General features: G+C 42.3%; 1 protein-coding gene across 1 annotated transcript; it reads left to right on the top strand.

Annotated features, from left to right (window-relative positions):
- Positions 1-129,190: 129,190 nt before the first annotated feature.
- Positions 129,191-251,172, top strand: LOC124550979 (acid phosphatase type 7). The gene is made up of 9 exons (XM_047125799.1): positions 129,191-129,413; positions 153,383-153,577; positions 153,751-153,971; positions 169,555-169,652; positions 177,402-177,579; positions 184,828-184,970; positions 216,185-216,356; positions 231,132-231,269; positions 250,301-251,172. The coding sequence occupies exons 1-9, from the start codon at positions 129,323-129,325 to the stop codon at positions 250,367-250,369; spliced, it is 1,305 nt and encodes a 434-aa protein (XP_046981755.1). The 5' UTR covers positions 129,191-129,322; the 3' UTR covers positions 250,370-251,172.
- Positions 251,173-256,688: the final 5,516 nt, after the last annotated feature.

The raw sequence follows: 256,688 nt of genomic DNA, 5'->3' as shown, positions 1-256,688 counted from the left end.
CTCTCCCTCTCCCCCCCCCCTCTCCTCTCTCTCTCCTCTCTCTTCTCTCTCTCTCTCTCCTCTCCTCTCTCTCTCTCTCTCTCTCTCTCTCTCTCTCTCTCCTCTCTCTCTCTCTCTCCCTCCCCCCCATAAAAAAGTGCGAATATGTTGACATGCCAAATAATCTTCCGGAAAATTTTTAAAGCTTCTGGGGAAGGTAGAATGAAGCAGCTGGTACCCCACTTTTCGATCAGAGTCTTTCAAAATCAACAGGAACATATTCTCATTTCCAATGTTTCGGTAGGACAATTTTTCCGCTGCCTGCCTTCGTTTCCCTGCTGCAGCTGGACATGTAACTCGTAGGAAAAAAATACATTGATCAGTAGAACTTAGTTTCCTTGCGTGAAATTTAAATAACGCAAAATTAATTTTTCACCTCAGGCCCGATTTTAGGTGCAAAAAAATTGTATTTGTGGTTCAGTTCTATAACATGAGGTTTGAGGACAACGGAGACACATAACAGAATATTTCTCCGTGCTACGTCACTTTATAGACTACGTTTTCGGCTCACTTCGCATTTTACGTCCGTATTCTACGTGTACAAGTACGGAAACTTTGAATTTCTGTTTTTCGAGAAAGGGTAAAGGCATGAAGATAATTTTCAAGGCTGTTTGACACCAGCATCTTAGGAATACATCGTACAAATTTCAGCCATTTGCTGTGCATAGGCGTCTCGGAATCTTCGTCTCGAGTTTGGTATGCTGCTGATGGCTAAAACGTAATAAGAAAGCCCACCGTAGACCACATCACATACAATGGGCGTGCACTGAAAGATAAAGCTGCTACCTCTGGCGCATATGTGCTCCTGTGCTGTGAATGTCGAAAGCGGCTTATATTGGCCAGACTCGCTGACCACCTCAAATCCAGTGGCCACTAGCTACCTACACTCGGGAACTTAAAGGTTTTAGACCATATTCCCAAAGGAAAGAGGCTCAATAGAGCGAGATTGTTAAAAATGTTCACACACTAAGGTGTGTATGTTACTCAATGACCAGTTATCCGGCAAACATCAGGTTTTCTATGATTGAACGTTTCCCATTTTCGAACAATATATTAGTTTTTAGCTTGTTATTACCACGGCCTTGGTCGCTTGTCATCTACATGCGATTGCATTTTATCTTTGTTACCTTTTACGTATTTGTAGTCTAATCTTAAAGTTGTTGCTCTAAGAATTTTACTTCATTATTCTTTTACACTGATTTTGAGGGTAAGGGTTTTCTCTGTCTGTATACACGGTTTTCGATCTAGCACTTCCTGCACTGTGCATCTTTCCAAATGTTGCATAATGTTTTTATTTATTTCTCAACTTGTCCAATACCGTTTGAATCTTACGTCGAAACTACACTGTAAACCCGCCGGCAGTACCGCATGGCGGCTGTCTTTAGTACTAGACCAGTATTTCACTTGAGCTCCTGCCATTCCTACGTGCGCACTCTGTGAAGTACGGACTGCCCCCTGGGGCCAGTCTGGGGTACGGCTGTATTTACAGCTTGCCTGCGAGGTCATTTCTGCTGCCATGCCTCTTCTCTGCCATGCATCCACGAGGTAATATTCATTTTTCGGTTTCTCCTTCGTTCTCTGCTTAAGCCTGATCCTGGTGCTCTTACTAATATGTAATATTTTTCCGTATAGTTTGCCTTTTAGTACATTTTGTTCGGTATCACACCTTCTTTGATGGAAGCTTTTCCGCAGATAATTTCTCATTTTTTAACGTGAGTTACGTTTCTCTACATAATTATATTCGATCCGTGTTTGAACCTTATTTTGAAATTATTGTAGTCCAGTTCGGGAACATGTCGAATTAACTTTAATGTCGTCCTCCGCTTAATTTTCCAAATAATCTGACGATGCCGTATCCGGGCGAAGCGGGTCGGTTTTGAGTTAATAAAATATTTTGTGCAACCCGCGACTGTTCCTTACATAGTAATTATAACTGTAGTGCCTCTCTCTCTTAAGAATGCCGGCCGGAGTGGCCGAGCGGTTCTACGCGCTACAGTCTGGAAACGCGCGACCGCTACGGTCGCAGGTTCGAATCCTGCCCCGGGCATGGATATGTGTGATTTCCTTAGGTTACTTAGGTTTAAGTAGTTCTAAGTTCTAGGGGACTCAAATGGCTCTGAGCACTATGCGACTTAACTTCTGAGGTCATAAGTCGCCTATAACTTAGAACTAAGTAAACCTAACTAACCTAAGGACATCACTTACACCCATGCCCGAGGCAGGATTCGAACCTGCGACCGCTGCGGTCGCTCGGCTCCAGACTGTAGCGCCTAGAACCGCACGGCCACTCCGGCCGGCTCTAGGGGACTGATGACCTCAGAAGTTAAGTCCCATAGTGCTCGCAGCCATTTGAATCTCTCAAGAATGGACCTACGTCAGCGTACTTTCCAGGCGCCGGGTGGCGCTGCGCAAGAGAGTACAGAGCGGCAATTCGTGGGTCGCGGGTCGAGTACCCATGCGGAAACTTTTTTAATTTTCAATTTTTGCGTTACTTACAATGCACATGAACTGAAGTAATGCGCAATATACTGCATTTTGTAATAGCATCAAAACGAAATTTATTTCGCTGATCTGAAGAACCCTGACACGCAGGAGAATAAATGTATTCTGCTGACTGACATATGGGAAGGACAAACACGACGAGATGAAGATGCAGCATGACGCAGGATTTCCGTCCCCCCCACCCCCCGCCAAGTGGATCCGCTAGTACAGCGGTGCGATGTCCATTTTTAACGTCAGGTAAAGAATTTCATGACAAAACTTCAAAACTGCTCTAATCTTTTAGAGAGAGAGAGAGAGAGAGAGAGAGAGAGAGAGAGAGAGAGAGAGAGAGAGAGAGAGAGAGAATCATATCCCGAGAGAACTTCATCAAAATACATCACCAGCTATCGTTACCAATATTTGACGAAATGATGAGTTACGCGTGGTCTGCTGCCAAACTAGGCGATGCTATGCATGTAAACCAAGTTTGTTTTTCTGTAGAGTCCTTGCAACTACCATGTAATTGTAAAAATGTGGCGTTTACAAAGTGTTGAAGATGCCGAGAAAATAACAGCTTACCCCGTTTTAACGATGAATGTCACGCTAGCACGTATGAGTCACTTAGTGTAAATTAATAAAAGTATCTAATTTTGCTCACGAAGTTCTCGGTATGCAATAGTATCCCTTCTTTGTAATCAATTTGCAATCTAAAATTTTCCTCTGCCTTTCATGAAAATATTAGCCTTTCATGAAAATATTAAGAAATGCATGTATATTAAGCATTATTTCGGTTTATTTGCACTGTAACGTAAAAATTAAAAGGGAAAAAAAGTTTCCGCAAGGGGACACGACCAGACGACCCTCAGATTGCAGTTATGTACACTTTTCCGCTGCTCCATCCTTTGCATTCGATCTTCGGTTGCAAAAATGTCTAATTCCTCGGCCGACTCTGGCAAAAAATACTGTTGCTAGAGTATTGTATCTCGATCTGTAAAACCAGAGATCCTAAATTATCACATTGTAGTCAGTCAGTCAGTCAGTCAGTCAGTCAGTCAGTCAGTCAGTCAGTCAGTCAGTCCTTTCGAGGCTTAAAAAGCCTTTGACTCAGGAATGGGTAGAGGTGTCGACTATAAATTTTTGTCACATGCAAAGCTCTACGATCCCATTTTTAGTCACACACTTTGGTACTCTGTATCTCGCTCATCGAAACCAATAGGACATTTTCATTTGACCTAGAATCGTCAAATTCGGCAAGAGGCAAGGTTTGACAGCAAACGCACACGATAAAATGCGATTAGTGTTAATTTGTAGTATTATAATAGAAAAAAATCGCTGTTGTCATTTTTTGTCGGACTATCGGTGTGTTCGTCCATCAATGAAAACGCCTTCTTTTCTGGAGTTGGTATATGTATGAAGTTGAATTTATGTCACGTACTAAGGTCTACAGTTCTTTGCTGCTGTACCAAATTAAAGCTTATAGGTCAATGCAGTCAAAAAATCCAGCCATTTTCGGTCACGTACTTACTCGAAAATTCACTCATCGATACCTAGAGGATACTTTCAGGTGAGCTAGTTTTGAAGAAGCAAGGTACACTAGAAAATGCGAAAAGTGATGATTTGTAATATCACACGAAAACATTATCTTCTTTGTCATTTGTTGTCCGACTGTGTGTGCTGGTCCATCCTTTAACCTATCTTCCTTTCAATAATGGGTCGAGGTAACAAGATGAAATTTGTTGCGTTCTAAAGTGCACAGTCCTTTGCCGGTGTACAGATTTAAAGTATGTGTCATTGTAATAAGTCATTTATAGGCACTTACGTTGATACTCGACAACTGAGTCATCGAAACCTGTTGGATACTTTCAGTTGACCCAGGACCGTCAAAGTTTTGGTGCGTTCTTCTCAGGAGTGGGCTGACGTATCAAGCTGAAATTTGACACATACTAAGGATCCCGGCCCCTTGGTGGTGTACGAAATTTAAGCTCCTAAGTCAATGCAATCAAAAGGTACGCTCGTTTGTGTCAGATATTTTGATACTCGCAAACTCACTCATTAAAAGCTGTAAAACTTAGCAGGAAGCTAATCTTGATATTAAAAATAGAGGATAAAGATCCGAAAATTATTAATTTGTAATTAACTCACAGCATAAAAATATTTATTTTGTCATTTGTCATCCGACTGCAAACTTAAAATTAAATATTCTCGGAAGTCTTGGAATTACCGAGGCCAATATCTTGCCAGTATCAATATCAAACTTCCTGGCAGATTAAAACTGTGTGCTGGACCGAGACTCGAACTCGGGACCTTTGCCTTTCGATGGCGAAGTGCTCTACCGACTCAGCTACCCAAGCACGACTCACGCCCCGTCCTCACAGCTTTACTTCTGCCAGTACCTCGTATCTTACCTTGCAAACTTTACAAAAGCTCTCCTGCAAATCTTTCTTTCAGGAGTGCTAGGTCTGCAAGATTCGCAGGAGAGCTTCTGTAAAGTTTGGAAGGTAAGAGACGAGGTACTGGCAGGAGTAAAGCTGTGAAGACGGGCGTGAGTCATGCTTGGGCACCTCAGTTGGTAGAGCACTTGCCCGCGAAATGCAAAGGTACCGAGTTCGAGTCTAGATCCAGCACACAGTTTTAATCTGCCAGGAAGTTTCATATTAGCGCACACTCCGCTGTAGAGAGAAAATCTCATTCTAGCATCAATATCGATAGCGTGCAAAAATCTCCTAAATAATCGATTCCCGGCACGGATGAACAGTCTGTATAAATAATTTAATTTGCGCGGGGCCTACTAGGAACTGGTCAAATGTACTTTTAAGCGCTTGCTCACCTGGAGCTTCCTCTTACGCCAATTTCATTTCTGGCCACACCCTCCACATACCGTAATTTGGACGAAATCGGTGAAGACGCATAGGCGCTGTCCCGTTTTAAAAGCGTTGTTACGCACATTCTCATTTCTGCTGCTTTAATAACACAATCCCAGTATTCAGAAGTGTGGGATGAGATATAGTTTCACCAAACATTATTCGGTGTCCAGTTATGAAACTGCGTTCAGCGACGGCTGGTTTTTCAAGTCCCCAGCTTTTCATTTGACTTTGGGTGACTGTACAGATTGATTCACGGATCCAGTTGCTTTCGCACTCACAAGGAATTTTCTAAATACCAGTGGGCTTGAGACCGATACTATCCTTCGTCTACATTTGTTATATACCAGATTTTGCGTCTGAATGAAGCAGGCTGTGTTCCACACGAGTGGTTTTCTTCTGAATCCGTGCGATTGTTTGAGAATCTTATTTTCTCCCAGGGACATCAGAATGTATGAGCATAGAATATACTTTAGCGTCTCGAAACAACGAGACGTTAACGATATTGGCCTCCAGTTCTGTGCATCCGATCTACTACCTTTTCCATAAACAAGTCAGCTTGCTTTTTTTCCAAACTCTCTCTCTCTCTCTCTCTCTCTCTCTCTCACACACACACACACACACACACACACACACACACACACACACACTCCACAACCCCTGCACACTGCATGGCGGAGGTACATTCTTCAGTAATAGCTTCGATTTTCCTTCGTATATGATTCTCGCCTTGAGCAAGGGAGAAATTATTGTTCACACTATCAGAGCAAAAGTACTTGGACATCCATTAGTGGTCATTCTTATGGGGTGGGTGTCTGCACTCTTCGTCTTCATGACACCTTGAACTCTCTTGCTGACACTTCCAGTGAGATGTCTGGATGTCTGTGGAGGAACGGCAGTCCATTCTTCCTCGAGAGCTGAAACTGGACAAGGTAGAGTGACGTTGCAAGCTGGTGTCTGTCGACTTTCAGGCTCACCCAACAGGTGTCCCTAATTAGAGATCAGTACTCTGGGCAGGCCAGTGCACTTCAGGAAAGTTACTATCCACATACCATTGCCTCAAATATGCTACTTTATAACAGACTGCTTTGTCATTTTGACGCTAACGATCATCGTCTCTGTGATTCTTGAGTTTCTCCCGGCGTATTTGATAATCAAAATATCCACGCGTGTACTGCCGGTCTACAGTGTCCAACGGGCACAATATTTCGGCGATTATACATGATGATGGCGACATGTATGATCGCCGAAATATTGTGCCCGTTCGACACTGTAGACCGGCAGTACACCCGTGGATATTTTGATTATCATCGCCTCTGTTGCTCTGTCGAAAGCAGCGCACAATGCTTTAAGATGTGTTCATTTCCACCTGCATTTTGCATTTTCTTAATCGCAATAAGGAGACCACACCCTGACACAGAAAAACGCCCCAATACCGTAACACTGCTTCCTCCGTAGTTCATTGGTGGCCCTACATGTGATTGGTCAGTAACGTTCTCTCAGCGTTCGCCAAACCCCAACTGTTGTATCAGGTTGCCACAATGCGTAGAAGGATTCATCACTCCAAAACACTCGTTTCCAGTAATCCAGTGTCCAGTGGTGCTGCTCTTTGCACCACTTACGAGGAGCAGGTTGACTACCGTACCCCATTGTTTTCAACTCCCTACACAGAATCACTGTACTAGTGTGACTGCTGGTGTCATTTCAGAACTCACGACTGCTTCTGTGACAGTAGAGCGAGTGGCAACGCCGGCTTCGAGAGGTGTGCACAACACCATTCCAAAAGTAACATTTTTTATGTATGAGCAGGAAACTGCATACAAAATAAAAATTCAATCAGGAGGGGAATGCCCAATTACAATTTCATCGTCACAATGAGTAATATCAATGTATACAATTATTTAAAGAAATCCAACTTAACATCACTTCCATGGTTAGCCAACAACCTTACAATTTTTCTTTAAGAAGGTTAAAAAGTTACAAGATAATTGTGAGCAGCAGCCTAGCATCTACACTCCTTTAAAAGCATCGGCATTAAAATATTCCCATATAGTTCGAATTGCAAGCTTCAGTGAGCTTCAAATCGGCCCGACAAGAAGTGTGGTTCAAATGGCTCTGAGCACTATGGGACTTAACAGCTGTGGTCATCAGTCCCCTAGAACTTAGAACTACTTAAACCTAACTAACCTAAGGACATCACACACATCCATGCCCGAGGCAGGATTCGAACCTGCGACCGTAGCGGTCACGCGGTTCCGGACTGAGCGCCTAGTACCGCTAGACCACCGCGGCCGGCCGACAAGAAGTGTGGTGGAACACTAGTATCAATCGGGGCACCCAGGAAAGTACACAATGATCAAAAGAAGCTGAAAAAAAGGTAACTGAATATCGTTCTTTGTCGGGGCGACTCAGTAGGGCACACCAGGTAGGGTCCGCTCAGAATAATGTGGCCGGTAGATGAGCAACAGGCAGGATACGTGCAGGGAGAGCAGTGGGTAGTGGTGGGGAGGCTGTGGGCAGGCGCTGTAGGGGAAATGCTGAGTGGAAGGCCATTCTAAACTGAAGTCTACACTCAAATTTTTTGTAAGTATTAAGTGGAGCCCATCCGTTCCCACGCCCGCGTGACCTCCGTTCAAAATTATCTACGAATACTATAGCACCTGCTTTGGTTAGTATCCAGAAAGAATTTCAGTGAAAATGCAACAAAAGCAGCACTTTGTTTTCAGTGACTTTTTAACCATTTGTAACTTTCAGAGAAGCGTCACAAATGGCGAATTTCGAGTACAACCTACATTTCTTTTGTTCTTTTGCCAAAAGACAGCGGAGTTTACAGTCTCACCTCTCTAACGTGTTGTGCAGCAGTGGTTTATTAAGTGAGAAACTGAGGAAAAGTTAGGTCAGTAGCTTATGAGAAAGCACATTATTGGTACAAAATGAACGTCTAATGTCTTCACTTATGTTCTTCCAAAACGCATAGCATTTCGAATTTCACCAGCTATCGATAGTACTTACAAATTGCAATCTTTCATAGAAAAAGTCAGTAGTTTGTCTCAGGATTTTAAACATGGCTGAAACAGCAACTGTTGAAATTCTTCACAGTAAATGATGACAGCCAAAACAGTCGCAGGACAAAGATTTATCTAAATTCTTGACCACGGCTTTGGTATATATAAATATACCTTCATCAGAAGTAAAATACCTAAAATTACATCCTGCAATGGAGATTAATAAAACAATTATGCCAAAGGTGTCGTCAGTAGTTAAAACATCATCTCCATTTATACATGATGGGCAGAGGGTCGACGCGAACACAGCTTAGCCAGTAGTTTGTGGAATAACATGGCAAATACTGAAGTTCTACATAATAACCATATGGTAAAATTATTTTCTCTCTGCATGCAATCATTTGCCAAAATCTCGTTTCGATATCTCCATTCCGGCTTTATCGCTGGCGCCTGCGATCCCAAATGACTGTGCTACATCAGATGAATTTTCTCGAGATCAGCAACAGACAAGAGGCCTCCACCCAAGCCTAATGAAAAATATCTTAGCAGAATTTCATATGTACCAACATATTATGAAATGTGCACCAAAAGCAAAATCGTCGCGACCCCTATTTTCATCGCAAACTTTCTCGAATATCGTGTGGTGTCTTAAATGCAAATATCACAATAACTATGATCATTAACGAAGTGATGGGCACATCATCATAATGCTGACACTTAAAGATATAAGTAACGCAAAAGTAACATTCTTTTTTCCGAATAGTTTGTGTAAATTCTTTTGAGGATGATTGCAGGGCGTGAGCCTCGGTTATACCGTCGCAGCGCCTCACCGGCCGGCCGTGAGTGGTCCAACAATCTGGGCGTCCCCTTCCAAACAAGCGCTTTGGAGGAAATGTGGTCACTGTGCATAGGCCACCGTGTCCTGTGCAGACACTAAAACGAGTTCTTTTAATGCCATTTAATAATGAATAGCGATGAACTGTAGTAAACACATTCACTTTGTCTGATTATACAGTGACGTTACCTGTGCAGTTTGGCACGGTCCACGTTCCAGTGATCCGAATATCAACAAAACAGATTGGACCACAGCTCGGAATTGTGTGCTGGCTGGAAGATCCTTGGCTGAGACTCACTGCTCCCCGGGTTGGCACATGCGGCGAACGGCGACCATCCAGCGAAGATTGTCTCTCATATGTTAGCTTGTTAACCGCTAGACAGGAGTTGAGTCTCCCGCCCAAGCAGTTGCGGCAGAGGTTGCGGCCTTTCAAATAAAAATGATGTGATGAAGTGCTGGGGTGGTGGCCCTCAACTACCTACCCTCTGACTCGGTGTTGCGATATTAAAAGTTTTGGCTGGTTTCGTTGTCTAGGGGACGGGATATGTAGTTGCCGTATTACTAGCTAAATACTGCTGAGTCTACAGTATACAATATGAATACACACATGAATCGAATGGTCGAAGTTTCCTATCACCAGGCAATTGCGAATGTAACGTAGAAATTTATAAATGAAAGATTGCAATTAAATAAAATCTGCAGGTACTATCTTAATGACTTTAAATGATGAGTACGATAGTAGAAGTACCGTACTTTTGAGAATGTCGTACATTTCTGCAAAACACTTGTTGGTGGCTCTGCTCAAAAATTATGTTGTAATCGGGCATCGTAGCACTATTTCGGCATTACGGACAATAGTCAGTGCTAAAGGGTGAAAACTGAGATTGAAGAACCTTTTCTTGTGTTATTTTGTCGGTTTCCAAAGGCTACAAGCACATACAGGCATCATATCGGCTGTTTGTTAGTTTCATCGTATAATATGAACGAATTTTTAAGTTTTCAATTTTTTACTGTTACCACAATTTTATTCCTCTTTTTGTTATTTCCTACAAAGTCCAGACAAATCTTTAACCTCATAAAGCAAATGAGTCATTGTACTTTACTGCTAAATCAGTTCTTAAAATTATTTCCAGACTTGTCTTCCGTGCCATTCTGCAATACATTGGATGCGTGGCAGCGACGCGCACCTTCAGCCACGACACGCGGCAACAGTGACGTCACTGTCTCAGCACAGCTGTAGCAGTTCATATTTCATGTGTTGGTTGCTCGTTTCTGTGGACATTGTTATTCAAACAATAGTGATCGCTTCTCCCATTTTCTACAATAATTCAATATTTGAAACCAATGCGAATTTTACGAATAAAAATTAGTCCTTTTGTAAAAAACGTTTACTTACAAACGAAAACTTTTAGCACTGCTGCTCTGGCTAATTGGTATTTCATTTTTTTCCCTCGGTTATTAATAAAGATGAAACAAAAACCGAAAAATGTCGGTTATTGAGAACAAAAATACCGGCATCGGTTTTAATCAGTCGCTTTTTCCCCATACCTACGAACAAGCTACTGGTTAAAGATTGAGAGACTAGATAAGGTACACACAGTAACTGGTGTACCGATACAGACTACGCGTCACCTTAAAAGTTGGCGTACGGATGCATGGTAGGATGAATGGTATGTAAGCGATAACGGAAGTAGTGGGCGACTTCCTCCTCGACAAAAGGGAGCGATTGAGAATAAACAGATCGATTCCGGCCGTGGTATGGTAGATTTCTAAACCGGACACGGGCCTCATAAGGCACGCACGGGGAAGGTGGGTCCCCCCCCCCCCTCTCTCTCTCTCTCTCTCTCTCTCTCTCTCTCTCACACACACACACACACACACACACACACACTGCACTTTCATTACACAGAAACAGAAATACATGTATGCATAGCAATAAGAGAACAAGAACATTGGGCACAATTAAATGCATTCACAGTTGGTATTTCAAAAACAGCACACGAAGAGAACCTACGGACACGACGTAATACGTGCCTATATCCAACGTAACAACAATGTCGAGAGGGGGACACCAACAACAGCGCCACTGAGGAAGCTGAGGAACATAAAACCATTCCGCCAGTCACAGTCGGTTTTGATTCTAACAAACCTCTTCTCTAGCGTATCGTCTTTCTACATTCCTCTCAGAACGACGAAATTTTATACCTCGGCCTCAAATTAGTTATTTTAAAAAAAAGTATTTATTCTGTGCCAAAAGTTGCAGATAAAAACAAAACAAAGAACTAAAAGGGAGATGACAAACGAATAGTGTAATGTGTACGACGTCTTTTAAAATATTAGGTAACAGGTCTTCGAATTTGCAATCAATAAATAATTGGACCGTCACAGATTCCTTCAGCTGATTTCATGCGATCTTTACAACCACGCTACGAAATTCTTGCGGTCTCTGTCCATCAGTAGATGAGGTCGCCCGCTGTTGGTTTAGTTGTGGTTCTTCCTCCACGTTTAGACTTTTCAGTCACATCACCAACAGTCAGCTTGGGCAGAGACATTGAAACCTGCCTGACTGATTTGTTACAAAGCTGACATTCAGTGAGTAGCCCACGTTAAAAGTAACTGAACGCTCTTGACGGATGTATTATCTTGTTAGTCCTTCTCTGCTGACAACACAATATACCTCCCTAATTTCTACTGGCGGATCCACTTCTCGTTACGTTTAGTGGTCAGTTACCGATTACATAGAAGTACTTCCCATCAGATGGAGTCCATTTGCTGAACTGTAGCAGGAAATCATTCCCGGCACTATCACATGTGCATGAGTAGGCGTCCGTTGCTACCAAATGGTGGAAGATAACATCACCGTAAGAGCAATAAACAGCTGAGCGACGCCATCCCCGTAAGAGTGTAACAAGTCAAGGCAACATACCCGGAGTTGTGAATAATTTGTACACAATAATACACGCTAACACGACTGAAAATACGGTAGAAGACAAGTCGGTATTACACCGCTGATTGCAGGTAATGTAATGTTCGACCTGACGTGCGGCTAGGGTGGGGTGCTGTGGTACAGAAAGACGGCGAAAACTCCGTTACCGCTGTAGGAGCGCCGACGTAACGGCTGTCGTCACGACTGCAGCCAAATGTTTTTCGGTCGTTGCTATGAACAAGAGTTCTGGTCTGAGTAGTTATATGTTCCCGAGTGGATGTTTATTCCACTTTTTCTGTCGTTTCGGCGAGTACAGCGTCCTATTTACTCACCTGCTTTTATTAACACCCTGTTTTTCAGTCTCGGCCGGCCGGTGTGGCAGAGCGGTTCTAGGCGCTTCATTCTGGAACCGCGCGACCGTTACGGTCGCAGGTTCGAATCCTGCCTCGGGCATGGATGTGTTTGATGTCCTTAGGCTAGTTAGGTTTAAGTAGGGGACTGATGACCTCAGATCCTTAAGTCATCACTTGATGGCCTACTTAAAGAGAAAGAAAAAGGGGATCTGAAACACTAAAATTTGAAAAAAAGCTGACGTAAAATAAGATTAATAAACGAGCTTATTACAACGCCAGTATGTTCGTAAAGTATGCCGTTTAGCTTCATTCCAAGAACTTCAAATTTTTACTACCTTAAGAAAATAGCAGCGTCATTTGTTAAACGAATAAATCCGCTTCCGCAACAAAGCTATTTTCAAAGTTTTCCTGTTCAGTCCAGTTTTCCTGATCAGTCCAGTTTTCCTGATCAGTCCAGTTTTCCTGATCAGTCCAGTTTTCCTGATCAGTCCAGTTTTCCTGATCAGTCCAGTTTTCCTGATCAGTCCAGTTTTCCTGATCAGTCCAGTTTTCCTGATCAGTCCAGTTTTTCCCCTTCTTTAACTGTGGTTCCATTTCCTGCCGGCTCGTACTTGCCCAACAATAGCTTGATTTAGTAACACTTCATTCATTTCTTCTGGCCGTTTCGTGTACACTTCATACTGCAGGTGAGCAATTTTTCACTCCCCGATCACACCTGTGAACCTGTGGGTGGCAATTGTCTTTCTTTCACTTTGAGGAAGTGCAACCTTCGTGTTTGGATTTCTGATAAACAGGGTCATGTACGAGCGATGTACACGATACAGAGACAAGTAATTTAATACAAGACACAAGGGGTCGAAAATGTCGGGAAATACCCCAGAGGTCTATGATAAATGTCGAACATGTGATTTCACCAGACGACGTGTCTCACTGCACTTGAAGCAGTAGGGTTTGTGGACCATACCATATCTACTCCGTTTTCGTAAATGTAAATCGATTCATCGTAGTCTTGTATTACCACTACCACGAGCACTACCACATCACATCGCACAATACAAGAACGAAAACAGAGCGCTGTGTCTGTCCCCTACCGGCAACAGTAGAATCGACAGGCACAACCACTGCACGCGTGGAGAATTGTGTCATTCACTTTTGGAATATTTCCCGACATTTGTGGCTCCATGTGTCACATATTAAATTACTTGTCTCAGCGTCATGTTCATCCCATCAGGGGTTTTAAAAGTTAATAAAAATCACCCCCCAAGTGTCAGGGGCATAAGTGCAGATATTGTAATCATTGGTACTTTAACATGTATCCACTTCAGTGTGTTAGATCTTCTTTTCTCTGCGTCTGTCTCCGTGTAAAGATGTCACATGATTTACTACCTGATGTTTTCTGCACTGTCGTAACTACCCTGTTGGTACAGACTAAGCGTTTCGCGTCCACACTTCAGCATCTGACTTGCTGCCCAGGGGAAATATAAGCATTAACGGCTTGCTCTCGCCACGTGGACTTCGAGGTACTAACCAGCCTAAAAACATACCACTCCTAATATCAGTAATTATTAGTCTCAAAATGAAATAAGTTGTGATCTAATGTTGTTCAGTACGCTGTCCTCGGTCACCAATAAAAATATTTGCCCTTATACATCTAACCACACAGTATGTCTAATCATCTAATTGTGTAAGGCGCGCACTCGTCTGTCTGTGTGTGTGTGTGTGTGTGTGTGTGTGTGTGTGTGTGTGTGTGTGTGTCTAGTGTTCTTGTGTAATGACTGTGCTAATTTCTCAACGTGGAATATGCCTGTGCAATACTACGAAAGTAATATGGTACAGAATTTTCTAAAAGCAATATAGTAAATGTAATAGGAAATTTCATACAGCATCTGTGACTGATAAACTTTGAACAATCAAGACCAATATAGTGATTGACGTATAGGACGACCATGAGCAGCTACTGTTCCCTAAACGCGTCGAAAAATGTCTTGTCGCAAGCGACATGTTAATTTCTACCTAAGCACGATGATTTCTCGAATGAGAATTTCACTCTGCAGCGGTGTGTGCGCTGATATGAAACTTCCTGGCAGATTAAAACTGTGTGCCGGAACGAGACTCGAACTCGGGACCTTTGCGTTTCGCGGGCAAGTGCTCTACCCCAAGCACGACTCACGCCCCGTCCTCACACCCGCGTTCGAGTCTCGGTCCGGCACACAGTTTTAATCTGCCGGGAAGTTTCACGACGATTTCTGTTTCGCGATGGCGCCGATAATGAATCACTTAGCTGTACATTGACCTGAAATTTGATCACGCTGCTTTTGCAAAGCGTGGTTAAATAAATCCCCAATCGATAAAAGACGCTGAGTGTAATGCGTACACGAAGATTTCATAAACAATAACGTGACCGGGAAATGCGTGTAAGAATGATCGTGCGCAGCACGTTTACAGTTGACAAAAGGAAAATATGAAGACCCAAGAGTAAGTAAATCAAAATTCTGTTTCAGTTTAGTTCTTGTATTTTAACCGAGAAGATATGGAGCGTTTGTATTTGAAAGTATGAATATGTCTGTTAAACACAGCTGTCACGAACAATCACTTACACATGAGTGCGAAAACATCAGATTGTATTAATAGGTTATACAATTTTGACTAGAAAAAGTACTAGTATTATGCGAATTTAAAAGGGTAAAACGAACAGTAATGATGTCCTGATTATGTCCATGGTGACTGTGAAATAGCTCTCCGACAATGTTCTGCTAATTAAAAATTGAATTCCTAAACTATGTCCCAGGGAAAGAAAAATCTTGCCCAGCCATATCGCTCAAACATTTGCGATCGTAGCAAGTCCAAATGCATTGTCGGATATTACCGCATTCAGCATATCCCGAAACGTCATCCTGAAAGTAAATCTCCATACCGACATTGAGAACAGTACAAGCCAGAGCAAAACGCATGTTCGGCCAGAAGCAACCAAGCCAGAAAATTATAATTATATACTAATACATCCAGCTGCTGACGGGCGTTTATATATATCAACGGGGACAGGTGAAAATGTATGCCCCGATCTTGACTCGAACCCGGGATCTCCTGCTTACATGGCAGATGCTCTATCCATCTGAACCACCGAGGGCACAGAGGATAGTGCGACTGCAGGGACTATCTCGCGCACGCCTCCCGCGAGACCAACATTCTCACCATATATGTCCACACACTAGATTCGTGGTGTCCCTACCCAACATACTCATTACTCCTGGAAGACATTCTTACCAAGTCCCGTAAGAGTTCAGGTAATATGTGTGCATCCGCACAGAAGAGGAAGGTCATGGCCGGTATTACCAGAACTACATACTTATATGGATATGGTGTCTGTTCTTTCGGACATGTCCATATAAGTATAAGCCAGAAAATGGCTTCTTCCACCCGAAACAACGTTAACTCTGGTAGCCCAAAGACGTCTCGTCCATTCACGTGCTCCCCGTGGTAGAACTACAGCCGCATCTCCTAGCACAGAAACGTTGCAAAGGGTAGGCCTGTACCTCACAATTATTTTTATATTGTGAATATTTTGGATCGAATATTTACGATTTAAGAGTTATCACCTTTTACAGTTGGTAGTTGATTTTAACCGCCGTTTAAACCAACCAGGGCGGAAATGTTCCCATTGCGAGCGCCTCTCTTGGCCCATTGACTCACTGACGAATTATGGTCGACACACAGTGGACGTCCCGGAACTGAACGCCAGAACCTTACACAACACGTTTCAAATGGCAGCATTCAAACGCTCCGATACCGGATACGCAACGTCACCGTCAAGGATTCTCAGGAAGAAAGTCTTGACATTGGCTTTCTACCTTTGTCCGCCGACGTCCGTGGATGGAAACTATTTCTTTCCGCGTTCACTCATCCTCGAGTGGGGATTTTTTTTACCTTGTGTGGCTCGTTAATAAATATTTTGTTGTTTCTTTTTGCTTACGTGACTCACTGCGAAGATTGCATGGCGGGTTGGATTTCTTTCCTCTGAGTCTTCTTCCATAAAAAGCTAGTTATCTGAAAGCGAAAAATAATTTGAGTTGTACAGTACCAGGAAAGAGAAACCCACACTGCCCATAAATAAGAACGTCAATAGACAGAACGTTTTCCATTTAATAATGTTAATCAGTTTGGATTCCGTAGAAATGTTGGAACACGTTAGGCAATACTGACCCTACGACTTATCTTAGAAGAAAGATTAAGGAAAGGCAAACCTACTTTTCTAGCATTTGTAGACTTAGAGAAAGCTTTTGACAATGTTGACTCGAATACTCTCAAATTCTGAAGGTGACAGGGGTAAAATACAGGGAGCGAAAGGCTATTTACAATTTGCACAGAAAGCAGATGGCAGTTATAAGAGTCGAGGGGTATGAAAGGGAAGCAGTGGTTGGGAAGGGAGTAAGACAGGGTTGTAGCCTCTCCCCGATGTTATTCAATCTGTATATTGAGCAAGCAGTAAAGGAAACAAAAGAAAAATTCGGAGTAGGTATTAAAATTCATGGAGAAGAAGTAAAAACTTTGAGGTTCACCGATGACATTGTAATTCTGTCAGAGACAGCAAAGGACTTGGAAGAGCAGTTGAACGGAATGGACAGTGTCTTGGAAGGAGATGAACATCAACAAAAGCAAAACGAGGATAATGGAATGTAGTCTAATTAAGTAGGGTGATGTGGAGGGAATTAGATTAGGAAATGAGACACTTAAAATAGTAAAGGAGTTTTGCTATTTGGGGAGCAAAATAACTGATGATGGTCGAAGTAGAGAGGATATAAAATGTAGACTGGCAATGGCAAGGAAAGCGTTTTTGAAGAAGAGAAATTTGTTAACATCGAGTATAGATTTGAGTATCAGGAAGTAGTTTCTGAAAGTATTTGTATGAAGTGTAGCCATGTATGTAAGTGAAACATGGACGATAAATATTTTGGACAAGAAGAGAGTAGAAGCTTTCGAAATGTGGTGCTACAGAAGAATGCTGAAGATTAGATGGGTAGATCACATAACTAATGAGGAGGTATTGAATAGAATTGGGGAGAAGAGGAGTTTGTGGCACAACGTGATCAGAAGAAGGGATCGGTTGGTAGGACATGTTCTGAGGCATCAAGGGATCACCAATTTAGTACTGGAGGGCAGCGTGGAGGGTAAAAATGGTAGAGAGAGACCAAGAGATGAATACACTAACTACATTCAGAAGGATGTAGGCTGCAGTAGGTACTGAGAGATGAAGAAGATTGCACAGGATAGAGTAGCATGGAGAGCTGCATGAAACCAGTCTCAGGACTGAAGACCACAACAACAACAACAACAACAACAATGTTTTTTTAACGGTACAAAAGTCGGCTCGATTGAAGGAGAAAACTACATGTGCTGTGTAGTTCACAGAAACTAAATAACGCATTGTGCATATAAAGTATAAATAGGCTTTATGTCGCCTTCGAAACATTGCCTTATGTGCAGATTTGCTTGGTTTAACTGTTACTACTAGTTTCTCAGTTGTGATACACTCTAAGACAAGAAACTCGACGAACCACTAATAAATTATACGAATGGGTGAGAAATCGGTAGATGTGACCTAGATGTACTGACAAACAAATGATTACAATTTCAGGAGAAAGAGGTTCAGAAATTGAACAAGTCAATAACGCGTTGGTCCACCTCTGGCCCTCATGCAAGACATTATTCCTCTTGTTGATCTCCTGAGGCATATGATGCGAAATTCCGTTCAAATGGCGCGTTAGATCCAGAATCCCGAATTGAGTGGAGGGCTCTGACCATAATGCTCCAAACTTTCTCAATTGGGGAGAGATCCGGCGACCTTGCCGTCCAAGGTAATGTTTGACAAGCACGAACACAACCAGTAGAAACTCTCGCCGTGTGCGGGCGAGCGTTATCTTGCTGAAACGTAAGTCCAGGATGTCTCACCATGAAGAGCAACAAACGAGACGTAAAATAGCGCTGACGCATCTCTGTGCTGCAAGGATGCAGTGGGTGACAACCAAAGGCGACCTGCTATGAAATGGAGTGGCACCCCAGACCGTGACTCGCGGTTTTCGGGCCGTATAGCAGGCGGCAGTCACGCTAGTACCCCACTTCCGCCTGGACGACGTGTTTTCGTTGGTCATCGAGGCTGAATTCGAAGCGGGACTCACCACTAAAAAACAATTCTACTCCAATAAGATTCCAGGCCACGATGATCTGCGGCATCCTTGCAGCACAGAGGTACATTGACGATATTCTACGCCTCTTTTTGTTTCCATTCATGGCAAGCCAGCGTTGGCTTACATTTCGACCCACAACGGCTAGAGTTTCTACTCCTTGTCTTCGTGCTTGCTAAACCCACTGTGGCCAGTAAGGCCGCCGAACCTGTCCCTGAGTAAGGACGTTAGAAGCATTATGAACAGGGGCCTCCTATCAGCTAGCGATTTTGACTACCTAAGGCACGAATTGGACAGAATTTGGCACGATATTTCTCAGGAGGATATTCGACAACTCTGCCAAGTCGAGTATCTCTGCTCTGCTCTGCTCGCATAAGGGCCAGAGGTGGATCAACGCTTTATTGACTTGTTCAGTTTCTGAAGCTCTTTCTCTTGAATAAAACATATGGTCTTTCTGAAATTGTTTTCTATTGTTTGTCTGTATACCATATGTACATCACATAAACCGATTTCCATCTCATTCGGATGACTCCTTCGTGGTGCGTCTTCGTCTTTTTTTCCGATTGTCACCTGAGCAAAGTGCTCAAGTGTTCACGTTCTTTCTAGCGTCAACGCACCTTCATAATGCAATGCATTCAGGTGCGTGTGATTGTTTACAAAAGTTAAGTTTTCTAGTACTTAACTATTTCGCCTTTTTCATTTATTTTTAAACAGACCATGTGATGAAGAGTTGCTAAGAATTCGACACTGATTATAGTACCATTTCTAGTTTTCCTGTCAGAAAGGTGACAGTTCGTGCTGATTGACAGTATCTCATGTAGTGCAACCGAATGTACATCTGGCGTTCCCCCATGAAGTGAAGTGTGACAGGCGCTCTGTGGCCGTGAGTCTATATAAAAGATTTAGGAGACAATCAGAGCAGCCTTCTTAGATTGTTTGCAGATGGGGCGGTCGTCTTCACGAGACGATAACTGGTGTTCAAAGCTGTAATTCAGCCTTTAAAAATGTGTGCGCCTCCACGTTAGTACTAAAGAAAGCCTTTCAGTTTCAGTTACGTGATAAGTAACGCAGATTTAATAGTTGTCGGTTCAACTAAATTGCTGGGGCTTACAATAACGGGCAAATTAAGATGGAACCATGACGTAAAGAATGGTGTGGACAAGGCGAACGGGAGACTGCGTTTTGTTGACAGAATACTTGGAAAATGCAACAGATCTGCCGGATCAACTAGTTACACTGCGCTTGTTCGTCCACTTCTACAGTACTGCTAGATGGTATGGGATCATTACCAGATGGGATTGACGGAGGTCATCGAAAAGGTTCTAAGTAGGGTAGGTCGTTTTGTATTGTTGCGAAACAGGGGAGAGTGTGTCACGGATGGTTTTAAGCGAGTTGTGGTTGCAATCATTAAAACGAAGGGGTTTTCCGTTGTGGCGAGATCTTTTCACGGTAATTCAATGACCAACATTCTCCTCAGACCGTCAAGATATTTTGTTGGCTCGCGCCTACATAGACAGAAATCAGCATTGTAATAAAATAAGAGAAATTAGAGCTCACGCGGAAAGATTTCAGTGTTCATTTGCTGCGATGTGGAACCGTCGAGTATAGTCTGAATGTTCTGTTGTGAACGCTGTTCCCGGCACTTAACGTATGAATCGCCGAGTGATCGTGTAGAAGACAAACTAAACATTCCGGAATTCGAATCAAGAACAGCTGCCAACATGAGTAACGTAGAGATACTTACTTGGAGTGGTGAAGCAACTTACATCATTCAGCAAAAACAAGTCCTCCGCTACAGACTGTTTACCAGTTACGTTCCTTTAACAGTATGCTCATACAATACTTCCATAAACAATAATAATCCGGAATTCGAATCAAGAACAGCTGCCAACATGAGTAACGTAGAGATACTTACTTGGAGCGGTGAAGCAACTTACATCATTCAACAAAAGCAAGTCTTCCGCTCCAGCCTGTTTACCAGTTACGTTCCTTTAACAGTATGCTCATACAATACTTCCATAAACAATAATTAACAACCGTTCGCTCGACGGAAGGTCCGTACCCGAAGACTGGAAAGTTGCACACCAATATTCAGGAAAGGTAATAAGAGTAATCTACTGAATTACAGGCCCGTCTCATTGACATTGATCTGCAGCAGGATTTTGGAATACATACTCCAAGAAAACGGTCAATTGAGACACAGTCAACACGGATTTAGAAGCACCGTTCTTGTGAAACACAACTAACTCTTTACTCGCACGAAGTGTTGAGTGCTATTCGCAAGGGATTTCTCTTTGATTCCGTCTTTCTAGATTTCCAGAAGCCTTCTGACACTTTACCACACAAACGGTTTGTAGTGAAATTGCACGCTTGTGGAATATCGTCTCAGTTATGTGACTGGAGTCGTGATTTCCTGTCAGAGAGGCAACAGTTCGTAGTAACTGACTGAAAGTTCGGGCGTTCCCCAAGGTAGTGTTATAGGCCCTTATCTATATAAACGATTTACGAGACTATCTCAGCGGCATTCTTAGGTTGTTTGCAGATGATGCTGTCGTTTATCGACTGGTAAAGTTATCAGAAGATCAAAACAAATTGCAAAATGATTTAGAAAAGATATCTGTATGGTGCGAAAATTTGTAATTGGCCCTAAATAACGAAAAGTGCAGGGTCATTCACACGAGTGCTAAAAAGGAATCGGTTGGACTTCGGTTACACGATAAATCAGTCAAATGTAAAGATCGTAAATTCAGCTAAATACCTACGAATTACAATTACGAATGACTTATATTGGAAACATCACATAGAAAATGTTGTGGGGAAGGCTAACCAAAGACTGCAGTTTATTGGCAGAACACTTAGAAAATGTAACAAACAGTCTACTAAAGAGATTGCTTACACTACGCTTGTCCGTCCTCTTTCAGAATACTGCTGCGCGGCGTGGAATCCTTACCAGATACGATTAACGGAGTACATCGAGAAAGTTCAAAGAAGGGAAGCACGTTTTGTGTTGTCGCGAACTAGGGAAGAGAGTGTCACTAACAGGACTTGGGGTGGACGCCATTATAACGAAGGCGTTTTTCGTTGCCGCGGAATCTTCTCACGAAATTCCTATCACCAACCTTCTCCTCCGAATGCGAAAATATTTTTTGACGCCGACCTACGTAAGGAGAAATGATCATCATAATAAAATAAGAGAATTCAGAGCTCGCACGGAAAGATGTGTGCGTGTTAATTTTTTCCGCGCGCTGTTCGAGATTGGAATAATAGAGAATTATTGTGAAGGTGGTTGGATGAACCCTCTGCCAGGCACTTAAATGTGATTTGCAGAGTATCGATGTAGATATAGTTGAAAACTGCAGTAAGACAGTTTTGTTTACGAGACGGTCTGCCTTTCGTGTTGGGTTCACGCTGACCCCACTGGAGTGAGTGAAGGTCTGTTCCGGGGCTGGCTGTAGTAGGCTTCTCCAGCGGCACGATCCGACGCTCCGTCCAGCAACCGGCAGTCACGACTTGACACGACTCGCGACGCTCCAGGGGTCACGGACAGCCAGCGCAGCCTGGAGGCTGGACTTCGGTACCCGGCGGCGCGGCAATCTACTGTCCGGCGCGAGGCAGCCCAGCCCAGCACAGCAGTTGCCAGACACGGACTCTACAAACACTCTCATTCTAGAAGACGTTTTTGTTTAGTGCAAATCGTACCCTCAGCTCGTGGTCTACTGGTTACAAAGTTCAAGACAAGTAGAGCTGTACCAGACTGAAGTAAGCATGCATCTGGAGAGCTTCGCCTACCGCAATAACATCCACAGTTTTCCTCGCCCTGGATGATACACAAAACGAGACGGAGCCGTCTGTTAAAATGCTTGAAACTATACGTTACCTACTAAAAAGACTATAACAACAAGGAGAAGTTGGAATCCTGACAACAGGGCATTACATGTTCACGTGAACCGGAAGTTACAACGAAAAAAGCGAATTTTATAAACAAGATTTTTAAATAAAAAGCCGAAGCACCAAGATCCTGTGTATCAGGATGGAAATGAAAAGTGATAAGCGACGTGGGTAAAAAAGAAATGGTCTCTCGCAGGAAAAATGTGCCAACGACAGAATTTGTGCGCAATTCTCCACTTCAACCATACTTTTCTTTATCAAGGAGATTATTGCTTTTAAGTCAGATGGAAAATAAGCTTATATAGTTTCTACACCCTCTAAAAAATTACAAGGAAGAAGTTCTACGCTGTACACCGAGGACTGTTTCATTTACCCCTTTTTAGTTGCGCGGGGTAGCCGAGTGGTCTTGGGCGCCCTATCACGGTTCGCGCGGGTCCCCCTCCCCCGGCGGATGTTCGAGTCCTCCCTCGGGGATTAAGTAGTGTGTAAGGTTAGCGGCCGATGATCTCAGCAGTTTAGTCCCATAAGATCGTACTACAAATTCTAATTTTATCCCATTTTAAGACATAAAGAAGAGCACCTAATGGTTTACATTCAAATCGTAATTTACACAGAGAGAGAGAACTTCATTTGAGCAATGAATAAAGAAACAGCGCCTGGATCACAACTTTTTATTTGCCTACAACTGGTTTCAACCTACGCTGCAGATCATCTTCAGCTGTAGGTTGAAACCAAATGGCAGTAACAACAATGATTTTACAGATGTGTGATATTACGGACACTTATCTCATGGATTGTAAAAAATGGCTCTGAGCACTATGGGACTTAACAGCTGAGGTCATCAGTCCCCTAGAACTTAGAACTACTTAAACCTAACTAACCTAAGGACATCACACACATCCATGCCCGAGGCAGGATTCGAACCTGCGGCCGTAGCGTTCACGCGGTTCCAGACTGAAGCGCCTAGAACCGCACGGCCACACAGGCCGGCCCATGGATAGTAAAAAGAACAACAAAATACTATGAACTCCCATACACCTGGCGCCGCAAACTGCAGTTTGTCAAAGTTGTGTGAAAGTAACAAAAAAGGTCGTGGGGAGAAAAATACTCGAATAGTCGCGTGACATGTGCGAAAGTATAGAGGAGTCATTAAAACAGTGTAAAACTATTTCTCCATATATAATTAAATAAAAGTACACTCCTGGAAATTGAAATAAGAACACCGTGAATTCATTGTCCCAGGAAGGGGAAACTTTATTGACACATTCCTGGGGTCAGATGCATCACATGATCACACTGACAGAACCACAGGCACATAGACACAGGTAACAGAGCATGCACAATGTCGGCACTAGTACAGTGTATATCCACCTTTCGCAGCAATGCAGGCTGCTATTCTCCCATGGAGACGATCGTAGAGATTCTGGATGTAGTCCTGTGGAACGGCTTGCCATGCCATTTCCACCTGGCGCCTCAGTTGGACCAGCGTTCGTGCTGGACGTGCAGACCGCGTGAGACGACGCTTCATCCAGTCCCAAACATGCTCAATGGGGGACAGATCCGGAGATCTTGCTGGCCAGGGTAGTTGACTTACACCTTCTAGAGCACGTTGGGTGGCACGGGATACATGCGGACGTGCATTGTCCTGTTGGAACAGCAAGTTCCCTTGCCGGTCTAGGAATGGTAGAACGATGGGTTCGATGACGGTTTGGATGTACCGTGCACTATTCAGTGTCCCCTCGACGATCACCAGTGGTGTACGGCCAGTGTAGGAGATCGCTCCCCACACCATGATGCCGGGTGTTGGCCCTGTGTGCCTCGGTCGTATGCAGTCCTGATTGTGGCGCTCACCTGCACGGCGCCAAACACGCATAAGACCATCATTGGCACCAAGGCAGAAGCGACTCTCATCGCTGAAGACGACACGTCTCCATTCGTCCCTCCATTCACGCCTGTCGCGACACCACTGGAGGCGGGCTGCACGATGTTGGGGCGTGAGCGGAAGACGGCCTAACGGTGTGCGGGACCGTAGCCCAGCTTCATGGAGACGGTTGCGAATGGTCCTCGCCGATACCCCAGGCGCAACAGTGTCCCTAATTTGCTGGGAAGTGGCGGTGCGGTCCCCTACGGCACTGCGTAGGATCCTACAGTCTTGGCGTGCATCCGTGCGTCGCTGCGGTCCGGTCCCAGGTCGACGGGCACGTGCACCTTCCGCCGACCACTGGCGACAACATCGATGTACTGTGGAGACCTCACGCCCCACGTGTTGAGCAATTCGGCGGTACGTCCACCCGGCCTCCCGCATGCCCACTATACGCCCTCGCTCAAAGTCCGTCAACTGCACATACGGTTCACGTCCACGCTGTCGCGGCATGCTACCAGTGTTAAAGACTGCGATGGAGCTCCGTATGCCACAGCAAACTGGCTGACACTGACGGCGGCGGTGCACAAATGCTGCGCAGCTAGCGCCATTCGACGGCCAACACCGCGGTTCCTGGTGTGTCCGCTGTGCCGTGCATGTGATCATTGCTTGTACAGCCCTCTCGCAGTGTCCGGAGCAAGTATGGTGGGTCTGACACACCGGTGTCAATGTGTTCTTTTTTCCATTTCCAGGAGTGTATTAGTAATAAGATTCAGACTTAAGACAAGTTAATGCAGTGCATTTTCAGAATGAATAATGTATTACTCAATGGTAGGTAAAAAAACAACCAATGTAATTGTACTGACGAGACACTGTCCATCGTACATTTTTGTTCTTGTTTACATATCTTAAATTTTTTTTTAGAAGCCAGTGAAGAATTACCGAATATACCTGATAAATGAAGAAATTGCATTCATTTTAATGAAAAAGAATAGAACTACGCTAAGGACTCCTACTGTAAGCTTAAAAAAAGGAGGGGAGGAAAATGGAGTCCTTTTACGAAGTAAGCATAACTGTTTTAGTGTACTAAGTTTCAGCATGAATGATGCGTTACGCAATGAGATGAACAATTGCTACAAACAACGTGACAGCACACGGTGACAAGACCAAGTAAGAAGCAGTCTTTCTTTTTTCTCTTTCGCTTTAAAATGAAGCGGTATTATTTTCCAAATGACAACGCATTTCCAGGAATTCCTTAACTTCTCCTCTTGGCCGAGGAAATCCACGCCGATGGAGGCGAGTCTTGGCGAGCGAAAGGACAGGCTACAAGGGGTGGATGGAGGCCCGGAAAATGAAAATTGTAGTTAGCGCCACTCTCTAGATCGCGGGGTCACGGGTTCGATTCCCGATCGGGATGGTAATTCTGTTCGCGACTCAGTATTTATGTTCTCCCAGTGATTTCATCTCATGTTCACCGATGCACAGGTCACCAGAGTGGAGTGGCGTCAAATACCGCGAGCACCAAAAAGTCACGAAGGGCATATACCAGTGAACAATTGTTTAACTGTTGTGCTGCTGAAATTGAGCAAGTCCGTTGGAATTCACATTGGACATGAATGGATGCAGATGATCATACAGGATGCTTACTTTCGTGTCACCTGTCAGAGTCGTATTCTAGACGTAACAGGGGTTCGATATCCCTCCAAATGCACACGCCCCACACCATTACAGAGCCTCCACCAGCTTGAACAATCCCCTGCGGACCTGCAGGGTCCATGGATTCATGAGATTGTCTCCATACGCGTACACGTCAATCCGCTCGATACAATTTGAAACTAAACTCGTTCGACCAGGCGACATGTTTCCAGGCATCAACAGTCCAATGTCAGTGCTGACAGGCCCAAGCAAGGCGTCAAGCTTTGTGTCGTGCAGTCATCAAGGGTACACGAGAGGGCCTTCAGCTTCGAAACCCCATATTGATGATTTTTCGTTGAATGGTTTGCACGCTCACACTTGTTGATGGCCCAGCATGGAAATCTGCAGCATTTTGCGCAGGGGCTGCCGTTCTATCACGTTGAACGATTCTCCTCAGTCGTCGTTGGTCCCGTTCTTGCAGGATTTTCTCCGGCCGCAGCGATGTCGGTGATATGATGTTTCACCGGATTCCTGATATTCACGGTTGACTCGTGAAATGATCATACGGGAAAATCCCCGCTTCACCGTTACCTCGGATATGTTGTGTTCCATCAGTCGTGCGCCGACTATACACCACGTTCAAACTCACTTAAATCTTGATAATCTGCCATTATAACAGCAGTAACCGATCTAGGCGTTGCCGTATTCTGCCTGTTTACACATCTGTGTATTTGAATACGCATGATTTTATCAGTTTCTTTGGCGCCTTACTGTACTTGTGCGTGCCTGACAACAAAGTGTGGAAACATTGTTTTTGGGTCTGATGTTAGCACCTTAAAAGGATGGTTTTGGAAAATTAGTGTGCTCACTTTTTTTTTTTACACAAGAAAAAACAGAAGACATCAGGCAATAAGAAAGGAGAACACGTGCGACGAAACAGTAATATTTTTTTCTTTGTTAAGAGACCAATTGTTGGAAGTTCCCTGTGACTGTTGGCATTGTCATGAGAGTTACATGTTGCATAGATCATGTGAATGAGTATTTTATGTAAACTATATGGAACGACTCAATTTATACGACATGTCTGCATGATTGGTGTTAACATTAATAAACACGTTTTTTACTAGCTACCAGTTTTTAAGCAAAAATTCCAGAAGTAGTTATATTTAAAATAGATTTAAAGCGTGGTTCACTACATGTCAGACATTTTATACTATTGGGCAAACGATCAAAAATTTTTGTTGCTGCATGCTGAACTCCTTTCTGTGCAACTGATTGCTTTAATAATGGGTAATAAAAGGTCATTTTTCCATCTAGTGTTGTAGGTATCTACATCACTGTTCTTCTTAAACTGTTGTGGTTTATTATTTATTACGAATTTCATTAGCGAATATATGTGTTGTGATGGAGCAATTAAAATGCCTTTCTCCTTGAAGAGATACCTACATGAAGTCCGTGGGTAACCGACACTGCTCGCTTTTGTGCAATCAAGATTTCCTTTCTAAGTGATGAGTTACCCCAAAAAACTATTCCATAACACAGTATTGAGTCGAAGTATGCAAAATATGCCAACAGGTTGATTCGTTTCAATATTAGCAATTATACAAAGAGCAAAAGTAGCTTTAGAATGTCGATAATAGATTCTTCCAGTTCAAGTTTTGTGCAGTATGTACACCCAAAATTTCGAGCATTCCACTCTATTTACTGAGACGTGCTCATGTGCTACATCAGTTGTTGGTATGACTATCCGTTGTACAGAAGTAAATAAAGTGCGTTTTTTCCAAATTCAGGGAGAGTTCATTTTCTGAATACCAATTATAATTCTTTGGCAAACATTATTTAATATCTCTTCTGTTGCTTTCTCTTTAATGGGATTTATTGTAACACTAGTATCGTCTGCATAAACTACCAATACTGCTTGTTGAATGTTAAGTGAGAGGTCATTCATATGGTGTATGTAAAGGAGTGGATCGAAAATAGAACCTTGTGGGACTCACTTTGTACTTTCTCCTCAGGCATTAAAATTTTCTACCTTTCCGACATTGTTTGAATTATTCAGCACAACATTTTGCATTCTATTTAAGTACGCTTCATACCAGCTGTGTGTAACGCCATCAGTTCCATAAAACTTGAGTTTTTCTCAGAGAGTGACATGATCTACGCCATCAAACGCAGTTAAGTCACAAGAAATACTGACTGTCGATACTTCATCATTTAAGGCTTGTATTAGTTGAGGACCATGTATAAATAACATTCTTAGTCGAAGAACCCTTGTGGAGTCCAAACTGTGATATGCTAAGTAAATTGTTTCCATTTACGTGTGAGACTACTATTGGGTACATTACATTTTTGAATATTTTGGAAAAAGATGTCAGTACTAAAAGCGATGGAGAATGGTGTGACATCAACGGTTGTTGCGCCTGATTCCATCGATGGATGATTTGTGGGTGAACAGATTCTTGTATACCGTTCAGCATAAACTGTTCTTGGATCTCCTAAAGGAACGGTCTCGACTGGTACAGTGCAGCCAACGATAAGCTATCGTTTTGTTGCATGTGCTTCGAGAATAAAAGTTTTATCGGTTCAGCTTGGGAAACGCTAATTAGTTCTAGAATGAATTTTCACCCTGCAGCGGAGTGTGCGCTGCCTTGAAACTTCCTTGAAGATTAAAAGTTTGGCTAGGACATGTCTCTGCAATATCCGTTCTTCCCACAAGGTATGCGGGAGAATTTGCGTGAAGTTTGGAAGGAAGGAGCCGAGGCACTGTCCGAAGTAAAGCTGTGAGGACGTGTCATGAATCGTACTTGTATAGCCCAGTCGCTAAGGCTCTTTCCCACGTAAGGCAGAGGTCACGAGTTCGAGCACCGGTCTGGCACAGAGTTTGTCTACCAGGAAGTTTCAAACCCGAACAGTTGATCGCTGTTTAGTTTCCGGGCCGTACGAATATGACCAAGTTTCGTTCCCTGTTCCAATGTTACAAAAGGATTTTGCTTTTCCTCGGTCGTGTATCTGAAGCGCTTGTCTGTACGCCACCAGTCTGTTTTTGAGCATCGACCACAACGTGCTGTATTGATCGGGAAACAGAGCTCTTTCACAGCAGAATGATCGAGCAAAATCGAATACACTGCGGTCTGATGATGTATGGGTAAGATGGCCTCCATGTTGTAGCATTACACGGGTAATCGTCCATGTAGCCCTCGAAATCTTTAAGAAACAATATTGTGGAGATGTCCATTACAGTCGGATATGCCCTGTGTCACGTGAGAGTACGACAGTCAAAACAGGTAGTAACCCATGACGTCATCTCAAGTCGAGATTTTTTTAATTGTGAAATATTTCCTGAGCGATTGGCACAGTATACATGTAAATCATTTCTAAATTTTGTTAGTTATTTATGGAGTAAAGAAATTCAGTACAATATGTTTTAGGATGAATAGGTAATGAGTCTTCATGAGATGGATATAAATGTATTTTGACATGTTGTTGTGGTCTTCAATCCTGAGACTGGTTTGATGCAGCTCTCCACGCTACTCTATCCTGTGCAAGCTTCTTCATCTCCCAGTACTTACTGCAACCTACATCCTTCTGAATCTGTTTAGTGTATTCATCTCTTGGTTGCCCTCTACGATTTCTACCCTCCACGCTGCCCTCCAATGCTAAATTTGTGATCCCTTGATGCCTCAGAACATGTCCTACCAACGATCCCTTCTTCTTGTCAAGTTGTGCCACAAACTCCTCCTCTTCCCAATCCTATTCAATACCTCCTCATTAGTTATGTGATCTACCCATCTAATCTGCAGCATTCTTCTGTAGCACCACATTTCGAAAGCTTCTATTCTCTTCTTGTCCAAAATATTTATCGTCTATGTTTCACTTCCATACATGGCTACACTCCATACATAGCAGATCACAATGCTGCGTCATGCATGATATTTTTTCTCTTTGAGAAGGATGATACCTTCCGAGTTGCTCGAGTGTGCGGACAAGTAGTAATCGAGTGCGGGTCCTCTTTAATTTTTATGGATGGACATAGAACTGATAATTCACAACCCGGAGTAGGTTTAGAAAATATTCTTGGGAATCACGGCCAAACTTTGTTACAAACAAATCGCGCGCGGAGTTTGAAATAATCGGCGCGAAATTTGAGATACACAGTGGGCTATCTTAGTCGCGTGAAGGATTAAGTAACACTGACCGTGATTTATTGGCATTAACTTAATAATTATTATCAAAGAATTGTCGGAAGGGATAGTATGTGTTCTTGATGCTTAAGGCAAGTGTGAGTTGATTTACTGTTTGAATACGACAGATATTAATCACGGAATAGTCAGCGAGTTGATACATTGCTTAGCAACCCATAAACAGATTGTGATACAATTACCGGAACGACCATTTCAATCATTAGTGACCACTATACACACAGCAGAAAACAAACTACTCTCGTTGTGAATGACATTTGGAACAGATGGGTTTTGCTTCAGCTCCGAAGTTGAAACTTTACAGTGTCGTGTTCCTTCAGTTTGGTAGAACGATAGACATTATAGTCTACACTACTATTTTTTTCAGCACTTACCATTTTTCTTTTAGAGGAATGTTTCTGCTTCAGTCATCAATCTCCTCAAAACGGAGATAAGAGTGACACACACAGCACTGTGTCATCGTGATCAAGCACACACATGTTCCCCCTTTCTTCCTCCCTTTTTGTGTTCAAAACCCTGAGATATAGCCGTGTTACGACGAAGGAAAAAGGAAGAGTAGAAGAGAGAGAAGAAAAGGAAGGGGGGCCAAACGGAAGGTCATAATGTCACGGAGAAGCACAAACCAGTATTCTTCAATCGCGTTTCGCACAACATCCAGAGTTTTCGAAACTATAACCGATTTTACTTGACCACCATGAAATTCGTCACTCCATAACTGTGACGAAATACTAAAAACGAACCGAAAAAACTCGCTCAACAAAGCTAGGTCTTTAAGAAAACCATAGAAAAATAATCCAGCGACAGCCTTCTCTTGAAATTTCTATTTCTTTCGCAATCTTTCGTTTTAAACACTCACTCGGTCAGTTTGAGTTTCCATTGTTTTAACAACGAACGACAGAGCAGGAAACAATGCCACCGTCACATTTGAATAGCGCCATCTAGCGGTCGTTTATGTAAACCTACGTGGCTTGCTTTCTACTGTAGTGGATAATAAACCGCCTGACTGGTTACTGTGGGCTGTTGTATACGGCAAAGTGTGCACTCTGGTTCATTCCACTTCAGATCTTTCAAATAGCAAAAACGAGTTGAATATGCATATAAAAACCTCATCTCAGTAGTGTTTCGCAAAGAGACCGTTGTCTTCCCTCCAGGCATTCCCATTGTGAGTTCACGAAGCATCTCAGAAACATTTGGAAGTTGATCGAACCTACCGGTAACAAATCTAGCAGCCCGCCTCTGAATTTTTTCGATGTTTTCCTTTAATCCAACCGGATGTGGATCAGAAACACTCCAGAAGTACTCTATAATGGTTGTCACTAGCGTCTTGTATGCGGTCTCCCTTACAGATGAAGCACACTTTGTAAAATCTTCCCAATAAGCCGATGTCGACCACTCGCCCTCCCTATTACAATCCTTTAGTGTTCGTTACACTTATATTTTTAATTGACATGACTGTGTCAAGGCACACACTATCAACGGCGTATTCGACCATAACGTAATTTTTTTCTACTTATCTGCCTTAGCTTATGTTTTTCCACATTTAGGGCTAGCTGCCATTCATCGCAGCAGCTAGGAATTCCGTCTAACTCATCTGGTATCGGCCTACAGTGAGTTAACTTCTACACCTTCCAGTACACGACGGCATCATCAGCAAACAACTGCAGATTGCTGCCCACCCTGTACGCCAAGCCTGCCGCTGTGACCGAGCGGCTCTAGGCGCTACAGTCTGCAACCGCGCGACCGCTACGGTCGTAGGTTCGAATCCTGCCTCGGGCATAGATGTGTGCGATGTCCTTAGGTTAGTTAGGTTTAAGTAGTTCTAAGTTATAGGGGACTGATGACCCATAGTGCTCAGAACCATTTGAATTTGAACCTTTACGTCACATCAGTTACGTTTATAGAGGACAGCGGTCCTATCACACTTGCGTGGGGCAGTCTTGGTCGATAACCTTATCTCTGATCAACATTAATCGTCGAGGACAGCATATTGGATTCTATTACATAAGCAATTCTGGAGCTACTCACGTATCTGCGAACCTAATCCTTACGCTCAGATGTTTATTAACTGTCCGCAGGTGGGCAGCCTGTCAAGCGCTTTCCAGGAGAAGTCTAGAAATACCCAATCTGCCTGTTCCTCTTCGTCCATTATTTGCATGATATCGTGTGAGGAAAGAGCAACCAACTTAGCGCCGTGGTGTTAGATTTGTTACCTGTAGGTTCTGTCAGCACGCCATTGTTACGGAGATGGTTCGTGAACTACGACAGGAGTACCTGAAGTCAAAAACGTGATCTTTTCGCGAAACGCTATTGAAGAAGTGTACAGAAAATGCAGTTGCGACAGACCACAAAGCGATTCCGCTACATCGAATGCCCGCTCTTGCGTAAGGACGACGACGATGACGATGACGACGACGACGACGACGACGACGATGCCAAACTGGGCAGGTTAGTTGGGGCTCACAGCTGGAGTTCGTACTGAGGCATACTACCCAACACCGTTTCGTCGCTCCATCTGTGAGTGGAATGGGAAGAAGTGTGTCCAGCGTGGGTTTGTGGCCGAGCGGTTCTAGGCGCTTCAGTCTGGAACCGCGCGACCACTACGGTCGCAGGTTCGAATCCTGCCTCAGGCATGGATGTGTGTGATGTCCTTAGGTTAGTTAGGTTTAAGTAGTTCTGAGTTCTAGGGGACTGATGACCTCAGATGTTAAGACCCATAGTGCTCAGAGCCTAGAGGAAATTTTAGAAAGCAGTTAAGTTTGGAACGAAATCCTTCGTGACGGCTAGATGGCGCTATTCAAATGTGACGGTGGCATTGTTTCCTGCTCTGTCGTTCGTTGTTAAAACGATGGCAACTCAAACTGACCGAGTAGTTTGGAGTAAGTGTTTAAAACGAAAGATTGCGAAAGAAATAGAAATTTCAAGAGAAGGCTGTCGCTGGATTATTTTTCTATGGTTTCCCAGACGCATAGTGCTCGGAGCCATTTGAATCCAGCGATGGTGTAAGGGTAACCACCGCCACGCCCTGCACAACGCCTTGCGTGGTATGGACTAGGACAAATCGTTCCTGTCCCCCCCCCCCCCCCCCCCCAAAAAAAAAAAATACATTCGTGTTGTTTTTCTCTTTTAGAGCAGACCAAATAAACACCAACTAACTCTGTCACGCTATAAGCTGTATTACTTTCGCCTTGCCTTGTCTATCCTCACCTGGTTAACGGTCAGCTATTCACTGATTCACAAAGACAAAATTTCATGAAACTAGTCTCAACTCTCACCACCAGAACGTCTCGTGTTACCATGAAGCAGACTGTTTTATCAGCTTCATTCGCAGTAATCAGTGTTTGACATTTCTGTTTTGCTTTTCCATACGCCTCCTACCGTCGTCCGCCCTCAAACAGTTGCTGTAAAACTCACAGGTGCGAACGTCGAGAGGAAAACGCAGCGAGCGTGCGTACAGACGGAACACTGCACAGCGCGGCTAGCAGCCGGGGACGAGCCACGTGAGAAGTTTGCGCAACCTGGTGACGTCACGCGGGTAGCGAGGTTAGGGGGCGGGAATCCCCTGACCGAGACCGCGGCTGCGGCCGTGTGGCGGAACACCAGCACACACGGCACATCGCAACTGGGGAACTCCTCGCCTCGTGTAGTCACGTAGGAGATGAAGAAACTGAACCACACACACGAGCTGTGGCTGTCATGCAGGGCGTCCCAGGAGCAATGGGCAGTATTCAGAGATACGACAGGGACGGTCATTCGAAGCAAATAAATCTGGAAAACCTGGGTTTTAAAATGCCCACCTTATAAGCTATGAGCACTTGTTCATTGGAAGAGATGGGTTTAACAGTAGCCAGTATGAACAACTGCTCGCTGCTCTTGCAGTTAAAAGCCCATGTTTACGGGATTTTTTTTCTTGTTTTGGTCATACTCCCCCCCCCCCCTCCCCTATCAAAATATGGAAAGCAAAGAGCTTCCAGTATAAGAGACTCGTTTCACAGTACGGAAGTCTAGCTTAGCGAGCGCTGGTTCGCTCGCGTAGACTGTATGGTCTGCAGAGAGTTTTTGTTTTTTTGTTTTTCTTTAATCAAAAAATGGCTGTGAGCACTGTGGGACTTCGAAGGTCATCAGTCCCCTAGAACTTAGAACTACTTAAACCTAACTAACCTAAGGACATCACACACACCCATGCCCGAGGCAGGATTCGAACCGGCGACCGTAGCGGTCACGCGGTTCCAGAGTGAAGTGCCTAGAACCTCACGGCCACACCGGCCAGCTTTCTTTAATCGATTTTTATTTCCACAAATTGCAACATCATCGAAGCTTTTCACCCTAATTAAGACCATACTTCTTAGCAAAAAGAGATTCTGTTGGATGGAGTCGAAAGTCTTTGTCAGTTCTGCCTTTTGAGTTCTTGCCGTGATATTTCCATACAAACTTTCATCCCATAACACATACTGCCACAGAAGTCAAATACCAGCTTTTATATATTGAGCTTGAAAAATGGTTTTAATATAACGAAATACTTCCATGAAAATTTTCATCCCCTAGGGGTTTTCATCCCTTAGGGGTTGAATTTCCAAAAAAGACGTAACAAGTATTTTTTAACCGGGAAGGAAAATAAAAAATTTTCTTGCTTTAGATTTAAAATTGCTTTTGTAGCCCCATTAAGAGGTCGAATTTCCAAAAACACGGAAATACGTTTTTTTTTTGTTTCTAACCGAAATGCTAAATTCTAATTTCATAGAATTACATTTAAAAATTCTTTCGTAATGAAATATTCCCGTAAAATATTTCAACTCCTATTTGCCTCACTTATGGGCTGAATTTCCAAAAACCAACGTATTTTTTTTTTTTTTCCAACTGAGAAGACAAGTATCAATTTTCATAGATGTAGCGTTAAAAATGTTTTAGTAATTATTTAATGATCTATTTTCAAGAAAAATTTCTCCCTCTATATCACCCCCCTCCCCCCCCCCCCCCCCCCATAGGGATTAAAATTCCAAACGCTGAAACCACGTATTTTTTCTGATCGAAAACGAAAAACCAATTTTCATTGTTGCAGCTTCAAAATACCCTCAATAGCTTTATATTCCCAAAAATCCTTTCACCACGTATTTTACCGCTTCTTTAGGGCCACAATTTAGAAAAATCCTTCTTTATATACAGAGATACAGCAGTGCTCTTAGTTCTTAAGGTATGCATTTCGTTTAGAACCCATGCGTACCAGAGATTTTTGCGTCGAATGGAACATCTTGTACAAAATAACAACCACCACCACCACCAGCAGCTGCATCAACGGATTAACGCATCTCTAGTGTGCCGAAAAGAATGAAAGATGAAGAAAAAAGTGCTCGAATTAAATAGAAAGGTAGATAGGTATACAGACTTCCTCGACTGGTGTTTAGTCTGTAAAGTAAGTAAAGAAGAGTTTCAAGGGTAGGCTTCAAATTAACGGTGGAAGGATAGCAATGCTAAGGGTCGGTGATGACACTGTTGCCCACAGTGAAACAGAGGAAGAATTACAGGACCTGTGAAATGGAACGATCTTATTCCTCCATTTCTCCGATTTACGTTTCAGCTGTGACTTTCGTGTTCTGATTGCTTGCGTTATTGTTACATGCTCTTCATATTCATTTCTGTACGTGACAGTTTCTTCGTTTAGTTAAAATATGTTCAGTTATTTCCTGATACCTGTAGTTGTCTTCACATCAAATAATGTGTAATCGGCCAGCTGCTGCTCTCAGAAATTTCACTTCCGAAAAATTCCGTCTTTCTGATCTGTTGTGTAGTTAGCGTCGAACATTCATACCCGTAAAACGTGTTAGATACCGTCATTACTTCAAATAGTCTAATCATTATACTTGTACCATTTTGGAAAAAAAGGTTTGATTTTACGACTTAGACACCGAAATTTCTGTAGCTTTCTACTCACATCATCATTTTTATATCAGAAATAACACTGTAACCGTAAAAGACTTGGTTAACTTACTGCATTCCATCGTTATTAATATCTGTTTCTGGTCCTAACTTATCCACATCTCTTAAGTGCCATCCCTATAGTTCAGTGAGTGGATGTTTACATCGCACTGACTTGCTAGGTGCAGCCCACATTCTCTCTCTCTCTCTCTCTCTCTCTCTCTCTCTCTCTCTCTCTCTCTCTCTCTTTTCAGCTGCCTTCCTAAATGTCACACAAATGCCAAAACCGGAAACAGCTGTAAGGGCTATTCGCAGTTTTAACTCAGTGTTGTCCAGACATATTACCGAAGATTATCAAACATTAAAATATGGTCTCCCTGTAAGCTCTGTTCCTCTAAGCTCTTGACAGCAGTCGCACGCAGTAGCGTGCGGGAACTTGCAGCTGGCCACAACAAACAGGTGTGCGCGCCCTCCTGGAAGTGAAGAAGTTTCCGGAGCCGGACGGTGCACTTGCGCGCCGCTGCTGGAAAGTCCCGGCTGCCCTCCAAAGTCCCCGGTTCGCCAGTCGCTCCCCCTGGGGGATTCCCCGATCACCGCTGCCGCTGTCCGCCCGGCAAAGGGCCGAGATTGCTCGTTTATCACCGCTAGGCCGGGATATATTTCTCCGGGAACAGCTCCCTTCGTGGAGCCTACAGCACCGCACCACCTGACAGGAACGTCTTAACTAGGGGTTCAGCTTCCGAGGCCTTTTGCATAAAAACAATATCTGCTCTGTTTTTCCGACACTCCGAAAAGTGGAAACGCAGATGCAATTAGCAAATGGCTCCTTAAGGATAATTACTCTTTTCTCTTTAATTCCTCCCTGGCGAGACGTACTCAACTTGAGCACGCGCCGGTGGAATTCTTTAAAACGCTACTTCACCCCGCAGTTGTGCTCTCTCTCATTTACATAACATTCTAGAGGTTACGAAAGGAGAGGTTTATCTCAGCTTCTCGATTCCTTTCCATTAACCCTTTCAAGATCAAATTAATTTCTGTGTCCCATATTACTGTAACAATTCTTAGAATGTTTCTTGAATGTGTAGTCCGGCCGGCCGGAGTGGCCAAGCGGTTCTAGGCGCTACAGTCTGGAACCGCGCGACCGCTACGGTCACAGGTTCCAATCCTGCCTCGGGCATGGATGTGTGTGATGTCGTTAGCTTAGTTAGGTTTAAGTACTTCTAAGTTCTAGGGGACTGATGACCACAGCCGTTGAGTCCCATAGTGCTCGGAGCCATTTGAACCATTTTTTCAATGTGTAGTGAGTAAGCTAATGTTTGTATTTTCCCCAACTATTTTTACTTGTATCGATATCTTTCTACGCGATGCACAGGGTGTTTCGACAATTAATGTTACACACCTGTAGAAGTTGCAGAGGGGAATTGGTAGATCGTGTTTTACATAGGATCCCATGTCCGGAATTGTCATCCAGCGACGGTGCACAGCGTCAAAGTTACAGGCGCCGGGGTCCATAAATATACGTATTTACACGGTGCTTCCATGGTGGTGATACAAACATTCTAGGATGATGAGGAAGGATAGATGTATCAACTTTAGATAAGGGTCCGTTCACCGGAAACGAACGAGTCGAAGGTTAAGAGAGAAAAGCGTTCTGATACCCCTGACAATATACAGAATACATGTACCGGTACTGTTGTTGCTGATTGTAGGGTAGGCAAGTTTCATAGGTGGCAGTGTGCTCGAAACCAAAGAAGAAACGTCCAGTAAATATGGGCTCTAAACTGCATACCTGAGAAGCTATGGGCACGTTTTCATCTTCACTAATGTGAAACACATCGCCCCTATTGAACGTAGCTACTCAGGTGTGCATTTTATAGCCCATGTTTACAAGACATTTCTTCTTGTTTTGGTCATAGTACCACCTTTGAAAGTTGCCTACCCTACAATCTTAGCAAAAACAGTACCAGTATATGTAACCCACTGCCAGAGGTATCAGAACGGTTTTCCCTTATAACTTTAAACTCGTACGTTTACGGTACAGGACCCTTAGTTCAAACTGATACATTTATCCTTCTCCATCGCCCTAAAAAGTTTGTAACACCATCACTGAATTACTCTGTATATACATACATTTACAGGCGGCAGTGGCTGTAACTTAAACACTTGTAGCTTCGTTCGATGACGTGTCCGGACCTGGGGTCCTACGTAAAACTTGATCTACTAAGTAACATCTACAGCTTCTAGAAACGTGTAACATGAATTGTGAAAGAGCCTGCACGTGTACCACAGGACTCGAGATGGAATATAAAGGGAAACATTTTATGAGGAAAGAAAGCTGCATCAGCCAACATCAGCAGCATTGTGTCAATGAGATCTAACTATTCAAAGATCAAGATGTGACGTTCTCAATTAAGAATGAAAACACGTAGCGACATTTAGCAGTGGTCACATCTGACATTACCACATTTAAATTCTTCGACAGAAACTGAATGCTGTTACCTTCACGTAAGAATAATTTGCACTATTACTAACACTGAAATGCCAAGGCTTGTGTACTTTAGTTACTTTCACTGTATTATCTAGAATGTCTTTACACTTCCGGTTGACTCTTTGCTCTCACTGGGAATACTGTTTGTCCGGAAAAAGTCGGTCAGACTGATGTTCGGTGTCAGTTCCATTGTCGATCGGGAACACGAAGTCCATGAGTGGCTGCAAATCGTGTCAACGTAGACGAACATAACTATGTCCAGTCAATGATCGGTCCAATTGGACCAGAGGATCCCGACCATTCGATATAAACACAGCCCACGCCATTATAGAAGCACCACCAGCTTGCGCAGTGCGTTGTTGAGAATCTGGGTCGATGGCTCCATGTGGTCCGCAGCACACTCGGAACCTACCATCGGCTCTTACCAACTGAAATCTGGACTCATCTGACCAGGTCACGTTTTGCCAGTCGTCTAGGTCACGAGCTCAGGAGAGGCTCTGCAGGCGATGTCGTGCTGTTAGCAAAGGCACTCGCGTCGCCCGTCTGCTGCCATAGCCCTGTCGTAACAGACACGTTCGTCGTACGTCCCACATTGGTTTCTGCGTTAATTTGAGGCAGTACTTCTTGTCTGTTAGCACTGACAAAGCGACGCAAACGCCGGTGCTCTTGGTCGTTAAGCAGAGGCCATCCTCCTCCGAGTTGTTCGCGGCGAGAGGTAACACCTGAAATTTGGTATTCTCGGCACGCTCTTGACACTGTGGATCTCGGAATATCGAATTCGCTATCGAGTTTCGAAATGGAATGTCCCGTGCATCTAGATCCAACTACCATTCCGCATTCAAAGTCTGTTAATTCTCGTCGTACGCCCATAATCACGTCGGATACCTGTTCAAATGACGTCTTCAGTACCAGTGGCAGCTCCGCCAATGAACTGCCCTTTCATATCTTGGGTACGCGATTCTACCGCCCTTTATGTATGTGCTTATCGCTATCTCGTGTTTTTTGTCACCTCAGTGTATGTAGCTTGCAGTGCGGGCTGCAGGCAGCATCTCCATGTGTAGCCGCAGATGGTGGCAGGTGGTTTCTCTCCCGCCGGTGACAGCGGATCACAGAGGTAACTCACGGTGAACGTGATCAGCTCCAGTATAGGCGCTCGCTGTTGCTCTTAGTGCTTGAGCTCTGAGTGCACGACAATGTGGCGTCTAGCAATACTTCCGTCTTGAGTTTATTCCAGAGCACAGATACACTTGAAACTGTGTCATCCACTGGGCCTTGTGTAAGGAGTCGAACTAAGCAAGGAAACGGCACCCTTTATGATCGTTATTACCTTTTATTGCCGTCCTAAAGTGACGTCCCTCACAGAAAGAAAAGGTCACTCTTGCAACCGAGATATGAGGGAAAACTACAGATGTGTTATACGCTGAAATTACCAGGTTGGTCTTAACAGCCAGCTACCTCGCAGTTGAGTTTTTATAGCACTCGTGGCATGCTCAACCATATAATGATCTTGGTGAAAATGAATGGTTATAGACTGAAATAACGTACATCGAAATTACATTAACAGAACGTACTACCATACCTAGCGAATAGCAAGAGAGAAGATAACTATGAGAACTGTATCATTTGCTAATTATCAACTTATCCGCTAAACAAGTTAGGTGTCTGAATTTTGTGTATGTTGCTATGGTTCCTGTTGTTGTTGTGCTGTCCAGCTCGAAGACTAGTTTGATGCGGCTCTCCGTGTTACCCTATTCTCTGCAAGCCTCATCATCTCCAAATAACTAACACAACCTACATCCATCTGAAGCTGCTTACTGCACTCATTCCTTGGTCTCCGACTATAATTTTTGCCCTCCACGCGCTTTCCCATTACCAAATAGACGATTCCTTCACGCTTCAGGATGTGACCCTTCTTTTAGCCAAGCTGTGCCACAAATTACTTTTTTTCCCCAATTCGATTCAGTACTACCTTATTACTTACTCGATCTACTCATCTAATCATCATCATAAAGAGCTCCATTCTCTTCCGTCTGAGCTGCTTATCGCCAACATTTCAACCCCGAACATGGCCACACTCCAGGCAAGTAACTTCTCAAAAGACTTCCTAACACTTCAGTTTATAGTCAATAGAAACAAATTATTCTTTTTCAGAAACGCTTTTCTTGCTACAGCCACTCCCCATTTTAGATCCTCTCTACCCCGGTAATCGTCCGTTATTTTGCTGACCAAATAGCAAAACATGAGCTGCTAGTTTTAGTGTTTCATTTACTAATCTCATTCCTTCAGCATCGTCTGAATCACTTCGACTGCATCTACACTGATACTTTTCAAGCCACCGTACGGTGCGTGGCGACGGATACCCTCTGCAATTACTAGCCATTTCCTTTCCTCTTCAACTCGCAAATAGATCTAGGGAAAGACGACTGGCTGTGTGCTTCCGTATCTCCACTAAGCCTAGTATATTCGAATTCAGAATATGTTCGAGGATTCTGCAGCAAACAGAAGCTAGGGATATTGGTCTGCGATTTCGCCGGCCGTTCTTTTACCCTTCTTATATGCTGGAGTCACGCATTTTTCCAGTCGCTTGGGACTTTGTGCTGGGCGAGAGATTCGCGATAAATCTTGTATTCGTATATATATATATATATATATATATACACGGGAGGCAGTAAAATCGTTCTGCAGTCAGCTTCAAATGCTGGTTCTCTAAATTTTCTCAATAGTGATAGTAACATATTTCCGTGATTTCCCTAAATCACTCCAGGCAAATGCCGGGACGGTTCCTCTGGAAGGGCACGGCCGACTTCCTTCCCCATCCTTCCCTAATCCGATGAGACCGATGACCTCGCTGTCTGGTCTCCTTCCCCAAACAACCCCCCTCCCCCCCATTCGCCTTCCCAACCACAGTCCTCACAAATGGTTCAAATGGCTCTGATCACTATGGGACTTAACATCTGAGGTCATCAGTCCCCTAGGCGTAGAACTACCTAAACCTAACCAACCTAAGGACATCACACACATCCATGCCCGAGTCAGGATTCGAACCTGCGACCGTAGCGCCTAGAACCGCTCGGCCACAGCGGCCGGCACAGTCCTCGCATGTTGGTTCCATTTCATATCGGTTTGCAACGCCACGCCAGATATTTAGATGACGTGACTTGTCAAGCAGTACATTGCTATTGCTGTAATCGAACATCAGAGGCCTGTTTTTCATACTCATCCACATTAACTTACGTTTTTTCACCTGTAGAGCTCGCTGCCATTCGTCACACCAGCTCGAAATCTTGTCTAGGTCGTCTTGTATCTTCCTACATTCACTCCACTTCGACTCTTTACCGTACACCACGGCATTATCAGCAAACAACCGCAGACTCCTGTCCACCCTGTCCGCCAAATCATTTATGTATACAGAAAACAACAGCTTTCCTATCACGCTTCCCTGGGACAATCCTGAGAATACCCTTGTCTCTGATGAGCACTCGCCGTCGACGACAACATAATGGGTTCCATTACTTAAGAAGTCTTCGAGCCCCTCGCACATCTATGAACTTATTCCATAAGCTTGCAAGCTCATTAACAGCCTTCACTATGTCAAATTCTTTCCGTGAGAGCAGAAATAGGGATTCTACCTGTCGCCCTAAGTCCATAGTTCCATAAATATCATGTGAGAAAAGGACAAGCTGGGTTTCTCACGAGCGATGATTTCTAAAAACCATGCTGATTCGTGGACATAAACTTCTCTGTCTCAAGAATGTTTCTTATATTCGAACTGAGAATAGGTTCAAGGATTCTGCAGTTAGGGATATTAGCCTGCAATTTTGCCGGTCCGTTCTTTAGCCCTTCTTACACACAGAACTCGCCTGTGCTTTTCTCTCCAGTCGCTGGGACTTTATGCTGGACGAGAGATGCAGGCTGGATAAGGGGCAAATGTCGCAGAGTACTCTTTGTAAAATCGAATTGGGATTTCATCCGATCCTGGTGATTTATTTGCTTTAAAATCTTCCAGTTGTTTCTCTACGCCAGGGATGCTTATTACTCGTACTATGTCGTCCATGGGGGAGTCTGTCCGATTGTCAAATGACGGTATGTTTGCACGATTCTCCAGCGTGAGCGATTTCTTGAAAATTAAATTTAAAACTTCGCCTTTCGTTTTGATGTCTTCAGCTATGACACCAGAGTGGTCAACAAGGGACTAAATGGAAGCCTTAGACCCGATTAGAGATTTTACATAGGACCAGAATTTTATCGGGTTCTCTGCCACATATTTCTCTAAGTTGTCGCGGTGGAAGTTGTTGTATGCCTCGCGCATAGATCTTTTCACACACGCACTAATCTCTATTAACCTTCGCTTGCCGTCATTTGTGCGTTCGCTTTCGAACCGAGAGTGCAACAGCCACTGCTTCATCAGCATCTTCCGAATTGCGTTATTTAGCCATGGTGCGTCTTTTCTATTCTTCATTCACTTACTAGGTACGTAACTCCCCAGACCACGATTTATAATCTGCTTAAACTTTGCCCATAATTCCTTTGCCTCCATCTTACTGGAACTAAGTGATGCCAATTCACTGTCTAAGTGACTTGTTAAGAACTGCTTATCTGCTCTATCTTGTGGGTACTATCCCCCTAGCTTTCTTCACTGTTTCATTAACTTCCGTAATCGTAGTTGCTATAATGACATGATCGCTGATCCCCGTTTCTATATTGCAGTTGTCAGTAAGGTAGTAGCCACAAGATCAAAGATATTTCCATTGCCTGTGGGTTGCCGAGCTAGCTGCTCAACACCGTTTTCAGAAAACCTATTCAAAAGTACGAGGGACATTCAGTAATTAAATAGACAAATTGGTATGAAGAAAAAAGCGTTTATTTTTTACAAAGCAATACTTTTTCTACTTTTCAACATAATCCCCGTCACCAGATATGCACTTGTTCCAACGGGCTACAAGCTTTTTTATACCGGCTGCAAAGAACTCTTTATCTTGATGTTTGAACCAATTTCCCACAAACTTTTTCACTGCCTCGTTGTCCTCGAACCTCTTCCCACACAATGCCACCTTCAGTGAACAAAACAAATGGAAAACAGCAGGTGCTAAATCAGGACTGTAAGGAGGATGAGGCAGTACTTCGCAGCCCACATTGTCGATGGTTTCGCGGGTTAGTTGAGCAATAGGGGGACGTGCGTTGTCTTGCTGGAGAATCACACCTCTCCTCTGAGATCCACGACGTCTCTCTCTCTCTCTCTCTCTCTCTCTCTCTCTCTCTCTCTCTCTCTCTCGTGGCTAGCTTCACCTTGTTTAAAAGCAAACTCGAGTAGTACTGGCTGTTCATTGTACGCTGCTATTCGAGATAACCACAAAAAACTGGACTCGCATTCGGAAGGATGACGGTTCAATCCCGCGTCCGGCCATCCGGATTTAGGTTTTCCGTGATTTTCCTAAATCGCTCCAGGCAAATGCCGGGATGGTCCCTTTGAAAGGGCACGGCCGACTTCCTTCCGTGTCCTTCCCTAGTCCGATGAGACCCATGACCTCGCTGTCTGGTCTCCTCCCCCAAACAGCCCAACCGGTTCAGCATTCCAAAACACCTTCAACATGTTTTCCTGCGGGTGCTCGGTTTTTGAATTTTTTCTTGACAGGTGAGCTGGTGTGCTTCCACTCCATGCTTTCTTTTTGATTCTGGCTCATAATAGTGAACCCAAGTTTCATCACAAGTTAAAATTTTGTTCAGGAAGTGCTCACCTTCTCTTTCATAACGATGCTTTAGCTCTGTGCACACTGTCAAATTTTTTTTCCTTGCGTAGCCGCGTCAACTCCTTTGGGACCCTTCTTGCATATGTTTTGCGGTACTTCAGCTTGTTACAGATAATGTTATGAACTGCACCAGTACTAACTTGAACCTTATCAACTACCAGTTCAACAGTCTCACGGCGGTCGAGACAAATAATGTCAAAAATTTCACTTTCAAGTAAGCGAGCTGAAATTGCCACTGGTCGGGCAGAACGGTGTCTGTCAGTCACTGAGTCGCGACCAGTTTTGAACTGCTCTACCCACTCTCTAAAAATTAGCGCGATTGATACAACTTTCACCATAAACTTAAGACATTCTACATTATATATTCACTGGTTTCTCGCTTTCAGAAAGTAAAAAACGAATAACAGAACGTTGTTCAACTGATTTGGACGGTTCAAGCGGACTCGTCATCTTGAGATGTATTTTTGAGGTTATAAACAAAACAATGTTGATACATCAGCTCAGTGATGCCAACTTAAAGCCATGCCAGTACCAAACTTGCCCTATTAACAGTTTTTTCCCCAAACCGTCTCTTTAAGTACTGAATGACCCTCATATTTCGCATGACTGCCTGTCAGTACCCCTCAGCAATGCATCCATACACATTCTAGTCTATACTCGGTAGGTTAAAGTAGCCTCCTTCTAGTATGCATTATCTGGATATTTACGCGCTATTGACGGTAGACTTCCTTTGAACGACTCTGAATCTGTCACAGCGGAATCGGGTGCTCGGTAAAAACATCCACCAATTACCTTGATTTCACATAGACCTGTTATAAGCGACGAGATGACTCACTATGACAGTCAACTTCGACCTCCATAGAGAGAATATTTTTGTCAATTGCAATGGACATTCCCCCCCTCCTATGGCCTCTAATCTATACCTCCCATGGCCCGTTAAATAACTCACAGCTTTCCACTTCCGGTTTCAGCCAGCTCTCGGTCAAAAGAACAATTTGAGCCGGAGAACTTTCCTGAAGAGCAGTATATTCAGTATCTTTATTACGAGTACTTCGACAGTTGTGATTGCAATCGTTTAACTTCTGTTGATGTTCATCTTATAATCTCTTTCCAAGAGCCTGTCCATTCCACTCAACTGTTCTTCCACATCCTTTGCTGTCTCTGAAAGGGTTGCGCCGTGTTCGACGAATCTCATAGCTTTTCTTCCTGTTCTCCCTGAATTTTAACCCCCTTCTCCAAATTTCACATTGGTTTCTCCCAATGCTTGCTCTGTTCACAGACTGTATAAATCAAGGACGGGCTACAACTCTGTCTCCCTTCGCAACCACTACTTCCCTTTCATATTGGTTGACTCTTATTAACTGGTGTCTCATTGTAGAAATTGTAAATAACTTTTCGCTGTCAGCGCAACGGAATGTCGTGCCTAACAGCCCGGGTTCGATTCCCGGCTGGGTTGGAGATTTTCTCTGCTCAGGGACTGGGTGTTGTGTTGTCCTTATCATCATCATTTGATCCCCATCGACCCGCAAGTCACTGAAGAGGCGTCAACACGAAAGACTTGCACCAGGAGAACGGTGTACCCGACGTGAGGCCCTAGCCACATGACATTTCCATATTTTGTATATAAAACTGTATTTAAAAATTCCTTTTGTGTGTGACAGTAAAGACTCAAGTCGTTGAGGCTACCCATATTCAGTTTACATAGTTGTTATTTTTTGTGGTACTTTATGCCGAGTTGCCGTCTTAGGACCACGCCTAACTTCAACAGAAGTTCGATCTGCCTTTTTCCAAATTCCTGATTTTGTAAGAAGCAGTCTATACGAGGGCCTTTTCTAGACACGACTGGGAGACGGGGCTGTTAAGATTTATCGATACTGTTGTCTTAAAATTTATCATTTGCTAGTTAAAACAGTTGGCCGGTTACTAAGTTCACAGTGAGCGTTGAACGGTCTTGTGAAAAAGAAAAAGGGGAACTTTGAAGGAGCATCTCGTAGGAAGCATGGCGCTGGGATTTCTGTCATCCACCCTGTTCACGATGAGCCTGCCTTTGCTAGGGACTGCATCGTGAACCTTCACCACACCCCATTTGCGGGCTACGGAGAATCCCAGCGGTATGGTGGCAGCGAAACCAGCAGCAGCGGTTCAGCCTCAGTGTGTGGCGGGGGTTACTTGCAACCGCCTAGACGAGCCATCCTCCCTCAGCGCACCAGAGATGAGGCGCGTGTGCACTTCCTGCGGTTGACTCTGTCGCGCGTGCTGGAAATCGAAGATTCGTTGGTGCGAAGTGTAGCGTAGCTACTAAAATGATGGTGCTCCAGCTCACTGCCGCCCAGTGTGTGGAACTAAAACACTCGTGCAGACAGAACATTGCCACTTGCGTGGTGTGTTCTCGTTTCGATGTTTTTTCCTCAATCTGCCAGTGCGTGCTCCTCCGCTGGAATACATCTCCGGCCATACGTCCACGTGATGTTTTTCGCTCCTTATGGTCTCACGCACCGTTTCCTGCAATTTGTCCCCAGTTAGCGACAACTGCCTGCGTATTCATACTAGCCGAAAACTAGCAACTACCAACTCTTTGGATATCCCAACGTGATGTGAAACCAATAAAAGAAGTTCGTTCGCTAAACATTTCCCAAAAACAGACCACTCGTTTCCTTTGGCTTGCATTTATCGCGAATCTCTTGCCCAGCACAAGTCCCAAGCGACTGCAGAAAAGCACAGGCGAGTCTTGTGTATAAGAAGGGCTAAAGAACGGGCCCGCAGAATTGCAGACTAATATCCCTAACTTCGGTTTGCTACAGAATCCTTGAACATATTCTCAGTTCGAATATAACAAACTTTCTTGCGACTGAGAAACTCATGTGCACGAATCAGGATGGTTTCAGACAGAATCGCTGGTGAGAAACTCAGCTTGCCCTTTTCTCATATGACATTTGTCGAACTATGGATTTAGGGCAACAGGAAGATTCCATATCTGTACACTCTCGTAAAGAATTTGATATGGTGCCCAATTGCAGTCGGTTAACGACGGTACGAGCGTATAGAATAAGTTTACAGATATGTGAGTGGCTGGAAGACTTCTTAAGTAATACAATCCAGTATGCTGGCGTTGTCCACGACGGCGAGTGCTTATGAGAGACAAGGCTATTGTCAGGAGTGCCCCAGGGAGTGTTACAGGAGCGCTGCTGTTACCTACACACACAAATGATTTGGCGGGCGGCAATCTGTAGTTGTTTGCTGATGATGCTGTGGTGTACGGTAGGGTGTTGGGGTTGAGTGACTGTAGGTAAATACAAGACAACTTAGACAAAAGTTCTAGATGGTGTGATGAATGGCAACTAGTTCTAAATATGTAAAAATGTAAGTTAATGTGGCTGTGTAGCACATACAGATTACAGCATCAGTAGTCTCCTGCTTGACACGGTCAGGTCGCCTAAATATCTGGGCGTAACGTTGCGAAGCGATATGAGGTGCAAGGAGCACCTGAGGACTGTGGCAGGGAAGTCGAATGAATGGTCGACGTCGGTTTGTTGGGAAAATTTTAGGAAAGTGTAGTTCACCTGTAAAGGAGACCGCTGGTGCGACCTATTCTTCAGTACTGCTAGAGTGTTTGGGATCCGTACCAGGTCTGATTGAAGAAAGACATCGAATCAGTTCAGAGGCGGGCTGCTAGATTTGTTACCGGTAGGTTGCAAGTCTTACGGAGATCCTTCGGGAACTCAAATGCGAATTCGTGGAGGGAAGGCGATGTTCTTTTCGGAGAAATCCTATTGAAAAAAATTAGAAAACAGGCATTTGAAGCTGACTGCAGAACGATTTTACTGACGTCAACATGCACTTCACGCAAGGACCACGGAATAAGAAACGAGAAATTAGGGCTCATACAGAGGCGCACAGGCAGTCGTCTTTTTTTTCCTTAGTCTTTTTGCGAGTGGAACAGGAAAGGAAATTACTAGTAGTGGTACAGGGTACCCTCCGCCACGCACCGTACGGTGGCTTCCGGGATGTCTACGTAGATGCAGACATACCGCGACAGTTTCTTCGGAAAATGAAAGAACAGCTAGTTCTGAATTTGCCACAAGTCAGCGACGGAATCAGGAAAAATAATCGAAAACATGACAACGCCAATTGTCTCGTAACAAATGAAACAGTTTATTATTCGATGGAGAAATACGTCGAATTAATGGCTCATTGCCATCATTCGACTCATTTATCCCCTAACGATGTCTTTTCACTCAGTTACGTCCGACACAAAATTCCTGAACAGACATTTTTTTTCAGTCAAGAAGCTGTTGATTCATCCCAAGAAAATATGTTTGAGTTACCAACAACTTGGTCCAGAAAATGTTTCCGTAAATACACTACTGGCCATTAAAATTGCTACACCACGACGATGAGGTGCTACAGATGCGAAATTTAACCGACTGGACGAAGATGCTGTGATATGCAAATGATTAGCTTTTCAGAGCATTCACACAAGGTTGGCGCCGGTGACGACTCCTACAACGTGCTGACATGAGGAAAGTTTCCAACCGATTTCTCATACACAGAAAGCAGTTGATCGGCGTTGCCTGGTGAAACGTTGTTGTGATGCCACGTGTAAGGAGGATAAATGCGTACCATCACGTTTCCGACTTTGATAAAGGTCGGATTGTAGACTATCGCGATTGCGGTTTATCGTATCGCGACATTGCTGCTCGCGTTGGTCGAGATCCAATGACTGTTAGCAAACTATGGAATCGGTGAGTTCAGGAGGGTAATATGGAACGCCTTGCTGGATCCCAACGGCCTCGTATCACTAGCAATCGAGATGACAGGCATCTTATCCGCATGGCTGTAACGGATTGTGCAGCCACGTCTCGATCCCTGAGTCAACAGATGGGGACGTTTGCAAGACAACCATCTGCACGAACAGTTCGACGACGTTTGCAGCAGCATGGATTATCAGCTCGGAGACCATTGCTGCGGTTACCCTTGACGCTGTATCACAGACTCACAGACAGAAGCGCCTGCGATGGTGTACTCAACGACGAACCTGGGTGCACGAATGGCAAAACGTCATTTTTTCGGATGAATCCAGGTTCTGTTTACAGCATCAAGATGCTCGCACCCGTGTTTGGCGACATCGCGATGAACGCACATTGAAAGCGTGTATTCGTCATCGCCATACTGGCGTATCACCCGGCGTGATGGTATGGGGTGCCATTGGTTACACGTCTCGCTCACCTCTTTTTCGGATTGACGGCACTTTGAACAGTGGACGTTACATTTCAGATGTGTTACGACCCGTGACTCTATCCTTCATTCGATCCCTGCGAAACCCTACATTTCAGCAGAATAATGCACGACCGCATGTTGCGGGTCCTGTACGAGCCTTTCTGGATACAGAAAATGTTCGACTGCTGCTCTGGCCAGCACACTCTCCAAATCTCTCATCAATTGAAAACGTCTGGTCAATGGTGGCCGAGCAACTGGCTAGTCTCAATACGCCAGTCACTACTGTCGATGAACTGTGGTATCGAGTTGAAGCTGCATGGGCAGCTGTAACTGTACACGCCATCCAAACTCTGAGGCGTATCAAGGCCGTTTTTACGGCCAGAGGTGGTTGTTGTGGTTACTGATTTCTCAGGATGTATGCACCCAAATTGCGTGAAAATGTAATCACATGTCAGTTCTAGTATAATATGCCCAATGAATACCCGTTTATCATCTGCATTTCTTGGTGTAGCAGTTTTGATGGCCAGTGGTGTAGTTCGTACGCATGCAAAAGTGCGTAAAATTTTAAAGACAAATATTTTGAAAAACAATAAAACGTTTTGTAACAAGAAGTATAATTTGGCTCTTTTGTTAAATTGTGTGCCCTAGTAGTGTCAAAGCTATCGCACTCATTTCGCAGACCTTTGGCGGACGTGAAACTTGAAGTTTTCCCTTAGCCAGTAGGTGTGGTGACGCTTGAAGACGAGAACCTGCTCGTAACCTTCGAGCAGGAAAAGCCGCGTGTGTATGCGCGCACGATTGCAGAAACCGCTTCTTGCGTCAGCCGATTAGCTGTTTACCTGTGGCTGGCCCTGCAAACATAGACGAAGCGAGTGTGTCAGACTGTCCACCACACGGCGTGCGGCGGTTGCTCCTCGGTACGGATTTTTTGCCTGTCAGCTCCGCCACTGTGCGACACACTTTTTAACTGCCTTGGCGCAGTCACTGAGCTAGCTCGACTGCTGGTAGCACTTTGTAACTCAGAGACCGAGTCCTTGAGCCGATTCCACGCTATTATTTGCGCAATGCTCGCAGGTCTTGGTCCAGTCAGTACATGAGCTCTGCCGGTCTCGGCTCGGCTGTAATTGTTGCTTCGCGGTTTCACTTCACAATGACGTCACCAGCAGTCGACGTGGGCAGCTTTAGAGGAGTTTCAATGTCGCTGCTGGATCCGCTACTCGCGTGACACCCAGTGACTGGTCCGCGTTCAATTTCGCTGACCTCTGCAGTCCGTGCAGTTCTCCTTTATTGTATGATTATATGATACCGGAACAAACACTGGTAGCAGTTACTTCCGTAAAATATCTGGGAGTATGCGTACGGAACGATTTGAAGTGGAATGAGCATATAAAATTAATTGTAGGTAAGGCGGGTACCAGATTGAGATTCATTGGGAGAGTCCTTAGAAAATGTAGACCATCAACAAAGGAGATGGCTTACAAAACACTCGTTCGACGTATACTTGAGTATTGCTCATTAGTGTGGGATCCGTACCAGGTCGGGTTGACAGAGGAGATAGAGAAAATCCAAAGAAGAGCGGCGCGTTTCGTCACAGGGTTATTTGGTAAGCGTGACAGCGTTACGGAAATGTTTAGCAAACTCGAGTGGCAGACTCTGCAAGAGAGGTGCTCTGCATCGCGGTGTAGCTTGCTGTCCAGGTTTCGAGAGGGTGCGTTTCTGGATGAGGTATCGAATATATTGCTTCCCCCTACTTATACCTCCCGAGATGATCACGAATGTAAAATTAGAGAGATTCGAGCACGCACGGAGGCTTTCCGGCAGTCGTTCTTCCCGCGAACCATACGAGACTGGAACAGGAAAGCGAGGTAATGACAGTGGCACAGGAAGTGCCCTCCGCCACACACCGTTGGGTGGCTTGCGGGGTATAAATGTAGATGTAGGTGTAGATTATCTACTGTCAGCGTAACACTCCCCACCTCCTCCAATTTCGCGGGTCCCCCTCGCGTGATATTTAGTGGTCAATTCCGAATTGCGTGGAGGTGTCCGCATACTTCTGATAAGATTTTAAACATCCATAAAAACCGTCTCGATCGCGTCTTCAGATTTTATTCTTTGTTGGCAACAGGCTTCGGGCCTTTTCCTCGGATCATCTTCAGCCTTACGCCGCCGTTGTGGCTGCTAGTGGCAACAGACGGAGCGAGATCCATAGAACGTAATGGAGATTGTTTTTTATCGATTGTTAACATTTTACACCGATACCTATGCTCCAGTCAAGAATGCTTTCTAAAATTTTAACTTCTTGTCAGGTAGTGTATTATTCGTCACGTCCGGCCATCCTGATTTAGGTTTACCGTGAGTTCCCTAAATCATTCCAGGCAAATGCCGGGATGGTTCCTCTGAAAGGGCACGGCCGACTTCCTTCCCCATCCTTCCCTAATCCGATGAGACCGATGACAACGCTGTCTGGTCTCCTTTCCCAAACAACCAACCAACCTATTATTCGTCACGCAGGTCAGTAAATGGGAAGTTGCAGTACACAAAATGCAAAACAAAAGGTCCTGATGTCAGTTGACTGTGTGTGTGTGTGTGTGTGGGGGGGGGGGGGGGGGGGGGGGTAGGGGCCGGCCAGCCGGCCGGCCGGCCGGAGTGGCCGAGCGTTTCTAGGCGCTACAGTCTGGAATCCCGCGACTGCTACGGTCACAGGTTCGAATCCTGCCTCGGGCATGGATGTGTGTGATGTCCTTAGGTTAGTTAGGTTTAAGTAGTTCTAAATTCTAGGGGACTGATGACCTCAGAAGTTGAGTCCCATAGTGCTCAGAGCCCTTTGAACCATTTGTGTGTGTGTGCGTGCGTGCGTGCGTGCGTGCATGCGTGCGTGTTTGTGTGGGGGGGGGGGGGCGGGACACTGAGTTTTGCAGTAAGCCGGTGACCAGTAATAAATTAATTTATACGAGTATATACATGAAATTATGTACATTAAAAAAAGGGACTGAGTAACAAGGGAATCGTCCAATCCGACATATCTAAATCTACCTGGGAAGTTGTCACACACGAAGAATACACCAAAAGAAGTGCACTGTCAAAATTTTAGCTGCTAAGTCGCATTGCAAGAATTTTTTTTTCTTTTGAAGAAACGTTGAAACTACCCATTTTTGCCCCACGACGAAATGCTTAAGACTATAACGGAGGCTTTCCGCATAGCACACCCAGCCGTGACAAGAGAACATAGCGCCGCATAACGCGAAGTCCGAAGTGCACACAGGCGCAACTTAAGCCCTTAAACCATACCGAAAGTGTCTCAGATCATTAATTTTTCAACAACTTGCAGTTCATACCAACAGTTACACTGTTGCAGATGTAATTGTTGCACAAGTGACTAGCAGAGGAAAGAAAATCAAGGCAGTGTATGACGTTAACATTACAGACTACTTCCATCATTCAGGACTTTAATTGGTTGACTTCAAGTATTTTATACCAATTCCTGAAGCACAGTTCTTGTAATAATTGTTCAATAATGAACATTTTACTAACAGTTCCTTGTTTACTTTCTGTAATTGTCACAAAAGTGTGAAGAGTCTACTGGGTGACGAAAACAAATATTTTCCTTACACCAGACACGCCTCACAACAGAAAAATAAATGCATTCAGGCCTTCGCAGTCATTACTAGTTCTTTGAACTGGAATAATGTAAAAAATGGCCGTCGCCATTGTTCTGCATACTGTCCTACGTGCCAGGCAGGCATAATTGATCAAAATAGTAAAATGTGGTGATCCAAACTGGACTGAAGTTTTACAATACTATTCGGCTGATTAACTTGAAATGACAAAGAACTATTGGAAGCTATACTGTCCGATAATTTTCTAAAACGTGCTTTTCACAACTGAAAATTTTCTTTATTGACTGGTTGACTCAGCCGGCCGGTGTGACCGTGCGGCTCTAGGCGCAGTCTGGAACCGCGTGACCGCTACAGTCGCAGGTTCGAATCCTGCCTCGGGCATGGATGTGTGTGATGTCCTTAGGTTAGTTAGGTTTAAGTAGTTCTAAGTCTAGGGGACTGATGACCACAGATGTTAAGCCCCATAGTGCTCAGAGCCATTTGAACCATTTAACTGGTTGACTCGTACTATTATTTCGGGTGGAATCCGTGTTATATGCCTTTTGTCACTTACCTAAAGGAAAAGGGTTATAAAAGCAATGAATTATTTTCCGCAAATAGTCAGAAGACGTCTCGGATGTAACACTGAAAATTATTTTCTCACATTTTTCCGGATTTCGCTTCGAAGATTACAAGATTTTTGCAAGTAAACTCAAAATTTGTCTTAATTCTCTTTGATGACCTTAAAGACGGATATAAAGCTGCGGAAACAATAATACACTGATACTTAACACTGGCATTGTTGTATATGAATGTGTCACAGCATTTATCGACTGCACAAGCGACTGTCTGTTTTCACTTGCACGCACATCTTGCACGAAACGTAGATGGCTGGCTTTAAGCACAGCGTTTCAGGGGAAAACAAGAAGCTTCATACTCACGTCAGCTACGAATTTCTGTAGGGTGTTACCTATTAATCACATCTCGTCTATACATTTACTTGAGGTACACTTGGTAATTTGCGACTTGCTTTTTCCATATACTCTCCTGAATCCGTTTAACCAGGTCGAATAAGCTTGGGAATCAGTAATGTTCATCTCACTTACGATTCTGAACGCCCAGTCCTACATCTTCCTCGATAACGGTACACTGTTTCACACAAGCAATTACAAATCTTTGAGTTATCATTTCTTCTCTCACTATTGCGAGTTTCATTTTGGCGCTTATTTCGTACTTGGTGTAAATCTTACAATCATTCGTAACGTTCATGTTCAGAGTTTACGAAACGACTTTGCGCAATGCTTCAATTTAAGCGTTTTCTCCCCTCTCCCTCCTTCATTCAACAAAAAAAGTTTACAGCCTTTTCTTTGTAACGGAAAGGTATTATTCCACACGTTTTCTTTGCCCTTGGGGTCATTCAATTTTTATTCTGAACTTTAATTAGCAAAACAGTCATCGTTCGAAATATAATTCACCAGTTGTCAGAGTTACTTTCTCTTTGTTGTGATTTTTCCACAATATCTAACGAAATGTCAGCATCGTTCGAACGAATGTGTAAGAAAGTAACTAATAAATAATGCATGCATAGATGCTAGATCTATACAGATATAGATAGAAAATTTAATAGTCATGGGTGACTGGAATTCGATGTTAGGAAAAGGAAGAGAAGGAAATGTAGTAGGTGAATATGGAATGGGGGTAAGCAATGAAAGAGGAAGCCGCCTGATACAATTTTGCACAGAGCATAACTTAATCATAGCTAACACTTGGTTCAAGAATTATAAAAGAAGGTTGTATACATGGAAGAAGCCTGGAGATACTGACAGGTTTCAGATAGATTATATAATGGTAAGACAGAGATTTGGGAACCAGGTGTTAAATTTTAAGACATTTCCAGGGGCAGATGTGGACTCTGACCACAATCTATTTGTTTTTGTGGTCTTCAGTCCAGAGACTGGTTTGATGCAGCTCTCCATGCTACTCTATGCTGTGCAAGCTTCTTCATCTCCCAATACGTACTGCAGCCTACATCCTTCTGAATCTGTTTAGTGTATTCATCTCTTGGTCTCCCTCTACGATTTTTACCCTCCACGCTGCCCTCCAATACTAAACTGGCGATCCCTTGATGCCTCAGAACATGTCCTACCAACCGATCCCTTCTTCTGGTCAAGTTGTGCCACAAGCTCCTCTTCTCCCCAATCCTATTCAATACCTCCTCATTAGTTATGTGATCTACCCATCTAATCTTCAGCATTCTTCTGTAGCACCACATTTCGAAAGCTTCTATTCTCTTCTTGTCCAAACTATTTATCGTCCATGTTTCACTTCCATATATGGCTACACTCCATACAAATACTTTGAGAAACGACTTCCTGACACAAATCTATACTCGATGTTAGCAAATTTCTCTTCTTCAGGAACGCTTTCCTTGCCATTGCCAGTCTACATTTTATATCCTCTCTACTTCGACCATCATCAGTTATTTTGCTCCCCAAATAGCAAAACTCCTTTACTAATTCAAGTGTCTCATTTCCTAATCTAATTCCCCCAGCATCGCCCGACTTAATTCGATTACATTCCATTATCTTCATTTTGCTTTTGTTGATGTTCATCTTATATCCTCCTTTCAAGACACTCTCGGAGTAGGTATTAAAATGCATGGAGAAGAAATAAAAACTTTGAGGTTCGCCGATGACATTGTAATTCTGTCAGACACAGCAAAGGACTTGGAAGAGCAGTTGAACGGATTTTTCTTTTGTTTCCTTTACTGCTTGCTCAATATACAGATTGAGTAACATCGGGGAGAGGCTGCAACCCTGTCTCACTCCCTTCCCAACCACTGCTTCCCTTTCATGCCCCTCGACTCTTATAACTGCCATTTGGTTTCTGTACAAATTATAAATAACCTTTCGCTCCCTGTATTTTACCCCTGCCACCTTTAGAATTTGAAAGAGAGTATTCCAGTCAACATTGTCAAAAGCTTTCTCTAAGTCTACAAATGCTAGAAATGCCGGTTTGCCCTTCCTTAATCTAGCTTCTAAGGTAAGTCTTAGGGTCAGTATTGCCTCACGTGTTCCCATATTTCTACGGAATCCAAACTGATCTTCCCCGAGGTCGGCTTCCACCAGTTTTTCCATTAGTCTGCAAAGAATTCGCGTTAGTATTTTGCAGCCGTGACTTATTAAACTGATAGTTCGGTAATTTTCACATCTGTCAACGCCTGCTTTCTTTGGGATTGGAATTATTATATTGTTCTTGAAGTCTGAGGCTATTTCGCCTGTCTCATACATTTTGCTCACCAGATGGTAGAGTTTTGTGAGGACTGGCTCTCCCAAGGCTGTCAGTAGTTCTAATGGAATGTTGTCTACTCCTGGGGCCTTGTTTCGACTTACGTCCTTCAGAGCTCTATCAAATTCTTCACGCAGTATCTTATCTCCCATTTCATCTTCATCTACATCCTCTTCAATTTCCATAATGTTGTCCTCAAGTACATCGCCCTTGTATAGACCCTCTATATACTCCTTCCACCTTTCTGCTTTCCCCTCTTTGCTTAGAACTGGGTTTACATCTGAGCTCTTGATATTCATACAAGTGGCTCTCTTTTCTCCAAAGGTCTCATTAATTTTCCTGTAGGCAGTGTCTATCTTACCCCTAGTGAGATAAGCCTCTAAATCCTTACATTTGTCCTATAGCCATGCCTGCTTAGCCATTTTGCACTTCCTGTCGATCTCATTTTTGAGACGTTTGTATTCCTTTTTGCCTGCTTCATTTACTGCATTTTTATATTTTCTTCTTTCATCAATTAAATTCAGTATTTCTTCTGTCACCCAAGGATTTCTACTAGCCCTCGTCTGTTTACCTATTTGATCCTCTGCTGCCTTTACTACATCATCCCTCAAAGCTACCCATTCTTCTTCTACTGTATTTCTTTCCCCCATTCTTGTCATTTCTTCCCTTATGCTCTTCCTGAAGCTCTGTACGACCTCTGGTTTAGTCAGTTTATCCAGGTCCCATCTCCTTAAATTCCCACCTTTTTGCAGTTTCTTCTTTTTTAATGTACAATCTATTGGTTATGAACTGTAAAACTGCAAAAAGGTGGGAATTTAAGGAGATGGGACCTGGATAAACTGACTAAACCATAGGTTGTACAGTGTTTCAGGGAGAGCATTAGGGAACGATTGACAAGAATGGGGGAAAGAAATACAGTAGAAGAAAAATGGGTAGCTGTGAGAGATGAAATAGAGAAGGCAGCAGAGGATCAGTAGGTAAAAAGACGAGGGCTAATAGAAATCCTTGGGTAACAGAAGAGATACTGAATTTAATTGATGAAAGGAGAAAATACAGAAATTCAATAAATGAAGCAGGTTAAAAAGAATACAGACGTCTCAAAAATGATATCGACAGGAAGTGCAATATGGCTAAGCAGGGTTGGCTAGAGGACAAACGTAAGGATGTAGAGGTGTATATCACTAGGGATAGGATAGATACAGCCTACAGGAAAATTAAAGAGACCTTTGTAGAAAGAAGAACCACTTGCATGAATATCAAGAGCTTTGATGGAACCCAGTTCTAAGAAAGGAAAGCAGAAAGGTGGAAGGAGTATATAGAGGGTTTATACAAGGGCGATGTACTTGAGGACAATATTATGGAAATGGAAGAGGATGTAAATGAAGACGAAATGGGAGATAAGATACTGCGTGAAGAGTTTGACAGAGCACTGAAAGACCTGAGTCGAAACAAGGCCCCGGGAGTAGACAACATTCCATTAGAACTACTGATGGCCTTGGGAGAGCCAGTCCTGACAAAACTCTACCATCTGGTGAGAAAGATGTATGAGACAGGCGAAATACCCTCAGACTACAAGAAGAATATAATAATTCCAATCCCAAAGAAAGCAGGTGTTGACAGATGTCAAAATTACCGAACTATCAATGAACATCTACATCTTTCCGTGCGATTTCTGATTTCCCTTAATCGTGGTGTTCGTTCCTCCCTACGTAGGTCGGCGTCAAAAAAATATTTTCGCATTCGGAGGAGAAAGTTGGTGATTGCCATTTCGTGAGAAGATTCCTCCGCAACGAAAAACGCCTTTGTTTTAATGATGTCCAGCCCAAATCCTGTATCATTTCTGTGACACTCACTCCCCTATTTCGCGATAATACAAAACGTGCTGCCCTTCTTTGAACTTTTTCGATGTACTCCGTCAGTCCTACCTGGTAAGTATCTCATACCGCGCAGCAGTATTCTAAAAGAGGACGGACAAGCGTAGTTTAGGCAGCCTCCTTAGTAGATCTGTTACATTTTCTAACTGTCCTGTCAATAAAACGCAATCTTGGTTAGCCTTCCCCCCAACGTTTTCTATGTCTTCCTTCCAATTTTAGTTGTTCGTAATTGTAATTCCTAGGTATTTAATTGAATTTACGGCCTTTAGATTTGACTGATTTATCGTGTAACCGAAGTTTGAGTTCCTTTTAGCACTTATGTGGATGACCTCACACTTTTCGTTATTCAGAGTCAACTGCCAATCTTCACAACATTTAAATATCTTTTCTAAATCGCTTTGCAGTTTGTTTTAATCTTCTGATGACTTTATTAGTCGATAAATGACAGCGTCATCTGCAGGCAACCGATGACGGCTGCTCAGATTGTATCCCAAATCGTTTATATAGATAAGGAACAGCAAAGGGCCTATAACACTACCTTGGGGAACGCCAGAAATCACTTCTGTTTTACTCGATGACTTTCCGTCAGTTACTACGAACTGTGACCTCTCTGACAGGAAATCACAGATCCAGTCACATAACTGAGACGATATTACATAAGCACGCAATTTTACTACGAGACGATTGTGTGGTACAGTGTCAAAAGCCTTCCGGAAATCCAAAAATACGGAATCGATCTGAAATCCCTAGTCAGTAGCACTCAGCACTTCATGTGAATAAAGAGCCAGTTGTGTTTCACAAGATCGATGTTTTCTAAACCCATGTTGACTGTGAGTCAATAGACCGTTTTCTTCGAGGTAATTCATTACGTTGGAACACAATATACGTTCTAAAATCCTGCTACATATAGACGTTAACGATATTGGCCTGTAATTTAGTGGATTAATTCTACTACCTTTCTTGAATATTGGTGTGACCTTTACAACTTTTCAGTCTTTAGGTACGGATCTTTCGTCGAGCGAACGGTTGTATATGATTGTGAAGTATGGAGCTAATGCATCAACATACTCCGAAAGGAACCTAATTGGTATACAGTCTGGACGAGAAGACTTGCTTTTATTAAGTGATTTAAGTTGCTTCACTACTCCGAGAATATTTACTTCTACGTTATTCACGTTGGCAGTTGTTCCCGATTTGAATTCTGGAATATTTACTTCGTCTTCTTTTGTGAAGGCTGTGTTTAGTAACTCTGCTTTGGCAGCACTGTCTTCGATAGTATGTCCATTGTTATCGCGCAGAGAAGGCATACGACCAGAATTTTTCTGAACACCTCACATACCGATCTGAAGATAAACTATCTTTGCAATTGGCCTACAATAAAATGATACGCGAAGTAATTGAATAATGGAAGTTTAAAATTACATAGTGAATGTTGCGAGTGTAACAGCCAACTTCCAATGTCGCAGCAGTAGCGCCATCTACAGGTTGCGGCGCTTAAATCCTCACAAAAAGCAAAGTTATTAAAAGCAAAGTTATTAAAACAAGATAAGAATGTAACCCCTTTCAGCCGCAACGACCGCCTCCAGTCTTGCCCAGAGGCGATCGCACGCACTCGTTAAGAGCGCTGTCCATATCCACGAATGCTGCTTCGTTATCGGTGCGTAGAGATGCAATTTCAGGGTGTCTCGACTAACTGGTAACTCTCTCGACTACGCTCCAAATATAGTAGTCGAGGGCATTCAAATCAGGGCTATAGGGGCCAGAACTCGTGTGACCAGAACACGTCAGCGTTATCCGGGAGCCAGTTTTCGACTAAATGGCTCGTATGAGGTCCCTCTCTGCCATCCGACGCACTGTTCGCTGCCCCGCGTCCTCCGACATCAGCGCCTGAGCCTTTTAGATGATTGCCGCAGTTCGTTGCACGCCATTCCTCGGATGAGATTTCCTCACCGCGTTAGCGGAGCCTTCCGCAGACTTCTCCGAAATTATACTTGGCCACAATATCGTAAACAGTTAATCTCGAATACCCGAAGAATCGGCCAGCGCGAAAACTTTCCATAATCGCGTCTATTCGGTTGTACTCCGTAACAACTCGGCCATGTTGAGGTTCTGACTGTTTACTAGATGCGTATGCTTATCAAGAAAGCCAATCGCGCCGGCCGATGTGGCCGAGCGGTTCTAGGCCCTTCAGTCCGGAACCGCGCTGCTGCTACGGTCGCAGGTTCGAATCTTGCCTCAGGCGTGGATGTGTGCGATGTTTTTACGTTAGTTAGTTTTAAGTAGTTCTAAGTCTAGAGGACTGGCGACCTCAGATGTTAAGTCCCATAGTGCTCAGAGCCATTTTAATTTGAATGCCAATCGCGACCTCCGACGGAACTACGATATGCCGGGAAATTCAAATTGAAATTTTTCCGGATATAAGGTGGACTGGCTGTAGTGGTCGACTGTAAAATCTTAAACTGTGACAACTGCCGTATTGCCTCTGAAAACATTACAGAATGTAAAAGGGTTCCAGCTGAAGAGAGATGACAGTATCCACCAGAGAAACAGAGAACTTAATAACTGGTTCTCACTTCATTAGCCAAGACTTTGCTCTGTTGAGGACTACTGTACAGCCAATGCGCCGGGCACAAGATATCGCTACTGACTAGAGCTCTTATTACGAGCTCTCGTAGCAGAATATGCACCACGTGGTACACAGTTTCGCACACAAGCCGACTTTCGTTTTCTTAGGAGGGCAACAGGTGACAACTGAATACCGGAACTACAATTAAAGGACGTGCGACTTCCAGACAAATTACTGAAACACTTAAAATGATCTTACAATAGAAAGTTTCACATATTTTTAAAAGAGTTTCAGAGGAGTACATTTAATTTTAAAATGATTAACAAAGTTAATATTTCTACTGTATTCTCCATAAAGTGTGAGGTACGGCAGGAGGAGGAATTGTGTTCACTTAAAACGAGCTGTGACATACATTTATGGATTTCAAGTACACTCCAAAGCTGTCGTCTTTGTAATTTTCTTAACATTATACCGAACGTTATAACCTATATTGTGCGGGTGGTTTTCTGTTAACAGATGTCCCGCAATGGTTGATTCTGTCTCTGCTAGTTGCAGCTTCTCTCATATTCCGGCATAGTGACTGCCACAGTTCTGCCTGACTGACCAACGTGTGCTTTCCCTCAGTGCTAGCAAGTGAACTTACACACCACTCTGAACAGAGATTTGAGTATCTCTGTAGTACTGAATAACACCCTACCTGTGACACTGTTGTAGGAATATTGTTTGGCTTGCAGTTACATGAGTCGATGAACTCCAGAGGGCGCAGTAACTGAGAAGAAACTGACACACGATCATCCATTTGATTTAATCTGTACAGTGAGCAAACAGTAAAGGAGATCAAGGAGAAATTTCGAAAAGGAATTAAAAGCACGAGAGAAAAGGGCTGTAAGGTGAACATCAGCAAATATGAAACGAGGGTAACGTCGTATAATCTGTCGAAGTTGATACTAAGTGAATTAAATTAGGAAATGAGACACTGACAGTAATAGATTGCTTTATTATTTCGACAGGGAAGTAGGCACGTACAAACTGCAGACTGACATTGGCAAGGAAGGTTTCTCCCAAAAATAGAAATTTCTTATTAACGAATATAAATTAAGAGAGAAAAAAAGATTTTCTGAAAGTTTTTTTCTGGGTTGTAGCCTTGTAGAGACGAGAAGGGATAGGAATGGTTGAGATTAGTTGGGTATATCGAGTGACCAATGAAGAGAGAGCGAATTTAATGGAGGAAAAACAAATTATGGGACAATTTGACTGAAAGAAGTGACATATCCTGAAACGTCAGTGAATCGTCGGTTTTGTTATGGAGGGAAGAGAGGAGAAGGGAAACTGTACAGCAAGGCCAAGGCAGGTCCAAGCTTAGGTAGGATGCGCTAGCTGTGCAGAAGTAAAAGTCCTCCGTATCAGAAAGGTTGCAGTTACTAATAACTGAGGGCAAGTCATTACGTCTCGGGTTTTCCCCAAGGCGCTACGGTCGCAGGTTCGAATCCTGCCTCGGGCATGGATGTGTGTGATGTCCTTAGGTTAGTTAGGTTTAATTAGTTCTAAGTTTTAGGCGACTGATGACCTCAGAAGTTAAGTCGCATAGTGCTCAGAGCCATTTGAACCATTCCCCCCCCCCCCCCCCCCCCCAGGAACGTTGTAGATCCTCTGCTGTACTTGAACTATTTAACCGATTTAGAAGAGACAATCTGAGCAACCCTCTTATGTTGTCTGCAGATAATGCTGTTGTTACAGCATTGTAAATTTATCAGAAGATCGAATCCAACTGTAAAATGATTTAGACTAGATATCTGTATGATGTCAAAAGAGACAATTGACTGTAAACAATAGAAAGTGTAATGTCGTTCACATGAGTGTTGAAAGGAATGCGTTACATTTCGATTACATTGTGAATCACACAAATGTAATAATGTTAGAGTCAAAGGTGAACCAAAGGCTGTTTTGTAGGCAAGAGGCTTAGAAGGTACAATAAGTCTGTCAAAGAAAGTGTCTACACTGAGATTTTCCTTCGTCTTCGGCAGTATAGCTGTGTGGTTAGGGAGTCTTACAAGTCACGTTTGACAGGGGGCCTCGGAAAAGTTCTAAGGAGGCAGCTCGTTTTGTATTATCGCGAAACAGGGCAGAGAGTGTGTCACGGATATGATACACTAGTTGAGGTGGCAGTCCCTAAGACAAAGGCGTTTTTCGCTGCGGCGAGAGCCTTTCGCAAAATTTCATTCACCGGCTTTCCCCTCAGAATGCCAAAATATTTTGTTGCCTTCCGCTGACACACAAAGAAATGACCATCGTTATAAAGTAAGAGAAATCTGAGCTCGTACGGACAGAATTAGATATTCACCTTCCACAAGTGAAATTCGTCACTGGAACAGTAAAACAATAGTTCGAGAACGTTTCTACGAATTCTCTCCCAAACACTTACGCGCAAATTGCAGTGTAATCACGTAGATGTAGACGCAGGTAAACGACGGGAAACGTAAACCAGGATGGGGCACCCGGGATTCGGAACCCGCTCTTAATTGAGGAGAGCCCAGTGACGTACTGTGCCACAAGCAGGGTCGTTTCTACCATTAAGTAAGACTAATTGTTGCAATTAAACAGAAAGAAAACTGGTTAGACTGGTATATCCAGTTCAGTTTTGGTTTATAATGTCCAGCACAATCTCGAAAACGGAGTACAAAAAATAAGGAATTGAGGGAATTTGTTGTTCTCAATAAGTTTTACAGAAACTGAGGACAAAGCATGTAAACTGAGGCCTGCCCCCAGAAAATAAAGACGTAAGGTCAGCTTAGCATAATAGGAGATTTGCACTGTTGTCACGTTGGCTGCGAAGAAATGCTCTGAAGCAAGACAGTACATGTGGGTCAAGTACTCAAGTTGTCAGAGTGGGAAATGCGTGTCGGCAGCACCGCCTCGAGTACCTGTTGGGCTCGTGTCAGCTGACAGTGGTGACTCACGGCGTCTTCTCGGACTGGCTGAGGAGCCCCCAGCCGTCATAGCCCATGCAGTGGGGCGCTGATAGCGGCTGCGGTGTCGCGCCAGGCACGAGGCGAAGCCGCAGCGCCGCGATAACATTCCGCGGCCCACATAAACAACGCCGCACAATAGCACGCCGCAGACAATGGCGACAGGGTCCAACTGTCCCAATCCAACTTTGTTTCCAATCGACGTACCGCACCAGTGCTTCAGCCCATCAGCCGCTGCCCGAAACACTTGTCGTTCAGGTTTCGTGGAAAGCAGTCCAAGCCGACTGTAGTACGTACTAAGGCGGACCTGGCGACGATGATCTACATCTACAAGCATACTCCGTAAGCAACCTTCTGGTGCATGGCGGAGGGTACCTTGTATCACTAAGTCATTTCCTTTTCTCTTGCACCCTCAAATGTAGCCAGGTGAAAATGATGGTTTACATGCCTCTGTACGAGCCCTATTTTCTCTTATCTTGCCTTGACGGCCCTTATGCGGTATGTGCAGGGTGACAATTATTCAACTATATGAAAAAAAAAACGTAAATTACTTGCACACACTTTATTCGTAATGTAAGCGTCAGTACAGATATTCGGATTTAGGGTATGTATGTTCGATATGCCTGCAATCATTGACGATGATATGGCGCAGACTAATAGCGAAATCCTGCACGACGCGCTGAAGTGTCTGAACCCCCCCCCCCCCCCCCCCCCTGCGGGTTAGAATAGGGCACCAGGTATTCCTGCCTGTCATAAGAGGAGTCTCACACATTTCGGACTTTATGTGATGGTCGCATTGCAGTCCCGCTCATTCTCCATCTCTTAGACGAGGCCACCTTCCCGGGTGCGTTTTCCACCAAGCACGATGCAGAGTCGCTTTCTGCGCCGACGATGACCATGGACTGCTTAGCACCTCATACCCAGATACCCAGCACGGTAGCCAGTCCGTTGTGGCGGAGCCGCCATGTACCCTTTTGGTTGTAGCCCCTGACAACACAGGGATCCCTCTGCTGATGCCTGCGCCGTTAACTCCCCACGTATTCCATGGAGTCGATGTCCATCTCGTTGGGGCATTGGGACTCCGGGAAATGGCCATCCTGCCAGGCGGCCCTTGCTGACGCTGGGTGGCGCCCGTGGGGAGGGCCCCTGGACGGAGTGGGTGGCATCAGGTCGGATGACACCTCATGAGGCGTAGTACTTCATCTCTTGCTGGTGGTCCGTCGCCAGCAGTCTCCAAGCTTACGTCGCTGTAGAGCTCGCCGACGCTCCGTAATTGCTTCAGCGACTTCCGGCGACCACCAAGGGGGACTGCCTTACGCCGGGGACACCCTAAACAGCGAGGGATCGTGTTTTCTGACACAGAAACGGTTGTTGTTGTTGTTGTTGTTAACTGTTCACATCGATGTTACCGTGTGGTGGAGATTCAACTGTGAAAGCAGAGGTGAGAGTTTCCCAGTCCGCCTCGTTTAAAGCCCATCTCGGCAGGCGTCCGTGGTCCTGACGTTGCGGCAGTGACAGGAAGATAGGGAAGTGCTCACTACCACACAGGTCGTCACGTGCTCTCCAGTGGATAGATGTGAGAAGTCCTGGGTTGCAAACTGATAAATCAATGGCAGAGTAACTACCAGGAGCCACAATGAAATGTTTGGTGGCCCCAGTATTTAAGAGGCAGAGTCGAACTGAGAGAGTAAAGTTTCGAAATCGCTGTCTCGCCCAGTAAGCACAGTACTGCCCCCACAAGGGCATATAACACTCTAAGGACTGCCGCGGTGCTGACTGGACTGCAGGTAGCACTTTCGAACTGACGAGTGAGTCTGTGCGCTGGTTTCACGCGATTTCTTTCACAACCTCCCTCTGGAATGCTCGACGGTCGCTCTCTGACAACACTAGTTCTGCCTGGTCCTGGTTTAACTTTGGCTTTTCCTGCGCGTTTCCACTCCTCAGACACATCACCAACTGTCTATTTGGGCAACTTTAAAAGGGCTGAAGTACCCCCGATCGATTTGTTACTCGTGTCACGCCCAGTGATTACCTCACGTTCGAAGTCGCTGATCTCTCGTGACTGACCCATTCTGTTGTTACTGGTTCTCTACTGGCAACACTCCACACCCTCGTGGGTCAGCCTCTCGTGACGTCTAGTGGTCTTTTGACCAGGGAGTGTATGATGCCACGTGTTTGTCTGAAGGGGTCTCCTCCACAAACTTATTGGCTACCTCCCTCGTTGAATAATTTGAATCCTATTTTTTCCGACAATCTTAAGATTTTTTTGAAAGGTATATCCGCCATTTGACTATGCAACATGTTTTTATTCCACAGTCTAGATTTCAGCCTTGGGCAATTATCAAGTGCTAAAAGTATTAAAAATCAGTGACTATAACACACACTGGCTGCAAAGTGATGTTGGTGCAGAAAGAACAACACACAGAAGAGAGACTAGCCATTACCCTTGGTTCAAAATGGTTCAAATGGCTCTGAGGACTATGGGACTTAACATCTGAGGTCGTCAGTCCCCTTGAACTTAAAACTACAGGGCTATTACAAATGATTGAAGTGATTTCATAAATTGGAAAGAACAACACACAGAAGAGAGACTAGCCATTACCCTTGGTTCAAAATGGTTCAAATGGCTCTGAGGACTATGGGACTTAACATCTGAGGTCGTCAGTCCCCTTGAACTTAGAACTACAGGGCTATTACAAATGATTGAAGCGATTTCATAAATTCACTGTAGCTCCATTCATTGACATATGGTGACGACACACTACAGATACGTAGAAAAACTCATAAAGTTTTGTTCGGCTGAAGCCGCACTTCAGGTTTCTGCCGCCAGAGCGCTCGAGAGCGCAGTGAGACAAAATGGCGACAGGAGCCGAGAAAGCGTATGTCGTGCTTGAAATACACTCACATCAGTCAGTCATAACAGTGCAACGACACTTCAGGACGAAGTTCAACAAAGATCCACCAACTTCTAACTCCATTCGGCAATGGTATGCGCAGTTTAAAGCTTCTGGATGCCTCTGTAAGGGGAAATCAACGGGTCGGCCTGCAGTGAGCGAAGAAACGGTTGAACGCGTGCGGGCAAGTTTCACGCGTAGCCTGGGGAAGCTGACGAATAAAGCAAGCAGGGAGCTAAACGTACCATAGCCGACGGTTTGGAAAATCTTACGGAAAAGGCTAAAGCAGAAGCCTTACCGTTTACAATTACTACAAGCCCTGACACCCAATGACAAAGTCAAACACTTTGAATTTTCGGCGCGGTTGCAACAGCTCATGGAAGAGGATGCGTTCAGTGCGAAACTTGTTTTCAGTGATGAAGCAACACTTTTTCTTAATGGTGAAGTGAACAGACATAATGTGCGAATCTGGGCGGTAGAGAATCCTCACGCATTCGTGCAGCGAATTCGTAATTCACCAAAAGTTAACGTGTTTTGTGCAATCTCACGGTTTAAAGTTTACGGCCCCTTTTTCTTCTGCGAAAAAAACGTTACAGCACACGTGTATCTGGACATGCTGGAAAATTGGCTCATGCCACAACTGGAAACCGACAGCACCGACTTCATCTTTCAACAGGATGGTGCTCCACCGCACTTTCATCATGATGTTCGGCATTTCTTAAACAGGAGATTGGAAAACCGATGGATCGGTCGTGGTGGAGATCATGATCAGCAATTCGTGTCATGGCCTCCACGCTCTCCCGACTTAACCCCATGCAATTTCTTTCTGTGGGGTTATGTGAAAGATTCAGTGTTTAAACCTCCTCTACCAAGAAACGTGCCAGAACTGCGAGCTCGCATCAACGATGCTTTCGAACTCATTGATGGGGACATGCTGCCCCGAGTGTGGGAGGAACTCGATTATCGGCTTGATGTCTGCCGAATCACTAAAGGGGCACATATCGAACGTTTGTGAATGCCTAAAAAAACTTTTTGAGTTTTTGTATGTGTGTGCAAAGCATTGTGAAAATATCTCAAATAATAAAGTTATTGTAGAGCCGTGAAATCGATTCAATCATTTGTGATAACCCTGTGCTTAAACCTAACTAACCTAAGGACATAACACACATCCATGCCCGAGGCAGGGTTCAAACCTGCGACCGTAGCGGTCGCGCGGTTCCAGACTGAAGCGCCTAGAACCGCTCTGCCACATCGGCCGGCTATTACCGTTGAAAGGTGGCTACACTGAGTCACAGCGCCAGAGATTGCGCTAAAGATTATTATTCCGCCGCCTCCACTGGCGCAATAATAGTTCAGAGGATGTCAAGATCAGTCGTTGTTCTGTTGGGCGAGAGAGCAGAAGATCTGAGCGTTGACTGAAATGTTGTACTGTTCGGTTGATGTAATGTATAGATGGAAGAAGATGCAATTGTCAGAATATATTTGAGAAAGGAGGTGGGCTTTTGATTTATGATGCTAGTGTAATGGAATATTTTCGTCAATATATTATGAGATAAAAAGGTATTACAGTTTTCTTTAATAACAATCCCTCTTGCTCACAGGTAGAGTCAACAAAGCATCTGACATTTATTGGACTTGTAATGCTGGTTTAGTGTGTAATTATAGTATTTCTGATTTTTCAATTAATTCATTGTAAATGGTGTTTAAAATATTTTGTCGTATTGAGAAAGAACCGAGCCAGATGTACGTTGAGTCACACTACTACACACAGAGCAGTGACACTTGTGCTTTGTTGTTCCGTAGCTTTTATAGTTGCAGAGGACTTAATTAATCAATTGTGTTAATGGAAATATCTTGTCATTCTTTATTTTTATTTTACGCAGTCAGATTGCCTGCTAATAATAGTCAGGGCCAAACGGTTACGAGACAGCTAGTAAAATTATTGCATTTATTCATTAATATTAGACTTTTCTTTTTAATTAAGCCCCCATGCACCTTACAACAACTACTACTAAAGGAAGTAACTAACTAATTAGACATCATTAAATGCAGGTCTCTGTGGTTCTTGTTCTTTGAACTTAAATGAAAATACTGCCTTTCATACGTGAGTTTAGAGCCGTCATTTGGTGTTGATTTAGCTATTAACCAACATTTTCATGAATCACAAGCCGTATTTAGGCAAGATCCTTCATCCTATGTTTATGTTCAGAGACTGTAGAGAACAATAATTTCGCCAAGACCGTGTTGTGACATTTACCGATGTTCCCTAAACTCACGTGTGAACGGCAGTACTTTGATTTTCTTTCAAAGAACAAGCTTAAGAGAGAGGCATTAAATGGTGTCTAATGCGTTAGTTAACTCATTTAGTAGTTGTATTTGTACGATAGTAGCTAGTCTCTTCTGTGTGTGTTCTCCTTTCCGCACCCAGCATGCATTTTGCAGCCAGTCCTATCGTTCGGTCGACACCCACACACATGTTCGGAAAAGAACCTCAGCACCCATTAGTTGAACAGCGTGTAACTCGTCACCAGAGGAGGCAACTGTGGTTCAAGAGAAATTTGCGATACTAGGCGTCTGCTTTGACCACCGACGAATGGTAATGGCTGCTGTGACGTCACTTATTGGTGCGAATTTTTAATTACATTTCTTTAGAGCGCTATTGGATGTCAAACTTGCATTGATTACGAGAGAAATTTTTAGTCTCTGCTATGCGTAAGGAAAAAATGCTGTGTATTCTATTTTCTTTACGAAAATGCTTTTCTTTATTCGTACTGGTAATCGTGGTCCTCACTGCAGCTGTACTGCTTTCTTACGGCAGCAGATTCGGTTTAATTCCTGCAAATAATAAAAATTGTTTTTCTCATAAGCATTTAGGTTTAACTACTGATACGCACATTTGTTATCGCAGTCTCCACTTGAGCCACATAGTTAAAGTGTATTCTGCGATACTAGGTTAACCTCCTTACGATATTTATTTTTAGTTCGAACTGTGTATAGAGGTCTCCATTGCAACTGGAGAGCTGTTTTTTACTATACTTCTTTCGTTATCTTCCTGATAAAAAGTTAACGCTGCTCTTTTCATACTAATTACGAATTATTACTGATAAGTGCATCATTCGGTACTGCGTATCGCAGTATCCACTTGACCTAGATAGGTAAAGTGTATTTTCTGAGAGTAATTACTCCTTATTTACAACAAGTACTGTTATTCAGTCAAGATAGCGTACTCAGTAATGAAACAAAGCAGTAGGCTCTGCCAGAAATTTCGACTCTTAGACAACGTGTCTAATAGTGTATTTTAATATGACAGTGTGCCATCTTAGGCAATTTATAACACTTAAAACACTTGATAATGGCATTTTGAAGCCGAAATCTTGACTGTGTAAGTGTAAATGTAACACTGTAAATAAACAACAGTCTAATGGCGGGACTGACTTTAAACAAATATATTATGACTTTGGCCCTGCATTATGAAAAAAATAACAAATACTATCTTTAAAGTTGCATATTACAGCTTTGAAACTTGTTTACTCGGTGGACCATTCGTTTTCTTTCCAAACAATGTTTTCTTTCCAAACAATGTTTTCTTTCCAAACAATGTTTTCTTTCCAAACAATGTTTTCTTTCCAAACAATGTTTTCTTTCCAAACAATTTTTTCTTTCCAAACAATTTTTTCTTTCCAAACAATGTTTTCTTATTTATACACTATTGTTTGTAACACACCGCCTGATACAAAAAGTGAAGCCCCAGTAAGGCGAGGAGGAAACAGGTGGAGAGGACGTGTGGTGGTATTTCAGCGATTACAGTAAAGAGTCACATTTACAAAGAGCTTGGCCGTATGAGCCCAGTTCCCAGTTTTATATTGCATCCTCCCTGCCTAGAATACAGGCACTGGTTCGGTTGGGAAGGGAGTCACGACGCCGTTGTATCCTCTCCTCGACCAAGCTGCCTCACAGCCGCAGTGGTTGGTCCTTCATATCCTGCACATTGACACATCGACAGACTTAACGTCCAAGCTGGTTCCACATACCTGCTATTGGGGAAAGATCTAGGAATAAATTTCCTTATTTCATGTTTATGATTGCAAATATTGTAGGTCCTCAAACTGCAGGTTTCCGTCAGCATTGACCATCTTCAGATTTGTTTTACACTGGAGCCATAGTGGAGTCCCGTATATTACCACATGGTTTTATAAAACAGATCCGAAGTTGGCTATTGCTGACCGAAACCGGTAGTGTAAGGACCTACAGTAGTTGTGTTCATAGACGTGAAATAAAAGAAATTTGTTCCGTATTTTCGGATCACCACTCCATTCGCAAATATGTCTCAGCTTGTGAGATCTAGGGATCTTGCTGGCTGAGGGGAATACTTTCACACCGTGCATAGGCACACGTGCCATGTGTCGGCGAGCATTGTCGTGTTGCGCTGCAGGTAACACATGAGGACACCAGTTGTCTGTGACGTCCAGTCGGGCCGTCAGAACTCCTTCAACGACTACCAGCCGAGACTGAGGCTCCCCACGACGTGACACCAGGAGTATCATCGCTGTGCCTCTTAAGGTCATTCGGAGTGGTGCAGAACTGAGATTCAACACTGTACACAATCCGGTTCCAGTCGTCAGTAGTGGATGATTCCCAGTCTTGGCACCAATCCAGACGCAGCTGTTTCTCTCTGTGGCGTTAAAGGCAGCCAAAGCTCTGGTCGGTAATTCCCTAGTCCGGCTGCCAGGTCCCAGCCAATGGTGATGGGTAATAGAGAATGTTGCAGGAAGTTCATTACTTGTTCCCAAATGTCAAGCACAATTGTGAAAGGGTTACGTAGTGCTTGGTTCACACTGCACAGTATGGGGATCCTCACCTGCGGTGGCCAGGCGGGGACAACAAGTATGCTTCCCCTCACATTCGCATGTGAGGACCACTGTTACATCAGAACGCCCCAAAAATGAGCACACTCCACTATTCGACCGGCCGGCCGGCCAAAAGGACACCCACAGTGATGCCCCTTTCACCCTTCGTCTGGTGCTGATAACGCTGGCTCGCACCATTACACGGCACCTCCTGTCCTTCAGAGATCAATGAACGCCTGACACAGTTGGCGGCCCTTACAGACGCTGTCAGGCCTGGTAACAATACTAAACACGAACAACGCTAATACTCTCAGGTAGCTGTTCCGCCTGCCACAGAGAACTGAAGCTCCAACCACTTACAGAACTGCTCTAATCGTTTACATACCCGTTTTTCTATTGTAGAAAATTCTCGTAATAGAATTCGTCTGAGTTGTTTACATTTCAAAATGTCGCACAACGATGTATTATACAAGATCTTACAGTGTGTGCAGATCAAGATAGATCGAAAACGGCTGAGTCACTGGTATGCGACCGTTTTTTATTTTTTCCAAGCTTCCAATAAGTTACGCAAAACCCATAAGAAAAAGTCAAATCAAATTGCAACAAATTAATACCCACCAGATAATGTAACGTGAATCAAAAACTTTTCCCATTCCATCGTGGCAGGCTGATACGGCAACCGGTTTAAAAGTTTTTCAGAACAGGAACACTCTCGGATGCGAAATTATTTAATGTCAATGACCCGTTTCACCCTTTTGTGGCACCAGATCATGTAAAAGTAGCTGGATGCATAATCCATGTGTTATTTTCATGAAAATGATGAATGGGTTATATATCCGGTTACCTTGGTGTCAATTTAACGTTATATGTGGTTTCATGACTGTTGGGTCAATGACCCGTTTCACCCTTTTGAGGCACCAGATCATGTAAAAGTAGCTGGATGCATAATCCATGTGTTATTTTCATGAAAATGATGAATGGGTTATATATCCGGTTACCTTGGTGTCAATTTAACGTTATATGTGGTTTCATGACTGTTGGGTCACTCAGCCGTCAACTTTTACACGCCCCCCAGGGGGTCCACAACTCTTTTGTGGACACGTGTGTAGCGAGCACGGGACCCCGAGCTAATGTGGCCCTCCTTCCTTTCCGGGCTGCATACCTTCCCTTCCCTTTCCGCATCCCTCCCCGTCCCCCATCTTCGCCCCCCCCCTCACCTCTGGCTCTTTCCTTCCCTTTCTCCCCCTCTGGGAGAATGGTTTGTGCCTACGTCCGGAGACGGACGCTCGAAACTTTTCCAACTTACTTGCTTTCTACACTTAAAAGTCCTCGTCCTTCCTCTGCCCTTCTCTTTTCCTTCCCTCTTCTCCTTGCCCTTTTCTCCGCTGCGGCGTTTGAGACCCCCCTCTTCTTTCCTTTCCCTTTCTCTTATTTCCTCCCTGTGCGTGTCTGAAGGCCGACCCACGCAGTTCCATGCGTAGCCGGTGACGGGGTAACGCGAAATTCCCCGCCCCGGGTAGACAGGTAGGACACGTACGTACCCCCTGGTAAAGGCCAGGCCCAGGGAGGGGTGATTACCCGAGCTGATACCTTCCGAAAGTGCCGATTGGTCCCTCCGTCCGTTTGTCGGGAGGTGTGACCTGAGGTGTGAACAATCACCTAAGGCGGGTGTGCCCTCGGTGAGGGCCCCCACAAGGGAGGAGCGCGCCATCGGAGACGCCGGTAATCATGGGGGATTCTTCCGCAATGGTTTCCTCACCTTCCACTATGTCTGCTCACAAACGTAAGTTCACTGAGTCTCAGCCACAGACGGTTCTTCCATCGTTGCCACAGTTCCTTGTTGTTTCTCGGTCTGACGAAGGTCACGACTTTTCCACGGTCAACCCTTTCATTATTCAGAAAGGTGTCGACGCAATTGCGGGTCCTGTAAAGTCTTGTTCCAGATTACGGAATGGCACCCTGTTGTTGGAAACACACAGTGCCCTCCAGGCTCAAAAATTGCTGCGTACTTCTCTGCTCCACACCTTCCCTGTCCGGGTGGAACCGCACCGTACCTTAAATTCCTCGCGTGGAGTCGTTTATACACGCTCCCTCGATGGATTGTCTGACGAAGAAATTCAGCACTACCTGTCTGACCAGGGCGTCACAGCTGTTCATCGGGTTATGAAAAGGGTTGACTCGAACATCATTCCAACCCACACTGTCTTCTTGACATTTGACAAAGTTCAACTCCCATCAAAAATCAAAGCAGGCTATGAGATAATTTCCGTTCGCCCTTACGTCCCAAACCCTACGCGTTGCTATCGGTGTCAGCGGTTCAATCACACCAGCCAGTCCTGTTCCAATCCGGCCAAATGTGTTACGTGTGGCAAGGATGCCCATGAGGGTGCTTGTCCACCTCCATCCCCTCGCTGCATCAACTGTATGGGTGACCACGCTGCTTCCTCTCGAGATTGCCCCGTTTTTAAGGACGAAAAACTCATCCAGGAAATAAGAGTGAAGGAAAAGGTGTCGACCTTTGCTGCTCGAAAGTTACTCGCCAGTCGACAGCCCACTGTGCCTCAGACAGGAAAATACAGCACTGTCCTTGCTTCTCCTCGGCCAACAAAGGAGGCGGCCACGCAGACTTGCGACCTCACCTTTAGTACCACGGTCGTCAGATCGCCCAGCGCAAAGATCGCCCGTTCAACCTCACCACTTTCGCCTGCCCACTCTATGGCTCACCCTTCGTCGGGTTCTGCTAAATCTCGAGCCCAAAAGTCAGACGCCAAGTCTTCGAAAAAAGAGCATTCTCGTGAAGAGTTTTTACGTACCGCAACTTCACAACCATCGGTTCCTCCTTCATCTAAACATCATACTTCCAAGAAGGCTACGAAGAAACACAGTTCCTCTCCTTCTCCGCCAAGGCGTGTCCCATCTACAGCACCACCTGGCGGAAATCGCCCTCGGCCGTCTTCTGTGTCGCCAAGGCGCACTGCTGGTGGCCGGTCAACTGGCCGATCGTTGGTGGCTGGAGCTGCTCCTGACCAACCTATGGATCAGGATCTTCTGCCTTCGACTGAATGCCATTCCATGCTGTCGGTCGCAAGCTCTGAGCAGTCGTTGAGTTGACAGCACCCTTGGTCACGTTCCTCCATTTTCTGTTCACCCTATGTCTACATCTACATCTACATTGATACTCCGCAAGCCACCCAACGGTATGTGGCGGAGGGCACTTTACGTGCCACTGTCATTACCTCCCTTTCCTGTTCCAGTCGCGTATGGTTCGCGGGAAGAACGACTGCCGGAAAGCCTCCGTGCGCGCTCTAATCTCTCTAATTTTACATTCGTGATCTCCTCGGGAAGTATAAGTAGGGGGAAGCAATATATTCGATACCTCATCCAGAAACGCACCCTCTCGAAACCTGGCGAGCAAGCTACACCGCGATGCAGAGCGCCTCTCTTGCAGAGTCTGCCACTTGAGTTTATTAAACATCTCCGTAACGCTATCACGGTTACCAAATAACCCAGTGACGAAACGCGCCGCTCTTCTTTGGATCTTCTCTATCTCCTCCGTCAACCCGACCTGGTACGGATCCCACACTGATGAGCAATACTCAAGTATAGGTCGAACGAGTGTTTTGTAAGCCACCTCCTTTGTTGATGGACTACATTTTCTAAGCACTCTCCCAATGAATCTCAACCTGGTACCCGCCTTACCAACAATTAATTTTATATGATCATTCCACTTCAAATCGTTCCGTACGCATACTCCCAGATATTTTACAGAAGTAACTGCTACCAGTGTTTGTTCCGCTATCATATAATCATACAATAAAGGATCCTTCTTTCTATGTATTCGCAATACATTACATTTGTCTATGTTAAGGGTCAGTTGCCACTCCCTGCACCAAGTGCCTATCCGCTGCAGATCTTCCTGTATTTCGCTACAATTTTCTAATGCAGCAACTTCTCTGTATACTACAGCATCATCCGCGAAAAGCCGCATGGAACTTCCGACACTATCTACTAAGTCATTTATATATATTGTGAAAAGCAATGGTCCCATAACACTCCCCTGTGGCACGCCAGAGGTTACTTTAACGTCTGTAGACGTCTCTCCATTGATAACAACGTGCTGTGTTCTGTTTGCTAAAAACTCTTCAATCCAGCCACACAGCTGGTCTGATATTCCGTAGGCTCTTACTTTGTTTATCAGGCGACAGTGCGGAACTGTATCGAACGCCTTCCGGAAGTCAAGGAAGGTGGCATCTGCCTGGGTGCCTGTATCTAATATTTTCTGGGTCTTATGAACAAATAAAGCGAGTTGGGTCTCACATGATCGCTGTTTCCGGAATCCATGTTGATTCCTACAGAGTAGATTCTGGGTTTCCAAAAACGACATTATACTCGAGCAAAAAACATGTTCTAAAATTCTACAACAGATCGACGTCGGAGATATAGGTCTATAGTTTTGCGCATCTGCTCGACGACCCTTCTTGAAGACTGGGACTATCTGTGCTCTTTTCCAATCATTTGGAACCCTCCGTTCCTCTAGAGACTTGCGGTACACGGCTGTTAGAAGGGGGGCAAGTTCTTTCGCGTACTCTGTGTAGAATCGAATTGGTATCCCGTCAGGTCCAGTGGACTTTCCTCTATTGAGTGATTCCACTTGCTTTTCTATTCCTTGGACACTTATTTCGATGTCAGCCATTTTTTCGTTTGTGCGAGGATTTAGAGAAGGAACTGCAGTGCGGTCTTCCTCTGTGAAACAGCTTTGGAAAAAGGTGTTTAGTATTTCAGCTTTACGCGTGTCATCCTCTGTTATCCACTGGAATATCCGCGGCATTCGAGCCCATCGGGATGAATTGTCGATCCTCTTACGATCCTACTCGCCCGTCATCATCTGTCTTCAGGAAACAAAGCTGCGTCCCCATGACCGCTTTGTTCTCCCTCATTTTCAGTCCGTCCGATATGACCTCCCCTCTGTTGAAGGCACTCCAGCCCATGGAGGACTCATGATTCTGCTCCACGATACTCTCCATTATCACCAAATCCCCTTAAACAGTTCCTTCCAAGCTGTCGCCGTCCGTCTTTCCCTTTCTGGATACACGTTCTCTCTTTGTACGGTATACATTCTATCGTCCACACCAATGGCACGAGCTGATCTCCTTCATCTTCTTGGTCAGCTTCCACCCCCCTATTTGCTGGTTGGGGTCTTCAATGCCCACCACCCGCTTTGGGGATCTCCACATCCTTGTCCACGTGGCTCACTATTGCTAGACGTCTTCCACCAAGCGGATCTAGTCTGCCTCAACACTGGGGTCCCCACATTTTTGTCTGCCTCCACGACAAATTTATCTCATTTGGACCTTGTGGTCGGTACTGTTCCGCTAGCTCGGCGCTTCGAATGGTTCGCCCTTGATGATACACACTCGAGTGACCACTTTCCATGTGTTCTTAGACTGCAGCCTCAACTGCCGTATATGCGCTCGCGACGCTGGAAGTTTGCCCACGCCGATTGGACACTTTTTTCGTCTCTAGCGACATTCGATGACCGTCGCTTTCCCAGCGTCGACGATGAGGTCACACATATTACCGACGTTATTCTCACAGCTGCGGAACGTTCAATACCACGCACCTCCGAATTGCCCCGGCGCCCCCCAGTTCCTTGGTGGAACGAGGCATGCCGTGACGCAATACGTGAGCGGCGACGTGCTCTTCGCATTTTCCGTCACCATCCAACTTTGGCAAACTGTATCCGATATAAGCAGCTCCGTGCGCGATGCCGTCGCGTCATCCGCGATAGCAAGAAGGCAAGCTGGAAATTCTTTATTAGCTCATTTAACACCTTCACTCCCTCCTCGGAAGTTTGGAGTCGGCTTCGACGGTTCTCAGGCGCGCCTAGTTTCTCCCCGGTCTCTGGGCTCACTGTCGCGCATGATACCTTAGTGGACCCCGTCACAATTTCTAACTCATTGGGTCAGCACTTTGCTGAGATTTCGAGCTCTTCAAATTACCCGCCAGCGTTTCTCCCGAAGAAACGTGCAGCGGAAGTGCGACATCTTGCTTTCTCCTCTCAAAATCACGAAAGCTACAATACTGTTTTCTCCATGCGGGAACTCCAACATGCCCTCTCTTCTTCTCGCTCCTCCGCCCCAGGACCGGATGGTATCCATGTCCAAATGTTGCTGCATTTATCAACCCATAGCCTGCGTTACCTCCTTCGCCTTTACAATCGAATTTGGACCGACAGTACCTTTCCCAGGCGATGGCGGGAAGCTATTGTCGTTCCCGTTCCGAAACCTGGAAAGGACAAACATCTCCCCTGTAGCTATCGCCCCATTTCTCTCACGAGTAGTGTCTGTAAGGTTTTGGAGCGTATGGTGAATTACCGTTTAGCTTGGTGGCTGGAATCCCGCAGTCTTTTAACACCAGCCCAATGCGGATTCCGACAGCATCGTTCTGCCGTTGACCATCTTGTTGCTCTCTCCACTTATATCATGAACAATTTCCTCCGGAAACGCCAAACGGTAGCAATATTTTTTGATCTGGAGAGAGCATACGATACCTGTTGGAGGGCAGGCATCCTCCGCACACTGTTCTCTTGGGGCTTTCGAGGCCGGCTGCCCCTTTTTCTTCGCGAATTTATGGCGGAGCGCACATTTAGGGTGCGGGTGAACACTACTCTCTCCCGTACTTTCTCCCAAGAAAACGGGGTACCCCAGGGCTCCGTGCTGAGTGTTGTACTGTTTGCCATCGCCATTAATCCAATTATGGATTGTATCCTTCCTGATGTCTCGGGCTCCCTCTTTGTGGACGATTTTGCGATCTACTACAGCTCTCAACGGACCAGCCTTCTTGAAAGACGTCTTCAAGGATGTCTCGATCGCCTCCACTCGTGGAGCATCGAAACCGGCTTCCATTTCTCACCCAGTAAGACCGTTTGTGTTAATTTTTGGCGACGTAAGGAGTTTCTTCCGCCCTCCTTACATCTAGGTCCTGTCAACCTTCCGTTTTCCGACGTCGCTAAATTCTTGGGTCTTATGTTTGACAGAAAACTGTGCTGGTCCTCCCACGTTTCCTATCTTTCGGCTCGCTGTCTGCGTTCCCTTAACACCCTCCGTGTCCTGAATGGTACATCCTGGGGAGCGGACCGAGTGGTCCTTCTCCGCCTCTATCGCGCCTTAGTGCGCTCGAAATTGGACTATGGAAGCATAGTCTACTCCTCTGCTCGGCCGTCTATTCTTCGGCGTCTCGACTCTATCCACCACCGTGGATTACGTTTAGTGTCTGGAGCTTTTTACACCAGCCTTGTGGAAAGCCTTTATGCTGAGACTGCTGAACCTCCGCTGTCCAATCGGCGGGCAGTCCTTCTGAGTCGTTATGCTAGCTATCTGTCTTCCATGCCTGCTAATCCAGCCCATGACCTTTTTTTCGACACCTCCTTTGATGTCGTGTATGCAGGCCGCTCCTCCTCCCTACTACCCCCGGGAGTCCGCTTCCGTCAACTGCTCCATTCTCTCTCCTTCCGCTTTCCTAAAACCTTCTTGACAACTTGGGGTACAGCACCGCCTTGGCTCCGTCCCCGGATCGACTTGCTCAGAGACCTATGTCAATTTCCCAAGGATGGTACCCCTACACTTGTCTACCGTCGGGCATTTGCTGCTCTATGTGCACAAATGACGGAAGCCACATTTATTTACACCGACGGCTCGAAAACATCGTTAGGTGTAGGGAGTGCCTATATTGTTGGCGACACCCCAAATCACTTTCGGCTTCCCGACCAGTGTTCGGTTTATACTGCGGAGCTTTACGCCGTTCTCCAGGCTGTCCACTACATCCGCCGCCATCAGCGGATACAGTACGTAATCTGCTCAGATTCTCTCAGCTCTCTCCTAAGTCTCCAAGCTCTTTACCCTGTGCACCCTCTGGTCCACCGGATTCAGGACTGTCTGCGCTTGCTCCACCTGGGGGGCGTCTCAGTGGCGTTCCTCTGGCTCCCGGGACACGCTGGTATCTGTGGGAATGAGGCGGCCGATATAGCGGCCAAGGCCGCAGTCTCTCTTCCTCGGCCAGCTATTCAGTCTCTTCCGTTTACCGATCTACGAAGCGGTTTATGTCGCCAAGTTGCTCATTTATGGCATGCGCATTGGTCAACACTTCCCCATAATAAATTGCGGGAAGTGAAAGCCCTTCCTTGCGCTTGGACCTCTTCCTCCCGAACGCGTCGTCGGGAGGAGGTAATTTTAGCTCGACTCCGGATAGGGCACTGTCTTTTTAGCCATCGACATCTTTTAAGCGGTGATCCTCCCCCACTCTGTCCCCACTGCTCTCAGCTGTGGACGGTCAGACACCTTTTAATTGAGTGCCCCTATTTTAATCCGTTACGCTCCCGTCTACAGCTATCGCCTGATCTATCGTTGATTTTAGCAGATGACACGCGCTCAGCTGACCGCGTTCTACAGTTTATTAGTGACAGTGAAATGACGTCAGTCATTTGATTTTTTTTTTTTGGGACAACCAACCCCTTTCTATAGTGGATTTTTAAGCATTCCTTCTGCCTTTAGTTTCTCAAATTTTATGACTTTGTTCCCCTTGCTGCTGATTTTAAATTTCGTTTTTTTCCTGTTTCCTACGTCACGGGCTGGGCGCTAATGACCATAGAAGTTTTGCGCCCTAAAACCACAAACAAAAAAAAACAAAAAAAAAAACTTTTACACGATCTGGTGCCCCAAAAGGGTGAAACGCGTCACTGACATTAAATAATTTCGCAAACGAGACTGTTTTTGTTCTGAAATAATGTGAATCATCCACTATGAGATTTTCACTCTGCAGCGGATTGTGCGCTGATATGAAACTTGCTGGCAGATTAAAACTGTGTGGCGGACCGAGACGCGAACTCGGGACCTTTCCCTAGCTAGTTCTCAAAGATTCGCATGAAAGCTTCTGTGAAGTCTCGAAGGTAGGAGACGAGGTACTGGCAGTATTGATGTGAGGACGGATCGTGAGTTGTGCTTGGGTAGCCGAGTTGGTAGAGCACTTGCCCGCAAAAGGCAAAGTTCCCGAGTTCGAGTCTCGGTCCGGTACACAGTTTTAATCTGCCAGGAAGGTTCAATGTGAATCATTACCAAATTTCCAGTACTTAACTAGTTAAACTACAATTTTGTATGTTAAACTGTATACATAGCTGAATGGGGATCCACCGTGGAAGCAACTAGGCTGCGGAGAACGAGGGATACACAGTAAGGCCATGAACTGCAGAGAACCAGTCCCCCACACCTGCTCGTAGAATCGCCGCTCGCCCCCATGCAAAGGGAATATCAGACAGGTATTAATGTCTGATCGTGCTGTGTTTTGAAAGGAGGCCGCCATGACGCCGAAGGTCCAAAGTGAAACAATACAGATTATTTCTCTAAGATGTGCTGGACAACAGTCTGTTTTTCGTGAGCTGTGTGGTCACGAGATGCATGCTCTTAAATGTCAGTGTTCCGGAAGAACTTTCATTGTGGAAGGAAACAGCGCGCATTCAAAATTCGCCGACGAGCGGGAGCTGTTATGGTAACATATCAGAAAGCGGAAAGGGAACAGAATGTTCGGGGCTCCTCTGAAGATCGTGGGATGCCGACACTTTGCTCAGGTGCCTCTAAACCGAATACCGTATTTACTCGAATTTAAGCCGCACTCGAATCTAAGCCGCACCTGAAAAATGAGACTCGAAATCGAGGAAAAAAAATTTTCCTGAATCTAAGCCGCATCTGAAATCTGAGACTCGAAATTCAAGGGGAAAGAAAAGTTTTAGGCCGCACTTCCAAATCGAAACAAAGTTGGTCCATTGTAATATGAGACACAATTTAGGTCGAATGAATGACGATGCAGCTACAGTAGTTTGGTTCGAGTCGTAAGCTTATCAGTTAAGCTTTACCAGGTAGCCGTTGTCATGACAAGTGCAGTTCTCTTTGTTATAGGTGTTTCCGTCACTCAAAGCTGAAAATGCATTACCGTACTGCGTCACGCATTGTTTGTCGCATTGTGATGTGCGTGTTTACGGCCTGTCGCCGCTTGCGGCATGGCTTGCTTTTGTGCACGCTACCGCCGCTTACAATTAAAAAAAAAAAAACAAAGTAAGAAATCGTCTCATTAGCGAAACAATGGCAAGAGACTGCTCTTCGTTGCTACTTACACTGCTGCTTTCTTTGATAATGATCAACAAGAACCAAATAATAGACTGCGTATGATAGAAGATGTTCTGAACGAGAATTTAGCGAAAATTTTTTCCGTTTGAAAATCTTTGCAGACGCCTCTTTAGTACATTACATTATGCACAGAAATTAGTCATCTTAGATTTAAAAATCTAGTCAATTGCCGTGCTTCATTTCTGACTGTATCACTATTAGGCATAAGAATAATACGAATATAAACATGACATGGTATGTATATTCTTCCGCGTCTGCTGTTGTCTCTCTCTAGTTTCGTAGTTTATTAGGCGGACAGGATTTAAATGAGATAGCAGCAAACACGAAAGAATACATGGAAGAATGTTTATATTCGTATTATTCTTATGGTGAAGAGAATACTGCATGTGATTCACAATTCATAAAAGTTCCTATTAGCAACCATTTCTTCTCACAGTTAGGAAAAAATTCAGAAAGCAGAGTTGGCCATATTGACAAATATCCCAAACAGTCTTACCAGTCGGATTTTCGTAGTACATTGAAATGCTGCTACGTTCGAAGAGGAACAATACGGCATTTGTATTTACTTCGTTGGATAATGTATGAAAATGCAGTGGTCGACACTCGGGGCGGAGAAAAAAAAGCTCGTCTTCCACCTTTTTTTATTTATTTACTGACGCAGAGGTTTTGGTGTCAGAATTTGTCTTTGTGCCTGTGAAGCATGTCTGCGTAGCGCTACATATATTCGACGACAGAAGTTAGTTGTGGCGGCACCTACCAACATTTTTCAGAACTTCCGCTTACTTTGCACTCGATTCTAAGCCGCAGGCGGTTTTTTGGATTACAAAAACCGGAAAAAAAGTGCGGCTTAAATTCGAGTAAATACGGTACGTAGGTTGGAACTTAAGTGGTGGCAGCACTGCTGTGCAGACACTATGCAATGGAATCTACTATTGTCCTTGATAGCACACGTTGTTGACATACCTACCTTACATCCGAGCAAATGGACTCGCCCGTCCCACGTCACCGGAGTGCGCACAATCGAGGGAAACGCAGTCACTTGTGAGCGAGCGGTATAACGTAACGGTGTCACTATGTTTTCGAAAGAGGAACAACGGAGTTGGATCAAGACTGAATGTGCCAGAGGTCGTACAGCACGACAGTGTCATCAAGGCCTTCAAGAGGCGTGCGGGGAATCGGCATTGCCGTACAGAACAGTGGCACGTTTGGTAAAAGCCTTCAACGAAGGTCGGCAAACTGTGGCAGACATGCATCGGGCAGGTCGTCCTAGCGTCTCTGAAGACGCGCATGCTGTTTCCGCGTTAGTGGACAGTGATCGACGCCACACTATTCGTGAGCTCTCCCACGAAACGGGATTAGTGCATATGACTGAGCTTCGCATCCTGAAGGAACACCTGGGCATGCGAAAAATTGCATCGCGATGTGTTCCGCATGAATTGACGGAAATGCAGAAATGGGTGCGTTACGACGCTGCTCAGACGCACTTGGAGCGCTATGAGCGAGGAGGAGAGGCTTTCTTACGCCGTATCGTAACACTGGATGAGACATGGGCCACATCCTACGAGCCAAAACTGAATCGCCAATCCAAGGAATGGCGTCATTATGGGTCGTCGCGACAGTCGAAAGTACGTCAGAGCCCCAGTATGGTGAAAGTTATGGTGATCCTCGTGTACGCCTGTGATGGTGTTATCCTAACGCATTACGTCCCTCCACGGCAGACCATAAATGCACAGTATTACTTTTGGTTTTTGGTGCATCACCTGCGACCAGTTTTGCTAAAGAAGCGGCGACACTTTCTGCGCTACCCACCTATCGTTTTGCACGACAATGCGCGGGCGCATATAGCGCAAGCTGTGGCTGGTCTGATCGGTCGATGGGACTGGGAAGTACTGTACCATCCGCCATACTCCCCGGACTTAGTCCTTGTGACTTTGATTTGATTCCGAAGACGAAGGAACCACTTCGTGGCATTCGCTTCAGAACTGTTCCGGAGATTCGACAGGTAGTAGACCGCTTCATTTGCACCATCAACAGAACAGGCTCTGCTAACGGCATACTACGCCTTCCAGATCGCTGGCAACAGGTTTTACACAACGCTCGTGACTACTTTGAAGGGCAGTAATAGGTTGAAACATGTAACTTTTTTGTATCGGTTGTGAATAAATAGTTGCCACTATTTAAGTTCCAACCGTCGTAGATAGCGAAAAGTAAACGCAGTTATCAGTAGTTCATTTAATGATTTAGAAATTAGAGTAAGCAGTGTGAATGAGCTTACAGAGGTCCTTCAGTATTGGCCAGCGCACGAGAACAGACAGAGAGGGGGAGAATATCGGACACTTTGGGAGCGCCAACACTGACAAGTTTTGCAATTGGTTAACCACCTCAAATAGGAGTAACGAAGGGGGATGACTTCTTACTGGTCAGCACTCATAAGATTTATTCTTCAGCCAATCAAGATTACGTGGCACCGAAAAAGGGAAGACTGCTTTTTACTTCAGCCTCTTGATGAGCAGGCTTCTCCATGAGTAGACTTCACTTCTAGACGACGTCTCCATCTGGCTGGGCCGACTCAGAGTCCAGCTGTTGGTTCAGAGCCATTGGAAGACTCCGCAGCCTCATCGGCCGCCACTGACACATTACAAGTTCGCGGAGACCAGGCCGCAGCAGCGAAGTCAGCTGTAGGGAAAGACGGATCATTTGTGACAACACTCAGCAATCTGTCTTTGCTCTGAACACTTGTTTGTAAACTGACGTTCAACAGGCCGTCAACTGTCGCAGTAGATGCCTAACATATCCTTCTGTAGTATTTTCTATGCACTAATTTTTGGCAGCCATGGCACGACTAACACGAATGTTAATGTTTTTTCCAGATGTGCCTCCACTTGAATCACTTTCTTGACCCCTTATCCAAATTGCCAAGCCATTAGTTCACTCTTTTTAATGGTCGTTCCATTTGTTTCTTGTGAATTTAATTTCGTAGATCTGTAATAAACTTGAGTTCATTGACATCTTTGTCTAATTCTGTAATCAGATGAATTCTTTTATGATTACTTTAATGGGTGGTGATTTACTTATGTCACACGTACAGGGCCAAATTAAGGTATTTAATTAAAAATTTCAATTAACAAGTGACATGACAGGGGATAGCTTTACAAAATGTCGACCAAACTCTGTACACAAATCACTTCAATTAGGGCCAGTAGGCAGTTACCACGAGGGCAAGACACCCCAATAACCCATATCTGTGTGTGTGCTACTGGGAAAGTGGCGACATGTAAGCATAAATCCTAACTCGCAAATCAGTTCCAACGGGTAAACCCGAATTAAAATGCTTTCAATATTCTGAGATACCTGTTTCAGCAGTCATTAATTTAATAGAGCTTTGAACTGGTGTACAATCGAGAGGTTGTTCTGAAATTGCGACTGATAATAGAAGCAAAATTGAAGAAACGCAGGACACTGTCTTAGGATTTGACAGCCTAGAAAAAGTGCACGACAATGTGAAATGATGTAAAATGTTCGAAATTCTGAGAAAGGGTAGGCTATAAGAAAGATTGGTAATATACAATATGCACAAGAACAAAGAGAGAACAGTAAGACTGGAAGATCAAGAACGAAGTGCTCGGATTAACAAGGGTGTCACATATGGGGGATACATTTTCACCCCTACTGTTCAGTCTATACATCGAAAAAGCAATGAAGAAAATAAGAGATTGATTAAAATTCAGGGTGAAAGGGTATCAGTGATAAAATTTGCGAATGAAATTGCCATTCTCAGTTAAAGTAAAGAAGAATCACAAGATATGTTCGATGGCATCAATCGTCCAATGAGAACAGGAAATGGGTTCAAAGTAAACCGGAAAAGACAAAAGCCATGCGGTGCAGCATAAACGAGAACAGAGAAGACCTTAACATCGAAATTGGTGATAAAGAAGTTGACGAGTTTGAGGAGTTGTGTTACCTCGGAACCAAAGTAACTCATGATGGACGGAGCAAGGAGGACTTGAAAAACAGAAACCACAGGCAGTTCCGTCTGCCGTTTCATTTCCATTGTCGTTCCAACCTCTACTAGTATGATAATAAAGACACTCCGTCACATTTCATGCAACAGGCGTTAATAATTGTTTACAAGGCAATCTCCTTTAAATATTCATATATATATACGATGTACTACCTATCAAATAATACCTAATGCGGTTGTAGATCGCGGCAAACTATGTGGATGACTGCTTGTAAGGTACGAAATTATAGCCACCTTTCATGCTTCAACGCCCATTCGCCGACCTATGAGATCCAACAATTCCGTAGACAAGTAGCAGCAGCAAATTCCATTATTGAACATACGCGAGCTGCTGGCGTCGCAGACTTAAGCGATCGTGGACTTTCAGACTTATAACGTCAACGTGGTGTGTCAAACCAGAAATATTTTTTAGCCATAGTTTTTCCGTCTGTCAAAGCAAGCTGCAGGAGGCTCTGCTCGGAAATGCCATGGTGCAAAAGTGTTGGTCGAAGAGCCATTGTATCTGCGGCACCTACAAAAGGGTCGGAAAGTCCACGGAGCCGCGCTGAATTGGAGGCAGCAGTGAGGATCAAGCGCACTATTGACGCATAAACCATATTAAAGATACACGTCTATTCTGTGATAGTAGCTGCTTCGTGATGCTACGTGGGCGAAATGAGTCACAGAACCTTGTGTTACCAGACGCGGACCAACGGAAAGGCTGCTTCTCGTAAGCAGGAGATGGGACACGGCGGGTAGGGGAACTAACGTACCTTCCCCAGTTAATTCTTTAACCGTCTTTGTTTTTCTTATTTTTTTAGTAAGTTTTTGCGCCCCGCTGTCTGCCTGTTCGTACGCGGGTCGTATCGCCGCGAACTGTTACATATTTTATGTGATCCCAGTACTGAGAACGAAAGAGCTATAAGCCTATTGAAAATTCTGTTCTGATATGGAAGAGCAGTTGAACGGAATGGACAGTGTCTTGAAAGGAGGATATAAGATGAACATCAACAAAAGCAAAACGAGGGTAATGGAATGTAGTCGAATTAAGTCGGGTGATGCTGAGGGAATTAGATTAGGAAATGAGACACTTAAAGTAGTAAAGGAGTTTTGCTATTTGGGGAGCAAAATAACTGATGATGGTCGAAGTAGAGAGGATATAAAATGTAGACTGGCAATGGCAAGGAAAGCGTTTCTGAAGAAGAAAATTTTGTTAACATCGAGTATAGATTTGAGTGTCAGGAAGTCGTTTCTGAAAGTATATGTATGGAGTGTAACCATGTATGGAAGTGAAACGTGGACAATAAATAGTTTAGACAAGAAGAGAATAGAAGCTTTCGAAATGTGGTGCTACAGAAGAATGCTGAAGATTAGATGGGTAGATTACATAACTAATGAGGAGGTATTGAATAGAATTGGGGAGAAGAGGAACTTGTGGCACAACTTGACTAGAAGAAGGGATCGCGTGGTAGGACATGTTCTGAGACATCGAGGGATCACCAATTTAGTATTGGAGGGCAGCGCGGAGGGTAAAAATGGTAGAGGGAGACCGAGAGATGAATACACTAAGCAGATTCAGAAGGATGTAGCCTGCAGTAGGTACTGGAAAATGAAGAAGCTTGCACAGGATAGAGTAGCATGGAGAGCTGCATCAAACCAGTCTCAGGACTGAAGACCACAACAACAACAACAACAACAACAACAAAAAATAATCTCTATGGCGATGGTTTTTAATTACTTATGGAGCAGTCTAGGCCGAAGTCATTATCTGAGTATAGCCGTACTCAGGAGTGTAACCTCAAGTTATCTCTTACTAAGAATATGTAAATCATCAATTGCAGTCAAAATTATTTATTGCTATAAGCAGGGAGTAAGGGTTCGGCCAGTTGTTTAGTGTAATGGCGCCATATTGTTGCACTTCCAAGACACGGTATTAGCGGTGTTAGTTACAGGATGGCCAAAATTAACCTTTCATATTAGAACTTGGTTAAATATTTGACATGGCTGGTTTGTACGTTAGTACTGAAATAACAAATGCAACATTTAATACAGATATTTTAAATTATTCCATCTACAGACCATTTTACATAACGGCCATCGATCAGCTTATAACAATGCCACAGAGACAACCGAAGTGAAAGAAAAAAACTAAGAACACCAAAGCTAATTTTTATTGTCTTTAAATATAGCAGGCATTGCCTATAAAATACAGGGTGATTCAAAAAGAATACCACAACTTTAGGAATTTAAATGCAACAACAAAAGGCAGAGCTAAGCACTATCTGTCGGCGAATTAAGGGAGCTATAAAGTTTCATTTAGTTGTACATTTGTTCGCTTGAGGCGCTGTTGACTAGGCGTCAGCGTCAGTTGATGCTAAGATAGCGACCGCTCAACAGAAAGCTTTTTGTGTTATTGAGTACGGCAGAAGTGAATCGACGACAGTTGTTCAGCGTGTTTATACCAACGTTTAATACACCACCTATCAGGAGGTTTAACACCATACTTCGTTCGAAATGCACGTGTCCAGCAAGCATTTGTTCGCAGCCCGTGACAGAGCACTTCATCATTGGCCTCCAAGAAGCCCTGATCTTACCCCCTGCGATTTTTTCTTATCGGGGTATGTTAAGGATATGGTGTTTCGGTCACCTCTCCCAGCCACCATTGATGATTTGAAACGAGAAATAACAGCAGCTATCCAAACTGTTACGCCTGATATGCTACAGAGAGTGTGGAACGAGTTGGAGTATTGGGTTGATATTGCTCGTGTGTCTGGAGTGGGCCATATTGGACATCTCTGAACTTGTTTTTGAGTGAAAAAACCTTTCTAAATACTCTTTGTAATGATGTATAACAGAAGGTTATATTATGTTTCTTTCATTAAATACACATTTTTAAATTTGTGGTATTCTTTTTGAATCACCCTGTATTGCTTCCCTTTGCATCTGTAAAACGTCTGTCCATCTTGGTGCTAATCTTTTTACGCTTTTTCTTGTACGCTCATGAGGAACGTCCGAGTGCATTTTATTTATACAGAATTTTAGTCCATATTTGTTGTTCATAATTTTACTATAAAAGTGACGCTATATTTTGAGAAAAATATGTAAACAGCGCGATAAATTCGTGTTTGCAAGTAAATTCAGATAATAGCCTAGCCTGTAAATTGCGCTGACGTATTTGACACGAACGGCACCTGTTCAACATAATCACTATGTGCCCGGTGTTGGAACCCAGCGTTCTGTGCAGTCGTGAGTGCATCATGTCGCAGCTGGGTGGATTCGAACGGGAGAAAGTCGTTGCTGCTCGAATGGTTGATTGTTTCCCTAACAAAGGCTGCCGGAGTGTTCATTGTTTCAAGGAGCACCGTATCGAAGATTTATTCGGCACACAGGGAAAGCAGAGAAACGTCATCGGCCAAGTCACAACGCGGGCGGAAGTGTGTGTTGAGCTAGCGTGAGAGACGGCCATTGAGAGGAATGTGACGAAAAAGGACTAGAGATGCACAAGTCACTGCAAAACTGAATGTTGCACTCGCGAACGCTGTCACCAGCAGAATACCACCAAGGCAACTCTGGAAGCAGAGCGAGCTGGAATTCAAAAACCAGTCATCAGTAATGCAAAGCCCGTAGGAGGTGAATGTGTTGTCGAAGCCACAAAATATGCATCTTGGCGCAATGGAAGACATTTTTGAGTTTTCTTCCACAGTGTTTGCAACCTCTGGTCGAGTTTACGTCCGACGAACGGCATACAAAGGTTCTAAATTTGCCCATGAGAGTAAAAGGTTATCGAAGAAAGGATTCACCACATTGCCAATAAAAAAAAGTAAACATGTAATCATAAAATAAGAAAAGAAGTATTGGTGCTTTTACTTGATTATTATGGCCTAAGAGATTCTGTAAGAGATTGCATGTTTGATTTCATTCTCTCGGAATAATTAGCCTCTGGCCAAGGAGCTGTCGTAGGAAAGTAGCGAGTATGGTAACGCAAAACTATGTTCTTGTTAATGATTAATGCAAAAGGTTAGTTTTGCGTGGTAATAGTAATCACAGTCGGACTTAAAAATGCTGAAATGGAAAGACGATAGCAAACTTATGGCACGCGATCGCCGCGGCACCGAACTGAAAACTTCCAACTAATTTACAGGCCAAGAATTCTACAAAACCAACATCATTAGCACGGGAACACAGAGTTTAGTACTATACTGCCAAAATACAGATGGAATAACTCAAATAGCATCATTATTTAACACAGATTTACAACTTACAGGAATGATACATTAAATCACCGATTCTCGAGGAATATGAAATCAATATCCATTCTATTACTGTAACAAAGGAGGATGGAAAATATCTTTTAGAGTTTAGAGATACAAAGATGAAATTTATTTTCTGAGACGTGACCTCATCTCCGTTATCAAAATATTAAGTTCAGCCATGGTGGCTGCTTGAAATAAAATGTTTTGCCACATATGTCCCTTGAATGGAGGAGACAATGTATACCGTAGTGCATGGATGCGTCATTCAACGTCTTCATCCACTTCACTCACGTGTTTGAATGGTGAAGGTACAAGAATACAATTACGTAGCCATTCTAAAGTGAACGAAGAGTATTTCTGATTTTTATTGCAAAGATTATCTCATTACAGAACACTAATTTTTTTCCTCAAAACAGTGCAGCAAATCAACGTTATGAAGATTTTTTGTCGTGACGTTCGTGGTAGTGACTTGAGAATTTCAGATCTGACGAATTTGGTGCAGTCAATAGGAAATCTTGTAAAAAAAATTGTCTCAAGGCTTTCAGACTTCAGCACTTAGTTATATTAAATACGTCACAGGCCATTGCAAAATAAGGTCACATTCATTTCTTTTCGCCTAAACATTTGCTAAAAGGTTCTGTGACTTTCCCTATTAATTTAATAGAAATATGTTCTGTAATATTCCATGCTGTGTAAATACAAGATGATGAGAGCTTTCACTACTAGCTGTAAGATATTTTGCACTCCCTTCTTCTACGTCGTGTTTTTGCCATGTTGTAAAGGTTCTGCTATTGAACAGAACGAGTGATGCAGTAAGGGTGACTTTAGGATTTTACTAAAAATAGACTGAAATATTAACTCTGCAGCGGGCAAGTGCTGTACCGCCAGCGAAAGGCATTACCGAGTTGGAGTCTCAGTCCGGCACACAGTTTTAATCTACCAGGAAGTTTCTTTTACGCTGTTCTAATGAACTTCTGTTACCTGATGTCCTTACTGACTGGACATGGAATATTCTTTTTGCCTTATGACATGTTCACGGATACTGAAGTTTTTATTTTCTTTATACGACAGGCAGAATAACACGAGTAATACATGGACAAGGCAGGAAATGCGCGTTTTGCCAGAGATACCGTAGAAATTTTCTCCTAAAATAAACTATCCACGGTGTTCGACCCCAGACGACTGCTGCTAGAGAGCACTGCTGTCGCAAATCACAAAAGTATTTTCTTTTTCTCCCTCGGCAGATCATGTTATCTAGCACGTCCCATGTGACACTGACACTGTCTCTGGTGCGGCTGGTTTCAGCGTCTGTATCCACGTCGGCCTCAGCAGGCTCGTCACGTGTAGGACGCCCTGAAACTATCGCAGCTAGTTCACGCTGGTGCATTCTGAGAATCGTGGGTGCTGCGTATTTTGCGCGCTCCCCTGCCGCACCGAGCTGCCGCTGGAGCGCGCTGAGGTCGCATCCGCCACGCTGAGGAACACGTACCGTGTGGACAAGCGGGATCGCGTCGAGCATTCAGCGGCACGGCGGAGTTCGCGTCAGCACGTTGCTCGTTGAATGCCACGGCCCGTGTGAGGATGGCTGAAGGAATGGCCACTACTTCCGGGCGTTTTCACATCCTGAGGACGGAGTGGAAAATCTCCGCCAGGTTGCACAATGCGTCTGGGAGCAGTTGCTTCAGCAATGCATCAACTCCGCCGCACACTCCTGCTTTCCTGGTCTGCGGATGGGCGAGCTGTTGCCGCCGCCGCTGCTGCTGCTGCTCTTTTTGTGTGAGGCTGTCGATCTCGTGAGCATCAGGTCAGTTCGCCACGAACTCCTGTAGACAGCCTCGTCTACAATGTCCTGCCTGAAGTTGGCCGCAAAGGTGTCGGCTAAGACGCTGACATTGGCTTCTGAATCTTGAGTTGACGTCACGCTCCACTTGCAGCGGAGGGATGTGCTGGCCCCGCCTCACCAACAGCCGCGTCAACTTTACTATGAAATGTTTCGCGTTAACTCGTTGCGATTGTAAAAGCACTATCGAACACGGCAGTTCTTCGCCATTGCTAAATACGTATGGGAATTGCCTTTACCCGTTATGTCCTCCTTCTCCCTCTCTCTCCATCGCCTCCCCCCCCCCCTATCTCTGTCCATCTCGTCTTTCCCCTCACCATTTCCTCCTCCCCCCTTGTTTATATCCTCTTCCTCCCTCTCTGTGACGTAGAACAGTGTTCATTGTAGTTGCAAGCGAAAGCCGGCCGGAATGGCCGTGCGGTTCTAGGCGCTACAGTCTGGCCGAGCGATTGCTTCGGTCGCAGGTTCGAATCCTGCCTCGGGAACGGATGTGTGTGATGTCCTTAGTTAGTTAGGTTTAAGTAGTTCTAAGTTCTAGGTGACTGATGACCTCAGAAGTTAAGTCGCATAGTGCTCAGAGCCATTTTGCAAGCGAAACCTTGATTGGGAACTGAAGTCGACCAAAATGAATGGGTAAATCGGTTCTTATTACTGCTGTACTGAGTGTGAGAGAGACGTCTCCAGCTGCTGGACAGGGACTGATAGTAACTTCAATGACAGTATCTCCGAAAGTGTAGTATTACAAACTTTCAGACGATTCATATCCTGTAACGGTATTTTCACGATAACCCAACAAGCTATTAATACAATATATGCTAGACATTGTCAAGCATTAACTCACCTTTCCCGGATTTTTCTTAAAACCGACTGCGACTAAATTGTGTATACAATTTTGTTTATACTCACATATAACTAGAAAGAACATATACTGCAGAAACGATTTGTCTAATGGTTTAAATGCCCTGCTATTGTACACTACTGGCCATTGAAATTGCTACACCAAGAAAAAACGCAGATGATAAACGAGTATACATTGGACAAATATACTATACTATAACTGACATGTGATTACATTTCCACGCAATTTGGGTGCATAGATACTGAGAAATCAGTACCCAGAACAATCACCTCTGGCCGTAATAACGACCTTGATACCACAGTTCATCAAGAGCAGTGACTGGCGCATTGTGACGAGCCAGTTGCTCGACCACCATTGACCAGACGTTTTCAATTGTGAGAGATCTGGAGAATGTTCTGCCCAGGGCAGCAGTCGAACATTTTCTGTATCCAGAAAGGCCTGTACAGGACCTGCAACATGCGGTCGTGCATTATCCTGCTGAAATGTAGGGTTTCGCAGGGATCGAATGAAGGTAGAGCCACGGGTCGTAACACATCTGAAATGAAACGACCACTGATCAAAGTGCCGTCAATGCGAACAAGAGGTGACCGAGACGTGTAACCAATGGCACCCCATACCATCACGCCGGGTCATACGCCAGTATGGTGATGACGAATACACGCTTCCAATGTGCGTTCACCACGATGTCGCCAAACACGGATGCGACCATCATGATGCTGTTAACAGAACTTGGATTCATCCGAAAAAATGACGTTTTGGCAAACGAGCTGATAGTTCATGCTGCTGCAAACGTGATCCAACTGTTCGTGCAGATGGTTGTTGTCTTGCAAACGTTCCAGTCTGTTGATTCAGGGATCGAGACGTGGCTGCACGATCCGTTACAGCCATGCGGATAAGATGCCTGTCATCTCGAGTGCTAGTGATACGAGGCCGTTAGGATCCAGCACGGCGTTCCGTATTGCTGTCCTGAACCCAGCGATTCCATATTCTGCTAACAGTCATTGGATCTCGACGATAAACCGCAATCGCGATAGGCTGCAATCCGACCTTTATCAAAGTCGGAAGCGCGATGGTACGCATTTATCCTCGTAACACGAGGCATCACAACTACTTCTAACCAGGCAACGCCGGTCAACTGCTGTTTGTGTATGAGAAATCAGTTGGAAACTTTCCTCATGTCAGCACGTTGTAGGCGTCACCACCGGCGCCAACCTTGTGTGAATGCTCTGAAAAGCTAATCATTTGCATATCATAGCATCTTCTTCCTGTCGGTTAAGTCTGGCGTCTGTAGCACGTCATCTTCGTGGTGTAGCAATTTTAATGGCCAGTAGTGTAGTTAAAACTGTGCGAAAGAGAACGAAACGCATATTCTCACAGTACAAAAGAGCATTTTTCCTTCTCTGTCAGCTACAAAGAAAACAGATTGTTGTAACAAAAATATACTCTGTCTGTGTGAATGTTTGTTAGGATACCTTGCATATATTTAGTCAGAAGTTTTCGAGATTCTTGCTAACAACGTTTCCCCTTTATAAGTATGTAGGAGATACTGGGCTACAGGTCGATGGGAAACCATTAGTACTACTAGGTAAATTATGCGATACACGCTTCATTACACAGCTTACACGTCCATACAATAGCGTCATCTACAACACACTGCCACTCCACTGTTAGTCAAAGACCTTCTTGACTGCCTCATCAGTGAGATTCTGAATGTGGTTTAAGTCTGTATTCCCAACCCCCCCCCCCCTCCTCCCCACCGGAAGTATGGAGTTTAAAAATGCTTCAAATGACTCTGAGGTCATCAGTCCCCTAGAACTTAGAACTACTTAAACCTAAATAGCCTAAGGATATCACATACATCCATGCCCGAGGCAGGATTTGAACCTGCGACCGTAGCGGCAGCGCAGTTCCGGACTGAAGCGCCTACAACCGCTCGGCCACAACGGCCGGCTAAGTATGGAGTCCTGTGGTGGACAAACACAGAGAGTGTCGACGTGCGCAGGTCTGCACCAAAGGCTGTGTCATTGGTGGTGCGAATGCATGATGAGGCCAGAATGTTTCACAGTGAAGTGCGAGTGTTGCTCGAATGCCATATAGCTGGTATTGAGCCAAGTGTGCAGGAGACTGGAGAAGGCAACCGTACTCCGATTCTGTCTGCTTTGTGGGTACCATCTGTATGCTGGACCTTGCTTTGTCATCCATGGCACCATTTAAAGATTCAATAGCAGCATGGGATGGAGAGGGCTCGTGTCAATCTTTCTGGACCCCCAGTCACCCCTGGTCAGTGGCCTGGGACGAGATGTGGTCGTAGTATCCACTCCGATTTTAGGCACGAGATGGAAATGGTCGTCAGTTACCGCATAATAAGACATTGCAGGTCTATGTCCATTGGCTGATTTCTTTGTGTAGTGATTATGGAGGCTGCAAGGTGTCCAACAGGACATAATCACACAGCACCTGATACTTGTGTAGAAAAATCTTCAGTGTCGAATGTGGCACTTGCAGTGCGACTACAGTTGTGCAAATATCCTGGCATACCTGACCAACCGGTGACTGTTGGTTGTGCAAATTCTGCTAGCAGTGTCAGAGGTTTGCCAATAGTACTTCTGTCGGTAACACCTGCTGGTCGTCCTTGTACTCTGTACACATACCAAGTAGAACCCACAGTAGGGCTTCGGTGCAGGCCTCCTCATGGAACATCAAGGCCTGTTTCACGATCCTATGCCCCTCTCCATGAGCCCATTACTTTGTGGGGATAGACAGCGGTGCGCATGTGCGATATTCTACAGAGGCAGCACAGGGCTTTAAAGAGAACAGACTTAAACTGACGGTCCTAATCAGGGGTAATGAGCTCTGGGGTCCCGAATGCGTGATACACAAATGGACGAACGCATGAGTGGTAGAATTGGCTGTAATGTCATCTTGACATGCTGTCGAACGCCAAAAGAATTTAGCGATAGCCGCCTGATTCTAGCGGGTGGCCGATAGTACAGAGACGAACATGCTGAAAGCGTGCTTTTGGGACATAGTATCCAAGGTGGCACTGAGCGTGGCGACCGATCTCACTCTGTTGGCAGAGAATGCAAGCCTCCGCCCAGCAATGGCAATGACGTTTTGCGATCGGCCACACAAATCTGTCTGTGAGAAGTGCTATTGTGGCTTTATTTCCAGCGTGACTCACGTTGTGTAGCGGGATGAATATATCCTTATGTATCGCTAGAAGCTCTAAAGGACATGATGTGTCTTACAACATGTCACATAAAGATAGTTCAGCAGATGACGGGAGTGGACGATGTTTGATGTGGAGACCAGTAATTGGACTGCTGCGCAGCTCTCGGATGATCGGGTCATTCACCTGTTCCTTCACTATTCGTGTTAAATGTTGTATGGATTTAGCACTGACGTGTGAAACATAATCGGCAGTAATTGTGTCTGTACTGTGTACCTGACGGATGTCTGTGGTGTACTGTGAGATGTGGTCCAAATGCCAGAATCACCGTGGGCTGGAATCTGATCATGGGTTTCTTATGTTATCTGCTGGCGCCTTGTGATCTGTGTATACGATAATTGTCGGCCCTCAAAATAGACTGATAGAAGTTTCCAGTCGAATACAGACCGCTTGGCTTGGGATGGTGAGTTTCTAGGAAAAAAACTGGCAGCCTCTAAGGTTCACCGTCGAGTACTTGTTGCAGAGCTGTCCCTATAGTGGAAATGCTCGCGTCGGTCGTGAGAGCCAGTTGGGCATCGGGATTGGGGTGTACCAAGATAACAGCGTGTGCCAAGCACTGCTTGGCACGACGAAATGCATCCGCCATCTCCGAAGTCCACTGAATTTTCTTCCTGTCCTGTTTGTCGGTGGCTACCAGAGCATTCGTGAGAAGTACCTGTAGCTCAGTTGCACGACGCGTGTGGTGACGAAAGAAATATAGAATCCCTAGGAAGAGCCACAGGTCATGCTACGTTTCAGTAAGGGGGAGACTGCTCACTATCGAGATACACTCCTCAGTTGGCTTGGTGCCAGAGGAGTTGTGCTTGTGTCTTAGGACTATGACCTCCGGTTGACGTAACAGCTATTTGGATTCGTCAGTAACGAAACCACGTTGCAGAGTTTGGTTTCAATTAATTCTAGATGGCTCAAATGGACACCATTGTTTTTGGAGAAAATGAGATAATCCAGATATGCATATCTGAATGAGAAACACAATCGAAGGCAATTGATCAACCACTGACATGCCTGAGCGACGTTAGATTAGATTAGGTTTACTTTCGTTGCAATTGATCCGTAGTGAGGAGGTCCTCCAGGATGTAGAACATGTCAGAAAAACAACAATACATGACAAATATTTACAGGCTCAAACAAATAAGCTAATGTACCATTGCACAGGTCCCAAGCGGAATGATCGTCATTTTTTAATGAACACTATATGAAAGAATCATTTTACAAATACTGATGCACTGAATTTAAAACAAAAAAGTTTATTTATTTATTTATTTATAAGGTAATAAACATGTAATACAACTACTATAATACTTATTTACAATGAACACATTGCTGCACTGAAATGGTGCAGAAGTTAGATTTTACTTACACACACACACACACACACACACACACACACACACAAATCAGTTGGTTCTACTGAGAAATTCATCAGTGGAGTAGGAGGAGTTGGCCACCAATAAATCCTTTAGGCTGCTCTTAAACTGAATTTCATTGGTTGTTAAGCTTTTTATGGCTGCTGGCAAGTTGTTGAAAATGTGTGTTCCTGAATGATGCACACCTTTTTGTACAAAACTAAGTGACTTTAAATCCTTGTGAAGATTATTCTTATTTCTAGTATTGATTCCATGAATTGAGCTGTTGGTTTGAAAAAGTGGCATTTTTAATGACAAATTTCATTAAAGAATAAATATATTGGAAAGCAGTAGTTAGTATCCCTAGTTCCCTAAACAGACTTCTGCAGGATGTTCTTGAGTTCACACCACATATAACTCTTACTGCACGTTTTTGTGCCCGGAAAAATTTAGCTTGGCTTGATGACTTACCCTGTGGGGATCGAGATGTTACGTATGGTAATATCGAACCCAACATTAAGTATTCACTCGTTTATAGTGAATTAATTGTATTTTGATCACGTCGGTACAAACACATCTGCTCGAATACAGAGTTCAGAACACACTTAGATCAACAGTTTTCAAAGAAGTTCGTTCTCAAAGATGATGCGGCCGACTCTTGCAGTCGATAACCGCCACAACCCCACAAAATAATCCCATATGACATTATGGAATGAAAGTAATCATGCCAGGTTTTTCATTTTTATATCCCCTATGTCTGACACAATTCGCATTGCAAATAGAGATTTGTTACGACGCTTCAGAGGTTCTGTGGTGTGCTTATCCCAGTTGAATTTATTATCAAGTTGTAATCCCAAGAATTTAACACTGTCCACTTCTTCTATCTGCTTGTCATCATATGTTAGGCATATACGCGTGGGACACCCCTTACAAGTTCTGAACTGCATGCAGTTTAGTGACAAGGAATTGGCTAGGAACCAGTGATTAATGTCCACAAATATTTTATTAGCTGAACTTTCTAAGACAACACTTGATTTGCTATTTATTGCAATGTTTGTATCATTGGCAAACAAAACAAACTTGGCATCTGGTATTGTTACTGATGAATGGGCATTGATAAACAAAAGAAAAAGTAAGGGCCCTAAAATGCAACCTTGTGGGACCCCACATGTAATTAGTTCCCAGTTGGATGATGCCTGATAGCTTGATACATGTCTCTTTCCTAAAATCACCCTTTGTTTCCTGCCAGAGATACAAGATTTGAACCATTTTGCAGCATCTCCTGTTACACTATAATATTCTAATTTACTTAAAAGGATATTGTGATTTACACATTCAAATGCCTTTGACAGATCACAAAATATACCAGTTGCCTACAATTTTTTATCTAATGAATTAAGCACATTTTCACTGTAAGTTTAGATAGCCTTCTCAATATCAGAACTCTTTAGAAATCCGAACTGTGACTTTGACAGTATGTTATTTGAGATAAGATGGTTATAAAGCCGATTGTACATTACTTTTTCTAAAATTTTTAAGAATTCTGGCAAAAGTGAAATTGGACGGAAATTTGATGCTATTTCTTTATCTCCCTTCTTAAACAGTGGCATAACTTCAGGATATTTTAACCATTCAGGAAATATTCCACTGATAAACGACTGGTTACACAGATAGCTTAATATGTTACTTAACTCAGAATCACATTCTTTAATTAGCTTTGTTGATATTTCATCATACCCACTAGATGTTTTTGATTTAAAGATTTTATGATGGACATTATTTCTGCTGGGATAATGAGGGTCAAATTCATATTATGGAAGTTACTTGAAATGTCTGGTCTGAGGTATTCCATAGCAGCATCTACCGAACCTGACAACCGCATCTTTTCAGTAAGAGTTATGAAATGTTTGTTAAAAAGATCTGCAACACTATACACATGTCACCAATGTATCATTTACTCTTAATGCTATTTGTCCCTCTTCATGTCTGGTTCTCCCAGTTTCCTCCTTCACTATATCCCATATTGTCTTTATTTTGTTATCTGATATATCTTTTCCTTGTAATATATTTGCTTTGTGGCCATATTACAGTCTTTAATATTTTGCAGTATTTCTTGTAATGTGCTATAGCATCAACATCGGAACTGTTTCGGATTGACAGATACAGTTTTCTTTTTGTTTTACAAGCTCTAACCTTGGTAAGTTTTGGGGGAAAACAGTGTTCGAATAAGGTAAGCACTTTATTAGCAAAAGCGTTATATTTTTCATTCTTGCCAAGAGCACTGTAAACATCAGTCCAGTGAATGTCTCTGAGGAGTGTCCTAAAATAATCAATTTTTGGCTTATTGATTACTCTCTTGAGCTCAGATTTAACAGATTTTATATCCTGTTCAGAGTTGACATTTAACAGAAGGAACTGCATGTCATGATCTGAGAGGCCATTGACTATTGGTTTTGTAATATAATTTTGGTCATTGGACTTTTCTATAAAGATATTATCAATGGTTGGCTGTGAGCAGTTGGCTACCCTAGTGGGGAACTTTACAGTGGGAATTAAGTTGAATGATAGTGTTACTAACTCAAATAAGTTCTTATTGGGTGAGTATTTAAGGAAATCTACATTGAAATCACCAGTCACCACTATTTGTTTGTTTTTGGTTGTTAAATGGGCCAGTACAGCTTCAAGGTGGTTTACAAACAGATTAAAGTTACCTGCAGGTGCTCGATATACACTTAATATTATGAAGGATTTTTAGTGAAATTCTACTTTTGTTGCACATGCTTCCATATGCTGTTCTAGGCAAAATGTGTGAACGTCTATGTTCTTAATTTTATGACAGCTCCTGATGAATGTGGCAACTCTTCCTTGCTCCATTTCTGATCTACAAAAGTGAGATGCTAACCTAAACCCTGTAACACTTAAAAGGTCTATACCAGTGTTTACATGATGTTCAGAGAGGCAGATTATGTCAGCTGGGTTTGAAGACTCTAATTCGTCTATGCAGATAATTAATTCATTAATTTTATTTCTCAGTCCTCGAATATTTTGATGCAATAAAGATAGCTGACATTTCACATTGACTGAGTTAAAATTGGGTAGAGTTAAAATATCTGCTGACTGTCGAAAATTCTTAACCAATGGCTGTTTATGCTGATGTAATAAGCTAGAATTATGTTTTTTGGTTTCTTTCTCAAACTGAAGGTTTGTCTCAGTCCTAATCTCTCTTAAAATTTTGTTTATTTCTGTCCTCACTACCCTAAAAAGCAGCCGTTCCAACTCCAAATTAACTCTCTTGACAGGAGAGTTCAAATGAGGTCGGTGATGGCGCCTAAGAACAGACACAAACTCAACACTAGTATGCTTCGATGCTGATGCAATCTTTGCCAGGTCGCACTCTATATTGTACCCAGGATCTCTCTCAGTACTATTAGCTGCCCCACCCACTATAACCACGGTGTCTTCCTTAGTGAAATCTTTGCAGAGTGATCCTAAATCCTCTGTCACCTGCTCCAGAGCAGCACTAGGTTTAAAAAAATTGGTGACCTGGTATTCTGATCCTAGTTCATCCTGCAAAAGTTGGCCAACACCTCTTCCATGGGATCTACCTAACAACAACACTTTCTTTCTCTTTACTGATTTCCCTACTTTCTGACTTTTCAATTTGCTGCTGAAAGTTTGTTATGCCCTGTCTACACCTGCAACTACTTGAGGCTCATCAGTTTCTAACTGAAGCAACAGGTCAAATCTATTGTCCACATTCACCACGAAGCTGTCAGACAAAGTTCTAGGCCTGTTCCTCCTGTTACCTGTTGACACTTCCCACCTCTCTTTACCCTTCTCCCTCCATTACCTGTCAAGCTCTCCCCTGGCCTTGTCTAACTCAGCCTGAAGGGCGGCAATTTTCCCCTCCTGTTCTAGTATCTTCCTATCTCTACTACAAATCATACAAAACCACTGATGAGTCTCATTTACTTCCCCTATTCCCACGCCACTACAGTCATCCACATGTAAAAAACAATAGCACCCATCACACCAAAGCCCCGACCTAACAATTCTACGGCAAGTCAAGCACTTTTCACTCATGATAAACGTAATAGTTTATTAAGAATAAGTCAGTTAAATTACAGATAAACACGAAAATGTGGTTCCACAAATTTGGCCTATACGCAACTGTGTGTAAACAAAAACAACAGCGCAAAGTTTCTGAAACAACAACTTAAACTTTACGCTACTTTCCGGAAATGCTAGTTGAATAATGAAGAGGTACGCCACAGTTAAATTGCTGGAGAGAGCAAAGAACGACTAAACGAAATTCTGTAGATTTTCTGCGGCAAAATGTAAACAGAAAATCCGACTGTACGATCTTTTCGCGTTTTCTGCTATATTACGTACAGAAAAATGAAACCTTTAATGGCACACTTAAAAGGCACGCTAATAACCCTATTTACGACGTAATCAGTAGTAAACTATATGTTTTATAATCTAAAATTACTTATCTTTACGAGAACACCAAAACTCGCGCCGTCGCCTGGCTGCAGGGCGTCTTAAGACGGTAAGGCATGTAGAGACAATTGAACAGTCCGAACAGCGTGGTGTTTTCTGTATGTCATATGGATGCATTGGGATTTGCAAGCATGCTCATTTGCAGTCAATGTCATTAACCACTGTCGCACCAGCGAGTGCAGGTGTGAACGCCTGGATATTAGGTATGGGATAACTATTGTCTACAATCATAGACTTCAGTAGACGACAATCACTGCAGAGATTGACTGAATCATATTTTTTGGGCACCGTTTCAGTGTGAGACGTCAAAGGGCTGTTAGAAGGACGTAAATATCTGCTTGGAACAGTTTGTTAATAACCGACTTGCAGTTGATAAGTCTTCAGGCCACAAGCGCCGAGGTTAGTGGTGACCTGGTGGACAGTTGGTGGTCATGCTACGATGCATTGTCCCATCCCAAACAGGACGAGCACATGCGTGGGCTCCGTTGGTGGCCGAGTCAGTGGCACAGTTTACAAACACCACAGGTGGGGCTCATTTGACCTTGGGAAGACTGTCGATGCATCTTGGCAAGTTGAGGCTGAAGAGAGGGGAACGGGGCGGGGGTTAGCGCAACACGTGGCTTCCCCTGTCCTTGTTACTCTGCCGCATGTAAGCGTTCTCGGGCCAGTTGTTACGTTGTTGTTACAGTACCTGAGGCCCTGCTTCTCACTGTGAATCCGATTGCGACACTCAATGTAGCACTGATGCGTACTGGGTATATTATCCACCAGTGCGACGCACTGATGAAGTGTGTCGCAGTATGCTCCCCACCACACCAGCTCAAGTCAAGTCAGTGTGGGACAGATGTGAGAGGTGCAGGCATGGTCGAGGCGATGAGGTCCTGAATATTAGCACCGGTGGACTAATGAATGGGAACAGTGTGAACGACGTCTGTTGAGAGCTGGTGAAATTGTAAGAAGTCTATGCCAATGAGTGGCTCAGTGATGTTCATGATGAAAACGTCCAAGTAGACTGCAGAGTCAGTGAAAGGTGTACAGTGCAGTCAGTGGTGCCATGGACCGTGATTTCCGTGTCATTTGCTGAATGGAGGTGTGAAGTCGTCATTGGCGCAAATGTCGACGCGCTGATTCGTGGAAGGGAGCTGATGTCCATTCCCACGTCTATCTAGAAGTGTCGATGTATCGAGAGATTCGGAATGAAGAGGTGTCCCCCTGTGGGCAACGTCATGGCGACACTTGCCTGTGCAGTGTGTGAAAGTTGTAGGCAACTTTACTCTTACGGGCAGGCCGGTATGCCTAAACTGGACCACTGGCGGCATTTGGGTAATTACGAGATTTGTAACTATCAGGAGCAGCGCTGCTGAATCAGCTGCGAAACCAGCAGCTCATCCATCGATTGATAGGAGTGATATATGGTGCATTTTAGGTATGCAGTGTAAGCTGGGTGGCTGAGCTATGCCAGTTTGCGCACCATCGTGGCTGTGTGGCATCCTCTCCACCGGTAATCATAGTGATTTCAGCTGGTTCAGCTGCACCTCCGACGCCACTAGAGATGGTAGCCTTGCACTTACTAATCCTGTGGCAGTGGCGAATTACTGAAGACATTTGATCTCCCAGCACGAGTCAATCTTCCAATGGAGGTGAGTTGTGGGTGATCCTAGTCAGTTGTAGGTCCGTCAGCAACTTCACTAGGCAATGGTTCAAAATGTCCTGTCTGACATAAAAATAGGGAGACATCGGTGGTTGCACGGAGTTGACGTCAAAGTTCCGATGGTGTGTTCTCATGTAGTTGTCACTTGAATCTGACCTCGTGCAGTTGCTGTTCTGAAGAGCGTTAAAGTACCTGTAACAGGGTGGCTTTCGCTGCAACATACTTCTTTTTATGCGGATGGTCAGAACAATGGCCAGCCGGTGTGGCCGAACGGTCCTAGGCGCTTCAGTCTGGAACCGTGCGACCGCTACGGTCGCAGGTTCGAATCCGGTCTTGGGCATGAATGTGTGTGATATCCTTAGGTTAGTTAGGTTTAAGTAGTTCTAAGTTCTAGGGGACTGGTGACCTCAGACGTTAAGTCCCATAGTGCTCAGAGCCATTCGAACTTTTTTTTTCTCAGAACATTGCCACTAATGAGTTCGCCCTGAGCCGTTGGATCGTGGATGGCTGAGTAGACCCACAGACTTCTTCGCATCGTCGAAAATACAGGGTGACATTTACTGAACTATGTGAAATAAAATCATCAACTTCTGAATGGTTTGCGTTACGACATTCAAACTGTATGGTTGGCAGACGGGCATGATGGGGATTAGTATGCCTATGCATGGTTTGGTTTAGCGACGAAGCCCACTGTCATTTGGATGGGTTCGTCAATAAGCAAAATTGGCGCATTTGGGGGACTGAGAATCAGCATTTCGAGATCGAGAAGTTTCTTCACCTTCAATGGGTGGCTGTGTGGTGTGCAATGCCCAGTCACGGAAGAATCGGTTCGATATTCCTCGACGGCACGGTGACTACCGAACCGAAGGCGATATCCAAAGTGACCCTGATTTCTACAAGATGTGGTTCGTCAAAACGGAGCTCGACCCCACAGAACCAGGAGAGTGTTTGATGTCCTGGAGGAGCACTTTGGGGACCGCATTCTGGCTCCGGGGTATCCAGAGGCCACTGGCATGGGACTCGATTGGCCGCCACATTCTCCGGATCTAAACACCTGCGACTCGTTTTTGAGGGGTTTTAGACAATATCTACAGCAATAACTCGAAAACAATTACTGAGCTGAAAACAGCCATTCAGGGGGTCATCGATAGCATCGATGTTCCGACACTTCAGCGGGTCATGCAGAATTTCATTATTCGTCTGCGCCATATCATCGCCAATGATGGCAGACATACCGAACACGTCGTAACCTAAATCCGAATATCTGCAGTGATGTTTACATGTTGAATAAAGGGTGTGAACGCCGAACTTTGTAACCAATTTACGTTTTTTTAATATAGTTCAATAATTGTCGCCCTGTACATTCCACGGTCACGAACCATAATGCTGGCTGTGTGGCATCCAATGGCTGTAGTTTTAAACGAGTACCTGTTGTGACGATAAAGGCGGGGTAAACTGTCACATCGCTTGTCGCATTGTGCAACATGCCTGTGGATGTGCATAGCACACAGCTATTTAAGGCAGAACGGTTAGCGATTTCTCGAATCTAATGCGTGGCGTGGAGGACACGAGCACAGAATCGTTCAGGGGACATGCAAAATAATGTGAACAGTGGTATGGCTGTGTTTGATGGTCAACAATACAGGTAAGAAACATGTCGCCCTGGAATTGCGCGTGTTTAGTACGGACTAAGCATCAGTGCAGGGTGTTCACGAGTAGTGCACACTTCGGATATGGATTCAGAGGCCGAAGTCGACGTGCAATGAAAGACCTAACAGAGTTCCAAAGAGGGCAGATTGTGGGGGCCCGATTAGCTGGAGCATCAGTAACCAAGATGGCCAACTTATTGGATGTTTCAAGAGCAACTGTTTCAACACTCATGACAGCCTACACAAAATATGGAAAGACATCATCGTGTAAACGTAGTAGTGGGCGCAAATCAAAACTAAATGACAGAGAGCGTCTTACGCTAACACGAATTGTGTCAAAACAACACGAAACTAGCCAAAGTCATTGCAGAGATCAGTGGCCATCTTCGAGACCCCGTATCTAATGACGCTGTCCGCCGAGAACTCCATAAAGCGAATATTCGTGGACGAGCTGCTATACCGAAACCATTAGTGACGACAACCAACGCAGAGAGGCGTAAAACATGGTGTCAGGAGCATAAATCCTGGACGGCCGATCAGTGGAAACACGTCATATAGTCTGATGAGTCAACGTTTTCGTTATTACCGACATGGAGCTGGATTTACGTCTGGAGAACGCCAAAAGAAGCTTACAACAACCCTGACTGCTTCGGTTAAGCATGGAGGTGAAAGAGTGATCGTGTGGGCAACCATATCGTGGTATTCCGCTGGTCGCATCACTACTCTCAAAGGCCGCGTTACAGCCAACGATTATGTGAACATTTTAGGTGATCAAGTGCACCCCATGATTCAGATGTTGTTCCTCAACAATGGTGGCATATTTTAGGACGATAATACACCCATTCACACAGCCAGGACAGTAAAATCGTGGTATGAGGAGAATGCAACTGAACTGCAGCGTCTTCCCAGGTCAGCACAGTCCCCAGACTTGAACGAACATTATCGAACCCTTGTGGGCGGTATTGGAGCTCCGGAGCAAACGTCTGCCTCCCTCGTCACTAAAGGAGTTAGAAGAGTATCTGATCGAAGAGTGGTATAACATTCCACTGGAGAATATACAATCATTATATGCAGTATTCCAAGAAGAACCGCAGCTGTATTAGGGGCAAATGGGGGTCCAACTACTTATTAATAAACCATTCCCAAGTAAGTACAGGTGTTCACATTATTTTTCCTATCCCCTGTACACAGTTTGTGGCCGTTGCTGAATCGAGGCAGGGCCAGAAGAGGTATTGTTCACGAAGCTGATAGTGGGTACGGAGCAGGCGACCATTGTTGAGGCACGGTAAGGCTAGGATTTACCACAGTGAGGTCGAACTGTTGAACGTCGCACTCAAGGTGTAAATACACGATTAGCACACTGCACATTCTGCAGTGCAAACCTTGAGCTGTTATCCGTAAAAGTCGATGCGGAAGGCGAAATGAAGTGGGGCGGCTGTACTGTTGCAGCACGGTAGCCCCGCACGGATTTTCGCGAAAGCCGAACGTGTGCGTGTTCCTCGGTAGACGCGAGGGTCACCAATGGAGTATAAGTGTCGGAAGGACACCACCAGTAGTACTCGGCACATTATGTGGCACACACCCGTGCCCAAACACGAGCATCGTCGACCACTCCACTGCTAGGCTGCCATCAGAGTGGCTCCGACAACGATCGTCAAAGGCCGTCGCCAGAGGGCACACGATAGCATCGGCCGGCTGCTTGGTCACCCTGCGTCCCATCTCATTCGTCAGTTTTTGCCATGGTCAAGGAGTTCAGGTTAGGTTGGAATAGAATCTAATGTAGTTCAGATTTTAACCTTTTAGTACGGGGCAGATACCACGACGCCTCTGTGTTTGGATACGAGCGCTGCGTAGCGGCTTCTGCTATTAAAGAGCTGCCGAATGCATGTGAATGAGGTTTCATGTCTCCTAAAGAACGGGCGAGTACTACACACTCTGCTTTCAGTTATTGGAATAACCAGACAAGTTTTTCAGTCTAGGGAAGTACAAAGGCTTAAGATTTTTAACGCATAGGTATAGCGTAACGGGAGAAAACTGACAGACGTCGACCCGCCGCCCAAACCGTCGACTGGCGGACATGCCGCTCCCTCTCTTTCGCTGCCACTGACCGCACTTATCTCCTTCTGTCTTCACTCTCGCTTCCATTGGCTGATTCTACCTTTCTTTCCCTCTGCCACTCTCTCCTACATCTCGTTTTCATATGTCTCACTTACAGTGTCTTTCTGTCTCCACTGTCTCTACCATACCTCCGCAGCTCAAAAATTCTGAGGGAAGGTCCAACTTATTTTTTCCCAACAGCCACACATTTAAAATTTCCATCCAAAATGCGTCTTCACCTACACCTGCGTGCTGAAGTCCGTCAGTCTGTGAGTGTCCGTATCCCCCAAGTGTGTATGCGGTCTCCACAGTCTCCTCTCCACTGTTACTATCTCCAGCCATCTCTCTTTCTCTCTCCCTCCCTCTGCTGCTGTCTTTCACTCACCATCAGTATTCCTCATTCTTTGCCTTCCACTGCCTTTGCTTTCATCCATCCGTCTCCTTTTTCCTTCTCTCCTACTGCCACTTTCTCTGCTTTCTACTTTACTGTCTCTCTGGTATATCCTATCAGCACAAGAAAGGTCGAACGTTTTCGTGTGCCAAAATTTTTCGTGAGGAAGCTGGACTGAGACAGCTGGTTTCCCACTTTTCTGTCGGAGTCTTTGAGAGAGGAACGTATTCGCCTATTCTGTGCTCTGACAAAACCATCTTTTCTGCGTGTTACTTTACTTTCCCTGTTACAACGGGGTGTGCTGCTGATATAAAACGCATTCTGTGCGCCAGTAACGTTTTCACAGTTCATGTATATATTTCGACACACATAAACAACAAATAAGTACGAATAATACAATGTTAACACAAAACAGTCTCCCATCTAACACAAGTATACTTAACGCTGCTTTATATAAAGCGCACATCTTTAGGCTACACGTACAATATCCCAAAATTGGTGTTCGAGTTGCAAGTAAATTTTTTTTTATGTTATTTATTTATTTATTCATTTATTTTTTTTTTGAGGTGCTTCCTCTGCCAGCGGGCACCATCGAATAATTTCCAGATCAGGACAATCTGCACAGCCATGAAGTGCCCATTGTACAGAGGCAGCAGGTCGTAAAGTTTTATTGCCGAAACAATGACGACCGGAAACAGGTTTGGTGACCTCAGAACCATCGCCAGTTGTTCCTGACTACTTAGCGTGCATGAGCTCGGCAAGTTTTAACCTCGGTAACGGGTAATTGTATCGCAAAAAGTTTCTAAGCTCTCCGAGAACATTATCTGAATGACATTTGCCAAAAATTTAAACGATTTGCCATGAACAGAAATTAAAGAACTGATCATCCCCACAACTGGTACTTTTTATACCCAAAAAAACATGGTTTTTCGGTGTTAGCTCAGCAGACGCCGATGAAGAAAGTGTGGTAATACAAGCCGTCTAAGGCCACCCTAGACCACACCTTATGCAAAAAAACGAACCAATTTGCTCAATTTACCTGGGCTGGAGGAACTTCGTGTTGTTTAAATTTGGACCGTGTACTGTAGCTTAGCTACAGTATGCCCGTTCCTTCCGATAGGCATATGGCTATTCGGAGCACTTGACCCCTTTTCTCTGTGATCAACGAATCCGAGATATAACAGCTTGAAAAATCATATTGTTTTTCTCTGAGCTTTTTGGTTCCATATACCGATCGATAAATAAAGAACTTTTTAGTGCTCGGTAAATTGAAAACACTTCCTCAACAACGATGTGTCTTCAAGTCATTGCACCTTAGTTGTGTTTATCCTCGAAATTCAGTGCATGCTGTCGGACGTATTCTGAACTGCACAAAGGTTCAATATTGTGATAGCCGTCTTACTCGCTGTTATGTTTAGGAATGGATAAATCGCATTAAAAGTAGACGAGGATGTGTTACGTTCGGGTCAGCGATCCATTTGTCAAATTGACTGGAACACTGAGGCAACTGAGCGAATGATTCGTGGTGATGGACGTGACGCAATAGACAATACTTTCCTTGGGTTAAACAGCTCAGTATGTGCAGTCCCCACGAACCTTTCAAATATCGAAAAGTTTGTGCCCGGGAGGACGTAACCTATGGACATGCACAAACAGGAATGTCTGGATCTGCGAAATCTTATATAATGCGTATCGAAGAGAATGGAGAAGGCTTTTGTCAGTCACATAAGAAGTGTGGATGAGACGAACCGTGGGCTACTGTTTGTCATCGTCACGTCATTCCTATTTAAAACGTTTCCTTCAAAAAAAAAAAAATCTCAGGAAACACTTCCTAACACTTACAATTTGCTACCTTTTTTCCCCTTGTCTGTAACGCTCTTCCTGCTATTGACAGTTTCATAGCTTTTCTACTTCCAATATGGCCTTTTATTTTGCTACTGAAATTCCAAAAGCTGTCTCCTACTCCTACTCTATCATTTCGAACTTTAATTCCCTCAGTAAATTTTGATGTAATTCATCTGCCCTCCGTTACTCTTGTTTCAATCTGTGTTCATCTTATTACCTCTATCCAAGAACTATCGATTCCCTTCACCTAATCTTTCAAGTGTGTAGCCATCTCTCAGAGCACAATAACGTCACCTGCAAACGAAGATTTGAAACTCCCTGGCAGATTAAAACTCTCTGTGTGTGTGTGTGTGTGTGTGTGTGTGTGTGTGTGTGTGTGCGCGTGTATTTTGGAGGAGGTAGGGCGGGGGGTGGGGGCTGTGGCTCAGACCTCCCATTGGCTGCTAAGTGCTCGGCCGACTGATCTGTCACGTCCTGTCGTCACACCTTTACTTCCCCCAACACCTCTCTGCTAAACTTAACACAAGCTCTCCCGCATACCTTGCGGAACTGACACCCTTTGAAGATAGGATACCTCGAAGAAATAGGTTAATCACAGTCTAGAGGAATGTTTCCAGAATGAATATTCGCTCTGAAACAGTGTGTGCCATACAAGGACTCGAACTTTAGACTTCCACTTGCAAATGCTCTACCAGTGCCGCCCCCCCCCCCCCCCCCAAAAAAAAGAAAAAAAAAAAAACAACGCGCATTTAATCTGCCTGGAACTTTCAAACCAGTTCATGCTCCACTGCAGAGTGAAAATTCATTTTGGAAACAGTTTGCATTTCTTCTCTCTGATCATAAATTCGTTTCCTAGATCTGCCGTGGATATCGTATTCTGTGCCTTCTGTACAGAATATGACTAAACGCGGATGGACCTCAGTCCTGCCACACTAGTTTCTTAACTGCAGCCTTCCTTTTATGTCCAACTGGTGCCTGGTTTGTGCTCGAGTTCTACATAACCATTCACGTCCTCTTTCTTACCCTTGTTAACATAACAAAATCAAACTGTAAATTCCGATGAACATTGTCTAAAATCTTTTCTACATAAAAAAATGCTAAAACGTGGCCTTGTCTTTCTTCAACCTGTCTGATAACTCGTACAGTCTGCAAATTGATATTCCCTCCGGGCTTGGTGCTACCAGTTGTTCCACTTTTCTACAGGCAATTTGTGTCAGTATTTTGCTACAATTACTTACTAATATTAAACTGCTCGTTCGGTGATATTCACACCTGTCGACGCTTTTCTTCTTTGGTACTGAGATTACTACATTTGTCGTTTAGTCTGATGGTTTTGCGGTTACGTCACCTGCCTGGATGTTGAATGAAGCAGCGAACTATCAGCGGAGTCCTCGCCAGCGGAACTAGCGCCCTCTGTGAGAGAACGCATCTACTACAGATAGCTGACCAGTAGAGACATCTACCAGCGGAGTGGTAAACAGCAAAGTGGCGGCAGAAATTGAGGTACTTATGTTAGTTTATACGATTATTAGAGAACTGCATAATCGTTTCACTGTTTATCAGTTAACCCATTGTTGCGTATTTCGCATGTTACAAAGTAATTCTGTGCTCACAATATTTAACGGAAATTTTATCTCTAGTGACTTTAACACACATGGGGCGTTATATTAAACATTCTTTCCACGTAAATTAATATTATTAAACACAATTTCATGCACGGTGTTAAGCATTTAAAATGGAAGTGTGACACTGTGTTTGATAGTAACTGTTTATTTTTTTTATTTCGTTCCAAGTATATTGCTCATCTTAATGTGCACTGTAGAGTAAAACAGGAATTTTAAAGAGAACAGTAAATAACTTTTCTCGCAATGCAACATCAGTTGTAGAACCTTAATAGATTTTTATCATTTTCTTCAATTTCACTTATTGTAGACTAGTAACCGCCTCGCAGAGGTACTTGAACCTTTTTGCATATTAGGTTAAGGCTGTGACGAACCGTTTTATTAAGCCCAATGTATGTATAGACGTGGTAATATAATTTTTTTCTGATCCATGAGAGAAGAGCCAAGGAAATTGTCATAGTAGTTACGATATACTAACAAATTCAACCACTTCCAACGAAATAGTAGCTGTATGAAATATGTGGGTCAATTACTAAAGCCACTTAGAAATTCCAGTATTTTTTAACTAGTGAGTGATAATCGTAAGACGTTATTTTTGTAATATTAGTACTGTACATACTGAAGAGAACAGCAGTAAGCTACTTACTTACCACAGAAACTTGTTTTCATTGTTAGCACGCGTGATATCATGCATTTCGTTTTGCCACCGATTGTGAGATATTTTAAGGAAAAATTCTCTCTAGTCGTTTTTGGAAAATGTATGCAGTGCAGTATTAGTAAAATAGAAACAGTTTTCTAATGTATTCAGTATTAACTGTACATAATCCCTAATACGGTTTTTTGTGGCATTGGCATTCAGTACACCAAAGACCATAAAAACAAGCTATTTTAATTTTTTTACATTGTTGTAAACCTAGATATATTATGTCGTGCGACTGATTGTGACTGTGAGTAATTTCAGGGGAATGGTATCCTGAAATTACACATTCTAAGTTTCATAAATTCCTTTTCCTCGAAATATCTCACTGTCAAAACATAATTTCAAATCTTCAGGTGCAGAACTAAAGTACATAAACAAGGAAAAGGAAAAATGTATCGTTGAATAATGATCATTGTTAGCAGCAGCATAATTGGGCTGTGTTTTGTAGTTTGCTGGTGTGGTCCACGTGGGAGCCGAAGCACGGACCCCACAGGGGTTCCCGGCATGCTCCACATGCCAGGGGAGAGGTGGAGGCTAGGGCCAGGGAGTCTGAAAATTCCAGCGCCGGCCGGGGATTGAACCCCGGCCCGGCTGGGGCGAATAGCCCCAGCCGAGGCGCTGGAACGTTCCAGACTGTAACCGCTAGACCACCGAGGACCCCGGCCGTGTGTGGCTCCGGCAGTCCAACACTTCGTGCTGTGTCTGTCTCTGTTTACACCGGGTCTGGCCGGCTGGACTGTGGGTAGACGGGTTGGTTGTGTTTACCTCTGTGTCGTCAGGTTCACGTCTCACTGGCCAGACTGTAGTTTCGTTTGATCGGATCTGTCATTTGTGTAGCCATAATGTCCCTAGACTCTTTAGAGCTACTGAAAGCCCGTCTTCACAACAATATAATATATTAAAAACGGCCGGCCTGAATGGCCGTGCGGTTCTAGGTGCTACGTCTGGAGCCGAGCGACCGATACGATCGCGGGTTCGAATCCTGCCTCGGTCATGGATGTGTGTGATGTCCGTAGGTTAGTTAGTTTTAAGTAGCTCTAAGTTCTAGGGGACTGATGACCACAGATGTCAAGTCCCATAGTGCTCAGAGGCATTTGAACCATTTTATTAAAAACGAACCCCATCTTTTCTTGCTTTTGTTTAGTTATCAGTGGCTGTTGATCTGGCTGCGCTATAAAGCACATTGATACAAATTTTGGATTTCCAAAAAAATAAATAAATGTGTGCAGGCAATTATGGTATAAACTTACACTTATTTTGAGCAAACTCACTCCAGTATGCGAGCATCTCTTGAGCTGCGTCTGTGCGATAAAACTGCTGATAAGTGAATAACGCTATTCATCGTTCGTCTGTAACAAACAATATCGGCTCAGCAGGAGAGATATTTCTTCTCCAGTGACCTTTTAATATATCTGCAGAATACATAAACGAAAGAATACTATATTAAATAGGAAATCTGTTACTGAAGTTCTGAAAAATAGTATTTATTTGAAACTTCCTAGCAGATTAAAACTGTGTGCCCGACCGAGACTCGAACTCGGGACCTTTGCCTTTCGCGGGCAAGTGCTCTGCCAACTGAGCTACCCAAGCACGTCTCACGCCCCCCTCCTCACAGCTGTACTTCTGCCAGTACCTCGTCTTCTACCTTCGAAACTTAACAGAAGCTCTCCTGCGAAACTTACAGAACTAGCACTCCTGAAAGAAAGGATATTGCGGAGACATGGCTTAGCTACAGCCTGGGGGATGTTTCCAGAATGAGATTTTCACTCTGCTTGGGTAGCTCAGTTGGTAGAGCACTTGCCCGCGAAAGGCAAAGGTCCCGAGTTCGAGTCTCGGTCGGGCACACAGTTTTAATCTGCCAGGAAGTTTCATTTCAGCGCACACTCCGCTGCAGAGTGAAAATCTCATTCCAGTATTCATTTGTTTATGAATCTGCTTTTGGCACCTAGGGTCATCGCTAGGTGACAAATGGATGTCGCAAACACGGATAAAATGACGTGCTACATACACATGTAAGTTACTGATACAGAAGATAGATATATGGAGCGTTTCCTTCGTAAAGTTTTACATTTATTATGTTATGCCGAAATATTTACGTTTAGTTACACATGATAAATAAACTTTTAAGTGGATATCATTATATTTAATAACAGATAAGAAATGAACTGAATATACATTGTAATTTAATGCTTGCATAATTGCAATATTAATTAATAGTGAGGGAAAATCGCATTAGCAAGTAAAGTTTCAGTAATACAGGTGTTATATTACATTTTTAAATTCAATTTCATTTTTCTACTGTTTCAAAATATATCGATGTGCACATAAAACTTCAGTTTTAGTGAAATGTAACGATTGTTGCGTGACATAAAACTATCTTGAACTTTGTTGAGGGATGGTGACTTCGAGACTCAGTGATACAGATAACCACCCATACCCCAAGTGCAACCACAGTGGTGGGGTATCTGTTGAGATGGCAGACTAACTTGTGGTTCCTGAAGACGAACAGTAGTTGCAGTCTGGATGATTGACTCATCTGGGCTTGTAACATCAACCAATATGGCCTTGCTATGCTAGTATTGAAAACGGCTAAATACAAACGAAACTACAGCCGTTATTTTCCCCAAGGACATGCAGCTCTTCTGTATGGTTAAATGATGATGGCACCCTCATGGGTAAAACATTTCTGAGGTAAAATATTCCCCCATTAGGATCTCCGGGAAAAGATCCCATCAGTAAAAACAAAATTGGCGTTCTACAGATCGGAGGGTGGAATGTGAGATCTCTTAAGTGGCCGAGTAGGTTAGAAAATTTTAAAAGGGAAATGAGTACGTTGAAGTTAGACATAGTGGAAATTACTGACGTTCGTTGGCAGGAGGGACAGGTCTTCCCGTCAGGTGAGTGTGTGGTAACAAATACAAAATTAAATAGTCGTAATGCCAGAGTAGATCTGATAATGAAGAAGAAAATAGAAATGCGGATAAGCTACCACGAACAGCTTAAAAACATTTCCAGGGGCAGATGTTGACTCTGCTCATCTTTTACTACTTACGTTATTGTAGATTAAAACTGATGAAACTGCAAAATTGTAGACTATTAAGCAGGTCGGACCTGGATAAGTAACAAGACCAGAGCTATTGGTTCAAATGGCTCCGAGCACTATGGGACTCAACTGCTGTGGTCATCAGTCCCCTAGAACTTAAAACTAGTTAAACCTAACTAACCTATGGACATCACACACATCCATGCCCGAGGCAGGATTCGAACCTGCGACCGTAGCGGTCGTGCGGTTCCAGACTGTAGCGCCTTTAACCGCTCGGCCACTCCGGCCGGCACCAGAGCTATTTGACAGTTGCAAGCATTACGCAACTATTGACGGAAACAGAGGAAAAGGAATACAATAAAAGACGATCGTGTAGCTTTGAGATATGAAATAGTGAAGGCAGCAGAGGACGAAATAAGTAAAAATACAAGGCCTATTAGAAATATTGGATAGCAGAGGAGATACTGATTTTAACTGATGAATGGAGAAAAGAAGAGAGAGATGAGAAGTGCAAGGAATATACAGGATGATTCAGTGATGGTGTTACAAACTTTTAGGAATGATGGAGAGGGGTTAAGATATTAATTTGAGGTGAGGGACATAACTGGAAACGACCGAGTTCTGATACATCCGACAGAGGACGTCTTCTACTGCAAACTCCCTGTATCCCATATTTTGGGAGGAGGTTCGAGGGTCAGTCAAAAAAATAATGCTCCCTCTCTCTTTATTTGATAAGAATTGCAAATGCAAACTACATAGGTTGAAAAGCATAACATCGACTATTAATTTGTGACTTTTCAGTATAGTCTCCATCCATTTCCACAGTTCCGATCCGTTTTTAACAAGTGTTCCAGTGTGATAAAAAGGCAAGGTCCTGCATTCGAAGCCATTGTCATATGGAAGTTTTCACGGCCGCCTCATCTTTAGAGCGAATCTCACGATGAGCTTCTTTTGGGAGCTGAACCGCTTGAAGTTTGATGGTGCCAGGTCAGGGCTTTATGGGGAACGAAGCAAGACTTCCCATCCAACTTTCACAGTATCTTCAGTGGCGTGCCGACTATTGTGCGGTTTTGCATTGACAGACAAAAGAACAACTGCTGACATACTTTTGTTGGGAGAACTCGCTGAAGACGTGCTTTAAACTGTTTGAGGGTTCTGGCGTATTGGACAGAATTTATTGAGTACCCCTGCTCCAAAGAATCAACCCTAATCGCACCCACTGCTTCCAATAATACTGTAGCCATAAATTTCCCTGCCACACAAAAGTTTTTAACTTTCTCTTCTTCCGTGAGTTTCTGTGATGCTAATCTATTGACTGCCTGTTTGATTCTGGTTCAAAATAAATAAAACCATGGCCGGCCGCGGTGGCTGAGCGGTTCTAGGCGCTTCAGTCTGGAACCGCGCTGCTGCTACGGTCGCAGGTTCGAATCCTGCCTCTGGTATGGATGTGTGTGATGTCCTTAGGTTAGTTAGGTTTAAGTAGTTCTAGGGTACTCGTGACATCAGATGTTAAGTTCCATAGTGCTTAGAGCCATTTGAACCATTTGACTGATGACCTCACATATAAGTCCCATAGTGCTTAGAGCCACTCGAATAAACCCATGTTTCGTCTCCAGTCACGGTTTCCTTCCAGAAACTTTTCTCCTTTCAAAAGGAAGCGCTGCAATGGTTAGGAGGCAACTGTATTTCTTGTTATTCTGGTCGGTAAACATTCTTGGTGCCTAGGTTGCACAAACCTTGGACTATCCTCTTGTTGAATTATCGTCGTCACACTGCCTGTACTCGGGGAGTTAATGCGACGCCAAATGATCTGCAGTCAACCGGCGGCCACCACGAATGATGCCATCGACTCTCTGAATGTTGTGTGGAGTGGGGATTGTTATATCCTAGCCAGTAATGCCACCCGAGCCCGCTGCCAAAAGGTTGGCAGCATCAAAGTCCGGACGCCGTCCGCATAAGCAGCGCCAGCGAGACAGGAAATCGCCGCAAGTCTGCGCGCGCCACCGCTGGCTTCTGGTTTCTTAAGCGCTGGAGTCGCGAGCGCTAGGACAGTTCTGTATTCGCCGCTCAGTTGTATACTCGCCACCGAATTGTGTACTTGCTAGTCAGTAGTGTGTTCATCGCAGCAGAGTTGTTGTTTGTCGTCAGCCGACGTTGACCTAGCCGCTCCGACTCGAACTAGACAGATTTCTGTAGACACGGAGTTCACTACTGTGTTTCTGTATCTTCGTTAATAAAGATAAGTACCGACTTTTATTTAATCAGAGTGTTTGAGTTTTCATCTTTTCTGTTCACTGTTCCAGCGGACCGGTCGGCCCGCTATTAAAAGTGTGGCGGTGACTTCGTAAGCCGTTTCTACAGCGAATTGTTTGTCCCTACGAACGCCGCCACAAAAGGGAATCACCGGCCTGTCATTTCGCATTTCGTCAACCAACGTTACAGCGACGAACCCATCCGCTGTCAGAGCTCCTACCCACTTTTCAAGCACCGTAAACATTTTCTCAGTATATCGCAGAACACTGTCTAATATGAACATCGATGTCAATCACTTTGCAAGCGTCTGCAGTACTGGTATCTGATGACGCAGAAAGTTATTACTGCAATGGGTTGGAGGATAAGCTTTGCTCAATATCGCCAAAATCAAAATCTTTTCGTAACAAACTTCATTTAAGAAGAAAAAAAAGGAGGCATTAATTTTTGACTTGACCCTCGTAGTATGGACCGAAACACGGAAAAAATATCCAGTTAACATGGGCTCTAAAGTGCACACCTTAGGAGCTACGAACACTTTTTCATCTTTGCTACTGCGAGAAAAATCCTTCTTCTGAGCAAATGCTGATACCTTTTAAGATACACATTGTAGAGCCCACGTTTACTAGACAATTCTTTCTCATTTTGGTTCATGCTACCACTTCTCAAAATATGGAAACCCAAGAGCCTGCAGTAGAAGAGGTGCATTGTCAGACTGTTAACGAACTGTGGTTCCTTACGTCAAAGTTACGCAGTTACCATTCTCCATTATCCCTGAAAGTTGGTAACATCATCACGGAACCACTGTGTACTGAGTTGCTAAACAAGGGAAATGTGCTTGAAGGCAGTGCTGTCGAAAGCGAAGAGGGAGTAGATGAAGATGAGGTGGGAGGTATGATACTGCGAGAAGAATTTGACAAGGTATTGAAATGGAGCGCTTGGAGTAGACGACATTGTCTCAGAATTATTGAGAGCCTTTGGAGTCCCAGCTAAGACAAAACCATTCAACCAGGTAAGCAAGGTAAATGAGACAGGCGAAATACGCTTCGACTTCAAGAAGAATACAGTAATGCCAATTCCAAAAAAGGTAGGTGCTGGCAGGAGCCAGATTACCGAACTGCCTCCTGTGGTTGCAAAATACTGACATGACATAAATTGTTTACAGACGAACGGAAAAAAAACTAGTTGAAGCCGATCTCGGTAAAGATCAGTTTTCATTTCGGAGAAATGTAGGAAGATGCGAGGCTATATTGACCCTACCATTTCTCCCAGGAGATAGGTTGAAGAAAGGCAAACCAACGTTTACAGCATTTGAAGATTTAGAAAAATCTTTTGAGTCATACGAATTCCTCTCCTGTGCCAATCATTTCACCTTAGAATAGTACTTGCATCATCTATCCTCAATTATTTGCTGAATGTTTTCCAATCTCTTTCTTCCTCTACAGTTTTTACCTGTACAGCGCCCTCCACTACCCTGAAAGTTACTGCTTGATGTCTTCACAGATTTACTGTCATCCTGTCCCTTCTTATTGCCAGTGTTTTCCGTATTCTGCGCAGAATCTTCTCATTTCTTAACTTATCAGTCCACCCAGTTTTCAAAATTATTCCGTAGCAGCACATCTCAGAGGTTTCGATTCTCTTCTGATCCAGTTTTCCCACAGTCCATGTTTCACTACCATACAATGCTGTGCTCCACACGTAAATTCTCAGAAATTCCTTCCTCAAATTAAGTCTTCTCGGCCAGAAATGGCCATCTTGTGAGTACTACTCTGCTTCTGATATCTACCTTTGCTGCCTTGTTAACAGAATTCCCTAACTTCGTCATACTAAATGCTGATATTAAGTTTCTCGCGGTTATCATTTCTGTTACTTCTCATTACTTTCGTCATCTTTCGATTTACTCTCAATCCACAGTCTGTTCTCATTAGACTGTTCATTCTATCATTCTATTCAACATATTGTTACAGGCACTGAAAGCTGCCTAAAGCCACGGATAAGTTCAGCCGAAACTTTTGCGAGGGACCAAACGGTGTTCAGAGAAGATAGACTAAATACACTTGGCGGTGCCATGTTTATTGCTGTTGGTTGTTTATCTTGTAGCGAAACTGAAGTAGACATACTATGGGTAGAGATCATTTTTGGCAACCGGAATAAAATAATAGTTGGATGCTTCTGCCGACCTCCCAATTTAGATGATACAATTACTGAGATCTTCAAAGAAAACTTGAGTCTAATTTTAAACACATACCGGACTGATACAATTATAGTTGGTGGCGACATCAATTTACTCTTGATATGCTGGCGAAAATACGTGTCTAATTCCGGAGGTACGCGTAAAGCATTAGCTGAAATTGTGCTTAACCAATTCTCTCAAAGCACAAGCACAAGAAAATTGGCAGCATCAGTCGTAAGAGGTTTAAAACCATTTATTACAGTAAATCGATTTCAGTCACTCTGTGACCATTTTCAGTGAAAATACTGAAGTCTTGAAGACTCGTGTAATAAAAGCACATATTACTAGTGCTCGGATTTATATGCACTGAAAAGTATGAATGTATGCATGCATCTATAAATTAAAAATCTGATAAATATGCATAATAAATAAAATTCATTATTTCAACTTTCTCACCTCTTTTAAACCTCCTAAGGTAATCTGATTATACAATTATTCTTAAAACATTGATTAACAAAGTTAATATTTATTACTGTCTGTCTGTCTCTTTCTCTTAGCCTATTTTAGCATCAGTTGCTTTTATTGCAATAAACAATTAAATATTTTTCGCAGTTTTCTGGAAGAGATGATTTCCTTCGATCACTTAAAATATGAAGAGAAAGATCTCTGTACATCACACGAAGTCACAGGACAATATCGAAAAGAGGCTATGTCACTAACAGAATAACCATCAGATGTTTTTGAGATTCTCCTTGTAACACCTTATTCACTTCCCGAAGAAACATTAAACCTGGATTCCTTGCTTCAGTTTTCTCAATTCTGTTACGAAGACACTTTCCTATTTCTCCTGATATGTCTCCGACGATAGCTGTTTCGTAGACCTCAAGGGCAGAAAATAGAGGCATTGCTTTTTCCTCCAAACGTGTGAGTGTGGCTGGGAGTTTACTGAAATAGGTCCTAATAAACACTAATTTCCTCTGGACACTCTCCTCATTGCAAGCGCTAATTGCAGCTGGGATACTTGCTGCTTCATTTCTGTCCATCGCGTCCAGCACCCTTTTCACGTCTTCTAAATGCTCACTGTAATACAGAGTTGCTTCTATCCATGTTCCCCACCTCGTGATGATCGGCTGTGGGAGTAAACGAATACCTGGCATCATTTCAGTAAAGAATTTTACTCTTGATGGCACCTTCACAAACACTTTTTTTCACAGAGGAAATTAAGGCATTTACTTCTGGAAAATACGTTCGAATTTCTTGAGCCAGTCGGTGAAGAGCATGTGCTAAACAAGTTATGTGAACTGCCTTGGGATAAAATACCTGCAAAGCTTTAGCAGCCTTAATCATATATGCTGTTGCATCTGTAATTATCCCAGGAGTTTTTCCTCGTTTTCTTTAGCGGGCCACAAAACGCGTGATGCATCACGAACAACCCTAGCAATAGTAGAATGGTTTGTTATTTCCAGTACTCTGGAGACAATGAGATGAGGTGTTCCTGGTGCAAATTCCGCCATTTTTCCGACGACAACGTTGGCAATATATCTCCCACATAAGTCAGTCGTTTCATCTACAGATAACCATACGTTTGAATCCCCAATATCATCTCTGATCTCTTTTATTACCTGAAAAAAATTATTTTATTGAAAATTTGTAAAGAACAGCAATGGCAATATGGGTCTCACTTTTTTTCGGGGGGGGGGGGGGGGGGGGAGGGGGGGGGATAAGTATAACAAAAAATATTAAAGACTTTCTTGATCGTAAACTCGTTGACACTACAGGCCATACGAAATTTTATGTTTCGGTTTTAAATATTTTTGTGTAATAGATTTAAAAGTCTTTAAAAAAATTGAAAAGTTTTAATGAAACTTAAAAGGAGGGTGGGGGATATGGGGGTAGCTAACATGCAAACTAATTTCATTAAATGAATGTTTAAACTTACCTCTTCATAAGGGCAATACCGAAGAACGTAGCAGCTCTATGTTCTTCTGCATTGACGCCAGATCGAAGTTGTAATATTAGTTTTTTTAGATGAGCCTTCCTGATTTCAAGCAGTATCAGTGCTCTCTTTATGTCGCATAGTCATGCCCTATAAATATATGAAATGAATCACTCGTTTGTTACCTTTCTGATCTTCGACTTCTTACCCTTGATGAGGCGTCGAATGTAATTAAGACCTACACCAAGGTGGCTAGACCTGCCCCACAAGGGGCCTCCCGGCCAATGACGCCAAACGCTCATTTCCACTTCCATTGTTGAGTGTGAGCGACTTGTGTAGATGGCAGCTGTGTGAACCAGGTGCGGTGTTTCCACATAAATCATGTTCACGATATACGTTTATTCGGTACTGGTGGTTTCTCTTTGTAGTTACTTGTACAAAATGACAGCATAGAAGTGACGCTGTGGCAACAGCGCGCGTTTAAAGTTTCGGGAGGAGGGAGAAAGGCTTCTTTTCACAGGCAGCAGATACGAGCACTATAGTCGAGACAGCCATGGAGGTAAGAATAAGGGGAGATGGCGCTACGTATCCCAGCCGTACTACGTTTTGAAGCCATGGGAGTGTGGCTCGCTGCCATGACACTCTGACCAAAACATTGCCAGTGTGCTATAGCGCTGCGTGTATTACAGTCGCTAATTGCACCATATACGCATGTAACGTTATCAGATTGGTTGTTTCAAAGTTTTTGTTTAAAATAAAATCTCGTAAAGGCGAAATTCCGCGTTTCTTCTGATTAAAAATAGTTTTTAATGTAATATTACGAATAGCTAGCCTTCAATGTAAACGATAAAATTTTGTTAATTCAGTAGTAAACGTGTATCACAAACTAAATAATAGAAACTGAAAACTAAGTTAGCTATACCCTCCCTCCAAAGCCCCATAAACACATCTTGTTTGTAATACGTACTGGAACATTTCTGTTACGTTACACTACTGGGAAACACTGTTCATTACCACCAATATTTACTGAAATACGGTACATATAATGGCAAATCTACACAGTGTCCTGTTTAGGCCTATACTTTACGCCAGTTAATGTAGTGTTAGCTTTTAATTTGGTACATGATGAAGACAAAATGGTTACTCAACACTTCGATTATCGACGATACGTACGTATTATACTGAAACGTGAACTTGAAAACTAAGAATTTAATTCTTTGAATTAACATACCTTTTGCAAATGTTTTGGGTGTGTAGGGAAAACTGATGGTACAGCATTTTCTCGGAGCGTTACTGTTGAAAGGGAAGTTCGGTCTATGTCCTCTTCTCGGAAATGCTGAGAACATATAGTGCTCCATTTAGACGCACGCCAATTCTTCCTCCTCACGGCATTCTCCCACAGAGCTTTCCGACTTTCATTTTTAGGAAATCTAAAATCATACAACACTCTATAGTACAAGTACCGATGTAGCACACGTTCATTCACAATGAAGTTGTAAAATCACACTTAACGAGACACACATGAAATGTTATTCCCTTCGATTTCGCATCACAATCAGAACGATTCGTACATCCGAACACCACATAAGTCACCATAATAGCGCAAAATCCTCCCAAAAGCGAGCGACAAGCCTATGCACACAAGCTTACAGCAGCAATGTTTTGGTCGGATTGAGATGGCTTCACATAGCTTCGCAGCTGTGACGTCACGGCGTCTCCCTCTATTCTTACCTCCATGGAGACAGCATAACTTCCCTGACAGCTCTCAGCGCTGTTGCCAGCTTTAAATTGCGGAGCGCTAACGGCTGCAGGTGAAAACAGTAGCCGTCTACAGGGCAGTGACAATACTGAGGTGTTGCCATAGAGACGTTCACAAAATCGCATTACGTTATTGGCTGAGGTAGGCCCTTGATGATGGATGGAGAGGGTTTTAAGGGCACACGACGGCAAGGTCTTCAGTGCCCGCTCAGTAACAGATTGAGATGGTTGTCAAGAAAAGAGTCAGAACAGTAAGATAAAACAGAACGTAAGACACAGGAAACTAGCTTGGAAAAATATGTGCCTACCCACACCGAAGCGTGGGACGAAGCACGCCACCAGTAGTAAAACATGGACAACCTAGGAAGAAAGTGGTAGAGGGAGCTAAAACAATATAGCAGATGGTAGTGGCTGGCTGACTGGAAGGAAAAAGGGAGGAACCAGTCACTTTGCAATACACTAAAACCTCCAGCCTAAACGTTTAGACCAGAGTCCAGGCACATCACAAAACTTTAAAAACCCTAGACACACACACACGTCTCATCATTAGCTAAAACACAGGGCAGATCTCCATCAACTTGTGCTTCTGCCATTGCATCACGGTACAAAATGCAGTCTGTTAAAATGTGCCGGACAGAGATGTGCACACCACAAGCATCACAAATCGGGGGATCCTCCCGCCGTAATAGAAAACTGTGTGTAGGCCCTTGAAGCTGTTGCGCCCAGTTCACTGCAACTGTCAGGGATACCTTTCCCAGTAAATCGTTAAACTGTCTTTCTTATTTTTTCCCTTTTTAGTTTTGTGCCATTTCTAGCGCTAATCTCGCCGCGTTAACAGTGCAGCCCTAGACTCAGGAGAGATGTGTAGGTAAAGATACTACAAGCTGTCAAGAACACCACTGCTGTGGTAGCAAGTGCACAGTGATCAATAAAACCAATGGCACTGCGTACAGGTCTGTAATTTTAGTGCAATCTCAATGTCATAAAATTTCAGGCTTACAAAGAATTTGTTACAGACAGATGAGTTTTAAATCCATAAATGTGTCTGCTTTTGCTGTCATAGCGTACACTCTCTCAAGTGGAGAAATGCAGCCAAAATGTTTTGCAAAACTTTGCGCTTTATATTAATTTCTCATTCGTGAAGCCTGTTACTAAACAATATGCAAACATAGAACCATGCTATCAGCTATTTCTATCGTCACATTATGTGGCATCTACAAGTACTGACCTCAGGTGTCCGCAACTTCTCCTACAATGAGGAACGACATTGGGAGAATTCAGCCAGTTGACTCCAGCGATCTTCCATAGGTCTGCATCCTGTCGGTTTGGCGTATTTTCCTTGTGGTCTGTCTCTGTGCCTTCGTCTCCATTCCTCCATTCCTTTGTCCATCAGCTACCATTTCTCCTGACAACGTGGCTGTCCCCACTGCCATTTTCTAGTGGCTTTTCTCTTTAGGATGTCCTTGTCATCGTTATCTTGTAAAAGTCACGTTATGTAAAATGTGCGTAGCAGAAAAATGACTGATACATTATTTTTTATCACAGTGTCCCTCAAATCTATCTACGCACAGGCTTTGTTTAAAATGTGGCGGTTTGGTGAAGCTGATTCTTATTGAAAATATACGCTTGCATAATACATTAAATGATTTATGGCAGTATTTAAAAAAAGCCTGCCTTCTGACTGAACCAGCATGTAGGCATGATTACTTGAGCCTCTTAACTAACCATCAGGATAATAATATTTTTAAGACAGTTCTGTGGAACATTAATTTTTTTTCACTTTATTTTGCAGTAATGCCTGTCTTTCTAGAAGAAGTGTTAATTGCATTTAACTCGTAGTGTAAATGATGGTTGGTCGGTTGATTCAGAGAGGGGGCCAAACAGGGAGGTCATCTGCCCCATTGGGTTAGGGAAGGATAGGAAGAAAGTTGGCCGTGCCCTTTCAAAGGACCACCTTGGCATTTACTTGAAGTGATTTAGGAAAATCATGGAAAACCTAAATCAGGATGGCTGGATGTGGGTTGGAGCTGTAATCCTCCCGAATGCGAGTCGAGTGTGCTAACCATTGCGCCACCCTGCTTAGTAGTGTTAGTAAGCAAGTGCACTCAGCTACCAGTTGCTGTAGAAAAAATTGTTTACCGGTCTTCTGAGAGTTTATCAGGCAATGGGACGTTACACTGCCCACATGAAATAAACAAATATTGATGTGTATTTTTGTGGATGCAATATTTACAGTAATTTGAGTGTATATCTCAACTTACATCAGACTTTTTCGCTTAGAAGGCTGATTGGAATCTTGTAATAATTTAACAGAAATGATACTGCGTAATTATGCAAGAGACTTTCTGAAGAAATTCTTTCATTTTGTGAGATTCGAGCTGAAATGTACGTAAAAGTCCATAGAATTGGAGTATTGGGATTCATTTTTGTCTTAGGGTCTTAATACAGTTTGCAAATTTTTAAAAACCTATATACACACACAAATGTTTTAATACATTTATATCACTGTTTGATTAGATCTATGTCAGGAGTATATATCCAAAGAATCATTTCTTTTATTTTTTTATTTTATTTACCAGTTTACTACAGATAAGAGGGTGAAATGATACAACATGGAATGTCTACTGTATCATGAATTAACAATGTTAAGGTGAACAGAATATTCTAACAAAAAACTGAAAAAAAAACATTTTTTTTCGAAATTGAAGGCAACTTTAGTGAAGAGTCTCTAGCTTTGGAAGATGCTGGACTCGATTTCTGGCCATAAAAAAGTCTCCTTATGACATCTATACTGTTTTAGATAACTTAGATATGACCCCTCACAGCCACTGCTGGTTTCTGACACACATGAGACTTCTGAACAATACAACACAAATTTTCAACTTCTCCATTTATTTAAATCACTGCCCACTTGCAAACAGTATCTGTCATTCCCATCTTCTTTTTTGTTACTTGGTCTTTTTCCTACATTGAGGGCCGTGTAATCAGCTTCTGGGGTTGTCTCAACTATTTCAGTTTCTTCCTTGCTTTTTTCTAAGGCATCCATATTGCATTCCTCGTTGTTGTCATGAGAAATTTCCTAACCATCTTCTGTTTCTGGTTCATCCTCTCCAACATTCTTCAGACATCTTCCTCATTCAACCTGGAACTTTCCATTTCACCTAGTAATGTTGCCTCCCTCCTTTCACTGTTGGCTTTTGAAATTTAAGAAAGAAGACAAAATGTTGAAAAAGACAAGAAGAGAGAGAGAGAGAGAGAAAACACTTAATTAAAGATTGAAAAGGAAGTATGAAGTTCTTTTCTCTCTCATTGCATTATACCTTCTTCTTTTATTCTACAAATTAATAGACACAGCACAGATATCTTGGTTTAGAGAGCAGCAAGCTTGGTGATGAAAGACCATGGTTTTGTTAATTTTTAATGCAATGAAAGAGTTTGCATAATCATAATCATTACAGTTGGACTTTGTTAAAAAAACACAGCTTGCAGGTTCGACTTACAAATATTGATGTGTGAAAGTGACAGCACACTTATAGCACATTATCATTGTGTCACAAAACTGACCACTTACAACGAATTTAAAAGGTTGAAAAATAGACAAAGATCTTTATTACTAGTGGAGCACAGTGCTACCAAATAAACACGCAAATAAATTCCATACAAGTTATTATTTCACAATGTAATTTACAACCTTTTAGTTGCAAGGTTCGAGGAGGAAGAAGAAGGAGGAGGAGGAGGATGATTTTTCAGTGTAGTTTTACCCCTTCTACAAATTATCTATTTGCTTCTTGGTCCATCAGTCAAATTTGTTTCATCGTAGTTTAGAATGTTACAATGCTCTACACCACTATGAGTTTCTTCAAGAGTGTCAAAGTAACCATTTATTGTTTGTGCACCTGTCCTGGTTTTTCTGTTATTTTGGCTCATTCTTAAGCTAAGCTGCTCTTTGTGCCTTGTCAAAAAGGAAATGACTGAATCCTCATCTGGCTGATAATTTCTGAACTACTGTATGGTCCTCCCTTGCTTGTCCAACGTGTAAATCCGTATGTCTTAACAGAAAACACCATTTTCACAGGAGAAGGTTTTATCTGAAAAAAAGTTTAAATAACTTGATGTGTTTGACTTATTACATAATTTAATTATAATGTGATACACTGGGCCTAGATGGGTTCTGCCTAAACATCGAACACATACTGCTGATACTGGTACAAGTATGGTAATTACCTATGGTAACTGCTCAACAGCTTACAATGAAGACGTTTATTTAGGTACCTGTGCATAATGTGCTTTAGCGCAGCAAATTAATAAAGCCTAAGTTTCTAAAAAGCTCTTCCATGGAAATCAGGAGTTGTGTGCACACCATGAGCCTTTTGGTGGATATTTTTGTATTTCCAAAATATCTTCATTTTGTCTATGTGATGCTTTTCTGAAGCAACACACAGTTCATTTTCCACTTCTTACTTCATTCATAGCTTTATTTAAGTTATGAGCACTGCACCAATTTAAAGAATATGTCCCAAGAGCCTCTTGTAAAACCTGAGTATCTTGTTCTAGCTGAAAAAAAAAGCTGAATTCACTCAATTTAGGTTGAGTGATACCGCTTCATCATAAATAGAACCATTTTTTTAATTTTTATTTTTTTTAAATTTTGAATAACAATAACAAGTTATTAATCATGATATATTTCTTACCTTTTACGAGAAATTCAGCTTTATTCAAATGTAGGGTATATCTTTGGTAAGTGAAGTTTCTGGGAATACTGAAGAATGAGATACAACCCATTGGCTTTGAAAAATGATGTCACAACTAACGACAGATGATACATTGCAAAGACACAGATGAATGTTGAGAAGCAAAGAATGTAGTGCAGAGAAAACAGTTCGTAGACATGTACCACACGTACCCACTTTCTAATGTAATTTTACGCATATCGCTCTTTTATTTTTATTTTTTGCAGTAGAAAGCCCTACTACCCTATTCGTCAGTTCACCTATATAGGTCAACTGAAAGATAGAATACAAGGGCTTGTGAAAGAAAAAAAAGGACATAGGGCTAGTAAAAAAAAAAAAAAAAAAAAAAAAAAACGACATAGGGCTAGGGAAAGAAAAAAAAGGGACATGCATAACATTGCTATGGAATACCTCAGCTGACATGTATAGGTTGTATCCTGTTCCTCAGTTGAGCCATATAGATCAACTGAAGTACAAGATACAGATTTGACGCATGTCATGTTTTTCACCTTCACGATTACTAGTAGCAACTGAAGAATAGGATACTAGGCCAAAAATTCGACAAATGTTAAATTTGTATCCTGTACTTCCGTTGACCTACATAGGTGAGCTGAAGAACAGAATACAACCTTCGTAGTTCAACTGGGAAGTATGATGCCAGTGTTATGTATGTAGCTTTTTTGCTTTCGCTATACTAGTAGCCTATTCTTGACTTGACCTACATAGTACAGGATATGAAACAACTACAGAGGAAACATCAATTGAAATGACTCACTATCAGACGAAGGTATAATTCAAATTGTGTACACAAAAGGTTTTAAAATTACAACAAGCGACAAAAAGCGTACACAATATCTCTCTCTTAATAACATTTATTTATTTATGATTATGACCTTTGCCACAGAATATAACTATTTATTTTCTATGGCTCGAACAAACAATAACGTCATATTTTAGTCATTCATCAAAACTAGCGAGTTGTATCAACACCATCTAGAAGGTGTTGGTTGTATCCTATTCTTCAGCTGACCTGAGTTTCCAATTCCTTGAAAACAGCATAACGTGACCTCTCAAATAAACAATACCGAATGAGCTGCAAAACTGCCGGGGAGAATCAGCTGACAGTCACACGATTTAAAACTGACCTTAGGGGAACACCATTGTTACCAGCATTTACTTTGTATTACCAATATAAGTAACGTTGCATCTGATCTCCGTTCACCCCATCGAATTATTTCTACTTGATTTAAGATATCGTTTATTTGTGGAATAGCGGTTAAATGCACAGTATGCAAGGTCAAACAAACCCGACTGCGCAAATGCAGGAAATGTCAATATAAAACGCGTCTTTTTAGATGTCACCATATTGGAGATCACTCGAATCTTCCGCACAGTCAAATTTGTTAGAGATAATTACCTTGAGCATTTATCTTTGTTTGGTGAAGAAGTGATTATATCTTTACATGGTGTCAATGATCTTTGCATTACAGCAGTGTGTGGTGTGCGTTTGTTGTCATTGGTTGTTTGCGGTTTGATTGTGGAGGGGGCATTGTTATGAGTTATCCGTGTGACTTTTCGATAACGTCAGTGCAACGCTAGCCTCAGTGAAACTTCAAGATGTGGAGATTTGTGACTGTTTTGTTCTGTATTCACGTTGCAAGCTGTCTTGTGTTTTATCAACCAGAGCAGATACACCTTTCATATGGAGGTATGTTGTAAATAGTTGTCAGACGCAGAATTACCATTTCGTTTCCAAGCATTTGCTAATTTGTCGCGCAAATGCACATTTCACGACTTGAATACTGACAGTCCAAATTAAATGTGAAACCACTGTGAACTCGTTGAGTTTGATGAACGAGGTAATAAAAACTACGTAAACTGCGTTTGTGTACGACAACACGGAATTGTTGTGTTTGTTGCTAAATTAAGATACTAACTACAGGCAGCAAACACAGAGTGAAACTTGTAGCACTTTCGACGGAGAGTAGTGATGAGAAATTAAATATATCATCACAGTGAATTTTAGGATGTTAATTTTTCGTAATTTATCAGTGTTTTCCAGCATTATGTTGTTTCCGATCTTGTCCGCCTAAATAAAATTCCAGGTCAAACATGGAGAACAAAAGAAATCATAATAAAGTTTATAGAGCTAAATTGAAACTGCGTATCGGGCTACAACAAAACAGCGTATTAAAGATGCTCGTCACAATTGCGGTGACTCACAATGATTTATTTTAGTTATTCGTCAAAAAATCTTTCCAGGTTGTGGGGACACAGCCACGAAAGATTTTGCACAAGTTGCACTGTATTGCTTCAAGTGTCTTATATCTCAAATATTGGAAATATTCTGCTACTGAATTGAAGCAACGATCTAATAAGAATGTGCTTAGGATTTTAGAAAAGAGTGTGAACGGTGGTATGATTTTTAACGTATTTTCAAGACTATTGTAAATTTGTATACCACTGTTTGTTGTGGAGGTTCTACAGGCTGATACCCTTACTGAGTGGACATGAAGCTTTTCCTTGTAACATGCTCATGGATACAGTTTTCATTTCTGTTTGCAAATTCTTTCTTACGTACTCATAGATTTATAGGCCCTATGTACGTACATTACAGTGGGAGGATTGATGACTTTCTAAAGAGAGGATTTCAAGAATCAGTTTCTTGAGCATGTTGCATTCCTGTAACAGTTCTTTTCTGGTTTAGGAAAATGAGTGAACTAGGTGGTGTATTACCCCAGAATGTAACTCCGTACAGTAGAATGCTATGGAATTGAGCAAAGTAGGTAATTTAGACACTGTTAAAACTTGCTTTAATAGAGTGTAATTGTAGACTATAACACGTTTTATTTAGTGTTAAATTTATTTTGTTTATTTGTATGTGCCATTTGAAGTTATTTTGAAGCCACATGCCTAAAAAAGTTGTTTCCAGAGACAATGAAATTTTGTTAGCTTATTGTCACACCAGTGCTGCATGTGTCACTTTTAAAGAGAAATTTAGGTGTTTCTTTTGTGTTTATCAGTAGTTCATTGCAATCAAATCATCTATTTAGCTGTGCTGCTGTTTTATTTACAGCTGCTTCTAGTTGACTTGGGTGTTTCCTGTAATAAGGATGTTTGTGTCATCTGCAAAAAAAAAAAGTCTGCATCTGAGAAACATATCCTATAATTTTCCTTTAGTTCATTTTTATTTGTATTTTCTGTTTCCTTTTTGTCAGGTAAGATGGAAGTCATTTTCCTGTAGTACATGCTTGTCCAACAGTATGTTGTGGTCCATTGCTTGTAGGGCAGTGTGACTAAAATCATCGATGGCACTAGTTGAAACATCCTGGCAGATAAAAACTGTTTGCCAGAATGAGACTCGAACTCGGGATCTTTGACTTTCACGGGCAAGTGCTCTACCAGCTGAGCTACCCAAGCACAACTCACGCCCAGTCCCCACAGCTTTACTTCAGCCAGTATCTTTTTATTCCAGTAGTGCTAGTTCTGCAAGGTTTGCAGGAGAGCTTCTGTGAAGTTTAGGAGACGAGATACTGGCTGTGAGAATGGGGCGTGAGTCCTGCTTTGGTAGCTCAGTTGGTAGATCACTTGCCTGCGAAAGGCAAAAGTCCTGAGTTCATGTCTTGGCCTGGTACACAGTTTTAATCTGCCAGGAAGTTTCATATCGGCTGCAGAGTGAAAATTTCAATATGGCACTAGTTTTTCCTGAATCCATGCTGAGCATCAGTGAGAATTTTGTTTTTCTCTAAAAATTTTGTTAACTAGTTATACGTCACATCTTCTGTGATTTTACTTAAGCCTGATAATATGGCAGTTGGTCTATAGTTTTAGTTAGTCTCCTTTCTTATGAATAGGGACTACTTGATCAATTTTTAAACACAGTGGAAATGTACCTTTCAGAAAAGATCAATTGCTTATATCAGCAAGAGGCAGTGATACAAAACTTGTCAGTTGCTTTGCAGTTGCAGTACAGTTTCTCAGTGAAAAATATGGTAACACACTGATCGTTTATCTGACCGGTTTCGCACATTATATCTTTAATATCATTTTAAAATTTTTGTTTTGCATTTTAGTGGTGATCGTTTTCACCTCATTGACCATAACAGAGGCTATGTGCATTTGACTTACTTTGCACAATCCAGATCCTTTCTGAAGCTCAATAGCCTCATGGACTGTGAGCCCTTGCAACCAGTTTTCTCAGAAGCTGTTAGGAAATGCTCATTAATGACATTTGTAAGTGCGTCCAGTTTCGTTAATCAAATTAGGCCTACCACAATGTCAATAATTTCCATGCTGGATACATTTTCATCTTTTTTTCCCAACTCCCTTTTGATAACACTCAAGATGGTTTACTGTTTGAGTTGTCTATTTTAGATTTAAAATGTAAGGATTTGGAGCACGTTACATTTCTTTTTAGGATTTTACGATATAATCTATAGTGTTCTTTTATTGCAGTCACATTAGAACTACTTTGTGTTGTATCTAACTTTCTTTGTCTTACATGAAATTTTCATCGCTTTCTAATCCACAGTTTCACTTTGAAAACCTGAGGATTAATTTTTACAGTTTTCTTGTGAAATACTGCTTCAAATAGGGACTTGAATTCATCTGTGACTAGCTTAAATTTGATATTAACATTTCTTTCTTCATATATTGGGCTCCAGTCAGTCTTATGCTGCAAAAGCTGTTTGAATTTTTCTAATGTGTCCATATTGATTCTTCTGAAAGACCTAAAAACTGGTTAAGATTTATTGTTAAAACATAATGTCATATGCAACTGTCCATTGTTGTCCGTCAGACCATACGATATTGAAAGCTTCAGTTAATTCAACACACACACACCTACACCTACTCCTACTATTCTTCTTCAGAATAGGAGCAGTTGTCAAGCAAATAAGATTTCATTTTGTGTTTGAATTTTATTTTACTATCTATTGAATTCTTTCCATCACTGCAGAAGTGGTCAGAGATTGTTATGGCTGGTCACTTTGCTCCTTTCTGTGCTTGCTAAGACTGAGTGATAGGTATCATCTGCAACGTACTGTTGGTTGTGATTTTGAGTAAAATTAAAAACTGATGTAGGTAGGTTGAAAATGGGAAATACCTAGTAGGAACACTTATCGTTCTTTAATTTTTTGAAGGGCTGCTATAGGGTGTACAAGAAATTGTGTTCTATGCTTGATGAGTGTGTGTGTGTGTGTGTGTGTGTGTGTGTGTGTGTGTGTGTGTGTGTGTGTGTGTTGAGTGAGTGAGTGAGAGAGAGAGGGAGGTCAATAGTCTTCTGCACCTTTGTGGTCATGCGTCTTGTAGCAATTCTTTTGTAGCAAACTGTGGCATTTTACTTGCCTTCTTGGAAGAGACTAATTAGTGAAGAAGTAGAGTTTTATAATGCTAACCCATCACTGTAAACATTCAGTGGATGCTAATACTTTCAATTCCACTAAAATAAAAAAAACCCACTTTCTAAATGAAAATTCTGATTTACAGAATGAAATATTACAGATGTTAAATGAAATGATTAAGGGAAAGAATCTCTGGAAACCAGAAGGAAAAGCTGTTTTGTGATATGTTTGAACACGTCTAGAAATAGGGGTCTATACTTCAATAATGGAGTAAGCGTTAAGTGAACCTTGACAGTGTAAGTGAAAATAAGCATCAATAGTTGAAGTGCTCTTAACAATGTATATGTCACTCTGTTTCTCCATAATTATTCCTACTTTCATAATTTCTGTTCAGTACTGATTCAGCTGAGATCTTTATATCTCATACATGGTCTTCCTTCAGCCCCACAGTTGGCTAATGGTGCCATTAATTCAACTTTTTTGTCCATTTCTCACATACAGCATATCGTGTAAATCATTGTAAAACTATTTGGTCATGAAGACCACCAATTTTAGCCTGCTTTCATTGATTTTTATTTTCCTATGTGCAGCCTTGAGAAGGAACACTGTGTTTTGGCTATAATAATTGTTTCAATAAAAATTTAGCATTTTATTTTCCAGATGTTACTGGGACTACTCATTAGATTTTCCTCTTTTGCCTACTGCATGTAGCCTATTTTGTAATATTTCAGGGTTATTGGTGTCAAAAGCTTTGGAAAAGTCTAAAATATACTTCTAACACAGTCACCCCTGTCAGCTTTTGTAAAATTTTGTTACGGCGAATACTGTACATTTTCTACGGTAAAAGCAAAAAATTCACATCATTTAAAAGGTTCTACAACAACAACAAAAAGGTTCTACTTATTCAGGTGAATCAGTAGTCTGCCTTTAATGATTGATTCTGTTATGTTTTTAGATTGACGAGAGTATGGAAACAGGCCTATATCTGTCTTCTTTTTTCTTATAATTCTTTAATACGAGCACAACTCATGCCTGCTTTAGATACTCCAGAAAAATACTTTGAACTAAACGACCAATTTATTACAGCATTTGTTGACGGGGTTTGTACATTGCCCATGCAGGCTTTCAGAAAACACACACACACACACACACATACACACACACACACACACACACACACACACACACACACACACACACAGAGACAGACAGACAGAGAGAGAGAGAGAGAGAGAGAGAGAGTGAGTGTTTTCTTTCAGTGTCTTCAAATTTTCTTCCTTGATGAGTGATGGTGATGTCATCTGCATGTGTGAATCATTTTATTTCTGGCTGATGTGGCTTGTCATTTGTGTACACGCGGAACATAGTAGGGAAAAGAACACTCTCTTGTTATAATATATGTATTTTCAGTTTCTCCATCTACGTTTCTTCCCCTGGATTGTTACGAAAATGAAATGTCGTGTGACGAGGGCCTCCCGTCAGGTAGACCGTTCGCCTGGTGCAAGTCTTTCGATTTGACGCCACTTCGGCAACTTGCGCGTCAATGGGGATGAAATGATGATGATGATTAGGACAACACAACACCCAGTCCCTGAGCGGAGAAAATCTCCGACCCAGCCGGGAATCGAACCCGGGCCCTTTGGATTGACAGTCTGTCGTGCTGACTACTCAGCTATCGGGGGCGGCTGGAGTGTTATGTAAAATACTCTGTTCTGCAGCATGCCTGTTAACATGTCAGTCAGTCAAATGTCCTTTGTTATTTCATTGCCCTTCGTGAGGATGTGTTTGTGGTCTGCTGTATTGCACACAGCAGAAAGATAAACACAAACAGCAGTGCTCAGTTATTACTTTTCCATTCAAAACTGTCTTTTGTGTGTTGAATCATAATATTATTTGACCAGCACATGTTTGTCTGGTCTGGAACCAGCTTTTTGAGGGATAAGTTTTCTATCGATTTTGGTTGTTATTCTTGGCAGAATCATTCTTTCAGGTAGCTAATCTAGGTGGCTGTTTAAAAATAAATAGGATGGAAATTTTTTGACCCAGTGGGCTCTTTGCCCAACTATTCACCTTTGAATTTGCAATACATTACATTTACGTGTGGTGGGCTCAGTGTTCTCATTGCTATCGACAGTATCGTAAGCCTTCGTATTAAGGGACACTGCTAAGTGGTTTAGGATACCTCAGGACTTCACTGCCTCTAGTAATGGCAAAGTGTAGGCTGCCAGGTCTTCTCACTTGTCAGCGAAATGGAAGTGGACGAAGTGGAAATCAGCATATGGCTGAAGGTTAGATACATGACAAGGACACACACACACACACACACACACACACACACACACACACACAGAGTCCGAATGGGGAAAGTCTCCGACCCAGCCAGGAATTGAACCTGGTGAGTGAGTACAAAAATCCGGAGATTTTTGGAGTCACCTACAGTGTGTAAAGCTATATCTTAAGATGATGATGTTGCCTGCTTTTGATGACTCCTTAGTTTATTGAGTTAAGCTGCAGACCCCAAAAATGATTTCTGCCTACCAACATGGTACGAACATGAACACAACCTAGCAGTTTCGTCTACAAGTCAGTAGAATGAAGGACACTTCTTACAAGTGCCATAAAAACAGTGTCAAAGGATTTTTTTGTACAAATTGTTTTATTGTTTCTCAGAATATCTGCTTTTAAAATTTACACACATTTTGGTGCTGTCCAGCCAGTTGTGGAAACACGTGTTTTAGTCTGAAGTTTGTACCCGAAAAATGTGGTTTTGCACAGATACAGTAACTTCTGCAGGTGACGAAAATCTCAGTCCTGCCAATTGTTGTTTGAGGTAAGGGAACAAAAAGTATTTGTGAGGTGATAAATTGTGAATATGGACAATGAGACATCAACATGTTGGTTTTTTTCCATCAAATACTCTATTGTTTGACATGCTGTGTTACAATAATGGTCAGTATGTATCGAGCATAACTATGGGAACAAGTGTTTTTCTTGGAAATGTTTCACAAACATACGACATCCATTTACTTCGGATTCTCTCACAACACCCAAACAATTAGTTGCTGCGAGGTTCCTGGCTTGTAACAATATATATGACAAAGTTTTGGCTCTCCTTATGATACTGTAAATGGATTTTACATTCCCTCTGATGAAGATATTGAGCTATTCATTAAACCAGTCAACACAAATAAGTGTTCAAGCTTCGGTTGAATTGTACGGAATCCTCGGGAACAAATCTTTTTCACAGACAAATGTTCAAACAAAACCAATAAAATCTAAACCGTTGCATGGAGGGTCATGAGTTCAAAACTCACCTGGACTGTACAATTTTAATTTCTATATTTGGTTCGAATACGTTCAAGAAGTATCCACCACTATCGAGAATCATTGTACTGGAATGTTCTGTAGCTGTATATATACTGTATGTGTTCTGGCTGGAGGCAGTCGCTCTGTGGTCTTGTATGTGCAAGTGCTAAGTAAACCTTTGTTAAGTGAAGTTAGTGTTCGTCATTCCTCTAATTACACGTTCTTTTACGTGACATTATTCTGGTGGAAGCTGCCATTTACGTGGCAAGAAACCCGAGTTTGAGCCATATTCACAGATTGCAGTCTATTGAAGACAGACGAAGAAGAGGACGTTACGATGACAGCAACTCCTTGCCACCACATGAGACATCCTTCCAGGTTCTCTGTTGACAATGGCCAAGATCCAAACAAGTGGCTGAATGTATATGAGCATACAGCCACATTTAAGAAGTGGAATGACACCGTGTGTTTGGCTAATGTATTTTTCTGCTTGGAGGGCACTGCCAAGCAATGGCATGAGAACAACGAGGAGAAGTTCACAAGCTGGAAAGTGTTCCAGGCAGAACTGCACAAGTATTTCGGCGACACACGACGACAGAAGTGCATGGCTGAAGATAAACTAAAGTGCAGGGCACAGCGTCCAGGAGAAACTACAGCATCCTAAATTCAAGATGTCTTGGAGCTGTGTAAAATATTGTACCCTAGAATGGAGGAGGAAGACAAGATTGCACATCTCATGAAAGGTGTTGCTGAGGACAAGTATCAAGCCCTACTCCTGAAGGAGGTTTCGACAGCAGACAACTTCATAAAATGGTGCCAATATATCGAGACAATGCATCAAAAAAGAATTACACGCAAGAAGTTTGAACTGCTTTCAAATGTCATACGATGTCTGTGATGGAGCAAGCAACTGATTTCACAAGTGTTCTTCGTCAGATAGTGAGAGAGGAGTTTGAAAAGGCACTTGGATTGCACGGCGAGCAAAAAACCGAGACACTTCAAGAGGTCATCGGGAAGGAAGTGGAACAGACATTGAACCCAATCTCTCGTCCTGAAAAAGTCGAGACCCAACCAGAGTTACTTTCCTATAATGTGGCATGAGGAACCTGTTTGGGCACCAAGGAAAACTGACGTCTGGAGGACCCAGGATAACCAACCAGTATGTTTCCACTGTGGATGACCAGGACGTGGTACGCTATTGTCGAGAAAGGCGGCGGATATATGACGACGCCCGCACCAGAAGACAGCAGACTGATCTTAGACGATGCCAATTCCGGGACGACGAAGATGAACAAGAAAATGTGGGTGCAGGATGACACAGGTCACTATCGCCATAAGCTAGCCGCTGGAGAGGACGCTCCCCAACCCGCCAGTCGAGGTCTCCAGCTGATCATTTAGCTGCCGCAACCTGGAAAACTAAAGGCTGTGACCTTCCTTGGAGGTGAGGCCGCCGAAGAGAAAAATCCTCCACCATCGATCACTACAAAAATGATTGGGAACTACGTCAATAACCTCATGGATGGCTGACCAGCCCAAGGTCTTGTGGACTCTGGAGCATCATATTCAGTCATTTCGGAGAAGTACCATCACGAGTTGCAGAAAACCATATTTGTCGACAACAAAACATCTGTGCTGAAGGTGGCTAATGGGAAATATGTAAAACCTACAGGAAGATGTACCACTCGTGTGGGTGTAAGTGGTCATACACAGCCCTTAGAATTCATCGTCTGACAAGAGAGTAGTCATGATGTTATTCTCGGATAGGACTTTTTGAAAGATTCTCAGGCAATTATAGATTGTGGTCACTCGAAGCTTATGCTAGACGAGATGAGATACTGTGGACAAGAAGATGCGCATCCGAGTGTGTGGAGACTGTGTGCTGGATGAAGTGATCATTCCTGCAGTCAGCACTAGAAAGGTAACCATCACGTGTCATGCCATGCGTCAACCCATGGATCTTGTAGTAGGGTGTAAGAGAAGCATACCACTGAAGAATAACTTGGCCATCTCAGCCTCTGTCATCTCATTTAAGAATGGATTCGATGAATTGTGGATAGTTAACTGTCGCCGAGAACCGCAGATCCTTCCAAGACGCAAGCACGTAGCAAATGCTGAGTCGTTAATTGAAGAACAGCTGAGCGTCATAGAAACCTCCCATGCTGAGTCTGTGCGTGAATTTTGGGCTACCACTATGAGACAAGATCTTCTAGCTCGACTATCACCAGATCTCACTAAGGAACAACAGAAGAAACTACTCGCCATTCTTCAAGAATTCTCTGAATGCTTCAATCCACAGGTGAAGAGCAAATTAGACAAATTTATGGTGAAGCACCGGATTAGCACTGGCGACCATCAACCAATAAGCCAGAGAACATACCGTGTGTCGGCAACGGAATGTCGGATAATTCGCGACGAGGTAGAGAAAATGATGGAGAATGACATCATTCAGCCTTCGCAGAGCCCATGGTCGTCACCATTGGTCCTCATCGGGAAGAAGGATGGCAGTTGGTGCTTTTGTGTTAATTACAGGAAGTTTAATGAGATAATAAACAGGACATTTACCTTCTTCCACGAATTGACGACACACTAGATTGTCTGAAGGGGGCTAAGTTTTTCTCAACGATGGACATGTACTCGGGATACTGGCAAATCAAAGTAGATGAGGCTAATCGTGAGGAAATTGCATTCATCACCTGAGGGCCTGTATGAGTTTAAGGTGATGCCATTTGGTTTGTGTAATGCACAAGCAACTTTTGAACGGATGATGGATGATCTTCTTAGGCATCTGAAGTGGACGACGCGTCTTTGTTATTTAGATGACATTATAGTGTTCTAAGAGACATCTGGTGAACATAATAAGACTGAGGGCCATTCTTGAGTGTCTCCAACAAGGCAGACTGAAATGTAATCCAGGAAAGTGTCTCTTTGAAGCAAATGAAATCAAAATACGTGGACACCTTGCATCAAACGAAGTGTGTGGCCAGACGCAGAAAAGGTGAGATCTATAACAGAATTTTCTATTTCCTAAAAGTATTAGAGATGTGAAAAGCTTCCTCAGATAATGTTCTTGTTACCGTCGTTTTATCAAAGATTTTTGTATCAAAGCCAGGCCACTCCAAGGGTTGTTAAAAGCTGATGCTAAATTTATCTGGGGTGGTGCTCAACAAGATTCTTTCGATGTGCTGTGAAAAGCTCTAACAACTGATCCTGTACTTGGTCTGTATGATGAGTGAGCACCTACAGAACTACACACAGATGCCGGTGGGTATGGGATCAGTGCTGTTCTGGTGCAAATTTTGGATGGAAAGGAGAAGGTTATAGCCTATGCTTCTAGGACACTTACAAAAGCCAAGAGAAACTACCCAACTACAGAAAGAGAATGTCTTGCTGTGATCTGGACCATGTGCAAATTTCGACAGCATCCATATGGAAGGCCATTCACAGTTGTTACTGACCGTCATTCACTTTGTTGGTTGACAGGTCTTAAGGATCCAACAGGACGACTCGGCAGGTGGGCACTATGTCTTCAAGAGTATGACATTACCATAGTGTACAAAAGTGGAAGAAAACACCAAGATACTGACTGTATCTCAGGAAACCCTGTGCAAGACCATCAAGACTTTGATGAAGACAGTGACTGACTCGCTGCACTCCAGGATCTCTCTGCTGAGCAGAAGGAGGACACCAAGATATCACAAATTTTGCTTGCTTTAAATCGGTCAGAGGATGTGAAAGGACAATTTAAGATAGTTAATGGATTACTTTGCAAGAAAAACTTTGAACCGTGTGGAAAGAGGTGGCTACCAGTGGTTTCTAAATACATGTGCTTAGATGTTCTATAGAAATTCCATGACACATTGAGGCCAAACATTTAGGATTTATTAAGACATACGATAGAATCGGCAAGAGAATTTTCTGGCCAGGTTCATTTAGGAGTGTCTGTCACTATGTGCTGCACTGTTGAGTGCCAGAGGAGAAAGGCAGTTCCTCAGAAACCACCTGGCCGACTCATACCAATTCCACCAGCCGAAACTCCTCTTCAGCATGTTGGGGTTGACGTCCTCGGACGATTTCCAACATCTGGTAGTGGCAATAGATGGATTATTGTTTGCGCTGATTATCTGACATGTTATACCGTTACAAAATCTGTGAAAACAGCCGAAGCATCTGAGGTAGCCAAATTCATTGTGGAAGACATTGTATTAAAACACGGTGCCCCGAGGCATTAATTACGGATCGTGAGAAAGTTTTTCAGTCGAATCTTGTGACAGACCATTGGTGCTACATTACTCATCACATGACGACTGCCTACCATCCACAAACTAACAGGCTTACTGAATGCCTTACTAAGACCTTGGCTGACATGTTATCAATGTTGAGCAGAGCAACTGGGATGAGGTACTACCTTTCATGACGTTTGCCTACAACGCCGCCAAACAAGACACCACAGGTTTTATGCCATTTTTCCTGGTACATGGGGGTGAGGCAACTACGACGATGGACACTGTGTTTCCGTTACATCCTAATAATGTGTACGACGACTACATCGGCCAGTTGTTAACCAGAGCTGAGGAAGCTTGGCAGTTAGCTCGACTCCACATGCTTCAGGCATAAGAAAACGATCGCCGATGGTATGACGTGAGCCACCGCTCTGTTGTCTATAAGCCTGGTGACCTCATCTGGATCTACTCCTTTTTGAAAGGTTGGTCTCTCTGAGAAGCTCCTCAGGCGCTACTTTGGACCTTATAAGGTTGTAAGACGGTTATCTGTTGTTACTTATGAAGTTGAAGATTTCTATCCTGACACAAAACGATGAAAGATCAGAGATATGGTCCGCGTCCTTCGAATGAAGCCGTATAATGATACTGCAACCCAGGGTAAATTCGATGCTCCAGCGACAGGCAACATTCGGAAAGGTAACAAAGAGCGTATCGGCAAAATAAGTTCTAAGAAGATCACCGCCAGGGCGAGAATCAGTCGTCAGGAGTCAGAGTATGCAAGACCAATTACTTGTTCCCAGACTAGGAGGACGTAACACCGAGATGCTGTTCTCTTAAGGAGGGAGCAATGTCACAGAAGAAACTGACAAGGGAACCTCCCCATCACACCCCCCTGAGATTTAGTTATAAGTTGGCACAGTGGATCGGCCTTGAAAAACTGAACAGATCAATTGAGAAAACAGGAAGAAGTTGTGTGGAACTATGAAAAAAAAATAAGCAAAATATACAAACTGAGTAGTCTATGCGAAAGGATAATGTATGCTCAGGAGTGCCGTGGTTAGCGTGAGCCAGCTGCGGAACGATAGGTCCTTGGTTCAAGTTTTCCCTCGAGTGAAAAGTTTAATTTTTTTATTTTCAGACAATTATTATCTGCCTGTCCGTCCGTCTGATGCGATAACTTTTTTGGGAGTGATTATCACATCCACAACAAAACCTAAATCGGGCAAGGTAGAAGAATCTTTTTACCCATTTCCCAAGTGTACAAGTTAGGTGGGTCGACAACATATTCCTGTCGTGTGATGCACATGCCGTCACCAGTGTTGTATAGAATATATCAGACTTGTTTCCCTGTGGATGAATAGGTTGACCTATGACCTTGCGATCAAATGTTTTCGGTTCCCGTTGGAGAGGCACATCCTTTCGTCTACTAATCGCACGATTTGCAGTGCGGTCGCAAAACACAGACACTAAACTTATTACAGTGAACAAAGACGTCAATGAACGAACTGACAGATCATAACTTTTATGCGAAAATAAAAAAAGGTAAACTTTTCACTCGAGGGAAGACTTGAACCGAGGACCTTCCGTTCCGCAGCTGCTCACGCTAACCACGGGACCACGGCGCTCTTGAGTTCACTTTCTCCTTGATGTTGCCTATCTTGCACATGGACTATGCAGTTTGTATATTTTGCTTATTTTTTTCATAGTTCTACACAACTTTTTCCTGTTTTCTCGATTGATCTGTGTTCAGTTTTTCAAGGGCTATCCACTGTGCCAACTTATAACTAAGTCTGAGGGGGGGTGCGATGGGGAGGTTCCCTTGTGAGCATCATCATGATTTAGTGATACTAAGTGAACTGTTGCAAGGAGGGTCATGAGTTCAAAACTCACCTGGACTGTACAATTTTAATTTCTATATTCGGTTCAAATACATTCTAGAAGTATCCACCAATATCAAGAGTTTTGTACTGGAATGTTCTGTAGCTGCATATATACTGTATGTGTTCTGGCCGGAGGCAGTTCGCTTCGCACTCTTGTACGAGCAAGTGCTGAATAAACCTTTGTTAGGTGAAGTTAGTGTTCGTCATTCATCTAATTACACCTTCTTCAATGTGACACTATTATGTTTATGCTCTTCAGTTATGCTGCACACAGCATCCCTGGTTTTTGGAGCAACAACTGATTTTGGTTGACCTTCATGAAACTTGTAACTGATGGAGGCACTATTGCTGATGAGTTTGGCTGTTACAGAAATCATCTTATGAAATCTCTTCTGAAAATTCCACATTTTTCACCAAACTGTTTCTTTAACACTCACTATACACAAACTACCAGTCAGTGTCTGATGTGTCATTTTTTTTACAACAATAAATGCAAATTTTAAAATAATAATGTCACATGTCAGCAGTGTCATCTAGCGGTTTTTGGTAAAAACAAGGCGATCCTCATGTTGCTAGGCCAACTACAAAGGGATGTTGGGACATTTTGTTAGTACCAATATTACACGGAGGTAACAAGAATCATGGAGTAGTGATAAGCTTATATACAGATGGTGGTCATATTGCTTACATGAGCTATAAAGGGGCAGTGCATTGGTGGAGCTGTTACTTGTACTTGGGTGAAACAATTTCCAGCACGATTATGGCCACATGACGGTAATTAACCGACTTTGAACGCAGAGTAGTAGTTGGAGCTAGACACGTGGGACATTCCATTTTGGAAATCTTAAGGGAATTCAGTATTCTGGGACCAAAGTGTCAAGAGTGTGCCGAGAATATCAAATTGCAGGTATTACCTCTAATCACGGACAACACAGTGCACAGTGGCCGACTGCCTTCACTTAACAACCGAGAGCTGTGGCGTTTGCAAAGATTTGTCAGTGCTAGCAGATGAGCAACACTGCTTTATCAACTACAGAAATCAATGTGGGATGTATGATAAACATATCAGTTAGGACAATGCAGCAAAATTTGGTGTTAATTGGGCTGTGGCAGCAGCCTTTGCTAAAGCCTGCCGTCTCACACGGAGCAAGGTTCGCCACAAGTTTGCGAGATGGCATGCATGCCTGCCAGCTTGCAGGGAAAGGAGCCGGCTATCTTCCATGCCGAAGCTCTCCCACGGTGCAAGATCGGCAGCTAGTTGTGTTGTGATCGGCTGCATGTTGTATCGAACGAAGATGGCTGCTTCAGGTACAGATGTTCAGAGCAAACTGGCGTTATTAGCTGTTTTGTTGCTAAACGATGCAGAAATGCATGCTAAAGAGATAAGAAGAAAGAAAGAATGGACGAAAAACTGGATGAAGAGGAGAAACGATGGAAAAGGTGTGCTCTCCATGCTTCATAAAGAGTTGAGGTTAGTTCGCATAACACCTACTTTTGTTTGAAAAGTATCACCAGTTCATTACTGTTTGACTTTATATATATATATATATATATATATATATATATATATATATATATATATATATATATATATATATATAATGGAAGGAAACATTCCACGTGGGAAAAATTATATATAAAAAACAAAGATGAGGTGACTTACCGAACAAAAGCGCTGGCAGGTCGATAGACACACAAACAAACACAAACATACACACAAAATTCAAGCTTTCGCAACAAACTGTTGCCTCGTCAGGAAAGAGGGAAGGAGAGGGGAAGACGAAAGGAAGTGGGTTTCAAGGGAGAGGGTAAGGAGTCATTCCAATCCCGGGAGCGGAAAGACTTACCTTAGGGGGAAAAAAGGACAGGTATATGTGCGTGTGTGCGAGTGTATACCTGTCCTTTTTTCCCCCTAAGGTAAGTCTTTCCGCTCCCGGGATTGGAATGACTCCTTACCCTCTCCCTTAAAACCCACTTCCTTTCGTCTTCCCCTCTCCTTCCCTCTTTCCTGACGAGGCAACAGTTTGTTGCGAAAGCTTGAATTTTGTGTGTATGTTTGTGTGTCTATCGACCTGCCAGCGCTTTTGTTCGGTAAGTCACCTCATCTTTGTTTTTTTATATATATATATATATATATATATATATATATATATATATATATAATGATTGTTATATACGACTTTATTGTGCAATTTGCTATTGCACTTCTTGCTCGTCGTATATGGTCGAACAAGACACACGGCACTTGCAACTCTTTCGAGTGCTTCTGCACGCAAGTGTTTATTATAATAGTTTGCACTTTTCACGATGTACAGACATTGTTCTTCCCTATAAGTACATATCAATGCTTCAATTGCTTCCTTGGACCACTGCGGTGCCATTACTTAGTAGTTAAAAGAACTTCCTACTGCACCTCACAACAGCAGAAAAGCGACTATCAGCAAAGGCTTCCCGCCCAAGCTTTCCGTGTCTGACATCACAAATGAAACGTCTCGTGATTGGCCAATGCAGGTAGCATGCAGGGAACCTTACAAGAAAAATCCTGGAAATCTTACAAGGTTCCCAGCAAGGTAGCTCTCTAGCAGACGACGATGCCCGCAAGGTAGCCGTCGCGTGAGCCAGCAAGGAAACTTAGAGCGAATCGTGCTCCGTGTGAGACGGGCTTTACAGCACAAAATTGCTTGCATGACCTCTCCTAGGCTCGTGACCATATTGGTTGGACCCTAGATGACTGGAAAATAGTATCCTGGTCAGGTGAGTCCCAATTCAACTTGTCAACAATGCACTATGCAAGCTGGTGGTAGCTCATTAATGGTGTAGGCTGTGTTTGTATGGAATGGACTGTGTTCTCTGGTCCAACTGAGTTGATCATTGATTGGAAATAGTTGTGTTTGGCTACGTGGAGACCATTTTCAGTCATTTATGGACTTCATGTTCCTAAACAAAGATGTCATGTTATGGGGCCACAGTTGTTCTCTATCAGTTTCAGCTTTTTCCAAAGCTGTTTCACAGAGGAAGACTGCACTGTAGTTCCTTCTCTAGATTGTCGCACAGATGACAAAATGGTAGATATCGAAATAGACGACAGAGGGATAGAGAAACAATTAAAATTGCTCAAAAGAGGAAAGGCCTCTGGACCTGATGGGACACCAGTTCGATTTTACACAGAGTACATGAACGAACTTGCCCCCCTTCTTGCAGCGGTGTACTGTAGGTCTCTAGAAGAGCGTAGCATTCCAAAGGATTGGAAAAGGACACAGGTCATCCCCGTTTTCAAGAAGGGACGTCGAACAGATGTGCAGAACTATAGACCTACATCTCTAACGTCTATCAGTTGTAGAATTTTGGAACACATATTATGTTCAAGTATGATGACTTGTCTGGAGACTAGAAATCTACTCTGTAGGAATCAGCTTGGTTTTCAAACAAGACGATTGTGTGAAACCCAGCTCGCACTAGACTCAGAGGGCCATAGACACGGGTTCCCAGGTAGATGCTGTGTTTCTTGACTTCCACAAGGCGTTCGATACAGTTCCTTACAGTCATTTAATGAACAAAGTAAGAGCATATGGACTATCAGACCAATTGTGTGATTGGATTGAAGAGTTCCTAGACAACAGAATGCAGCATGTCATTCTCAATGGAGAGAAGTCTTCCGAAGTAAGAGTGATTTCTGGTTTGCCGCAGGGGAGTGTCGTAGGACCATTGCTATTCACAATATACATAAATGACCTTGTGGATGACATCGGAAGTTCACTGAGGCTTTTTGCGGATTATGCTGTGGTATATCAAGAGGTTGTAACAATGGAAAATTGTACTGAAATGCAGGATGATCTGCAGCAAATTGACGCATGGTGCAGGGAATGGCAATTGAATCTCAATGTAGACAAGTGTAATGTTCCGCGAATGCATAGAAAGAAAGATCCCCTATCATTTAGCTACAATATAGCAGATCAGCAACTGGAAGCAGTTAATTCCATAAATTATCAGGATAAAGAAAACTGGCGTTCCACGGATCGGAGCGTGGAATGTCAGATCCTTTAATCGGATAGGTAGGTTAGAAAATTTAAAAAGGGAAATGGATAAGTTGAAGTTAGATATAGTGGGAATTAGTGAAGTTCGGTGGCAGGAGGAACAAGACTTTTGGTCAGGTGAATACAGGGTTATAAATACAAAATCAAATAGGGGTAATGCAGGAGTAGGTTTAATAATGAATAAAAAAAATATGAGTGCGGGTAAGCTACTACCAACAGCGTAGTGAATGCATTATTGTGGCCCAGATAGACATGAAGCCCATGCTTACTACAGTAGTGCAAGTTTATATGCCAACTAGCTCTGCAGATGATGAAGAAATTGATGAAATGTATGATGAGATAAAAGAAATATTCAGGTAGTGAAGGGAGACGAAAATTTAAGTCATGGGTGACTGGAATTCGAGAGTAGGTAAAGGGAGAGAAGGATACATAGTGGGTGATTATGGATTGGGGGAGAGAAATGAAAGAGGAAGCAGTCTGGTAGAATTTTGCACAGAGCATAAGTTAATCATAGCTAACACTTGGTTCAAGAATCATAAAAGAAGGTTGTATACATGGAAGAATCATGGAGATACTAGAAGGTATCAGATAGATTATATAATGGTAAGACAGAAATTTAGGAACCAGGTTTTAAATTGTAAGACATTTCCAGGGGCAGATGTGGACTCTGACCACAATCTATTGCTTATGCACTGTAGATTAAAACTGAAGAAACTGCAAAGAAGTGGGAATATAAGGAGATGGAACCTGGATAAACTGGCTAAACCAGAGGTTGTACAGTGTTTCAGGGAGAGCAAAAGGGAACAATTGACAGGAATGGGTGAAAGAAATACAGTAGCAGAAGAATGGGTAGCTCTGAGGGATGAAGTAGTGAAGGCAGCAGAGGATCAAGTAGGTAAAAAGACGAGGGCTAGTAGAAATCCTTGGATAACAGAATAAATATTGAATTTAATTGATGAAAGGAGAAAATATAAAAACGCAGTAAATGAAACAGGCAAAAAGGAATACAAACGTCTCAAAAATGAGATCGACAGGAAGTGCAAAATGGCTAAGCAGGGATGGCTAGAAGACAAATGTAAGAATGTAGAGGCTTATCTCACTAGGGGTAAGATAGATACTGCCTACAGGAAAATTAGAGATACCTTTGGAGAAAAGAGCCACTTGCATGAATATCAAGAGCTCAGATGGAAACCCAGTTCTTAACAAAGAAGGGAAAGCAGAAAGGGGCTATACAAGGGTGGTGTACTTGAGGACAATATTATGGAAATGGAAGAGGATGTAAATGAAGGTGAAATGGGAGATACGATACTGCATGAAGAGTTTGACAGAGCACTGAAAGACCTGAGTCGAAACAAGGCTCCGGGAGTAGACAATATTCCGTTGGAACTACTGACAGCCTTGGGAGAGCCAGTCCTGACAAAACTCTACCATCTGGTGAGCAAGATGTACGAGACAGGCGAAATACCCTCAGACTTCAATAAGAATGTAATAATTCCAATCCCAAAGAAAGTAGGTGTTGACAGATGTGAAAATTACTGAACTATCAGTTTAATAAGTCACAGTTGCAAAATACTATCGCGAATTCTTTACAGACGAATGGAAAAACTGGTAGAAGCTGACCTCGGCGGGGATCAGTTTGGATTCCGCAGAAATGTTGGAATGCGTGAGGCAATACTGACCCTACGACTTATCTTAGAAAATAGATTAAGGAAAGGCAAAGCTACATTTCTCGCATTTGTAGGCTTAGAGAAAGCTTTTGACAATGTTGACTGGAATACTCTCTTTCAAATTCTAAAGGTGGCAGGGGTAAAATACAGGGAGCGAAAGGCTATTTTCAATTTGTACAGAAACCAGATGGCAGTTATAAGAGTAGAGGGGCATGAAAGGGAAGCAGTGGTTGGGAAGGGAGTGAGACAGGGTGGTAGCTTGTCCCCGATGTTATTCAATCTGTGTATTGAGCAAGCAATAAAGGAAACAAAAGAAAAATTCGGAGTAGGTATTAAAATACATGGAGAAGAAATAAAAACGTTGAGGTTCACCAATGACATTGTAATTCTGTCAGAGACAGCAAAGGACTTGGAAGAACAGTTGAACGGAATGGACAGTGTCTTGAAAGGAGGATATAAGATGAACATCAGCAAAAGCAAAACGAGGATAATGGAATGTAGTTGAATTAAGTTGGGTGATGCTGAGGGAATTAGATTAGGAAATGAGACAAAGTAGTTAAGGAGTTTTGCTATTTGGGGAGCAAAATAACTGATGGTGGTTGAAGTAGACAGGATATAAAATGTAGACTGGCAATGGCAAGGAAAGCGTTTCTGAAGAAGAGAAATTTGTTAACATCGAGTATAGATTTAATTGTCAGGAAGTCGTTTCTGAAAGTATTTGTATGGAGTGTAGTCATGTATGGAAGTGAAACATGGACGATAAATAGTTTGGACAAGAAGAGAATAGAAGCTTTCGAAATGTGGTGCTACAGAAGAATATTGAAGATTAGATGGGTAGACCACATAACTAATGAGGTGGTATTGAATAGAATTGGGGAGAAGAGGAGTTTGTGGCACAACTTGACTAGAAGAAGGGACCGGTTGGTGGGACATCTTCTGAGGCATCAAGGGATCACAAATTTAGCATTGGAGGGCAGTGTGGAGGGTAAAAATCATAGAGGGATACCAAGAGATGAATACACTAAGCAGATTCAGAAGGATGTAGGTTGCAGTAAGTACTGGGAGATGAAGAAGCTTGCACAGGATAGAGTAGCATGGAGAGCTGCATCAAACCTCAGGACTAAACACAATATCTGGTAGTACGCATTAGGAGTGATTTAAAATGGAATGATCACATAAAGTCAATTGTCGGTAAAGCAGATGCCAGACTGAGATTCATTGGAAGAATCCTAAGGAAATGCAATCCGAAAACAAAGGAAGTAGGTTACAGTAGGCTTGTTCGCCCACTGCTTGAATACTGCTCAGCGGTGTTGGATCCATACCGGATAGGGTTGATAGAAGAGACAGAGAAGATCCAACGGAGAGCAGCGTGCTTCTTTACAGGATCATTTAGCAATCGCGAAAGCGTTACGGAGATGACAGATAAACTCCAGTGGAAGACTCTGCAGGAGAGATGTTCAGTAGCTTGGCACGGGCTTTTGTTGAAGTTTCGAGAACATACCTTCACCGAGGAGTCAAGCAGTATATTGCTCCCTCCTACGAATATCTCGCGAAGAGACTGTGAGGATAAAGTCGGAGAGATTAGATCCCACGCAGAGGCATACCGACAATCCTTCTTTCCACAAACAATGCGAGACTGGAATAGAAGGGAGTACCGATAGAGGTACTTACGGTACCCACCGCCACACACTGTCAGGTGGCTTGCGGAGTATGGATGTAGATGAAGAACATTCCGGACGGTTTGAGGGAATGATTTGGCAACCCAGATCACCTGACTCGAATCCCATCAGACTTTTACAATGCACATTCGAGATGTTCCATAAAAACACGGGAGTACTGCCGGATATCAGTAACATTCTGGCTCTGTAGTACTACTACAGTGGTACTCACCTGAAGATGGCCAGAAGACTCTGCGCTGAAATATCGTGGTAGGATGTTACTGATATCCGGCAGTTCTCCCGTGTTTTTATGGAACAATTAGTACTCCGGGAAAGCTTTAAACATCACACAATCGAGATGTCAGTTCGTGCGCAATATCCCACACCAGCTACACCTTTGCAGTTATATTGATGGCTGTAGAGGTAACATGGTTGAGTATTTCAGCAGAGGAATTCCAATGACTTCTTGTGTCCGTGCCACGTTGAGCTGGTGCACTACACTGGGCAAAAGGAGGTCCGGGATGATATTGTGAGGTATCCCGTGGCTTTTATCACCTCAGTTTGTAGATCACAGGAAACCGTGGAGATGGGAACAGAGAAAGAATTGTGCACTGTTCAGTCATCATCAGATGGTGATAATGGTGTGTAATAAAATAATGTGGAATTTCTACTGCCAGTTCACAATTACTACAACATTTTGTTTACATGGGTTATTTAAACCAACATCTTTAATGGGAAGGACTGCGGTTTTGAGCTTTTGTCATCCCATATAAGTAAGTGACCATAAAAAAGTCTAGTTTGCTGTCTTTGTGTAAATAAATTCACCGTGCGTGGCCACATCACGCTGGCAACTAAAGACAGTAGCTCTGTAGCTGTCAACAGTGGTCATCACCAGAACCGTGAAATTCTGGGCAAGCCAGGCTAGAAAAAAAGAAAATTACTCCACTGTCAGTAGTTCCGTGTGCATCGAGCTGTTTATTCATTTGAGGAACATAGTACATGGGAGGAAGACTGCATCACTGAGGAGTACTGTCATATTATATATTATTGTGAGGAATTAGTTCAGTGTACATAAGGAGTTCGCCATTTGATATATTTTTTTTGTCTGAATTTGGATATCAGTTCAGTTCTTTTGGGAATTTTACATTTTTCATATATGACAGCAGATGCCATCCATTGACACATGATGATGGGATTCATGTTAGGTGATGTGGGTAGCCAAATCATTTGCTCGAATTTCCAGAATGTTCTCGAAACACTGTCATGACGGAGCGCCTTCATAGACGTGGCATGAATAAATGTATACACTGATATGCAGAAGTAGCAGCTGTTTGAGACCTCTGTAAAGTATACCACCAGCAAATTATGACCTGTGCTAATCTTGTCTAATATACAATTATGGTAGTTTCTTCTATGTTACTCTTTGTTTGTGAAACTCAACTACTTTGGAAAGTGCCTTGCCCTCGTAGACTGCTCAGCTGGGGTTTCTATCTACAGCTTCACATTAAACATTTATATAACCTCACTGATGCATATTGAAAATAGACATTCAGCTCAGTCAAGCTGTGCACCTCGTAACAAGGTGGATTTTTCCACAAACATGCATTTAGTACTGGTTCGTAGTAATATTCCATCACCATCTGTGGGAAGATCACAGTCCTTGTTGAATGTATGGAAAAGTAATGGGACCCTTCTTGTTCTCTACATAGGTAAATTGTCTGACGGACCGGGTGAACAGCTATCTGCCGCTGTTTAGTAATGACGGTGTAGTGAACGAGAAAATGTTGTCGTTAAATGACTATAGGGGAGGAGTCTAGATGACTTAAACAGAATTTTTAGTTGGTGTTCTTAATGCAGAAAAATGTAAGTTAATGTGGATGAGTAGCGAAAAAAGTATGTGATGTTTGAATACAGCATCAGTACTGTGTTGCTTGATGCAGTTATGTCAATTAAATTTCTAGGCATAGTGTTGCGAAGCGATATTAAATGGAATGAACACATAAGGATGGTAATACAGAAGGTGAATATTTGTCTTTGGTTCGTTGGAAGAATTTTAGGAAAGTGTATCTCATCAACAAAGGAGACTGCGTGTACAACGTTAGTGTGACCTCCTCTTAAGTATTGCTTGAGGGTTTGAGATCCCCACTAGGTCATATTAATGGAAAACGTGGAAGCAGTTCGGACTTGTGCTTCTAGATTTATTACTGGTGGTTTTGATGAACATCAGAGTATTATGTAGATGCTTCCAGAATGTAAATAGCAATCTCTGGAGGGAAGACAACGTTCTTTTCACAAAACAATATTGAGACCATTTAGAGAATCATCATTTGTGGTTGATTGCAGAACAATTCTAGTGTTGTCGACGTACATTTTGTGTGAGGACTGCGAAGACAACTCAAGGGAAATTAGGCCTTGTACAGAGGAAAATAGATAGTCAATTTTCCGTCGCTCTGTTCGTGAGTAGAGCAGGAAAAGATATGAGTAGTAGTGGTAAGCAGCTCTGCACAGTACAGTGGTTGTGGAGTATGTATGTAGGTGCAGATGAAAATGAGTGTGTATACAAGAACAAAAACCAATCCAGAATTACCGATTCAGCCATAATTTTCATCAACATAACCCCAGCGGCTGAAGTCTAGAAAATCATTGTGGCACACAGCAATCAGTCTGCACAACAATAATTTCTACCTGCAAGGTGCCAGGAGCAATTAATGGCAGAAGAAAATTTCCTCGATGCATCACCGACCATTTTAAACTCCCTGGGAACGACCAGCAGGTTTTCATCTGTCCCGACAATACTCGTGCATGCTGAATTGGATCAGAACTGACCGGGGTGGATATGAAGCTTAAAAATAGTTGTCTAGCATTCTCCACCTGTCATGATACCATAAGCAATAGAATACTCATGTGCATACATCGGGAAAGCTAAAAACCTGCATTTTTCGTCAGGTTTCCGCGTTTTTGTCCGACCTCTGTAAGCATAAGAATTCATTGGTCCTGAAGAGGCTTCTGCATAATCTTTGATTATCATCTTTACATAATATTCTCTCTGCACTCTTCTCTAGAATAAGTACTTTATGAGCTGCATTATCCCAGAAGAGGTTGTTGCAGGGCAGAATTAAGTGGAGGCATGCAGAGTATGCTAGCAGTCCTGTCTGCAGATCAAGAAAGTGAGACAAGTTTGCTATGTGCATAGCAGGGAGAAATGAATTTACTTTGCAGATCATTTATGCATTCTTAGAACCATCTCAGTTTTTTTACTCGTGGGGGTTCTAAAGTTACATGTCTTCTTATCAGCTAGTCATTGTCTGTGTGTGTACCTATAACACAGTTGTCTTCTTTGTATGTTGGATGAAGTTACTGCTTGTATTTTTCTCTACTATTTTTCATAACATCTTGGTCACAGCCAGACGTCACCCATCTGCTGCCCCGTATTTTTACTCTGTGTCCTCTGCTCCCTTTTTAGCAACAGACCCATTTATTAATTTATTCTATGTAAGGATACTATTTTCCTCCAACTACCTGGAAATTATGTTATTTCTTCATGTAATTTGATGTTATTAAATTTTACAGATGTCCCCAACACAATCGTCGTTACGTGGAGTACTTTAAATAACACTGGCAAATCTGTTGTCGAGTATGGCATAGGTGGCCTCATTTTAGAATCAAAGGGAACATCGAAGATTTTTCAGAGTGCTGGCAGTTTGGAGAGAATACAGTACATCCATAGAGTTGTACTAGCGAATCTCACATGGGACAGTATATACGGTAAGCCAGATTGTTCTCTACCTCTGTACTTACACATTTCGACGCAAATCTCTCGACACTTCATTTTGGGCTCAGAGGTGCCTATATCCCTACAAAATGTCAATCATTCGGTATCAGTTTTGCAAAAACACTGTAAGATGGATGCTGTAAACTTATATCCTACCTTGTTGCAGTGTATCACTGTGGGAACCCAGACTACGGATGGTCGGAACTATTCAGGTTCCGAGTCCCACCCGACCCAGAAGGCCCGGTGCAGTGGGTGCCTTCCCTCGCAGTGTTTGGTGACATGGGTAACGAGAACGCTGTGTCGCTGCCATTTCTGCAGGAGGAGGTGCAGAGGGGAATGTACGATGCCATCATCCATGTCGGTGACTTTGCGTATGACATGAATACGGTATGTTGTTACAGTTATACATTGTGATACAAAAGCAGTGGAGAAAACTGTGCAGTAATCTGGGAAAAATAATTGAAGTTCAGGGATGAAAACTATAAGCTTTATTACTGAAGAAAAAAGTACAACCAGCCATACTTTTACCGAGCGAGGTGGCGCAGTGGTTAGCACACTGGACTCGCATTCGGGAGGACGACGGTTCAATCCTGTCTCCGGCCATCCTGATTTAGGTTTTCCGTGATTTCCCTAAAATCGCTGCAGGCAAATGCTGGGATGGTTCCTTTGAAAGGGCACGGCCGATTTCCTTCCCCATCCTTCCCTCACCCGAGCTTGCGCTCCGTCTCTAATGACCTCGTTGTCGACGGGACGTTAAACACTAATCTCCTCCTCCTCCTCCAGCCATACTTTTGAATTAATGAATGGGTGATTTAATATACTGCACCTATAGCAGTGTGCACATAAAAAGGCAGATGGAGGGTAGATAGACAGCAGCAAGGAGCACTGCCCTGTGTGACATTCCAGCCAGTAGTGCCACGTCTGTACATTGTCCTTACAGATGCACAGAGAACGTTTAGTGTCGATTTTCATTTTAGGTTAGATATTGTAGTGGTTCTTTCCCTGTATTGATTTTTCCTCAGATTGCAGATTTAATGACCATTTTTATAAAAGGCAGCTAACTTGGAAAAAAAGTGATAAGTATGATATTGCAGTGCCTGCATTATTCTGATGATAATGCACTGTGGCGACCACAGCCATTACGAATTACACCAGATGAATTTGCAATTGCGAATAATGACCACGATCGGCTGTAGAATGGAATGGCAACAATGAAAATTTTTGCCGGACCGGAACTCGTACCCAGATTTCCCGCTTATCGCGAGAAGTCACTTTGCCATTTTACTATCCGTGCACGACTCGTGGCGAGACCCAAACTTCCAAATGTCATCAACCGTGCGTCTGTGTGGTTGCCACAGTACATTGTCATCAGAATAACAGAGACACTGCAATATCATATTTATCTGCCGTTACTGGGCACGCGACATTCAAGCACAACGTCTGCTCTGTACAGGAATATACATAATGGATGTGCGAGTACAGCTTGTAGACATATGGAAGTTTGGGTCTGGTTGTGAGTCGTGCACGGATAGCCAAATGGTACGGTATTGGTCGCGATAAGTGGGAAACCCGGGTTTGGGTTCTGGTCCGGCACAAATTTTCAATGTCTTCATTATTCACAATTGCAATTTATCTGATGTTTACAAAAAGTGATATAGGTTTTCCATCACTATGCATACAATGTAGTGCAGTTATCTTTTGCTAATATACGAGTATATTTTCTTTCATTAATATTACATTCTGCTTAATAGATCTAGCATGTGTACTTTGTTTATATTCCATCCTTTTATCATTGAAACAAAAATCAGTTAAAATAATTATTTGGCAGGCATAGTAGTGGGCAGTGGACAAGCTTTAGTTGACTGCAGCACTTGCTAGCTCCACAGGGGAAAAAGATTAGTTCCTATGAAAGCAAAATCAAATGTATGAAAATAATTGTGCGTCAAAAAAACTCATTGTGTATGAATTTTACAATAACTGGATTACAAAGTGTAGTTCAATTTGGCATTACCTGTAATTGCCCCGATGTTGGGAGCACGAAGTTAGTGTCAACAGTTTTGTGACCAATACAGTGTAATGAATGTACTTAGCTGCTATAGTCTTCACGGTGGGTGGAACAACGCAGACATGACAAGTATTACATTAAGAAGCAACAATAGTTTACCAAGCATTTAAATTTATCCGAGGTGAGTCGGAAGCAGAAACAGCAGCCCATTGTGGTGTTCACTCCTTCACTCCAGTGATAGCTTGTCCCCAGGGTAGGCAAGAGCTGGAGGGTAGGCCACGGAACAGAAATGGAGAGCACACTGGTGCTGATCCATCTCTTTCTCTGGAGATTGCATCACACACCCTCATTCTAACATGCAAACTGTCAGATGGTAGTGAGGCTTTCCCACACAATTTTCACACTTTTCCCCAGTAACATAATGTAGCATCCATAATTATAAAGAACTTCATTCTGTTATCAAGGTCTATACATTTTACTAAGTTGAAGAAAAGTTCTATTTCATCCATTGCAGCATAGAGGTGTGCTTAATCCATATGTGAAATGCTGAACGGTGAAATAGCCTAAGGACAAGATGTGGAGATATGTGTTTGTATCTGTTATGTTTATAATGCCATTGGATAGATAAAAAATTTACACACCAAGCGAAGGAGTACACACATGTAAAGGTATTTAAATTTGCAAGCTTTCAGAGGCAACATCTCCTTCTTCTGGCAGATAGGTTGAAGGGGAAGGAAGAAGTCTGAAGGGAAAGTACTGGTGAGTTTTAGGAAATGTGGAGCGTTCAAAAAAGTAGCCCAGAACCCTGGGTCATGGGGCACTTACTGGACGGGACGATAAGGAAAGACTGGTTCAGTTGTTTTCCTTCACCCTTCTTCCTTCCCCTTCAATGATTCTGCCACTGGCTCCAAAAGCTTGCAGATTTAAATACCTTTATATTTGTGTTATCCTGACAACGCTTGGTGTGTAGATGTTTTATGTATCAAATTACATTATATATTAAAAAATCTGTTGTGTTTATGTCTGACATCACATCAGCTAAGTGATTTTGCTGGCTGTACCAAAGAACGAGATGGAACAGTGATGCAATATTTCTGTAGTGCTGATAATTCCTCCAGACGTTGTTGTTCCTAGTGTAGGCTTGTCCAAAACTTACAATTTAATTTTTCAACCTAATGCAATATAATTGTCGTCATCATCGTCTTCAACCTAAGACTGGTTTCATGCAGCTTTCCACACTAGTGTCATCCTGTGCAGGCCTCTTTATCTCTACATGGCTACTGTGACCTACAGCCATTTGGACCTGATCACTGTACATAACCCTTGATCTCCCTCTACAGTTATGACCAGCCACACTTACCTTCCAAGCACTCAGTATGTTGGCACTGCCTGAATGAGGTCGCACAGTGCTCAGACACTGGGCATACAGTCATCAGGGCAGTGGTGGCTTCCACGTATAAGTTTTCTATTACTTCCTCAAAAGGCTTGAGGCAGAGGGCGGGGATGGTTCCTTTCATCTATATCTACATGATTACTCTGCATTTAACAATCAAGTGTGTGGCAGAGTATTCATTGAACCACCTTCAACTTACTGAAAACTGCTTCCCCAAGAAAATAGTTAAATATACTCGTAAGAAACCTTGTAACAAACCATGGCTTACTAAGGGTATAAAAATATCTTGTAACCGGAAAAGGGAAATGTATCTGACAACAAGAAAGAGTAGTGACCCAGAAACTATCAAACATTATAAAAACTACTGTGTTATATTAAGAAAAGTTATTTAAAAAATCCAGAAGTATGTGTATCATGTCTGAAATCAGCAACTCTGATAATAAAATTAAAACAATTTGGAATATTATTAAAAGAGAAACAGGTCAACCAAGAGCACAGGAAGACAGTATTACCATCAAATTGAATGAAAACTTTATGAACAAAAAGTCAGAAGTTGAAAATATTTTTAATAATCATTTTCTAAATGTTGTGGATATAGTAGGATCCAGGTGTTCATTAGAAGATGCTAGGCTGTTAATGGAAGAGGCCATGCCTATGCAATTTGATACAATTGAAATCTCACCCACTTCTCCCTCTGAAATTAGGAAAATAATAAACTTGCTTAAAAGCAAAAACTCACATGGAATTGATGACATTTCCAGCAAAATACTAAAAGCTTGTTCTCAACAGATAAGTAAGATTCTCAGCCACCTGTGTAACAGCTCTCTGGAACAGGGGATTTTCCCTGATAGACTGAAATATGCTATTGTTGTACCTTTGCATAAAAGGGGGGATAGATCTGATGTCAACAATTACCGTCCAATCTCCCTTCTAACAGCTTTATCCAAAATTTTTGAGAAAGTAATGTATTCAAGAGTAGCTTCACATATCTGTAAAAATGAAGTACTAACAAAATGTCAGTTTGGTTTCCAGAAAGGTTTTTCAACAGACAATGCCATATATGCTTTCACCAATCAAATTTTGAATGATCTGAATAACCGAACACCACCCATTGGGATTTTTTTGTGATCTCTCAAAGGCTTTTGATTGTGTAAATCATGAAATTCTGCTAGACAAGCTCAAGTATTGTGGCATGAGTGGGACAGTGCACAAATGGTTTAATTCGTACCTAACTGGAAGAGCGTAGAAAGTTGAAATAAGCAGTTCTCATAATATGCAAAGATCTGCACATTCCTCAAACTGGGGAAGTATCAAGAATGGGGTTCCACAAGGGTCAGTCTTGGGTCCTTTGTTGTTCTTAATATATATTAATGACTTGCCATTCTATATTCATGAAGAGGCAAAGATAGTTCTCTTTGCTGATGATACAAGTATAGTAATCACACCTGACAAACAAGAATTAACTGATGAAATTGTCAATACTGTCTTTCAGAAAATTACTAAGTGGTTCCTTGTAAACGGCCTCTCACTGAATTTTGATAAGACACAGTACATACAGTTCCGTACAGTGAATGGTATGACGCCATTAATAAATATAGACCTTAATCAGAAGCATATAGCTAAGGTAGAATATTCCAAACTTTTAGGTGTGTCCATTGATGAGAGATTAAATTGGAAGAAACACATTGATGATCTGCTGAAACGTTTGAGTTCAGCTACTTATGCAATAAGGGTCATTGCAAATTTTGGTGATAAACATCTTAGTAAATTAGCTTACTACGCCTATTTTCACTCATTGCTTTCATATGGCATCATATTTTGGGGTAATTCATCACTGAGGAATAAAGTATTTATTGCACAAAAGCGTGTAATCAGAATAATAGCCGGAGTCCACCCAAGATCATCCTGCAGACATTTATTTAAGGATCTAGAGATATTCACAGTAGCTTCTCAGTATATATACTCTCTTATGAAATTTGTTATTAACAACCAAACCCAATTTGAAAGTAATAGCAGTGTGCATAACTACAATACTAGGAGAAAGGATGATCTTCACTATTCAAGATTAAATCTAACTTTGGCACAGAAAGGGGTGAATTATACTGCCACTAAAGTCTTTGGTCACTTACCAAATAGTATCAAAAGTCTGTCAGATAACCAACAAGTATTTAAGAAGAAATTAAAAGAATTTCTGAATGACAACTCCTTCTACTCCATAGAGGAATTTTTAGATATAAATTAAGAAAAAAAAGAAAAACAAACAAAAAATTATAAAAAAGTAAAAAAATATTAAAAAACACAAAAAAATAAAAAAAAGTTGTTATATTAACTTAAGTATGTTGTTAAATTAACTTAATTATGTCATGTATTGGAAAATTTGACTCGTTCCACATCATTACGAAATATCGTATTCATGATCCATGGAAGTAGTATTGATCTAATCTAATGTAACTGTATTTCTCTGCTATTCGACTTTTGAATAGCACGCAAGAAAAATGAACACTTCAATCGTTCTGTGCCTCCTCTGATTTCTGTTGTTTTAATGTGGTGGTCATTTCTCCGTATGTAGCTGGGCACCAACAGAGCACTTCTACATTCAAAGGAGAAGGTTGATGATTGAAATTTCATGAGAAGATCCTGCTATGCAATGAAAAACACCTTTGTTTTAATGATCGCCACCTCAATTTGAGTTTCATATACGTGGCATTGTCTCTCCTGTTTCACATTGATATAGAATGAGCTGCCCTTCTTTGCTGTCCTCTGTCAGTCCTTTTTGATATAGACTCCGTGCCGCATAGCGGTACTCAGAAGAGGCCAGGCAAGCTTGGTGTAAGCATTCTCTTTAGTAGACCTGTTGCATTTTTAAGTGTTCTGCTAATAAATCACACTCTTTGGTTTGCGTTCCCAATTTAAATTATATGTAATGGTAGCATCCAGTTGAATTCACAGCCTTTAGTTTGTGATTTATTGTGTAACCGAAATTTTATGGATTCTTTTTGTACTCATGTGGATGACTTCACACTTTTCACTATGTAGAGCGTATTGCTACTTTTTGCTCCAGTCATATATCTTGTCTAAATCATATTGCAATTTATTTTGATATTCTGTTGGCTATAAATGATAGCACCATCTGGAGACAATCTGAGAGCTACTCAAATTGTCTCCCATATCTCTTGTGTAGGTCAACAACAGTAGAGGATCTCTAACACTGCTTTGGGGAATGCCAGACATTACTTCTGCATTACTTAGTGACTTTATGTCAGTTACTATGAACTGTCACCTTTACAACAGGAAATCGTGAATCGAGTCTGGAACTCAGTCGATGCTACATAGGCGTGCAATTTGATAAGAAGTTGCTTTGATAGGGTGCAGCTGATTCTTTCCCACCCTTCTCCTTGTACGGAAACCAGATTGCAGTTTTAAGAGTCAAAGGAAATGAAAGGGAAGAGGTAGTGAAACATGGACACAAAGAGTTCAGACACGAAGAGAACAGAAGCTTTTGAAATGTGGTGCGATAAAAGAGTGCTGAAGATTATATGGGCAGATCAAGATTAGATAAGTCATAGAGTTACTAATGAAGGGTTACTGAATTTAATTGGGGAGAAAATAAATTTGTGGTAAAATTTGACTGAAAAAAAGGATTGCTTCATAGGAAATATTTGGTAATAGAAAGAAATGTTGGAGATAAGAATTGCAGAGAGAGACCGAAGCACGAATGCAATAAGCACATCAAAACATATGTAGGCTGCAGTAGTCGTGCAGAGATGAAGAGACTTGCACAGGATAGAGTAGTTGTGGAGAACTGCTTCAAACCAATCTTTAGACACAATAGCAACAAACCATTATGTTTGTGTCTGTCTAACTACAATCCACATCTGTCTCACTACGTATCTTAGAATCAAGTTTTTATACATCTCAACATTGCTTTTGTTGCATTTTACTGTTGTTTCCATGTACACATAAAAAGAAATGCAGCACCCTCACGGACGAGGTCATTTTATTTTCAAGTGAGGTGACAGGTAGTCCATCATTGTAGGTATATATGATAACACTTCCAGATAAAATGCATCACAAGAAAGGTTGCCCCTCCCCCCCCCCCCCCCCCCCCCTCCCCGGACCTACCCCCTCTCACAGCATTGCAGGCATGTACTCTTGCATGCAAACCATCATAAAAATTCCCAAATGGCATCCTTTAATACATTGACCCAGACATTTTGACCTTGTGTTGCAGTTCGGCAGTGGTTCTTGCAGATCCTGGAGAATGAGTACTTTCCCACTTCAGCATGTCCTGTACATGTTCAAATGGCGAGAGATCTGGTGATCTTGCTGGCCAGGGCAGTTGTTGTACACCATGAAGAGCATGTTGTGTTGCAACAGCCATATGTGGACGTGTATTGTCATGTGCTTTTTTTTCAACATCATCTTCATTGTTGAAGAAATGGCAGTAGCATAGGGATAACAGCCTGTGCAGTGCAGCGGGCTCTGGTTACTTTAACCTGCAGAAACATCATGTGTGACAGCGAGTTGTAACTGATGCTCCACCCCTGTGGAGCCTGGAATGGGACTTGTGTGTCATAGGCAAGTGCTCTCTGGAATTAGTGCTCTCCAGGTCTACGGCATACACGTATGTGTCCGTCGCTCGCATACAGTCAGAACCTATGCTCATCACTGTAGGCAACAGATAGCTATCAACCACTTCCTTCCCCCCATGGGGTCCACAACTCTTTTGTGGACACGTGCGTAGCGTGCACGGGACCCCGAGCTAATGTGGCCCTCCTTCCTTTCCGGGCTGCATACCTTCCCTTCCCTTTCCGCATCCTTCCCCGTCCCCCATCTTCGCCCCCCCCCCCCCCCCCCTCACCTCTGGCTCTGTCCTTCCCTTTCTCCCCCTCTGGGAGTATGGTTTGTGCCTACGTCCGGAGACGGACGCTCGAAACTGTTCCAAATTCCTTGCTTTCTACACTTGCAAGTCCTCGTCCTTCCTCTGTCCTTCTCTTTTCCTTCCCTCTTCTCTTTGCCCTTTTCTCCGCTGCGGCGTTTGAGACTCCCTCTTCTTTCCTTTCCCTTTCTCTTTTTTCCTCCCTGTGCGTGTCTGAAGGCCGACCCACGCACTTCCGTGCGTAGCCGGTGATGGGGTAACGCGTAATTCCCCGCCCCGAGTAGACAGGTAGGACACGTACGTACCCCCTGGTAACGGCCAGGCCCAGGGAGGGGTGATTACCCGAGCTGATACCTTCCGTAAGTGCCGATTGGTCCCTCCGTCCGTTTGTTGGGAGGTGTGACCTGAGGTGTGAACAATCACCTAAGGCGGGTGTGCCCTCAGTGAGGGCCCCCACAAGGGAGGAGCGCGCCATCGGAGATGCCGGTAATCATGGGGGATTCTTCCGCAATGGTTTCCTCACCTTCCACTATGTCTGCTCACAAACGTAAGTTCACTGAGTCTCAGCCACAGACGGTTCTTCCATCGTTGCCACAGTTCCTTGTTGTTTCTCGGTCTGACGATGGTCACGACTTCTCCACGGTCAACCCTTTCATTATTCAGAAAGGTGTCGACACAATTGCAGGTCCTGTAAAGTCTTGTTCCAGATTACGGAATGGCACCCTGTTGTTAGAAACACACAGTGCCCTCCAGGCACAAAAATTGCTGCGTACTTCTCTGCTCCACACCTTCCCTGTCCGGGTGGAACCACACCGTACGTTAAATTCCTCGCGTGGAGTCGTTTATACACGCTCCCTCGATGGATTGTCTGACGAAGAAATTCAGCACTACCTGTCTGACCAGGGCGTAATGGCTGTTCATAGGGTTCTGAAAAGGGTTGACACAACATCATTCCAACCCGCACTGTCTTCTTGACATTTGACAAAGTTCAACTCCCATCGAAAATCAAAGCAGGCTATGAGATAATTTCCGTTCGCCCTTACGTCCCAAACCCTACGCGTTGCTATCGGTGTCAGCGGTTCAATCAGACCAGCCAGTCCTGTTCCAATCCGGCCAAATGTGTTACGTGTGGCAAGGATGCCCATGAGGGTGCTTGTCCACCTCCATCCCCTCGCTGCATCAACTGTATGGGTGACCACGCTGCTTCCTCTCGAGATTGCCCCGTTTTTAAGGACGAAAAGCTCATCCAGGAAATAAGAGTGAAGGAAAAGGTGTCGACCTTTGCTGCTCGAAAATTATTCGCCAGTCGACAGCCCACCGTGCCTCAGACAGGAAAATACAGCACTGTCCTTGCTTCTCCTCGGCCAACAAAGGTGGTGACCACGCAGACTTGCGACCTCACCTTTAGTACCACGGTCGTCAGATCGGCCAGCGCAAAGATCGCCCGTTCAACCTCACCACTTTTGCCTGCCCACTCTAAGGCTCACCCTTCGTCGGGTTCTGCTAAATCTCGAGCCCAAAAGTCAGACGCCAAGTCTTCGAAAAAAGAGCATACTCGTGAAGAGTTTTTACGTACCGCAACTTCACAACCATCGGTTCCTCCTTTATCTAAGCACCATAGTTCCAAGAAGGCTACAAAGAAACACAGTTCCTCTCCTTCTCCGCCAAGGCGTGTCCCATCTACAGCACCACCTGGCGGAAATCGCCCTCGGCCGTCTTATGTGTCGCCGAGGCGCACTGCTAGTGGCCGGTCAACCGGCCGATCGCTGGTGGCAGGAGCCGCTCTTGACCAACCTATGGAACAGGATCTTCTGCCTTCGACTGAATGCCATTCCATGCTGTCGGTCGCAAGCTCTGAGCAGTCGTTGGGTTGACAGCACCCTTGGTCACATTCCTCCATTTTCTGTTCACCCTATGTCCATTATCCACTGGAATATCCGCGGCATTCGAGCCAATCGGGATGAATTGTCGATCCTCTTACGATCCTACTCGCCGGTCATCTTCTGTCTTCAGGAAACAAAGCTGCGTCCCCATGACCGCTTTGTTCTCCCTCATTTTCAGTCCGTCCGATATGACCTCCCCTCTGTTGAAGGCACTCCAGCCCATGGAGGACTCATGATTCTTCTCCATGATACTCTCCATTATCACCCAATCCCCTTAAACAGTTCCTTCCAAGCTGTCGCCGTCTGCCTTTCCCTTTTTGGATACACGTTCTCTCTTTGCACGGTATACATTCCATCGTCCACACCAATGGCACGAGCTGATCTCCTTCATGTTCTTGGTCAGCTTCCACCCCCCTATTTGCTGGTTGGGGACTTAAATGCCCACCACCCGCTTTGGGGATCTCCACATCCTTGTCCACGTGGCTCACTATTGCTAGACGTCTTCCACCAAGCGGATCTAGTTTGCCTCAACACTGGGGTCCCTACATTTTTATCTGCCTCCACGACAAATTTATCTCATTCGGACCTTGCGGTCGATATTGTTCCGCTAGCTCGGCACTTCGAATGGTTCGCCCTTGATGATACACACTCGAGTGACCACTTTCCATGTGTTCTTAGACTGCAGCCTCAACTGCCATATATGCGCTCGCGACGCTGGAAGTTTGCCCAAGCCGATTGGACACTTTTTTCGTCTCTAGCGACATTCGATGACCGTCGCTTTCCCAGCGTCGACGATGAGGTCACACATATTACCGACGTTATTCTTACAGCTGCGGAACGTTCAATACCACGCACCTCCGAATTGCCCCGGCGCCCCCCGGTTCCTTGGTGGAACGAGGCATGCCGTGACGCAATACGTGAGCGGCGACGTGCTCTTCGCATTTTCCGTCACCATCCAACTTTGGCCAACTGTATCCGATATAAGCAGCTCCGTGCGCGATGCTGTCGCGTCATCCGCGATAGCAAGAAGGCAAGCTGGAAATTCTTTATTAGCTCATTTAACACCTTCACTCCCTCCTCGGAAGTTTGGAGTCGGCTTCGACGGTTCTCAGGCGCGCCTAGTTCCTCCCCGGTCTCTGGGCTCACTGTCGCGCACGATACCTTAGTGGACCCCGTCGCAATTTCTAACTCATTGGGTCAGCACTTTGCTGAGATTTCGAGCCCTTCAAATTACCCGCCAGCGTTTCTCCCGAAGAAACGTGCAGCGGAAGTGCGACATCTTGCTTTCTCCTCTCAAAATCACGAAAGCTACAATACTGTTTTCTCCATGCGGGAACTCCAACTTGCCCTCTCTTCTTCTTGCTCCTCCGCCCCAGGACCGGATGGTATCCATGTCCAAATGTTGCTGCATTTATCAACCCATAGTCTGCGTTACCTCCTTCGCCTTTATAATCGAATTTGGACCAACAGTACCTTTCCCAGACGATGGCGGGAAGCTATTGTCGTTCCCGTTCCGAAACCTGGAAAGGACAAACACCTCCCCTCTAGCTATCGCCCCATTTCTCTCACAAGTAGTGTCTGTAAGGTTTTGGAGCGTATGGTGAATTACCGTTTAGCTTGGTGGCTGGAATCCCGCAGTCTTTTAACGCCAGCCCAATGCAGATTCCGAAAGCATCGTTCTGCAGTTGACCATCTTGTTGCTCTCTCCACTTATATCATGAACAATTTTCTCCGGAAACGCCAAACGGTAGCAATATTTTTTGATCTGGAGAGGGTATACGATACCTGTTGGAGGACAGGCATCCTCCGCACACTGTTCTCTTGGGGCTTTCGAGGCCGGCTGCCCCTTTTTCTTTGCGAATTTATGGCAGAGCGCACATTTAGGGTGCGGGTGAACACTACTCTCTCCCGTACTTTCTCCCAAGAAAGCGGGGTACCCCAGGGCTCCGTGCTGAATGTTGTACTGTTTGCCATCGCCATAAATCCAATTATGGATTGTCTCCTTCCTGATCTCTCGGGCTCCCTCTTTGTGGACGATTTTGCGATCTACTACAGCTCTCAACGGACCAGCCTTCTTGAAAGACGTCTTCAAGGATGTCTCGATCGCCTCCACTCATGGAGCATCGAAACCGGCTTCCGTTTCTCACCCGGTAAGACTGTTTGTGTTAATTTTTGGCGACGTAAAGAGTTTCTTCCGCCCTCCTTACATCTAGGTCCTGTCAACCTTCCGTTTTCAGACGTCGCTAAATTCTTGGGTCTTATGTTTGACAGAAAACTGTGCTGGTCCTCCCACGTTTCCTATCTTTCGGCTCGCTGTCTGCATTCCCTTAACACCCTCCGTGTCCTGAATGGTACCTCCTGGGGAGCGGACCGAGTGGTCCTTCTCCGCCTCTATCGCGCCTTAGTGCGCTCGAAATTGGATTATGGAAGCATAGTCTACTCCTCTGCTCGGCCGTCTATTCTTCGGCGTCTCGACTCTATCCACCACCGTGGGTTACGTTTAGTGTCTGGAGCTTTTTACACCAGCCCTGTGGAAAGCCTTTATGCTGAGACTGCTGAACCTCCGCTGTCCAATCGGCGGGCAGTCCTTCTGAGTCGTTATGCTAGCCATCTGTCTTCTATGCCTGCTAATCCAGCCCATGACCTTTTTTTCGACGCCTCCTTTGATGTAGGGTATGCAGGCCGCTCCTCCTCCCTACTACCCCCAGGAGTCCGCTTCTGTCAACTGCTCCATTCGCTTTCCTTCCGCTTTCCTAAAACCTTCTTGACAACTTGGGGTACAGCACCGCCTTGGCTCCGTCCCCGGATCTACTTGCTCCGTGACCTTTGTCAATTTCCCAAGGATGGTACCCCTACACTTGTTTATCGACGGGCATTTGCTGCTCTATGTGCACAAATGACGGACACCACATTTATTTACACCGACGGTTCGAAAACATCGTTAGGTGTAGGGAGTGCCTATATTGTTGGCGACACCCCAAATCACTTTCGGCTTCCCGACCAGTGTTCGGTTTATACTGCGGAGCTTTACGCTGTTCTCCAGGCTGTCCACTACATCAGCTGCCATCAGCGGATACAGTACGTAATCTGCTCAGATTCTCTCAGCTCTCTCCTCAGTCTCCAAGCTCTTTACCCTGTGCACCCTCTGGTCCACCGGATTCAGGACTGTCTGCGCTTGCTCCTCCTGGGGGGCGTCTCGGTGGCGTTCCTCTGGCTCCCGGGACACGCTGGTATCTGTGGGAATGAGGCGGCCGATATAGCGGCCAAGGCTGCAGTCTCTCTTCCTCGGCCAGCTATTCAGTCGCTTCCCTTCACCGATCTACGGAGCGGTTTATGTCGCAAAGTTGCTCAATTATGGCATGCGCATTGGTCAACACTTCCCCATAATAAATTGCGGGAAGTGAAAGCCCTTCCTTGCGCTTGGACCTCTTCCTCCCGATCGCGTCGTCGGGAGGAGGTAATTTTAGCTAGACTCCGGATAGGGCACTGTCTTTTTAGCCATCGACATCTTTTAAGCGGCGATCCTCCCCCACTCTGTCCCCACTGCTCTCAGCTGTGGACGGTAAGACACCTTTTAATTGAATGTCCCTATTTTAATCCGTTGCGCTCCCGTCAACAGCTATCGCCTGATCTATCGTCGATTTTAGCAGATGACACGCGCTTAGCCGACCGCGTTCTCCAGTTTATTAGTGACAGTGAAATGACATCAGTCACTTGAAGCTTTTTTTTGGGACAACCAACCCCTTTCTGTAGTGGATTTTTAAGCATTTCTTCTGCTTTTAGTTTCTCCAATTTTATGACTTTGTTCCCATTGCTGCTGATTTTAAATTTCGTTTTTTTCCTGTTTCCTAAGTCACGGGCTGGGCGCTAATGACCATAGAAGTTTTGCGCCCTAAAACCAAAAAAACAAAAAAAAACAAAAAACAAAAAAAAAAACCACTTCCTTACGATAGAGTAGCCGTGCTCGCTGGTGTCTTGGTGTCAGTGGTAGCCTGACAAGATTCATGCACGTTTTTAGTCCTAATGAAAGCAGATGGTAGCCAGTGGTCTTTGAAGACCCAGCAGGTACAATGTGTGCTCAAATTTCATTCCCAGATGATGTTGCTTGGCCACCACTGACCACACGGTGTGTCTGTGTTGACACGCTCTGTTGTACATAGATGTCCAGAACTCAGTCTACGGGTGCAGTAATGTGCCACAGACCACTGTTGTGTGCCCAATGTTATATCCACAGATTAACACCCAACGAACAAACATTTTTATTAGGTGGAGCAAGGCCACCGCTTAATTTTAATAAAAGATAAACTTTCTTCGAAAACAAAAGGCTTCTTCTCCTACCAAAATTTTATAACAAGCCAAAGAATATGCCACCTTATTGAATTGAAATATTAGCAACTGAACTGAATTTACGTTCCTTTGCCGGGTTTTCTCTCGACGCTTTCCGGCAGATGCTGAGGAAGTAGACGGGCCCAGAGTCCGGGGTCGATGGCCGACGTAGCGAAGACGTGGCACCTGGACGTTCCAGCTGCGTCAAAGTATCTTCCGGGCGGCAGTCCACAGAGGGTCGAAAGACGCCGGTTTTTCTTTCTTCCGGCTATTTAACATGGTGGCTCCGTCTTCCTCCACTGATTCCGGAGTGACGATTGGTGGCCGTTGGCGATCCCTGACTGGTGGAGGTGATATCATAGTGTGGCTCGTGCGTGTGTGTGTAGTTTTCGGCTGATTAAATGTTTGGCGGGAACGCCTCTAGCGCCGGCTGGCGGAGCGTGCCAGCACTAAGTTGCAGGCGCCGCTTAACTCTGCCGCAGTAGCCGACCGTTGCATTTGTGTGGCTGTGCACGCCACAGCACCCAACATATGCAGCAATCCAACAATATGGCCATCCCACTTCCAACAGTTCCACAGTATGAACCCGTGCAAATGGCTAAACCTGTTCAACAGGAGTGTGCACTTGAGTGTGGCTGTACCCTAGAATGAATGTTGCAAATAGTGTTCATTACTAAACTCAACACATTTACTGCCTGCAGAGTCAAAACACTGGGTACACAGACAGGCCTCCTGATCGCCGACGATGACGACAAATAAATCACCCCTCATTATGCACGTATCATACCCTGGTTCAAGTGAACACAGTCCTTGAAGGAGTCACATTTTTTTCCTGCAACGTAGTTCTCACTGGCATTGTGTTTCAATTCATTACACATCTTCCTCCAGAATGTCCTTTATAAGTGCACCCTTTATATTAGCAGCTTGAATAGTGTGACACGATAATACTTACACAAACTTTAAAATACCTTGTAATTAGGGGAATGTGTGGCTTTTGTTCCATATTTGAATATGTACTCCAAAATTAATTATTAAAGTTTGAACTGTTTGTGTCTGCCTAACCTCAGTAAATCTTTTCTCGGAGAAAACTCTCTGCTTTGGAAATTTTATGCTTTGCATGTCAAAATATCAGTTTCCTTAAACAGTCACTTCACTCAAAACATATTACACATTAAATTTAAAAGCAAGATAATTAAGATAAAGACTGTTAAGCTAGATTTTGGTGGTACTAAATTTCAAAGGATTAAAGAAATTTTAGTCCTTTTTGTGCCCAAATGAGAAAATATTTACATGTGGTGATATAGTTTCTTACATCAAGAGCTACAGTCATATTGATGGCACAAGTTTTCCACATTCCACGGCCTTTTTTACTCGAGACAGCAGGTCACCCATTATATCAGCACTGTCATATCAGGTGTTTATGCATGTTTTTAAGTGACATATGAAAAACTTCGTAACGCATTAATTGTTCATTTGACTTTCAGGAAAATGGGACAGTTGGTGACGAATTTATGAATCAGATACAACCTGTTGCTGCGTATGTTCCATACATGACTTGCCCCGGAAACCACGAAGAGGCGAAGTAAGTTGCGAGGAACACATTTGTTTATTCATTTCATTATTTTATTCCTGATGTGGGGTAGGGGGATTTACCTACCAGCTGCATGGTGCAGGAGAGATGAAGACAAATCTAAAAAGCAAAATTGTACATTTTACTTTTAAAATTCTTTGAAATTTATGTAGCTTGAGAAAGAAGACGATAGGAACTAGTAGTAGTGCGAGTGATGAAACACACTGGGACATCTTGTAAGAGTTACCTAGACACTAGGAGGAGCAGTTGAGGGGAGAAAGAAATTGCACTGAACAGACAAAAGTTTAGACTCGGAAGCAGATTATTATCTAGGCTGTTGGGTGTAGAGATATAGATGTTCATTCATTCACACATTGTGCTCCATAAATCCTATTATAGCAGGGCAGAGTGCAAAAACCAGCATATGGAGGCAGAAGAGCATTTCTCCTGGTTGTCAGGATGGCATTTGAGTCTGCCACCTGAGTGTGGTGGGTTCGACGGGTCAGTGAAGACTGCAGGAGTCCGTTGGAGGACTAAGGTGGCTGCAGCAAGACAGACGTCACTCCTGAAAACTCTTTATTGTTCCAAAGGGCTAGAGCAGCTACAGGTGCGTGCCCTCGTTAAGTGGCACAACGTAGCATTGATCCGGGGTGTCTGTGCTGCGTGGTGTGGTCAGGCATCAATCTCTGCCTTGCACGAAGTGACGCTGCACTGTGGTGTGTGATGTGTGGAGTAGGCGTCAGGGTGGCTGTTGGACGGAACTGATGCACCAGGTGCCGAGACAGCAGCTCCCGATTGAGGTCTCCGTGGCTCATCCAGTGCTGGCTGCCAAAGTGTGTAGTGCAGCATCGTAGATATGGGGCGAGGCGAACTCTAGATCTCAGCAGTCAATCAGTAAAGTGGCTTCCAGTTACAGTTGCCATCTGTAACCTCTGACCAGTGGCTCAGTCGGTGCTTGTAAGTACGACTGGGTCAGCGTTTGGCTTTCTGACGGCAAAGGAATGCACTGCTGATTGGCACAGTGTGGGTCATTTGGAGAGTCTTGAATGTCTTGCTACAATGATGCATATTCTCCAGGTTAGGTGTGTCATCATCCGAGACCTTCAGGATCATAATTGGAACACAAGTGTCCTGAATTTCCTCAGTGTCACATTACTTTGGCCATTCCACAACACGACTGTGAAGGGGAGTTTTCTGGGAAGCGAATGAGAACTTAATATATTAACAGGCAAAAGCAGCTAATGCTGACTACATCTGTAAAAGTATACTGATAACAAACTATGACTAGTGCTGATGAACTCACACTGTGAGTTACTGTAATTTCGTGTGGAGTACTTTGTATAATTTTTGAAAGACATCATTATCTCCGTTGACTGTGTGAGGTTCTTTAAAATATCCTACATGACTATGAAACCCGATCTTGAGAAGTTAATCAGCTACATTGGAAAAACCCATTTTTCTTCCTGATCAACCAATACCTTCATTCAGTCAAGTTGTGCCATAAATTTCTTTTCTCCCCAGTTCAAATAAGTAATCAGTATCCCTTCATCAGTGACCTTGTCTACCCTTGTAGTCTTCATCATTCTTCTGCGGCCCGACATATCAAAAACTTGCATTCTGCTCATCTTCTACATTTCACCCCTTTCAGTTTATCCATTTCCTGTCTCGTAATTCCCTACTCGAAGGTAGTTAGTGAAGTGATAAGCAGAGCGAATGAATACTAACTGCCTCTCTGCATTGCCTTTGTTGACTTTGAAAAGGCATTTGACTCAGTTAGCCACGTACCTGTCCTCCAAGCTTTGAGTGAGCAAGGAGTGGGAGCAGCATACATTGAAGTGCTCAGCGAAATCTACGAGAATTCTTCAGCTTATGTTAACATCGGCGGATCAACTCGAGAATTTCGCATCGTGAGGGGTGTCGAGCAAGGCGATCCCATCTCCCCAAAACTGTTCTCTGCTGTATTGGAAATGGCTATGTCAAAGCTGAGCTGGGAAGGTAAGGGAATTAGAATTAATGGAAGAAGGCTTACCAACTTGAGATTTGCTGATGATATTGCCTTACTGGCCAAAGACTTCGCAGAGCTCCAAAACTCAGTTACAGATCTTGCATCGGAATGTCAGCTGGTTGGAGATGTGAAAGTCAAGGACAGTCTACTAGAAGAGGTCAGTGAATATGTCTACCTCGGCCAGATTATAAATACGAAGGGAGACATAAGGCCAGAAATCTGTCGACACATCGAGCTCGGCTGGCAAGCATTTGGGAAGAATTCAAAAGTATTCAGATCAAAAATGCCAGTAAATCTGAAGAAAGCAGTATTTGATCAATGCATTCTTCCTGTGACGACGTACGGCTGCGAGACACGGACACTTAACTCATTCACAAAAGGGAAACTTAGGACAGCACAGAGAGCCGTGGAGAGATCAATGCTGGGCTATACAAGAAAAGACAGGAAAAGGGCAGATGACATCCGGTCTGTGACGAAGGCTAACGACATCTCAGAGACAGTAGGTTCCTCGAAATGGCAGTGGGCTGGCCACGTCGCGAGAAGAAAAGACGACAGATGGACGAAGCTAGTACTGGAGTAGAGTCCGAGAGAGCACCGGGGGCCTAGAGGAAGACCACCGGACAGATTTGACAGAGACATCGAGGAGGTCGCTGGTGACACCTGGCAGAGAACTGACCAAGACTGTCCCACTTGGAGAAGACTGCTGAAAGCCTACCTGAATCCACGACTCGAAGGGGCCACATCATCTAATGATTGAATTGGCTGATGATGACTTCCCTACTGTACTGCAATTTCTTAATTTTTAATCTACAGTTCTTTTCTAGTAAATTATGGACAGAATCTACATCTGCTCTGCAAAATGCCTAAATTTTCACCTCGCTTAACTACCTTCTCCTTGTTGTTCGTAGTATCTTACCTGTGTTCCTATTTTCTTATCCATTGTTAGACCTATTCTTCTATTAAACCTATTTGATTTTGCCTCGATAACCCTGTTGTCACCTGACCACAAGAACTCTTACTCCTGCCACCTTACTTCGGTGCATCTAACCTTACACTATCCGTTCCCCTTTTTAAATTGTCTGACCTATCTAATTGATCAAGGGACATAACATTTCACACTTTCAGCACCAATGATCCAGGTTTTGTTCCAGGTTATTCCTTCGCTCACCGTATTTGCGTACCACAGCATTGGGAAATACGTACTGTTATTCTTAATGGATGCGTAGGGACCAAACTGATAGTGTGGAGACAGTTTCCTACTGTCTGAGTTGACACACCCATCCTCGTTGCCTCCGAGAAGGCAGCTTGCAGTTCTTCACAGTATCACTATTTGTAGGTAGTGCCCGTCAGTTGGTGTGAGGCGGGTCTTCAGTGTTTTGTGTCTCGCAGAAGACTTGACGTTTACATCGTGTCACTCTTGTGTACAGCAGTTCTATTAATGAACTTCGTGTACTGGAAGCTCTGCTTGGTGTAAAGTGACAGTGCGTATGTGTGGGTGGGTGAGAGGTCAGAGCTTGAATTGACCCTTCAAGAAATGTTGACAGAGTTCAAAGAAGTTCGTGTGGTACCTCGGCATGGTGCGAGCCACTTTGGCGACTCGTGTGTTCTTAAAACCGATAACACCCGGTTTTTTCACAGCTCTCTGTTTTCTCTGGATGTTCGTACATCCGAGTACTAACTTGTTCCGTCCGACATTGTTTAACTTCAGTGTTTGGGCAGGAACTCGTGTTACTGATATGGTGAGATTGTTGGCTGTTGACAAACTGAAGAATGTACACGTGTCTGGTTCACAGTTGCAGACTGATATACACTAGAATGGTCTCAACATTCATAAGCTGTTTATCAGATAGGATCAGTAACATTATAAGTTGTTGACTGGTGATTCTAATCTGTATAGGAAAAGATTTCTGTTTCACAACCATAATTAAACACAGAATTTCTATCTGGAATCATGAATGCCACTGTTTAATAATGAGAACCTTGGCTGTAGTACAGTTATAAAGCAGCAGCAGCCAGTCACAAGCACAGTTTAAAAAAGTTTGACTCAAACTGTTACCAGTTTCTGATTTATTACAAATCCATTTTGGGATAGTCCTTACAGATTTCCTTATGTCTTGCTGGGGTCCTTTTTTGTATGTGTTACTGGTTTTGTACACTAAGATCAACAAAAAGTTTTTTTTATCATAATACAATAAACTTATGAGAGATTTTTTGTTTGATCTTCATGGAAACATTTGTGAAATGATTTTAAAATTAATAAAACATGAAATGTAATGAACACTTACGTGGTGGATATTTCAGCACAACAAATTCATCCTGTATATCTGTTATGTATTTTAAAGTAAACACATTTTTGCAGATGTGCTCTGTGGGTGTTATTTAATTCCCAGGAAACTGCTGTAACAGCTAATCATTTACAAAACGTGGCCCAGCTTCACATGAGTAACAAAAAAAATAGTTTCAAAGTTGTTGGAGTAGTAAGAATGTTGGGTTACAAATGTGCATGGGCACTGTAAAATATGCCTCTGTTAGAACATTGAAATTAAAGAGTCGAAAAGAGATACAAAATTATGTACAGTAAACTATAATATGGCATTCAATAGAATTTCACAAATATTGTATATAAACAATGAAAGGTTTTTAGGTGTGAGCTGTGTAATCAGATCGAGTGTTTGTTAAATTTAATCAGATCTAATGTTTGTTACATTGTGCACAGATAAGACATTTGTGCATTGAATATGGGCATTAGATGATGAACACTGTGTAAACTAAAGAGCACAATAGAACATGTTATGTTTTCTGCTTCTTTTTTGCTACATTGATGAAACTGGTTATGAATATTGAATCTAAAGTTCCATTCTGTAAGACAAACAGTATTATGACATTTTTTACATTGATCGGGCAATTATAATTTAAGATATGCTGTAATGTTAGTACATTGAAGAGAATCAATGTTGAACTTGGGCATTACAAGACCAACAAAGTGTACAGGAGAAAAGCACAGTAAGATACGTTTTCTTGTTGTAGTGATAAAACGGAATTCGAACACCCAATATAAAGTTCCATTCTACATTAAACGTAATTGTCTGATATATTTTACTGATTGGGCAGTTATAAAGGAAAAAATAAGCTGTACCAGACTGTGAATACCATGTAAATGTGATTTTTTTTACAGTGAAGATATAGGTAGTTTATATTGGCAAAATATTTTTTCTTTTGAAATGAAACACCATTGAAGGTGTACTACGGCTATATTGCACTGTGGCAGTATTATGCTGGTTTAAAAGGTAAAAAGACCTCTCGGAAGTTATTTAGGCAGGTAGCTGTCTGTTTGCTCACTCAGTATTAGATCAGAGAAGGTATTCTTACATCTTGAAAAGTCTTTGTGCCACCCATATCTGTAAGCAGTTTTGTATATATTTCCAAACATCAGAACGTCTGCCATTCCAGATAATTCTGGCATTCGTAACCGCTCATCCAATATGGCCTGCCTGCAAACTGCAGGTTGTTTCCTATCAATTTTTGACTGTATGATTATTTTCTGCAAGTTGGATGGCAAAGGCTGGTTTGCTTAAGCTATTAAATCAAACGGCACCAAGGTGTTCTTTAAACATTGTTTCAAAAGTTGTACCTGTTTAGTTAATGTAGAGTTTGGGACGGTTATTACTGTTCAGTTTATAAATACCTGTGTTAATTTTTTTGAAAAAAAGGGGGGTATTAATTTTGTGGGAGTGCTTGTACTAATTTTTGTCGAGGTTTATTTTTGGTGGGAAAGCTGATTCTGACATTCTTCTTTTCAAAAAAGAGCAAATAACAAGATAAATTACAATACGAATTATTGTATTATAACACTAAAGTATTTATTTCTAAATAAAACTGCCTACACAGAAAAATTACTCCCCTCAGAAAATACGAAGTAGTTGTGGACCTCTATATACAAAAGACTATTGATTTATATAGTTGGCTGTTCTCTGTGGTTTGTCATAATTATTGTGATCTCTCACTGTGACATTGTACGTACTTGTCAGATGTGTTACAAATCTAATATACATTCACAGAGAAAAAATACCGGAAATCTCGGGATAAATGGTCACAAGATTTTTGTGCCTGAATACATCATTCCTTTCTGTGCTATACTAAGACTGACTGATGGATAATGTGAGTCATTTCTCTTTCTAGTATTATACTTATGAATTTTACTGTTGTTAAGCTGATATTGATTGTTGACAATAAACTTCACAATGGAGTAAATGTGATAAGACTGTTAGCTGTATGCCTAACTGTTTCACGAGCTGTCTACAAGAGATTGTGATGTGTTCGCAACACATTATCCTTATTACATGATTCTGTGCAATGAAAATTTTCTTCCTTCAGTTAAGAGTTTACTCAGGATAAGAAACAGTTATACATTAGTGAATGAAATCAGGAAAAGTGAGTCAACTTTCCGACATTTTTATCTACAAAGGCTGCTATAACCTATAATGCAAAAGTTGCTTAGTGTAGACTGTTAAGAAATGTTCTTTACATTGAATCAGTCGGAAAAATAAACTTATCAAAATGTTGAAGGTTGTTGGCAGCTTACAGGAATCACAGTGTGGGTGGCAGACATTTGTATGTTGGTGGCAGAACGTGCAAGGCCATTCTTATACAGCTGCAAGGCCATAGTGGAATGCTGAAGGTGATGACATGGCAGAGAAATTTTATATTTCACTGTTGCTGTTGCGAGACTGATGGAATCCTGCAACGAATTGACTGAAAACTGCTCTCTGGACAGTAGACCATTGATGCTCTGGCTGATTGATGTCCAAGCTTTGCCATGACAGCAGCATGAACAGTGCTTTGTCCAGTTAAGAGATATTCAAAGTTGTGTGCTAGGTGGGTACTGAAAATGCTTACCAATCTGTACAAAGAGCCAAACATTCAAGCAGACAAGTGTTTTTGGACCACTCTCAACAAGATGGAGCTAATTTCTTTTCCCGCATTGTTATGGGTGTGTAGCTGCGGATATTCTCCACCAGCACAGAATCAAAGCAACAGTCATTGCAGTTGCACCAATCAACTTCACCAAATCCTGAAGTTGGCAAATGATGGCTACTGTTTTCTGCGATGAAAGTGGTATTCTTATGATTACATTCAGGAAACATGGATCAACCATTACAGCTGAAGTATACTGCAAAATGCTGACTGAGATTCACCATTCTGGATAGTCCTCATCCAGCACAACAAAATGTGTCAAAGCACCATTGCCCACACTAGGAGTTAGGGTTGGCATTTACCATTTGGAAGTTTTTGACCGCGCACCCTACAGGCCCGACCTAACAACCAGCGACTGCTCTCTCTTTCTTCTTCCGAAGCAGTGGCACTGTAGGCAATAGTTTTAAGGCAATAGTCGACCCAAAAGGCTGCCATTGTCTACTGGTTCACTTGTTAGACAGAGAACTTCTAATGCAGAGTGATTGAACAAGGCAGTGCAACATAACAAAAAGTATTAAGTTTATGGGAAACGAAAAAGTCAATAAAAGCTTTTATGAACACATGCCTTTCTTACGTTTTGAATGCATCTCATAAATGACATTCAATGCTTTATAAAATAGTGTGTTCTTGTATGATATGTCCATTTGAAATAATTTGCATTTCCCTCCAGCAGGTGAAGTTAGACTGTCAGATATCATCTATTTCTACAAGTAAAACACTGCTATTCACTCCATGGTCATATGCAGACTGGCAGCCATTGACTGCAGTCCTTAATGTTGCAGCAACTTCAGTGAATACCGTGCACGCTTCTCAATGCCAGGAGACACGGAGGGACTTTTCTACAGTTTCAACATGGGGCCTGTCCACTTTGTCTCCATATCGACAGAAGTTTACTATTTCCTGGAGTATGGCTTGAAAGTTCTGGCAAATCAGTTTGAATGGCTTCTGAATGATTTGAAGGTAAGGTTTTTAAGGTTTTACATGTGACATTGTAATTTTGTCAGAGGCAGTAAAGTACTTGGGAAAGCAACTGGACACTGTGTGCAATGTCTTCAGAAGAGATTATAAGATTAACATCGACAGAAGTAGAGTGATGGTACTGGAGTGATGTCTCATTTAGTCAGGAGATGGTGAGGGAATTAATTAGAAAATGAAGTACTAAATGTAACAGACAAGCTTTGTATTTTGAGGAGATACCAGGAAAACTTTTCCTAGTATAAAAGAATTTGTTAACATCTATTATAAATTTAAGTGTTCTGAAGTCTTTCTAAAGGTTCTTGTCTAGTGTGTAGCCTTGTATGAAAGTTAAACATTGACAGTAAGCAATACAGGTAAAAAGACAGTGGCAGCTTTTGAACTGTGGTAGTACAGAAGAATGCTTTACATCAGATGGGTACAGGAGGGATTGACAGACAGACAGTCTAGCAGTTTTCGGAAAACTGTCTTGGGCAGCTAGTTTGCAGCCTAGACACATTGGAAACATTTTAGATCTTGTAGCTATAAACGGACTTCACACGATCTACGGTCTCAGTGTAGAGTCAGGAGTTAGTGACATGATCATAGTGATAATGGTTGCTGACGTTAACATCAGTGAAGGAGGCTAGAAGAGTGTTTTTGCTAGAAAGAGCAAATGAGCAGTTGTTAGCATCGTGCTTATACAGTGAACTGAAATCATTCAATTCCAGTTTGATGGACAGAGAGAAATTTTGAGCAAAGTTTAAATGAATGGTAAATTGTGATGCAGAGAAGCATGTGGATTAAGAAAGGAAAAGACCCACTGTTGTTTAACACTGAGATTCAGAAAATGCTGAGGAAGCAAAGACTGTTGCATTCTCGGTTCAAAAGAGGATGCACAAATGATGACAGACAAAGGTTAGTAGAGATTCTTGTGTCTGTAAAAAGATCTATACATGAAGCATAGAACTACTACCACTGTCATACCTCAGGAAAATATGTGGCCGAGAACCCGAGAATATTCTGGTTCCATATAAAACCGCTAAAGTGGCCTAAGTCTTCTATCCAGTCACTCGACCAGTCCGATGTGGCAGTAAAAAACAGCAAAAGGAAAGCCGAAGTTTTAAATTTCGCTCTTAAGAAATGGTTCATGTTGGAGAATCGTATAAACAGACTCTCGTATGGACCACATAGTAATAGGCATCCCTGGCATAAACAAACAACTGAGAGAGTTGAAAACATATAAGTCACCATGTCCAGATGGAATCCTAATTCAGTTTTACAAAGAGTACTCTGGGGCATTGGATCCTCACATAGATTGCATTCGTCATGAAGCTCTCGCCCAGTGCAAAGTTCCTAGTGATTGGAAAAAAGTGCAGGTGGACTCCTACATACAAGAAAGGTGAAAGAATGTAACCACAAATTTATAAATCAATATCTTTAACATCGGTTTGCTGCAGAGTTCTGGAACATATTCCCAGAATGAATATAATAAATTCCCTTGAGATCAGAAAGCTTCTATCCAAACATCAGCACAGTTTTCCAGTGTCATTTGTGCGGAACTCGGCTTTCCCTTGCATGACGTCCTTTAAATCTTGGACAAAGGACAAAAGGCACATTCCATATGTCTAGATTTCCAGAAAGTGTGCCCCGTTGCAAAGTATCAGTGAAAGTATGAACTAATGGAATAGGTTCCCAGATATGAGAATGGCTTGAAGACTTCTTGAATAATAGAACCCAGTGTTGTCCTTGATGGTGATTGTTCATCAGAGGCAAGGCTATCATGACGAGTGCTTCAAGGAAGTGTGATAGGACCACTATTATGTATATAGAAAGTAAGTGATCTGGCGAACAGGGTCGGCAGCGATCTGCTGCTATTTGTCGACGATACTGTGGTGTACGGGAAGGTGACAATGCTTAGTGACTATAGGGTGATACAGGCTGACTTAAACAAAATTTCTAGTTGGTGTGGTGAATCGTAGCTTGTTTTAAATGTAGAAAAATGTTAGTTAATGCGGATGAGTAGGAAAAACAAATCCATAACTTTTGAATACAGCATTACTCATAGTAGTGTTTTACTTGTCACAGTCATATCATTTAAATATCTGGGCATGACATTCCAAAGCGATATGAAATGGAACACGCATGTAAGGACTGTAGTAGGATAGACCAATGACTGACTTTGGTTTATTGGGAGAATTGTAGAAAAGTGTGGTTCATCTGTAAAGTAGACTCACCTATTCTTGAGTATATCTCAAGTGTTAGGGATCCTCACCAGGTCGAATTAAAGAAGCCACCATAGAAATTCAGAAGTGGGCTGCTAGATTTGTTAATGATATGGTTGATCAACAAGTCAGTGTTACGGAGATGCTTTGGCAGCTCACATGGGAATCAATGGAGCAATAAAACATTCTTTTTTACGGAACACAGATAAAATTTGGGGAACCACCATCTGAGGTGAACTGCAGAACAGTTCTAGTGGTGGCAACATACATTTTGTGTAAGGGACACTGAAACCAGAAAGTAGGGTTTGTATGGAGACATACAGACTGTTGTTTTTCCCTCTCTCTATTTGCGAGTGGAACAGGGAAGCAAATGACTAGTAGTGGTACAGTACCCTCCTCCACGAAATGTGCAGTTCCTTGTGGAGTTAACATGATGATCATCAATAAAACTGACAAGCTGCAGGGAGAGATTCCTGACCTGAAATGGAGGAAAAAAGGTCCTATGAACATGTATCCGAAAACAGAAGGTGTGCCTATAACAACAAAAAATCGTTCAGGAACACAGTACAGAGCTGCAGTAAATCCGCATCACAACAGATGTTCAGAGTGGCCTCCATGTAGCGGTTTTCGTGCAGGAATACAAATAATCGCATTTCAGCTCGCACTATGTTGGTGGCCCACTTGCCTGGAGCTTGTACTAGGGTTCGTCTCAATATTCTGTAGAACCTGGTTCTCCAAATTTGATGTGTGCACTGTCTGCTGCATCAGTGCACGTTTGTCTGTCTGAAAGGACCCGTGATGACACAAACATCCAAAAAAGGGTTGAAGTGTTATGTAATGTGGTTGATGTTGGTGAGGGTACTTGTTTTGGTATGGCCGTGCTGCCTCTCGACCGTTTCCTTGTGCTCAGTTATCCACAAACACCATCTCCGTGTGTACCTGACAGAATACGAATGATTCTGCAGCTTACAGTATGCTGCATCAATCACAAAGGCTGCAACACAAGGCACATTGTCAGAGGAACTGTCATTCGTCAGCGCCATGTACTGTGGCAACGAGGAACTTTCACAGATGTTCTTAGGACCTTTTTTCCTCCAGTTCAGGTCAAGCCCATCCCTGCGGTTTATCGGTTTTATCAATGTTCACTCAGTATATGTAGATGTTGATGTAGGTGTGGACTTCAAGTACCTAATGAGGTGGTAATGAAGTGAAATGAGGCAGTAAAAGAAAATGACACAACTTGACTGTTGCCTAAAGAAGGCATGGGTTGGTTGGACATTTTCTAAGGCTGAAAGTGAACCACCAGTCTGGGGATGGGTGAAGATGTGTAGGATGAAAATTGTAGAAGATAAAGGCGTGACTACGGTAAATAGGTACAGATTGCTGTAGCAGAAATTAAGCAGCTTGCGCAGTATAGTCTCTCTCTCTCTCTCTCTCTCACTCACTCACACACACACACACACACACACACACACACACACACACACACACACACTGCAACGCAGTACCTCACATAACTATTAATACCTTTCATAGGATGTTCGTGTTATTATCCAAATGCTTATGACACACAGCTCTGTGTGTGTGTGTGTGTGTGTGTGTGTGTGTGTGTGTGTGTGTGTGTGTGTGTGTGTGTGTGTGTTCTGAATGATTTGTGGGGTAGGTACTTGGTGTATCAGAATAACATTCTTTCTGCCTTTTCAATTTGTGGATGGTATGTAGGAAGAGAAACGGAGAATTGGTACATTTGTACATGTATTTGTGTGTTGATACCAAATGTGGACATTATTTGAGGTGCTAATTGTAGGATTTAATATATTGCTTGATTGATATGGTTACATGGGTAGTTCTAAGTGAAGCAACACCTTACCTGTAAGGGATATAGATATTTTTTCACATGTCGTAGATTTAAATGTATGCAGCAACTAAAGTGCTCTTGCGCAACACTCCTAGAGTGCTTTACTGTATTGAGTCTTAAACGTTAAATTACTAGGAATTAATTAAAAGTCAACAGACTAATTCCTGTTGCCATTGGAGGCCTTGTCGTACATGCAAGTATTCCTATCAGGCAACAATCAGACAAGGGAAAATCCAGGATGGAATGTAACAATATATGAGTGTGGTTTCAGTTGTCTGAGACTGCAGTTGTGTGTGTGTGTGTGTGTGTGTGTGTGTGTGTGTGTGGAGGGGGGGGGGGGGGGGAAGAGAAGAGCCACGTGTGCATGTCTGTCTGTTGCTGACGAAGGCCTTAACACCCGAAAGTTATAATTGTGAGAATCTTTTTGGTGTGCCTATCTGTGACTCAGTATCTCCGCTATATAGTGAGTAGCAAATTTCTTCCCAAAATATTCCCATTAGGCAGTAATCTTTCTGTTTAGTTTTGTTGAATTGAATTTTCTCATTTTGAGAAATGACAAGAAGCAACCTGAAGTTTTTCTTTATTTTCAACAACTGTTTTCAACAGACTTTTCTGTCATCTTCCAATCTTGAACATTTTTGCTACAAGGCTAGTACAACCTATTCTTGAATATTGGTGAAATGTCTGGAACCAATACCAAAGAGGACTAACGGAGGACACAGAGCATACACAAAGAAGGGTGTGACGAAGCAAGCTGGGATAATTTTACTTCACCTCTTGTTTTGCCATCCGTTCCTTAAATTCGATTTGTTACTTCTAACTATTTACCATTAGCATACACAAGTATAATCTGCATTCCCATATAAGAGAAAGGTTGGCCCTCAGTTTTAAATTCTTTAACAGCAGATCTAATTTTGTGCTTAGTTTTATGTATGTAATTGATTTTCTAATTTCTTTTGACTATTCCTGGTTGGTACAGTTTTTTATAGGGTTAAATCAGTAATTGCTTCATAACTTAATTTCTGTTGTTGACTTAAAAACAAATATAAATTCTGTAATAATTGTAAACATTTGGAAGACGAAATGCTAGTAATCTTAAAGTATGTATTTGACTCTATTCAAAAACATCGTAGAGAAGCCAGCCCTTAAATACCTGCAAAGTAATTAACAGTTTTGTCAAAAGTATTGTTTGCATAACAATAGCTGTGAATTTCATCATTTAAACAAATAATTCGGCCTAAATCTGGTAGTAGAAGAAACTGTTAAATGGAATGAATTTTTTGACGTATTAGTTAATTTAATGAGTTAAGTTTTAATTGTAATTTCTGTAAATTTAACTTTGAACAATGTGTAGTTTCAGCACCTATTGTTGTTAGAATATATAAGGGCTTGGTTTTTGGTCATGAGACAATCAGTCCACGGCTGAGTTTCAGATGAAGAACCTGTGTTGGTTAGAACGACAACAGTGCATCAACTTAACAGTGAAATAAGTGTAACACCAACTGGCCATTAAAGCAATGACAGTGACTGGTCTATTTATTTGAAAGACTGTGAGCTGTATGTTTAGGCTTTTACTGGTTGTAGATGTTCAACAGTAAACTATTGTAGCAGTATGTGGAGGTTTGCCTGAAACCTATTAATGAGGCTTATTGAAGGTTAATCAATAGTGCACGGGCCATATAACTGTGTAATATTGGGTGGTTGTGAACAGTGAAAGTAAAAGACTGTGAATCGCAACTGTGCATCTGTTGGCTGCATTATTTACAGTTGTCAGTGTCCAAATTACAAACCCCTTTGAAAAAAGGGCAATTCAGTACATTGACACTGAGGGCAACAAACAAAGAAAAAAAGTAGGTGAACTGCTACAAGGGTCAGCACCAATGGTCACATGTTTGTTTGACTTATGGGAGAGCATCACAGAAATGTCAGTAAACCCGAGTTGCTAGACACTAACTATCAGTTAAACCCTACTCATGACATTTTAAGAACCAGTGGTGAGTGTAGAAGCGAGAGATGTCACCAGCCCTGTACATACCATTTCCACGGACACTACAGAGGCAAAATTTGACTAATTAAACCACGCACAGGGGCAATACTGCATCCACACGATGTCCTAGATTTATGGCTTTCAGAATATTGTGAGTAAAATGTGAGTTGGGTTTCATATGACAGATGTTTTTGTCATTCTGTTTGAGATACCTTGTACCACTTGATGGCAAAGTACATTCCAGGATTTCTAAAACAGATTGGTGGCAATGGTACTGAACAGTAGTTTTGTGGATCACTTCTGCTACCACTCTTGTAGACAGATGTGACCTGTGCTCTCTCCCAATCACTTGACACAGTTTTTAGTGCAAAGCATGTTTTGTATTTAAAATTGGAGCTTACTCAATTGAAAAAAAATTCTGTACAGAATATGACAGAGATTCCATCAGAACATGCAGCCTTGTTTAATTTTAGCAATTTCAGCTGCTTACGGACACCACTAACACTAACATCTATACAACTTTAATACTGTTTGTCTTTATGACAGCTAATTGTAGCCTGGTAGATTTGAAGAAAAGCTATTGCTTTTTCAGTTACACTGAATAACTGCAAGAAGGGAATTACATAACTTATAACTGGACAAAATATAGGACCAGCTGACATGACAAGCAAACGGTAGCAAAAATGTAGTCTGAAAAGCTCACACCTGTAGTAGCACCCATTCATCTGTGGCTAAATAATAATACTCTCTCTCTGTTAATTCATTTGTGTCCCTTTCGTCTTATGTGTTCACTGTATACTTCATTTTTAGGGTTCTGTACCTCAGTCGGCAAAAACAGGACCCTTGTAGGATCATTTTATTGTTATGTCTCCATTTTCTCAGGAATGCTCAGAGGCATCAAGTTGAAATTTCCGAAATCTACAGTCCCTTGGCAGTGTAAAACATTTAAGCTTATAAGTCTATGCAGTCAACAGGTACGTCCATTGATGTCACATATTTTGATACTCTCAGACTCGCACATCGAAACCTGTAGATGAACTGTCTATATACTTACGTTAGTACGGGTTCCTCATAGTGTGAGTCCTACTTGCACTTGTGCGGTGTTTTTCCTAATAGTGTGTATTTTACTATTTTTATTTTACTTAATTTTATCATTGTTGACTGAGTTACGGCTTTGGTTCTAGGAAGCTAATCGTCCAGAGAATCGTGCTGTGCGCCCATGGATAGTTGTCTACGGCCACCGTCCCATGTACTGCTCCAACAACAACACTGATGACTGCACGTTTTATGGAACATTAACACGCATTGGTCTTCCCGTAGTCAAATGGTGAGTTTTTTTCCTTCAGCTGGCAGCCTTGGCATTTCTATTATTTTGCATTAAATCTTTTTTGTCTCGGATAACTTTAATCTTGCTTCAGATATGAGTAATCTCTTTCTACTTAGGTGAATAGTGACCAGCTCTCTCATATGAAGACAAGCATATTTTTGCAACTTCATTGATCATTAAGATCTAGGCATCGACTCATTTTTTCTTTATTTCTTACTTTCTTTTTTTAAATTTTATTGAAGTATTCTTTGCATGAGAATAGTGAATCTCTGAGAGATAAGATTCTGCGTCATAGTTTTGTAGAACAGAAAATTAAATTGAATATGACAACCTCTGTGCCATGTAAATGCTAGGGATTTTGTGATGAAGAGTCTTGATTGAGTGTTAGATTCTACAAAGGTCTAAATATCTATTACACTAAAAAGAATGTTATACCACTGAAACTCATTCAGCCTGATTTATAGTCTGATGAAGCATCACTCGTGTCAGCTACACAGACTTGCATCGAGAGTGTTGTTAACATATTGCTTACCTTTGCAGTCCAAATTTGTATAGAGGTTGGCCTCAACAACTCAAAAATTGACATTTAACGAAATTTTCATATTATTTCTCATGGGTTTGTAAGAGAGATACAGTATGGAATTTGTCTCGTACAAATCGCATGTTATAGTGGGAAAAAAAGAGTCTGAAGTAATTTGAGATGAGACTGCTAGACACCTAATCCTTTGTGTATATAGAAGAAACCCAACGCCAAGTTGTGCAACTCCAGTTTTTCCAGTAAATGGAAAATCCTTACATATACTCGTGTACCTCTATAGACAGGTGATATTGTATGGAAAATGTTCTTTTGTATTTGCCAGTGCAGTGAACTAAAATTAAGTAACTGGATCAAAAAGTGAATAGTAAAGAGCTGTTTAACAATTAACAGTACTGTCAGCCCTCACATCTCCCATTCGAGGAAAGCTTGTGGAAGTGAGCCGAGCCAGTAGATATTGAAAGAATCCATATAGTTTGGTTACATAGCCAGTGATACCCAAAGTTGTCTATGGAAAACTGATAAGGTTGCTATGAAAATCAAAAATTTAGAATGAGGAAAAGGTAAAATTGAATAGCAGAAGTGCCGACTCATGCGTTATTTGGTCAGTTTTTACATTCATGCCTTCTTTTTAAACTTATTGATTTATTATTATTATTATTATTATTATTATTATTATTATTATTATTACTATTACTATTACTTTTTTAGTTATGTCATCTGACTGAGTTGATGTCTCCGAGTAGCACTTGCACACTACGCCCTCAGTTACTTGTTGGATACATTCCAATGTTAGTCTTTCCTTACAGATCTTACCTTCTACAGTTCCCCGTAGTACCGTGGAAATGATTCCCTGATGTCTTAAAACTTGTCGTGTCATCCTGTCCCCCCTCCTTGTCAGTGTTTCCCATGTACTTCTGTCCGCACCAGTATTGCAGAGACCCCCTCCCCCTCCCCCTCCTCCTCCACCATCAGCCCACCTACTTTTCAGGATGCTTCTGTAGCACCACATGTCGAACGCTTCTGTTCTCTTCTTATCTTCCCACAAAGTCCATGATTCACTTCTGTACAACACTGTCCTCCATACTAGTAGACTTAAGGGAATGCTCTCTTTGCCTATGCTAGTCTGCTTTTTATGTCCTCCTTGCTTCATCTGTCATAAATTATATTGCTTCATGGCAACAATTCTTTCAGTTTTTTCTGTTTCGTGGTCTCTAATCTCATTTCTGCTACTCCTCATGTGACCTGTTCATTTTGTACAGTATGTCCTTTCTTGCTCCCACTGAGGATAGAAATGTCATCAGTTACATCCTTTCATCCTGAATGTTAATAACATGCCTAAACCTATCTTTCATTTCTGTCACTGCTGCTTCAATGTACAGATTGATCAATAGGTGAGAAAGGCTGCATCCTTGTCTTCGATCCTTTTTAATCCAAGCACTTCTATCTTTTTCTCTATTGTGACTCGCCGATCTTTCAAAGTTACGCGCGTCCTCTACATGCGGCACTGTCTGCCAGCCATGCAGCAGCAGCAGCGCCACCTAAGCGGCCGGCCAGCCAGCCAGCCAGCCAGCCAGCGGCCGCTAGACTCGGACTCAGTTACGATTTGACTGTTAAAGTGTACACACGTCTTGCTCTGTTTACTTGATCTGTGACTTTCATGTGTTGCGTCTTCCTTGAAATATATTTGTTCAACTTGAAGTTATAACGATTGGTGACGAGGTAGTGATTTTTCTTTTCCACCGTTGACCCACATGTTTCCATGGCTACTTTAGAGCAACTATTCCAAGGTCTCATAGAACAGCAAATGCTTCTCACAAATGCGATTCGTGGTTTCATCGCAGCATCAAATTCAGGGCGTCTCTCGTCGTCGTCTCTCCCTCCTTACGACGAGACGACCGAAGACTGGTCTGATTATGAAAAACGTCTTTGACAGCACATCTTGGCATTTCATGTCGCGGACAAACAAACATGTAACTCTCTGTTCCTTTCATGGATTTCACCTCAAATGTATCGGTTGTTGTCACAATTGGCTCCTTTGAAAGATCCTGTGTCTTTGTCCTTTGCTGAAATGTGCTCACTTCTGCCTGTCTATTTTCAAAAGCAAACACATGTGGTAGCCTCTCGTGTTGTCTTTTATCGTTGTCAAAAACAACCGAATCAATCGTATCACGCTTGGGCTGCTGAACTTCATGGCCTCAGTAGAAAGTGTCAATTTGTTACTGAAGTTCACAAAGAATCCTACGCCGGTTCCATGGTACGGGATGCTATTATCCGATCGGCACCCGACAAAGAAGTTAGGCAACGTGCCCTTCAGTTGGCAAATCCGACTCTAGATGAAGTTCTATCCATCGCTCAATCTTTTGAAATTTCTCGCGCCGCTGGACCGCAAATAGAGGCATGGGGCGATGTCAGGGAAATACAACCTCTGTGCGATGTTGACGAAGCGTGTGGCATGTTCCCGCCGGCCGACGTGGCCGCAGTACGCTCCCAAGCGCAGCCTCGGCCTAACCGTAAACAAACCTCTAAGAAACTGCAGCAAAACCCACAGCAACTTCCTTCATGTCCGCGCTGTTTTATGAAACATTCATGAGAAGGTTGTCCACAACGTTTGGCCGTGTGTCACAAATGCAAAAAAAAGGTCATGTGTCATCCGTTTACAAATCCAACCACATACATGATGATGTTCATGCACATGACGCTGATTCTGCTTCTGTGTTGTCTGTCAATTGCACTTCTTCCCTTTCAGGGAAGTTATTCCTCACTGTCCAAATACTTGGTCGAGATGGTCGCATGCAGGTGGATACTGGTTCTGCTGCCACTATCATCAGTTCTCAGACGTATCTTCGGTTGGGTTCTCCAATCCTGTCACCTGTCACTAGGCAATTACGGACTTACAATAAACAGAAGATTTCTCTCTTGGGACAATTTGATGCTGAGGTATCTTACAAATCTGTCGTTCGCACTGTTCCAATATTTGTGGTCGATCATAGTAAAGCAGAGAATCTTTTTGGTTTCGATGCCTTTCGCATTTTTGGGTTCTCCATAGATGACTCTGTCAGTATCATCTCTGATCCTATTCCTTATGCTCAGTTGGATGCCTTGTCGATGACATTTTTGTCCCTTTTTTCTCCTGGGTTAGGGTGTGCAAACGACTTTGAAGCTCATATCACGTTCAACCCACTGCTCGGCCTAAGTTTTTTCAGGCTAGGCCCATTCCTGTGGCCCTTCGTGATCAGGTCAAACGGGAGCTGGATCATCTCACTGCTTAAGGGATCTTGCTTCCTGTCACTTCCAGTGAGTGGGCCTCTCCTGTCGTTGTCGTTGCTAAGCCAAATGGTGATATTTGTCTCTGTGGCGATTTCAAAGCCACTGTAAATGTTCGATGCCTTATCGACACTTACCCTATGCCTCGACCTGAAGAATTGTTCACTAAACTTGCTGGAGGCCAGTATTTTTCTAAACTTTACCTATCAGAAGCTAGTAATCAACTTCCTCTCGACGCTGCTTCCCGGCAGTTTCTGGTCCTTAACACGCCTTTCGGCCTCTATCAATACCAACTATTGCCATTCAGGGTTGCCAGCGCCCCTGCTCTCTTTCAGTGATTTTTGGAACAATTATTGCTCACTGTCCCTGGGTGTATAAATTACCAGGACGACATTGTTGTCACTGGCTCCACCACTGACGAACATCTTCAAAATCTCTGCACACTTTTTCATGTCTTACAGAGTGCCGGTCTTAAGTGTAATCTTCAGAAATAAAAATTTTTCAGGCATCTATCACGTACTTGAGGTTTCAACGCTCTCGGGATGGTATTCATCTGCCTCAGCAAACTGTCGCTGCAATCGATGCCCTTCCTCACTCTGTATCTGTTAAGGAACTGCAGGCCTTCTTGGGGAAAATAGCATACTATCACAAGTTTCTACTGTCTGCTGCTTCGGTGGCTCAGCCGTTGCATCGCCTGTTGCATAAAAACTTGCCTTTCCACTAGTCTGCGTCATGTGATGCAATTTCCAGAAATTGAAGACTATGCTGAAACAGGCTCCGTGCCTGGCTGCTTATTGACCTGCCTAACATCTTGTTCTTGCCACGGACGCCTCTCAATACGGGGTCGGTGCAGTCCTTGTGCACCGTTTTTCTGATGGTTCTGAACTACCCATTGCTTATGCCTCCAAAACGCTCATGGATACCCAACGAAAGTATTCTCAAATTGAAAAAGAAGCTTTGGCCATTATTTATGCTCTTCATAAGTTTGGTGTTTTTCTCTATGGATCCAAATTTCATCGTTATGGATCACAAACCACTTGTTTCCTCGTGTTATCCATCAACGTCACTTCCCGACAAGGCTGCACACCGCCTCCAGCGTTGGGCTCTTTACTTGTCTCGTTTCAATTATGAGATTCATTTCCGGCCATTGGCTCAACATGCTAATACTGATGCACTGTCTCGCCTTCCCATTGGTCCTGATCTGGCATTCGATAGGGACGAACTTTCGTGTTTCCACCTGGATGTTGCCGAGCAGCGGGTTGTGGACGGGTTCCCCATCACCGGGGACCGGTTGGCAGCTGCTGTGGGTTCTGACCCTACCCTCTCCCGGGTTTTACGCTGTATTCAGAAGGGTTGGCCAGATCGTCCCTCTGCTAAGACTTCTGACCTGTTGTGGAACTACTATGCTTTGTGTTACCACCTCATGGCTAGCCATGGTGTCCTCCTCCTTTGCACCGAAAATGCTTCGCCGCGCGTTGTGGTACCTGCGTCTTTGCGTGCTTCGGTCTTGCGCCTCCTTCACCAAGGGCTCTGGGGTGTCTCTCGCACAAAATCTCTGGTGCGCCGTCATGTGTACTGGCCCGGCATCGACTCTGAAATCGCAGACATGGTCGCTGCCTGCGGCCCTTGGGCGTCACAGGCCGCCGCCCGGAAGTCATCTTTGTCCCTGTGGCCTTCGCGTGAGAAGCCCTGGGAGTGTATTCATTCTGACTTCGCGGGACCTTTTTTAAGTACTTCTTGGCTTCTCGTTATTGACGCCTACTTTAACTTTCCTTTCATTGTCCGTTGCACGTCGCCTACCACCGCGGCAACCACCAATGCTCTAGCTTGCATTTTCTCTTTGGAAGGCCTTCCCTCTACTCTTGTTACTGATAATGGTCCGCAATTTGCTTTTTCCGATTTTGTGGATTTTTGTGCTCGTCACGGCGTCATACATGTCACGGCCCCTTCGTTCCATCCACAGTCAAACAGCAAGGGTGAATGACTGGTCCGCACATTTAAGGCTCAGATGAGGAAACTTCTGACTTCTTCTGCTGCCGATGATGCGCTTCTCCAATTTCTGGCTTCTTACCGTTTCACCCCCACGGGCGGCCACATCCCGGCTGAGCTCTTACATGGCCGACAGCCCCGAATGCTACGTCATCTTCTGCGGCCTTCCATCTCACGGCTGCGGGTGCCTTTGGTTGGCCGGTTCACCGCCAACACCCTTGTATGGGTACGGGGATATGGCAGGCGGCCAAAATGGAGTCCTGGCCGCATCTTACGGCACCGTGGCCGATGCCTGTATGAAATCCAGACGGACACGGGTGTTGCAGTGCGGCATCCGGACCAGCTTCGGCCTCGTGTGCCGGCAACGCCTGTTCCGGATGCCGCTACACCACCTTCGGCTCTGCCTGACACTCGGGATACTGGAATCTCTCATTACTGACAATGCAGTCCTCTCACCATCGTATCAGTGCCAGCACAAGAGCTGACACCAGCAGGAGACGTGCCCATGCAGGAACCACATGACCATTACCTGTCAGAGCAACTCTATTCGCCTCCTCCTCCTACGGACGTGGACACATTGCCCATTCTCCTGTTATAACAACCGGGCTTGCCACAATAGGCAGATTGGTGCACGGGGCCCCAGCAGATTTGACCCCCAAGTCTCCTGTCATCTCGACCCGTTATTATCGGGGACACTTCCGTCCGTACGGGAAGCCTCCTCCTCGAGACTTTAAGACCAGTCAAACAACACCTATGGACTTTAGCAATCTACAGGCCACCTCCATCAAGACCTGTGCAAAAACTTCAAAGGGGGGAAAAGTGATGTGACCCGCCGATCTTTCAAAGTGCCGCTGCGCAGTTTCGCGCGTCCTCTACATGCGGCGCTGTCTGCCAGCCATGCAGCAGCAGCGCCACCTAAGCGGCCAGCCAGCCAGCCAGCGGCCGCTAGACTTGGACTCAGTTATGATTTGACAGTGTACACACGTCTTGCTCTGTGACTTTCATGTATTGCGTCTTCCTTGAAATATATTTGTTCAACTTGAAGTTATAACAGTCTCCCAATCTTATTGTTACCTCGCGGTTCCTACACATTTTGCTTATTACCCGTCTTTCTTATTTTCTTCAGAATTTATATCATCCTCCACCATGTTACATTGTCAAACACTTTCTCTATGTCGATAAACCCTATGAAGGCGTCTTGATTTTTCTCCCATTATCAAGCGCAACATCAGAACTGTCTCTCTGGTGCCTTTATCGTGTCTAAAGTCAAACTGATTATCAATTAACACATCATCAGTTTTCTCTTCCACTCTTCTGTGTATTGTTCATGTTTGCAACTTTGATGCATAAGCTAATTGTACAATAATTTTCACAGTTACCGGTCCTTACTATCTTCTGGATTATGTAGCTGATATTTTTCCACCAGTCCCACATGTTCCACACATCAGTTTGCATAGTTTTCTGAAGGAATGTTACCTATGCCTTCTACTATATTTCATCATTAGGTCGTCTATAACTCTGTTACATTGTGACTGTAATACTGGATCACCTACATCATCCATACTGAATCTCAATTCTTCTTCTATCACATCATCACACATTTCTTCCCCCTTTCCACATATCTGCCCTATCATCTGTATTTAACAATGGAATTCTCCTTGCATTATTAATTTCACTCCTTTGCTTTTAGTTCTGCTGAATATTTTTTGACTTTTCTGTATGCTGAATCTGTCCTCCTTCTCTCTGCATTTTTCTCACAACCATTTTGCCCCGGCTTCCCTGCACTTCGTATACATTTCATTCCTCAGTGACTTGAAATTTCTGTATTCCTGTCAGTTCCTGAGTATTTTCATACATTGTTCTTTTGCCAATCAGTTGAAGTACTTATCCTGTTATCTGGGATTTCCTCACTGTTGTCTTCCTTGCATGTGTATTTGTCTGTGAATGCACTTTTTAGAGGTGTCCATTTCTCTTCAACTGAATTGCCTACTGTGGTGTTCATTAACACACTACACACACTCTTAGAGAACCTTAAACGTACATAACCATTCCTCAGTACTTCGGTATCCCACTTCTTTCCACACTGATTATTTTGAACTTCAGTCTGCTCTTCATTGTTACTAACTTGCAATAAGGGTCTATATCTGCTCCTCCATATGCCTTACAGTCAAACATCTGATTTTATAATATCTGTTGGGCCGCCTCCTCTTTTAACAATGTATTCTGTATTATTTGCTGAAACTTACTGCAGAGCTGTATTAGTCCTTGTCCTCTGACATTGCCACTATTGATCCCAAATTCTCCCATATCCCTGTCTTCTATTGTCACCTACTACCGCATTCCAGTCACCCATGATTGTTAGGTTGTCATCTCCATTTATGTGCTGAATTTCACATTCAGTATTATGGAAAGAATAGTTGCTACTCATCATGTAGTGGAGATGCTTATTCACAGATAGGCACAACAAAAAGATTGTCAGAAAGTGAGCTTTTGTCCAACAAGGCCTTTGGCAAATATAGACAACATATACATACACATTAATGCAAACGCAACTCAGTAGCCAGAGACTGTGTGTGTGTGTGTGTGTGTGTGTGTGTGTGTTTTTGTCTATATCTGATGAAGGCCCTGTTGACAGAAATCTCAGGTTCTGACAGTCTTTTTCTTGTGCCTACCTGCGACTCAGAGAGATGGTGAGTAGCAAGTATACTTTTCATAATATTGTTATAATCCTTTCTGTTTGACATTCAGTATCCTCATATACTTTCTCCATCTCTTCATCTTCTGCTTGTGATGTTGGTATGTGTACTTGAACTACTGTTGGTGCTGATTTGCTGTCAGTTCTGATGGAAAAATATAGCCTGTGGTGTAGGGGTAGCATCTTTGTTTGATTAGCAATCAAAACGTCATCGGTCCCGGGTTTGAATCCCCCACTGCGGTGTAAGAAAGTCACCCACATTCTGCCAACAGCCTTGTCAAGAGGGCAGAGAAGCGGACAGAGGTCCAGGGCACTCTCTGGTCCTTGGAGTGGAAAACTGCCCCTAAAGGTGGCAGAATCAGCAATGATCAGTAGCATAAGGATGCAGAAGGGAATGGGAACCACTGCATTAAAGACATGTAACGTGTTTCCACAGGACATGTGGCCTGTGATTGAAAAAGTGTCATGATGATCTCTATTGGCAAAAGGTTCTGGAGTAGCCCCCTTCAGATCTCCACGAGGGGACTGCCAAGGAGGAGGTGACCGTGGGAAAAAGACTGCATAATCAACAAAAGGATAACGTTCTAAAAGTCGGGGTATGGAATGTCAGAAGCTTGAACATGGTAGGAAAACTAGAAAATCTAAAGGGGGGAAATTCAAAGCCTCAGTGTAGATATAGTAGGGGTCAATGAAGTGAACTGTAAAGAAGACAAGGATTTCAGGTGAGATGAGTATAGGGTAATATCAACAGCAGCAGAAAATGAACAGGAAGATAGGTCAGACAGTGTGTTACTGTGAATGATTCAGTTATAGAGTTGTTCTTATCAGAATCGACAGCAAACCAACACCAACAATGGTAATTTAGATATACATGCCAATGTCGCAAGCTGAAGGTGAAGATACACAGAAAGGGTAACGAAAGTCTAATAGTCATGGGCGACTGTAATACAATTGTAGGGGAAGGAGTAAAAGAAAAGCTTATAGAAGAATATGGACTTGGGTCAAGGAATGAGAAAGGAGAAATACTAATTGGCTTCTGTACTAAATTTCAACTAGTAATAGCGAATACTCTGTTTAAGAATTACAAGAGGAGGAGGTGGTATACTCGGAAAAGGCTGGATGATACTGGAAGCTTTCAGTTATATTAAATCATAGTCAGACAGATTCCGAAATCAGATAGTGGATTGTAAGGACATATCCAGGAGCAAATATGGACTCAGATCACTCTATAGTAGTGATGAAGAGTAGGCTGAAGTTCAAGACATTAGTCGGGAAGGATCTATATGCAAAGAAGTGGGATATGGGAGTACTAAGGAATGATGAGATACACTATGTGGTCAAAAGTATCCAGACACCCCAAAAAAACATACATATTTCATATTAGGTGCATTGTGCTGCCACCTACTGCTGGGTACTGAATATCTGTAATCTCAGTTGTCATTAGTAGTGTTTGGATTGATATGCACGTAAAACCCACGAAATATGCACCAAATCTCCTCAAAATATGCAGTTAAAATATGCTCTTACTGCCAGTATATGCCTTTAAATATGTAGCTAACATTCTTTAATCATTCATTTCTCTTAGATAAATTCTTTAAAATATGCATCTTACTTGGGAAAATTAATGAATAAACATCAAATATTTTCAATAATGCCTATAATTCAATGAATAAAATGAAGTATAACATAGGTACTTTTAGTATAAGTTAGGTAAATTCTAAAAATTAGTGTTTGTTTGAACTACCAACATTTTTTCCATATTCTCTACAAGAAATTTTTTCCTGTGGTCAGATAATAACATTTTCAATCCTGGAGATGATCGTTCAACATCTCATGACACTACAGGTAAAAATTTAAGAGTAGCGACATCAGACGACGTGACATCATCTAGATTCTCGGAGTGTTTCTCTCCTTCCAGTAACTGAGCAATCTTCCGAATTGTAGGCCAACCAGGATATCTGTGAAGAACTGCATCCAATTTTCTTACCGATCAGACATGGCCAACTCTTGCCCTGTGTCCTGAGTCCTTTAGCGAGGAGCCACTGCCTTCGTAACTTGCATGTTACGAGTCTCAAGTTCCTCAGTTAGGTCTGGAAGGCCACCCAAGTGCGCTCGGGTGAAAGGTAGGCTGTGTAACACGCTGGAATTCTTCAGGGCGTCCTTGGCTTTTGGTATAGTTAAATTTTCGCTATCTTCAAAGCCCTTTAGGACCTGGAACAAGAAAGTAGTAATCTAGTGAATGTGGGTTTCAAGCTGAAAACTGCTGTACAGGGAAATAAGCTTAATATTGGAATTCTATGTTGTGTTCATTTTCTTTGCTTATTCAATGTATCCAGTACTACGTACGCATCCATACCTCTTCAACTTTTTTGTGGTTGTCTGCATAATAGTTTGCAGCTGAAATCCACGTTCCCCACCTCATCAAGACTGGTTCAGGTGGCAGAGGACAGTCTGGATGAGCAGTCTTGAAAGCTCTCACTCGACTTGGTGCTTTGATGCAAACCTTCTTTGCCAAAGATATAAGGCAGTTGGCCTCTGGCGGTGTGGCTCTGACCTATTCAACGACTTGATGGATGCCTTGAGCCAGACATGTTAGATGAATAACTTTAGGGTAAAACATCCAGAGACACTCTGTGGCCTTCTGCATACATGCAGCACTATTCGTCACAGTGACCAAAACCTTGTTCTACCCATGTTTCTGTTCTTCACTTCTCCATAGCATGCCTGAAAGAAAATAAAAGGATTCTACTTTTATTATTATTATTATTATTATTATTATTTTGTTATTGGCTCAGGACATGATGTGGTAAACTAATTATTGACTCGGGATATGATGTGGAAAACTGCACTATTATATTATCTATAGTTTATTTTAAACTATTCAATGTTGGTGAAACTTAGGCAATGCTTCCTGCACCGTGCATGCGATCGTGGCATGTGTCATTCGTTCCACTTCTTTGCACAGTATGAGGTGTCCTCGTGCAGCCTCGTCAGCAGAGTGTTTTCGAACTATGATGTGCACCATATACCGACTGCAAGAATCAGTGGTTTCGTCAACAGATAGGCAGACTGGAGAATCGCCAATGTCTTTCCTAATATTCTCCAATGCCTGTAATAGAGAAACTAAGTTTAAAAAATACACATAAACATGTGGATACTAGTAGGAGACATACAAACAAAAACAATTTTATAAAAATAAATATTCCAACATAATTTAAATATATTTTTCAAGTTTTTGAAAATCAAACAACTATTATTTTGGCCCATGTATATTCCAAATTATACCCATTGACTTTCACATACCTATGTTCATAAAAATTACCGAAAAACCTTACCTTTTCTTACAATGGGTCCATATAGTTCTTTTTGAGCGTAGACTCGAGAGCAATATCTTTTCCTGTGTATTTTTTCGAGAAGGTCCTTAATCCTTCATTCTCCAGCTTATTCAAGGGGATGTTTGCTTTTATTAAAGCCTTGCAAAGATCTTCATCGAACTCATTTTTGTTATTCGTTTGCTTTGAAAATGAGGAGATGAATGGTTGCTGTGAAGTTTTTGACTGTCTCTTGGTTACATTGTTCTGGTGCTGAGATGTCTTTTTATGCTCATCCAGTTGAAATTTTTTCTCACCTCTGATCTACAGCATTGGAGAAGTGAATAAATATTGTACAATTGTACAAAAATGTAAGAGAACAGTGTGTACCAGCGAGATGGTCACTCAAAAAAGTGAATTAAGACTACAGATAAGTTTCTAAAAATTGAAACTTTGATCCCCTCACAACATTTAACGTTTCTTTTTTTAATTTACAAGAATGCCGAAGGTGATTCCTGAAGGTTTTTTTTGTTCCTTCCCATTCGTACGCAGAAAACATGCACGCAAATTTACAGACCAACTTAATAATTGTTTTAATTTCTTGGAAAAATTATCGAAAAAGGAAAAAAAAAGAATTAAACCTACCTCTTTTTCATATAGTTCGCAGAATATTATTTTTACGTCTGTTGTGAAAGCACAATCGCTCCCGATCCATTTCCGTAAATTATTGGTTTTTGGTCTGGGAGTATTTGTAATGTGAAGGAAATTGCAAAGAGTTGATGTGAACAGCACAGAAACACTTGTAAGAATGATTCATATTGCAGAATGCCAAAAATATCTAGTAGGGCACAGTTGGCGCGCTGCAGAGATCAGGTGAGCGACCTGAACACGCATAAACTGCGGGCAACAAATACTGAAGCACGTTTCTACTCCAATAATCCATCTTTCGACAATGAACCGTCACAAGTCTTTAGCATCCTTATCAGAGAGACTATCTAAGTGGAAAAACAAATTTCTCTCCATAAGCTACCCACGTATACCTGAAAGGCTTTTATTCTGATGGCTCATCCAGTATTATCTCATTTTGGAAATTTATTGGCCTAATATTGTGGGAGGTTCTTGGGTTGCCAGGGAACAAAATGAACCTCAATGTGACCTCTAAACGTAAAAAATGTGCATCTTTATGGCCATTTCCTCTAAATATGACAATAATATGCTCAAATGTCAAAAATATGCATTTTAAATTTGAATTTAAAGTAGCCTAGTACCTCCAAAATATCGTAATTCATGAAGATACAACACCACGTACTGTAAAAAAATTACATGCAAAATCTGAACTCCAGTCATTAGACATCATGAGAGAGCAGAAGGGGGCGCTCCGCGAAACTTACAGACTTAGAATGTGGTCAGGTGATTGGGTGTCGCTTGTGTCATATGTCTGTACACGAGATTTCCACACTCCAAATCATCCCCAGGTCCACTGATTCTGACGTGATAGTGAAGTGGAAATGTAGAGCACAAAAGCATACAGGCTGATCTCGTCTGTTGACTGACAGACACCACTGACAGTTGAAGAGGTCATTATGTGTAATAGGCAGACATCTATCCAGCGCATCACAGGAATTCCAAACTGCATTAGGATCCACTGCAAGTACTATGACAGTTAGGCGGGAGTTGAGAAAACTTGGATTTCATGGTCGAGCAGTTGTTCATAAACCACACATCACGCCGGTAAATGCCAAACGACGCCTTGCTTGGTGTACGGAGCGTAAACATTGGACGATTGAACAATGGAAAAACGTTGCGTGGAGTGACGAATCACGGTACACAATGTGGCGATCCGATGGCAGGGTGTGGGTATGAAGAATGCCTGGTGAACGTCATCTGCCAGCGTGTTTAGTGCCAACAGTAAAATTCAGAGGCAATGTTATTATGGTGTGCTCGTGTTTTTCATGGAGGGGGCTTGCACCCCTTGTTGTTTTGGATGGCACTATCACAGCACAGCCCTACATTGATGTTTTAAGCTCCTTCTTGCTTCCCACTGTTGAAGAGCAATTTGGGGATGGCGATTGCAGCTTTCAACACGATCGAGCACCTGTTCATAACACACGGTCAGTGGGGGAGTGGTTACACGACAATAACATCCTGTAATGGCCTGGTCTGCACAGAGTCGTGACCTGAATCCTACAGAACATCTTTGGGATGTTTTAGAATGCTGACTTCGTGCCTCGCCTCACCTCTCCTCAGGGCAGCACTCCATGAAGAATGGGCTGCCATTCCCCAAGAAACCTTCCAGCACCTGACTGAACATATACCTGCGAGAGTGGAAGCTGTCATCAAGTCTAAGGGTGGGTCAACACCATATTGAAGTCCAGTATTACCAATGGAGGGCACCACGAACTTGTAAGTCATTTTCAACAGGTGTCGGGATTCTTTAGATCACATAGTGTACGCTTGAAGTTCTCTAAGACTAATAGATACAGTAGTAAGGAAAGCTCAGTTGACAGTACAGTTGAAGAGGAATAGATATCTCTAAAAAGGGCCATCACAGAAGTTGGAAAGAAAAATGTAAGTACAAAGAAGGTAACTGCGAAGAAACCATGGGTGACAGAAAAAATACTGCAGTTGATCGATGAAAAGAGGAAGTACAAAAATGTTCGAGGAAACTCAGGAATGCCCGCATCTCATGGTCGTGCGGTAGCGTTCTCGCTTCCCACGCCCGGGTTCCCGGGTTCGATTCCCGGCGGGGTCAGGGATTTTCTCTGCCTCGTGATGGCTGGGTGTTGTGTGCTGTCCTTAGGTTAGTTAGGTTTAAGTAGTTCTAAGTTCTAGGGGACTGATGACCATAGATGTTAAGTCCCATAGTGCTCAGAGCCATTTGAACCATTTTTTGAAACTCAGGAATACAGAAATACAAGACACTGAGGAATGAAATAAATAGGAAATGCAATCGAAATGGCTCCATGAAAAATGTGAAGAAATCCAAAAAGATATAATTGTTGGAATTAAAGACTCAGCATACAGGACAGTCAAAATAACCTTCGGTGACATTGATAGCAAGGGTGGTTATATTCCAAGTGCAATGGGAATTCCACTCTTCAATGTAAAGGAGAGAGAGTGGATAGGTGGAAAAAATACTTGAAAGCCTCTGTTAGGGGGAAGATTTGTCTAATGTGATAGAAGAAGAAACAGGGGTTGATTCAAAAAAGATAGGGAATCTAGTATTAGAATCAGAACTTAAAAGAGGTATGAAGGACTTAAAGATCAAATAAGGCAGAAGGGGTAGATAACATTCCATCAGAATTTCTAAAATCATTGGTGGAAGTGGCAAAAAAATGACTGTTCATGTTGGTGTGTAGAATGTATGAGTTAGGCGACATGCCATTGTACTTTTGGAAAAATATCATGCACACAGCACCGAAGACTGTAAGAGCTGACAAGGGTGAGAGTTATTGCACAGTCAGCTTAACAGCTCATGCGTCCAAGTTGCTGATAAGAATAATGTACAGAAGAATGGAAAAGAAAATTGAGGATGTGCTAGACGACAATCAGTTTGGCTTTAGAAAAGGTAAAGGCATGAGAGAGGCAATTCTGACATTGTGGTTGATAATGGAAGCAAGACTGCAGAAAAATCAAGACATATTCATAGCATTTGTCGACCTGGAAAAGGGGTTCAGTAATGTAAAATGATGGAAGATGTTCGAAATTCTGAGAAAAATAGGGGTAAGCTGTATGGGGAGATTGGTAATATATAATTTGTAAAGAGCCAAGAGGGAATAATAGAGTGGATGACCAAGAACAAAGTGCTTGGATTAAAAAGGGTGTAAGACAGGGATGTTATCTTTCACCCCTACTGTTCAATCTGTACATTGAAGAAGCAATGATGGAAATTAAAGAAAGGCTTGGGAATGGAATTAAAATTCAAGGTGAAAGGATATCAATGATACGATTCGCTGATTACATTGCTATCCTGAGTGAAACTGAAGAAGACTTAAATGATCTGCTGAATGGAATGAACAATCTAATGAGTACAGAAGATGGATTGAGAGTAAATCGTAGAAAGAAGAAAGTAATGAGAAGTAGCAGAAATGAGAACAGCGAAAAACTTAACATTAGGATTGATGGTCATGAAGTTAAGGAATCCTGCTACCTAGACAGTAAAATAACCAATGATGGACGGAGTAAGGACATTAAAAGCAGACTAGCAATGGCAAAAAGGGCATTCCTGGCCAAGAGAAATCTATGAGTATCAAACATAGGCCATAATTTGAGGAAGAAATTTCTGAGAATGTACATCTGGATTACAGCTGTGTATGGTAGTGAAACATGGACTGTGGGAAAACCAGAAAAGATGAGACATAAGGGAATGACTTCCACGGTACTAGAGGGAGCTGTAGAGGGCAAAAACTGTAGAGCAAGACAGGGTTTGGAATACATCTGGCAAATAATTGAGGACATAGGTTGAAGTGCTGCTCTGAGGTGAAGAGGTTAGCACAGGAGAGGGATTCGTGACAGACCTCATCAAAACAGTCAGAAGACTGATGACCCAAAAAATAACTAATAATAATATAAAATAAAATAAATGGAAGGATTCCAAGGCAATAGGGAGAAGGAGACAGGGTCAAAATGGTCTGAGGAGAGAAAAAGGATACATAGTGAAAAGATGAAAGAATAGTGGAGGAAAAAGAAAGAACAACAAAGAAGGAAGCATTAAAATTGGTGCGTGGTCCTTAGATGACCCAAACAAAGAAAGGAGGAAAGAAAAAAATAAATCGTATCAGTGAGTTGCTCAAGTAACCCACTGTAAGCTTTTGTAACTAGTTTTTCACACATTTTTCACGGAGCTGGATCCGAATTTTCGCAGCTCCACCAAAATTTTAGCCTAAGGAAAAAATACAGACATTTTTACTTACAATTCATAAATGAAGCAATTTTCAATAAAGTTGACTATGTATGAAAATGAAGAGGATAAAATTTTCCTAAGATTATGTTTGAGTGAACTTTATCGACAGACCAACCGTATGTTGTGTAGCACATGTAGAAGTTAGCATGATTTCAGGTGCCAGCACCAAAACCCAACTCCTCATCCATCAGTATGCTATGATGTGCATTCAAATGGCGAAATGAAAACTTTCGTCTCTCCCACAATTAAAAGGTTTTCAGATACTTGATGTAATTCCCACAATAACCATGTCTTTTTTAGAATATGGTAATAATAATAATATAATCAAACAATGGAAAACCCTGGATGGAACATAAGAATTTGTGACAAGGAAAGTTGCCACTCACCATGTAGCAGAGATGCTCAGTTGCAGACAGGCACGACAGACAGACACATACACAAACGCAACTGACGCCACGCTGAGTGGTATATTAATAATATAATAATTTTTTAAAAATCAAAAAAGTTTCATCCTCTTTGTGCTTTGTGCACCACTGCCCTCATCATCTGCAAAATGAGAATACATATGGGTATGTTATAGCTAAATAAGATTATAGAATTACACAAGATTATAGATGACTAATTTTAGTTTATATCAGATGAATACCAGGTTAGTAATTATTTACTGTCCTTGTTTCAGTCTTGTGTTCCTCCGCTACTTCCAACATAGCTGCTTTCAAGTCTAGCGAATCATGTTGGCTGACATTCGTGCAAGCTGTATCATATTTGGTACTTTTTGAGAAGTGGAGGCCTGTTTTTCAGCAGCTACAAGAGTAGCACAGAACTCAGTTTTGCATCTGCATGCAATGGGTCAGGATAATATTGGCTGCTGGAACATAACAGTTGGAACCAGACGATCCTTGGAGCTCATCCAGCCTGATTACTTGAGATTTTTATTTTTGCCAAGGCACTATTGTATCTGGCGATCCTCAGTTGTTGGCACAGAAATGATGTTGGCAGTCATTCTGAATGCTGGTTTGTTGTAGCTTCTGTATTGAAGGTGGTTCAGAGACTTAGACCGCCACACAACTCGATGAGGAATCATCCACAATAGTCTCCTTGTACTTGTTCCCATTTCGGGTTTTCCTTCAGGGTAGTGATGCATTTCACTTTACCCTGAAGGTAAAGAGCAGAATTAGTGACACAGCCACTGACTAGATGCAAAGGGGGGGGGGGATATTCTCTCAAGCAAGTTGACCAATTCCCTGAAAGTAAAACTGCTGTGGCATTTTCCGCCTCCCTGGTTTCATCAATAATGTATTACTTTGCTGGTTGAGGCCTGTTACAATGATGAAGACGTGCACGTCTTCCCCAACAGCTATGACGGTTTACTGTGTGGAATCCAAAGATAGTGCTTTGTTGATAATCAAGGTATCAGGATCTTCCATTGCTTGCTTGGAAGCTATGCGTGCTTTGGCCAATTTGTTCATCAACATTGATATCAAATGGTCCTTGTTCTTGAAATTAGAGAGGAATATCTTGTGAGTGGCCATTGTTTCATAGAAGATTATTTGTACACAGATGTGTTTGTGGGACCTTTCCACTGAAGTTGTTGAAAATATGCTGCACAGCACCATCAGTTTCAGTGGCATATTACCATGCAGGCCCTTCATGCCTTTGATGTGGCACTGGACATGTTCTGCAACCAAGTCAGGAACTGATTCAGTCCAATGTATTACGGGTCACCCTACTTCACTGTTATCTCACTCAGTAAGGTTCAGAACAGTCTCTCACAGCCCCAGCATATGCACACAATTCATTAGTTTCTGTCGATTGGCTGGAAGCTTGTTTTGTTGGAACAGAAATTGTGTCATAATAGCCGCCCCCTCACACACACACACACACACACACACACACACACACACACACACACACACACACACCAGTTCGGTTTTAAATAAAAATCTCATCATGCAGATTGAGTTTCTTTTTGGCTACAACCAGCCGCAACCCTCTTGGCTTCCGCTGCAGTTAGTATTTCACTAGTGTACTTTTTTCAACTTGGTTCATGAACCTTAACCGCAGTTTCTCGTTTCAGAAGGGCAGCTATCCCATCCTTGCTTCAAGAACATTATTCAAGGTCAATTCAAGCCAGAGTGAAGAAACTTTTCTTCAGTCATCCAGTACACCACACGTATCATATATACATACCATCACATAGAACACACTTGTGTGACTTGAACACATAAAAAAGAAATGGAAACCCCACAATCAGGCTTTCCAGACCATGCAATAGCTGACCAACTGCTGTGTCGTGTTGTCATTCATCATCAGAACCAGTACGGAGGGGCTCAGGGCAGCACACCACATTCCTGGCCGTCTTCAGTGTTCTGACCTCGCAGCCACTACCTCCCAGTCAAGTAGCTCCTCAGTTGGAATCACAAGGCTTTGTGCACCTCAGTCCTCCCACAAGGTAAAATTGTGTGGCAGAACTTGGAGGCAAACCCAGCTGGGGTCTGTCACGTTGACCACTTGGCTATAATGGCGGACATATGAACTCATTACGTATAACTGTTTTGTACATTTAAGCTGAATTTACCAACTGCATATACATTCTAAGTGACCATCTGAGGGTGAACTCATGAAAAACTACCAGTGCAGGAGACTGACACGAAGGAACAGCCCCCCCCCCCCCCCCCCTCCAGTCAGGAGGCGGAGGTCAGTGCCATCTCTCAAACCTCTTCCCCCTCCACTGCAGCACGTATCAACTACCAACTAATCCAATAGCATTGTGACACAAGTGGAGAATGGAATTCTGCAATGGATGTGCAACCAAGTATGGCAGGGGCACAGGGACATGCAATGGATGTGCAACCAAGTATGGCAGGGGCACAGGGACAGGTACTGAGCTGACCCGTCTCCTCAGCTTTGAACGTCGGCTAGCTTCCAACATATGCTACATACTGTATGATTGGCCTGATGAAAAGAAGCACTATGACATATTTTGTATGAAATTTTTATCCTCTTTATTTTCGTAACTAGTCAACTTTGCTGAACATTATGTTATTATATTATTATAAGTGAAAAAGCCCAAAAGAATCCTGTTTTTTGTGACAATGAAAACAATCAGTTTTTGACAAAATAATTTAATTGGATGGATAAAAAATCTACTCATCAAGCGTTGGCAGAACACATACAAAAAATAGACGTGTAATTAGGCAAGCTTTCGGAGCCAGTGTCTCCTTCAGGTAGAAGGGTTGAAGGGGAAGGAAGAGGGGTGAAGGAAAAGGACTGGAGAGGTCTAGGAAAAGGGGTAGATTTCACCCAGAATCACGGGTCAGGGGAGACTTACCGCACGGGATGAGAAAGATGGAGTTTTCTAATGTGTCTGTTGGCAGTAATTGCAGTTGCCCAGCAGTGCTGTCTTCTTGAAATTTTCAGGATTTCTCAATTGAAATCTCCTTTTGATGAAAAACTCAAGGAGACAAAAATTAGAAAGCACTATGTGATGTTTACCTTCTTTATTTCTTCATTAATAGTCCTCTGTGTTGACGTACTGCATTGTTATACTGGCTGAGAAAATGGGGTGTGGAAGCTCAACACTTACTATTGTAAATGATGTAGCTGACAGTTGCAAAGTTGCGTTTCACAGTTCTTTCACTGTTCACAACCCCCAATATTACACAGTTATATGACCAGTTCACTATTGGTTAACTTTTGATAAGCCTTATTAATACGCTACAGGCAAATATCGACATACTGCTATGATAGTTTGCTGTTGAACATCTATGAGCAGTAAAAACCTAATCACACAGTTCAGTTTTTACAGAATACACTGTCATTGTTTTAACACAGCCCATTGGTATTATACTAATTCCACTGTATCAATATAATGGAAGGAAACATTCCACGTGGGAAAAATTATATATAAAAACAAAGATGAGGTGACTTACCGAACAAAAGCGCTGGCAGGTCGATAGACACACAAACAAACACAAACATACACACAAAATTCAAGCTTTTGCAACAAACTGTTGCCTCATCAGGAAAGAGGGAAGGAGAGGGGAAGACGAAAGGAAGTGGGTTTTAAGGGAGAGGGTAAGGAGTCATTCCAATCCCGGGAGCGGAAAGACTTACCTTAGGGGGAAAAAAGGACAGGTATACATTCGCACACACGCACATATCCATCCACACATACAGACACAAGCAGACATATTTAAAGACAAAGAGTTTGGGCAGAGATGTCAGTCGAGGCAGAAGTGTAGAGGCAAAGAAGTTGTTGAAAGACAGGTGAGGTATGAGTGGCGGCAACTTGAAATTAGCGGAGTGTTACACCGTCCGGGTTATCTTGATACTTCCCACCAACACCAACCTATCCGAACTCCGGAGATGGGAACTTGCCCTTCAGTATATCCTCTCTTCTCATCATCCGCCAGGCCTCAATCTCCGCTAATTTCAAGTTGCCGCCACTCATACCTCACCTGTCTTTCAACAACTTATTTGCCTCTACACTTCTGCCTCGACTGACATCTCTGCCCAAACTCTTTGTCTTTAAATATGTCTGCTTGTGTCTGTATGTGTGGATGGATATGTGCGTGTGTGCGAATGTATACCTGTCCTTTTTTCCCCCTAAGGTAAGTCTTTCCGCTCCCGGGATTGGAATGACTCCTTACCCTCTCCCTTAAAACCCACTTCCTTTCGTCTTCCCCTCTCCTTCCCTCTTTCCTGATGAGGCAACAGTTTGTTGCGAAAGCTTGAATTTTGTGTGTATGTTTGTGTGTCTATCGACCTGCCAGCGCTTTTGTTCGGTAAGTCACCTCATCTTTGTTTTTATATATAATTCCACTGTATTATTGATACTCTAACTGATACAGATTTCACGTCTGAAAATTGGCCATTATATATCCTGGCAATAATAGGCACTGATACTGTATGTTGTTTGATGTGTAAGTTACAGAAATTACAATTATAACATAACTCCTTCAATTAACTGAATATAGAAAAATTCCTTCTTTTTAACAGATTCTTCTACTACAAGGGTAAAGCCAAATTATTTGTTTAAATGATGGCTCTGCTAATATGTTTACGAATAGAGCCAAATAAATACTTTAAGAATCCTAGCAGTTGTTCTTCCAAATGTTTATAATTATTACAGAATTTATATTTGTTCATAAGTCAACAATAGAATCTAAGTCACAAAACAAATTACTGATTTCACCGTACAACAAAAGATATTAACTAGGAATAGCCAAAATAAATTAGGAAATTGATGACATACAGAAAACTAAGAACAAAATCAGATCTGGTGTTACATACCTTAATACCGAGGACCAACCTTTCTCTTTTATGAAAAAGCAGGTTATACTTAAGCATGTTAATGGTAATTAGGGAAAAATGAAAATAAAATGAATTTAAGGAGGCAGATGGAAAAACAGGAAAGTAAGTAAAAAGATCCCAGCTTGCTTCATCAAAACTAGTCCCCAGTAGAGTTAAACATGGGAATCAATCAAGATACTGTGTGTTGATTTTCTTTGAATGTAATTCTGAATTCAGAAGTTGGTTTCTCATTATGATAAATGCCGAAATATTGGTGGAAATTATGCTGAAAAGTAGATTCACATGTAGACTGTAATATAATAATATTTTTTAAAATATACTTGTGTTTGTGAAGTATGAAAATTATACTCACGAAGAAAGAAGCCACAAATTGTTTCTTATGATGGGTCTTGTTGGTCTATGTAAATCACATCTGAATATGGCTTCAAGGTTGAGACTGTATGATAATGTGGGATAAAGGGATGGTACATAGTGACAAAAAGGAAACCCTTTCCTGATTTTCTGAAGCAGCTGTTTATTTAATCACGAATCAGTTTTCAGCTCATTAGGGCATCGTCAAGTGAAATCTTATTGCAGCAACCACCGAAATAATGTGCCAGATGTTAGTGAAAAAACTATTTACACAGGAAATTAATAAATTTTTTGCTCAAACATTTGTAAATCAGATTTATTTATTGTTTAAGAACAGATTTTAGAGGCACTTTGATGGCTTAGCTGTGGTTTTCCATCAGTTCTGTGCGATCTGAAATTTTTGAACAAATTTACTTACAGAAAAAAATTAAATAGAGGGTCAGGTACATGGATTATGTGCTGTATTTATAGACTGGTATCACAAGACAAATACATTTTTAAATATAATAAGATTTAGGTTGCAGTGTAATTGAGAGGCTCTCTTATAAATCTCTTGGAACTTGATGTAAACATTAGCACAAAGAAACATTTCTTCATCATTTCCACACAAAAAACTATCATCTGCTTACAATACAATCACTGCAAACTCCCAGCATCCACAAATTTACATAAATGCAGTTTACCATTGTGTAGTACTTTGTTTTATCAGAAACTGCCTTTCAAACTTGGTTACAGACAAACTTGTTACTTTCAGTAATGGCTGTAGCTGTGACTTGAGTGATAAAATTAAAAATGTTATCCCCTAAGACATTAATGAGTGAAAATGTGCAAAATATGTTAACTTACTGACTTCTGAAGTAGTACATAACTGAAACAGCTGCGTTTTTCTGAGTTTGAAGCTAGCCCATTTTTGCAAAACCAGTCTGTAAGTTGCACGAAGACATCATTTGATACTTCTTTGCACTGCTCCAAAACAGTGCATGTATCGTCAGCAAACAGGATTATTTCTACCGTACTAACTGATGTACATTGTATTGACAGCAGTACAAGGCAGTGGTTAACTGATTCCTCCACCGTATGTTCATGGTGTCCATAAGGAGTGTGGTGCCAATTACATCACAACCGTACAAGACTCTCAGCAAGACTTACAAGACTCAATGATGTGAGTAGCCGAATCAATGGCAATCAAGTCATACTAACCGGTCTTGAATGCCTTTACGCATCTGCCAACATTAAGTAGCAGACAACACTGTGTTCAGTGCAACCGTATCTATGAAAGCAGAAACAAAATGTAAAATAATCAACAACTGAAATGTTGTGCATGATTGGATTTGAAATCGTTGTATTTACTGAAAAGCTAAATGGATTAAACACAGTTTTTCCTGATAGCTGGAATGTGAAGCAGCAGAAATGGGGCCAATCAGTGTATTTAGATCTCTATTGATTCTTGCCAAGTGTTTACTTAGAGGGGGCCGTTTGTTCTTCCACATCAGCACATTCTGACACCAAAGGAATTGCTTAGAGAGAGTGAATACAATAAACTGTTAATAATGACTATTTAATCCATAATAGATGGCATTGTGAGGGCTGTAACTGTGTACAAATAAAACAGTTTCTGTGTCAGTCTCTCATTTATTTTGCTAGTATGCATTTCAGTGGTTGACACCACCATCGTCAGGTGGAGAATTGTGTATTTACATGGCTGGTGTTGGTGAAGAGTACAGACGTCTTTCCATTGTTATAGACATAGGGCAGTGTAGGTTATTTTGCATTTTTTTGCTAATGATGAAAAGCAGAGATGCAAAACAACCTTCACTGGTATTCGTCTGTGACTGAGAAAGATACCTGTACTAATCACCAATACCAGCCATGTAAATAAACAATTCTCCACCTGAAGATGATGGTGTGAACCACTGAAATACTTAGTGGCAAAATAAACAAGTGACTGGCACAGAAACTGTTTTGTTGACAAACTGTTAATACATAGTGTAGTGTACTGCAGTACTGAAGACTGGTGAATGAAAAATATAAATAATTTTCTTCAACAAGCTCTAATGAAGAAAAGCTCTTGTTGCAAGATACCTTCATGTACTAAATCTCCATAAATATTTCTCTAACTATACACAAGTGTGTAGAAAGTGGCGTAGGTTGCGTGCAGTATGTCTGGTCATTTCTGCCTACTCGAGACCGCAAAATTCAGGTTCAACTTTACCTAGGTTAGCATTGTGCCTCAGCACTTAGAACTTCCCTCCTAGCTATTCTGTGGCACTGTACTCTTTCTGATACAGTATCTTGTAGCTGCAAACAATGTAACTATGTGGCTACAATTGGTCGTGTGGGTGGCTAGGCTACTTCAAATAATATTCTAGTGCATTTATTGATTAATACTGTATAATAATTCAGAACCACTCAGTTTGGTACAGTTAACTTCAAAAAATGCAGAAAATACGGGAGCGTATTTGACACTGAGACCGATCTAGAAGGCATCCTAATACCGACTGGAGTTTCTGAATAAAATTGGTCTTCTTTAGGCAGTTAAAATATTATTTATTGCAATTGCAATTTCGACGCGAGGTCATTGTTGAGCATTGTGCAGTGTAGTACTCCACTCAATAACATACAGCTGTAAAGTGTTAGAAGATAGTTCCCAGCAGTGTAAATTTATCAGCTGTCCCATACACCATGTGGACACCTGTTAGAAAGCTAGTGAAATAATAGCAGATACAATAAACATTTAAGTTAAAATCTCGTGTAACGGGTGTGGTTGATGATTATCTGCTACACAAGATTTTGACTTAAGTGTTTATCAGGCATGCTGTTATTTCACCAGCCTTCTAGTATGTGCTCACTTGGTGTATGGAATAGCAGATAAATTTACACTGCCAAATGCTTTCAAACTGCTGGTAACTAACTTCCAGCATGCCACAGCTTTATGTTGCTGAGTGGATAATTACATTTCAATATGCTTGACAACGAATGTCAAAACTGCAATCGTAATAAATAATGAAATTTCCTGCCAGATTAAAACTGTATGGCAGACCAAGACCCAAACTCGGGACATTTGCCTTTTGGGAATAGTTGCTGTATTGACTGAGCTACCGAGTGTGACTCGCAACACAACCTCACAGCTTTACTTCTGCTGATATGTGATCTCCCACCTTCCAGACTTCTCAGTCCAGCACACAGTTTTAATCTGCCAGGGAGTTTCGTATCAGTGCACTCTCTACTGCAGGGTGAAAATTTCATTCTGTTAATAAATAATATTTTAACACCCTACAGCAGAATGACTTCAATCAGCACCTTACGGCACTCCTAGTCTCGCTGCCCGACTTCCAGTCTTACTCATCAGTGTAGCAACCTGTACCACTGCTTAAGAAAGCAAGTTATTTGTGGAAACTGCAGCAGCACAGTACAATGTTAAAAATATCAAATAAATGGTGTCTGTATTAACAGGAACCTCACGAGGTGGGAGAAAGAGTGAACATGATTAACCTCTCCACCTGGACTATTCTGAGTTTTCATTACGATCAGCCATACTCTACACTTTGTTCGTGTGAAGAGTTGAGAGAGAACAAATGTGTGCTTGGGTGCAAAGACATCCTACAAACTCCCATGCAACATAAATCACACTGTTCAGAAGAAAACCATAAACGAAGGCTCAATAGCCACTGCTTCGCAAATTCTGTGGGATTATGTAGATTCAAGGACTGCAAAGTTTGTGTCTGCTAATGGAAAGTAAAAATGTTTGTTGTAGAACTGCCAGACAGGTAATAACATATCGTAATCAATGTTCTGTTGTTACAAGTGGAGGTAACTGTTTTCTTTGAAAAACACATATGTTTTCATGTAAAAATTAACTATAGAAAGAAAGTTCTGGTAGAATGTAAATACTGTATGAGTAAAGGAGACAACTCACCAAAAAGCAGAAGTGCTGAGTCATTGACAGGTGTGCACAAAAGAAAGGAGACTTGATAGCTTTTGAGCAAATCCTTTCTGGAGCCAGAGAACAAATACACACCGAAAACACATTCACGCATGCAAATACACATGCCTTACATAGTGCTGGGTGGATGTTTAGTACCAGGATTGCAAATCAGCAGTGGAATAGTTTGGATTGGGGACTGCGTGAAGTTGGGTGGATAGATGGGGAGAGGAGTAAGAAGAGGAGTTTGGAGTGCTTATCTAGAGGCTGGGGGGAAGAGCCAGTTTGCCAGCTAGGAATGCAGAAAGCAGGGATGGAGGCATCCGGAATGGCTACATGGTGCACAGGTGTCGGAGCTGGTGGCAAGCAGTGCACGGTGAAGTGGTGTGGGGACGTGAACTCTGAGGGGATGATAGGACGGAGGAAGAGGAAACTGTTTGGAGGAGGGCACAGGAGACTGTTGACTGTTGTTTATTGGAGGGTTAGGAGAATGAAGGATATGTAGTGAAGATTACTCCCATATACATAATTCAGAAAAAATAGTGCTTATGAGTGGGAGGAGGGGGATTGAGATGGCTCGGGTGAAGCAAGCATTGAAGTAGAGGATGTTATTCTAAGCTACATGTTGTGCAACCAGGTGGTAAGCTTTGTTGTGGCCCACAGTTTGGTGGGCCCATTCATTGTGGTGGACAGCTGGTCAGTTGTCATACTGACATAAAAACCTGGGCAGCTGAGCTGATGTATGACACGGCTGCTTTTACAGGTGACCCAGCATCTGATGATGTAGGATAAGCCTGTTGCGGGACTGATGTAGGATGTGCTGTATGGATGGCTCGGAGAGCTAGTAAAGTTATTGAGTTTCATTATGTGCCTACTGATAACACATCTACATTACTCCTAAATTATTTACATTCTACCAGGAATTTTGGTTACCATGTTTATGACACTAATGTGTTCCAACTTTTGGGTACTCTAATGAGAGACTGTGAAAGGACTGTGCCTACATCTTGTACCTTAAGCTGTTGCTTGTTATTATAATTATTATTATCTTCACTTTCTCAGACATTAAGTCCGGTTAAAAATGGAGTGACGCGGACCTTGATCAAGCGTCACTTACTTTTAACTGTACGGTATGTGTTATATTGCATTTAGGAACTTTCGGGTAATTGAACATGTATCAATAATTACGGATTTCTGTAGCTGTATATATATATGTTTGGATGTAGCTGTATTGCATTGATGTACTGGTGGATATTGTGTGGTATGACTCCTGTAGTTGATAGTATAATTGGTATGATGTCAACTTTATCCTGATGCCACATGTCTTTGACTTCCTCAGCCAGTTGGATGTATTTTTCAATTTTTTCTCCTGTTTTCTTTTGTATATTTGTTGTATTGGGTATGGATATTTCGATTAGTTGTGTTAATTTCTTCTTTTTACTGGTGAGTATGATGTCAGGTTTGTTATGTGGCGTTGTTTTATCTGTTATAATGGTTCTGTTCCACTATAATTTGTATTCATCATTCTCCAGTACATTTTGTGGTGTATACTTGTATGTAGGAATGTGTTGTTTTAAAAGTTTATGTTGTAAGGCAAGCTGTTGATGTATTATTTTTGCGACATTGTCATGTCTTCTGGGGTATTCTGTATTTGCTAGTATTGTACATCCGCTTGTGATGTGATCTACTGTTTCTATTTGCTGTTTACAAAGTCTGCATTTATCCGTTGTGGTATTGGGATCTTTAATAATATGCTTGCTGTAATACCTGGTGTTTATTGTTTGATCCTGTATTGCAATCATGAATCCTTCTGTCTCACTGTATATATTGCCTTTTCTTAGCCATGTGTTGCATGCGTCTTGATCGATGTGTGGCTGTGTTAGATGATACGGGTGCTTGCCATGTAGTGTTTTCATTTTCCAATTTACTTTCTTCATGTCTGTTGATGTTATGTGATCTAAAGGGTTGTAGAAGTGGTTATGAAATTGCAGTGGTGTAGCCGATGTATTTATATGAGTGATTGCCTTATGTATTTTGCTAGTTTCTGCTCGTTCTAGAAAGAATTTTCTTAAATTGTCTACCTGTCCATAATGTAGGTTTTTTATGTCGATAAGTCCCCTTCCTCCTTCCTTTCTGCTTAATGTGAATCTTTCTGTTGCTGAATGTATGTGATGTATTCTATATTTGTGGCATTGTGATCGTGTTAGTGTATTGAGTGCTTCTAGGTCTGTGTTACTCCATTTCACTACTCCAAATGAGTAGGTCAATATTGGTATGGCATAGGTATTTATAGCTTTTGTCTTGTTTCTTGCTGTCAATTCTGTTTTCAGTATTTTTGTTAGTCTTTGTCTATACTTTTCTTTTAGTTCTTCTTTGATATTTGTATTATCTATTCCTATTTTTTGTCTGTATCCTAGATATTTATAGGCATCCGTTTTTTCCATCGCTTCTATGCAGTCGCTGTGGTTATCCAATATGTAATCTTCTTGTTTAGTATGTTTTCCCTTGACTATGCTATTTTTCTTACATTTGTCTGTTCCAAAAGCCATACGTATATCATTGCTGAATCCTTCTGTTATCTTTAGTAATTGGTTGAGTTGTTGATTTGTTGCTGCCAGTAGTTTTAGATCATCCATGTATAGCAAATGTGTGATTTTGTGTGGGTATGTTCCAGTAATATTGTATCCATAATTTGTATTATTTAGCATGTTGGATAGTGGGTTCAGAGCAAGGCAGAACCAGAAAGGACTTAATGAGTCTCCTTGGTATATTCCACGCTTAATCTGTATTGGCTGTGATGTGATATTATTTGAATTTGTTTGGATATTAAGTGTGGTTTTCCAATTTTTCATTACTATGTTTAGGAACTGTATCAATTTAGGATCTACTTTGTATATTTCCAATATTTGTAGTAACTATGAGTGGGGTACACTATCAAAAGCTTTTTGGTAATCAATGTATGCGTAGTGTAGCGACCTTTGTTTAGTTTTAGCTTGATATGTCACCTCTGCATCTATTATCAGTTGCTCTTTACATCCTCGTGCTCCTTTGCAACAGCCTTTTTGTTCTTCATTTATAATTTTGTTCTGTGTTGTATGTGTCATTAATTTCTGTTTAATGACTGAAGTTAATATTTTGTATATTGTTGGTAGGCATGTTAGGGGGCGATATTTAGCTGGGTTCGCTGTGTCTGCTTGATCTTTAGGTTTCAGATATGTTATTCCGTGTGTAAGTGTATCAGGGAATGTGTATGGGTCTGCAATGTAACTGTTAAATAATTTAGTTAGATGTGAATGTGTTGAGGTGAACTTCTTTAACCAGAAATTTGCTATTTTGTCATTTCCAGGGGCTTTCCAATTGTGAGTAGAATTAATTGCTTGGGTGACTTCATGTTGCAAAATTATCACTTCAGGCATTTGTGGTATCATCTTGTATGTGTCTGTTTCTGCTTGTATCCACCGTGCATGCCTGTTATGTTGTACCGAGTTTGACTATATGTTGCTCCAGAAGTGTTCCATGTCTGTTATGTTTGGTGGATTGTTTATTTTAATGTGTGTGTTATCTATTGTCTGGTAAAATTTCTTTTGGTTTGTGTTGAATGTTTGGTTTTGTTTCCTTCTATTTTCACTTTTTTTGTATCTTCTGAGTCGTTTGGCTAATGCTTGTAATTTCTGCTTCTTTTCGTCTAATTGCTCTGTCGCTTCTTGTTGTGAGATTTTACCTAACCTTTTCCGTTTTTTTTTCCGAGATTTCATTTCTTATAAATTGTGTTAGCTGTCCGATGTCTTTTCTCAGTTTTTCTATTTTGATCTGTAGCCTGTGTTGCCATGCTGGTTTTGTGGGTTTCTTCTGTGTGTTGGTTGGTTCTGATCTCTGCCTAGTGTGTATATTTAGTGTAGTGAGTCCTCCTATATAAACCAATAGTTGTAACTCTTCCATAGTTGTATTTTCATTTATTTTGTTGTGTATGACTGTGTTGATAGTTTTTATTGTTGTTTCGACTTGTGGGTTATTTGGTGGTCTACGCAAGAATGGTCTAATGTCTGTATTTGTGTCTTTGTATTCTATATATGTTAGCTGAAATTTTTCTTCTATATCTAACATCTGTGTCACTTCGTGTTCTATTTGTGCTTGTTCTGGTAGCTGTCTTAAGATTTCGTTTTCCTCTGATTGTTTAATTGGTGCATGTTGTTCTTTGTTTGTTTGCTCTGGGATGTTTGAGTCCATTACTGTATTTTCTTCTTCTTCTGATTGCACATTATTTTGTTCCAGTATTTGTTGTACTTGTTGTCTGATGTTTTCTAATTCTGACTGGGGTATCCTGTTATTTTTTATTATTACACGGATCTGATCAGCTAATCGTTGTTCTGTTAAAAATTTTAATTCTGGGTATCTGGTAATAAATGTTGTGTATACTTGTGATCTGTATCCAGTTGTGTTGGTTCCTAGGTTTGTTGCTTGGTAATAACAGAACATGAGGTGTCGATTAACTTCATCTGACCATCTCATCCTCTGTCTTTGTTTTCCTTCTAGGGTGGTTGCAGGAAGCATATCCTGCAAAACACCTCTATTTGGATTTAAATCATTTTCCAGTTGGCTAGCAGTGTCATTACCATTGTGGGCGGGCACAGGGTTCAAGCGTCGTCCCCGACCATGACGGCACTTGTCCGAGGCTTCCTTAGTTCTGTCCTGAACCAACTAATCACACTAAAAGGGGGGTTAGCCCTATTAGTGGTTTGTTCTTTTCGTCGTCTTTTACGACTGGCAGAACATACCGGAGGCCGATTCTTTTCCCGGGCCTCCACGGGGTTAATTATTATTATTGTTGTTATTATTATTATTATTATTATTATTATTATTATTATTATTATCATCATCATCATCATCATCATCATCATCATCATCATCATTATTTCTTTTTTAAGGTTTGGTCTAGAGGAAGTTTTCTGCCAATACGGTGTGGACCTGCTGATTTGGGCTCACGAGCATTCATATGAGCGTCTGTGGCCCATCTACAACTACGTGGTACGCAATGGCAGCTATGAAGCTCCTTACAGGAACCCGCGCGCTCCTGTCCATGTAACAACCGGATCGGCAGTAAGTGGATGATCTTGTTTGACAATCTGCAGTGCTATTTCTGCTTTCCTTACAGAGAATTAATGTTACAGTGTGAAAGTACAGAAAACTTTTGGTGAGTACTCACAGATGTACTTAGTAGTGTGACTTCAGTGCATAGCCTTGCCTTCAGACAACAATTACCTGGTAAATATCAGTGTTACATCAGAGACTGCTTCCTTAATTCATATTATTCAGACAGTAATTTTAGTTTTGCAGATTGCTGTGGTGAAGTTAGTGTCGCTGTGAGTGGTTTTTATTTTAGAGAAGAGTTTGGTTCTCAGGTTATGTAGTACTGTGTGCTCCAAAGAGATTTTGACCTTGCTAATAAACTTTTTACCTGTACTAATTGTAAGTTTCCTGATTATAGAAATATGTTTGGTATTGTCTAATGTGTGGTAATTATGAAGCAATTTTAATTTAAAAATTTCACTGTTTATTTAAAATACAAGGGAAAGTGTGTTAATTATATTATGATCTTAAATAATATTACCTTAGCATAAACTGTGAGTTAAGCTGATGTAAATAATTTTTGAAGTTCAGAATGAATTTTCACTCGCAGTTTAAAACTGCGTGGCAGACAGGGACTCTAAAACCCAGAACCTTTGCCTTTTGCAGGAAAATGCTCTGTTGAGTGACCTGTTATGACTGACCCTCTGTCCTCATCTCTGAATTTACGTGAAGAGTTCCCTTGAGTTTATGGCTGTCAGGCACGTGGCAGGGATTTTGTGCATCAGTTATCCCGGTGGCAGTTATTTAAACGGTGTGGCTAGACCGAGCTACAAGCTGTTTCCTCTATGTATATGGAACTGTAATTAATGATTGTTTTGCAGCAGTAAGTCTCAAAATTAAACACTGTTTATTCTTTCAGCTTTTTCCATTTTGTAGATCCTCATCAGATTCTCTCGGTGAAACTGCTCTCAGCTCACTTAAGCACAGGTGTTGCCTTCTCTCAACTATCATGAGGCACAATAATTCAGTTATATAGTTACTTTTCAGATATTCAACATTTGTACACGGTTATATAAGAAATTTATTTGCTATATGCTAACATTCTCGTCACATTCCCCAGTCTTCAAAAGGTTCCCAAAGTTGAACTGTTCTACATGATTTTACATCACAAATTAATGTTTTTGAGTAGTCAAAAATAAACATGATTGATGTTTCTCATTTTCACTATCAGACTCGGTATACTTCAAAATTAAACTTCTGTTCACATCTGTAGGCCGCACCCTAGCCGACAATCTCGACCGGTCGCCACTAGCCGACTCGCTTTGACGACTCAAAAGCTTGCGCAGTCCCCAGGGATTCGCCTACCATTGTCGCATTCCTGTAGTTTCCAGACCTCCTCCTAGGTCTGCAGCAGCCAGCAATGAGCTGCTGATACTGATATTTTAATAAGAGTATCAATAATGGTACCTGTAACCATCTGGGCAAGAATCGTGACCCTGCCCTCACAGATTTACTTCCACCAGTTCCTCTTCTCCTACCTTCGAAACTTACAGACATTGTCCTGCTGGACTAGCACTCTTGAAACAAAGGAGTGCAGTTTATAAAGCGATGGAAAGTTGACAGCAGAAATGAAGATGTGAGGGTGGGTCGTGAGCCGTGCTCTGATAGTTTGGTCAGTAGAACATCTGGATAAAGTTTTAGTCCCGCAGGAAGTTTCGACTTTCCTGGTCACCGAACACTGTCAAGTATTAGAGTGTTTGTAAAGATAGTCAGTTTTAAATTCAAAAAGTATTCATTGCCATTAAAAAAACTTAATTTAATTCATTATCTGGCAGTTATTCTAGTGCAAATTTTTCATATTTACTTGCTCATTTATTGGTCTGAGAACTGACTTGTGTTACTGCTTGGTGTGCGCTCTTCCAGCATTCAATTTTTAAAGTATTGAAATAAGTACACCCCAACTCAGACCACACACTGATGAGCCAAGACAATGTGGTCATCTGCTAAATATGCGTTGGTCCAACTTCGGAATGCAATACAGCAGTGATTGTGCATCGTGTGGATTCGACAAAGGAAAGTTCTCAACATGATGGCAAAAAGGACAGTTTATGCTTTCATAGTGGTAAGTTCTGGGCCTGATAGTGAAAATGACAACTTATGTTTTCAAAGAAGTTTATGTTGAAAAATAAATATCTTCTAATATAAATCCATTTCATCCAGTGGTGGCCTAATGCCATTATCCCCTCTCTGTAGTGTTCGGGAACTGCTGCAAAGTACACATCTATAGCTGCAGTGTTTTTCGGTTCAACGAAAACTTCTAACCGACGAGGAATTGCTTCAGTTTTGAGGACTACACATCCCAAAACACTGACACCATAATCTTTGTTGGCTTTGGCACCATCCTTGCCTTATTTGGAGCTGAAGAACTGTCTTCTATCAACTGCATAGACTGCTGTTTGAATTTGGATGTGTAGTGGTGAATTCGCGTTTCATCCAGTGTCACATAATGACACAAAAAATCACTTCTGTTTTTCTTAAACAGTACCAAACACATCTTGGGAAGTGTCGTGTGAACACGTTTGTGATCTGCAGTTAGCACACACGGCACCCCTCTTGCACAAAGCTTTCTCATGTTCAATTCTTGGTACAATATGTGAGTGACATGTTCCTCTGGTATTCTATAACATTAGCAGTTTCACATACCTTTATATGCCGATCTTCCAAAATCATATAATTTACTTTGTTGATTATTTCTGGTGTGCTTTAACTGCCTGGATGTCCTTTATGGCCGGCCGGAGTGGCCGAGCGGTTAAAGGCGCTACAGTCTGGAACCGCACGACCGCTACGGTCGCAGGTTCGAATCCTGCCTCGGGCATGGATGTGTGTGATGTCCTTAGGTTAGTTAGGTTTAAGTAGTTCTAAGTTCTAGGGGACTTATGACCACAGCAGTTGAGTCCCATAGTGCTCAGAGCCATTTGAACCATTTTGTCCTTTATGTGGATCATATTGGACACTTTCACAGCCACATTTAAAGAGAGCCGGCCACCCATTTCTTCATGATGGAAATTGAGGATGAAGAGCTGCCAAATACATTCAGAAACTGCAAATGGATTTTGGTCAGTGCTTAACATTCTTTTACAAAGAATTTATGCACTGCACAGTAATCAAATAAATTTCATTTTATTTTATTTTTGTTTTACACCACCACATACACCACAACTGCTCCAAATGACAGCCTGAAGTCAACTGCTGTCTAGAATGACACGCAATGTTACATGGCGTCTACTATCACGTGTACTAATGTAAGGGGAGAAAATCGTGCAAGTAGTGGCGTGATCCCCGGTTGAGGCTGAGAACTTTGCACACAGCCCTCGTACAGTACATTGTACCAGATGTCTATGCACAATTACCATAAATTATGAGCTGCTGGTTTGTGGGCGTGAAACTGGCACTCGATATCATCGCAGGTGTGTTCCATTGCTTTCAGATCAGTCGAGGGTGGTAGCAAAGGCATCAGTGTGAGTTTACTGCTGTGCTACTGAAACCCCTGAAGTGAGATTCCCAGCTTGTAACATGAACAGTTAACCTGTACGATGCTGCCAATACTGTCAGGGAAGACATAATGCATAAAAGGAAGCAGGTGGTCCCCACAACGTCTGTGTAATCCACGGCTGTCACAGCACCTTCTGTTACTGCCACAGCTCCCATTAAAGCCCAGGTAAATATCCCCCACAGGATAATACTACCCCCATCAGCCTACACCCATGGCTTGGTGCATGTTTCGAGTAGCTTTCCAAGTGGACAGCAGCATACCACGACACGACAGTTGGCCTGATGCAATTAGAAGCATTATTCACCTGATCAGATGACACATTTCCATTGATACAGGTTCCTGTCTTGATGATACTATGCCCACTGGAGTTGCCCAAGAGTAGTTTGAAAAGTTCTCAGAATGGAATAGAAAGAAACAAGTAACATCGGTGAACCTTTTTTATTTTTCAGTGTAGTCTTGCTGTACACTAATGCCCTTTCTCCAGCAATGTTCCACTGCCTTGATCCCATCTCGAAAATTAGATTCCGCCAGGTCTGCAGAATACCCATCAACTTCGGCTGCCAGGTCTTCATTTAAACAGAATATCAATCCACTGAGGAAAAGTCTCAGCTTTGGGAAGAGATGGAAGTCTGATGCAGCCAAATAAGATGAATAAGGCAGGTGTGGCAACAATTCTCATCTTAGTTTAGGTATTTTTTGCCATGGCAATGACACTTGCGGAAAGGCAGGGCTTATCTTGATGAAAGATGACTTTCTTCTTGGCCAAACCTGGCCTTTTTTGTGCATGTTTTGCAGTAGATTATCCTAGTGTCATCATGTATTTGATCAGTGAGAAGGGAATCTATAAGCAGAACCACTTTCGCATCCATGAAAATTAATGGCATAATCTTTCTAGGCAACCGTATTGCCTTGGTTTTCCTCAGTGATCATGATTCAACATGTTTGCACTGGTTTGACTGTTGTTTTGTCTCAAGAATATAGTATGGATCCAGATTTTATCTGTGGTCGCTGATCGATGCACACAATCTTGTTGCTTGCTCCCTGCTCATTGTCGGGACATTTCCAATCTGGTACCATTTCTCATCTTGTGTAACAGTTGCAGCACCCATCCAACAGATAATTTTCTCATATTGAGTTCCACTGTTAAAATGTAATATGTCTGTTCAAATGACATCACTTCAACTTCAGCAATGTCTCACACTTTCAGTCGACGATTCTATGTGATCATTGTATGCACTTCTGCAATAATTTCTGGTACAATAGCACATCTTTCCCATGCCACTGTGCAAATCGTCATCTAAGCTGCCCCCACCAAATTTAAACTCTTTTCTACTCTTGGCAACAGTTGAATCCCCCAGTATGTTCTGAAAATTGGGGTGAATTTCCATCAGTTTCAACCCTTTCTCTACAGAGTACTTAATTAGTGCTTGAATCTAAATTTTTTCCGTCTTCACAAATCACCACACTGGAACAACAGAGTGATGTCTGCACTACAGATCTCAATGCTTGTAAACGATAACCTGTCATTACATCGGAATCTTGTTGCACTAGCACTGTCATTTGGTGGTGATTCTGAGAACTTCACACACTACCCTTGTAATTGACAACATCATTGGGCCAGGACGGGCTCAGAGAAGGATCGTCTGCTGTGGAGTCCCACGCTCAAAAGTGTGTGCTCTGGAATAGTAGTACTTGAATCAGCATTGAACTCTATTTCAGATCTGCCAAGGTATTGCCAGCTATCCTTGTTTACCAACTGGTCAAGTGCCCCATATCCACATTCTGTGACAATGCACGGACATCCAACACGTGGTTTCACTGTCTTTCAACGACCTCCTAGAGATGGTCACACATGACAGCAGCATGGAAGCAGCTGACCGTTTTTGACATTTCTGAGATGCTCATTCTCGGGCACCAGACCATAACAATCAGCCCTTTTTTTGTCTCTCACTACAGTGGATTTGCATGTATTGTCTCCTCACTCACTTTTGCTATGTGTATATATTTCCGTTACCATGCCACGGTGCCTGTAATGCCACCAAAAAACATTGTCTCACAGTTGGCAGTGTTCAAAATGTTTTGGCTGATCAGTGTACAGGGCGTCCACGATTTAAGTTCCAGATTCAAATCAATGTAAATGAGAACCACTGCTCAGAGTGAAGTCAGATTTGAACAGCATATTATTAACACAGGGGAAAACACGGTGGAACGAAAAAAAGGGTAACAAAAATCTTACAAATAGGTGATACTGTAAGCATATTAACATAGATGGGGTCGGCTACAAATGGAAGATGAACCACAATATGATGGCAGTGGTTTGAGTTGTATGTTACACCATCCGTACTGTTCAGTGTGCACGGGTGCACAAGTTTGACAGTCTACATTTGTAGTATTGTTAGTAAGGTAAGCCCATCCACCATGGCACGGCCGTACTACATCGAATGAGAAAAATCCATTTTTAACTGTCCTGCAGCCAAAAACTACATAAGAAGCGAAACGAGATCGGTTTCTTATTGTCATGGGACTGGCACGATACATGTTCAGTGTGCTGTCCACTGTTTCCTGTCACAGGTTGAAATCAAGACACAGTATGTTCCACAACAGGCTGGAGTGTCGTGGGGATCACATCAGAATGCACTGCACATTGTGCAATTTCAGTTTAGCTACATTCATTGGAGACCTGAACACAATATATTTCAGATAACCCAACAGCCAAAAGTCACACAGATTAAGATCAGGTGATCTGGATGGCAAGGCTGTAGGAAAATGATAGCTGATAATTGTGGCATTTTTGTAATACCTCTGTAAAAGCCACTACACTGGCTGTGAAACGTGTGGAGGAGCATCATCTTGTCCAAAAATGATCCTATCCACACTATTGAAGGTTTGGAATGACATAGGTGCCAAAAGACTCTCATAGTGCTTACAAGTGACAGGACCCACACGACTCTTCTCCGCAAAAAAATACAGCTCCACAATAAACAATGCTGTCAACGCACACCACACCACACTGTCACCTTTGCAGAATGAAGTGGTACCAGTTGATAGGCATGCAGATTTTCTGTAGCCCATACTCTGAAATTCTGCATATTGACATATCCTTGGAGATGCACATGGGCTTCATCTGTCCAGAAATGTGCCATGGCCATTCATTGTCCACTTTCATGTGAGCAAGAAATTCCAGACTGAACGTTTGTCTTGTTGGCAGGTCAGCAGGAAGCAACTCCTGACTGCGAGTGATTTTGTACGGTTAGCAATGCAGGATGTTTCGCAGGATTTTAAGTACGCTTCTCGCAGGCATGTCCATTGCCCGTGCACTGCACATTCGCACATCACTGCTCGACCCCGCCAGTAATGCTTTTACCACACCTTCGACAGATGTCGGGCCGAAAGCTTTCCTCCCTCTACCAAATGGCACTTTAAAAGAACAAGTCTTTTCAAATTTGGTGATCATTTTCTCCAGACTCTTAGCAGACATTGGACCAATGCCTGTTTTCATATCATTGAGTGTCTAGAACTTCTGCAGGCTACTGGTGCACAGTCACAGTTTTTTTAAAAGAGCTTTACCAGCAACGCATGCAGTCCTTCATAGAGACAATCATGTTGGGCATCTGGGACACAGACTGAGAACAGCCGTGTGCTGCGTATCTATTGGTGTGTGTGTGTTCTGATGCTTGCAGCCCCATCAATTGGTCAAAGTTTTGTTAAGTGTTATTTTCTTTTATTATATAATGTTTCCCCCTGTATCAATAATAACCTCCTCAAATTAGGCATCATTCTGAACAGTGGTTCTCCTTCTAAAGCGTTTTGAAACTGCAACTTATTGACACCGTGTACATAGAACTGTGAAACGAGGTGGAGAGAGGATGTACTTGTACAGAATTGTTGTTGGCAGCAGGTAATGCTTTGTACCTGGTTGGCAGAACGTTTTGTGAACTACGAGTAGCACTTGCCTCTCAGTGAAAGGTAATTTGGGAAGCATCTGAAAACGTTTGTGATAGCTTCGGCGACGATTCTTTCGCTCAGCTGGTGATTCATAGTTTCTTTCTGGCCATTGGTTATCATGTATTCACTGGATGTAACCATACAAAGTTAATATTTTATTAGCTGTAGCATCAAGAATAGTATTTTCTTCTCCTGTTATTGTTATCTTCAGTTCGAAAACTGGTTTGATATAGCTCTTCGTGCTACTCTATCCTGTACCAGCCTCTTCATCACTGAATACCTAGTGCGACATTCATCGTTCTGAATCTGCTTACTATATTCATCTCTTGGTCTCCACCTACGATTCTTAACCCCCCAGGCATCCGTCCAATACTAAATTGTGATCTCTGGATGTCTCAGAATGTGTCCTATTAACCAATCTTTTCTTCTAGTCAGGTTGTGAAACAAATTTATTTTATCCCCAATTCTGTTCAGTACCTTCTCATTAGTTACATGATCTACCCATCTAATCTTAAGCATTCTTCTACAGTGAATTTAATTCCCTCACCATCACTTGATTTAATTCGATTGCTTTCCATTATCCTTGTTTTGCTTTTGTTCAAGTTCATCTTATGTGCTCTTTTCAAGACACTATCCATTCCATTCTACTGCCTTTCCAATTCTTTTGCTGTATGTGACGGAATCACGGTGTCATCGGCAAATCCCAAAGTTTTTATTTGTTCTCCCATTTTTCTTTTGTTTCGTTTACTGATTCAGGGTGTATATGATCTGGGAATTTTTTCGTCCTGGAGGAAACCGGAAAAAACCCATGAATTTTTTAGAACTCCAGGAATTTTTCATTGTTTTCGTTACCAGCCAAATTTTTTTGATTTTGACTGTTAAGAACCAATATTCTAACGAAGGATATTACTGTATCCCACTTCTGCAGAATAATACTGCAGCAACAAAACATGAACGAGAGAAAGAAAAGAGAAAAAAAAAAAACGAAAATAAATCTTAAATCGCAAAGGAAATGCGCCATATACAACAACAAAACCCAGTTCTCATACAAGCGTCTGCGAGCCAAAGTGTGTCAAAGGCTTTAGGAAGAATATGCAGTGCTTCCTAACAACAAATTACCTCCGATGAATGGGTTGTGACAGCTGTTTACATTAGATTCATTTGAGCAGTTCCGGGAGGCCTCTTGTGCATGCACAGTTCAGTCGCTTATGAGTAGTACCTTCTCCTGCTTCTGGCTACAGATGTATGGCTGGGCGCCACTATCTAAATTGCTCCACTTCGGAAATATCGTAGATACGGTGCAGATGCACAAAGCAGTCTGAGTTGTAGTGTGGAGGTGGGTAGTCTCCACGTGACCTGTGTTTACGTTTAGTGATCTTGCTATTTCATCTTCATTTATTTCTCTCATATTAAATGAAAACAAAACGAATTTCTGTGGCTGAGAGCTACCAAATGAATTAAAATACGTTTGCATAATTACAGTAGGCTAAAATATGTTGTTAGTTTCAGGTTTTATTTCCACCTTTCTGACAGTCGAGCATCAATCGCCTTGCAGAACAATGAAGCTATTTTTTTCGGTTTGCTAAAGAGATGTGGCTTTTATTAATCTTTTGCGCTGAGGCAGTCAGTTTATTTGAAAAGTGTTTAATTTCACACTGTTGGCTAGTTTCAACTGTTCGCTGCATTTCAAGTGCACGTTTTCCACCTTCTAGCTTGTATGGCATTATGCCATAATAAAGAACCAAACATGAGATAATACAGTACTGGTACTCTAGAAAATTTACACCCGAATCTGGACATACGATTGTGCACTTTGAGCCAAATTATGCATTTTAGTATGGTTCACAAAATTCCGATGCTCTTGAAGTATCCATTGATGTCTTGTTTCTTTTATGACATAATGCAAGATCTTTTAATGTTTTACACGTATGAACATGCGGGGTTCCTGCGTCATCGTAGCTGCGCAGGTGCAGTGATGCCTGTTATCTGGCGCTCTCTCGCAATTGCTGAAACGAACCAATTTCTAACAGGTCAGGGAAAATATTGCGAATGGTGGTTTGAAAAGTGCTACTTTCAAAGTAAATTTCCTTTTACGATAGATGAACTATGTGCGAGAATGTACGATGAATTTCTTAAATCACAGAGTGTTTGACTCTCATTTAAAAATCAACTCTTTGAGGACAACCATCTAGAAGAATTTCGAGCCCAGAAGATCAGACATTTACATCGTTATTAAAAATTATACTGGGATATTTGTGTGATGTATCTTAAAGTGTAACACGCGCAAAAAGATCAGCATTATATGTGGAAGCTTAGCTTCTCTTGCAGCCTATTAATCTTCGAGACCAATATTATTTTGTGAAAGCTTTGTTTTTCTTGTAGCAACACTATGTATATTAATTTAAACCATTAACTTTTCTTTTTTGTGTGTTCGGCCTACTGAAGATTGATCTTTGCTATTGGTTGACCACGTCACGTGTCCTATGCTGTCATCAGCTGGCGAGATCACGTGACATGAGCTATGACTGGCTTACAAAAGCGCATTGTAATCTTGATTTCATTGCTTCGGAAAGTAACATGTTGTGTTTAGTGGAATTCGAATTTATACCTTCGTAACACAAAAAAAAGGAGCGTACATGTTGCTGCACATCAAAGATCTTTCCAAAACGTATTTTTTTCTCCCCTGGGTTTCGTTTTCTAAAGTGCCAGCAAATTCTATGTCTGTGTAGAAAACCATAAACATTCTAAGGACTGATAAGTTTTACAGTACCGAGGAAAAGTATACTGTGACTTAACACGGAAAAAGTGTATTTTCACCCGGGAGAAAGTGTATTTTCAACTGGGAAATCTGGGAATTTTTTTTCTTTGTCAATGTATACACCCTGTGATTGCTCAGTCTACAGATTGGATAACATCATGGACAGGCTACAACCCTGTCTCACTCCCTTCTCAACCACTTGTTCCATTTCATGCCTCTCAACTCTTATAAATGGCCTTCTGGTTACAGTACAAGTTGTAAATAGCATTTTGCTCCTTGTATTTTTGCCCTGCTACCTGCAGAATTTCAAAGAGAATATTCTAGTCAACATTGCCAAAAGCTTTCTCTAAGTCTACAAATTGCGGTGGCCCAGTGTAATGTTAAGCTCTCTCTATACAGCTTAAGCGTTTTCGTGGACTTACTTGTTGAAGAATGCTGGTTCTGCTTTCTTGCAGCACCAATGTCTTCTGCTAGCACCGGATGCTTCTCCGAAGATTTCACTGCTAGGAAGGGGTAATTTTCACTCTCTCTCTCTCTCTCTCTCTCTCTCTCTCTCTCTCACTCTCTCTCTCTCTCTCTCTCTCTCTCTTCTTATTTAAAAAATACGCTACTATTGGATTATCATTCAATGCACCTGAACATATTTATTTCCACTTAAAAAAGAAAGAAAGAAAAAAAGCAACTAAACTTCATGACGTAAGCCCACACATTACCGGGCACCCAGAATCAGTTAATTACACATTTTTGAACACAATTAATACATAAGCTTTTATCGTGGCTGGTTATCCACATACTCTCAACAGCAGTTCAACGTCTAATAAACAGTCACTATTTCGAGTCTCTCCATTTGTTTTTTAACAATACAATGATACATTACTCTTTGCAGCTGGCCACGGAGCTTCCGGGCCGTATTTGCTTATTCTTGGCAGGTTGCGCTGAACACTTGCCAGCGCTGACGAATTATCTCCCTTCCAGTTTCACCTGCACAAACAATAAATGGGTGCAGTATCCCATGCTCATCCTTACACCCTGCTTTAAAATAACGCGTGTTCGAAACGGCTGGAACGCAAGTGTCTCCTGACTTTCGTAAAATTCTGGTGGCACTACAAAATGCTATAAACATAGGTTTTCCTTTCCTTACTCTATCCTTTAAGGTAAGTCAGAGAGTCAGTATTGCCTCATGTGTACGAACATTTATCTAGAATTCAAACTGATCTTCCCGTAAGTCGGCTTCTATCTGTTTTTTCATTCTTCTATAAGGAATTCATGTTAGTATTTTGCCACCATGACTTATTAAACTGATGGTATGGCAATATTCATGCCTGTCAGCACTTGCTTTCTTTGGAATTGCAATTGTTACATTCTTCTTGAAGTCTGAGGGTATTTTTTCTGTCTCATACATCTGGTCCACCAGATGGAAGAGTTTTGTCATGGTTGGCTCTGCCAAGGTTGTCAGTAGTTCTTACAGCATGACATATACTCCTGAAGCCTTCTTTCAGTTTTGTTTTTCTTTCCCTTTTTTTTCAAATTGTTGTTGGAGTATGATATCTCCCAACTCATCTTCATCCATGTTCTCTTCCCTTTCTATAATATTGCTGTTGTATAGATCCAGTACATAGTCTTCGCACCTTCAGGCTTTCCCTTCTTTGCTTAGTACTGGTTTTCCATCTGAGCTATTAATATTCATACATTAGCTTCTCTTTTCTCCAAAGGCCTCTTTAATTATCCTGTAGGCACTGTCTGTCTTTCCTCTAGTGAAATATGCTTCTAAATCCTTACATTTGTCCTCTAACAACCACAGCTGCGTGGCCATTGTGCACTTCCTGTCAGTTACATTGTATAAACATTTGTATTCCCTTTCACCTGCTTCATTTGCTGCTTTTATATATTTTCTGCTTTCATCTGTTAAATTCAATATCTTGTGTGTCATCAAAGGATTTCTATTAGGCCTTGCCTTTTTACCTATTTTATCCTCTGTTGCTTTCATTATTTCATGTCTCAAAGCTACCAATTCATCTTCTACTGTATTTCTTTCCCGTGTTGTAATCAATCGTTGCCTAATGCTCCCTCTGAAGCTCCCGACAACATGTGGTTATTTCAACCTATCTAGGTGCCATCTCCTTATACAGGGTTATTACAAATGATTGAAGCGATTTCACAGCTCTACAATAACTTTATTATTTGAGATATTTTCACAATGCTTTGCACACACATACAAAAACTCAAAAAGATTTTTTAGGCATTCACAAATGTTCGATATGTGCGCCTTTAGTGATTCGGCAGACATCAAGCTGATAATCAAGTTCTTCTCACACTCGGCGCAGCATGTCCCCATCAATGAGTTCGAAAGCATCGTTGATGCGAGCTCGCAGTTCTGGCACGTTTCTTGGTAGAGGAGGCTTAAACACTGAATCTTTCACATAACCCCACAGAAAGAAATTGCATGGGGTTAAGTCAGGAGAGCGTGGAGGCCATGACATGAATTGCTGATCATGATCTCCACCACGACCGATCCATCGGTTTTCCAATCTCCTGTTTAAGAAATGCCGAACATCATGATGGAAGTGCGGTGGAGCACCATCCTGTTGAAAGATGAAGTCGGCGCTGTCGGTCTCCAGTTGTGGCATGAGCCAATTTTCCAGCATGTCCAGATACATGTGTCCTGTAACGTTTTTTTCGCAGAAGAAAAAGGGGCCGTATACTTTAAACCGTGAGATTGCACAAAACACGTTAACTTTTGGTGGATTGCGAATTTGCTGCACGAATGCGTGAGGATTCTCTACTGCCGAGATTCGCACATTGTGTCTGTTCACTTCACCATTAAGAAAAAATGTTGCTTCATCACTGAAAACAAGTTTCGCACTGAACGCATCCTCTTCCATGAGCTGTTGCAACCGCGCTGAAAATTCAAACCGTTTGACTTTGTCATTGGGTGTCAGGGTTTGTAGCAATTGTAAACGGTAAGGCTTCTGCTTTAGACTTTTCCGTAAGATTTTCCAAACCGTCGGCTGTGGTATGTTTAGCTCTCTGCTTGCTTTATTCGTCAACTTCTGTGGGCTACGCGTGAAACTTTCCCGCACGCGTTCAACCATTTCTTCGCTCACTGCAGGCCGACCCGTTGATTTCCCCTTACAGAGGCATTCAGAAGCTTTAAACTGCGCATACCATCGCCGAATGGAGTTAGCAGTTGGTGGATCTTTGTTGAACTTCGTCCTGAAGTGTCGTTGCACTGTTATGACTGACTGATGTGAGTGCATTTCAAGCACGACATACGCTTTCTCGGCTCCTGTCGCCATTTTGTCTCACTGCTCTCTCGAGCGCTCTGGCGGCAGAACAAAACTTTATGAGTTTTTCTACGTATCTGTAGTGTGTCGTGACCATATGTCAATGAATGGAGCTACAGTGAATTTATGAAATCGCTTCAATCATTTGTAATAGCCCTGTATTCCTACCTTTTTGTAATTTCTTTAGTTTTAATCTACAATTCATAACCAATAAACCAGAGGCTACATTTGCACCTTGAAGTGTCTTACAATTTAAAACCTGGATCTGAAATCTCTGTCTTACCATTATTTAATCATTCTGAACCATTCCAATGTCTCCTGATCTCTTCCATGTACACAACCTCCTTTCGTGATTCTTAAACCAAGTGTTAGCTATGATTAAATTATGCTCTGTACAAAATTGTACCTGACGGCTTCCTCTTTCGTTCCTTTCCCTCATCCCATATTCAACTACAGTTTTTCCTTCTCTTTTTGTTCCCGTTTCAGGACTGTTGTTTGCTGCAAACTTTTTTCCAATACCTTGAACCGTTCAAAAAATGGAAAGTGTGTTACATCTTACGTGACTCCCTCTGTATACACAGCTGGTCGCAGTCTGTGTAAAGTAAACACATGGTTTGAAAGCAGCTGAGTATAGTAGGAAGGCAAATAGATGCGCTCTCTTCTCTCTCTCTCTCTCTCTCTCTCTCTCTCTCTCTCTCTCTCTCTCTCTTGTTTTCACGTGTGTAAAGTAATCTACAAGAAATTTCCATGATTATTAGTTTCAGTTGGTTGCTGTATAAATTGACTCTTTCCACATCCCCTGGAGGCTCTCCTTGATGACAGGATTTGCAGGACACAATGTGAGGATGAGTGAGACTCTCACGTATGTTCAGCGAACTCAGCTGTTGGGAGGGGCAGACCGTTTCAAAATTCTGAGAGCCCACATTTCAGTAGAAGTTGAGAAATATGTTACTTTTGCAGACTAAGAGTGCATTGTTTAATGCCCATGTAATAATAGATAAATTTGTTTGTGTACAAAAGGGTACCAAGAACTTCTCTTTCTGCACTCCATCTGCAAGTAGAACAGGAGGAGACGGAGGTGGGAAAGTGATTCTGGCACACTGTGTACCCTCTGCCACACACTGCACAAACATAGATGTGAATTGGTCATCCAGTGTGTCATTTGCAAATAAAAACACAAACCTGTTTTCAAAAAAAATTTACAGACATGTGAGAAAGTATGTTGTTACAAGATGCCCGTTTGATGACGGTCTGTTGGTCTGCAGGGCTGTGAGGAGCTGCACGACAGCTTCACAGAGGAGGCACCATCTTGGTCGGCCTTCCGCTCTAAGGACTACGGCTACATGCGGATGAAGATTTTCAATGCCAGCCACCTCTATATGGAACAAATATCAATAGACCTGGTGCGTATAAGGTTACTTTGCTCATATTTCTAGACAAGCTGAGAAGTTGTGACTGTTGTGTTCCATTACTTTACATGTCTTCATTTTAGTATGTGTTGTGTGTTCTCGTGACAAGAGATTCTAACTAGTTAATAATTTCCATTATCTTTAATCTTCCTTCACTGTTTTGTCTCTCCCCTTTGTCCATAAGTTATTAAGAGATAACGCTTAAGCTCAAAATTATAGAATTTGTCAGTAATGTTCAGTTTCAGTTCACTTTTCAGAGCATTGAATATGTATCTAATTGTTTCAAATGCTTAAGAGTCAAAGTAATGTTGTTTCATCAAGACAATTGTAGCAGGGACTACTGACAAGAATATAAAGGCTTCTCTTCATTAACCCCAAGCAAGTCATAGTAGTGGGGGCCAAAGAGGTACCTGTGGTACGTTATTATAGAATCTTTTCTGCCATTCTGGATATGTGGCAAGTTTTGTTGAGGCATCTCTAATAACCATCTTAAGGAAAATTCAAGATAGACTATAGCGGGGTGTATTATCAGGATGTATACACCTCGGGAAATCTGGGAAAAACCTGGGAATTTTTTCATCCAGGAAAAACTCAGGAATTTTTCATTGTTTTAGTTTTCACTCAAATTGTTCTAGTTCATACTGGTAAGAACTAGTACTCTAACAAAGAATATTACTGCATCCTGCTACTGCAGAATAAAACGTGTAAGAGAGAGAGAGAGAGAGAGAGAAAAAAAAAAACTTCAGTTGCAAAGGAAATGTGCCATTTATAACAACAGAACACCGCATGCACCCAAGCATCTGCCAACAGCAAAATGCGTCAAAGGCCTTAGGATGAAGACTATGCAATGCATCCTAACAACAAACTGCTCTCGATGAGCGTGATGTCACAAGTGCTTACATTAGGTTCGTTTGAGCAGTTGCCAGCAGGCTGATGCGCATGCGCAATTGAGTCGTGTGTGAGCAGTACCTCCTACTGCCTCTGGCTACTTGATGCCAGCTGCTAACCAGAAAAATTTTTGTGGTGCGCCCAAGCTGCCAGAGTCATGCACGCGCAGAGCAGTCCGAGATGTAGTGGGGAGGGGATAGTTTCCACATGACCCGTGTTTACATTTAGTGATTGTGCTGTTTCCTCTTCGTGTACAGCTCCCACATCAAATGAAAACGAAACAGATTTCTGTGGCCGGGAGATATCAGATGAACTAAAATACATTCACATAATTGTGGAAAGCTAAAACATATTATTAGTTTGTTTTCTGATTTTATTTTATTTCCACATTTTTGGCAGTGAAGCATTAATCGCTTCACATAACAGTGAAGTTTGCTAAAGAAATTTGGCTTTTATTAATCTTTTCCGATGAGGCAGTCAATTTATGTGAAACAAAGTGTTTAATTCCACAGTATTGGCTAGTTCAAACTCTTCACTGAATTTCAAGAGCACATTTTCATCTTCTGGCACACATGGCATTAAGCCATAGCAAAGAACCAAACAGGAGATAGTGCAGTACAGGTACTCCAAGAAAATTTACATCCTGAAAACCACACTGAAAAGCTTAGTATCAGTTTGGGGCCTACTTCATTGTGAATCTGGACATACAAATTGTGCGTTTTAATACAGCTTACAAAATTACAATGCTCTTGCAGTATCCTCTCATGTCCTGTTTCTTTTATGATGTAAGATCTCTTAATGCTTTATACATATGGGCTTCCTACGTCATTGTAGTTGTGCACGCACAGTAACACTGGTTTTATGGTACTCTCTGGCAACTGCTGAACCGACCCTATTTCAAACAGGACTCAGAGGAAAGTATTGCGAATGGCGGTTTGAAAAGCATTACTTTCAAAGTAAATTTCCTTTTACACAAGATGAATTGCGCTACTTGTAAGAATGAGAATGTGCGATGAATTTCTTAAATAGCAAAGCATTTGACTCTTGTTTATAACTCAACACCTTGAGGACCAGCCACTTAGAAGAATTAGGAGACCAGACATTTATGCCATCATTTTAAATTTTAATGGCACATTTGTGCGATGCATCTTAAAGCGTAATGCACACAAAGAGAGACCAGTGTTATATGTGGAAGTTTAGCTTCTCTTGTAGTTTATCTTCGAGACCAGTATTATGTGAAATCTTTGCCTTAGTGTTGGGAAGTTCTACGCTGGTGTATAAAACATTAATCATTCAAAGGTTTGATAAGTTTTACCATCCCAAGAGAAAATATACTGTCACTTAACACGGAAAAAGTGTATTTTCACTCGGCAAAGAAGTGTTTTTTTAAACAGGAAATCTGGGAATGTCTCCATGTACACCCGTATATGTTCACTATAAGAAAACGTTTACAAATTATTTCAAATATTTTTTGTCTGTTGTTTCGAAGTCTTTACATTACAATATAATGTAGGAACAGAAGTTCTAAGTTTTATAACAAAAGCAAAAAAAAAAGTATTGGATATGAAATGGTGTATTTTTCCAGTTTTGGCCACATTAATTCTAGCTATGGCAAGTAATTTCCACATTTTTGGCCACTGTATATTATTATAAAACTGGGGCTTTAAATTCCAGAATCAATCTGCTAGAAAGTAATTTTTTCTTTTTACATGCAGATAAAAAACATGCATAAAGTAGGTACAAGTTACAGAAATTTAGTGGGACAGAAAATCATTAATAAGAAGTATTGTAATGATTGGCTCAGAAAAATGTATGATTTATTCCACTTTAGGAACCAGAAAAAAAGAGGTTTCAACAATATTAAAACTGTTGCTATCAATTGACATATCCTTATCATTCAGTGTTACAAATACTTCCTGGAACCAATTTCTTATTTTTCTTCCCTGTAAATAGAATTGGGCCCCACATTCAAAATCTTTTTGTGTCAAGGGACAGATGTGACATCACTTTTTTTCCAGGTTCATAATGTGCAATATAGCCTTAGAACTTCACAGACATGCATTTCAATAAGTTTTTCTGTAGATGCACGTAGATTTTCCTTAGTAACTAGAAACCCCATGTTGGAGCAGTCCAGAACCAAGTCCATCAACATCTTTCCCTCCTGACCTCCCCTTAAGAGAGAATGTGGGTGACAAGCCCTGTAGATTTTAGTGGAGATAGGCCATAAATTTGAATTCTTAATGTTGTTGGAATAATGTCAAACTTGCTTGCATTAACAACCTTCATTCCCTCAACAATAGCCCCCAGTGCATTTTTAACTTTGTGAGGAGAATACTGAAGTATCTTAGTCTTAGTGTGACGTGACTCAAAACTCTTGAGTTAAAAAATGTTATATTTTCGTAGTTTGTATTTCATATTTTACTGTATTATAAGGATAGGTAATTAATATGAAATGTTCAAGCAAGACTGTTAGTAATATAAAAATTACCAGAAATATTTTAAATAAGCGTACTTAAATAAAATAAGCATAGCTAGAATCCAGACCAAATCCGTATTATAGATGTTTCTAAAAGTGAACAAAGCAGGAGACTTACGAGGGGCGGTCAAAAAGTTTCTAACCTAAGAAATAAAAGAATGATAGAAATTTTGTAATACCAATTTATTTTTCAGTATAATACCCATGTACACTAATACAGTTGCGGGCACACTCAGATAACTTCTGCAAACCATTAAAATAGAAGGTCTTCAATTTCGAGGTCAACAAAGCATTGTCACTGCATATCATTGTCAAATTGTCATCCTTAGAGGTATTTTTTAAGGTTTGGGACAAGAAAAAAGTCTGATGGAGCCAAATCTGGAGAATATGGCAGATGATATAACAATTCTAACCCACAGTTACCAGCGTGGCGAGGACTTTGTGCACCAGTGCGTTGCCCTGATGCAAAAGAACTCCACGCGCCAATTTTCCATGCCTTTTTTTCTTTCTCTCTTCTCTCAAACTGCACAGAGGAGTGCAATAGTATGGTGCATTGATAGTTACACCCTTTTGCAAGTAATTTGAAATTTTTTTGGGGTATGGGGTGAAGGATGTTCCCATTGTCGTGACTGTTGTTTTGTCTCATGATCGAAGTGGTGAACCCACGTTACGCCCATTGTCACATACTTTGCAAGAAGGCCGTCTTCATCTGCTTCAGATTGGCAGACGATTTCTTCACAACACTGCACACACTCTTGTATCTAATCTGCATTCAAGTCTTTTGGGACCCACCAAGATGAAACTTTTCGCATTCCCACAATATCCACTACAATGTCATGAGCACACCCATGGGAGATTCTAGACGTGGTTTCAATGTGCCGCAATATTGTTCAATGATCCTGCAAAATCGTACCGTGAATTGCAGTCACTGTTTCATCAGTGGCAATGGTGACAGGTCTTCCGCTCCTTGGCACATCTTCCACCCACATTATTCCACATTTGAAGTCAGACACCCAGCTGCATAAGACAGATCACTGTCCTTAAGTGTACTCTTCGTGTCCTCCACAATTTCCTTGGGCATCATTCTCTTCAAATGAAGATAGTCAATCACAGATTCTTCCGATGTTTTATTTAAAAATGTAGAATATGAGAAACTGATTATGCATTGCTTAAAGAAAAACTCTACGACACTCAATTTCTTTAGCACAGACCTTTTCACAAAATTATGACTCCAAACAAGAACAGAGAGAAATGCTTTTATACTTGATTGAGTAGTATATGAAAAGGATAGTTGATACCATGTAGAAGAGATGCTGAGTCACAGAAAAGCACAACAAAAAGACTGTCGGAAAGTTGGCCGAAAGCTAATGAGCCTTTTGTCAAAAGTAGAAAACATACATACACACACTCACGCAAACGCAACTAACACACACATGACCGTAGTCCTTGGCAGCTAGAGCAAGACTGTGAGCAGCAGGGCATTAAGGGAGAGGCAATCAGGTGGGGGGAAGGAGGAGGCTGGGGCAGGGAGAGGGAGGGATAGCACGGTAGATGTCGGGGACAGTAAAGTGCTGCTCGGAGCATGCTGGGACGAGATGGAGAGTGGGGCAGCTAGGTACAGTCGAGGGGTTAGGTGGAGGGTGGAGGAGAGGGGGTGTGGAAAAGGGGAGGAGTGGAGGGTTAGCGGAAAAGGAGAGAAGTAAAAAGACTTGTTGTTTGGTGGGATGAGGGCTGTGTGGGGCTGAAATGGGAACAGGAAAGTGGCTGAATGGGTAAGAACAATGACTGATGAAGGTTGGGGCCAGGAGGGTTTCAGGAATGTAGGATATGTCACAGGGAGAGTTTCCACCTGCACAATTCAGAAGAGCTGGTGTTGGTGGGAAGGATCCAGATGGTACAGACTGTGAGGCAGTCACTGAAGTGAAGGACGTCATGTTGGGCGACATGCTCAGCAGTAAGGTGGCCCAGTTGTTTCTGGGCCACTGTTTGCTGATGGCCTTTCATCTGAACAGACAGCCTGTTGGTTGTCATGCCCACCTAGAATGCAGCACAGTGGTTGCAGCCCCGCCTGTGATGGGATAGGTGATGTTTGGAACTGGAGTGGAGTAGGTGGTGGTAGTAGGATGTGTGAGACAGGTCTTGCATCTAGGTCTATTACAGGGATATGAGCCATGAGGCAAGGTGCTGGTAGCAGGCATTGTGTAGGGATGGGTGAGGATATTTTGTAGGTTCGGTGGGCTATGGAATACCACTGTGGGAAGAGTGGGAAGGATAGTGGGTAGGACATTCCTCACTTCATGGCACAACGAGAGATAGTCAGAACCCTGGCCGAGAATGTAATTCAATTTCTCCGGTCCTGGGTGATACCAACAACGGAACCTCCCCATCGCACCCCCTTCAGATTTAGTTATAAGTTGGCACAGTGGATAGGCCTTGAAAAACTGAACACAGATCAATTGAGAAAACAGGAAGAAGTTGTGTGGAACTATGAAAAAAATAAGCAAAATATACAAACTGAGTAGTCCATGCGCAATATAGGCAACATCGAGGATAGTGTGAGCTCAGGAGCACTGTGGTCCCGTGGGTAGTGTGAGCAACTGCCGAACGAGAGGTCCTTGGTTCAAGTCTTCCCTTGAGTGAAAAGTTTAATTTTTTATTTTCAGACAATTATTATCTGTCTGTCCGTCCTTCCGATGTGAGGCAATTGCACCGTAGTATGGGGACACTACACATAACCAACCATTGAAACACACGACGTCAGTTGACTACAGCACACAGAAGAGAGAGTATTCCTGCTAGCGAGGCTCCCTGGCTGGCAGTTCACTGTTCGCTACTTTGGACTAGAGTGCATTAAATACGTGAGATGTATTCTGTGGCCAATATGAATCCACCAAATATAGCTTGCGACTTCAATAACAAGGTCAATGAATATTTTCCGAACTGTAAGGAATCGGAAAGTTCTTTAAGGGATCGAATGATTGTCGAACATTTGTATGATTATTTCCTACATTTGTTGATAAACAGTACATGTAGTGATGACGATACCTTGCTGATTGCTGCGGGTCTGTATATACCAGATCATGAGATTGTTGACGATCCATACGAAGAACACGAAGAGGAAATACTGTGACTTCAATCTGATGGTATTTCTTTGGGTTACATGAAGGAAATGCTCTAATCAAACCAATTAAAAGATGCATATATAGATTATGGAGTGAAGTAACAAATAAATTTAAGAAATTTAAAGGGATAGAGGAAAAAAGCACAATTAAATATTGCAAAGAAGTCGTGGAACAAGGTGGAACCCGAAGACAGAAGTTCAGTGAACTAGAAAACCATGTATACCGACAATTTATTAAAGCCAGAAATGAATTGAGTGCAGTGCATGATACAGATCTACAGATTTGGGGATTGCATTACGCTAAATAAATCGGCCTTGACTTCAAGGCTTCATCTCATTGGCTTGTCATGTTCAAAAGAAAATACAAAATTATGAGCAGGGAGATTACGAAATATGTAAGCAAGAACTACGCTAATAAACTGGAAGAACTTCTAGAGTGTTCCAAGACGTTTGTTACAGAAACTGATGTCAGATTCCAACAGTATAAAGATGCATATATTATCAACACAGATCAGTCCGGTTTTAACTATCAGATGTGTTTTCCTGTGGAGGAATCGGTTGACCTATGACCTTGCGATCAAATGTTTTCGGTTCCCATTGGAGAGGCACGTCCTTTCGTCTACTAATCGCATGGTTTTGCGGTGCAGTCGCAAAACACAGACACTAAACTTATTACAGTGAACAGCGATGTCAATGAACGAACGGACAGATCATAACTTTGCGAAAATAAAGAAAGTAAACTTTCCACTCGAGGGAAGACTTGAACCAAGGACCTCTCGTTCCACAGCTGCTCACGCTAACCACGGGACCACGGCGCTCCTGAGCTCACACTATCCTTGATGTTGCCTATCTTACGCATGGACTACTCACTTTGTATATTTTGCTTATTTTTTTCGTAGTTCCACACAACTTCTTCCTGTTTTCTCGATTGATCTGTGTTTAGTTTTTCAAGGCCTATCCACTGTGCCAACTTATAACTAAATCTGAGGGGGGTGTGATGGGGAGGTTCCCTTGTAAGTCGCGAGGGAAATGCTCCTCTGTGGCCACACAATGGGACTTTGGAAGGTGGTGGATGACGGGAAAATAAGGCATGGGAGATCTTTTTTTATATAAGGTTGGAAGGGTAATTATGGTTTGCAAAGACCCCAGTGAGACTGTCGGTATATTTCAAGAGGGATTGCTCATCAATACAGATGTGACGGCCACGGGTTGCTAGGCTGTATCGAAGGGACTTCTTGGTATGGAATGGGTGGCATCTGTCGAAGTGGAGGTATTGCTGCTGGTGGGTGGTAGGTAGGTTGGTTTGATATGGATAGAGGTACTGATATAGCCATCTTTGAGGTGGAGGTCGACATCAAAGAAGGTGACTTGATGGGTTGAGTAGGTGCAGGTGAAGCAAATGTGGAGAAGGTGTTTAGGTTCTGGAGGAATGTGGATAGGGTGTCCTCACCCTCTGTCCAGATCATGATGGTGTCGTCAATAAATCTGAACCAGGTGAGGGGTTTGGTGTTCTGGCTGTTTAGGAAGGATTCCTCTAGATTGCACATGAATAGGTTGGTGTTGGACGGTGCCATGTGGGTACCCATAGCCATACTCTGGATTTGTTTGTAGGTAATACCTTCAAATGAGAAGTAATTGTGGGTGAGGATATAATTGGTCATGGTGGTTAGGAAGGAGATGGTTAGTTTATAATCCATTGGGCTTTGGGAAAGGTAGTGTTCAATAGCGGTAAGGCCATGGGCGTGTTAGAGATGATGATGATGATGATTGGTTTGTGGGGCACTCAACTGCACAGTCATCAGCACCCATACAAAGTCCCAATTCTTTACAAAGTCCAATCTTGTCATTGTCACAAATTATGATGACGACGACAACAGAAACATCCAGTCCCCGGGAAGAGAAAATCCCCAACCTGGCTGGGAATCGAACCTGGGACCCCGTTATCCAGAGGCAGCAACAATAGCCACTAGACTACAAGCTGTGGACGGCATTAGGGATGTTAGGGTAAAGGAAGGAGGCATCGATAGTGACAAGCAAGGCACTCTGTGGTAAGGGGACAGGAACTGTGGAGAGTCAGTGGCAGAACTGGTTGGTGCCTTTTATGTAGGAGGGCAGGCTGCGTGTAATGGGCTGAAGGTGTTGGTCTATGAGAGCAGAGATTCTTTCAGTGGGGTACAGTAACCGGTTGCAACTTGGCATCCTGGTTGGTTGGGTTTATGGACTTCAGGAAGCGTGTTGAAGTTAGGAGTGCGGGGAATGGAAGGGGTGAGGAGAGGGGTGGACTCCTGGGAGAGATTCTGGGATGGGTCTAAGTATTTGAGGAGAGACTGGAGATCCTGATGGATTTCTGGAACGGAGTTGCTGTGGCAGGGTTTGTAGTTGGATGTATCTGACAACTAGCGGACTCCTTCCGCCATTTTAATCCTTGCGCTTCAAAACAACAGTGGTGGAACCTTTTTTAGCGGGTATGGTTATAAGGTAAGGACCAGTTTTTAGGTGGTGGATTGCAGATCTTTCTGCAGATGTAAGGTTAGTTTGCATGTTGAGGGATTTTTGGAATGATGGTGAGCGAGGTTCGAGGTTAAGAAATTCTGGAAAGTTAACAGAGGGTGATTTGGTGACAGTGGAGGTGGAACACGGTTGGATGGAGTGAACTGAGTCAGGCAGGGTTCAACATTGGTCTTCAGTTGAGTCTGATTGGTAGTGCTGGTGGGGAAAAAAAGTGTTTCCACTGCAGTGTCTGGGAGAAGGTCTAACAACTCCTGCTTGATTGAATTTTGGTGTGGGGCAAAAGGTGATGCTTTTGGAAAGGACTCATACTTCTGCAGGGCTAAGGCTTTTGGAGGAAAGGTTCATGACTGTTTTGGGTCTGTCTGAGTTCTGTATTCTGTGTGGTGGTGGGAGGGAATTTTGGAGGGTGGTGTAAGTGTAGTAGGTCCGAGAGACAGGGTTTGTCAGGGACACAGGGGAGGTTTGGTGGTTGTTGTAGATGTGGCATACAGTGGTAGTCCAAGGCAGGAGTAGGAAGTGAGCAGATTGGAGAGTTTTTTAAGGTGGCGTTGTCTTGTTGCTGTAGTTCCTGGAGGGCAACTCTTTCAATGTGTGTTATAGGATACAGGAATTTAGGATTGCATAGCAAGAGAATTTTACGGATGGAGAGAATGTATAGTCAGGAGATTTGGGCCTGATCGATTTGATTTTGCACAACTATACCAACCTATTAATGGGCTATCTAGAGGAAGTCTTCCTAAACACCCAGAATCCCAAACCGCTCATTTGGTTCAGCTTTATTGGTAACATCTTTGCAATCTGGATCAAGGGTGAGGATACCCCGAGCACATTCCTCCAGAAAATCAAGACCTTCTCTAGTTGCTTCACCTGCTCCTACTAAACCCATCAAGCCACCTTCCTCAATATTGACCTCCACCTCAAAGTTGGCTATAACAGCACCTCTGTTCAATCAAACCTACCAACCACTAGCAATACCTCAACTTTGACAGCTGCCACTTGTTCCGTACCAAGAAGTCCCTTCCATACAGTCTAGCCACCCGTGGTCCCACCTGTAGTGACGAGTGGTCCCTCTCAAAGTATACAGAGGGTCTCACTGAGGCCCTTACAGATCTTAATTGCCCTCCTGCCCTTGTATAAAAGCAGTCCTCCTGTGCCTTATTTTTCCAGTAACTCACCACCTACCAAAGCCCCCTGTCTGGCCACAGAGGAGCATTCCTCTCATCACCCAGGATGGGAGCATCTGAATTACATTCTCTGCCAGGTTTTTGACTACCTCTCGTCATGCTGTGAAGTGAAAAATGTCCTGCCCCCTATCCTTCTCACTCCTCCCACATCAGTGTTCCACTGCCCACCGAACCTCCATAGTATCCTCATCCATCCCTACACAACCCCTGCTCCCAGCCCCTTGCCTCGTGGCTCATATCCGTGTAATAGAACTAGATGCAAGATGTGTGCCATACATCCTCCTACCACCACCTATTCGAATCCTGTCACAAACCTCACGTACCCCTTCAAAGGCAGGGCTACCTGTGAAACCAATCATGTGATCTAGAAGCTGAACTGCAGCTACTGTGCTGCGTTCTACACGGGCATGAGAACCAACAAGTTCTTCATCCGCATGAATCGCCACTAACAAACTGTGGCCAAGCAACAACTGGACCACCTTACTACTGAGCACGCCGCCCAACATGACGTCCTTCACTTCAGTGACTGCCTCACAGCCTGTGCCATTTGGATCCTTCCCACCAACACCAGCTCTTCTGAATTGTGCAGGTGGGAACTCTCCCTGAAACATATCCTATGTTCCCATAACCCTCCTGGCCTGAACTTTTGTTAGTCAGTGTCCTTACCCATCCAGCCCCTTCCCTGCTCCCATTCCAGCATTACACAGCCCTCATTCCACCAACGCTACCAGTCTTTTTACTTCTCTCCTCTTCTGCTACCCCCCCCCCCCTTCCGCCCCCTGTCCCCAGCCCTCCATTTAACCTCCCAACTGCATATAGCTGCCCAAGTCTCCACCTTGTCCCTGCACACTCCCAACAGCACTTTACCCTCCGCAACCCCTACCCTGCTATCCTTCTCCCTCCATGCCCCAGCGTCCTCCTTACCCTCACCTGGTTGCCTCTCCCATAATGCCCTGCTGGTCGCAGTCTGGCTCTAGCTGCCAGGGTGTGTGGTCATTTGTGTGTGTGTGTGTGTGTGTGTTGTCTGCTTTTGACAAAGGCCTTGTTGGCCGAAAGCTAACTTTCGAACAGTTTTGGTGTGCCTTCCTGTGACTCAGCATCTCCACTGTATGGTGATTAGCAGCTATCCTTTTTATATATTGTTACATTCCATCCTGGATTTTCCACTATTTGTCTGAGTAGTATATTTCGTGTTGTTTATAATAAGCTATTTTAAGACTTTCTGGTATTGAAAACAATCTTAAAAATTCATTAATTACATCAAAGTGGGCATAAATGTGGTAGTGACCAAAACTGGAGAATTGACCCTACCAAAGTCTTTGTCAGAAATGTTTCTTTATATATGTATTTCTTACTGATCGCTGATTTGTTAAAGTTTGCCTGTAATCAGCTTTTTCTTCTGTCGCAAACATCGTCCAATATCTCGGGTGTTGGCACACGATAAGAAAAATCCTGAAATCCTGTGAGAGACCTCACTGTGACACTCTGAATTAAGCTGATGCAACACAAACAAGTCTTCCTTCCACTCCTCCCACCTGTCACTGAATGAAAATACTGAGCAGCTTATCTGTGTATAAATTTTGCAATATTGCTGCTGTGTGGTTTGACAGAGGGAGGACCCAAGAACTTCATGTGTATTGCCTTAGGAAGCATTGAAGGTAGAAATTTCTAGAATATGAGAGTATTTCTGCACACATGAATGAAGTAGAGAGGTACTTCTAACCACAAAGTTCCCATGGCGAGATTTCACCATGAGATTAATCATCTACTAATTCCAGTTAGGTGTGGGATTCACCTATACACTGCAAATTTGACACAGGACTTGTCCAATGTTTGTATGGAATATCAATTTGTGATACTTGTAATTCAAATTATTTTCCCAGAGTTGTATAAGATGGATTTTCTGAGCTCATTTCTTAGATGTATTGGGTGAGTTTCCCTTCCTGGCACTCTGTTAATGATGTGATTTTGTGTAACATTGAGAGTGACCACATTGTTGTCTGCTGCTTCCTGTCCTAGTCTGGCTCTATGTTGTATACTTAAATTTGGATGTTCTACCAAGGAAGTTGATGGAAATTAAGAGATGCATAATTTGTTTTGCTTTACTCTGCCAAAACTTCATTAGCAACTCTAAACCCTTCAAACAGAGGGTTAACAAGCTATTATCTGAAAACTATCATTGTAAAATACTGTAAGGTGTGAACTAAGACTTTAGTTTGAATCAAACAATGGAATATCCTGGATGGAATGTAACAGTATTATGAGAAGGAAAGTTGCTACTCACCATATAGCGGAGATGCTGAGTCGCAGATAGGCACAACAAAAAGACTCTCACAATCAAAGCTTTTGGCCATTGGCCTTCGCCAACAAACAAACACACACACACACACACACACACACACACACACACACACAGGTGCTACCATTGATAACAGCGAATACTGTGAGAAGTTTCCAGACAAGACAAGGCATACAGCACATACTGTTGAGATATACGCTGTTGTGCAGATACTTGAGTTGCAGTATAGATACAAAGTTAAAAGGGCTAAGAAATTAAATTAAATTAAATCCTGTCACAGCCTAACAAGCCATGAGTCCTTCATAAGAAAATACTAATAAATATCTGAACAGCCTTCGTTACTTTGTTGTTGAAGTTCAGGTTCACTGTGTGTATCAGTCTGGATTGGGACTCCCAACTTTTAGGTGGTGTCCTTTTTCTCCTGGGGCATCTACTTTGGGATTTAGTTGAGTCTATCAGTAGATCAGGTTTCACTAGGCATGCCTGCACCTCAGTAGGTATGGGGAAGGGGAGTCTGGCAAAGCTTATAGGTGACAATGTACTGGGACCACTCGTGGAAAAATTCCTGCAGTATTTGGTGTTACAGCTGCACCTTGTTTAGATTGAAGCCAGCTGATAGGTATAACTGCTTAAAGGAAGTCCCTCTAACTAAGGAATCAGCTTCAGAGGGTGTCAGGTAGCCAAGTAGTGAAGGAATTAACATATTTCCTAAAAAATATAAGAGGTATTAGAGATAAGTTAGTGAACTGCTTATAGATGTTGATCCTGACATTAGTGATATATCACTACACCACTTAAATAATTTGACAATTGAGAGGCTTCCTTTACCAGGATACAGATTAGCTGGCTGGTTTTCATGGAGTTCCTTGCAGAGCGTGGGAGTGGCAATGTACATAAAAAAACAGTATTCTGTTTGAGTCCATTGACATATCGAAGCACTGCACTGAACAGATATTTAAATGTTGTGCAGGGGCAGTTGAATTTAATGAAACTATTAACTTCTAATTGTTGTTGTTTATAGGTCCCCTAACTCTGCTCAAGCTAGAGAAGGTTGTTAGTTCACTTACAGGAAGTACTAAAAATTAGTTATATGTGGTGACTTCAGTATTAATTTTGTATATGATTGTGCAAGAAAAAGGATGTTGGTAGATCTCATATGATCTGATGCAGATCATGTTTTTCCCAACTAGGGTGCAGGGGAACAGTAGCACAACTATCGACAATATTTTTATTCATTCTTCATTACTAGATGGGCATTCTGTTAATGAAAGGGTGAATTGTCTTTCAGACCATGATGCACAAATTTTGACACTAAAAGGCTTTTGTACTCAAACAAATGTCACATGTAATTAAAAACTATATAGGAAAGCTAATCCAATGGCAATAGAGAGTTTTTAAACCTCATTAAGGAACAAGAGCAGCAGGACATTTATAGTGCTCTTTGAGAGTTGCTTTCCGCTAAAACATTCTAAATGTGTTACTAACTCAAGAGGCAGCCTGAGTGGCTGACTAGTGGGATAAGGATACCCTGTAGAACAAAGAAGGAGCAATAACAAAGTTGAGAAGTAGTCACAATCAAGCTATGGTAGCCCATTACAAACAGTATTGTAAGGTGGTTATAAAGCTTATTAGGAAGCCAAAGAGTATGTGGTATGCAAATGCAATAGCTAATTCACAGGATAAAATTAAAACCATGTGATCAGTTGTGAAGGAAGTGTCTGGTCAGCAGCACAAGGTCAATGATATAAAGTCAGTCCATAGTTTAAACATTCTTGTTACTGATAAGTCGGATGTGTGTCCATTATTTAACAGTCATTTTCTGAGCATTGCTGGTGAATTAAGTAAAAACTTAATTTCTACAGAGAATCATATAACTATCTTGGAAAATGACTTTTTGAGATGTCTGAAATACTCCTCACAGACAAGGTCGAGACTGAGTCAGTAATTAAATCACTGAAGACTAATGACTCTCATGGACGTGATGGAGTACCTAGCAGAATATTAAAGTACTGTGCTGCACATGTTAGCCCTGTACCTAGAAATATTTGTAATTCCTCCTTTAAGAATGGTCAGTTTCCTGAATGATTAAAGTACTCAGTAGTAAAGCCACTTTATAAAAATGGAGAAAGTAATAATGTATACAAATTTCTATGCCATCACTGTTTGCTAAAGTTATTGAAAAGGCTTTGTATGTAAGGATAATTTAGCATTTTATATCACATAATTTGCTATCAAGTGTACAGTTTGGCTTTCAAAGTGATTTAACGACTGAAAATACTATATTCTCTTTTTCTCTTGAGGTACTGGATGGATTAAACAAAAGGTTTCAAACACTAGACATATTTTTTGATTTAAATGAGGCCTTTGATTCTTTTGATCACAAAATATTGTTCCAGAAGTTGGGCCATTACGGAATACAGGGAGTAGCTCACAATTGGTTTACCTCTTACTTCAGCAAGACAGCAAAAAGTCTGTTGAGAATGGCTGTGATGTGGGGTACAGTCAAATGGGGGTTCCCCCGGGTATCAATGTTGGGGCCACTCCTGTTCGTTATTTATAGAAATGATATGCCATCTAGTATTACGGGTAACTCTAAAATATTTCTGTTTGCTGATAACACTAGCGTGGTAGTAAAGGATGCCATGTGCAACATTGGCTCTGTTCCAAATAGTGCAGTTCACGACATAAGCTCATGGCTTGTAGAAAATAAACTAACGCTAAATCACAGCAAGTTTCAGAAACAGTAAAAACTAACACACAATTCAACAAAAACCAACGTTTTAATTTCAAAAAATGGGCATATGATTAGTGGAACAGACAGTTCAAACTTGTAGTTGTTCAGACAGATAGTAAACTGTCATGGGAAGCCCACATTCAGGATATAGTTCAGAACCTTAATGCTACCACTTTTACTATTTGAATGGTATCTGAAGTAAGTGATAGTTCGACACGAAAATTGGTCTACTTTACTTATTTTCATTTGCTTACGTCGTTTGACATTGGCCTCTTAATGTATATTTTTTCTTTACTGTTGTTTCTTGTTAACAATATCAGCTTATTCCCAAGAGTAAGCAGCTTTCACTGAGTTAATACTCGGCAGAAATCAAACCTGCATTTAGATCGGACTTCTTTAATTCTTGTGCAGAAAGGTCTGCAGTATACTGCTGCATCCATTTTCAATAAGCTACCACAAGAATCTTTGATGGAAACCCAGTTCTGAGCAAAGAAGGGAAAGCAGAAAGGTGGAAGGAGTATATAGAGGGACTATACAAGGGCGATGTACTTGATGACAATATTATGGAAATGGAAGAGGATGTAGATGAAGATGAAATTGGAGATATGATACTGTGTGAGGAGTTTGACAGAGTACTGAAACAAGGCCCCTGGAGTAGACAACATTCCATTAGAACTACTGACAGCCTTGGGAGAGACAGTCCTGACAAAACTCTACCATCTAGTGAGCAAGATGTATGAGACAGGCGAAATACCCTCAGACTTTAAGAAGAATGTAATAATTCCAATCCCAAAGAAAGCAGGTGTTGACAGATGTGAAAATTACCGAACTATCAGTTTAATAAGTCACAGCTGTAAAATACTAACGCGAATTCTTTACAGACGAATGGAAAAACTGATAGAACCCGACCTCGGGGAAGGTCAGTTTGGATTCCGTAGAAATTTTGGAACACGTGAGGCAATACTGACCCTACGACTTACCTTAGAAGAAAGATTACGGAAAGGCAAACCTACGTTTCTAGCATTTGTAGATTTAGAGAAAGCTTTTGACAATGTTGATTGGAATACTCTCTTTCAAATTCTGAAGGTGGCAGGGATAAAATACAGGGAGCGAAAGGCTATTTACAATTTGTACAGAAACCAGATGGCAGTTGTAAGAGTCGAGGGGCATGAAAGGGAAGCAGTGATTGGGAAGGGAGGAGACAGGGTTGTAGCCTATCCCCAATGTTATTCAATCTGTATATTGAGCAAGCAATAAAGGAAACAAAAGAAAGATTTGGAGTAGGAATTAAAATCCATGGAGAAGAAATAAAAACTTTGAGGTTCGCAGATGACATTGTAATTCTGTCAGAGACAGCAAAGGACTTGGAAGAGCAGTTGAACGGAATGGACAGTCTCTTGAAAGGAGGATATAAGATAAAGATCAACAAAAGCAAAACTAGGATAATGGAATGTAGTCGAATTAAGTCGGATGATGCTGAGGGAATTAGATTAGGAAATGAGACACTTAAGTAGTAAAGGAGTTTTGCTATTTGGGGAGCAAAAAACTGATGATGGTCGAAGTAGAGAGGATATAAAAAGTAGACTGGTAATGGCAAGGAAAGCGTTTCTCAAGAAGAGAAATTTGTTAACATCGAGTGTAGATTTAAGTGTCAGGAAGTTGTTTCTGAAAGTATTTGTATGGAGTATAGCCATGTATGGAAGTGAAACGTGGATGATAAATAGTTTAGACAAGAAGAGAATAGAAGCTTTCGAAATGTGGTGCTACAGAAGAATGCTGAAGATTATATGGGTAGACCACATAATTAATGAGGAGGTATTTAATAGAATTGGGGAGAAGAGGAGCTTGTGGCACAACTTGACTAGAAGAAGGGATCGATTGGTAGGACATGTTCTGAGGCATCAAGAGATCACCAATTTAGTATTGGAGGGCAGCGTGGAGGGTAAAAATCGTAGAGGGAGACCAAGAGATGAATACACTAAGCAGATTCAGAAGGATGTAGGCTGCAGTAGGTACTGGGAGATGAAGAAGCTTGCACAGGATAGAGTAGCATGGAGAGCTGCATCAAACCAGTCTCAGGACTGAAGACCACAACAACAACAACCACAAGAATTCAAAAATCATAGCAGTAATCCATGCATTTTGAAATCTCAACTGAAGAGTTTCCTAGTGGGTCACTCCTCCTATTCTGTTGAAGAGTTCCTTGAAAAATTAAGTTGATTCTTATGTTATTGTTGATTGCGTTTACTTAAACTTGTGGCTTGACTTTTTTTGGGTTCATAAACATTTTATTTTATGTGTTATTACTTTTACGTTTTAATTTCATGCACTGACACATTCTATGACCTTGGAGAGTTGCTTCTCAATTTGATCCTATGGAAGTAGACGTGTAAGTAAAATAAAATTATTGTGTTTAATCAGTCAAATTTAGCAAATGTTGGGCTAAATCTTTCATCATGTCTGGCTAATATAGCATTCTGCTCGCAGAGTGGCTTTTGAAACATTTTTACTCCCATCCTTTTTCTCTTTCATGTAATGCTGTTTCCTATTGCGTAGCCCTAGCTTTATTCTAGCATTCTAAAATGAGATGCATTCTCGTTTCCACCAAATTGGCACTCTCATGCCAGATACTGCCTTTATATGATCATTTCCAGACAATTCCTTTCAGTTTACCCGCATCCCTACCCTGTCATCTAAGATAACTCCTTTGGCAGAGCCTGTCAAACCTGCTTGTATGCTGCACCTGTCGCATCACATTCCTTGCTCTTTCTTCTGTTGTCCTTTTGCAGTTCATGTGCACATTATATATAACCCACCTTTCACTGTAGTGTATACCTAATTTTGAAAATTTCAAACATTTGCAACTACTTTACCTCCCCCCCCCCCCCCCCCTCCGCTGCCCCACCCATAAAAAGCTATAAAAAAGTACTATGGTTTTTCTTAACTTTTGCCTCCATGGTAAATTCACATCATTATAGCTTTTCTGTTCCCTTTACCTTTCTTAAAAGCCAAACTGCTCATCAACTTTCATTCCCATTCATCTGTACACTATTCTTGTGACCACCTCAAGTGCGTGAGCTGATTTTACAATAGTTCCCACACCTACTTGCCCTTGCTGTCTTTGGGATGCTTGTGCAAATGAGTGTGTGCGTGTTTCCTTTTGTGATGAAGGCCGTGGCCAAAAGTTAATGAGTAGGGCCTAAGTGTTTTAGTTGTACCTGGTTGCAAATTAATGTGTCATCTTGATGGTAAGTAGCAATCTTAGCTTTGTCTTATACTGTTGATACTCCAGCCTGGAGTTTCCATTGTTTTATTTTTATTAGTAGAATTCCTATTATCGTAAACACCTCAATGTGACGTTTGATGGTAATGTAAAAGTGCTGTTTATGTTTAAATGTTTCGTACTGCTTTGTGGATTGTAACACATCAACAAGGACTCTTACATAACTCTTTTGAAACTTTTTTGCTGTTGCTTGATAATACTGAAGGGAGCACAAGTAGCTAATTGCCAGTGAAGTAAAGCTTTCATTTCAAATTAAGACAACCTAGTGCAAGGAAAATTAGTTTGCAAATTAAATCTAATCTATAATTGTGGGCTCAAGCTTATAAGAGACTTCAAATGTTTGCTTTGGTAAAGATACTTTTGTGTTTCTGCTAATGTGTGAATCACATGACGTAAGAATTCTCTTTGGTTTTTCCTCCTTATAATTAAGGTAGACAAAGACAAACAATAAAATTACTCATTAATTCAGTATGAGTGTTTGATTTATGATCTCTATCACACAATAAACTAAAACTTTTTATCTTTACAGGAAGGAGCAGTTATTGACCATCTGTGGTTGGTCAGAGATGAGCATGGTCCGTTCGAATGCTCAGGATAAAATTCCTGGCTGTGAATAATACATTCCACCCATTGAAATTTGTGCATATCCATTCCAGTAATATCTTGAATGTTCACAGTGACAATATTTATCAACATTTTTGTTGCCATGACATCTCAATAGTTTTATAGGGTATTTTGAAACTTGTTGCATTGTCTTGGTGGCTATTAAAGGTGAAAGCAATACCTGGTATATTTTTCTAGTATTTTTATCATGGTTGAACACTTTTAGCTTACATTTGAAAATTCTCTGAAAATTAGTCTGACATTTATGGCACTACTGTCATTCACACCTATGGTAGATGGTATATATTATTTTACACGGGTGTCTGTAATATACAAGTAACCTAGCAAAATTATACTGCTGAAAGTGTGAAACTTCTAATATCTGTTCTCTGTATGTAATATGGATTCATGTTTTCTATATTGAGTGTATTGTATACATTCCAGTTCTTAAGGCTTTTTTGTGATGGTACTTAAACTATGTACGATGATTGCAAATTTAAGGACTGTGGTGTAGGCAGTATATATGGAGGGCAGGTACTGTAGAATCCCCCAGAAAATGCTTTAAGGACCATAGTGTTTTCCCATAACTCCTGCCAGAAAATAGAAACTGAAAGTTCATTGTTATCTGTGAACCAATAAGAACTGTGATCATTTTGTTGTGTTCTGTTATTAAACAGGCATGTTCTCAGTATTGTTGTATCTGTAGCCTTGTTAATAGTGATCCACTATTGTTGTTACTTTTTGTGGTCAGAGAATATTTTGTGTATATGTTGTCCAGTAAAGTGTATTATTAAATAACACATGTATTTAATTTGTATGTTGTTTACAAAACTTGTTCTACCCTATCAAACATTTTAATATAAGGTTATTCTGTTTTAGAAAAAGGGTTATTTTTCTATCAGATCTTGAAAGAAAGTCAAGATTCACTTTAATGAACTATGAAAATAAATGAGGATATGCGGGACTACAACTTACAATAGGAGATTAAAGATACACTGTTGCTCCATAATGTCTCTATAATTATTGTGGTCATTTTGTTTTGTGTTGTCCTAATTAGCTGTCTAAAGAATGAAATGAATTGCTTTCTCCTCATGCGCGTTACTGGTTCCATTTGATTCATTGGAAGCTAGTCTACAAGGTAAGTTTTCTGATGCACTTTTTTATTATACTTCTTTCTGTCTCCAGTTTTCTGTTAGTTGTTTTGAAAGTGATTTCATTCCGACATATTACTTCTTGTTCTGTAAATGTTTTAATTTTGTAGCTATTAGAGACCTTTCCTGTTGTATATGTTCTCAATGACAGATTGTGCTTTAGCCAATTTGTTTATTTTCTATAATATCACATGTACAAAAGTTAAAAATATTATGGAATAGGAAATTGATGGAGAAACTGTTGAAGTAATAGGGAAAGGAAATAGCTATCCAGTATTACCTCCAGGAGATAAAATTCCTAATACAGCCTATATAAAACAGTTAAAGCAGAAAATACTAAACCTATCTCTTTGGGCTGTAATGTGTTCTTTCCCTTGGAAAGTAGTCCCTCACAATATGGGATCCTGAGTGAGCCACCACTTCTTTCAAACCTCATTCCTGAAAGCTGGGTGTAGTTTTTTTCTACACCTTGTAAATGGATCTGTCAGCAGTACTTGGAATTTTGCCTCTTGAAGGTAAGTATTGTCCAGCCGTTCTGGCTGCTTGTAATTTTTAATAGTTTTCCCAAATGAATTTTCCCTTTGATACAAATAAACATGAAGGTCCAGAAATCAAGGACCAGTCATTTCCACTTTAAGTGTTTTTGCCAGAAGTACTATGAATTTCCCCTTACTGTGTCAATTCCTGCCTAGCTGTTGTCTCTCTGCAGTTAAAAAGTATTACTGTGTTAATAATTTAAGCACATATATGGAATTCCAGTTACAAGAACAGTTCAAATGAATGTTTTTAAAATGGTACATGTGGACCTTAGTGATTATTTTGGATTTAGTTGTGTCTGTGAACAAAGAAAGATTTCAGGTTAGAAGTTTAATTTGGTTATTTTCTAATGAGAGTGGAGTTCCTCAGGTGTACAGTGAAGCTACCGTACTGTTTCCTCCATTGTGTCCTCAGGCAAAACAGACTTCATATTAGCACTTTCTCTCTGTTACCTGGTTGAAAAAACAATTAGCACACTCCCAATACAAGGAAATGTACTTAGTTTTTTTTAAAGTGTCTCCCAAGTGAATTGGTCATTCCTGTCATTCCAGTTAATAATGTCCCTCCTCCGACTGAGTATGTAATTATTGAAACACTTGCCCAATTTCACTCTTTGTTGACCTCTGTTTAAATGACAGCGAATAAATTCAAAATATCATCGCTAGAGAATAATTCTTAATGAAAATTTCACCAAAACATGCTGACTGTAAAGATAAAATCATGAAAAGGATAGATTATAACAATGAAAACAATTTTTGACAGTTTAATGTAATTGGATAGATAAAAAATATGCTCATCAAGTGGTGGCAGAACACACACGTAAGAGAAGGTGGTCATAGGCAAGCTTTTAGAGCCAGTGGCTCTTTCTTCAGGCAGGAGGGTTGAAGTGGAACAAAGAGGGGTGAAGGAAAAGGACTGCAGAGGTCTAGGAAAAGTGGTAGGTTTTGGAAAAGTCACTCAGAACCGTATGTTACGGGAGACTTACTGGATGGGATGAGGAGGAAAGACTCACTGTTGGGGACTGCAACGCACGAGATATGTAAACCTGAGAGCTTGGAGGTGAAAGAAAGGGTGATATGAAAGACAGAGATTACTGCTAAAACATTGCGTGTGAGTTAATAAGAGTGAAAAGCTAATTATGTTGTATGTAACAGAGGTGGGAGGGGATGGCAAAAAATAGACAGGTAAGAAAAAAAGATGCTGAAAACTAAAACGAAGTGAGTAAAGGAGTAGTTACTGTGAAGAAATGCTGAGACGGAAGAAATCGATGTAAATTAGGCCTGGTGGGTGGTAAGAACCAAGGACACGTTGTAATGCTAGTTCCCACCTGCAGAGTTCTGAGAAACTGGTATCTGGAGGAAGAATCCAGATGGTAAACATTGGCTCTAAAGACCTTAAAAGCTGTGAGCACGTGTACTGAAGATGAGATGTGTTATACAGTGCTTGTAGCTCTCAAGGTATGCATTTTAGAGCCCATAATTTACTAGACTTTTTTTGCTTTGAATGATCTGGAAGCTACCTAGAACAGATACCTAGGAACCCACTCACAATGAAAATATATTGAATCTAATGGCATCAGACAGACCTGTCCACTTTGAGGACATCCGCATTGAAATTACTATCAGTGAACACGGTGCAATTGTGGCAACAATGATTGCCGCAGTACAAAGGACAATTAAAACAAGCAGAAAGATATATACTTTCTGTAAAGTAGATAAAAAATTGACAGTGTCATATCTCAGTGAGTAACTTGAAACTTTCAGCAAAAGGCAGGAGTGTGTAAAGGAATTGTGGCTCAAGTTTAAAAGAAAAGTTGACCATGCACTGGATGGATACGTACCCAGTAGAAAAGTCCATAGTGGGAGGGAACCTCCGTAGTATACAGTCACTGTGAAGAAACAGAGATAACTGCATAACAGATGTAAAACATAACTCAGTTTTCAAATATTCCTTTACAAAGCAAAACACAGTAGAATTGAGAATTGCCCCAATTTAACCCTCGAACCACTGAAAAGATGACTGAAATAAGGATTAGTGCCAGTGGTGTTGAGAAACAGCCGAAATTGTTAAAACTGAACAAAGCCCCAGGGCCTGATGGAATCCTTGTCAGATTCTGTACTGAATTTGCACCTTAGCCCCACTTTGAACCATAATTTATCATAGATCCCTCACTTTTTGGGAAAAATCACAAGTAACACCTATCTACAAGAAGGGTAGTAGAAGTGATCCATAAAACTACTGTTCAATATCCGTGACATCAATTTGCTGTAGAACCTTAGGACGTATTCTGAGCTCAAATGTAATGAGGTATCTTGAACAGAATAACCTCCTCCTCAATACCAACCAGTATGGATTATGAAAACATCGATCGTATGAAACTCAACTCGCACTTTTCTCTTATGACATACTGAAAGTTTTGGATCAAGTCAGTCAGGTAGATACAGTGTTTCTTGATTTCCAAAAAGCATTTGACTCAGTATCGCACCTATGCTTACTGCCAAAAGTATGATCATATGGGTTGTCAAGTGAAATTGGTGACTGGATTGAGGACTTTTTGTTAGGGAGGGCACAGCATGTCATCTTGGATGGAGGGTCATCATCAGATGTAGAAGTAACTTCAGGCATGCCCCAGGGAAGTGTGATGGGACTCTTTCTGTTCATGTTGTGTATAATGACCTTGCAGACAATATTAAAAGTAAAGTCAGGTTTTTTGCAGATGATGCAGTAATCTTTGATGGAGCACTGTCTGAAAGAAGCTGCATAAATATTAAGTCAGATTGTGATGATATTTGAAAGTTGTGCAAAGACTGACAACTTGCTTTAAATGTTCAGAAATGTAAAATTGCGCACTTCACAAAACTAAAAAAATGTAGAATCCTGTGACTGTAATATCAGTGTGTCACTGGGCAGCTTATACAAATACCTGGATGTAACACTTTGCAGGTATGTGAAATGGAATGATCACATAGGTTCAGTCATGAGTAAAGCAGGTGTTAGACTTCGGTTTGTTGATAGAATACTGGGGAAGTGCAATCGGTCTACAGAGGAGATTGCTTACAAATCACTCATGTGACCTGTTCTAGAGTGTGCTCAGGTGTGTGGGACGCGTACCAAATAGGACTAACAGGGGACATTGAAAGTACACAGAGAAGAGCAGCACAAATGGTCACAAGTTTGTTTAATCTGTGGGAGAGTGTCACAGATATACTGAACTGGAAGACTCTTGAAGGTAGACTTAATCAATATTGAGTAAGTCTATCAACAATGTTTCAAAAACCGGCTTTAAATGATTACTGTAGGAATACACTATGACCCTTTACGTATCACTCAAATAGGGATTTTGAGGATAACGTTAGAATAATTATTGCATTCAAATGGTCATTCTTTGCCTGCCCCATACGTGAATGGAACGGGGGAAAACTCTTAATAAATGGTACAATGGTATGTAGCCTGTACCATGCCTTTCATGGTGGTTTGCAGACTGTAGATGTAGAGCCTTCTAGTCATGTGTCCGAACACTGACCATATCTCCTGGGACTCCCTTTGTACCCTGTCTAATCAAAAGTATCCAAACTCCACTATGTAATGTGGGATTGAGCCGACCAGTAGGGAGGCTTGGAGGCGGTCAGGTGGAGGTGGAACCGCAGCCAGCTGCTGGGAGCAGAGACGTGTTCGCTCTCTTCTGCTGGCAGCTTCTAAACTGATCAGACACCCTCCTCTCTCTCGCCTCTCTTTCGTGGTAGCCCATTCAGTCTCGGTAGCTTCTGTAAGCCTGCCTTTCCCTTTTATGGCATTCAAACATCATACAGTTAAAACTATGTTTGATTTTTCATCTCAACGGGTGCCTACTGCTTTCCCCTCCTGGCTTTAACAGCTTACTTGCTGTCTGCATAGGTTCCAGGACCATATGTCTCTCGCATCCTGTTATTCTCACACTCCGAGACCATCTGTCGTGTGAAATTACACGTATACTTCTCGCTACTGCACAGCGACTTGTACTGAATGTTAAAATATAGCAATAAAATTGTAATGAAATGTTGACAGAATTATGGCATGAACACCACATATCCCCTCAGCAAAAATGTTTACAGTTTTTGAACTTTGTTAAAATTTATAAAAATGACACAAGAGCACAAACCTTACTAAGGCCTTAACTGCACTGTTACAAGATATTTTTCCCACTATTCTGCTTTCAGCATCTCAAAATTACCTTAAATCTTAAGGTGCTTACCCCTACTGTCAAAATACACTAACATATGCACATAATTAATTATGTGAAAAATCTGGCTCCAATAAAATATTGTTACAATTGATTAAAAATTCTCCTTGTTCTTTCATTGCTTTTAAATGCACCTAAATAACAAATTTCATAGTCAACACTAATGACACCTCCACATCATCTGCATTTGCTTATTTTGTGTAGCTACTTGCTGAGTCATTTGTTGATTCACAGATTGCTCGTGTTGTCGGCATCCATTCTCCACTCCTCTCGATCCTATTGGTACGTGCAACATACGTTCAATAATACAAACATACAATCTCACCATCCTCCTGAAAGAAAGACAAAAGTACAAGAATATTAATTACATAAATGATTAATAATTTCAACATAATCCATTCTACAGG

The sequence above is a fragment of the Schistocerca americana genome, chromosome 9, assembly GCF_021461395.2.
Source record: "Schistocerca americana isolate TAMUIC-IGC-003095 chromosome 9, iqSchAmer2.1, whole genome shotgun sequence".
Taxonomy (NCBI): domain Eukaryota; kingdom Metazoa; phylum Arthropoda; class Insecta; order Orthoptera; family Acrididae; genus Schistocerca; species Schistocerca americana.
This window is presented reverse-complemented; position numbering and strand designations above follow the sequence as displayed.

Bases quoted from the DNA above. Each gene is read 5' to 3' on its own strand.
- LOC124550979 (XM_047125799.1), top strand. From the start codon at position 129,323: ATGTGGAGATTTGTGACTGTTTTGTTCTGTATTCACGTTGCAAGCTGT. The intron at 153,578-153,750 runs GTAAGCCAGATT...ACCTTGTTGCAG, and splicing joins CACATGGGACAGTATATACG to TGTATCACTGTGGGAACCCA. The intron at 231,270-250,300 runs GTGCGTATAAGG...TTATCTTTACAG, and splicing joins AACAAATATCAATAGACCTG to GAAGGAGCAGTTATTGACCA.